General features: G+C 43.3%; 1 protein-coding gene across 1 annotated transcript; it reads right to left on the bottom strand.

Moving 5' to 3' along the window:
• Positions 1-59503: 59503 nt before the first annotated feature.
• On the bottom strand, positions 59504-215437 carry LOC126088374 (histone-lysine N-methyltransferase 2D-like). The gene is made up of 9 exons (XM_049906512.1): positions 215353-215437; positions 137483-137677; positions 129174-129814; positions 121520-123143; positions 113043-113192; positions 78930-79031; positions 78762-78890; positions 68392-68558; positions 59504-59654 (listed from the first exon to the last, which is right to left on the bottom strand). The coding sequence occupies exons 1-9, from the start codon at positions 215422-215424 to the stop codon at positions 59504-59506; spliced, it is 3231 nt and encodes a 1076-aa protein (XP_049762469.1). The 5' UTR covers positions 215425-215437.
• Positions 215438-225322: the final 9885 nt, after the last annotated feature.

The following is a 225322-nucleotide window of genomic DNA, read 5'->3' as shown; positions in this document are numbered from 1 at the left end:
GTGTCACCCCATTCTATAAGGTTACACGATACTACAACTTTAGATGCTGTGGTTTGGAGAAGCTGATAATACCATGTAATTTTATTAGAGTATAGTTATAAACTGTCTGCAGTTTACTTTTACTGGCCGCAATAACTTGACTGAGGGATTTGGTCTGATTGTGTACAAATTACATGAAATTTTTGGCAGGCTGCCACACTATAGTTCAATTCTTTTATCTTGGCGGCTCGCGCATGCCCGCCCAGACGCGGGAGATTGCTGCGTTGCCAGTTGCACACGACACACGCGCCAGTAGAAGCAGCGCCATAGTATAGCATAGTTCGCAAGCTTACGTTTACGGGGGAGCGCGCAGTTCATGAAGTTAAGCCACCACGCATTAACCCTTTCGCTGCTACAAAGACGTGCTCCCTGCATTCCACGCTGTACGCGATTTTGTCACTGCACTGCTCGCCTGTGCAGACACATCGTGTTCCGACTGCTTTGACACTCTTTATCATTCGATTCCACAAAAACTATTTGGCCCAAAAATTAGATTTTTACATGTCTTCTTGACTGATACCTCCCCTTCATAAATGACTTAATTTTGTTTCGATGTTCAACGCAGTTATTATGCAGCAATAAATATAGTAAACCATTGCACGAAATTTTGAAGAGTTTGCAGAGGTAAAAGTCCATAGAGTATACTTTCCGAATGGTCTATTTTAGTTGCCACGATGTTGAGAATGAAATGTGGTCAAGATACCTAAATTTCATATAAAATTACTACATGTAATGCTGCATAATAACTGCGTTGAACATCGAAACAAAATTAAGTCATTTATAGGGGGAAGGTATCAGTCAAGAAGACGTGTAAAAATCAAATTTTTGGGCCAAATAGTTTTTGTGAAATCGAATGATAAGTGTGTCAAAGCAGTGGGAACACCATGTGTCTGCACAGGCGAGCAGTGCAGTAATGACAAAATAGCGCACAGCGTGGAATGCGGGGAGCAAGTGTCTGCAGCAACAAAAGGGTTAATGAAGAGACGAAGCACTAGAAATTTCAAAAAAACTGCATTCAAACGAACATAATTCGTGAAGTAAGGCACTTCGATATTGTTTATAAATAATGAAAATATTAAGCAGTGCACAAGATTTGAACTCATAACCTTCCGCTTAGAAGCCTAACACCTTAACAGTTACGCTAACGCAGCTAGTCTGACGAACGAATGCCATGAGGACTATAAAACGTCACGCAAAATACTGATAAACACTGTTGGTATGACTAAAAATTACTCACACTTCGGCGAAGTACAATAGGAGATAAACAATTACCGCTGTTCTTTATTGCGAAAAAGCGGTTTGTGAAATTGATACAAGCACCTTTCCTTGCTATCGCCTGAATTAGGAGTCTTATTGCTTGTTTGGTTTAATTAATTAATAGAATATGAAGCAATTGATGTAAAGAATGCTTTTTCCAAACTTTCTGTAAAAGAAAGTCTGCTATCAAGACATTGCTTTTGTTCTATTACTTTATTTATGACTGAACGTTTCTAAAACTGAAGACACTCGTCCACGCTATGTACTGCAGTCGAGATCTGGCAACGTCGTTCTCTGTTCATTGGCTGACTGTGTTTTGTGACGTCAGATGCACAGAACGAACCTAAACTCGGCCGCCAACATAAATGACGCGCACTTTAGTAATATGGGGTTTTTACCGACTATAAAAGCATACTGAAACATGACCCACTGTTTTAATATACTTGTTGAAACATCTGAAATTAAATGGCATGTCTACAATACCATCTGAAATTAAATGGCATGTCTACAATACTTGACGTATCTTCTTTATGGTAAGTAACTATCTATCTTTTCCTACATTGTTGATATTCATACCTGGAGTTTCCATTGTTTAATACATGGAATGTCTGAAATATTACCATTGTGAAGGGAAACAGGTCAAAAGTTTATTCTGCATATGGAACTTTCTGTGACTGTTCTTAATTCATATACTTCATCAGCCATGCACAGGTACACAATTTCAAATAATAGGAAACAGTTTACAAAAAAAATAAAAACATTTTATTAACACTGTAATTAGTTGCTGATTTTGTAGCATACTTTAATTGGAAATGTTCTGTCAGTGAATTCTTGTAAGCCATGGGTATTGTTAACATTGTCATTGGCTTTCAATTGACAAACTGCAGTTAATCATTGTAAGAAATAATAATTGTGCCCCAGTTTCAAGCTTTAGTGAAACGGAACAAAATTTTGATAATGAAAGTGATATAAAGGTCCTAAACGTAATGCCATCCATGGAACCATTAGAAGTACGCTACAAAGGCAAGCCACAAAAGAGACCTAGATGAAGTTCTACAAAATCCATTCAGTACCTCCTGTGCCCTATGGATCTGGAACTTGGGTTCTCATATGAAAGGATATGAGCAGAAACCAGGCTGCAGAAATGATATTTGTCCATTGTGTTGAAGGGTGCATCAGAGATCATCACTGAAGAAATGAGACTTTAGGAGTGTATCACAAGTTGATTCAGTACACGAGAAAACAAATCTAAATAGAATGAGAGGGTGGGATCAGGTAGATAGAATGCCTGAAAATAGGCTTCCAAAACAAATTCTTGACTATACACATAGAGGGACAAGACAGAGATAGACCACAGAACTGACAGCTGCACTTAACTGACCTGAACAGTTGAAACGACCTAATCCATGTAAGGGAGCATGAGGAGAAAGAGGAGGAAGTTAATACTACAAGCACACAAAGTACAGATAGTGATATTTCTATTGAGTTTCATGTAAGTAATATTTTTTAAATTTGTTAATGTAGTGGAAATGGGGCATTCATCCTATGTTTCTGATCAGTTTGCAAAGCCATTTGTAGAAAGGGAAGTGATACAAACCATCTAAAATTTGCAGAACCTTGTTAATAATATTACAAAAACAATATTCCTGTGCATAAACTTTGATTACTGTTTGATGCAGAAGAATGATGGGTACTGGGCAACACTGTTTGATTTGAACCTGCGAAAGTGTCTCTTATCCTAAAATAGAACATACAGATATTGTTGTGGTCATAAGTTCAAAGACTGGTTTGATATAGCACTGCATGCTACTGTATCCTGTGCAAGCCTCATCATCTCCTAATAACTACTGCAACATAAACTGACTACTGACTGACTGCATTCATCTCTTGCTCTCACTGTACAGTATACCCCACCTCCTCCCCAAAAAAAAAAAAAAAAAAAAAACACACACACACACACACACGTGCACACAACAATAAATTGGTGATCCCTTGATGTAACAATGTTTCATATCAACCAATCTCTTCTTTTAGTCAAGTTATTCTAAAATTTCTTTTCTCATCAGTTCTATTCAGTACCACCTCATTAGTTACACAATCTACCTATTTCGTCTTCAGCATTCTTCCGTAGCACCATATTTCAAAAGCTTCTAGCCCCTTCTTGTTTGAACTGTTTTTCATCCATGTTATACTCCCATACAAGGCTACACTCCAGACAAATACCTTCATAAATGACTTCTTAGCACTTACACCCTTATTCGATGCTAATGAATTTTTGTTCTTCAGAAATACCTTTTTTTCGTTGCAAGTCTTCGAATTTTTGTTCTTCAGAAATACCTCTTTTTCGTTGCTAGTCTCCATTAACCTTTCTACTTTGGCTATCATCAATTATTTTACTGCCCAAACAGCAAAACTTTTGTCTACTGCTTTCAGTGACGTGTTTTGTAATCTAATTCCCTCGGCATTGCCTGATTTAATCGGACTACATTCCATTACCCTTGTTTTGCTTCTGTGATGTTTATCTTGTATCCTTCTTTCAAGTCACTGTCCATTCCCTTCAACTGCTCTTCCAAAGTCCTTTGCTGTCTGCATAGGGTGACAATGTCATTGGCAAACTGGAAAGTTTTTGTTTCTTCTCTGTGAACTATAGTGTGTTCTCCAAATTTTGTAGTTGATTTCCTTTACTTTTTGCTTGTTGTACAGATCGAATAAAATGGGGGATAGGCCACAACCCTGTCCTATTCCCTTCTCAACCACTGCTTCCCTTTCATGTCCCTCGACTCATAACTGCTGTCTGGTTTCTGTGCAAGTTGTATATAGCCTTTCACTCCCTGAGTTTTACCCTAGCTACCTTCAGAATTTCAAAGAGTATTTTCTAGTTGAGGTTATCAAAAGCTTTCTTCAAATCTACCAAAGCTATAAAATTCTTCTTTATATGACATATTAAACTGATAGTTCATTAATATTCACATGTCAGCACCTGCTTTCTTTGCAGCTGGAATTATTAAATTCTAGAAGCTTGAGGGCGTTTCGCATGTCATATGTCTTGCATACAAGGTGAACTGTTCAATCGTGGCAGGCTCTTCCAAGGACATCAGTAGTTCTGAAGGAATGCCACCTACTCTGGGGCTCTTGTTTTTACTTAGGTCTTTCAGTGCTTTGTCAAATTCTTCTCATAGTATTGTATCTCCTATCTCACCTTGATCTACATCCTCTTCCCTTCCTATTTATTTAGCGTATGGCTCATAACATCACAGTAAAAATTACAGAAACAACACGATAAAAAAATCACATATGTATAAACAGAGCAATAAATAACAGTTTGTATATAAGGACACCGCCAATTGTAAAGTTACACTCACAGAAGACCAGTCACAAGCAGACGTCCAGCTTAGATAGTAAATAGTCGATTGCCTCTTGGGTCGCCATTAGGAAATCTTGTGGGTCACCCTCGTATGCCCTTAGTGGGCATTCCTGCACGATGTGTTTGACCGTCTGTCTCTCAGCGCCACAGTCGCAAGCGGCCGAAGGAAGTTTACCCCATCTGTGTAAGGAGTCGGCACATCTCCCACAGTTGGTTCTGATGCGATTAAGAGTTGACCAAACTTTGCGAGAGCAATCAAATCCTTTTGGTTTACTAAAGATGCATGGCATACTGTGGCAGTTTACTACTGTTCTCCTCTTCCATTCCTCTTTCCATCGGTCATTTATTTTGAAGTTGGTTTGGTGCAGCACTTCTATATACTCCTTCCACCTTTCCCTTCTTTGCTTATAAGGAAATGATTAAATGTGACAACTACCCAGAAGTTTTTCACACAGATTGCATACACTGAAAGAAATGCACTGTCAAAATTTATTTGCTAAGGCACACTGCAAATATTTTTGAAAAACAGTTAAAGTTGTCCATTTTGCTGCATGACGAATTGCTTATAGCAGCAGTTTGTACAGTGCTCAAGTCGGCAAATAAGCAGACGTTGCCATGACAAGAGGACATAGTGCCTCCTAATGCAAAGTACAAAGGAACTCACATGAATTTCAAGCACTTACATCATACCAGAAGTGGCTCATTTCATTAATTTTTTTAATAATCTGCAGCTCATATTGACAGGTAAAGTGTTGCAGATGTAATTTTTATACATCTGATCAGCAGAGGAAATAAAATCAAGGCAGTGTATGATGTTACATTACAGATGACTTCCATCAGTCAAGATTTTAATGTGTTTACATTAAATATGTTTATAACAATTCCTGTAGCACAGTTCTTACGATAATTTTTGAATAACATATCTTTTGTTAACAGTGAAACTACTTCAAATTTTTTATCGGGTCCCCAACCGCAGTGTGTTTTGAGAATGAAAACACAGCCCAAGTAGGCTGTATTATTTTTATTATCCATTCACTAGGATAGTTTCAACTCTGGGTCATTTTCAAGCACATTTTTAAAGCTTAAGATACGTGGTTGACCCGGGGTTGAAAGTGGCAAATTGTGCGCTCGACAGAAAGAATACATCCTACGCGGACCATGTTTTCATTCTCAAAATGCAATAGTTCCTTTTTTATTCCGTGTAGTCATCACAAAAATGCGAAGCTTATGTGGGATGATGAAAACAAACATTTTCCTTACACCAGGCACACCTGATAAGAGAAATTAATGCATTCAGGAGCTTCACGGTATTAACTAGTTTTATTCAGACAAAATTGGATTGTAATAAGAAGTGGTCATAACCGTTGTTCTGTATATTGTGTTGCGTACTAGGTGTAGTTGATCAAATTTGTGAAATGTGGTGATGCAAACTGATGGTGCAAAAATGACAGAAGTTTATCAGTACTGTTCTGCTGATAAATCTGAAATGACAAAGAACTATCAGAAATTGTGTTCTCCAACAGTTACCTGAAAAAAATGTTTTAAACTGTTGAAAAATTTTTCTTATTGAAAGGCTGAATCACGCTGTTGGATCCTGTTGGAATCCGAATTATACTAACAGTATTTTCACCGTTGTCCTGAAGACAGAGAAGTCATTGTGTCCAGGCCAGGAGTTCAACAAAAGCAACGAATTATTCTCTGCAAATGGTAAGATGATGTTTTGGATGCAACACTCAAAATTATTCTCTCCCATTTTATTCAGATTGTGCTGTCAGTTACAAGACTTTTGTAAGTAACTGGTATTTTCATTTCTTTTTTCTTTTTTTAAAATCTAATTTGCCACAATGTTCCTGGCAACAGAGATACAGTTGCAAAAAACAGAAATCTGCAGATAATTATCTCTGGCACATTGTTGTATATGAATGTGTCATAGCACTCCTCGATTGCACAAGCTAAGCCCTCTCCCTCCCTCCCTCCCTCCCCCCCCCCCCCCTCTCGCACTTGAAATGACAAAGTGCAGTTTGCATGAAACCAGACAAGCTGGCTTTATATGGAGCATTTATAGGATAACAAGAAGCTTCAGCTGAGCATGAATTCATCTACAGTGTTACTATTAATGATGCTCCTCTATGCATTTACTTCGGATAAACTTCCTAATTTTGCAACTTCCTCTTCCTCTTATAATTTGCTGGATGCCAGAAATGATCATATCACTTGAAATTCAGGACACCCGGTAATTGGTAATCGTGCATTGACTCTCATTAGCAACTCTAAATTTTTCAAATACTTTTTCTTTCACATTTTTTGAGTATCATTTTGGCACATCTATGGTATTTTGTGTAACTCTGTCTTCCATTTACTCAATTCATGTTCAGATTTTATGAAACCGGCTTTGTACATTGCTTAACCTTAAGTGTTCTTTTTCCCCTTCATTTAAGCAAAACATTTACAGCCTTTTTCTTTGTTACTGAAAGCTATTACTGTACATGTTGTTTTTTGGGCTTGGAATGTACTCCATTTTTGTTTGGACTTTCACACAATAATCACTGTCTTAGCCACAATTCACAGAATTGGCAGATTAACTTCAAGCTTCTTCTAATGTTACACAATTTCTAATCAAATGTTGACATAACTGGAATGAATGCCCAAGAAATTAACTAATAGATAATGTATGTACGTCTTAAAGAGTTGTAGGTGATTCTGATTGCATACCATTTTCTTCATATTTTTTCTTCACAAGATCGAAAATATTGATTGGCTTCTACAGTACTCGGGAACCTGCACATATACAGATGTTATTAGGAATCACGTGCCAGAAAGTTTTCTCCGTGTTGTAAACAAAGGGTGATACAACAGAGGCAACTGCTAATTATTATGGGTATTAAATGAGATGCAAGTTTGAGCAAATAGTATTTGTGAACAATTGTCAGAGAAACTATCAAAAGCAACTGAAATACGCTTCACAAATTTGTTTGGTCTCTACAGTGTTATCTGTTTACTGATGTGTTGTCAATCAAGGACATGTGCCCTCCATGTTGCAGAGCTACCAATTTGTTTTCTACTGTATTCCTTCCCTGTTTCAGTCAATTATCGCATAATGCTTGCTTTGAAACTGTCAACAACCTCCGGTTCTTTCAACATACCTAGGTCTCATCTCCTTGATTTCCTTCCTTTTTGCAAATTCATCAGTTACAATCTACAGTTCATAACAAATAAATGAGTACATAAGAAACTATCAGCCTCGATTGCGGTAATGAAACCGACCTTTACCTAGGTTTCAGCCCAAATAATTGAGCCTTCTTCAGAATATATACCTGAATCACATGAGCTCCCAAGGCCCACCGCATGGCGTCCATGGACATGAGGCACACGCCAGAGCTTAAGTTAAGGGTTGGTGTTTACTTAGTATGTATGTACCACATTTTTAAAATGTGACTATACCTATTCAGGCTGTATTTTAAACATAGCTGCGCAACAGCAACGGTTCCACGTAATAAAAATATAAACAGCCGACCAGTTGCAATGGATAAAGAAATCTTTACCTAGGTTTCAACAAATTTAAATTTGTCTTCTTCAGAAGGTGGCAATTTTACATTAGTATGGACTGATGTATCATCGTCGTTTTTACAAATATCTGCATAGATCCATTTGTCCAAATTAAAATATAGCCCTGAAAATAGGGTTTGTCATGTAAATGTAAATTAGTACATGGATGCTGGAGAGCTCACAAGCGACTAATTTACATTTACATGACAAACCCTATTTTCAGGGCTATATTTTAATTTGGACAAATGGATCTATGCAGATATTTGTAAAAACGACGATGATACATCAGTCCATACTAATGTAAAATTGCCACCTTCTGAAGAAGACAAATTTAAATTTGTTGAAACCTAGGTAAAGATTTCTTTATCCATTGCAACTGGTCGGCTGTTTATATTTTTATTCAGGCTGTGTTAGTTTTATTTCTAGAGCATGCCCTCTTAGACAAATTATAGATTCAGGTATCCCTTCTGAAGAAGGCTAAATTATTTGGGCTGAAACCTAGGTAAAGGTCGGTTTCATTACCGCAATTGAGGCTGATAGTTTCTTATATATTAGATTATCACAATTGCTGACTGGGCTGCAGTGTTGAAAGGACAAAAATAAATTGAGATCAGACTTCACATCCTCCCCTGAAAAAGTCTTAACAGTTTAAAATATGGTTTTGAAATCTGTCTTACCATTCTGTAATCAGTCTCTGTTGATCCATTGTGGATAGAGGTCAGTGGCCAGTCAAATATTTACCAAGAAAGATTGCCAGCCATATATTTTGAGAAGTTATTTTATTTGGACAGCTAGTTTTGGCATCTGTCTTCAGGCCCCTATGCACTCAAAAGTTTAGACAATCAGATATATTAATGCTTACATAAATAGAGCCATCAATATCTGGATTCTATGAATTCATTTCAAGGTGTTGTGCTAAAGTCTTCGAAGTAAACACTCCTAAAACGAAACCATGGATTCCAGATACTGATGGCTCTATTTATGCAAGTATCCATATATCTGACTGCCAACATATGCAGTGCACAGGGGCCTCAAGATGGACGTTACTGAGATGCTGAAGCTGGTTCTCTAAATAAAATAACTTCTCAAAATATACAGCTGTTTGGCAAACTTCCTTGGCAAAAATTACGTAATCAGTCTTTAACCTTCTGGTGGCTCCAAGTGTCTTCTACATATACTACATTCTATCATGAGTCTTAAACTAAGTGTTAATGATGATTAAATTATGCTCTGTGCAAAAGTCTACTAGGCAGTTTCTTCTTTCATTCCTACCCCCCTCTCCATATTCACCTTCCATTTTTCCTTCTATTTCTTTTCTTACTATCAAATTCCAGTCCATCATAATTAAATGTTCGTCTCCTTTAACTATATGAATAATTTCTTTTATCTCATCTACATTTCTTCATTGTCTCCTGTGGAGCTAGTTAGCATATAAACTTCCACATCTGTGGTGGGTATTGTCTTCATGTCTATCTTGACTTCGATAACATGACCATGATGAATGCGAAGTAGAGAAAAAAAAAGTAGTGTAGTACAATTGGTCTCCTATCTATAAACATTTGATTTGCAGTGTCGGTAAGCTAAAAAAGAGGTTTGCTTCACCATCTGTACAAACTCTGTCACTTATGTAGATTCTTCGTGTGTTCATTACTGTAAACAAGATTAATTCCATTTAGCACATTTGTAGCACACACATATAGTTATACAAGACATACTGTGGCATAACAGCTCCATTATGTGACACGAGAGCATACTGCAGACATAAGGTTTCAGCACTTCATTGCAATTGGGTTGTGTGGTTCTCCACAGTCTGACATACGGTCATGACACTCATTGCCGTGGAATTGTTACTGTTTGACAGTTGGAGTGACACTAATGCTCCTAGCGGTGAGGAAGCCAGCCTGAAGATTGTTTTTAATTATTGTTCTGCTTAATTAACAAAAGTTGTATATTTTTGTGTTTCAATAAAAAGAAAATCATTAAGAGACAGGAATGATATTGAAATAAATGTAAAATAAAGCCAAATCTCGTTGATTGCTGTACATGCAGTAGGAGAATACACATGAGAAAACTACAAAATTAGGATAAGAATTGTTGACCAGTACCTTCAGGTGACTGACTGTTCAGCAGTGCCAATAGACCCACATGAAAGAATAAAAAAAGTATCTTCAATTCTGGAGCTATTAGTTCTTCCTTCAGTAAGGAAAGAAGGAAGGCTAAAAAAGGAAGGTCAGTTTTAATATTCCCATCCCACCTAATGCATCCAAAAATAACAAAAGTATTTTTCTGCGCCAAGCTGGGGACAGTGATGGAGAAAGCAATTTTAAGTTGTATATGGAGGGAAACATTCCACGTGGGAAAAATATATCTAAAAACAAAGATGATGTGACTTACCAAACGAAAGCGCTGGCAGCTTGATAGACACACAAACATACACACAAAATTCAAGCTTTTGCAACCAATGGTTGCTTCATCAGGAAAGAGGGAAGGAGAGGGAAAGATGAAAGGATGTGGGTTTTAAGGGAGAGGGGTAAGGAGTCATTCCAATCCCTGGAGCGGAAAGACTTACCTTAGGCGGAAAAAAGGACAGGTATATACACGCACACAGACACAAGCAGCAAATGTCTGGTTGTGCGTGCGTGCGCACGAAGACATGTCAAACAGATAATCTGCACAATGTACAGTTGAACACTACTATGATGTAACAATCTTGTTGTTACAACAGAAAAACTGTTACATGACATAACTGGTGCTTCGACCAAGACGGGTCAGCGCATGCTTTTAGTTAAAGAGATGTCGTTAGAGCAAAAATAATATTTGTACTTAACTTTCATATAGAAATAACAGGTCAAGGATGTTTCATGATAATATAACAACCACACACTATTTGAAAGTATCTTCAGATTTATTGCTTCCAGATGCAAGAGATGAATTTACAAATTCATGCAGTTGTCGATTCCAGTCTCTGGTAATTTAAAATCCATGATACTAACTCTAAAGCAGAGGTATCTGTTTGCTTGTGTGCTATCCCTCATACAAAAATGTAACAACTTATAATAAGAAATACTTGGCTGATTCTAGAAAATTAGTAATGTTCTAGAGACCAATTATATGTTTATAAGAACTTAAGCATAACAATATTTTTTTGCTGTAAAAGGGTAAACATCTGTGTAATGGGCACATTTTCAGCATATTTGATTCTTCATGCAAAATTTTGTTAAATATTGTTGTAAACAATAACTTTTCAAATATGCAAATTGGTGCTAAAGTACTTGATCATTTTAATTACTGTCATTTACAGAGGCTTCTACTTTACAGTAACATTATTTGGTACATCCAGCTATCTTATGAACCCGGTTAGAGATTATCATTTACTAAATGGTTTTCTAGAAATTTCTGTTCTTTAATTTTCCCAAAACTTCTTTACGTTATTGAACAGTCATTTTTCTGGCTTAGAAATTGTTTTAAGAAAATAGGAACATGCAAACATGAAATTTCAAACTTAGTAATTTTGCAAATGAAATAGTATAATTAACTTGTTACTTGCAGGGTATTCACTTATTCAAAATAGTTCTAGACAATGAGTAATTACTGTGAAAGGAATAAACATAAATGTAAATACACGGTAACATAGTAAGACACAGTGTATTAAGTAATACACTAAATACTGAAATATTGTGTATCATGATGAGTTACATTACAATAGTGACAAGATTTTTGTGCTTAGAGCAAACCTGTTAGTATCACACAGCGTAGAACTGTGTATCATGTCACTTACATGTTTTCACAGCATTTCTACTTCTGTGCTTTTAAAACTAACATTACTGAAAATATGCAGTGTATCCTTACCTAGGCATAACCTACATGCAAGGGACATTCATGAAGTCCTGAGGTGTCTTCGTAAAGTCTCATATCTTTACGTATCTTCAAAGAACTAACCTATAAGTTCTTTGTGCCACCACACCCATTCTGAGCTTTTGATGGAGGCTTCATGGCGGCTTGCATTGGCAGATCCATTGTGTATGCACCATATTTAAAGACAGTTTCTGTCCTCCAGATGGAAACTGATTGACTTTGGGGAACAGGAAGAAATTGCCCAGAAAGAAATGGTGCAAATAAGCAAGTTTAGCAGAAATTTACATTTGATATCCAGTGGGCTATTGCATTGTTGTGTGGGTACTGTGCAGACTGTATTTTGGGTATTCTTTCTTGATTTTTGTAAAGTATGAGCAGTAAGCAAAATCCAGGAATCAAACTTGAAGTTAGGTCTATCTCCAGCCACAACAGTGACAGCAATGTGGAAAGTTCCTGGGGGAGAAAAACTGACCATTCTTTTCCCTACTGTTGCTTAGTTTCTGGCTTAAATTGATTCGTGCATATTTCACCACCAGTTAAAATACTGAATACTGCTTCTGACCACCAAAAATGAAAATTTCTAATATTTGTTGCCAGAGACAAATCTCCAGAGCTTTTTTTTGTCACTCTCAGGAGTTAGGTGTCCAATAAATGCAGATCTCATTAACAGGAAGAGTCTCGTGCACCATGTGCTGATGTTCCAGTCTCAAAATCACTAACGTTTTGTGAGTAATTTCAGTGGGCTCAACAGCCATCATCCAAATTCATTCATTTCCTCTAGTAGTTGCTCTTAGCACTCATCTCAATATGCCTTTGCCTTGAAAGAAAGTTTCTTTTGTGTTGGAATTCGGAAATCACCAAAAGTGCAGAAAATGTTCCTAACACTGATTCTCATGTATTCTACCTAATAATAATAAAACTCACTGCATGGAAATACTCATTTGCTGTCTCAATTTAAGTGGACTGAGTAGTAAAATGAAGAATAAGTGGCCTAGTCAGTTATCTAAAAAGGGTGAAACATGGACAGCTTACTAACAATGGGTGTCATCTACCAACCATATTTATTGGAAATGGAAGCAACAGACAGTAATCTAGGAAGCTTTAAAATTTTCACATTAATTCTTATTCTTATTTTAAAGTGAACGTTTAGAAAATGGGTCTAATTTGGAATAGGGCCTTTAGTTTGGCTAAACTGTTCTTCACTGTAAGCATTTTACCTTTAACTCCACATTATCTGTAGACTTCTATTCTGGATCCAGTCATTTCGCCATTCTCTGCAGTAGCCATTGTCCTGTGTGTGTGAGATACTGCAATGAAGTTAGCAGTTTGGCATCTGTATTGTTAAAAGAAGTTTGGGAGAGTTTCTGGCACCTGAAGTTTATCTGTCTGTCAGATGCATTCAAAAGGTTTCTACTGCGAAACATTGATTCTGAAAGGCGAACATATTATGCTGAGTTCAAGCACACATTACTGTCTGGAAGGTTTTTAAAAAGCCTCTGGATCTTGTCAGGTGATAACTGTGAACCTGCATCAACAATATTTTGCATTTATATAGAAATATGTTCTGTTGCAAGTGGACCTAGAGACTGTTACTGGCTTTAGCACTCACGTATGAGCAGCTGTAAGTAATTTCTTCCTTTTGTGATTCCCTGAGCCTCGTTTCAATGAAGTTAATAGTAAAATGTGATTGTTAGCAATATTCAAAATTTAATGCATACTTTTTGTCCTATTCAGCAGTGTGGGTAATGCACTTATGGTTATCATGTAGGATCAGTTCGAGATAGCACACACTAAATAATGATTATGCATTTATTAATCACTGGTACATAACAGATATGGCAGTAGTAAAAGTTACGTGCTGAAAGTGAAGACAAGAACAAAAGCAGTCCAAAGAAGCCAAAGTCAAAGATAGGCCACTCTGTGCTAGAGACGCCATGAGAACTCCTCAGTTGGAGGCCGTTGGCAGAGACAGTATGGCCTAGGAAGGTAACTGATGTGGAACACAGTTGAGATTTATCATGGTTGATCACCACGCCGTTGGCAGTGAGCACCAAATGGACTGCATTGAGTTGACTTGATGCTCCTCTGCAGAGGAGGAAAAGATCAGTATGTCATCTAAGTAAGCATAAGCAAATGGCAGAGGGAGCAAAATGAATTCAATGAAACCCTGCTGTATCTTCACAGCAGTTTTCAATCCATAAAGCTTGTAACAGTATTCTACATCTACATTTATACTCCGCAAGCCACCCAACGGTGTGTGGCGGAGGGCACTTCACGTGCCACTGTCATTACCTCCCTTTCCTGTTCCAGTCGCGTATGGTTCGGGGGAAGAACGACTGTCTGAAAGCCTCCGTGCACGCTCTAATCTCTCTAATTTTACATTCGTGATCTCCTCGGGAGGTATAAGTAGGGGGAAGCAATATATTCGATACCTCATCCAGAAACGCACCCTCTCGAAACCTGACGAGCAAGCTACACCGCGATGCAGAGCGCCTCTCTTGCAGTGTCTGCCACTTGAGTTTGTTAAACATCTCCGTAACGCTATCACGGTTACCAAATAACCCTGTGACGAAACGCGCCGCTCTTTTTTGGATCCTCTCTATCTCCTCCGTCAACCCGAACTGGTACGGATCGATAGGCCAAAGGGTGTGATGATAGCTGTCTTTGGAATATCCGGTGTATGCATAGGGATCTAAAGATATACTTTGGAACAATCTAAAGCAGAGAAAAAGTTAGAACCATATAGTAAATGCGTGAAATCCTGGATATGTGGAATGGGGTAGTTCTCGATAATGGTGTGAGCATTAAAGGTCCTGTAGTCCACTCACGTGCGTAAGGTGCCGTCCTTTTTGGGAACAAGGTGAGTAGGTGAAGAAGACCAGTTGCTATCGGAGGGGCGGAGGATGCCCAAAGCGAACAGATCCTGAACGATCTTCTTTGCATAAAGTAGTTTGGAAGCATTAAGGCACCTGGCTTTACAACAAACAGGTGGGCTGTCGGTGGTGTGAACCCTATGACAAGTACCATTACGGATGGCTGATACTCATGTAGGAGGGTCGGCGATTGGGATCAAGAAGCTATCCGCAGGCAACGTCGGTTCACTGACCTTGGTGAACTGGGCGGCGTAGGTGGGGTGTCGGCTGAAGTCGGTGATGGAAGGTGCAATGCAGAAGTGGAGCATGCAGATGCATCTTGCAGATTCGTGTGTGGCAGTGAGAAAACAGCAGCAGACAGTGGAATGCTCAACACGGGGCAGATTGGTGAGAAGATGCTGTAGAGGCATGCAATGGACTGCCTCATTGTGGGTCTGCTGATAGGTGATGTATGGTACACCGTGCATGTGACAATTCAGCGGAGGCAGAGGTGATGTGGGTGCGTAAGACATTATTCTGGGTGCGGAGTTCATCGATTTGTGGGTGCACGTCTAACAAGTCAGAGAGCTATGTAGTAATGCACTTGACCAGGGACGTACAAGTGATAAGCACAGCCAAGGAGGTGGAGGCCGAATTTGTGCTGAACTTGTGTGAGCACAGAACTATAGAATCAGACGTGTGGTGGAGTGCGGTGGCCTGCAGGTCCTGTGAAATTTTGTAATGGTATAGAAAATCCAACCTGGTCACAGGTTCATCCACATCAGCAATGTGGAAGGTCCAAGGGTAGGTGTGAACCAGTGACAGGTGGGACGACATCTTGATTGAGCCATAGACCGCAATAGGAGAACAATTGGCGGTGATCAAGGCAAGGGTAGAAGGTGATAGTGCATCCGCAGCATGTTTGGCTTTGATTATGCTAATGTCAGCACCAGTGTTGATGAGAAAGCAGATGCCTGTTGACATGCCTGTGGCATAGAGGCGCCGCATTGCTGAAGTGAGTGGTGTAGTGTCGGACGATAGGTGCTGTGAAGGAACGCGGTGGGACATGGCACCTAAACGCATCCACCGGTCTCGTTCAGGTAGGAACAAGGTGAGTGGCAGTTGCCGACAATGCCCCTGTAAGTAGTGTGAAACCAGTACAGTGGGTAGGCTGTTTGGCTGGGCAGTGCAGTGCGGGAGGGAGCCGCAGCTCACTGCGTCGGGGCTGGTACCCGATCAGGTGGCTGCTCAGGCAAGGTTGGCAACTGTAGGGAGCCCACTGGAAGTACCTCTTGTAGGCCACTAGATGGCAGCTCCTGACTGGCAGCTGAGGTGCCAAGGCGAGTGCGCTGGCCTCTGCCAGCAGGGCGCGGAACCGGATGTGCAGGCTTGCCAACTGAGGGTTATGGAGGTGGTGTTTGTGACAGGCAGTGCTAGTGACGAATGATAGTGTAAGCCTGATCTGCCATGCCTAATCAAATGGGTTGTCGGCGTGAGACAGTAGATGGAGTTGCAGATCCGAAGGCATTTTGACCATCCACAACGTCCAAAGGATGGCGTTAGGTAATGCTTGATCATCGATTAATGACTTAGGCCCTGCCAAAGCTGCGAAGGTGTGTAGTCATTGAGATGCTCCTCATGAATAATGTGATGGATAGTCTCCGCTGAAGGGCAGGAAAGGCACTCGATAAGCAGTGCTTTGGCCATCAAATTTTAATGCGAGACGGGCAGTGAGAGGAGCAAGTCAGTGATGAGGTCCGTTTGTGTGTGGAGATGACTCATTACACAGACAAAACGGGTGCTGTCATCAGAAATGCTGTGGATGTACAGGGTATGGTCCACAAAGGCAAACCAAGTTTTTGGATTGTCGTGTTGCAATGCAGGTATTTTAGGGAGCCTGCCTGTAAACACATGTTGAGTCAGCACCAGCAGATAGAGATCGGTGTGAGCAGAGCAGAACATCTCCGATGCCGAAAGTGCAGTAGGGGTGAATGGTGCATCGCCTGAGGCCTGTGTGGGGCAGTGGCCGCATGATGCATGCTGTGCGGAGGGAGTGGATGCATAAGTCAGCACGGTGTGTCCAATTTGCAAGCCCAACGAAGAATGCGGCGCGGGTGTAACGGCTGGTGCTGGTGCTGGTGCAACAGCGGGCAGGAGGCAGTCGCGGGGGGGCTGACCCAGTAACTGGCATGGGTGGAACGGCCGGCGCCATTAAGAAAGTGGGCAGAAGGCAGTCATGGTGCAACTACAATGATGCCGTCGCAGAAACTGGCACGGTCGAGGCAACCGGCGTCATTGAAATGGCACGTTATTATGAAAGTGGGCGAAAGACAGTTGTCGTGCAACCACGGTGCGATGGTCGCGGAAACCAGTGCGGTTCAGGTGACCAGCGTCACCGAGATGGCGTGTGAGGGTGGCGGTGGGGATTGGGGGGGGGGGGGGGAGGGGTTGTGACACTATGTATACTAGAATGTGCTACCCGTGTATAGAAATGTTCAATTCACAGTTCTGGAACTTGAACTTTGTCAGCACAAGTCATTCTGAAGGTAACGATGTACATAAAGAATAAACCACAATGTCTTTAACTGGAAGGTCGTTCACATTGGCGGCAGGCAGCATGCACTGTCCGTGTTGTGGCTTTTGTTGTGCTGCTATGCTAGGTGGTGGCGTGTGGAACCAGGTAAGGTTAGGTGGCCACCGGTGTGGCTGGACGAAAATAACTGTTCACTTTTAACCAGATTCAAAGGAGGTACACTTGTCCACTCGTATTCGCAAGTGGAATAGTTAATGGGGCCCGTTACACTTCCACCAAAAGACACTGGTAGAGCCATTGTGGTGGAACAATGTGGGCTGGCACATGAAGTTCATAAATGACGAAAACGAGCACAAAATAACTCGTGATGAGATGATGGTGTCTGTGTCACCACTGTGGTTATCATGTAGGGTCGGTTGGAGATAACACACACTAAGTATTGAATATGCATTTATTAATCACTGGTACATAACAAATATGGCAGCAGTACAAGTTACAAGCTGAAAGTGAAGACTACAACAAAAGCGGTCCAAAGGAGCCAAAGTGAAAGATAGGGCACTCTGTGCGAGAGACGCCAGACACTGATTCTTGTTCACTGATGGAATGTAAATCATATGCCAAAGATTGGAATAAAAATTTACCTCAATTTGTACAGTAGTGTCATGTCTACACATCATTCTGTAAGAAATATCTTCTGTTGAAGAAATGGAAATGAAAGTTGCTTGGTACAGTGCCAGAAGTATACTAATTGTAAAAGTCCTCTTATTTGAGAGAAGCAGAATAATGCATTGTTCAATAAACTGCACAGGATAAAAAGTTTCCATGTAAGAATAGAGTACCTTTATGGGAATCTCTAAAATTCCTATTGCAGTTTCTACAAGGTCTATCAATGTTGTAGTGCATACGTGGTCTACACTTGTCAGAAGTAAAAAAATAAAAATAGAAAATTTAACAAGGGCTCTCTGTCAATCCCAAAAGGATAGTGCATCTTACTGGAAAATTTCATATGTCCCCAATCATAAAACAGTGGAGAAAATTCTCGTCTTTATTGTGGTGTAAGTGAAGAAATGTCGCAAAACTGTATCCCAGTGTCAGTTGTGTTGGTGTGTTGAACAAATTACAGCACTTAGTTACGTAGATATGGGTAAAAGTTCAGCATCAATTGATGGGGCGTATTGAGAGTGTGAAGTAAAAGCCGTTCAGTTGCCTTCCAGACATTGTTCACCATTTTTTTCAATTTATGGCCAACCTGTATGGACCCGACTGTGTTTCATCCTGATGCTGGTCATTCTCTCTCTCATAATATCCAGTCTGTATGCCCCACATAAGTGCTTGTGGACCTCTTTGATACTTAGTACAGAGCAACTGAAAACATTTTTGATATATTTTCCTCATGGATCCATAAACATTTTGCAAAATTTGGTGCTCAAATTCACTTTAAGTTATCTTGTGCTATTCTTCACATTTGTGACTTTTATGTACCAACTGGCCTCACAAGGAAATACTGCAGATACAGTTTGATTGCTCTACAGTTAATGATTTCATAACTCATATATTTTCTCCAGATCAGTAAGATTCAAAACAAAATTTGTCTCTCTACCTACTCTTTATGTTTGTTAGTGTTCAACCTTCTACAATATTTTTTTGTATTACAGAGCTTATTCCACCATATATTGTTGAAGAGTGATGCTTAATTCTTAATAAGAGATTTAGAAATTTGGTATGTGGGTTCCATTTTGGATCCAAACAAAGGCAGGGAGACAAATGTTGACTGTGGAAGTGCCCTGTCTTTTCAGGCAAGTCTAATATGGCTGACATATACCACAGCCTCCAGCAGTTGCCTATGATCAGTTGAGTAGACATCAGCCTCCTCTCCTGCCATGGCACTCAACTCACCATGGCAATGTCTTCTCACTTTCTTAGTGGTATTTGACATGTATGCAATTTAGGAGATAACTCAACATCAACAAGTTCCAAAACACTTGGTTCATTGCCACTTCCAGTGGTGGTCACTGAAGCATGCTGGAAGCTCTTCATAACAGAGGAATGGTAAAACTGACCAGTCTCTGAATGGTTAACATTTAGCACTACCAAGAGGAATTACGTAGATTGTGGGATGCAAATAGCAAAATATGTTGCAAGTATGAAGACAGCAAAAGTAAAAGAAAATGTCAAATAGAAAAAAAGGAACTGTTAATGAGGAAAAGTAAGTTCAGGCCAATGATAATAGGAACATAATAGAATAAGCTGAAATAAACAAAACTACTTGGAAATAACTTCGAATGGCTGTGAGGAGGTACAAAAGCACAGGAAGAGTGTAATAGAAACTAAACACAAAGTAGACAATACATTTCATAAGTTTACATGGCAGGTGGCACAGCAACTAACGACTGAAATAAAATTTTACGAGGCTGCCAAGATTTATTTAGATGTCTATATAGTTCAAGAGATAAATCCAACCCTGACAGTTTAATGATGAAAGTGACATTCCAAAAGTAGTGTCAGAAGTTTATGGGCAGGAAAAGGTGAACAGAAATGAGGATGTTTCTACTAATGTCGGAGAGAAAACCATACAGAAGGAACTTGCAGAATTATTTATGGAATATCTGCACAGTAAGATAGTTCTACAAAACAGGAACAATATTGTGAGGGTATTACTCACCAACAAAGGAGACAGCCTAGACACACAAAAAACCTAAAGACCAGTCAGCCACCTCTGTGTAACATACAATATATTTACTAAATTTATCACTAACTGCGTAGAAAAGCATCAGGCTTTAATCAAATAAGTGAACAAGCTGGTTTTAGAATGTACAGAATCATGGACAATGTGCAATTAATAAATGAAATTATTGAACACAGTCATGATGGCGAAATACTGCTTTGCCAGGGCCCATAGATTATGGAAAATATATATATATATATATAATAGAGGGAAACATTCCATGTGGGAAAAATATATTTAAAAAGAAAGATGATGAGACTTACCAAACAAAAGCGCTGGCAGGTCGATAGACACACAAACAAACACTAACATACACACAAAATCCAAGCTTTCGCAACAAACTGTTGCCTCATCAGGAAAGAGGGAAGGAGAGAGAAAAAGACGAAAGGATGTGGGTTTTAAAGGAGAGGGTAAGGAGTCATTCCAGTCCCGGGAGCGGAAAGACTTACCTTAGGGGGAAAAAAGGACAGGTATACACTCGCACACACACACATATCCATCCACACATACACAGACACAAGCAGACATTTGCCTTTACAAATGTCTGCTTGTGTCTGTGTATGTGTGGATGGATATGTGTGTGTGTGCGAGTGTATACCTGTCCTTTTTTCCCCCTAAGGTAAGTCTTTCCGCTCCCGGGACTGGAATGACTCCTTACCCTCTCCTTTAAAACCCACATCCTTTCGTCTTTTTCTCTCTCCTTCCCTCTTTCCTGATGAGGCAACAGGTTGTTGCGAAAGCTTGGATTTTGTGTGTATGTTAGTGTTTGTTTGTGTGTCTATCGACCTGCCAGCGCTTTTGTTTGGTAAGTCTCCTTTTATATATATATATATATATATATATATATATATATATATATAACTCAATTCTGACAATGTATTTACAATAAGATGTTGAAAATACAGCATTCTCTGCTAGTATATTAAATGTTATACTCATCAATGCAACAGCTTACACTAGACTTAACAACAATAGTTAGAAACTCAGAACTGAAAGATGAGTCAGACAAGATTACTCTTAAATCCTTAGAGCGGTGGTCGTCAAACTGCTGCCTGGATCATGTTTTCATGCAGCCCGTGACCCTTCCCAGCTTCGCACGGGTAGCATTAGTTTTCTACTTGTCTGGCGTAGCGGTGTTTTGTTTATGGAAACTGCGTAGAATTGTGATTAAAGTCGGGGAAGTAATTAAGTAACTGAAAACCATCAACCACTTTCATTTAATGCACCACTTGCCGGTGTTCCGTAGCACTAAAGGCATGAGCGGCCTACTAGCCAACAGTGTGAGCCGTGCCATCAAACGCGCCGCATGCCCACGGCCGCTCGTAGAGGAGATGTGTTTCACATTAGCAAAGATGAAAGAATGGTCATAGCTCCTCAGGAATGCAATTTAGAGCCCATGTTTACTGGACATTTTTTCTTGTTTTTGTCCACACTACCACCACTGAAAGTTATCAGCCCTACATTCTTCACAACACAAGAACCGGTACATGTATTCAACTGTCAGAGGTATCAGAATGGTTTTCATTTATAACTTTCGACTCGTTCGTTTCTGGTACAGGGATCCTTACTTCAAATTAATACATTTATCATTCTCCATCATCCTAGAAAGTCTGTAACATCATTATGGAATCATCCCATGTATACGTACATTTACAGACGTCTGCACCTATAACTTTGACGCTCTGTAGTCTCGTTGGATGACGTTTCTGGACATAGGTTCCTATTCAAAATACGATGTACTCACTCCCCTCTACAAGTCCTAGAAGTCTGTAACGGGAATTCCCGACCACCCTGTAGAGATGGTCAGTCATATATGGTACATATTTGGTGTGTGTGGTGTTACAATTTACAGGTCATTGAGGGTGGTAACAATTTGAAACAGAGAATATTCTACACCTAGTGGTCCGAATGGTATCAACTTTAACGATAAGTGCTAGAAAGTCAGTGGTAAACCTCTCACTTCTTTACTGTAACTAGTCTATTGGAGGGTCATAAACACCATTTATGTGGTTTGCCAGTTAATAAAAAGACCTTTAAATGTGCGGCCCGAGGTGCCTCATCATATTGTTAGTTTTGGCCTTTGAGCAAAAAAGTTTGATGACCACTGCCTTAGAAGAAGTCATCAGATTCCTAGAATCAATTAAAGAATGACGAATAGTGTTAAAGAAACATACGAGAGCCTTCTTTGTTTACCTGATATTGTAGTATTTGTCTCTAGTACAGTTAAATTTTTAAGGCAAATGGATGAAAGCAGCAGAGTAAGTGTAAAAGTAGGCCTGATTAGTCAATTTTAATTAGACTGAAATACTGTGTATCAACACATAAAAAATAAAATTGTACAAATTAACTTTCTTCATCTACATCTAAACTTATATTGTGCAAGCCAGTTTATGGTGTGCAGTGTAAAATACTTCTGGTGCTATTACCATTTTCCACATTTCATGTTCCATTTGTGAATGGTGTGCAGGGAGAATGGTGGTCAGTGTGTCTCCATATGAGCTCTTATTTCTCTGATTTTTATCCTCTGAGGTCATAGAATCAGTTGATGATTTTTTTTTTCCTGTGGGACAGCTCAAGATAACTACTGGGTGAATGACAAAAGAACTAACAAGAATAATAAAACTGGGCTACAGTGTTTGTGGTAAACCAATCAATATTTTCAAACTCTGCTCCCCATTTGTTTGGAACAGAAAGTTTACTCCCAATATTTCTTACCAAATTTGACGTGTGGCATTAAAACATGTACTTTCCACACAAGAACCATTCAAAACCTGAAATGAGACTGTAAGATGTTGGTCACAGTTGTACCATTTCACAATAAGGCCCCTTCATGTCCTTTATCACTAGTTGTGCCTTCTTATGTAAGTTTTGATAAGATGATAGGATAATTCTGATAATATAATAATGTCATTTTCCCCCATTTTTCTGCTGTATTTCTTGCTTCCAAACTTACATTCAGGCTAGCAACCAGCTCCTGAAAGGAGATTCTTGCGTCTTATTGACAGCATTGTAATTGTTTATGGCTGCGCCCTTGTGCCATGTTGGCAGGAGTAAGAAATATGATGGCTTAACTGGCAGCAGCATATTTGAAAGTGCGGCTGACACTAAACTTGGAAGGTGTGGGAGGTGGCCTGTACCATGGACAGCGCACACCAACCCAAGTCCCGACATTGCATCTTGCAAGCACCAGGGAAACTGCCCTAGAAAACTGGGCACAGGATGCATCTAATGGCACAGGTAGGAGCATGGGGGTGCAGGTAACTAGCCAACAGTGATGGCATTGATGTCCCTGCGAGAGGCAATCTGCAGAGTTGGTGGCAACGGCTGAGACTTCCATTGGGAAACAGCCACAGATGGTGGCACCTGCTCAGTAAGCTGTGTAGCAGCAGACAAATCTGGCTGCATCATGGTGGGCAGACATCATGCAATAAAGAAATCTGAAACAGTTTGATCTTTGGCAGGATCGCTGAATTCATGGAGTTTTAGCTGATTTTGTTGGTGCTGATGTGTGCCTGCACTGCCACGAATAGTATACTGTACTCTGCCAGCTGATCTGAGAACGACATAAGGTTCCCATAAGTGTGGCCTGTTGTACCGTACACTTGATGTTGAACTCGATGTTTGCGTGAAGCTCCATGGTGAAGTCTGAAGCTGGAGCAGAATGGTAAGGACAAAGCAAATGCAGTAAGGTCTGATGGCATCTCCAATGCAAATATTCTGTTGGTGAAATGTCAGGAGTAGGCAAAATATGGCATGCACTCAGAAACACCAGTAAGGTATCTTCATGTGAATGTGGAACATGAAGTTTTGACTTTCATCTCTTGAGCATTCGAATGAAACATTAGCCTTGCCATTAGACTGTGGCAAGAATGGTGCTGTCCTGACATGCTGGATTCCATTGTGTTTGTAACATTGTGCAAATTCCTTGAAAGAAAAAGGAGATCTATTCAAAAACAATTGTGTGTGGCAAGCCTTCTGGAGAAAATACAGCATTCTGATAGTGCTGGCAGCATTCATTGAATGCACTGGGATAATAAAAGGGTATTTACTATAGGCATCAATGCTGATCAACCAATATGTCTGCCAAAGGGGCCAGCAAAGTCTATATGGCGACATTGCTGTGAAGTGTCAGAATGTGGCCAGGAAAAACATTCCTGGTGCAGAGTGGCCTCATTCTCTTCATAAGTGCAACATTGTACCATCACATACTGTATTTGCTTATCTAACCCAATCCACATACAATGTTGGCATGCTAGCTGCTTAGCGCGAACTGTTACCCAATGGCCGCTATGTAGAAGACTAAACACTTGCTGTTGCTGTTGCAATGGGGTGGGGATTAGCACTATGGCCTGGTCATTAGGCATGTGAAGCAGAATCACATGATTCAGAAGAGATAATCTGTTGTAGAGCACAAATTATCTTCACACTAAGTGATTGGAAATACATTTTTGAGAGTACAGCTGACCTTTTTAGCAATCATAGTGATCGGTCCTGCTCTGTGGCTTGGGCAATCCGTCGTGAATAAATAGGAAAATAATCCAGTGCATGTGAATCAGAAGAATCAAAATGTAAACAAGAAGCTTCTGATGTGTCAAATGCTCCATCTGTGCAGACAGGTAAATGAGAAGATCTGTCAAAATTTGTGTGTTGAAATTTGGTCTGTGGCCAGGAAAAATGTAATGATGAAAGTTGGTGTCAATGTGTATTATAGCCAGGGTTTCCCTCTCCAGCTGACAGGGTAATCTGAGCATTGTTCAAAGGTTTGGAAGCAAATACAATGGGGCATTCTGTTTTGCCAATTTTGTGGGATAAAAGAGCCCCGATGCCATAGGATGAGGTTTCTACTGCAAGCCCAAAGCACCATTGTTGTCAGTTATATGTCTTAAGTACTCATTCATCGTGTTGAAAAAAGAATTTTCCTGCAAGTTACATTTGAGGCGCACCTCAGTTAAAAGTTGAATAAAACAGTCCAAATTTTTAAGGTGTTATTCCAGTGTTTGTCTGGAGATGGTTATGTCATAAAACAAGAAGGCACTTGTTCAAGAAATGTTTGAAACAACGCAGACATGGAAGCACCTCTGGAAGGTAGCCATTGACATTCAAACAAGCCGACATGAGTGTTCACAACAAAAATTTTCTTTGTATCTTTATCCAATGGTAATTGAAGATGGGATTCTACAGAATCAATTTTTGCAATGCACATTTGAAATGTAATCCAAAGTTTTCAGTATGTTCTCCTGAATGTAGTTGTCCATTTCGTGTTGAGAAAAACTTCTTTATTTCCATCTGTGTACTGAATTGTTTTTGTGAATTTCAAGATTGGGAGAGGCTTTTTGAAGGGTGTGGGTCTGATTTTTGAGGAGGAGGTGGCACAGAATCTTAACATGAAATGACATTGATTTATTTGTTTCTGTTTTGCTCAATTCCTGTACGAAACAGAGGAGGGCTTTCTAGTCTTTTGCAGGCAGACTGTTTTTGCAGGTCCCATGCAATGACAAAACTTGCATTCAGCTTATCTGAAGAGCCAATACCTTCACAGAGCATTTAATCCTGATAAATTGCACTACAGACACAATTGAATTTACAGTCTCTAGTCATGCTCTGTAAGTCTGCAATCCATTCCTTATAGAACTGATCATTCTGATGCGTGCAGAAAATTTTATACCGTGCAAGAGCAATATGTATTTGAATCCCAGAATATTAATCTAATGTTGCAATTACGACCCCATAGGGCTGGGTTTGGGGCTCAATGAGGGGAAATAATTTCACTAAAAGTCAGTAGGTGTACACTTCCACATATGAAGAGGAAAATGAATGGTGTGATTCACCTATGATTTCGTAGGCATTGAAATGCTGATGCAGCTGTGTATTGTATTCTTTCCATGTTTCCTCTGTCTCATCGAACTGTTGGAAGAGTGGAGGCAGCAGCTAAATTCCTTCTTTAGCTTCTGGCACCTTTTGCTGCTGGGCTGCTTACACTTGTGTGAGGCAAGAAACTGCTGACAGCAGTTCTGCTATTTGTTCGCTCTGAAACTGAATAAGCTATGCTAGATGCTGCTGAAAAAGCTCCTTGTTCCACATACCATCCTTGTTGCTAGTCTGTTGTGACTTCCTTGCACACTGTGTGATTCTTCAGTGGATACAGGAGTGAGGAACAGATGCTGTTCACGAACAAAGAATTCAGGTATTAATTTAGTCTACATCTAATATCAAATAGTAAAAATAACACACAACTTTGTTGCTGTGGTTGCAGCATCTGTTGCTAACAGTAGCTTTGAATGGTAGAATATATACAGATACTGCACATTTACAAATAAGACAGTTTTCAATACAATAACTATTCTGTAGATGACAAACCCTGGCCACTATGAAAATCTGTAAATGTTATTCAACTGGCAAACACACAAAATGGGGGCAAGTGCGTGGATGTTTGAATTTAAGTACACCTGCTGATGGAGCTCCGGATAGGGGATGCTTGCATCTCTTTGATGGTGGCATAATCATTCATGGCACCACTTTCATGCCACGGTTGCAGCTGTGGGAAACTCTGCAGCTTAACTGATAGGGCACGTATTTGAAAGTGCGGCCAAGAGGTTAGTAGCCGATACCGCATACAGGTAAGGGGATGTTCCACAGACCACAGTTGAAAGTAGCAACACACTACTGATACACTGTGCTCAACATACACACCAATCTGTTGATATGTTCATACAGTTTCCCACAGGCTCACTATGTGACCACTTTAAAATGACTGAAACTGTTCAACCGGAGTACATTCCTGTCAGTGTGGCATGTTGTGTCCAAAAATGAATGTTGCAAACAGTATTCACCTCTAAGCACAGCAAAGTTACTGCCTGCACAGCCAAAAGAGAGACTGCACAGACCAACCTTGTCAGTTCCACCTGTTCACCAATGACTTTGTCAAATGAATCACTAACACTACAACCCATCAGTATGCACATATTATACCCTAGTGCCACTGAACACAGTCTGTGAGGGTGCTGCAGTCTTTCTCCATCAGTGTACCAGTAACACAACACTGCTGCTTTTTTTGCTGTTGCTGTTGCTGTTGATGATGGTGCCATATAGCAAGATTGATGAAACTCCGATTTGGAGCCCACCGTGTTGGACTGCTCAGAGGCCATCATAATATACATGATGGCTAGTGAACTGATCGTAATGTCAGCTGTGAAGAAATTCCAGAAATAGGCCTTTGAAACTATGTAATTCTTCCACAATACAACATTCCCCCTCCTTTTGGAAAATTTGAAAATTTCCTCCCTGAATTTTACATCATAGTTAGTTCTAAAGACTACATACGTGTGTGCTGGGAACAGGCTCAGTTATTTGCTACATCTATACATTTTGGCTCCAACTGTTCTCACTGTCCTTGCTTACTACTCTTACTTCAGCTATTTACACTGTCCCACAAAGTCACTGTTTAACACTAGTCCATGCAGCAATGACACTGTGTCAAATTCCCTTGCCTTTATGCAGCAATGTCAGTGTAGGCTTGCAGGGATAAGGTAACTTGGATTTTGACTCGTGGGGGGGTTTCCTTCTCTACCTATAATTACAAAATCTCTACATCAGCAGCAGCAACAGCACCACCACCACCACCACCACCACCACCACCACTACGAATGATGCTGCTACTACTACTACTACTACTACTAATAATAATAATAATATTTTATTTACTTATTTTCATTACAGCCATCTATGGGCTCCGTTTACACAACTTCCGTCACTTTCTAAAGTTTTCTTCCTTCCTCTTTCGCCAGTACTCCTTCATGCACGTTCTTCTGCCGAGAACACTCTGTTCTTACTCATTTTCTCCTTGAAGAAATCCTTCACCTCTGCAACCTTTTTCCTAAAGATCTGTCTGTTCACTATTTCTTCTGCCATGATACCGCATTTTTCTAGATCCCAGTGCACCCATGGAACTTGTGTCTTCCTTTCCTGGAAGAGAAGAATCTTGTTGGTGAGTCTCTCTGATTCCATTCTTTTAATATGTCCATAGAAAGACAGTCTTCTTTTCTTCATGGTGGTGGTGATATTTTCAAATTGTTGATAAAGTTCTAGATTTGATCTTAGGCACAACGTAAATTCATTAGATATTTTTCTGGGCCCAAGAATCTTTCTAAGGAATTTCCTTTCTTTCTTTTCCAAGTCTGAAAGTCCCTTCCTGGCCATTGTCTCTGATGCATATAAATATTCAGCTTTGATGTCTGTGCTGTAGTGTTGGAATTTGGCCTGGTATGAGAGTGATTTAGAATTGTATGTGTTCTGACACAATCTGAATGCTATTTCCATTTTTCTTGCCCATTCTTCGATTGCTACCTTTTTTTATTGTTGTTTGGAGTCAAAATCTCACCTAGGTACTTGAACTTCGGAACTCTTTTGATGTCGCCATACTTGGTCCTCATTGTCCAGTCTGGATCAGTGGCATTTATGTTCATATATTGTGTCTTCTCAAAAGATATTTGCAATTCTGCTTCCACTGCTGTTTCCTTGAGGACTTCAATCTGGTTAGTTGCAATTTGCAGATTCTCTGCAAAAAACACTATATCATCTGCAAACGCGAGGCATTCAACTGTAAGCTCAGACTGTTTGTGGCCTAGCCTGATTCCATTTGGAAAGCTGAACCGACTCATTTCTTTTTGCCATTCCCTGATAAATTTTTCTAAAACATAGTTGAACAAGATCGGAGAGAGTTTGTCTCCTTGTCTCAAACCTGTTTTGATTTCAAAGTGCTCTGACAGTTCAACTAAAAATTTAATTTGTGATTGGGTGTTGGTTAGTGTTTGCTGAATGAGCCTCATTGTCTTATCATCAATTCCAAATTCTATTAATGTGTCTCTATTATGGAGTCCACAAATGTCATGATCACTTTCTTATCAGCTGCTAGTGTCTTTGTTTTGATTAAGGTTTTGATGGTAAAGATGTGCTCTGCACATGATCTTCCTGTCCTAGTCATCTAGTCATTGACCTATGTGTTGTTCTATTCTATGTTTGAGAGCAATGGCAAGGATCTTGTATGCTACTGGTGGAAGTGATAATCCTCTGTAATTATTGACATTGGATTTGTCTCCTTTCTTGTGCAATGGGTGGATGACAGCATCTCTCCATTCTTTTAGAATCTCTCCCATGAGCCAGATTTTTTTGAAAGAGTATTTCAAGTCATTCCCAGAAACTGTCTCCTGCATACTTCAAAAGTTCTGCAACAATTGAATCTTTGCCAGACACTTTGTTGTTTTTCAAGCCCCTGATGATCTCTCGTATTTCCTTTTTATCTGGTGGGGTAGAATAAGGAAGTTTGTTTTGTGGTATATTATTATTATTATTATTATTATTATTGTATCATGTATTGATAACAGCCCATGGGTATCAAAGTTGGCAACGAATTGTATCTGTCAAACACCAACAGCAGTTGTGCAGGATCTGGTGGACCCAATGGGGCATGTACACTGAGTCATGCCCAGTGGCTCTGGGCTACAAGCTCCCCCTGCCATTGCAATATAGGATGGCCAGCAGCAGCCACTTGCCCCACTCACATTTGAAACCACTTCACTACATGAAGCTATGTGCATGCCACCTAGTCAAGGCTCCAACATCGACGTCCATGCTTTAGCTCATGGAGCCTCAAATTTGTGAAAGGTGGTTTCTGTTCCTTTCTGCATTATTTGTGATACGTCTTTGTATTCTTGGAGAAATACAAGTTAAGTAAATCTTCTGTTTATTGTGTTAACTTGTTCACTAGTCATTTGTGTTCCTGTCCAGCATTCATATGATGACAGTTGCTGCACCACTCTGTAGCCCACTTTGCCTTACCATAGTGTACAAAGTCATACACAACAGTAACAACAAGAATAATAATAACAATAAAATCTCAAAACTGAACATCTTTTAAAATAAACTCAAAAAATTCATACTGTAACGGTAGAATTCTACGGCCGTAGTGGACAGCGGGAGAGCCACCGCGCTGTGCGCTTATCACGCGCAATGCTGACGGGAAATGCAATTTGAGTCGCGCGCCGTGGCGTGTACACAGCCACCGGCTGTGAAGAGCAGTCTGAGACCGGCCAGTTGTGAACATGTATCACTCTCAACACAGTGATGATGGGTTACCAGACGCACTTAATGCATTGTTGCACCGCCTTTATTAATAAATGGTAAAAATAAGTTTTCTGTGTTCCACATTCTGCACTACCCAGAACTACCACCCACACATCCCATCCTAACAGCAAATGGACGCAATAACGTTTTACTCGGCTGTCCAAGAGACCCTATTAGAATACAATATAATCATCTCTCTCTTACCACCACTGCAAGCTAATATTGGTTACACGTACGAGGGTAATCCCAAAAGTAAGATCTCCTATTTTTTTTATAAGTACATAGACCTGTGTATTTCTACAATGGTTTACATCAGTTTACAGCTTGAACATTTAGCTATTTTTTGACATAATCACCATTTATGTCGATGCATTTTTGTAGATGCTATGGCAGTTTTTGTATGCCCATGTCATACCAGCTCGCTGCCATGCTGTTCAGAAAGTTATGAACCCCTTCTTTCACCTCGTCATTGGAGCTGAATCACTTTCCAGCCAAATGTTCTTTTAACCTAGGGAACAGGTGATAGTCACTGGGCGCCAAGTCAGGACTATAGGGTGGATGGGTGATTATGTTCCACTGAAACTGTTCCAGGAGAGCAACGATTTGCGAAGCAATGTGTGGGCAAGTGTTGTCATGGAGAATGTGTACGCCAGCATTCCTCTTCTCCGGTTCTGAATTGCCCGTTTGAGTTTTTTCAGAGTATCACAGTACCTGTCAGCGTTAATTGTGATACCAGCAATTGTACCTGGTGATGCAGCCCCAGTTGCTGAGCAGTGGAATGTGCAGTCATCAGCTGGAGACCATCGCACCTGGTGAGACACTGTCATATTCTCCGCACTGCCCACTAATAATTGTAATCAAGCCTCAGTAAAGAAGTCGTCGTAACCATTATCAGCCCTTCTTCAGCTGCCCAACAACCCCCTTCAGCAGTGAATCCTAACCCACACTAAGCCATCAGAGTCATCCAGTTATAATATAAATACATATGGGCACTTAATATAAAGAGCTCGCTAGTAACAACCAAAGAGATATTGACTTCATGCGTCATACATGTGACATGTGTATCAGTTTTTACACTAAAGTAATGTATTGGGTTATGTACTAAAAGTGAGTGAGGTATTGTCCAGTTTCATTACAAATTCCACCTTTACCAAATTTTAGCCAACTTCTCTACATTTCTCTGGAATGGCTTACCCTGGTGTAACCAAACTGAGCTGCATGGCAGGACAGTGATCACACCCATCTTGACTCCAAGCATTTTCAGCTCGGGCTCAAACTCAAACTTTATAGAGAAGATAAAGTAGTTCAATACTATCAAAATCAAGGGGCAATTTATGAATGTACAGTACAGTCTGGTAAACAACTCTGATACTTCCATGATGGCTGTGCATAAATTCTGTATTCTATCGGATGTCATCAATGGAGCTACATCTAGTTGCACATTCTGAAATTTGATTTCTGTGACAACTACCATTTAGTGGAACCAATCATGTTCATAAGTAGCTATAGAGTAGACTGACAGAAAATAGAAACATGTGACTTTAGAAAATTATTTAAATTATGAATGCCTCAGAGATAAGACTAAAAAGATTCTAAAAACAGGAAAAGAAAACAAGTTGTACCAAAAGGTTGGCTTATTGGAAGTGTGGAATAGAAGCTAAGCTTTTCACTGCAATCACCACAGGAGAAAATTCAGGCATAGATGATTCTTCTTGACTAGAAACCTTCTTTGATAATATCAATGGTACCAAGAAGGTTTACTTGAAGTCCAACATGAACAGAATCCTATATCTCTTGAAATGGTATCTTGCATAGGCAAAACCTCATAAAATTTTATAAAACAGTTCCTTGAAGAGAAAACTGACAATAAACACTCTGATCTTTTTATCTGCAGATATTTTTAATGCACTCACACAAAGAGAAACTATAACACCAGCCATCTTGGATATTACTAAAGCGTACAATACTGCTTAAATTTATGTATTAGTTTACAAATGGGAAAGACCGAGACTACCAATCTAGGTTTACTTGGTATCTACAATTTCATATTTAAAAGGATATCTCTGTGTGACATTGTTGTTATTTTGTTTTGGTCTTCAGTTGCAAGGCTGGTATGATGCAGCTTGTCATGATAGTCTATCCTGTGCAATCCTCTTCACCTCTGAATAACTACTGCAACTTGCTGTACTCATGTTTACATCTCCCTGTTCAACTGTTACCCACCACACTTGCTTTCCTTACAGAACTGAATATTCCTTGAGACCTCACAGAGTGTCCTGTTAACAGATCCCTTCTTTTAGAGAAAAGTTGTGCCATAAATTACTTTTTTCTTCATTTCAATTCAGCACCTCCTAGTTACTTATTTCATCTACCCACTTAATAATCAGCATTCCTTTATTGGCACTACATTTCAAACACTTCTGAAGTTCTTATATCCATGTTTCACTTCTGTGCAAGGCTACATTCCATATAAATAAAAGAAAAGACTTCCAAAGATTTAAATTTATATTAAATGTTAATGAAATTCTCTTTATTAGAAATGGTTCTCTTGCAACAAAAAGCCTGCATCAGTTATTTTGTTGCTCGAATAGCAAAACTCATGTACTATAAGGGACAGTGAAATGGAAATGAGATAGATGAGAAAAAAGTAAACTGTTTATTATTTCAAAAGTAATCACTATAACTACAAATACATTTATCCCACTTTGTGACAAGGCAGTTGATGCCTTCATGGGAAAAGTTTGCAGTTGCCTATAGTACCATGATTGTACCCTGCATGCATCTCTTCATCCAAAGTAAATTGATGGCCATGAATGTCTTACTTCAGGCCTCCAAAAACATGAATATCACATGAGGAGGGATTGGGTCTGTACACTGATAATCCAAAACATTGTGACCACTGACCACTGTGATGATGGATACCACCTGGTGGCACTGTGGGTATGTGACATGGTAACAAAATTATATAAGCAGAGCAGACATGGATGCAGGACTGCCCTAGTGAAGATATGAACTGCAAATGGGGAAATCCATTGAGATGAGTTACTTTGAAAAAGGGTAGATTATTATTTTACAGAGCCTGTGAATGGTCAGATTATTATTATGCAGAGCCTGTGAACAAGTATCTCAAAAACAGTAAAACTGTTCAAATGTTCATGCACTGTTGTTGTGAGCATCTATAGGAAGAGGTAGAAGGACAGTGAAACTACCACTAGAAGCTAAACGGATCTCTGTTAGCTTTAAGCTCATTGTGGTGTCTGATTTTCATCAGTTTATGATGTTTACGAAGTAGCTCTGAAATGCTAAACACTTGTTTGGATGGTTCTTGAAACATAATAAAACTTCTTAGATGATATTTATAGAAGAAGTATGCCTTACTAAACCTCTAGACAAGTTCTCCAGATCATCAAAACCCTCAGCAGACACGGGCAGCAGTATAAGTTTTCTTTTGTGGGGCTAGCACATAACCACTTAAGCATAGCTAAGGCAGGTAGTATCCTCTCTCCTGTTTATAATGTTTAACATGGCAACTGAGTGTTTACAGGAGGCCTGGTATGTATCTTGCCTTCTTGCCATATGCTTCACACCTCAGTCAGCTTTAGGTTAGACTTAAGCTTTTACACTTTGACTTGCTCTCTAAAGCATTAGCTGTTTGGAGGAAATAACATGAGCTAAAGTCTTTTGCACTCACTGAAAAAGTGTGTAGAGGTTTATTGTAAAAATAAATACTGCTACAACTACCACTACTTCTACTACACAAAAGCAAGGAGGTCTGGCCTCCTTTGCCTCTTCCAAGCAATCACCACTGTATTTAGGTACATTTGTAACAATATTCCTAACACAGCAATGGAGATGTCTAGTAGCTGTCACCCTCTTGTGCAAAGACCTTCTATGCTGGATGTAGGAATCATAGGAAGATGACAATGAAACATCTGTATCCGACAATGACATGACATTTCCGCATTCCCTCTTCTCCTTTACAAGTACACTCTCCATACTTACAAATGGGCAATGAGCAATATGGCAACCAGCATTAACAACATGTAAATGACTAATCATTGCCTTGTTTCCAATTATAAACTCATTAGTAACAAAAATTATGAAACCTCTATGTACAATAGTGAGGCCAGAATTATATTTTTTGCAGTAACAGTTAAAGGAAAGCCCTGTAAAATACATTTCAAATCAGAAGAAAATGGATGCCACTCAGCCAGACTCATCAAATAATATTAATTTATGAATTTTTGACTGAAAGCTGCCAAATCCAAATTCAGCTTTGACTGACAGCTGCCAAATCCAAATTCAGGAAAAAAAGGCATATAGCATATATAATTTATTTTATTATCAATTGGGACAGTGGAGAAATGTATATAGATACAGGTATGCACATATAGGTACCATAATTTAAGGAAAGCCAAATTTCTACTGTTATGTTACAAGTATAAATAATTATGAACCCTTAACCTTAACAAAACTGTTCCACCTAATGTGCAAGATATATGAGACAGGGTATATATTCCCAGACTTCTACAAGTGTGTAATAATTCCACTTCAAAAGAAGGTAAGTGCAAACAGGTGTGAATACTACCAAACCAAGAGTTTAATAAGTCACTGTTATAAAATACTGAAATTATTTATAAAAGAATAGATGGACTGGCAGTAGTGTTCTCGAGGAAGATCAATGTAGAGAAAGGTAAGAAAACAAGAGGCAGTACTGCTGATATGACTTACCCTGGAATATAGTTTGAAGAAAGACAAAACTAATTTATAGCATTGCAGATTTAGGGAAGAAGTTTAACAATGTTGACTGGACTACACTCTTTGAAATACTGAAGACAGCAGGGATAAAATACAAGGAGCAAAATGTTATTTACAAGTTGTACAGAAACAGGGCTGCATTCATAAGAGTCCAAGGACATAAAAGGAAAGCAACAGTGGAGAAGTGAGTTAGATGGGGTTAAAGCAACAGTGGAGAAGTGAGTTAGATGGGGTTGTAGCCTATCACCAATGTTGAGCAAGCTGCAAAAGAAACCAAACAGAAATTTGAAAAGATAATTAAAGATCTGTGACAAGAAATAAAAACTTCCATCAGGATGTAAATGTCTTTATGTGTATGAATCAAGGAGTTGACCTAGAAGATTATTGGACCATGAATACAGGTCTATTGAGCATATGTGCAATAAGAGAGAACAGTTTAGGAAACTGGACAATGTGCAAAGGTTACTGAAAATTACTGTGGGTTATGATAAACTCCGTGCTGTGACTGGGCATGGTACTGTAATAGGATGACCGGAGTGGATCACGTGGTCGGGGTTAAAAAGCTGATCGTAGTAGCTGATATTCCCCCTGTGTGTCATTAAACCTTGACTGATTAGCCACCATGGAATGAAGTCCAGCAAATGTATCCTCTAATTTACAGATTTCGTCGTCAACAAAATGATAGATTTTGGTGTGATGAGGAACTATTTGGGAATGAATATTATTCAAAATTTAAGGGAAGGTGCTGTGGCATCTCTGACGTGAAGCAACAGTTCTTTGACTATGCTCTTTGGTTTTGTCTCCTTGTCTTTGTGTTCTAGCACTATGTTTGACAGTCATCTCTCTTTATTCATTCTATAAAGTGACAAAATAAATGTCCTTTTGATCCTAAAAGTGTATTATAAAGATTCAATGCCACGTAAAACTCACAGTGGTGACCCTGACTTCAACGTTGTGCATTCAGGAATTATTTTGTGCTTATTTTCATCAGTAACAGACTCAATGTGACACCCCACATTGTTTTGAGAACAATGGATCTACCTGTGTTGTTTTGTGCTAGTGCCCCATGCCCTTTTAACTGTGCTCGCACATATACAAGTGTACCTAATATGCGTTTAGTTGAAAGCGAACAATTACTGGGCCCGTCATGCCAGCGGCTACTTAACCATTACTGGCCCAACATGGCCACTGTCAAATGCTACTGTGCAGCAATTCCTGCTGCACAGACAGTGCACACCACTGTGAATGATAATCGTGTGAAGGACGTTGTGTTTCAAGCCTAGGCTAAACAGTCTCCTTTGGTTTGGCTTGATGTACCGACGATGTTCGAGAATCATAATTCAAACAATCAAGTGCATGGGGTCACACACTCTTATAAGCATGATGTCACAACCCCCCACCTCCCTGTACACCATCTCGGTCACACCAGTCGCCTTGACTGTGTTGGTTTCCATGCCCATCACTCTGTGGTCACACCATGATTACCTTCCACCTGCTTTCGTAACGGCACCAGCCATTCCGTCTGCGCCGGTTACCAGATAAGCCCCCCCCCTGTGGCTGCACCATGACCGCCTTCTGCCTGCTGTCACAATAGCACTGGCCGTTACACTCGCACCACGTTCGCCATCGGGCCTGCCATTGGGACACATCGAGCTGTCAGTTGCTCTGGCTCACTCCACATCGTGTGCTGCTTGTGGCCACCCCCCGTACAGACCTTGGGCGATGCACCATCCACTGCTACTGCACTCCTGGTGTTGGGTGCTTCCTACCCTGCAAGCACAGATCTTCACCTGCCAGTGCTACATCAACATGTGTTACCCGACAGGTTTCCTAAGCTGCCTGCTTTGCAAAAGGACAACCCTAGGACTCGGTTCACATTGGTGGATCACATACTGGATATCCAAGGGATTTTGGGGTGACGATGCACATTTCATCTGCCTGGTGAGCCACCTCCATGCTCATCCAGACCTGATCTGAGATCTGCTACTCTCGCCGCCCGCCTCACCCAAGTATTTAACGGTCAAAACATTACTTATCAAATGCCTTTCTCACCCTCTGGCAGAGGCTATCCACCAGATCATTCACGACAAACACCTCAATGACTGCAAACCTTTGCAGCTTTGGCGGCACTCTCATGCATTGGTTGATGATAATACAATACCGGACATTGCGCTTTGGACTTTGTGGTTGGTCAAACTGCCATCAGACCTGCAACTTCACCTGCTATCTCACGTCACCAAGCCCCTCGAGGTTCGCCTATGCATGGCCGACTGGGCATATGCAATCATTCGTCCTCGACACCGCCTGTCACAGACGACATCCCCGTCGCCATCAGTTGGCATGCCTGCACCTTCACTTCCACTCTCTGCTAACAGAGACCAGTGTGCTCGCCTCATCACCATAGCTGCCTATCAGGAGCTGCCACCTAGCGCCTACAGGAGGTACTGCCTACGGCCCCCTGACAGCCCAAGCTGCAACCTGATTGGCTTCCAGCCCTGACATAGTTGGCTGCACTGTGCTGGTTCCACGCTAATTACAGGGATGCCACCGGCAACTGTTGCGCACCTTGAGCCTTTTCCGACTGAGACAGGTGGGCATGCTTAGGCACCACATCCTGTCATGATCCTTCACGGTGCCTATCGTTTGATGCCGCACCACTTGCTCTGGCGGCATGACGCGTCTATGTCACTGACTTGTCATCAGGCACTTGCTTTCTCATCAACACCAGCACCGATGTCAACGTTATACCGGTCAAGCATGCAAGCAACATGCTTTATCCTGCTAACCTCTATTTGATCACTGCAAATCACTCACCTAAGGTGGTCCTCGGCTCCATCAAGATGTTGCTTCATCTATCACTGAGCATAATGTTTCCTTGGACCTTCCAAATTGCCAACGTGGACAAACTTGTAATTGGGTTTGACTTTTTACACCATTACAAACTTTTGCCAGACCTACAGGTCGCTATGCTCTGCCACGTGTCTGGTTCTACTGTTCCATGCTTGAACGAACTTGGAATGTCTCTGTTCTCCACCTCCTTGACAATGCTTTCCACATGTGCATCTCTGCTCGAAGGTATTATGGCACGTCTCTCTGATTTAGCAGACATCAGCAAACAGATCAATGGGCTCCGCACACATAATGTGGAGTTACACTCCCACATTGCTACCAATTCCGCTGAATTGGCTCATGCACAGAGTACCTTATGTAGCCTCTCTGCAGAGCTGCTTCTTTCGATACCACCTCCCTCTCCTAATGCATTTTCACTCTGCTTCGCTCCTGTGTTGAGCTGCACTTTCCCTGCTGCCGGTTCCGCACTGATGCGGTTGGACTGGCAGGGCACTCCTGTTCTCACTTTACGGGACCCTTTGCATTGTGTGGCTGCCACACTACACCCTCCATCCTCATCTGCTGCCAACACCCTGTCCACTTCACTCTGGCCTGGCACGGATGCTCATGTTCTCACTTTGCGGGATCCCTCACATTTCATGGCTACTGCACCGCATCCTCAGTTGTTGCCTGCTGCCGATGCTCCACCCATGCCATCCCGGCATGCCGAGGTAAGTCATCCACTGCCGTTCATGCCCCCCTCTAGCCGCTCCACACATGCCTCCCTTTGCGCGTTTTGGCAATCAGCAATGGCACTGGTCACTGAAGCCGCACCATGGATGGCCTGCCCATACATCACAAAGCTCGACGTCTTAATGCTTCGAAATTGCTATGAGCAAGTACGGTTTCTGTTCAACAAGATTCTGCAACAACAAATACTTCTGCTATAGAAGCATACAAAACCCTGCTTTACCTCTGTACACAGATGTCAGCCAACAAGTACTATGTCTCTTGCCTGTCAGTAGAGGACCACCCAGTAATGGCAAATATTTCTGGAGTTTCTCTCCTTGTGTCTTCAGATATATCCATAGCATTGCCTTCTCAATATATATCCAAGGCTTTATCCAGAATTTCATATCATTTGGACAGAACATAATTTTGTCTTCATGTACAGTTCAAAAATAGGTTCCGCAGATAATGTGACCTACACATTTTTAAGCCTACAATCATAAATATATAGAAAAGTTAAACTCCTGGCAGTTTTTACAGCTGAATAAATTATCATTTTGGAATCACTGAAACACATATCTGAAATAGCGCCAACCAAAATCTTGTTTATATGACATTATATGTCAGATTTAAAAGTAATGATCTCAAAAAATTGGAAACACAACTAAAATAATTATACCTTTGGTGTCATGGTGATATGCCACCAGTGTAAAGAACAAGGTAAATCAATTTTGGCACAATGGATTAAATCTCACTGTGTGAAAAGCATAATGAGGTAGATCTTCTCATGAAAGATATAATCACAACAGGGTCTCCTTTACTTGTTTTGCAACCTGTTATGGACACATTCAATCTTATTAACATCTGCTGAAGAAAGGCAAGGCAAGAAGAATGGGGTACACCAAGAAAGATGAAAGGCAATCTATATTTCAAAATTCAGTATATGATTCCCAGATGCCTTGGCTTAGTGAAACCAACTACAGCTGTTAAAACACTACTATCTTAGAATGAAGTAAAACCATGGCTCTTTCCTAAGGCATTAATACTGACTTTCCTGTGCATACTTCCATGAGCTGGTGAAACACATATTTTTCCCCAATTCATATGTGCTAACCTAGACTGCGAGCAATGCCAAATTTTGAATATGACTAGGGAACAGTGACAGACATTGGACATCTACTTTTCTTGTGATGGCTTTTTTATCCTCATCAAGAAGAATTTATCAATAACTTATCATGCACCATTTCCCTTTCCCTGTATCCAGTAAAAGTCCTTTAGGTTCAAGAAAACTAGACATATACAACATAACTTAATAGAACATAATCAATAGCAACACATAGCACACATAACATCCCATCAACTAAAGGACAGTGGGCTTTACATTTCAGACATTTCCTGAACCTTTTAAAATATTCTAATTCTGTTTTCACACGATTGAAGTGTGAAAAGGTCCTCATTAAATGACAAACAGTTTCTTTTCATAGCTATAAATATCACCATCACCTTGAACAGTTTGCAACTACAGGTTGGGTCTTTTTGGAACATAATCCTTGCCATCTAGTCCTGTTTTCCCATCATCTTTCTGTAATCAGTGTGGTCCAGCCCTCACCTCTTTTTTCAACACAAACCTCCACACCTTTCAGCCATGTATCCCTTAGTCTTTCACTTGGTCATTTCCTTTACATCTCCATTTCATGTATCTTGTAGGGAATCACCTTATTTTCCACTATCTTTAAGTGCCCATACCATCTTAGTCCTGTTGTTTCTCTCCTGCTCTGCGTGGGTTCCTCTTTCACTATTTACCTTATGCTTTCATTCCTTATCCTATCTGTCCTTTTTACTCCTATCCTACTTCTGAGGAACTTCATTTCACATGCCAGTGATCTGCTTACATCTCTTTTCTTCATTAGCCATGTTTCTGATGCATAGATCAGTACTGGGATATAGTGATTACTATATACCATTTCTTTACTTTTCGCTGGGACATCTTTGTTCCAGACCACACTCATAACCGTTCACAGGAATGCTTCTGCCTGTCTGCCATATTCACTTATCTGTTTCTTATTTCTTCCGTTTTACTCTATCACACTTTCCAAGTACTTGGCACTTTCCACCTTACTCAATTGTTCACCTCCAATCCTTATTCTGCTTGTTTGGTCTATTTTTCTTACTAGTTTAACCAGGATCTCACATTGTTTACATGATATTTCATTCCATACTGTCTCACAGTTTCTTCCCAAGCATCTAGCTGCTCCTGATTCTCCTCCACCTTGTATTCCCAGATCATCCAATCAAATAACACTGAAGTGTTATTACTCAGTGGATGAATACATGCAAGACAAACTGGAAATTTGAGGTAGATACAATGTGTTGCATATTCCAAGAAATATCCTTATAGTCTAATTCAGTCAGTTCTCGGGGGAGAGAATGATGTGGCAGATGAACAAACATGGCCTCTGTGTTGCACTGGACAGTGATGTGTCAAACAACAACCATAGCAACAGCAGCACTTTGTACTCTCATCTTGTTAATACTGTTTCATGCAACATGACAGAGCCCTGTGCTGTAAATACTGGATGACTTGTAACTGGTATAGGAAAAAAGAACATCTAGCATCTTTGTGTTGCTCCCAGCTACACACATGGATGTGGGTATTAATTGTGTGCCTTCAGTGCTCAGTGCCGATCAGTTTCAGTCATTCCACCTGGAACGAGGTACACAGCTCGTGTCATCTGTAGTTCAACCATGCCTAGATGGTCAGTACCATGGTTCAATCACATCTGCATTGTTACTTTGCGCCAGTAAGGCCTCTAAACAAGGGAAGTGTCCAGGTGTCTCAGAGTGAACCAAAGTGATGTTGTTTAGAGATGGAGGAGATACAGAGAGACAGGAACTGTCGATGAAATGCCTCACTCGGGCCGCCCAAGGGCTACTACTGAAGTGGATGACCACTACCTATGGATTATGGCTTGGAGGAACCCTGATAGCAATGCTACCATGTTGAATAATGCTTTTTGTGCAGCCACAGGATGTCATGTTATGACTCAAACTGTGTGCAATAGGCTGCTTGTTGCGCAACTTCACTCCTGATGTACATGGCAAGGTCCAGCTTTGGAACCATGGCACCATGCAGGATGATACACATGGGCCCAACAACATGATGAATGGACCGCTCAGGATTGGCATCACGTTCTCTTCACCAATGAGTGTCGCATATGCCTTCTACCAGACTATTGTCAGAGATGTGTTTGGAGGTAATCTGTTCAGGTTGAACACCTTACACACTGTCCAGCGAGTTTAGTAAGGTGGAGGTTTTCTGCTATTTTGGGGTGGCATTATATGGGGCCGACTTATGCCACTGGTGGTCATGGAAGGTGCTTTAATGACTACACGATACATGAATGCCATCCTCCGACTGCTAGTGCAAACATATTGGCAGAATATTGACGAGGCATTCATCTTCATAGATGACAATTCGTGCCACCATCATGCACATCTTGTGAATGACTTCCTTCAAGATAATGACATTGCTCAACTAGAGTGGCCAGCATGTTCTCCAGACATGAACCCTATCAAACATGCCTGGGATAGAATGAAAAGGGCTGTTTATGAATGACGTGACCCACCAACAACTCGGAGGCATCTATGCCAAATCGCCATTGAGGAGTGGGAACCATTTGAAGGCCAGTTCCTGGACCCAGTAACAATCTAGTATCATTAGCAGTAAATATGGCTGATTATGTCAAATGTTTTGATAAAACTAAGCATATCCCACAGCTTAATTCATCCCTTTCAAAGGCATTTAGGACCATTTTCATGAACTGTAAGACTGCTGTTCCTGTTGAACTGTTCTTTATAAACCCATTTTGAGTATTAGCCAATATTTTATTTTTATTCAGGGAGTCTGCTAGCCTTTCATATATTAGTATTTCAATTACTTTAGAAAAAACCTGTCAGCAGTGACAAAGGCGAATAACTATTTATGTAAGCTATGTTATCCTTTTTGTGGAGTGGCTGTATTATGGATAACTTTAAGTCTGATAGAAACACCCCAGCCCTGAAAGAAATATTAATGTCAGTCGACTGAGAATCTATCCTGGCGGAACTATGATTACCTTGTCTGAAATTCTCTCAATACTACTAAATATTTTAGTGTTTAGTTTATTAATAGAATTTATCACCTTATATTTTGTTGCTCAGTACGGAAACATTGTCTTTTCACAAGTTGGCACATTTAGATTTTAATTGTTTGAATTGCACATACTTTTAGTTTGGTTTGGTGTCATGTTCGCATGAAGTTCATTGAATATAATGGCAATTTGTTGAGCATCTTCTGTTACTTCATCCTCACTTTTGATTTTGAATTTATGAGTTTTTGTTTTACATTTTCCTATGCTGTTGTCCACAGCCTTCCAGATTGATTTTGTTTCATTGCTTCCCCTGTTGATATCTGAATCACTGATTAGCCTTTTTGCAGCCTATAAAACTTCCCTGCCTGTATTTTCTATAGCATAGTTTTATTGTTTTATTTATTTTGGTATGTCAGCTTGGGTATCCAAGGTTGATTTCTGATTTTTTTATATAGTGGTGATCATTATTTTGTTACTTGCTTTCCTTCCATGACAGATTGCAATTGTTACTTGAGGAGTTAATAATTTTCCCACAAGTTTACTCTATTGAAAGAGCTGTAATACCAGAAAGAGAATTATTATTTAGATTTTACATACTGTGGAAAACAAAGAAGTCTATACTGGGGGTACATAATAACATAAACAGATTTGGTCAAAAACTGTATTGTATAAGAAAATCCCTAAACAATGAAATAACTACCTCCAAGATTTTAACATTAGAAAAATATATAATTCTGTGTAAAGGCTGCAGCAAGAGGGAGAACTGTATTTCGTTTTAAATATTGTTGTTCTCTATATTTGTATGTATTTTTTGGATCAAGTATTGATATCTTATACGACGCTTTTCCTATTCTATCATTTCCCTAAAATGTCTTCTTTGTAAAGAACTTTACTTTGGCACTTAAAAATTTAATTACTGCAGCAATAAGTTCTATAATGCTTAGACTAAATGCCTACTGACTGTAAGTCAGGCAGCCCCTTACAACTGTTTAGTACTGGTCAGTGTGATGTGGGGTGGATATTGTCCTCAGGCAAAGTGACTGTCACTTAACTGGATGAAACTGCTGGTGTCCACTGTCATGTGGAGCTTTGTAGCCTCATTCATTGACTAGAAAATATCACTTAACTAGCAGCATTAACAATATCACAAGAAGTTGTGGCAGGCAGCAGCTCTTTCCTGAATAATCCTATTGCTGGGACATGATAGTGACCACTGAGAAACCCTGAATTCCAATCCTAGTTCCTGTTTTGCTAGAAGGCCTGAATATTTAAATAATCTTAGGAGTCATTTCTGGCTCATGTAATCTAGATGTTGTCCAGCAACCATTGTAGATACAGGAGGTCATTGTAGGCTCTCTGGGGTTGGGATGGTGTTCAAAAGTGTTTCATACTTCTGAATTTGAGAGTTAGTTGTTTTTAGTAATCATTAAAGTTATTAAGGCAGTATAGAAAACTTGGAAGTTTTACAAGTGAGTTCCTGTGCAAAGGCAAGGATTATTTTTTAAATTATCTTTTGGACAAGTTTCAGAACTTTGTGAATGTGCACTTGACCAGCAAGAATAAGACTCACATGTGATCATGGAACCATTTGAAAGTTGGAGATGGTATGTAATCAGAAAGACAGTCTTGTCAAGCTGTAGTTAAAACTAGTAAACTGCATTTGTTTCTGTAGAAACTTTAGCTGTTGTGTATTTGGTGTGGCTGTTCACCTATATAGCTGTGAACTGCTACCATATTTTCTTCATGTGGAGATTCTCTGCATAAGCTGAAAGTGTAATGTAATAGACTGAGATTCATCTGCGGTAGAATACACTATACTTTGTTTACAACACAATACATGATGTTTTTGTTAAGTACTTATATATTTATGATTGTGAATTTACTTTCAGATTAGAATAAGCATTATTTAATGACATTTACTATGGAAAATAATTTAGTAGAAGTTTTTTCGATATTACAAAGAGATGAAATCAGTTACTGAAAACATAAAGAGTTACCACATTCTCAGTATTCAGTAATTTCAGTAAATTGGCATTTATATTGCAGATATTGAAGGAAAGTAGACTACCTATTTATTGTCAACAAAAATTTACATATTTCAATAGTAATTGTTAGAGAGATTTATTTTATGCAGATTCAATAGTAATTGTTAAAGAGGTTTATTTTATGCAGACTGATCTAAAGGTTGTGATAATCATGAAGACCAGCAATCAAACAAAAATATCTGCTAACAGAAACTGATACAAATTTTACAATTTTTGACTCTGTTTCCTTGTTCAAAGCAAGGCTGATGACCCATGTTGACACAATTTTGTAAGTTTATAAGTCACAATGCACTTGTTTGGGACAATGAACAACATTGTCACAGAAATAAACTAAAAATAATTCCAATCCCTGGATGCTGACCAAGGTTTTCAGGAGGTTTTCCTGGGACTCTTTAGCAGTGATGAAGTTAGAGGCCATCGTTCGGCACTATGTACTAATAAACTTCAAACCACGGAAAATCCTGGATGGAATGTAACAATATTATGAGAAGGAAAGTTGCTACTCACTATATAGCGGAGATACTGAGTCACTCTCACAATTAGAGCTTTTGGCCATTGGCCTTTGTCAGCAATGGATACACATATGCGCGCACGCCCACACACACACACACACACACACACACACACACACACACACACACACACACACACAAACGCAACTCACACACACAAGTGCAGTCTCAGGCAACTGAAACCACACTGCGAGCAGCAGCACCGGTGCATGATGGGTGGGAGAGACAATTGGGTGGGGGTAAGGAAGAGGCTGGGGCGGGGAGGGGGAGGAATAGTATGGTGGAAATGGCAGACAGTGAAGTGCTGCAGGTTAGACAGAGGGCAGGGGAGAGGTTGGGAAGGGGGGCAGGAAGTAGCAGAAAAGGAGAGAAATAAAAAGACTGGGCGTGGTGGTGGACTGATGGCTGTGTAGTGCTGGAATGGGAACAGGGAAGGGGCTGGATGGGTGAGGACAGTGACTACCGAAGGTTGAGGCCAGGAGGGTTACGGGAATGTAGGATGTATTGCAGGGAAAGTTCCCACCTGTGCAATTCAGAAAAGCTAGTGTTGGTGGGATGGATCCATATGGCACAGGCTTGAAGCAGTCATTGAAATGAAGGATATGTTTGGCAATGTGTTCAGCAACAGGGTGGTCCACTTGATTCTTGGCCACAGTTTGTTGGTGGCCATTCATGTGGACAGACAGCTTGTTGGTTGTCATGCCTACATAGAATGCAGCACAGTGGTTGCAGCCGAGCTTGTAGACCACATGACTGGTTTCACTGGTAGCTCTGCCTTTGATGGGATAGGTGATGTTAGTGACTAGACTGGAGTAGGTGGTGGTGGGAGGATGCATGGGACAGGTTTTGCATCTAGTTCTATTACAGGGACATGAGCCATGAGGTAAGGGTTTGGGAGCAGGGGTTGTGTAAGGATGGACGAGTATGTTGTGTAGGTTCAGTGGACGGTAGAATACCACTGTGGGAGGGGTGGGAAGGATAGTGGGCAGGACATTTCTCATTTCAGGGCACGATGACAGGTAATCAAAACCCTGGTCCAGAATGTAATTCAGTTGCTCCAGTACTGGGTAGTACTGAATTATGAGGGGAATGCTCCTCTGTGGCCGGTCAGTAGGACTTTGGGAGGTGGTAGGAGACTGGAAAGATAAGGCACAGGAGATTTGTTTTTGTACAAGATTGGGAGGATAATAAAGGTCAGTGAAGGCTTCAGTGAGACCCTCGGTATATTTTATAAGGGACTGCTCATCACTGTAGATGCAATGACCACAGGTGGTTAGGCTGTACGGAACGGGCTTCTTGGTATGGAACTGGTGGCAGCTGTCGAAGTGGAGGTATTGATTAGTAGGTTTGATATGGATGGAGGTACTGATGTAGCCATCTTTGAGGTGGAGGTCAACATCTAGGAAGGTAGCTTGTTGTGTTGAGTAGGACCAAGCGCAGCAAATGGAGGAGAAGTTGTCGAGGTTCTGGAGGAATGTGGATAGGGTGTCCTCACCTTTGATCTAGATAGAAAAGATATCCTCAATGAATCTGAACCAGGTGAGGGGTTTAGGATTCTGGATTTTTAGGAAGGATTCCTCTAAATGGCCCATGAATAGGTTGACATAGGATGGTGCCATGTGGGTGCCTCTAGCCGTGCCCCGGATATGTTTGTGGGTAATGCCTTCAAAATAGAAGTGATTATGGGTGAGGATATAGTTGGTCCTGGTGACTAGGAAGGAGGTTGTTGGTTTGGAATCCCCAGCCTCCTCCTTACCCCCACCCAGTCACCACCCCCATCATGCACAGGTGCTGCTGCTCGCAGTGTGATTTCAGTTGCCTGAGACTGCAGTCATGTGTGTGAGTTGTGTTTGCGTGAGCATGTGTGTATGTGTGTCTATTGTTGACAAAGACCAATGGCCAAAGCTTTAATTGTGAGAGCCTTTTTGTTGTGCCTATCTGTGACTCAGAATCTTTGCTATATGGTGAGTAGCAACTTTACTGCTCATAAAATTTTTATTTCATTAATTTAAGCACTAACAGATTCTGTGTTGCATGATTTTTGTACCATTATCTGAGAAATATAATCAACATCACTCAAGACACTAAAAGTAACTGGCAAAGTTCACTTTAATTATGAATATTGGGCCTAACGATCACAAAAGAGAGTAGAATTTTTGTAAGACTACCTACTGAGGTCGTTTATACACTGAAACTGATCAAGTGACCAAGGAGCTCATACTTTTGTTTCCACAAGTCTGAAGAGTAACAGACCTACTGTTTTCATCATTGTTCAAAATTTTTACAACGAAGTTACAAAGTAAAATGCTTCATATTATAAACTTAATAAAGTCAAGACCTCAGGATAGAACACATTTTTTGACACATTTCATTCCATAGTTCTTTGACACTTCTGCCTACAGAATTACTTGGTTCCTAGCTGCATTGGTGGAACAGTAAGGGAAGGGTGGGGGTTTCCTTGCAGACAAGTGCAGTGTAGTAGTGGAAGTGTAATTCTAAAACTGAAGTGTTAATGCAAACATATATCTGGCTACAGCCAGTGAGTCTGCAAATGTTTGTATTAACAGGTTTCACCAGTACAACTAATAAAGTGACAATTCAACCATTTATTATAAAAATGCAGTGAATTACAGGATTATGCTAAAACTCATGCAGAAGGAGAATTTTAATGTTACTGACTTGTAAATCCTTTTTTCTTTCTCTTGTTTCCTAGTTAAATTTTTTTTGGCACAACACAATGGATTTTACACAATTTCGCGTTAGTGGTATACTAATACAGTTACAGTCTGAAAAAGTCCATTATTAAACAAACAGCTGAGGACAAGTCAGGTCAATAGCTTACAAAAATCTCATGCTCAGTATAGAAGTAAAATGTGCACTTCATTTGCAGACATTGTTGTAATCCCACATTAATACTCATTTCACCAGCAATTGATGGCCCTCAAAATATTTACATTATTTCATTGAGAAACCCATAGTTCCTCATATTTAGCAGTAGATAAGGAAGTTTTGCATGTTAAATACATAGCAAAATTCTGTTTGATTTGCATACTGTTATTTGCCAAATACTCATTTACATATCTAGACCTTTTATCATACATGAAAGATGGATATTTTACTTTTGTTCTGTTGTTTGATTGAGTGAGCAGAAATGAGTCTATTACAAACAATCCATTTTCTGGAGCCTGGAGATAGATAGAGATGTCATTTCAAGTTTAAAGAAAATTTCTGTATCTTAGCAATGCATGATCTAACACACACTGAACACAAACTCATAGTGACCTCTATTTTTCATTCCAAACTATTCAAATTTCACACAGCAGTTTACTTAATGGTGAAATATCACAATGACTATGACCATTAATGAAATGCAGGCAATTCATCTTGAAGTAGATGAATGATAACCTCATGAGATAATACAATTTTTTAACAACTAGCTTCTTTAAAATCATGAGAAAGATCGCATGTACATGCCTCCATTCTTACAGCGTAGCTCTCTCTGTACCTAAGTGGGTAGAGAGTATTTCATTCATAACTGACAAAGCTCACAGCTCAGTACGTGACAAAAAATTGAGGCTGACATCCATTTGGAAAGAGGGGTGAGCTCGCCCAGTGCTGTGAACAAGAATGTGTTTGGGTGCATCAGACATGTTACCTTGCAAGACTTTTTTTTCTACAATGACTGGGAAATCCTAGTCTACACACTGCTTAGTGGTAGAAGATGGAAAACTAGCACTGCAACATTTGGTCAGAGAGAAACAGAACAGTGGTGTATTGAATGGGCAAGCTCAAAAACCTCAAAGCATGCTAGACAGACATGCTGTAAAGACATCCCATGCTTCAAGTCAGAATGAGTGAAATGAAGATAAATCATGATTGCAAAAATAGCACTAGATGGGTAAGTTACTATTAACCTTAATTTAAATGAATAATTGTGAGAGTTTGGTAGTATTCTGATTGTCCATTTCTCTGAGCAGCCTATGTTGTTTGGTGAAGTAGTATGTCAGTAAACAATATCTCATGGGCGTTGTTAATAATGTACAACAAATAATCTCTGTCGACATTATTGTGGTGCAAGTTGATAATAACACATAGCAAATGCAACTGGTAAAAAAAAAATATCTGTGGCACCAATTTGAAGCAAGTAAGGTGTGGTTTAATAAGTGATAATTATATGGAATGTAGTCTTCAAAGTTCACAAATATTTCAATTCTACACTTTAAGAAGACTCTTCATGTTGCATGTGGTACAGGGGGGTTATAATTAAAGTGTAGATACTTACAGAAGTCCAGTCTGGGCTGCATTTACAGCATAGCAGCAAATGAATTTACACTGGAAAAAATTTGTTCCAACTGTGGTCACTAGATGAAAATCTGGTTTTATGTTTCATGGATAGGAGGGAGAATAGGTCAAGAAAGTAGAAGGCATAATGTTGATTTTATTGGTGACTGCTGCTTAGGCATTTGTTTAGTATGAGCACTAGAGATGTTGACACGATGCTGCATCCATAAAATGATATGATCAACAGTTGCTCACAGCAGTACTGGTGGAATCTGAGCAACTTGTTCATGCCTTAGTTTGGGTAGAGAATGAGCATGCCCATGGTAAATGTGCTCTTTAGATATTCCCAGAGCCAAAAGGCATATGGATCCGGACCTGCTAATCTAGCGGGCCACACATTGGGAAAACCTCTGCAGATAACACTTTTGTGGAAGGTTGTATTATGCAGATCCTTCACTGAGGGAAGAATGTGAGGTGTTGCCCCATCTTGCACGACAAGAATGGTTTCCACAAAGTTGCGCTCTTCCAAAGCAGGAATCAAGTGCTGTACAAGGAGGTCTCTGTAATGTGCAAATGTCATGATACAGCTGACAGGCCCTCTGGTTGTATTTTATTCAAAGAATAATGGGCAGAGAATAAAGGTGCTTGTGAATCCACATCATAAAGTCACATATGGCAAGTGCAATGGCTCTTCATGCACAACATACAGTTTAACAGTACAGCAATTCCAGCAAACTGGTTCAAATGGCTCCTGAGCACTATACGTCTTAACTTCTGAGGTCATCAGTCGCCTAGAACTTAGAACTAATTAAACCTAACTAACCTAAGGACATCACACACATCCATGCCTGAGGCAGGATTTGAACCTGCGACCACAGCGGTCACTCGGTTCCAGACTGTTGACCCATATTAGAAACCAAAGAGCAATTCAGAACATTCCTGCAGATCATGAGGTTTAGGATGCTGCAGTGTCTGGCTCTTGTGCAGGCACCAGTGTAAAGTAGACTACAAAACTTACTGTACTGTTGATCATTGGATGGACAATTCTTATGACACTACAGGTGTGGTGACACTCCCCAGGGCACTTGCTGTATTTTCAGTTACAGCAATGGCATCCTCATCAACAACTTCCACCAGGGTAGAATACGTTCCTCTTCCAGGTGCCATTATCATCTTCTTTAAATGATTTAATAAAATTGTCAGACATTTCAGTTGGTGATACTCTATCATCACAGCACTGTAGTTGCTGCCATTACATAAAATAGTTTCACTAACAGTGCATGGTCTACCTTCTTGATATCTATACTGTTCACTCATGTTATGGCTTGTCAAATGACAGTGTTGGTGTCATACTATCATAAAAACCTGGTGACTAAATTCCAGTGCAGCATAAATCATTTCCACATTAACAAATTAGGGTATTTACCAAGTATCACTGCCGTACAGTATTTGTAGCCCATACTAGATCTCCATCAGTAGCTACACTTTAATTACAGCCACCCAGTATGACAAGCTGTTTCGAATGAAGTTGAATCACTTCAGCTGATATCAATAACTTTCAAGACATGATGAAATTAAAGATGTGTGACTGGGATTCGAACCTTGGTCTCCTCCTCACTAACCAGATGCACTGACCACTATGCCGTCTGGACACAATGGTCAACACAACTACATGGGTTACCCTACCACATCTCCCATTAGACCAAAATTCTCAACTTAGCCACACAGTTCTGATGTAGTGCCCCTTGTCCACTACTGTCTTTGCTTGTGACATTTCACTGATTTCCATAAGAGTTCAAGATTGGTGTGCATCTTCACTGGAGGACTTTTTGGCCATCCTCATCTTCATTATTTATGCATGCTAGGGTAGTGTGTGCAGTTGGGTTGACCTCTGTTTCTGAGTGGTATAGTGCTCAGTAAATCTGCCTAGTAAGTAGGGGACCCAGGCTTGAAACCCAGTCCTGCATTTTCAGATTGTACCATTGATATAAATCAATGCCCAGTGGCAGCTAACAACAGTAATTCCTTTGTGTCTTGATTCATAGTAGCTGCAGGATCAAAACGGTATCTTTTCTTTCAGATAAGGTGAGGATGACCAATGACCCTTTAAGTGCAGATGCACACCAAGCTCAAACTCTTCCAAGAACTGGTGAAATGCTGTGATCATGAGCATAACGGGCAATGTCAATAGTGTGTGAATAAGTTGAGAATTTGGGTCTGTCAGAAGGCATGCTGGGGTAGCCCATGCAGTTGTGTTGATCACTGTGTCCAGATAGCTCAGTGGTCAGCACATCTGCACAGCAAGCAGGGGACCCACATTCAAATCCCAGTCTGGCACAAATTTTCATTGCAGCCTGTCTTCAGCAGTGGTGAGGTGACCACATCTTGGTTGCGCCTTGCCTGTAGTGCTGCTCATGAGTGAGTGTGCATTTGTTTACTTTCGCGTAGTGGCTTATCTTCATGTTTATCAACTACTATGGTGGTTTTCCATGATTAAATTATATTTTCCTTTGGGTCACGCAAAACCAAAAGCATATGAAGTCAAACGGTTTATACAGGACAAATGTGTCTCTCACTGCAAGATCCTCTTGGAATATATTTTCCGAACACTGTGTGTATCAAGATGGTGAATGAAGAGCTGTGCACGAATGTGGTGTGGTGCAATGCTTGTGATTCCAAGCTCTGATAATCTGACGGCCACAAAGGTGTTGTCATGGTTGATCATGCTGATTTTGGCCTCGAAACACTGAGGGTTTTCAAACTTGTGTTTGAGGTACCATCAAACAAGTTTGAGGTACCATCAAACATTGTGGTAGCTGCCTTTAAACCTTGCAGTAACATTGTCAGTCACGTTGCTCAAATGTGGAAAACATTCGTAGCCCACCATGTCCTCAGTGGTGTCCATCAGATAAAAACTGGATTGAGGAAACATGTGCCTTCTTATCTGGCTATTGACAGCTGCAGGGCTACACACTTGTTCAGGTTGTGGCCAGGAAGGCCACACCCATTCAGAATGACTCCAACACACACTGGTTCAGAAGCCAATTAGAGATGTTGCTCTCCCTGCAGCATCCACTGTGTTACCATTATTATGTGTGCCTACAGTGGGGCTCCCTTCTGCACTCACTTTGCATCAGTTAACAACAGCATTGACTCCTCTCAGTGATGCAATGGACATTTACCCTGTCTCTCCTACACTGTTGATGGCGGAAGTACCAATGTACAATAGCTGACAGCAGCAAAAAGACATCTGTCCTGACCCAATGATTGTTGATTTTGGATCTGTACCAACCTCCACTTTTCTCCCATCTGGCCACATGACAAATGACAGCTGTCCACCATCCAACACAGAACAGCATGTTAGATAGCAACGATTGCTGAGAGAACAAAGGAGACAGCATCATACCCCACATGATGACAGCATCCACCTACAGACGCCAACCATCCTGTGCCTGCATCTGACGTGGTTGCCCCTCTTTCTGTGTCTAACGCTACCTGTGGGTGCACATCTGAAAGTGTTCTACTGAACTGGCCTGTTGAGATGTCTGGCCCCTGTGCGGACAATGTTGATGCTGAGGATGAATGTACTTGAGGTGTACCAGATGATGGAACTCCCTTGGCTCAACAGTGCTGTGCCTTTTCACAGGGGCCTAGTGGGAGCTCCCTGTACGTTCTCTACGTCTGAATCGCCCACCTGCCTGGCAATAGCAGCTTTTCAGACTTATAACACACCAATGGTCAGAGTCAATACCAATTGTGCGTGCCATAAATGGCATTACTACACGAAATATTGTACGCTGCAGACATTGATGTTGCTCTCCTTCAGGAGGTGAATGTTGCAGCTTTTGACACCCTGCCTGGCTTTACATCACATGTCTCTCACTCTTCCTCCACTTGTAGTGGGGTGGCGGTCCTCTTATGTGATGGTATCCTCACTGAAGCAATTGCCTATATTCTGGATGCCCAAGGTATGACTCTCACATTTGGTGGTGTCAGGATCATCAGCGTCTATATACCATCTGGTCTGGGTCACCACTGCGAATGTTCCACTTCCTTCTCCAAGGTGGTCACACTTCTTCCTGGTCAGCAGGAAGCATTGATCATGGCAGGCAACTTCAGCCCTACCCAGGCATCACTCTTCATGTGCGGCACTAGCAGCAATTGTCCAGTGCATCAACCCTGTGGACTCTTGGGAGCATCTTCATGGCAATCGTCTGGGGTTTACCCATTTCACTAGCCATTCTACCAGTCGCCCCGATCGTGTTTATACCTCCTGCAATATTGTCGGTGGAATTCTGGCTGCTGAAGTCTGGCCCATCACGCCTAAATCTGTGCCATCATTCTCTGCCACCAGGCCAGGGACCATGGAAACTGAACACATTCCATCTACTTCACTGCCCTTCGAGACCGTGTGGACAGCCTGCCATTGATGCCGCAATACATGTCAGTATGCCTCGACATAGTCTGTCCTCTGAGAAAAGCGTGGGAATCAAACACGATGCCAGGTGACGGAGATGCAAAGGCACAGTTCATTGCTCTCTCTTGACACTACGTTGAAGGAGCTATGGTCAGGGCATGCACACACGAAGGGTTCATGCATGAGTGTCTGTCTATGTACCATGTGGTAACGAAATAATGCCACTTTCAAGGGACATTGATTAATGTTCTTATGGTTAATGACAGACGGCTTTTGGATAACCAATGTGATATAGGGTCTGCCTACATGCACATAATGTTATGCTTATCCACACAATGTCACCACCCTGCCTACCCTGACAGCGACCTCCCGACTCTTATTTGGCCTGGTTCGTGGGAATGCAATGATGGACCTGCTAACTGTTGTCACAGAGAAATAAATCCATGATGCACTCAAAGTGGATTCTATGAACAAGTCGCCTGACCCATACTACCTCCCACTTAAGTTTTATCGGATTCTTCGTCCCCTGATGTCCTCTGTCGTGCAGATCCCTGACTGTTTCCTTGACTATCTCCTCATTCCCATCCACAAGCCTTGCAGTACATCAAATATTTGCAGTTATTGCCCCTTGGCATTGTTCTACATGATACGAAGATCTTTACTTGACTATTGGCTGCACAGCTTAAATGGTCGACCTGGTATATGGTTTCCTCTGCTCAAGCCTCTTTGGGAGGTGCCAATAACATCCGCACTGCCCTCTGTCACTATCGAGACATAATCACTCTTGGTCAAGCTCGTCATGTGCCTGGGCTTTTGGCCATTCTTAACTTCAGCCAGGCTTTCGATCAGGTTGATCACAACTACATGGAAGGAGTGCACTGTTGATACTACTGTCGATATTGTGATGCGTCTCCTTAGTGGAGCGATGGCCCATGTACTCTACAATGGCGATGTCACTCCTCCCATCTTGATGCGTCATTCGATGCATCAAGGCTGCCGGCTATCTCTACTGTTGCATCCTTTGTGGTCTCCACTAATGCATGTCTGGGATGTCTCTTGGTGGCCTCATCTTTTGGTGCACTAGTTACATGGATGACCTCATCCTGATTATTTACAGCAGTGCAGAGGTCAGGAAATCCTTAGCATGGGTTATCAGTTACGATGAAGCTTCTCGTAGCTGCCTTAATGTCCACAAATCGAGCACTATGGCTATAGGTGCGGGGCTTCCTGAGGACAGCACTGATCCATTGCATGTAGCTGCTACTATCCGATGCTTAGGACTCGATTTTATGGGAGATCGGCAGCACAATATTGCCCTCAACTGCTAGCTCCTAGATAATCGTTTATGAGCCTCAATTTTCTGCAACAGATGCAACATGTTAATGTGCATTTGGCGCCAAGTACCCCCACGTGGGACAGACATTTCTCATACTGCCCACTGCTCCAATACATGCTAGCAGCATTGGGTTCATATGTTTCCCACGGATTACTGTTCAAGATTCGGTATGAGACTTTCACCCTCCCACGGTGCAGGTACAGTTTAGGCTCTGTCCTTGACAGAATGATGGCTCTTTGCGTCAGCTCTCAGATGGTGCTCTGGCGCTGTTGTCCAACGAGCCTCATCAGACTGTTGCTGGAGACCCGTGCTCCACGCTCTCTCTCAGCCCCTATTCAACATTCAGACTTCACATCATCCTTCTTTTATTTCTGCTTTCTTTTCCTCGAACTGAGCTATCTCCATAATACGCTATTGCAAATGCGCTTACGTCAATGTGCTTATTCCACGAAGGCGATCTATGGCTTTCTCCAGCAGAACAGGACACCAAATGTGGTTGAGAGGCAGCATTGATTGGCGTACCGTCCGGCGGATGGTGTGCGCTACTTATCTTGCACTGATGTCCAGTCTGCTTGGTACCTTACAGTCAATGGGAAGCAAACCATGCCTTCACAGGATTCACCTTGCAGACACAGAATAATCGGTACTAAGAGTGGCAAATGTGTAGATGACCTGCTCATTGAAGTAACACCCAGAGGGAGGGACATCGGCAAAGTGGGCAAGGACAAATCGCCCACCCCTCCCCCCCCCCTCCCCAGGAACCAAGGAAAGCATAGGGAATAAAAACTAGTAGAGATACAATGTGTGTCAATGAGACAAGGGTTCTTTTTTAACGCCACCACGCGTAGCAGGAAACACACCTCACAAGGAGGAGGGAGTCTCAATTCACACACACAGTGGAACTATCAATGCATATTTTCTCTGAGAAGAGCATTCCAATGACCACAGAATAATTGGTACTAAGAGTGGAAAATGTGTGGATCAGATGCCCTTAGCAATAATACCCCCAACTGTGGGATTGGTTAAGAAGAACACTACAAAGAAAATTAGAGAAAAATTTCTGTGGTGTTCTGGACACTGACGAGCATCGCTTGGTGTGCAGATCAGTGATAGGTGTCTGGTCCCTGATGCGACAGATGCTGGTCTTTCTGCTCCTCATCAGATGTGACCTCACCTGCTCCTCTTTGCAGACTCAGGATACTTCCCACAAACAAAGACAAACTCCGTAAAGTGGATTTTTAGACATGCAGTTCATTAGTTGTTTGCTGACGTTGAGAAAAATTTCCTTCAATGTTGGCAGTTCCTAAATGAATGGCATTGTGCAGTTGTCTGCAATTTCAAATAAAGAAACTTCCTCTAATTTTCTTTGTAGTGTTCTTCTTAACCCATCCCACAGTTGGGGGTATTATTGCTAAGGGCATCTGATCCACACATTTTCCACTCTTAGTACCAATTATTCTGTGGTCATTGGAAAGCTCTTCTCAGAGAAAATATGCATTGATAGTTCCACTGTGTGTGTGAATTGAGACTCCCCCCTCCTTGTGAGGTGTGTTTCCTGCTACGCGTGGTGGCGTTAAAAAAGAACCCTTGTCTCATTGACACACATTGTATCTCTACTAGTTTTTATTCCCTATGCTTTCCTTGGTTCCTGGGGAGGGGGGGGGGAGGGGTGGGCGATTTGTCCTTGCCCACTTTGCCGATGTCCCTCCCTCTGGGTGTCAGGAAGGTTCCACTGAAAAAAAAAGGAAAAAGGATAGCATATTGGTCAGCGTATGTGCCTAGTAATCGGGAGACCAGGGTTTGAATCCTGGTCCAGCACAAATTTTCAACTTTCCATACTCATATAAATCAATACCAACTGGCAGTTAATGTCTTTAATTACTTTGTGTCTTGATTCATAGTGGCTGCAGGATAAAAATGGTGTCATATACATTGATAGCTTTCTCAGCGTAGCTAACATAGACAAAGGTAGCTAGCAGTCGACACTGTACTCTGTGCAGCTCGATAAATGTAAACGAAACTGTGTCATTAACTGCAAATAAGGACATTTGGTTGTCCTCTGTATACGATCATAGTCGCAGGGTGACCGTAACACGGAATCACAAATGCTACAACAATATCAGTGTATTGGCATTATCTGAAGCTCACGTTCGTGAAACAAGTGACTATCTGTCCGAAATCAAACACTGTCTTCCGAACTTTTTCAAAACAGCTACTCTCGTCAGCCACCGAGCCGAGTATCTTATTAGCGCGAATAATTAATATACACAATTATACACTAAAGCGCCAAAGAAACTGGTATAGGCATACATATTCAAATACAGGGGTATGTAAACAGGCAGAATACAGAGCTGCGGTCGGCAATGCCTATATAAGACAAAAAGTGTCTCGCGCATTTATTAGATCGATTAATGCTGCTGCAATGGCAGATTATCAAGATTTAAGTGAGTTTGAACGTGGTGTTGTAGTCGGCGCACGAGCGATAGGACACAGCCTCTCCGAGATATTGATGAAGTGGGGATTTTCCGATACAACCGTTTCACAAGGCAGCCGGTAAAACATCAAATCTCCGACACCGCTGCGGCTGGAAAAAGATCTTGCAAGAGCAGGACCGATGATGACTGAAGAGAATCGTTCAACGTGATAGAAGTGCAACTCTTCCGCTGTTCGCTGCAGATTTCACTGCTGGGCCATCAACAAGTGTCAGCGTGTGACCCATTCGATGAAACATCATCGATATGGGCTTTCGGAGCCGAAGGCCCGCTCAAGTACCATTAATGACTATATGACGCAAAGCTTTACACCTCGCTCGTCAACACCGACATTTTACTGTTGATGACTGGAAACATGTTGCCTGATTAGACGAGTCTCGTTTCAAATTGTACTAAGCGGATAAACGTGTACGGGTATGGAGACAACTTCATGAATCCATCGACCCTCCATGTCAGAAGGGGACTGCTCAAGCTGGTGGAGGCTCTGTGATAGTGTGAGGGATGTGCAGTTGGAGTGATATGGGACCCCTGATACGTTTCGATACGACTCTGACCGGTGACACATACGTAAGTATCCTGTCTGACCACCTGAATCCATTCATGTCCATTGTGCTTTCCTACGGACTTGGGCAATTCCAGCAGGACAACGCGACAAGCCACACGTCTGCAATCGCTACAGAGTGGCTCCAGGAAAACTCTTATGAAACTTCCTGGCAGATTAAAACTGTGTGCCGGACCGAGACTCGAACTCGGGACCTTTGCCTTTCGCGGGCAAGTGCTCTACCATCTGAGCTACCCAAGCACGACTCACGCCCTGTCCTCACAGCCTCGTCTCCTACCTTCCAAACTTTACGGAAGCTCTCTGGCGGAAGTAAAGCTGTGAGGACGGGGCGTGAGTCGTGCTTGGGTAGCTCAGTTGGTAGAGCACTTGCCCGCGAAAGGCAAAGGTCCCGAGTTTCGGTCCGGCACACAGTTTTAATCTGCCAGGAAGTTTCATATCAGCGCACACTCCGCTGCAGAGTGAAAATCTCATTCTGAAAACTCTCATGAGTTTAAACACTTCCGCTGGCCACCAAACTCTCCAAACATGAACATTATTGAGCATATCTGGAAAGCCTTGCAACGTGCTCCACCCACTCGCACTCGATGGATTTATGGACAGTCCTGCAGGATTCACGGTGTCAGTTCCCTCCGGCTGTACTTCAGACATTAGTCGAGTCCATGCTACGCCGTGTTGCAGCACTTCTGCATGTTCGCGGGGGCCCTACACGATAGTAGGCAGGTGTACCAAATGTCTTAGCAGTGCTATTTTGTCAACGCAAAACACTATCAGTTTATTCCCTGGCGAAAAATCAGGCATTGTGGTGCATTGTCCCTGACACTGCTGAGTCCGCAGCACGAGCTTCTGCCCCACTACCAGTTCTCACGGTAATTGTTTGAAATGAACCACGCCTTTAAAAATGTGCTGGAACTCAAAGAAAGTGCTCTTCTCCTTGGAGTGAAAAAAAGGTCAGCAGAACCGATGTGGGATTGCCGCTAAACGTTTCCTAGCTGATCTCAGGTGACAAAGCAAAGGAACGCTTCAGGCGAGGAAGGTGCGAAATGAATGACGCAGGCATTTATCAAAAAGAGTATAAAATTTATTTAGAAAAGTGTCGCTATGTACAAAGAGAGCGGGGCCGCGTCAGGCGGCTTCCGGGGGCGGCGCGCCGGCGGCGTTCTCCTCTGCGACCTTGACGAAGGCGGCGCTCAGCTCGCCGCGCAGCCTGCTCACCCCGCTGGCCGCCAGGTCGTACATCCAGATGTCCTTGTCCTCGCCAGCGGCGGGCTCCGACCTGACAACACAGGGCCGTGTTTAAGAACGGTGGGCTCCTACACTGAACCTGTGGTTCGGGTCATCGCCTGGAGAAGCTTTGTGATAAGAAATCCGCAAAAACAGCATTGGAGCACAGTGCGGCGCGTAGATATACATTCTGGGTGTTCACAAATTTTTAAATTCAGATAAATATGAGAGAGCGAAATTAGTAGCATCTGATATATAACAGTACGCTGAGAAACATATTTATGCAATTTTAATCACTGTCAATAATAACAATAAACCCCGTGGAGGCCCGGGAAAATAATAGGCCTCCGGTATGTTCTGCCAGTCGTAAAAGGCGACGAAAAGAACAAACCACTAATAGGGCTAACCCCCCTTTTAGTGTGATTAGTTGGTTCAGGACAGAACTAAAGAAGCCTCCGACAAGTGCCGTCATGGTCGGGGACGACGCTTGAACCCTATGCCCGCCCACAATGGTAACGACACCGCTAGCCAACTGGAAAATGATTTAAATCCAAATAGAGGTGTTTTGCAGGATATGCTTCCTGCAACCACCCTAGAAGGAAAACAAAGACAGAGGATGAGATGGTCAGATGAAGTTAATCGACACCTAATGTTCTGTTATTACCAAGCAACAAACCTAGGAACCAACACAACTGGATACCGATCACAAGTATACACAACATTTATTACCAGATACCCAGAATTAAAATTTTTAACAGAACAACGACTAGCTGATCAGATCCGTGTAATAATCAAAAATAACAGGATACCCCAGTCAGAATTAGAAAACATCAAACAACAAGTTCAACAGATACTGGAAGAAAATAATGTGCAATCAGAAGAAGAAGAAGAAAATACAGTAATGGACTCAAACATCCCAGAGCAAACAAACAAAGAACAACATGCATCAATTAAACAATCAGAAGAAAACGAAATCTTAAGACAGCCACCAGAACAAGCACAAATAGAACACAAAGTGACACACATGTTAGATATAGAAGAAAAATTTCAGCTGACATATATAGAATACAAAGACACAAATACAGACATTAAACCATTCTTGCATAGACCGCCAAATAACCCACAAGTCGAAACAACAATAAAAACTATCAATACAATCATACACAACAAAATAAATGAAAACACAACTATGGAAGAGTTACAACTACTTGTTTATATAGGAGCACTCACTACACTAAATATACACACTAGGCAGAGATCAAAACCAACCAACACACAGAAGAAACCCACAAAACCAGCATGGCAACACAGGCTACAGATCAGAATAGAAAAACTGAGAAAAGACATCGGACAGCTAACACAATTTATAAGAAATGAAATGTCAGAAAAAAAAAGAAAAAGGTTAGGTAAAATCTCACAACAAGAAGCGATAGAGCAACTAGATGAAAAGAAGCAGAAATTACAAGCATTGACCAAACGACTTAGAAGATACAAAAAAAAGTGAAAATAGAAGGAAACAAAACCAAACATTCAACACAAACCAAAAGAGATTTTACCAGACAATAGATAACACACACATTAAAATAGACAATCCACCAAACATAACAGACATGGAACACTTCTGGAGCAACATATGGTCAAACCCGGTACAACACAACAGGCATGCATGGTGGATACAAGCAGAAACAGACACATACAAGATGATACCACAAATGCCTGAAGTGATAATTTTGCAACATGAAGTCACCCAAGCAATTAATTCTACTCACAATTGGAAAGCCCCTGGAAAAGATAAAATAGCAAATTTCGGGCTAAAGAAGTTCACCTCAACACATTCACATCTAACTAAACAGTTACATTGCAGACCCATACACATTCCCTGATACGCTTACACATGGAATAACTTATCTGAAACCTAAAGATCGAGCAGACACAGCAAACCTAGCTAAATATCGCCCCATAACATGCCTACCAACAATATACAAAATATTAACTTCAGTCATTACACAGAAATTAATGACACATACAACACAGAACAAAATTATAAATGAAGAACAAAAAGGCTGTTGCAAAGGAGCACGAGGGTGTAAAGAGCAACTGATAATAGATGCAGAGGTGACATATCAAGCTAAAACTAAACAAAGGTCGCTACACTACACATACATTGATTACCAAAAAGCTTTTGATAGTGTACCCCACTCATGGTTACTACAAATATTGGAAATATACAAAGTAGATCCTAAATTGATACAGTTCCTAAACATAGTAATGAAAAATTGGAAAACCACACTTAATATCCAAACAAATTCAAATAATATCACATCACAGCCAATACAGATTAAGCATGGAATATACCAAGGAGACTCATTAAGTCCTTTCTGGTTCTGTCTTGCACTGAACCCACTATCCAAAATGCTAAATAATACAAATTATGGATACAATATTACTGGAACATACCCACACAAAATCACACATTTGCTATACATGGATGATCTAAAACTACTGGCAGCAACAAATCAACAACTCAACCAATTACTAAAGATAACAGAAGTATTCAGCAATGATATAAATATGGCTTTTGGAACAGACAAATGTAAGAAAAATAGCATAGTCAAGGGAAAACACACTAAACAAGAAGATTACATATTGGATAACCACAGCGACTGCATAGAAGCGATGGAAAAAACAGATGCCTATAAATATCTAGGATACAGACAAAAAATGGGAATAGATAATACAAATATTAAAGAAGAACTAAAAGAAAAATATAGACAAAGACTAACAAAAATACTGAAAACAGAATTGACAGCAAGAAACAAGACAAAAGCTATAAATACTTACGATATATCAATATTGACCTACTCATTTGGAGTAGTGAAATGGAGTAACACAGACCTAGAAGCACTCAATACACTTACACGATCACAATGCCACAAATATAGAATACATCACATGCATTCAGCAACAGAAAGATTCAAATTAAGCAGAAAGGAAGGAGGAAGGGGTTTCACCAACATAAAAAACGTACATTATGAACAGGTAGACAATTTACGAAAATTCTTTCTAAAACGAGCAGAAACTAGCAAAATACAAAAAGCAATCACTCATATAAATACATCGGCTACACCACTGCAACTTCATAACCACTTCTACAACCCTTTAGATCACATAACATCAACAGATACGAAGAAAGTAAATTGGAAAAAGAAAACACTACATAGCAAGCACCCGTATCATCTAACACAGCCACACATCGATCAAGACGCATCCAACACACGGCTAAGAAAAGGCAATATATACAGTGAGACGGAAGGATTCATGATTGCAATACAGGATCAAACAATAAACACCAGATATTACAGCAAGCATATTATTAGAGATCCCAATACTACAACATATAAATGCAGACTTTGCAAACGACAAATAGAAACAGTAGATCACATGACAAGCGGATGTACATATTAGCAACTACAGAATACCCCAGAAGACATGACAATGTAGCAAAAATAATTCACCAACAACTTTCCATACAATATAAACTAATAAAACAACACGTTCCCACATACAAGTATGCACCACAAAATGTACTGGAGAATGATGAATACAAATTATACTGGAACAGAACCATTATAACAGATAAAACAACACCACATAACAAACCTGACATCATACTCACCAATAAAAAGAAGAAATTAACACAACTAATCGAAATATCCATACCCAATACAACAAATATACAAAAGAAAACGGGAGAAAAAATTGAAAAATACATCCAGCTGGCTGAGGAAGTCAAGGACATGTGGCATCAGGATAAAGTTGACATTATACCAATTATACTATCAACTACAGGAGTCGTACCACACAATATCCACCAGTACATCAATGCAATACAGCTACATCCATACTTATATATACAACTACAGAAATCCGTAATTATTGATACATGTTCAATTACCCGAAAGTTCCTAAATGCAATGTAACACATACCGTACAGTTAAAAGGAAGTGACGCTTGATCAAGGTCCGCGTCACTTTCCATTTTTAACCAGACATAACGTCTGAGAAAGTAAAGAAATAACAATAATAATACGCATGACTTGTCTGAATAAAGGACTAGCAGTTTTGTGAAGTTTTGTTTTCTACAAAATTAAGTACAGTTTATGGCAAGAACAAAATAATGTTTAAGCTTTAGATACTCTCCGTTTCGCATTTTCGTGGCTCAAAATGGCTCTGAGCACTATGCGACTTAACTTCTGAGGTCATCAGTCGGCTAGAACTTAGAACTTTTTAAACCTAACTAACCTAAGGACATCACACACATCCATGCCCGAGGCAGGATTCGAACCTGCGACCGAAGCGGTCGCTCGGCTCCAGACTGTGGCACCTAGAACCGCACGGCCACACCGGCCGGCGCATTTTCGTGTAACTGGGAGTTTACGCGCTTTTTTATTTTTCTGGACGGAAGTACAACTTCCCTACATCATATACACTACTGGCCATTAAAATTGCTACACCAAGAAGAAATGCAGATGATAAACGGGTATTCATTGGACAAATACATTATACTAGAACTGACATGAGATTACATTTTCACCCAATTTGGGGGCACAGATCCTGAGAAATCAGTACCCAGAACAACCACCTCTGGCTGTAATAACGGCCTTGATACGCCCGGGCATTGAGACGAACAGAGCTTGGATGGCGTGTACAGGTACAGCTGCCCATGCAGCTTCAACACGATACCACAGATCATTAAGAGTAGTGACTGGCGTATTGTGACGAGCCAGGTGCTCGGCCACCATTGACCAGACGTTTTCAGTTGGTGAGAGATCTGGAGAATGTGCTGGCCAGGGCAGCAATCGAACATTTTCTGTATCCAGAAAGGCCCGTACAGGACCTGCAACGTGCGGTCGTGCATCATCCTGGTGAAATGTAGGGTTTTTCAGGGATCGAATGAAGGGTAGAGCCACGGGTCGTAACACATCTGAAATGTAACGTCCACTGTTCAAAGTGCCGACAATGTGAACAAGAGGTGACCGAGACATGTAACCAATGGCACCCTGTACCATAACGCCGGGTGATACGTCAGTATGGCGATGACGAATACACGCTTCCAATATGCGTTCACCGCCATGTCGCCAAACACGGATGCGACCATCATGATGCTGTAAACAGAACCTAGATTCATCCGAAAAAATGACGTTTTGCCATTCGTGCACCCAGGTTCATCGTTGAGTACAGCATCGCAGGCGCTGCTGTCTGATGCAGCGTCGAGGGTAACCACAGCCATGGTCTCCGAGCTGATAGTCCATGCTCTTGCAAACGTCGTCGAACTGTTCGTGCAGATGGTTGTTGTCTTGCAAACGTCCCCATCTGTTGACTCAGGGATCGAGACGTGGCTGCACGATCCATTACAGCCATGCGGATAAGATGCCTGTCATCTCGACTGCTAGTGATACGATTCCGTTGGAATCCAGCACGGCGTTGCGTATTACCCACCCGAACCCACCGATTCCATACTCTGCTAACAGTCAGTGGATCTCGACCAACGCGAACAGTAATGTCGCTATACGATTAAGCATAATCGCGATAGGCTAATATCCGAACTTCATCAAAGTCGGAAACGTGATGGTATGCATTTCTCCTCCTTAGACGAGACATTACAACAACGTTTCACCAGGCAACGCCGGTCAACTGCTGTTTGTGTATGAGAAATCGGTTGGAAACTTTCCTGATGTCAGCACGTTGTAGGTGTCGCCACCGGCGCCAACCTTGTGTGAATGCTCTGAAAAGCTAATCATTTGCATATCACAGCATCTTCTTCCTGTCGGTTAAATTTCGCGTCTGTAGCATGTCATCTTCGTGGTGTAGCAATTTTAATGGCCAGTAGTGTATTAGTTAACCAACACACTTAACGTTTAGGTAATGCAGTTACGATCTTAACTGATTATACCTATTACGAAAACTTCCGTAATCTATGCTGACTTACCGAATCCTATGGTAGTTAAGATGTACAAGAGCCGAGAGGGAATAAGAAGAGTGGAAGACCAAGAATGAAGTGCCCATATTAAAAAGTGTGTAAAAAAAGAAGAGGCAATGATGGAAATAAAGAAAGGTTCAAGAGTGGAATTAAAATTCAAGGTGAGAGGATATCAATGATAAGATTCGCTGATGACATTGCTGTCCTCAGTGAAAGTAAAGAAGAATTACAGGATCTGCTGAATTAAATGAACAGTTTGATGAGTACAGAATATAGAGTGAGAGTAAATCAAAGAAAGACAAAAGTAGTGAAAAGTAGCAGAGTGTGAACAGCGCGAAACTTAACATCAGGATTGATGGTTACGAAGTAGATGAAATTAAGGAATTCTGATACCTAGGCAGCATAATAACCCATGACAGACGGAGCAAGGACGACATAAAAAGCAGATTAGCACTGGCAAAAAGGGCATTCTTGGCCAAGAGAAGTCTTCTAGTACCAAACATTGGCCTTAATTTGAGGAAGAAATTTCTGACAATGTAGGTTTGGGGCACAGCATTGTATGGTAGTAATGGAAATGAGCGTTTGGCGTCATTGGCCGGGAGGCCCCTTCCGGGGCCAGGTCCGGCCGCCTTGGTGCAGGTCTTGTTACATTCGACACCACATTGGGCGACCTGCGCGCCGGATGGGGATGGAATGATGATGAAGACAGCACACCATCCAGTCTCTGAGCGGAGAAAATCCCCGACCCGGCCGGGAATCGAACCGGGGCCGTAGGACGGCAATCCATCACGCTGACCTCTCAGCTATCGGGGCAGACATTGTATGGTAGTGAAACATGGACTGTGGGAAAACCGGGACAGTAGATAATTGAATCATCTGAGATGTGGAGCTAGAGACGAGTGTTGAAATTTAGATGGACTGATAAGATCAGGACTGAGGGGGTTCTGTGCAGAATCTATCAGAAAAGGAATATATGGAAGGCACTGCCTCGAAGAAGGACAGGACGACAGGACGTCTGGTAAGATGTCAAGGAATAACTTCCACGGTACTAGAGGGAGCTGTAGAGGGCAAGAGCTTTAGAGGAAGACGGAGATTGGAATACAAGCAGTAAACAATTGAAGACATACGTTGCAAGTGTTACTCTGAGATGAAGGGGTTGGCACGGGAAAGGAATTCGTGAGGGGTCGCACCAGGCAAATCAGAAGACCGAGCGATGACTAAAAAAGTTTTACAACTCTAGTGACAGCCATTACCAAAAAGACGACAAAGTGATTTTCGAGGTGGAACGTTTCCTGAACAGCCAAGAGGCTATCTGGTAAAACCGAAGTCTACGCCAAGCCATCCATCGTTGGGAAAAATATGTCATAGAGAGGAACGATCACCGTCACCAAGTTTCATGGTCTCTGCTAGATTTTTCCTTCCTACGAGGGCCACTCCAAAACAAATGCACACTATTTTTGTAAAAATACTGTTTTTATTCTGCAAGGCCTACAGTGTGTAGAACATCCTTCCCGCTTGTTTTCAAAGTTAGTTCAACCTGTTACCGTGAGTGGCGCCATCACAGCATGTCTTCAAGATGGCTGCTGCACTTGACGTTCGTCAGAAGCAACGTGCTGTCATAGAACTCCTGTGCTGTGAAAACGAGACAGTGGGAAACATCCACAAGAGGTTGAAAAAGGTGTATGGAGATGCTGCTGTCGATCGCAGTACAGTTAGTCGGTGGGCAAGTAGGTTACGTGATGAAAGCGGGCACGGCAATATTGAAGATTGTCCTCACAGCGGCAGGCCTCGTACTGCACACACTCCAGACAATGTGCAGAGAGTTAACGAATTGGTGACTGCTGACAGACGCATCACAGTGAACGAATTGTCACGCTACGATGGGATAGGGGAAGGAAGTGTTTGCAGAATACTGAAAGTGTTGGCGTTAAAAACGTTTTGTGCCAGGTGGACTCCCAGGATGTTGACAGTGGCTCACAAAGAAAGAAGAAAAACGGCATTCAGCGAACTTATGGAACAGTACGAGAATGTTGGAGATGAATTTCTTGGAAGAATTGTGACAGGTGATGAAACATGGCTCCATCATTTTTCACCAGAGACGAAGAGACAATCAATGGAGTGGCACCCAAGAAAAAAAAAATCAAAACCACACCTTTTGCTGGAAAAGTTATGGCTACAGTGTTTTTCGATTCCGAAGGACTCTTGCTTGTGGACATCTTGCCAAGTGGAACAACCATAAATTCTGATGCATATGTGACGACACTGAAGAAACTTCAAACTCGACTGAGTCGTGTTCGACCACATCGGCAAAAGCAGAATGTTTTGCTGTTGCAAGACAATGCACGGCCACATGTCAGTCAAAAAACCATGGAAGAGATCACAAAACTCGGATGGACAACACTGAAACACCCGCCTTACAGTCCTGACCTGTCTCCATGTGACTGTCATCTCTTTGGGAAACTGAAAGACTCTCTTCGTGGAACAAGGTTTGAAGATGATGACTCCCTTGTGCACGCTGCCAAACAGTGGCTCCAACAGGTTGGTCCAGAATTTTACCGTGCGGGTATACAGGCACTGGTTCCAAGATGGCGTAAGGCAGTTGAGAGGGATGGAAATTATGTGGAGAAATGAAAATATTGTTCCTAAAGGATGTATCTACACACTGTGAAACTTTCAAACATGTAGAATAAAAGATGGAAAAAAATAGTGTGCATTTCTTTTGGAGTGACCCTCGTATGACCTAGTGAATTTGGTTAATCTTTGAAAGAGAGCGTGTAGAATGAGGCAGGTCATATGGTGTGGGTACTCACGGCGGCGTGACGAGCAGCACGATGCTCTGCTTGGTGGACGGCAGCTGCCTCTCGGCCGCCAGCCAGTCGTCGATATTCTTGCGGTCGGCCACGGCCAGCACCTTGGCCAGCCTGGCGGGCAGCGATGGGGGGTCCTCGTCAGAGCGCGCGCTCGCCGCGCCCTCCTCCTGCAAACAGGGCGAGGCGTCAGCCGGCTGCACAGTAGCCACAGCCACACCACCTGGACGAGCCTCCGTCCCGGCAGCGTAGACCTGCTGTCAGGTGCCCCACTACGACTGTGTCACGTTGTCGACTAATAACGAAAATACGATCACACGGACAGATGCGATTAGCTCGAAGAAGTCTTAAGTAACAGAACCCAGTAGTTATACCATGGCACAATAGGCCATTGTTAAACCACCTAATAAGAGAGGTGACTGGAGATATGTTCGCTAGTGACATCATTTTCCAAAATTTCCGAGAAGGCGATGTACTCTAGAACAGGATCCTACAATAATGTCCTTGGTAAATAGCAGTGTGGGTTTCATAAGAGCAAATCACCTGAGAAGGTAATTTTACAAGCATTAGATAACGAAAAAACACTGGTTTGCATTTTCTGTGACCTGTCTAACAAATTTGACCGTGGGAATCACAGTATCATCCAATATAAACTGAGGTTTTGTGGAATTGATGATATAGCCAACGAGTGGATAATGCTAATGGAAAGAACGTTGAAAGCTGTACGTAGTAATTCAACCAATGTAAGCAGGAGAAATTCTTCTGAGCACACACGCACACACACACACACACACACACACACACACATACAGACACACACACACACACACACACACACACACAATATTTGAGTTACAAAACCCAACTCATATTCCACGACACAATTAGCCACTGTTAAGCCCCTGTACAAGATAGGTGATACAGGGTGGTTCAGCTGTCCCTGCCTATAGATTTTATGCAACCTACAACGCCTTCAAAAATCACGTTTGAAATTTTCATATTCTCTTGCTCTCTATGTGCAAACTATTGGTCCTACAGAAAAAAATAACAGAACCTTTTTGTAGGAAATTTAATTTAGTTAGATTTTAATCAACGGGTGTACTGCCGGTCTACATTGTCCAACGGGCACAATATTTCGGCGATCATACATGTCGCCATCATCAGGTGACGTCGAGATACTGGGACGGCGTTGTTAGAGAGGCCATCGAAATTCGCACCAATGACGACCTCATAAACCGTGACTGTGGCTATAATCTTAGCATGGCTTGGGAACCAGCGATTGGATTAATGAAGAGTAAATCGAGCAGACGTATAGTTGTGACGACCACGGCGGACAGAGCCATCACACCGACGTCATCTCAGACGTCGTCGCAATCTGTTCCACCGCGCTACCGTGGCGCGGGGCGCGGACGGCGGAGGGACTGCGCCGCGGGCGGAGGGTATTTAAATGGGCCGCCGCTGCGACCGAACCCAGTTCCCCCTGAGCAGCCATAGCGAACGGATCTCCGTACCGGCACGTTCACAGGAGCTCAGTCCGTCAGTTCACCTGATGATGGCGACATCTATGATCGGCGAAATATTGTGCCCGTTGGACGCTGTAGACCGGCAGTACACCTGTGGATATTTTGATTATCAAATATGCCGGGAGAAACTCAAGAATAGTTAGATTTTGTTCTGGAATACGTTTTCGCTGGTTGCCACAGTTTTCGTATTATTCAATAAAAACCTGTTTAAAGGTCACTTTTGTACGTTCTTGTTGAATAATTCGGAAACGATGACCTCTGGCGAAAACTTATCATAGTAGAGAATTTAGCTACATAAAATCTCCTGCGAAAAGGTCCTGTTCATTTTTTTTGTAGGACTAATAGTTTGCATGTAGTGAACGAGGGAATATGAAAATCTAATATCTAATGCTTGGTATTTGAAGTCGTTGTGGGTTGCAAACCCATAGGTAGAGGCAGCAAAACAATATATATATATATATATATATATATATATATATATATATATATATATATATATATATATATATATACTACCTGTCAGATATTTTATTTTCATCAGTAGATAGTGAAAGAGTCACACAGCTGAATATTTCACCCCTTTCTACTGGGTTCGTTGGGTTGGGATGTTTGGGGGAGGAGACCAGACAGAGAAATCATCGGTCTCATCGGATTAGGGAAGGACAGGGAAGGAAGTCGGCCGTGCCCTTTCAAAGGAACCACCCCGGCATTTGCCTGGAGCGATTTAGGGAAATCCCGGAAAACCTAAGTCAGGATGGCCGGGCGGAGGATTGAACCGTCGTCCTCCCGAATGCGAGTCCAGTGTGCTAGCCACTGCGCCACCTCGCTCGGTTTACCCCTTTCTGTGAAAAATTTAGTTGCATTAAAGGGCAATGCGGATAGTTTATTCTTCTAATCTTGTACTTGTGAATATCTCTGTTATTGTCAAACTCAGATGGATTGTTGATAACAAATTTCAGTGAATAAACGTATTGTGGGGCTGTGGATAGTACTCCCAGCTGATCAGAGAATTGTCTGCAAGCTTTAGAGAAGTGAACCACGCACATAATTTTAATTAGTTTCTTTTGTGCAATGAATACTTTTTGTCTGAGGGGGGAGTTACTCTAGAATATTATCCTTCAAGACATCAGTGAATGAAAACATGCAAAAAACTGGGTATTATTCTTATGCCAAAAGTAGTCAAACGTAAACTTTTTAGCAAGTCTACTAAGTGGTTTTCCCCGTTTAAGATCTCATCAATATGGACACCTAAGGCACTGAATGAACTGCTTTTTTTTCTTGTTTCCCTTCTTCGTAGTTTAAAGCTAGCACATTCATGCAAAACCATTCAGTAAATTTGAGAAAAAAATATATTAGTATTCTCTCTGTTCATAGTTTTTTGCATGACTTCACAATAATGCAACTTGTATCATTTGCAAACAGGACTAATTCTGCCTCCTGATTCAAACAAAATGGCAGAGACATGACATAAAGAAGGTGTTTCAGGGTTTTGCTTCAAACGTCTAGGGGTGACAGAACGTCATGGGGAACAACTTTTGTCGGAGATAATATGTTCACTGATACCTCCCGGCGACGCTACTTTTCGTTTTACTGAATTCGCCAGCATGTGATGGCGAGGTTTTTTCGAACTATCAGTCTGTACTAACCACTTGTGCTGCGTTTGCATACTAACTACTCCAGTAAACTGATAGAGTAATTTCCAACAAGAAAACCTCAAGAATGACCATCCTACCCCCTCTCATGCAGAGCAGATGACTGTATTATATAAGGAACAGTCAAATGAAAAACGACGATGCACCACTACGGGACCATGGGACGGTTCTATTGAAAAGTGATCGCCACATGCGTTAATATATTTATTCCACTTGGAGACGAGACGATCAATTTCTGTTTTGAAGAACGCGGTTGCCTGTTGACAGATCCACAACCACACCATCTCTTTCACTTCCTTGTCCGACTGAAACTGACGTCCAACATGTCTGTCTTCAGGTTGCCAAAGACGTGAAACTCACACAATGAAAGACCGGGACTGTACAGAGGATGTTGCAGTGTTTCCCAACCAAATTGCTGAAGAGTTGCCTTCGTCCTATTGACAGTGTGGCGGCGGGCGTTATAGTGTATCTTACAGGAACTTGTGTGAACAGCTTTGGATTTCGTTGACGGTGGAGACGTGGGGTATTTCCTCCACCGGGTTTGTCGTTGGGCTCGAGGTGATGGCACCACGTAAGGCCAAGATGACCTCCTTCTTCGTCTGTAGGCACCCTCTGGTTGTCGAGTTCCTCGAGCAAGGAACCACAATCAATGCATAGTGCTACAAAGACACTATGCAAAACTGCTACGTGTCATAATGTATAAATGCTCAGGAATGCTGTCAGATGGAATCATCTTGTTGCTAACGCTCGTTCCTCAATGCCAATCGGACGAAGGCTACACTTTGGCGATTTGTTTGCGAAATATTGAAACATCATCTGTTCAGCCAGGATCTTTCAGTGTGATTTTCACACTGGCGACACTAAGAAGGACATGCACAGACGTCGGTTTTAGTAGCTGACAACGTTCTATGAAAGAGGAATTGATCATATTGTCTCCTTGTGGGATATATGTCTTAACATTTGTGGTGATAGTGCTGGCGTAAGCTGCTGCCAGCGCACCGGTCGGCAAAAATGTAGCAAGAAGATCGATGGTAGTCGCCGGATGAAGCGCGCCTATCAGGAGAGAGCCAAAGACAGACTCACAAGCAACGTGCCGCCAACGCCCTCTCGACCGCAAGTATTTAGATCGCCGCCGCTGACTGGGGGGCTCAGTCTCAGGCAATAGCTCAGTCTCAGTCAGTACCCCAGCCACTCAGTCACTGGTGCACTAACGCACACTCCAAGTTGGGATCTGTCAGTATGTTATGTTATGTGTGCCTCACTGCTTTTGTTTCTTTAACTAATTTGTGCCTGATTTTATTCTGAGAAGCTCAGTAATGTACACTCCTGGAAATGGAAAAAAGAACACATTGACACCGGTGTGTCAGACCCACCATACTTGATCCGGACACTGCGAGAGGGCTGTACAGGCAATGATCACACGCACGGCACAGCGGACACACCAGGAACCGCGGTGTTGGCCGTCGAATGGCGCTAGCTGCGCAGCATTTGTGCACCGCCGCCGTCAGTGTCAGCCAGTTTGCCGTGGCATACGGAGCTCCATCGCAGTCTTTAACACTGGTAGCATGCCGCGACAGCGTGGACGTGAACCGTATGTGCAGTTGACGGACTTTGAGCGAGGGCTTATAGTGGGCATGCGGGAGGCCGGGTGGACGTACCGCCGAATTGCTCAACACGTGGGGCGTGAGGTCTACACAGTACATCGATGGTGTCGCCAGTGGTCGGCGGAAGGTGCACGTGCCCGTCGACCTGGGACCGGACCGCAGCGACGCACGGATGCACGCCAAGACCGTAGGATCCTACGCAGTGCCGTAGGGGACCGCACCGCCACTTCCCAGCAAATTAGGGACACTGTTGCTCCTGGGGTATCGGCGAGGACCATTCGCAACCGTCTCCATGAAGCTAGGCTACGGTCCCGCACACCGTTAGGCCGTCTTTCGCTCACGCCCCAACATCGTGTAGCCCGCCTCCAGTGGTGTCGCGACAGGCGTGAATGGAGGGACGAATGGAGACGTGTCGTCTTCAGCGATGAGAGTCGCTTCTGCCTTGGTGCCAATGATGGTCGTATGCGTGTTTGGCGCCGTGCAGGTGAGCGCCACAATCAGGACTGCATACGACCGAGGCACACAGGGCCAACACCCGGCATCATGGTGTGGGGAGCGATCTCCTACACTGGCCGTACACCACTGGTGATCGTCGAGGGGACACTGAATAGTGCACGGTACATCCAAACCGTCATCGAACCCATCGTTCTACCATTCCTAGACCGGCAAGGGAACTTGCTGTTCCAACAGGACAATGCACGTCCGCATGTATCCCGTGCCACCCAACGTGCTCTAGAAGGTGTAAGTCAACTACCCTGGCCAGCAAGATCTCCGGATGTGTCCCCCATTGAGCATGTTTGGGACTGGATGAAGCGTCGACTCACGCGGTCTGCACGTCCAGCACGAACGCTGGTCCAACTGAGGCGCCAGGTGGAAATGGCATGGCAAGCCGTTCCACAGGACTACATCCAGCATCTCTACGATCGTCTCCATGGGAGAATAGCAGCCTGCATTGCTGCGAAAGGTGGATATACACTGTACTAGTGCCGACATTGTGCATGCTCTGTTGCCTGTGTCTATGTGCCTGTGGTTCTGTCAGTGTGATCATGTGATGTATCTGACCCCAGGAATGTGTCAATAAAGTTTCCCCTTCCTGGGACAATGAATTCACGGTGTTCTTATTTCAATTTCCAGGAGTGTATGTAACTACCGTAAATGTAAATGTGATTTAAAAGAAAAAAGCGCAGCTGGACAGCAAGAAACTCTTTAGCGCGCAATCCCCGCAACGATAGTATTAGAGAATCTTTGAGTATGGACTCTAAAAAAGAAAACAATTGATTTTATTAAAAAAACAGTTAATCGGTATCTTGTGGAACGAAGACGTGTTGTTAGGCCGTCGCTCAGAACATCGAAATAAGTGTCCAAGGAATAGAAAAGCAACTGAAATCACTCAACAGAGGAAAGTCCACTGGACCTGACGGGATACCAATTCGATTCTACACAGAGTACGCGAAAGAACTTGCCCCCCTTCTAACAGCCGTGTACCGCAAGTCTCTAGAGGAACGGAAGGTTCCAAATGATTGGAAAAGAGCACAGGTAGTCCCAGTCTTCAAGAAGGGTCGTCGAGCAGATGCGCAAAACTATAGACCTATATCTCTGACGTCGATCTGTTGTAGAATTTTAGAACATGTTTTTTGCTCGAGTATCATGTCGTTTTTGGAAACCCAGAATCTACTATGTAGGAATCAACATGGATTCCGGAAACAGCGAACGTGTGAGACCCAACTCGCTCTATTTGTTCATGAGACCCAGAAAATATTAGATACAGGCTCCCAGGTAGATGCTATTTTTCTTGACTTCCGGAAGGCGTTCGATACAGTTCCGCACTGTCGCCTGATAAACAAAGTAAGAGCCTACGGAATATCAGACCAGCTGTGTGGCTGGATTGAAGAGTTTTTAGCAAACAGAACACAGCATGTTGTTCTCAACGGAGAGACGTCTACAGACGTTAAAGTAACCTCTGGCGTGCCACAGGGGAGTGTTATGGGACCATTGCTTTTCACAATATATATAAATGACCTAGTAGATAGAGTCGGAAGTTCCATGCGGCTTTTCGCGGATGATGCTGTAGTATACAGAGAAGTTGCAGCATTAGAAAATTGTAGGGAAATGCAGGAAGATCTGCAGCGGATAGGCACTTGGTGCAGGGAGTGGCAACTGACCCTTAACATAGACAAATGTAATGTATTGAGAATACATAGAAAGAAGGATCCTTTATTGTATGATTATATGATAGCGGAACAAACACTGGTAGCAGTTACTTCTGTAAAATATCTGGGAGTATGCGTGCGGAACGATTTGAAGTGGAATGATCATATAAAATTATTTGTTGGTAAGGCGGGTACCAGGTTGAGATTCATTGGGAGAGTCCTTAGAAAATATAGTCCATCAACAAAGGAGGTGGCTTACAAAACACTCGTTCGACCTATACTTGAGTATTGCTCATCAGTGTGGGATCCGTACCAGATCGGGTTGACGGAAGAGATAGAGAAGATCCAAAGAAGAGCGGCGCGTTTCGTCACAGGGTTATTTGGTAACCGTGATAGCGTTACGGAGATGTTTAACAAACTCCAGTGGCAGACTCTGCAAGAGAGGCGCTCTGCATCGCGGTGTAGCTTGCTCGCCAGGTTTCGAGAGGGTGCGTTTCTGGATGAGGTATCGAATATATTGCTTCCCCTTCTTATACCTCCCGAGGAGATCACGAATGTAAAATTAGAGAGATTAGAGCGCGCACAGAGGCTTTCAGACAGTCGTTCTTCCTGCGAACCATACGCGACTGGAACAGGAAAGGGAGGTAATGACAGTGGCACGTAAAGTGCCCTCCGCCACACACCGTTGGGTGGCTTGCGGAGTATAAATGTAAATGTAGATGTAGATGTAGATGTGTTGTTACAGTTAATGAAAACTGATATTTTAGTGATGAAATCGAGTAAAGTATGTGAAAGAGTTGCCAAACAGTTATGTATGCAAATTTTCTGGAAGTGAAGAATAGAAATATCTTGTTTTTGGAAAAGGGCTGAACTTCATTGTCGTTGCCGTCTATCGAGCGACAGAATTGTAAATGTACAAAGTTCACTAAAATACAGGAAAAGAAATGCATTCTCTATAGTTTTCATTCAATAAGTAACAACCTCTCATAATTTCGTAATGACAGTAATTGGATTATGTTCTTGTACAATAGTATGGTGCTGAACTCCACTGACCAATTTTGATGTAGCAGGAAGTGTAGTTTGAAGGAAGTCTGTGTGCCAAGCAATATTCTTTTCTCACGAAAAGCAGATTGCTGTTTGATCTTACTTACTTACAACAGTGGTCCCTTAGGTATGAAAAGCAGCGAAAACTTGGGCTCAAAGCTGTCCGCAATACGGCCAAGTAACTAACAGAGTCGTATTTTAAACCTTAAAGAACAATAACTTGCTCCAAATTGCAATACGTCAACAACTGGTGCAGAAGCTGATCATTCAAGGAGGCAGCAACCAAAATTCAGGTACCAGTTACGACTTAAAGTAAAAATCTCAATCAAAAATCAATCTCTCTCTCTCTCTCTCTCTTTCTCCAAACATATTTATAAATATTGATATTATTATTATTAAAAAAAGTCATTTTTATAAGTACACTGCGACCAGATTAGTGTAAATAGCGGGACTTGTACTTCACCAGCAGTGAGGCTAACGTGAATTATTGAAGAGCTTGAACCACAACACATGGACGCTGTTAAAGTATCTGCTATCTGTTAAAGTAAATAAAGAACCCTGTTAATACACGTGTGCAGTTGTGTTGTAGATAGATGATACCGGCCACCGAACAACATCCTCTCTCTTGATTCCTATGGTAGAAGACTTTACAGTGGCAACGAGGATACAACAGTGATTTTTTTTAATGGAACGATTCCAAGGCACCATTGTGGCGGGTGTTCTGTTTTCATTTGACTTCTACATCTACTACATCTACATACATACTCCGCAATCCACCATACGGTGCGTGGCGGAGGGTACCTCGTACCACAACTAGCATCTTCTCTCCCTGTTCCACTCCCAAACAGAACGAGGGAAAAATGACTGCCTATATGCCTCTGTACGGGCCCTAATCTCTCTTATCTTATCTTTGTGGTCTCTCCACGAAGTATAAGTTGGCGGCAGTAAAATTGTACAGCAGTCAGCCTCAAATGTTGGTTCTCTAAATTTCCTGAGTAGCGATTCACTAAAAGAAGGCCTCCTTTCCTCTAGAGACTCCCACCCGAGTTCCTGAAGCATTTCCGTAACGCTCGCGTGATGATCAAACCTACCAGTAACAAATCTAGTAGCCCGCCTCAGAATTGCTTCTATGTCCTCCCTCAATCCGATCAGATAGGTATCCCAAACGCTCAAGCAGTACTGAAGAATAGGTCGTATTAGTGTTTTATAAGCGGTCTCCTTTACAGATGAACCACATCTTCCAAAATTCTACGAATGAACCGAAGACGACTATCCGCCTTCCCCACAACCGCCACTACATGCCTGTCCCACTTCATATCGCTCTGCAATGTTACGTCCAAATATTTAATCGGCGTGACTGTGTCAAGCGCTACACTGGTAATGGAGTATTCAAACATTACAGGATTCTTTTTCCTATTCATCTGCATTAATTTACATTTATCTATATTTAAAATTAGCTGCCGCTCTTTACACCAATCACAAATCCTGCCCAAGTCATCTTGTATCCTCCTACAGTCACTCAACGACAACACCTTCCCGCACACCACAGCATCATCAGCAAACAGCCGCACATTGCTATTCACCCTACCCAAAAGATCATTTATGTAGATAGAAAACAACAGCGGACCTACCACACTTCCCTGGGGCACTCCAGATGATACCCTCACCTCCGATGAACACTCACCATCGAGGACTACTCGAGCCACTCACACACTTGGGAACCAATGCCATACGCTCGTACCTTAGTTAGGAGTCTGCAGTGGGGCACCGAGTCAAACGCTTTCCGGAAGTCAAGGAATATGGCATCCGTCTGATACCCTTCATCCATGGTTCGCAAGATATCATGTGAAAAATGGGCGAGTTGCGTTTCGCAGGAGCGATGCTTTCTAAAGCCGTGCTGATGCATGGACAGCAACTTCTCTGCCTCAAGGAAATTCATTTTATTCGAACTGGGAATATGTTCGAGAATCCTACAACAAACCGATGTTAAGAATATTGGTCTGTAATTTCGAGGATCCGTCCTTCTACCCTCCTTATATACAGGCGTCACCTGCGCTTTTTTCCAGTCGCTCGGGACTTTACGTTGGGCAAGAGATTCGCGATAGACCGTGCCTGATAGGCAACACACATCTCACACACAAGCAGCATGTCACTGGAAAACGCTAGCGAGAATTTTGTCTCCAACAAAAGTCGTTTCCCATGGCGCGACCTATTACCCCTAGACGTTTAATACGAAGACTTCGGAACTCCCTGTAATCCGAGATCAGTTGTACGCCAAAGATAGAACCCTGTGGGACTCCCACTGCCATTTCTGCCCACGAATATGATACGGCTCAAACAGCCTAGCGTAACTTTTCGCAGCCCGCTTGTGAACCAGTGGCGGGGTGCTTTGTGGCTGACCTGGGACGGGCTCTCGAGCGGCGCGAGGATGACGACGCTGGTGATGTTGCGGCCGCGCAGCGCGTCGGGCACGGGGAAGGCGGCGCCCGCGACGCTGAGCGGCAGGTAGCGGCTGTAGCCGGCGGCGGCCTGCTGCAGCTGCGCCTCGGCGCCCGCCTCGCCCGCCACCACCACGGCGCGGTCCAGCGTCTCGCGCGCGTCCGCCGGCGCCGACAGGTGGGACTCCACCACGCGCCGGCCCTCTGCCGTGCCGGGCGTGTACCGCACCACCTGCCGAAACAACAGCACCGGCGTCACACTCGTGTTTCCCTCTCTCTCCGTACAGTCGTTCCCTTAACGGAGAATTACTGTTTTGGTTCTTTTTATTATTCTCGAGTCAGAAACATACAAATTTACAGTATATATATATATATATATATATATATATATATATATATATATATATATATATATATATATAGGGTGTTACAAAAAGGTACGGCCAAACTTTCAGGAAGCATTCCTCGCACACAAAGGAAGAAAATATGTTATGTGGACATGTGTCCGGAAACGCTTACTTTCCATGTTAGAGCTCATTTTATTACTTCTCTTCAAATCACATTAATCATGGAATGGAAACAACAGCAACAGAACGTACCAGCGTGACTTCAAACACTTCGTTACAGGAAATGTTCAAAATGTCCTCCGTTAGCGAGGATACATGCATCCACCCTCCGTCGCATGGAATCCCTGATGCGCTGATGCAGCCCTGGAGAATGGTGTATTGTATCACAGCCGTCCACAATACGGGCGCGAAGAGTCTCTACATTTGGTACCGGCGTTGCGTAGACAAGAGCTTTCAAATGCCCCCATAAATGAAAGTCAAGAGGGTTGAGGTCAGCAGAGCGTGGAGGCCATGGAATTGGTCCGCCTCTACCAATCAAAAAAATGGCTCTGACCACTATGGGACTTAACTACTGAGGTCATCAGTCCCCTAGAACTTAGAACTACTTAAACCTAACTAACCTAAGGACATCACACACATCTATGCCCGAGGCAGGATTCGAACCTGCGACCGTAGCGGTCACGCGGTTCCAAACTGACGCGCTTAGAACCGCACGGCCACACCGGCCGGCCTCTACCAATCCGTCGGTCACCGAATCTGTTGTTGAGAAGCGTACGAGCACTCCGACTGAAATGTGCAGGAGCTCCATCGTGCATGAACCACATGTTGTGTCGTACTTGTAAAGGCCCATGTTCTAGCAGCACAGGTAGAGTATCCCGTATGAAATCATGATAACGTGCTCCATTGAGCGTAGGTGGAAGAACATGGGGCCCAATCAAGACATCACCAACAATGCCTGCCCAAACGTTCACAGAAAATCTGTGTTGATGACGTGATTGCACAATTGCGTGCGGATTCTCGTCAGCCCACACATGTTGACTGTGCAAATTGACAATTTGATCACGTTGGAATGAAGCCTCATCCGTAAAAAGAACATTTGCACTGAAATGGGGATTGACACATTGCTGGATGAACCATTCGCAGAAGTGTACCCGTGGAGGCCAATCAGCTGCTGATAGTGCCTGCACACGCTGTACATGGTACGGAAACAACTGGTTCTCCCGTAGCACTCTCCATACAGTGACGTGGTCAGCGTTACCTTGTACAGCAGCAACTTCTCTGACGCTGACATTAGGGTTATCGTCAACTGCATGAAGAATTGCCTCGTCCAGCGCAGGTGTCCTCGTCGTTCTTGGTCTTCCCCAGTCGCGAGTCATAGGCTGGAATGTTCCGTGCTCCCTAAGACGCCGATCAATTGCTTCGAACGTCTTCCTGTCGGGACATCTTCGTTCTGGAAATCTGTCTCGATACAAACGTACCGCGCCACGGCTATTGCCCCGTGCTAATCCATACATCAAATGGGCATCTGCCAACTCCGCATTTGTAAACATTGCACTGACTGCAAAACCACGTCCGTGATGAACATAACCTGTTGATGCTACGTACTGATGTGCTTGATGCTAGTATGTAGAGCAATGAGTCGCATGTCAACACAAGCACCGAAGTCAACATTACCTTCCTTCAATTGGGCCAACTGGCGGTGAATCGAGGAAGTACAGTACATACTGACGAAACTAAAATGAGCTCTAACATGGAAAGTAAGAGTTTCCGGACACATATCCACATAACATCTTTTCTTTATTTGTGTGTGAGGAATGTTTCCGGAAAGTTTGGCCGTACCTTTTTGTAACACCCTGTATATATATATATATATATATATATATATATATATAAATTGTATTTATATTACATGTGTCCAGTACTTTGTAACCTCCAAGGCGCTTGGAGTGGCTTGCAGGAGATCAATCTTCGAGCAGGATGTAGGGCACAAAAGGCACTGGAGCATGTGGCTTGTGGTTTGTTCTTGTCCTCAATCACAGGACGTATCTTCTGTTATGAAGCCCCATCTCTTCAGGTTGTTCTGGATCGTCCAACTCCTGATCGTAGTCTGTTTAAAGATTTCCACACAAGCCAGCTCTCGTTGTGTCCAGGTGGTAGTTCTTCAGCTTCTGGCGTCTGCAGGTAGCGTAATTTACACTGAAGTGCCAAATAACTGGTATAGGCATGCTTATTCAAATACAGAGATATGTAAACAGGCAGAATACGGCGCTGCGGTCGGCAACGCCTATATAAGACAACAAGTGTCTGGTGCAGTTGTCAGATCGGTTACTGCTGCTACAGTCGCAGGTTATCAAGGTTTAAATGAGTCTGAACGTGGTGTTGTAGTCGGCGCACGAGCGATGCGACACAGCATCTTCGAGTTAGCAGTGAAGTGGGCATTTTCCCGCACGACCATTTCACGAGTGCAATTTCAAATTATCCATTAGTTATAGGTGGAGACTTTAATCTAGCATCCATTGACTGGAAAAATTACACGTTTATCACAGGGGGCAGAAGCAAAGATTCTTGTGAAGTTATTCTAGGAGCGCTCTCAACATACAACCTTGAGCAGTTGGTTAGAAGGCCGGCCGCGGTGGTCTAGCGGTTCTGGCGCTGCAGTCCGGAACCGCGGGACTGCTACGGTCGCAGGTTCGAATCCTGCCTCGGGCATGGGTGTGTGTGATGTCCTTAGGTTAGTTAGGTTTAAGTAGTTCTAAGTTCTAGGGGACTTATGACCTAAGATGTTGAGTCCCATAGTGCTCAGAGCCATTTGAACCATTTTTAGTTGGTTAGAAAACCAACACGAGATGGGAACATATTAGATATCTTGGTGACAAACAGACCTGATCTTTCTGAGGAGGTTAATCTAGAGGAAGGTATTAGCGACCATAATGTCGTTGTGGCTTCTATGTCAGTGGAAGTTGCAAAATAATAATAATAATAATAATAATAATAATAATAATAATAATAATGTTCTGCCAGTCGTAAAAGGCGACGAAAAGAACAAACCACTAATAGGGCTAACCCCCCTTTTAGTGTGATTACTTGGTTCAGGACAGAACTAAAGAAGCCTCGGACAAGCGCCGTCATGGTCGGGGACGACGCTTGAACCCTATGCCCGCCCACAATGGTAACGACACTGCTAGCCACATGGAAAATGATTTAAATCCGAATAGAGGTGTTTTGCAGGATATGCTTCCTGCAACCACCCTAGAAGGAAAACAAAGACAGAGGATGAGATGGTCAGATGAAGTAAATCGACACCTCATGTTCTGTTATTACCAAGCAACAAACCTAGGAACCAACACAACTGGATACAGATCACAAGTATACACAACATTTATTACCAGATACCCGGAATTAAAATTTTTAACAGAACAACGACTAGCTGATCAGATCCGTGTAATAATCAAAAATAACAGGATACCCCAGTCAGAATTAGAAAACATCAAACAACAAGTACAACAAATACTGGAACAAAATAATGTGCAATCAGAAGAAGAAGAAAACACAGTAATGGACTCAAACATCCCAGAGCAAACAAACAAAGACCAACACGCATCAATTAAACAATCAGAGGAAAACGAAATCTTAAGACAGCCACCAGAACAAGCACAAATAGAACACGAAGAGACACACGTGTTAGATATAGAAGAGAAATTTCAGCTGACATATATAGAATACAAAGACACAAATACAGACATTAGACCATTCTTGCATAGACCGCCAAATAACCCACAAGTCGAAACAACAATAAAAACTATCAACACAATCATACACAACAAAATAAATGAAAACACAACTATGGAAGAGTTACAACTACTGGTTTATATAGGAGCACTCACTACACTAAATATACACACTAGGCAGAGATCAGAACAAACCAACACACAGAAGAAACGCACAAAACCAGCATGGCAACACAGGTTACAGATCAGAATAGAAAAACTGAGAAAAGACATCGGACAGCTAACACAATTTATAAGAAATGAAATATCAGACAAAAAACGAAAAAGGTTAGGTAAAATCTCACAACAAGAAGCAATAGAGCAATTAGATGAAAAAAAGCAGAAATTGCAAGCATTGGCCAAACGACTTAGAAGATACAAAAAAAGTGAAAATAGAAGGAAACAAAACCAAACATTCAACACAAACCAAAAGAGATGTTACCAAACAATGGATAACACACACATTAAAATAGACAATCCACCAAACATAACAGACATGGAACACTTCTGGAGCAGCATATGGTCAAACCCGGTACAACATAACAGGCATGCACGGTGGATACAAGCAGAAACAGACACATACAAGATGATACCACAAATGCCTGAAGTGATAATTTTGCAACATGAAGTCACCCGAGCAATTAATTCTACACACAATTGGAAAGCCCCTGGAAATGATAAAATAGCAAATTACTGGCTAAAGAAGTTCACCTCAACACATTCACATCTAACTAAGTTATTTAACAGTTACATTGCAGACCCATACACATTCCCTGATACACTTGCACATGGAATAACCTATCTGAAACCTAAAGATCAAGCAGACACAGCAAACCCAGCTAAATATCGCCCCATAACATGCCTACCAACAATATACAAAATATTAACTTCAGTCATCACACAGAAATTAATGACACATACAACACAGAACAAAATTATAAATGAAGAACAAAAAGGCTGCTGCAAAGGAGCACGAGGATGTAAAGAGCAACTGATAATTGATACAGAGGTGACATATCAAGCTAAAACTAAACAAAGGTCCCTACACTACGCATACATTGATTACCAAAAAGCCTTTGATAGTGTACCCCACTCATGGTTACTACAGATTTTGGAAATATACAAAGTAGATCCTAAATTGATACACTTTCTAAACACAGTAATGAAAAACTGGAAAACCACACTTAATATCCAAACAAACTCAGATAGCATCACATCACAGCCAATACAGATTAAGCGTGGAATATACCAAGGAGACTCATTAAGTCCTTTCTGGTTCTGTCTTGCTCTGAACCCACTATCCAACATGCTAAATAATACAAATTATGGATACAATATTACTGGAACATATCCACACAAAATCACACATTTGCTATACATGGATGATCTAAAACTACTGGCAGCAACAAATCAACAACTCAACCAATTACTAAAGATAACAGAAGTATTCAGCAATGATATAAATATGGCTTTTGGAACAGACAAATGTAAGAAAAATAGCATAGTCAAGGGAAAACACACTAAACAAGAAGATTACATATTGGATAACCACAGCGACTGCATAGAAGCGATGGAAAAAACAGATGCCTATAAATACCTAGGATACAGACAAAAAATAGGAATAGATAATACAAATATTAAAGAAGAACTAAAAGAAAAATATAGACAAAGACTAACAAAAATACTGAAAACAGAATTGACAGCAAGAAACAAGACAAAAGCTATAAATACTTATGCTATACCAGTATTGACCTACTCATTTGGAGTAGTGAAATGGAGTGACACAGACCTAGAAGCACTCAATACACTTACACGATCACAATGCCACAAATATAGAATACATCACATACATTCAGCAACAGAAAGATTCACATTAAGCAGAAAGGAAGGTGGAAGGGGATTTATAGATATAAAAAACCTACATTATGGACAGGTAGACAATTTAAGAAAATTCTTTCTAGAACGAGCAGAAACTAGCAAAATACACAAAGCAATCACTCATATAAATACATCAGCTACACCATTGCAATTTCATAACCACTTCTACAACCCTTTAGATCACATAATATCAACAGATACAAAGAAAGTAAATTGGAAAAAGAAAACACTACACGGCAAGCACCCGTATCATCTGACACAGCCACACATCGATCAAGACGCATCCAACACATGGCTAAGGAAAGGCAATATATACAGTGAGACGGAAGGATTCATGATCGCAATACAGGATCAAACAATAAACACCAGATATTACAGCAAGCATATTATTAAAGATCCCAATACCACAACAGATAAATGCAGACTTTGCAAACAACAAATAGAAACAGTAGATCACATCACAAGCGGATGTACAATACTAGCAAATACAGAATACCCCAGAAGACATGACAATGTAGCAAAAATAATACATCAACAACTTGCCATAAAACATAAACTAATAAAACAACACGTTCCCACATACAAGTACACACCACAAAATGTACTGGAGAATGATGAATACAAATTATACTGGAACAGAACGATTATAACAGATAAAACAACACCACATAACAAACCTGACATCATACTCACCAATAAAAAGAAGAAATTAACACAACTAATTGAAATATCCATACCCAACACAACAAATATACAGAAGAAAACAGGGGAAAAAATTGAAAAATACATCCAACTGGCTGAGGAAGTCAAGGACATGTGGCATCAGGATAAAGTCGACATTATCCCAATTATACTATCAACTACAGGAGTCATACCTCACAATATTCACCAGTACATCAATGCAATACAGCTACATCCAAACATATATATACAATTACAAAAATCTGTAATTATTGATACATGTTCAATTACCCGAAAGTTCCTAAATGCAATATAACATATACCATACAGTTACAAGGAAGTCACGCTTGACCGAGGTCCGCGTCACGTTCCATTTTTAACCAGACTTAAGTCTGAGAAAAAAAAGTCAATAATAATAATACCGAAGAAACAGTGTAGAGTTTTCTTGTTTGGGAAAGCAAATAAAAGTGTCATTAATGAATATCTTCATAGTCAGCTCCAAGCATTCACCGCGGGACACAAAGATATTGAGCATCTTTGGTCGGAATTTAAAGGTATTGTCCACCATGTGCTAGAGAAATACGTGCATAGCAAAACTATATGGGAGGGAAAGGATCCTCCTTGGTACAACAAACATATTAGGAAGTTGCTGAGAAAGCAGAGAATTTTGCACAGTCGTTTTGAGCATAGTCACTGCCCCGCTGACAAACAGAAATTATGCGAAATGAAAGCAGCTGTCAGAAGGACAATGAGAGGCTCTTTTAACGAATTTGAAAGCAATATTTTATCTGCAGATTCTAAAAATAACCCCAAAAAATTTTGGTGGTTCGTAAAATCTATGAACGCTACAAATAAATCAATACCTTCTCTTGCTGACCGTACGGATAATGTAACTGACGATCATAAACAGTGGGCCGAAATTCTAAACCTAGCTTTCAAAAACTCTTTTACGATAGAGGACTGCAGCACCATTCCCCCTTTCAATTAGCGAACAAACGAAAGGATGGCTGACATAGTGTTTAGTGTATCTGGGATTGTAAAGCACTTAAGATCCTTAAACGCCAGAAAGGCATCTGGCCCAGACGGTATCCCCGTAAGATTTTATGTTGACTATGCTACGAATATAGCACCATTCTTATCCGTCATCTATCAGAGATCATTGGAACGGCGGAAAGTTCCACTGGACTGGAACAAAGCCCAGGTCATAGCAATCTATAAAAAGGGCACAAAATAGGATGCACATAATTACCAGCCAATTTCACTGACATCGATTTTTTGTAGAATCATGGAACATATTTTGTGTTCAGACATAATGACCTTTCTAGACTCTGAGAAGCATATCTGCAGATACCAGCAAGGTTTTAGGAAACAGCGGTCATGCGAGACACAGCTGGTCCTCTTTGTGCATGATATACAACAGGCTGTAGATACCGGCTCCCAGGTTGATGCCATATTTCTCGACTTTAGAAAGGCGTTCGACTCAGTTCCTCGCTGTCGCTTGCTACAAAAAGTGCGCGCTTACGGTCTATCCAATGAAATACGCGGTGGGATAGAAAGTTTTCTAACAGACAGGGAGCAGTATGTCGTCCTGAACGGGGTAACTTCAACAGAAACAAGAGTAACTTCAGGTGTGCCCCAGGGCAGCGTAATTGGTCCTCTGCTTTTTACGATTTACATAAATGATTTGGTTGATGGTATCGACAGCGACCTTAGACTGTTTGCCGATGAAGCTGTAGTCTACAGGAAAGTAGTATCACACGAAAGTTGTGAACAAATCAATGAGGATTTGCAGAAAATAAATGCGTGGTGTAATGACTGGCAGTTATCTCTCAATATTATTAAGCGTAAACTACTGCGTATAACAAGGCAAAAATCCCCATTAATGTATGAGTACAAAATAAATGATCAGTCTTTGGAAGCGGCAACATCAGTCAAGTATGTGGGCGTGACTATTCGAAATGATCTCAAATGGAATGATCAGATTACACAAGTAACGGGTAAGGCGAACTCTAGATTGGTAGAATCCTGAAGCGATGCATTCCTTCAACAAGGGAAATAGCTTACAACACGTTAGTTCGTCCAGTCTTGGGTATTGTTCGTCTGTGTGGGACCCTTAGCAGTTGGGTCTGATTCAAGAGATTAAGAAGGTCCAAAGAAGAGCGGCAATAACATATGTAGAGCATATATTATTACCAACAACTTTCAAATCGCGTAATGATCACCATTCAAAGATAAGGGAAATAAGAGCTCGTACTGAGGCGTTCAGACACTCGTTTTTCCCTCACGCGATCCGCGAGTGTAACAGAAGGGGGGAAATATGACTTTTGCCCTCCTCCACACACCGCTTGGTGGCTAGCGGAGTATATATGTAGGTGTAGATGTAGAGTGTACCGTGAATATCAGGAATCCGGTAAATCATCAAATCTCCGACATCGCTGCGGCCGGAAAAAGATCCTGTAAGAACGGGACCAGCGATGCCTGAGAGAATCGTTCAACGTGACAGAAGTGCAACCCTTCCGCAAGCTGCTGCAGATTTCAATGCTCGGTCATCAACAAGCCTTGGCGTGCGAACCATTCAAACAAAACATCGTCGATATGGGCTTTCGGAGCCGAAGGCCCACTCCTGTACTCTTGATGACTGCACGACACAAAGCTTTACGCCTCGCGTGGGCCCGTCAACACCGACATTTGACTGTTTATGACTGGAAACATGTTGTCTGGTTGGACGAGTCTCGTTTCAGATTGTATTGAGCGGATGGACGTATACGGGTATGGAGACAACCTCACGAATCCATGGACCCTGCATGTCAGCAGGGGACTGTTCAAGATGGTGGAGGCTCTGTAATGGTGTGGGGCGTGTGTACTTTGAGTAATATAGGGCCCCTGACACGTCTAAATACGATTCTGACAGGTAAGACATACGTAAGCATCCTGTCTGATCACCTGCATCCACTCATGTCCATAGTGCATTTCTACGGACTTGGGCAATTCCAGCAGGACAATGGGACACCCCACACGTCCAGAATTGCTACAGAGTGTCTCCAGGAACACTCTACTGAGTTTTAACACTTGCGATGGCCACAAAACTCCCCAGACATGAACGCTATTGAGCATATATGGGATGACTTGCAACATGCTGTTCAGAAGAGATATCCACCCTCTCGTACTCTTACGGATTTATGGACAGCACTGAGGGATTCATGGCGTCAATTCCGTCCAGCATTACTTCAGACATTAGTCGAGTTCATGCCAGGTCGGGTTGGGGCACTTCTGCGTAATCGTGGGGGTCCTACACGATATTAGCCTGGTGTACCAGTTTCGTTGGCTCTTCAGTGTAAATAACACAACTTGCTTTGCGTAAACTGGATATTTATTTTTTAAGCTATAAATTAAAAATTAGTTCCTCAAAATGGGTTTTCAACCTTTTTTTCAAAGCTATACCTTCGGTACGGTGGAAAGCGCCAAGTTTCCTAATCCGTACTCCCTATAGCCTAAGTCGCACTTAGGATACGAAGTCAGCGACGACGTAATAGATCCATAGAATAATGGAACAAAACATCACAATAACAAATTAAAAACTTTAAACGTTATGTTACTTCCACAGCTACACGTAATGAAATCACACAAAAGAAACAAAATATAAATTCTCAACAAATTAAATTGTTTAAATTGGCATATCGTAAACTGACTTATTTAAACATAGATTTCACAGAAATATCTCTTAATTTTCCTTTTCACGCCTAGCGCGTATGTCACATACCCAAACTTTACATTTTGTACACTGAATCATGTCATCTTCTCAATCTTCCTTTCATAGTTGACGTAACTACTCTGTCCTTAATTTTTTTTCATTCCTTTTAAAGTCTTCAACTATCTGTCTCTTTTTGACAGGCCTGTGCAAAGAGTATGTTCTTTTTATTTGCCTTTTCTTTGGCTTCTGTTTCCTTTGTGTTTGGACTTGATGTTAATTCCATTACTGGCTTTGGTCGTTACGTATTTTTCTTGATTACTGTTGTTATACACGGTATGGAACGTAAAGTGTTCAACTAAGACTTTATTTATTGGCTGTTCATTTCGGCAACATCTGCGATATTGTTTTCGGATCCACATTCTTGAGACATTGTAGAAAGTCCGCATTGATCATTAAATGATTTTGCAACGTTAGGCGGCCTACCAGAGTTTCGCATTGTCGCTTCAGTTTCATGGGCCGATTTTTGGTCTGATTGATCAATAGTATGTACATAATAGCTACAAAGTTCTCATCTTTGGCGAAATTTCGATCACATGGCCACAGACCTGCTGCCTGAAAACTGCTTAGTGCTGTGTCCATGCAAACTGTTCTTAGAATGCATTAGTCAGGAGTTCTGCAATGTCAGTTTATTTTATGACATTCCATGATGTGAAGGTAGCCACGAAGATGCCACTTCACTGTAGCCAGTTTTTACTATTTTAAAGAATGATCTGTCCAATGGTTGTAGACGATGACTCGTTTGAACAGGAAATGACACCATGATAATTTCACAACCATGAGCCAGCTGAATGGGCTCTAAATTTTTGGTGTGTCTACTATGTTCACCCAGTACAAGCAAAATTTGTTTCTGATCATTTTTTCTACTTTTGGGCGTTATATGAAATGTTCAAACTACCGGACAAACCGTTCTGATGTAATCCATACATTTTTCAAGCAGCCAAATGCTGTATTTGGTGGAGCTCCTCTTTTTAGGGCCTGATTCACTTTGCTGCACTTAAATATTAACATCGGAGGCATGAATTCGTCTGCTGCATTCATTGCACGTACGCATGTCATTGTAAGACCTCTTTCTCCACTTATGATTGCGACTATCTGTTGTTTGTTTTTCGAGAAATTGCTGTACACGGTTTGTGAACTATGGATTATGGGATTTCATCCACGTTACGTATTTGGTCATCAGTAAACTTACGTTCATCTGGTATTTCCTCATATTTATCAAAAAACTTATTATCACAATATTTTTTAACCCCCCCCCCCCCTCTCGTGCTATCAATATTGTTTCAGGAACTCGAAAGGACGAAGTGGGATGATTTTTAATATTCCTGTAATACCATTTTTTACCTGCTACGTTTCCTTCTTTATTGAAGCGATGCGCTAGATGACATTTCTCGGGAAGTTGGTAGGCAAGTTTCTTTAATTGAGTAATAATTGCTCTGAAAAAACTAGACTCTTAAATTAACTATATGCTGTGCTAATTCATCTTGTCTTTCTGCTGTCATATCATTAGGTCTTCCAATTTTTGATGTTTTATTTTAACCCTTCAAATGCAGTGCAAGCTTTAGTATATTATATCTTCTACACGTTTCATTAAATCCAATTTCACCATTCTGATTTTTGAGCAGACAAAAGCTTCGTCCATATCCTCCTCCTTCCACTTATTATTCGCTCTCTTCGTCATGTTAATCAGCTGAAACAAATAATTTTTAATTGCTATGGGCCGACCGGGATGGCCGAGTGGTTCTAGGCGCTACAGTCTGGAACCGCGCGACCGCTACGGTCGCAGGTTCGAATCTTGCCTCGGGCATGGATGCGTGTGATGTCCTTAGGTTAGTTAGGTTTAAGTAGTTCTAAGTTACAGGGGACTGATGACCTCAGCAGCTAAGTCCCATAGTGCTCAGAGCCATTTGAACCAATTTTTAATTGCTATGTAATTTCCATCAACGCCTAAGTCGTAATGGTACGATTAACGAATTCCCTACAGTTCCGACTTAGGCAATGAGACCTCTACCGTTTCAAACCAGAACTACAGACATAACCTCAAAGTTTTCTGCAGTTTGATTATGCTTTAATGAATGGCAGAGTACTACGAAAATAGACATGATATAAAACGATTCATTTATCATCACATTATTTCCGGAAATTGCTTACGAATGAATGAGACGGTGTAACAAAAACAGTCAAACTTATTTGTTAGTTGTTTGTCTGTCAGGATAGCCAGCGGTTCACTTACTTGTTTTTGAGTGCTTACACCTCTATTTAGTTCAGTTTTATAAAACCTGATATATTTTATAAACGTGCGATCAGATATTACTGGAATACGACTTAGGATGTGGTACAACTAACCTTACCCTACTTAGAGTTCACGCAAGATAACGTGGCACCAGCGCTGAAACGCATTCTAGTCGTGAGCATTCAGCTATTCCAAAGAGGCGACCGCCCCAGCTGATTGTCACCTGCCGAGCTGCAGACTTCGGTCGCTGCCATTTCTATCTCATTACATCATAGCATGGCAGCACAATCTTTGATCGCTCAGGTAGCTGAGAGCATTGAAATGCTGCTTCCAACATCTGGGGAGACAAACCTACTCGGGAATCATCTGACTCGCGGATTAACAACTAGGGCTGGTGAGTCGGCCAGCCTGGATGTGGTTTTCAGATAGTTTCCCGCATACAACTAAGTACCTGTGCTGTGACACAGATCCACACAACGCAAATATTTCGAAAATATTCTCACCCTTGCACAAGCGATTTACTCTGGGCGCATACAGATGGGGTACATGAAATCCGTCCCAGGGAGAGTGGTGGCGTTAGGAGGGGCATGTGGCCACCAACTGTCACGAACTGTATAGCAATGCCAATCCTGTAGAGATACAAGAAAAGGAGAGGAAGGCAGCAACACAGTCTTCACACACCTTAGTTGCACGGAAGGTTCTTCATAATCTGGCCCAAGAATCTGCCACTGTGGCCGAGGTCACTGCCACACCTTTCTGTGGTGGCACTTGTTCCAGGGGTAAGTCGGTTCAAATCCTGGTGGTGGAAAAAGTTGTCACTGCCAGCATTTGGCTGGTAAGGAAGGTGAGCTAGTAGTGTGAACTTCCTGGTCATCAGACTTTGGGCTAATGTCCTGGTTTAAATACGAAACCTGTCTATAGTGTCTCATGAAGTGAGGGAATGTGACACTGTTAATGGTGATTCATCTGTCAGATGGGGATAAGTTTGGCTATCCCTTTGGCGCTATTCGAAAGGAGTAGGCTATGTGGTGGCACTGGGTTTCACCCTTTCCCTTCTCTCACCCCAATCATCATCATCAGCACACAACAGAAATATTATAGTACACACACACACACATACACACACACACACACACACACACACACACACACACACACACACACACAAACAAACACTCACACACACACATACACACACACTCATAATACATAATGTAGTATTACAAGTATTATACAGAGCATGTTGCAAATAAATGAAAAAAAAATAAAATAAAGTCAGGCACAAATGATATGCAACCTCATCTAATTTTAATTGGAAGAGGCAAACGAGGAAGCAAAAATTGCTTGAGAGGGTTGCAGGGACCACTAGCTACTGCAGTTGCACTATAAAGAGAAGTAGCCTGTTCCCTGCAGTTTCGACCGTGTATGTGTTTGACACATATATTGAGCACACCTCCTTCTCACCCTATGTGGGTCCACCTCTTCCTTCCTGTGTCTGTCCTCCTCATTCTCCCAACTCTGTCTATCTCTGCCTCCTCACTCTCTCTGTCTCTTCATTTCTCTCCCCCCCCTCTCAGTCCATATCCTCTTCCCCCTCGCTCTGTACATCTGTCCTCTACCCAACTCAACCTGTCCCAAGCCATACACATTGGCACATGTAGCTCCTGCAATACAGTAAAGCAGACCGATGCTACACCTGCAACACACCTACCGCACAGGGCACATTACACATCAGGGGACTGACCATCATTTGTTTGCTACTGAAGTACAGGCTGCCATGCAAAGCAGGTTGATAAAGCAGGCTGGTACTACTACAACACAAGCGATTTGCCATGGAGGGCAGCCTGCATGTTGGGGACCGGAAAAACCAATTCTTGCCCCTGACATGTAGGCTGCCCTGTAAAGCAGGTTGATACTGTTCCCACATAACAAGCCTATATGCAGGCCAGCCTATGTGCCAGGGGCTGGAAAAAACAGGTTTTTGCCCGTTTCTCTGCTCATAGAGGAGATAGCAGGCTATGAACCACATCATGCTGACACTCATGAGGCATGCTGTTTCTGTGCCAAATTTAGCTGAACTCGACCCAGTGGTTTGGGAGGAGATCCCAGACATATATACATAACATTCTGCTTTATGTACATAACAGTACTTGTACATATTACAAGTACTTTCCAAGGCTTCACTACTTTGGAAAGAGGCAGAAGAAAGAGAAAATATTTTTATTTTTAAACAATATTGCCCAACAGGATTATAAGGGACTGAAATATAATTTCTACATGAAACATGTTATTTTACATTGCGAATATTTTAACAAGCGATGTCGCCTTCCCTTGCTGGCCACATGCTGGTGGTGAAAATTTCTTCCTCCTCTAGGATTCAAACTAGCTGATTCCATCTAGAGTGCCACCGGTCACCCATACAACAGCGACCTCGTCTATGGAGGTGGGTGCTATCACAGATTAATTATACAACTTACATCTTCTGCTGATGTTTATTTCTGCAACTAGCTGCGATCTTGGATCATCACCAGAGGGTATACTTACACACCAGTGAATTGTGCAACATGAATTATGACGTTCTGTTTAGCTGATCAAGAGTTAATCATCATATTCATAACAGGATTTAAAAGGCAACGAGAATGCGTTGTAAATGTGAACTATCTTAGTATTGCCATAACTGACTGCAGGTTCAAATGGCTCTGAGCACTATGGGACTTAACATCTGAGGTCATCAGTCCCCTAGAACTTAGAACTACTTAAACCTAACTAACCTAAGGACATCACACACATCCATGCCCGAGGCAGGATTCGAAACTGTGACCATAGCAGCAGCGCGGTTCCGGACTGAAGTGCCTAGAACCGCTGGGCCACACCGACTGCAGGTTTAGCGTATAGTTTATAAGCTCCATCCTGCATTTAACTGATGATCCTGCAATGTCGTGCACTTGTCTGTTTTGGCGATCCAGGATCACAGATCGTTGTGGAAACAAAAGAAAAGTTTCAGTTTCGGCCTTGATGGTTATATCTATGAAACAGTTGCGAATCACAAACTGAAATATAAATGCAAATGTCGTACGGCATTGTTGGCTGAGTAATCGCACGGAGGGGGTTCAGCCAGCTGTCGGAAAGGGTGTTCTCCCTCCGCTCGCGCTGATCACTTTCCTTGCTGCTATGCGAGAGTTGTGTAGTAAGCGTACTTGTGGAGTGTAGCTGAGTTTAGTGGATGCTGTGTAGGGCAGTGTTGTGTGATGCTGAAGAGAGAAGGGAGAGGGTGAAACATAGCCTACTCCTCTTGAATAGCACCAAGGGGGCCGCTGAGTTTAACGTCTTCTTCCGCAGACATTAGCAACCTCGGCCATGTGGGCGGGCCACAAATAGAAATAAAAAGTCATTATGGTACTGTGTTACAAGTAATGCATAACTACTCATTATTTTATCAGTAACTGTCGAGACTTTAACTGAATTATATGTACAGTCAAGGTCTACTCTTTCAACTCATCGTTCAGTATTTGTAGTCTCTATCATCATCGACGGTTATTGTCAGATGATCACGTATGTAGCCAAGAAAGAGATTTCAAGTACCCTGAAAAATAGTTTACTTAATAATTCAGTCAAGACGGACATTGTGAAAGAAGTTGAAACAGAAGAGATTATCCAGGCCTTTAAGCTGATGAAAGTAGGAAAAGCTGATAAGCCTGACGAGATCCTACCAGAATTCTTGAAGGAACTAGGAACTTTGGGAGGAAGGTGATTGGCCAAACTCTGCGCAGAATGCCTCTGAACAGTCACAATCCCTAAGGTCTGGAAAGAAGCAGGAGTCATAGCTGTGCTAAAACCCAAAGAATTTCAGAACAATATCAAGCTGTGAACCTCATACAAACTATTTTAGAGAATATTTCTGACTAGGTTAACTGTATACATCGAAGTCAACCTTCCTACGTACCAAGCGAGTGTTACGAGAGCAGGTAGAAATTGTAGCGATCAAGTGCTGTTCCTCACAATCTGCACTGAGAAAAGCTTCTAAAACAAGATGAAAACCGGTCTGATCATAGATCTTACATCAGCTTACCATACAGTATGGATTGAGGGGCTACTGGTAGGCTAATTAGAATCATCAGATGCAGACTATCTTACACCTTAGTCAAAAACTTAACAGACAACAAAACCAAGATTTCCTTTCACAGCTTGAACAGCAAGATCATTGTTCTGAATAACGGCCTGCCACAGGGTTCGGCACTAACACCCATTCTCTTCAAACTATATATTGCCGTCAGGCCAGACACAAAATGACGACTTGGCCATCTAATATCAATGTGAAAATTTTAATGACCTCGACAAAACATTGAATGGAGACCTGGAAGTACTGAAAACCTACTGCCTCAAATGGCACCTACATCCAACCCACTGACCAGCACCATAATGTATCATAACAATAGAGATTCACAGTTAGTCACAAGATTATGCCGCAAAATCCTAGACGACCCAGAACTCCTCTACACCAAAACCTAGCAAAGCTTAATAGCCTTAAATCCAGATCGCCTTTACGGAAAATTGGCAATAACTGCAAGGTTTTGACTCGAAGATAGCTTAAAAAGAACAATGAGCTTCAAGTAGGAATAGCTTGGTGGAGGAACCCCAACAAGCAGATCGATGCATTCAATCTCCCGAGGAAATTGTGGAAACCTTTGAACCGTCTCAGGACTAGTCTTGACAGATATAAACAACTAATAAACAAAAGGGACCTGTCAGACAGTCCTGAATGTGAGTGCTGGGAAATTCAGTCGTTGGACCGTTCACTGGTGGTGAAGTCCATGGCTATGAGGGAGATCTGGAGGACATACACACACACTCCGATTCAGCAACTGAGTGGCTCAAGAATATTTTTGATACTGCATAGTATTATTAGAACATATGTAAAGAATATTGTAACTTAGTATAGAGCAATCAGAATATTTTAATTAATATGTTGTATGATGAATACCTCTGTAAGCCCCGAACGAGTAAATAAAGAAACTCTCTTATGACTTTATACGTGTCTTACTAGGGTCACCTGAATATCGTTTATCTGTGGGAGGCACATATACTCTAAATCTGGAGCTGTGTACAGAAATGTCATATGAGACGATGCACAAACTCATACATACAGAGCATACGTAATTTGTCTTGACCTTAGTGAGAGAATACTCTTCGCATTCACCTGAAGTGTTTGAGACGACTAGCTTGTTGCTGAACACTTAGATTGCCTCAAAATAAGACGCGAAAAATTTGTGGAAGAGTTCTCGTATAAATGTTGCAATCAAATAACTGGTTCTTGTCCCTGTATGTAATGCTATTTCCCACATTCGAACTCAGAACTGTAGATCGACAAAATGTTACCCATGACTGCACTGTTTACTTCTTACCGTTAAGGAAGAGTAAATGCTGAACAGTCAGGAATGAGACAAACTTGCGCTGTTGTTAAACTGCGTACTATGCTCCTCAGATTAAGGAAAGCATGCTAGTAGCATTAACGAGAGGAATATTGTTGTGCAACAGATATCTTGTATTCTACTGGTACTTTCTTTTCGCAGTAACTTGGGACCAAGTATCAAGGTGCTGCTGCTTTCTACATTGAAGAGCCAAAGAAATTGGTACACCTGCCTAATATCGTGTAGGACCCCCATGAGCACGCAGAAGTGACGCAACACGACGTGGTATGGACTCGGCTAATGTCTGAAGTAGTGCTGGAGGGAACTGACACCATAAATCTTGCAGGGCTGTTCATAAATCAGTAAGAGTACGAGGAGGTGGAGGTCTCTTCTGAACATCACGTGGCAAGGCTTTCCGGATATGCTCAATAATGTTCTTGTCTGGGTAGATTGATGGCCACCGGAAGTGTTTAAACTCAGAAGAGTGTTCCTGGAGCCACTCTGTAGCAATTCTGGACTTGTGGGGTGACGAATGGTCCTACTGGAATAACCGAAGTCTGTCGGAAAGCACAACGGACGTGAATGGATACAGGTGATAAGACAGGATGCTTACGTACCTGTAACCTGTCAGAGTCGTATCTAGAGGTATTAGGGGTCCCATATCACTCCAACTGAAGACGTCCCACACCATTACAGAGCCTCCACTAACTTGAACAGTCCCCTGCTGACAAGCAGGGTCCATAGATTCCATCTGCTCTATACAATTTGAAACGAGACTCGTCCGACCAGGCCATATGTTTCCAGTCATCAACAGTCCAATGTTGATGTTAACGGGGCCAGGCGAGGCATAAAGACATATGTTGAGTAGTCATTAAGGTTACGCGAAAGGCCATATCGATTACGTTTTGTTGAATGGTTCGCACACTGTCATTTGTTGATGGCCAAGCATTAAAATCTGCAGCAATTTCCGGAAGGGTTGCACTTCTGTCACGATGAACGGTTCTCTTCAGTCGTCGTTGGTCCCGTTCTTGCAGCATCTTTTTCCGGTCGCAGCGATGTCTGAGGTGTGATGTTTTACCGGACTCCTGATATTCATGGTACATTCGTGACATGGTCGTGCGGAAAAATGACCACTTCATCGCTACCGCGGAGATGCTGTGTCCCATCGCTCGTGCGCAGACTACAACACCGCGTTCAGACTCACTTAAATCTTGATAACCTGCCATTGTAGCAACAGTAACCGATCTAACAACTGCACCAGACACTTGTTGTCTTATATAGGCGTTGCCGACCGCAGCGCCGTATTCTGCCTGTTTACATATCTCTGTATCTGAACATGCAGGCCTGTACTAGCTTTTTTGGAGCTTCAGTGCACAAAGTGCCTCGACCGAGTCACAGACATCAACATTTCAATCACTCTGGTTGGGACGATGTTGTATTGACGAGTCTATCGAGTATTGCTACAGAGTAGAGAGCTACTCCAAGTCGATTTCTCTCTTTTAACTGAACTCACATCTCATTTCCTGCCTCAGAAGATGGGTGACTTCTGCTTCGCTGCTCTCCTTTCCGGAAGGACTGGTTGCGTTCTGCGTTAATTTCGGCGTAAAGCTTGTGAACCCGCCGTGAAGCGTAGGCGGAGAAAGCATAGAAAACTTGCATCCATCCGAGCGCAGTAAGCAGTTCAAGGCTTTATTTCACGCCGCATTGAGAACACATTCCGGCACGGAGTGAAAGTAATTTTTATCGCCTCCATATTATGCGAAATAATCGGGGAACCCCGGAGAGCACTGGCTTTGTATTCGAAAGCAATATTCGAACACCGACCGTGAAATACTGTGTTGCATCGCGTGCCTTGAATTATAGGCAATGAAGCTCCATTCGCCATGGCGAGTGAGGTCTGATGAGTTGGTGTTGTCGAGATTACATTAAGTACTGCAGGGAATGGAAACTGCGAGCAGTAAATCTCAAGTAATGAAAGGCAGTCGACAGCACTGCATTAAGTACAGTATCAGATCGAAAATATCCGGACAACAGTTAATGTACACTACTGGCCATTAAAATTGCTACACCACGAAGATGGCGAGCTACAGACGCGAAATTTAACCGACGGGAAGAAGATGCTGTGATATGCAAATGAGTAGCTTTTCAGACCATTCACACAAGGTTGGCACCGGTGGTGACACCTAAAACGTGCTGACATGAGGAAAGATTCCAACCGATTTCTCATACACAAACAGCAATTGACCGGCGTTGCCTGGTGAAACGTTGTTGTGATGCCTCGTGTAAGGAGGAGAAATGCGTACCATCACGTTTCCGACTTTGATAAAGATCGGATTGTAGCCTATCGCGATTGCGGTTTATCGTATCGCGACATTGCTGCTCGCGTTGGTCGAGATCCAATGACTGTTAGCAGAATATGGAATCTGTGGGTTCAGGAGGGTAATACGGAACGCCGTGCTGGATCCCAACGGCCTCGTGTCACCAGCAGTCGAGATGACAGGCATCTTATCCGCATGGCTGTAACGGATCGTGCAGCCACGCCTCGATCCCTGAGTCAACAGATGGGGACGTTTTCAAGACAATAACCATCTGCACGAACAGTTCGACGACGTTTGCAGCAGCATGGACTATCAGCTCGGAGACCATGGCTGCGGTTACCCTTGATGCTGCACGAATGGCAAAACGTCATTTTTTCGGATGATTTTAGGTTCTGTTTACAGCATCATGATGGTCGCATCCGTGTTTGGCGACATTGCGGTGAACGCACATTGGAAGCGTGTATTCGTCATCGCCATACTGGCGTATCACCCGTCGTGATGGTATGGGATGCCATTGGTTACACGTCTCGGTCACCTCTTGTTCGCATTGATGGCACTTTGAACAGTGAACGTTACATTTCAGATGTGTTACGACCCGTGGCTCTACCCTTCATTGGATCCCTGCGAAAGCCTACATTTCAGCAAGATAATGCACGACCGCATGTTGCAGGTCCTGTACGGGCCTTTGTGGATACAGAAAATGTTCGACTGCTACCCTGGCCAGCACATGCTCCAGATCTCTCACCAATTGAAAACGTCTGGTCAATGGTGGCCGAGCAACTGGCTCGTCACAACACGCCAGTCACTATTCTTGATGAACTGTGGTATCGTGTTGAAGCTGCATGGGCAGCTGTACCTGCACACACCATCCAAGCTCTGTTTGACTCAATGCCCAGGCGTATCAAGGCCGTTATTACGGCCAGAGGTGGTTGTTCTGGGCACTGATTCCTCGGGATCTACGCACCCAAATTGCGTGAAAATGTAATCACATGTCAGTTCCAGTTAATATATTTGTCCAATGAATACCCGTTTATCATCTGTGTTTCTTCTTGGTGTAGTTATTTTAATGGCCAGTAGTGTACGTTAATATGGAATTTCCGCTCCCCGCCTGGCCTTTGTTTATCTCTGTTTGCTTCTTCGCGTTTCCACTTCGCAATCACATCACAAAGATTCGACCTGGGCAGTCTTAGAAGGCTCCCTGATGAATTTGTTACTCAGGTGACATCCAATGACTACTCTATGTTCGAAGTCACCGAGATTTCCTGATCGATCCATGCTGATGTTACTGCTTCTTTCTGACAAGACAGTTTCTCTTTATACTGCGCGGTCTAGGTTGACCAGCCACGGTTCGCGCGGCTCCCCCCGTCGGAGGTTCGAGTCCTCCCTCGGGCATGGATGTGTGTGTTGTCCCCAGTGTAAGTTAAAGCTAGATTAAGTTGTGTGTAAGCCTAGGGACTGATGACCTCAGCAGTTTGGTCCCATAGGAACTTACCACGCCGGCCGCGGTGGCCGTGCGGTTCTAGGCGCTTCAGTCCGGAACCGCGTGACTGCTACGGTCGCAGGTTCGAATCCTGCCTCGGGCATGGATGTGTGTGATGTGCTTAGGTTAGTTCGGTTTAAGTAGTTTTCAGTTCTAGGGGACTGATGACCTAAGATGTTAAGTCCCATAGTGCTCAGAGCCTTTTGAACCATTTTTGAACTTACCACAAATTTTCAAATGCTTCTCTTTATACTGTCAGGCCCGCCTCTCGTGACTCGAGGGGTCTATTCGTATTACATAGCAGTGTCCGGACATTTTGCATCAGCTAATGTATTACAAGGAACAGAATATAATGGTCGTAATTGAGGATAAATTTATTCTCGAAATTTTCATGCGTAGATAAAGCAAGCACGTATCATTCTAGAAATAAATACAGTTTGATATACGAGGTCCGCTAGACAAATTCCAGAACATACGTAATATCACGCAAATGGTGTGTTGGAGTGAAATGCGGTTGACATCCTTGCACACGCTTGCCTTTAATGTGTAATTGTCGGAAGTTTCATTGTTCTGTGTCTGTTAGTTATTGATCAGTGCAGTGTTGAGTAGAACATTTTGTCGCACAGTTTTCGAATTTCGAGCGGCAGAATTAAAGGAGCAACGCGCCTGCATTAAATTTTTCGTAAATCTCAAGAAAACCTTTACAGTGACACACCAAGTAACTCAGGAAGCCTACGGTGATGAGTGCTTTTAAGCCGTACTCGGTGTTGCGAATGGTTCACACGGTTTAAAAATGGCCGGACGGAAGTTAAAGATGACTCTCGTTCGGCACACTCTTCGACGTCTACCGAAGACGCTCATGTCATTCCTTCAACTAAATGGTGCATGGCAGTCGAAGACTGACCGTCCAAGAGACTGCAGAAGAATGTAACATTTCAGTTAGACCGTATAATGAAATCCTGACAAAATCGGAATGCCGCCAAATTTATCCCACGACTCATGAGCAAGACGAGGAAGACCTTTGACTATTGCACAAAAAGGGAAATCACTGTTCCTGCCTCTTCCTCCGTACTCTCTACACGTGGCCTCTGCGAACTTCTTTTATTTCTAAAGTTGAAAACCCGGTTGAAATTTACAACGATAGACGAGATAAAAGAAAATTCGCAGACGGCACTTCGCGTGATCCAGCAAGAGGCGTACCAAGACTGCTTCCGGATGTGGAAACGCCGTTGGGAGCGGTGCATCAATTGTGGAGGAGAGTATTTCGAAGGAGAGTACGAACAACAAGTACAAGGTACGCGCAGAAAAGTTTTGTGGACAAAGTTCCGGAATTTTTTGGACAGACCTCATATCTTCACAAGATTTACTAATTAAAGTAGCGGAACGCGATTCTGCAGCATACTGTTATCATAAGGTTCTCACAACGTGACTATACGAGGAGACTCCAAAAAGTAAGTTGCTCATTATTACGGCATGGCAAGAAACTTCAAACTGATACAGATACCTATCACTATTTTTCAAAATCGTCAGCAGCTCTCTCGGAACGTTCTGCGGAGCATTCAGTCAGCCGACGACAGAAATCAGCTCCTTGGTCATGGCCGCAGACCATGATTGACCGTGATTGAGAATGCTGACACGATACAGTGTATCTAATGATTTTTATATGATTGGCTTAACACTGCCTTTGAAAATTAAAGAAATTCGTAACGTGTAAGATGCTTTTGGAAATAAAAACAGTCTGGTCAAGACATAAGAAAAGTTATTAAAGAAATGCGTGTACCAGAAACCGATTAATAACCTGGAAAATATGTGAATAAATTGCAACATCTCAAGATGGAGTTGCAAGGACCGTAGTGCTTTGTGTAAGAACCAAATACAGAAAATTTTTAGAAGAAGGCACTTTTTGACACATTCGTTTTGGATGTGTATGCAGTCACAGTTTGTTTTTGGTCAGCTGTCTTCTAACTAGTTTGGCGCGACCCCGCACGACTTCCTCTCTTGTGCCAACCTCTTCGTCTCAGAGTACCAGCCCGCGTCCTCGATTAATTGTTGGCTAATCTCTGTCTTCCTCTATGTTTTTTTACCTTTTACAGCCTAGAGCTGTCTCTAGGACCACAGAAGTTATTCCTTGATGTCTTCACACATGTATTATCAACCTGTCCCTCGTTCTTGTAAATGTTTCCCACCTGTTATTCTCCCCGTCGATTTTGCGGAGACCCTCCTCATCTTTTATCACTTCATCTAATTTTCAACATCCTTCTATAACGCCACATCTCAAATGCTTCGATTCTCTTTCACCCCCATTTCCCCACAATCCATGTCTCCCTGTCATACAGCGCTGTGCTCCAATGTACATTCTCAGAAATTTGTTCCTCAAACTAAGGCCTATGTTTGATACTAGCAGTCTTCTCTTGGCTAGGAATGCCCTATTTGCCAGTGCTAGTCAGCTTTTCATGTCCTCCTTGCTCCGTCCATCATGGGTTAGTTTGCTGCTTAGGTAGCAGAATTCCTTAACGTCATCTGCTTCGTGATTACCAGTTACTATGCTAAGTTTCTCGATCTTCTCTTTTCTGTTACTTCTCATTACTTTCGTCTTTCTTCAATTTATTCTGAATCCATATTCTGTTCTCAGTAGACTGTTCATTCCATTCAACAGATGCTATAATTCCTCTTAACTTTCACTGAGGATGGCAATGTCAGCAGCGAATCTTATCATTGATATTCTTTTACCTTGAATTTCAGTCCCACTCTTGAATCGTTCTTTTATTTTCGCCGTTGCTTACATGATATGTAGACTGAACAATAGAGGTGAAAGAACGCATCCCTATCTTACATCCTCTTTAATCCGAGTATTTCGTTAGTGGTTTTCCATTTATTGTCCCCTCTTGATTCTATAATATTGTATATTATCCGTCTTTCTCTATGACTTACTCCTATTTTTCTCAGAATTTCGAAAAACTTGCAATATTTTTTTTACATCGTCTACGCTTATTATAGGCCGACAAATCCTATAGAGTGTCTTCATTTTTCTTCGATCTTGCTTCCATTAGAAACCGCGACGTCAGAACTGCCACCCTGGCGCCTTTATATTTCGTCATCTAACAGATCTTCTATTTTATTTTCCATTCTTCTGTATATTATTCTCGTCTGTAACATTGATGCATGAGTCATTAACTGTCTTATTTAACTGCCCTTGCTATTTCAAGGATTGGGTGGGTGACATGTTTTCTGGAAGTGTCTTAAGTCTCATAGATTCTATACAGTCACAATTACGGCATATAATAATCGGTAAAATAGACTTGGAACAATATCGATCTCCATAGAGAGGTGTCTGCAAGACTTAGATTTAAAGAAAGAGTACTGAGTACTTGTTGGATGAACTGTAAGGTCCCAGATTCTCGGTATACAACAAAAGTAATCTCACTTGCCAAGAAATTGTAATGACTGTAAAAACTACTGTGGCATCAGTCTTCTAACACTGGCTGCAAACTATATTCGAAGACGACCAATAACCGAGTGAGGAATATCACAGAAGCTATTCTTTCTGAAGAATAAAATGTATTTAGATCAGATCGTTCATGCACAGATTACGTGTTTGTAATTAAAAACATTATAGAAAAAAACAGAGAATTTAACATAGAAATACATTTAGCCTTTATCGACCATGAGAAGGTTTTTTACCGTGCGAGCCGCGACAGCCTATTGAAGATTATGTCTGAACCTAACAGAGGCAGTGAAAAGTCTTAATAAAAATACACGCATTATAATAAACATAGGTAGGAATCGACTGGAAGAAATAATTAACTGTCAAGGTGTTAGACAAGGGTGTGAAGTATCATTCTTTGTAAATGGAAAAGTAAAGTAAACTAAAGAATTAAGATGGCAAATGAGCAATACCGGAATGTACTTTTGTTTGCTGGTTGTTATAGCTATTAACCAAAAGAATGAAGATGACCTCCAAATATCAGTATACCAGCTGAACGGAACATACGAGAAACACAACTATAAAATGACTGGTAATAAAGAAAAAAAATTGAAACAGCAAAGATGAGGTTTCCTAGGGAAGACGAAGGGCTACAAAAGGAGAGACGTAATTAGAAACTGAATCTATTAGAACAGAATAAAATATTTTCAGCATGAATACAAGAACTCAACAATGTCGTGAAGACTATAGGCAACACCTCATGAGAATGTCAGGCCACAGAATTTCCCAGAATATCCTGAACGACAATCTGAACGGAAGAGAGGTGATCGAAGAGCTTGAAAAAGATGCGAAGATTTTGTTTGTGATTTGGGAACAGGCAACAGCCTAATTCTTGAAAGGAAGTTGGTGGTGGTGGTGGTGATGATGATGATGATGATGATGATGATATATTGATGATAATGATAATGATAATACTGAGTCCGTGCTGTGGATATGTAAAGGAAATCGCATGCAAGATGCTAAGTCGACATGTTTTAGACTATTATTTCGGCGTTGGAATTCTTATCAATTAGGCTTGGCAACATACGTTGAACGCATTAAGAGGCGCGCTGTCATGATCGCAACAATTTGGTACAGCTCATACGAAAGTGTAACAGAGAGCCCCGGGGAACCTGAAAGGCAATCTTTCGATGAAAGGCGAGGTTATTGTCGCGAACTCAAGTTGCGCAAATTTGGAGGACTGGTATTCAAGGATGATAGCACGACAATGCTTCTGATCTAACGTTTGTTTTGAGTAAGGTTCATTGGGGAAAGGGGCAACAAAAAGACTATACACGTTGGTGTGTAGAAAATATGAATCTGACGATATACCATCTGACTTTCGAAAAAATATCGGCCACGTAATTCTGAAGACCGCAAGAGCGACAAGTGCTGGAATTACAGCACAGCTAGCTTAACAACTCATGGATCCGAGTTGCTGACAAGAAGAATATATGAAAGAATGGAAAAGAAAATTAATGATGTGTTAGGTGATGGTTAGTTTGGCATTAGGAAAGGTAAAGGCACCAGGAAAGCACTTCAGACGTTGCGAGTGATAATGGAAGCAAGACTACAGAAAGATAAAGAAACGTTCAAGGATTTGTCGACTTGGAAATAGCGTTCGACAAAGTCAAATGGTGAAAGATGTTCAAAATTCTGAGAAAAATAGGGTTAATCTGTAGGGAGAGACGGGTAAGATGCAACATATGTAAGAGATGAGAAGGAATAATAAGAGTGGAAGACGAAGAACAAAGTGTTCGGATTAAACTGATGACATTGCTATACTGAGTGAGAAAGAAAAAGAATTACGGGATCTGCTGAATGGAATGAGCAGTCTAATGAGTGCAGAATATGAAATGAGATTAAATCGAAGAAAGACGAGAGTAATGAAAAGTAGCAGAAATGAGAATAGCGAGAAACTTAACATCAGGATTGGTGATCACGAAGTAGCAAAATAACAAATGACGGACGGAGCAAGGACATCAAAAGCAGACTAGCGCTGGCGAAAAGGACATTCCTGACCAAGAGAAACCTACTACTCCCAAACATAAGCCTTAATTTGAGGAAGAAATTTCTGAGAATGTATGTTGGAGCACAGCAGTCTGTGGTCGTGAAACATGGATTGTGGGAAAACCAAAACATAAGAGAATCGAATCATTTGAAATGTGGTGCTACAGACAAATGTTGCACTGACTAGAAGAAGGATAGACTGATAGGACATCTGCTAAGATGTCAGAGAATAACTTCCATGGTACTAGATGGAGATGTAGAGGGTAAAAACTATAGTGGAAGACGGAGATTGGAATGCATCCAGCAAATAACTGAGTACGTAGGTTGCAAGTGCTGCTCTCTGAAATGAAGAGGTTGCAACAAGAGAGGAATTCGTGGCGGACTGCGTCAAGCCAGTCAGAAGATTGATGAAAAAAAAGAAAAAGAGAGAGAGAGAGAGAGAGAGAGAGAGAGAGAGAGAAGAAAGAAAGAAAGAAAGAAAGAAAGAAAGAAAAAGCATGTGAAGGGAGTAGGAAAAAAATCGAAAACTGATGATTGTACCCTTCGCAGTCAGTCAGTCTGCAGTGGTTTGCGAATATATATATATATATATATATATATATATATATATATATATATATATATATATATATATATATACGTAAATGCTGATTGCTCTATACGGGTCCCCATTAGGAGCAATACGCACACTCAATTTCATGTTGCGTTCAGACCGGATGGGGCCCCTTCTGTGGCGTATGGCTTGGTTCAAATGGCTCTGAGCACTATGGGACTCAACTGCTGAGGTCATTAGTCCCCTAGAACTTAGAACTAGTTAAACCTAACTAACCTAAGGACATCACAAACATCCATGCCCGAGGCAGGATTCGAACCTGCGACCGTAGTGGTCTTGCGGTTCCAGACTGCAGCGCCTTTAACCGCACGGCCACTTCGGCCGGCTCTGTGGCGTATGGCGGTGTCCTGATCACGGAGCTAGCAACAAACTGACCACAGATACCCGGGAGAAAGGAGCAGAGCCTGAGGCCTGAGGAAATACGGTCTGACCCAGAGGCGGCGGTTACCGCAGTGAAACTCTCACTCACTGCGGCGAGAGTTACGGTCCAGGGAGAGGCCTCACGCGCTGACTGATGGGCGAAAGTCCGCGCATGCGCACACTGGGAGGACATCGTCCGCGGAACACCACTGGAATACTCCTCTAGTGCAGAGCTGACAAACGATTTCATCACATTTGCCTCGAACTGTTAAAGAATACAACAGCAAGAAATAAATAAGCTCACCAGTCAACATACGAGTGGCGTTGAATAAGTAACGCAACGCATTTTTTTAAAAGCAGGTTGGTTTTATTCGGGATTCCAATACACTATATTGTTCCCCACACTTTTGGCTACAAAACCATATTTTTCAACATAATGTCCGTTCAATGTGACGGCCTTACGCCATCTTACCGGGAGACCACTGTACTGGCCGACGTCGGAACCGGCGTCTTGCTGTATCAATGACCTCCTCATCATCCACGTGCTGCTTCCCGGAGCAGATGGAAGTCCAGAAGTACCGCGCTGTAGGGTGTATGAGGAAGTACAGTCTAATGAGGTTTTGTAAGCTCCTCTCGGGTGCGCAGACAAGTGTGAGGCCTCACGTTCTCATGGCGACGAACACGCTGAAATCGTTTCTTCAGTTTCCTGAGGGTAGCAGAATACACTTGAGAGTTGATCGTTGCACACACCTTTGAATGCCCCAAATGGTGGACGATTGTGTCATCACTACCGACAGAGACATCCAGTTGAGTAGCACAGTGTTTTTGATCCTCCGTATCACCTTGAATGAGAGTGCCTGCACATTCCAATATTGCAGGAGTCACAGCCATGAGGGGCCAGCCGGGGTCTGAGAGATCAGTCAGGTCTGCGCGAACTCGTTGCGTTGATGACAGACGCCGCGCCCAACGACTCACCGTGCTTTTGTTCACAGCCAGATATTCGTAGACATTGCGCAAGCGCCTATGAATATCTGCGATGTTTTTGTCTTCCGCCAAAGGAAAATCAGTGACAGCTGTCTGCTTGCAACGCACTTCCGTTACAGACGGTATTTTGAATGCTACATGTAACGCCACCACCTATCGGAATTTCACGGAACAATAGGGGCTGAAGCAAGAATATTCCACGCTGTCCCACAATAAATTTAGAAGTTTTTCCACCGAAATTGGACGAGGAAAAAAAGTGCTGTGTTACTTACTGAACGCCCCTCGTATTAGTCACCCACTTAAAGAACCACAGTGGTCGCATCGGAGCTGACAGTGAAATGGTCTGTATGTGCTAGTCGTTTGTGTGCAATCATCGCATTAAGATAGGTCGGCTGCGCGGGATTAGCCGAGCGGACTGAGGCGCTGCAGTCATGGACTGTGCGGCTGATCCCGGCGGAGGTTCGGGTCTTCCCTCGAGCTAATTTAGATTAAGTAGTGTGTAGGCTTAGGAACTGATGATCTTAGCAGTTAAGTCCCATAAAATTTCACACACATTTGAACATTTTTGAAGATAGGTCGACGTAGAGATCTAACAGAATGGCACGAAGGAGCTATCGTGTTTGGACGTCCCCATTACCACATCGTGAAAGAAGTTGGCCCATTTGTTGCTTCAGGCCGGCCGTTGTGGCCGAGCGGTTCTAGGCGCTTCAGTCCGGAACCACACTGCTGCTACGGTCGCAGGTTCGAATCCTGCATCGGGCATGGATGTGTGTGATGTCCTTAGGTTAGTTAGGTTTAAGTAGTTCTAAGTCTAGGGGACTGATGACCTCAGATGTTAAGACCCATAGTGCTCAGAGCCATTTGAACCTTTTTCTTTTGTTGTTTCATCATGGCGGAATGGGGTATCTCCCGCAGCTGTGTAACACGGCGCAAGAACACTGATCACAAAAAGATCCTAACTGACAGAGACTGGAGACGAGTGTCACGCCCTGTCAATGTAATGCGTTTCAGTCTCTGCAGTAATCGGTGCTCTTAGTGAATGCTGGACCATCTTAATCATTTTCCGAGGGAACATAGCGACGAACTGCATGCAATAGGCATTTGGTGTCAGTACCTTGCAAGAGAGCATTGCTCACACCAGCACATAAAGCTGCACGTTTTCAGTGGGTCAAACAAAACAAACCATGGACAGTAGCTGACTCTGGTCGTGTAGCGCACTCCGACGAGTCGTGATTTTTCCTCTCTTCAAATGACGCAAGACGTCGAGTACACCAGTGGCTCAATGAGGCGTCTAACGTGAAAGGTGTGTAGAGGGTGTAGTTCAAACTGGAACTGATTATGTGACGTTTTGAGACAATTTTTCGTAACATGTAGAAGCCCTTCTCATTCACGTTATGTTCAACATGAACCAGGATGTTTATGTCAACTTTCTCGGTGAACAAGTGTTGCCCTTCTTCTATATGTGCGTGATGAGTGTACTGTGATGACTCGCGTTTTCCAAGATTACGATAGTAATGTCCGCAGGGCTTCAACTGTACGTTCCTGGTCCGACCAGCATTTAGCCGGCAAATCGCACCTCGACTAGCCCGCTAAATCACATGATGTCAGTCCAATAGAAAGTATTTGGGAATACCTGGAACAGCGGATGAAATGTAGCGATCATCTTTTCTGCAATTTGGGATCTAGTCATCAGTGAGCAGTTTGAGCTGGGTATAGCATACATAAAGGAACTTGCGGACTTTCTCCCTCGCCTAATTGACTCCGTTACCGAGGCCAGAGGCGGCATTATCCAGTATGCTTCTGGAGGTGACTGATTTTTATCTGTTCTGCTTACCTCGAGTTGCAGCTGTATGACTAAATCAAAATAAAGTATAACGATAAGGATGACAATGAGAGGTTGACGCTAACTCAACATGGCTAGTTTACTCACGGTTATTTACCGGCGCTGCTACAAAAAAAGTCGTGTGGAACAATATGTCAATAGTTAGAAATACCGTGTCACACATTGACGACATAATGTGTTGTACGTTGTTACGCTTAAGGCTATTTGGAGCCATCAAGGGTTCTGCAAGGTAGGACATTAGAGACACAATGCAGAGACCAGGCAAAAGGGGTAGCGTTTAGGTTACCGGATATAAATAGTAACGTCAGAGCCGTGCAAATTGCAGACGGTCTGGGCAGCTGTCCCAGAGGGGAAATTTCACTTCAGAGAAGTAACCGGTTAATTCCATCCACCGCCTAGACGCTGTCGTGAGGCGGCTTGTAGAAGATGGTCACCAAAAGGCACGTCTTAGCAGAGGCAGCAAGCTTGATACTTGCTCCTGAGAGCTGCAACGTCAGTGGGTCTACTACAGCAGTTCCCACTCAGAGAAGGACGAAGCGCGGGACACAGTGACGTAAAAACACTGTTGTTGCTGGCTATGGCACTGAGTTTAGATTTCAGCTGGATGCTGTTGATACTAAAGTTGGAGTTTGTTAATGTAAAACCCAGAAGCATCCCTACCTACCGAGTAGGAATAGGGGAGAAATCTACAGTACTGGCCATTAAAATTGCTACGCCAAGAAGAAATGCAGATGATAAACGGGTATTCATTGGACGAATATGTTATACTAGAACTACCACGTGATTACATTTTCACGCAATTTGGGTGCATAGATCCTGAGAAATCAGTACCCAGAACGACCACCTCTGGCCGTAATAACGGCCTTGATACGCCTGGGCATTGAGTCAAACAGAGCTTGGATGGCGTGTACAGGTACAGCTGCCCATGCAGCTCCAACACAATACTACAGTTCATCAAGAGTAGTGACTGGCGTATTGTGACGAGCCAGTTGCTCGGCCACCATTGACCAGACGTTTTCAATTGGTTAGACATCTGGAGTATGTGCTGGCCAGGGTAGCAGCCGAACATTTTCTGTATCCAGAAAGGCCCGTACAGGACCTGCAACATGTGGTCGTGCATTATCCTGCTGAAATGTAGGGTTTCGCAGAGATCGAATGAAGAGTAGAGCCACGGGTCGTAACACATCTGAAATGTAATGTCTACTGTTCAAAGTGCTGTCAATGCGAACAAGAGGTGACCGAGGCGTGTAACCAATGGCACCCCATACCATGACGCCGGGTGATACGCCAGTATGGCGTTGACGAATACACGCTTCCAATGTGCGTTCACGGCGATGTCGCCAAACACGGATGCGACCATCATGATGCAGTAAACAGAACCTGGATTCATCCGAAAAAATGACGTTTTGCCATTCGTGCAGCATCAAGGGTAACCGCAGCCATGGTCTCCGAGCTGATAGTCCATGCTGCTGCAAACTTCGTCGAACTGTTCGTGCAGATGGTTATTGTCTTGCAAACGTCCCCATCTGTTTACTCAGGCATCGAGGCGTGACTGCACGATCCGTTGCAGCCATGCGGATAAGATGCCTGTCATATCGACTGCTGGTGATACGGGCCGTTGGGATCCAACACGGCGTTCCGTATTACCCTCCTGAACCCACCGATTCCATATTCTGCTAACAGTCAGTGGATCTCGACCAACGCGAGCAGTAATGTCGCGATACGATAAACCGCAATCGCGATAGGATACAATCCGACCTTTATCAAAGTCGGAAACGTGATGGTACGCATTTCTCCTCCTTACACGAGGCATCACAACAACGTTTCACCAGGCAACGTCGGTCAACTGCTGTTTGTGTATGAGAAATCGGTTGGAAACTTTCCTGATGTCAGCACGTTGTAGGTGTCGCCACCGGCGCTAACCTTGTGTGAATGCTCTGAAAAGCTAATCATTTGCATATCACAGCATCTTCTTCCTGTCGGTTAAATTTCACGTCTGTAGCACGTCATCTTTGTGGTGTAGCAATTTTAATGGCCAGTAGTGAAAACGTGGTTGGCCAGAGGCGCTCTCGAGGTGGAGAACGAATTGCCAGATTGGCCAAAGTTTGTTAAATGCCGGTGGATTGGTGGGTCGACTGTAGGGAGAAAGAAATGGTTCCACGCCACGATAATTTAAAAACCCGTGTTTTTGTATTCAGAGGGAGTTCTCAGTTAGATCGCTGAGTCGCTGGCTCCGTGTCGGTTAACTCCGACATGTCTGTTTTCTTCACTTGGAGTGCTGCTCTCAAGTTAGTACGTAACGTGCTGCTAGTGGTTACTGCTTCTGTTAGCATCTGCCCCCGTGGCGTCAGACACTGACTTCTGTTGCGCAACCAATTACCTCCTTTGCTTTTTATAATGTTTAGAAGTAGCCTTTAGTGTAGTAGTTAGTCTGATCACAAATAAAAAGTGTTAGTCAGACGCCTGAATCCCACGAGTCTCCTGCTGTAAGCATCCTGACGAGTCCCAGAATCTGCATCTCTCGTAGGTGCCCTGTGACACTGTTTGGTGCTGATCCAAGTCATCAGCAAGCCTTCACTGGGAATTTGTCTTTCTGCATTTGCTCCTCGACGCTCGGAAATTGCACACTGACCACAAAGCCCCCAACTTCCCTCTATACTGTCTCAGAACACGACAACTGGAAGCCACCATAGGGCTACTAAAACAGAGTAATGTATGGTGATGATGACGTTTGGTTTGTGGGGCGCTGAATTGCTCGGTTATCAGCGACCGTACAATTTCACAACCTTTGCTCCGTCCAATTTCGCCACTTTCATGAATGATGATGAAATAATGAGGACAAAACAAACACCCAGTCATCTCGAGGCAGGTGAAAATCCCTGATCCTGCCGGGAATCGAACGCGGGATCCCGAGCTCGGGAAGCGAGATCGCAACCGCGAGGCCACGAGCTGCGGACAGTAATGCATGGAAGTACTGTATCAAACATACGATACGTTAGTAAACTCATCGGCGTCGATTTACGATTCGAACTTGAATAGCGTCCTGGGAGCAGAAATTTTCATCGTGGAAATGAACGCTCCCCGTGCTGGTGAGCAGTGACGTGACGTACCTTCATCTGCACGGGCTGCGCCTGGGGCACGCTGCCGGCGCTGGCAGTAGAGTTGTCAGGCCTCACAACGGAGGGGACGGGAGCGCTGCCCGCCGCGTAGAAGTTCTCCAGGGCCTCCTTTGGCAGCTTCTCGATTGGAATGTCGCCAATCTGCAGCAAGGTGCATAAAATTAGGTTATCCCCAAATCTGCCATTTGCAAATACCACACACATATACACAACACACACACACACACACACACACACACACACACACACGAATATACAAAGTTTCACATTCTCAGCCAGACATACACACACAAAAAATCATCATCATCATCATCATTTAAGACTGGTTACGCCTTTCAGCGTTCAGTCTGGAGCATAGCCCCCTTATAAAATTCCTCCATGATCCCCTATTCAGTGCTAACATTGGTGCCTCTTCTGATGTTAAACCTATTACTTCAAAATCATTCTTAACCGAATCCAGGTACCTTCTCCTTGGTCTGCCCCGATTCCACCTACCCTCTACTGCTGAACCCATGACTCTCTTGGGTAACCTTGCTTCTCTCATGCGTGTAACATGACCCCACCGTCTAAGCCTGTTCGCCCTAACTGCTACATCTATAAAGTTCATTCCCAGTTTTTCTTTGATTTCCTCATTGTGGACACCCTCCTGCCATTGTTCCCATCTACTAGTACCTGCAATCATCCTAGCTACTTTCATATCCGTAACCTCAACCTTGTTGATAAGGTAACCTGAATCCACCCGGCTTTCGCTCCCATACAACAAAGTTGGTCGAAAGATTGAACGGTGCACAGATAACTTAGTCTTGGTACTGACTTCCTTCTTGCAGAAGAGAGTAGATCGTAGCTGAGCGCTCACTGCATTAGCTTTGCTACTCCTCGCTTCCAGCTCTTTCGCTATGTTGCCACCCTGTGAGAATATGCATCCTAAGTACTTGAAACCGTCCACCTGTTCTAACTTTGTTCCTCCTATTTGGCACTCAGTCCATTTATATTTATTTCCCACTGACATTACTTTCGTTTTGGAGATGCTAATCTTCATACCATAGTCCTTACATTTCTGATCTAGCTCTGAAATATTACTTTGCAAACTTTCAATCGAATCTGCCATCACAACTAAGTCATCTGCATATGCAAGACTGCTTATTTTGTGTTCACATATCTTAATCTCACCCAGCCACTCTATTGTTTTCAACATATGATCCATAAATAATATGAACAACAGTGGAGACAGGTTGCAGCCTTGTCTTACCCCTGAAACTACTCTGAACCATGAACTCAATTTACCGTCACCTCTAACTGCTGCCTGACTATCCATGTAAAGACCTTTAATTGCTTGCAAAAGTTTGCCTCCTATTCCATAATCTCGTAGAACAGACAATAACTTCCTCCTAGGAACCCGGTCATATGCCTTTTCTAGATCTATAAAGCATAGATACAGTTCCCTGTTCCATTCGTAACACTTCTCCATTATTTGCCGTAAGCTAAAGATCTGGTCCTGACAAACCTCTAAGAGGCCTAAACCCACACTGATTTTCATCCAATTGGTCCTCAACTAATACTCGCACTTTCCTTTCAACAATACCTGATAAGATTTTACCCACAACACTGATTAAAGAGATACCTCTGTAGTTGTTACAATCTTTTCTGTTTCCATGTTTAAAGATTGGTGTGATTATTGCTTTTGTCCAGTCTGATGGAACCTGTTCCGACTCCCAGGCCATTTCAATTATCCTGTGTAGCTATTTAAGACCTGACATTCTGCTGTATTTGATGAGTTCCGACTTAATTTCATCCACCCCAGCTGCTTTATTGCACTGCAATCTATTGACCATTTTCTCCACTTCCTCAAATGTGATCCTATTTCCATCATCATTCCTATCCCATTCTACCTCGAAAGCTGAAACATTACTGATCGTATTTTCACCTACATTGAGCAACTCTTCAAAGTATTCACTCCATCTGCCCAAGGCATCCACAGGATTCACCAGCAGTTTTCCTGACCTGTCCAAAATACTTGTCATTTCCTTCTTACCTCCCTTTCGAAGACGGCTAATTACACTCCAGAATGGTTTTCCAGCAGCTTGACCCATAGTCTCCAACCTGTTTCCAAAGTCTTCCCAAGATTTCTTCTTGGATGCTGCAATTATCTGTTTGGCTTTGTTTCTTTCTTCAACATAACTTTCTCTGTCTACCTGAGTTCTAGTATGTAGCCATTTTTGATACGCCTTCTTTTTCCTTTTACAGGCTGCCTTGACTGTGTCATTCCACCAAGCTGTTTGCTTCATCCTACTTATGCCGAAGTTGCTATCATGTCAGGGTTTTCATGGAAGGTGTTGGATTTGCCTGACACCTTACATGGTTACCTATTACTATAAAACTGCTGCGAGAGTGTCGCACTGGTACCTTTCTGAGATCGCTGTTATGTACTTGTGCCTGATTTCCTTATCCTGAAGTTTCTCCACTCTTATCCTCCCACATATGGACCTGACCTCCTGCACTTTCGGCCTCACAATCCCAATTTCACTGCAGATTAACTAATGATCAGTGTCATCATAGAATCCCCTGAATACACGTGTGTCCCTCACAGCCTTCCTGAATTCCTGATCTGTTATTATATAGTCAATGACAGATCTGGTTCCCCTGCCTTCCCAAGTATACTGGTGAATGTTCTTATGTTTAAAAAAGGAGTTTGTGATTACTAAGCCCATACTGGCACAGAAATCCAAGAGTTGTTTCCCGTTCCTGTTGGCCTCCATATCCTCTCCAAATTTACCCATAACCTTTTCATACCCTTCTGTTCGATTTCCAATCCTGGCGTTAAAATCACCCATGAGCAGAACACTGTCCTTGTCCTTTACTCTAACAACTACATCACTGAGTGCCTCATAAAAACTATCCATCTTATCCTGATCTGTCCCTTCACAATGCGAATATACTGACACAATCCTAATTTTCTTGCTAGACACTGTCAAATCTATCCACATCAGTCGTTCGTTTACATACCTTATTGCAACTACGCTGGGTTCCATTTCTTTCCTGATGTAAAGCCCTACACCCCATTGTGCTATTCCTGCTTTGACTCCTGACAGGTAGACCTTGTATTCTCCCACTTCCTCTTCTTTCTCACCCCTTACCCGAATGTCACTAACAGCTAAAACGTCCAGCCCCATCTTACTTGCAGCCTCTGCCAGCTCTACCTTCTTCCCAGAGTAGCCCCCATTGATATTAATAGCTCCCCATCTCATTACCATTTGTTTGCCAAGTCGTATCTTAGGAGTCCCTGGTTTGTCAGTTAGAGGTGGGACTTCGTCACCTCCAAAGGTCCGAGGCACTTTGCTCTGATTGTTGCTAGCATCATATTTAAAGTACCAGGGAAGCAGGTTGCTAGCCTTACTTGCCCCGAGTCCCATTGGGTTTTACCCCTAACGGCTGAGGGACTAACCGGTGGATTTGGTAGTCTTTGCCGTATGCGCACAAAGGTGACCACAACTCAGAATATGTCCGAGATGCACAGCCTTATTCCAAAGTAACTGGTACCCGACTGTCGGGACCACTTACTTGGCCACTCATACGTTGCCCGTGGTTCATGAACTAGGACATGACTACAGGAACCCACACCATGAACACCGAAAACACACACACACACACACACACACACACACACACACACACACACGCACAAAACAGAGAGAGAGGGAGAGAGAGAGAGAAACACCAATGATTAATTAAACCAGTACATAAGTATTTAAATATTCTACGATGCTAGGTGAAAAATAGGTGCCTTCTGCGTCATAAAAATATAATTATGAACATACACTGAAGAGCCAGAAAACTGGTATAGGCATGCGTAGTCAAATACAGAGGTATGTAAACATCAGAATACGGCGCTGCGGTCGGCAACGCCTATATAAAACAACAAGTGTTTGGCGCAGTTTTAGATGGGTTGTTGCTGCTACAACAGCAGGTTACCAAGATTTAAGTGAGTTTGAACGTGGTGTTATAGTTGGCGCACGAGCGATGGGACACAGCGTCTCCGATGTAGCCACGAAGTGGGGATTTTCACATACGGTCATTTGACGAGTGTACCACCCTGAATATCAAGAATCCGGTAAAACATCAAATCTCCGACATCGCTCCGGTCGGGAAAAAGATCCTACAAGAAAGGGGCCGACTGAAGAGAATCCTTCAACGTGACGGAAGTGCAATCCTTCCGCAAATTGCTGCAGCTTTCAATGCTGGACCATCAGCAAGTGTCATCGTGCGAACCATTCAACGAAACATCATCGATATGAGCTTACGTAGCCGAACTTTTTATTTAATGTTACCGCCGCGAGACTCTGCATTCTTACAGTATTCTAGAACTGGTACACTTGAGGACTGCACGACACAAACCTTTACGCCTCACCTGGGGCCGTCAACACCGACATTAGACTGTTGATGAGTGGAAACATGTTGCCTGGTCGGACGAGTCTCGTTTCAAATTGTATCGAGCGGATTGACGTGTACGGGTATGTAGACAAACTCATGAACCCGTGAACCCTGCGTGTCAGCAGGGGACTACCAAGCTGGTAGAGGCCGTGTAATGGCGCGGGGCTTGTGCGGTTGGAGTCATATGGGACCCTTGATACGTCTGCATACGACTCTGACATGTGTCACGAACGTAAACATCCTGTCTGGCCACCTGCATCCATTCATGTCCATTGTGCATTCCGACGGACTTCAGCAATTCCGGCAGGACAATGCTACACCCCATACGTCCAGAATTGCTACAGAGTGGCTCCAGTAACACTCTTCTGAGTTTAAACACTTCCGCTGGCCAGCAAATTCCGCAGACATGAACATTATAAACCATATCTGGGATGCCTTGCAACGTCCTGTTCAGGAGAGATCCCCACCCATCGTACTCTTACGGATTTATGGACAGCCCTGACGGATTCATGGTGTCAGTTCTCTCCAGCACTATTTCAGACATTAGTCGAGTCCATACGACGTCGCGTTGCAGCACTTTTGCGCGCTCGCGGGGGCCCTACACGATATTAGGCAGGTGTACCAGTTTCTTTGGTTCTTCAGTGTATGGCAGTGGTACTAGAACAGATTATAGTCTCAAATGTGTTCTACGAGACATTAGAGTTCAACGTAGACACCTTACATTTTCACATTTCCGCCATCGTAAGTATAGGCATGGTAACCAGGCAATAACCTGGCAGTACCGGAAATCGAACCCGGGTGCCCCAGATGACAGTCAGCCGCGCTTAACACTCGGAGGAGGACCTTCCGTATGGCTGAGTGTGGAGGAAACAAAGCACAATTCCTGACTCAAAGTTATTCGAATACTTTGTTTATTAATCGTAAAAAGTACTACTACTACTATTTTTTCTGAGGTTCAAATCTCCTGTCGTCGTTTGTGGTGTTGGTGCATTAATATCAGTTTTTTAAAAATACTCCGCGTTCTGCGTAATATTTTTCTCATTATTTAGCCACACAAACACCGACACGTAGGTGTTATCGCCGGTAGATTTGTTTTTCTTTTTATTTTTTTATTTCTGAAGCTGCATTAATTTAAAGGATGGGTTGCACAGATTCCCTGTTGCTACCACTTAGTAATAAGTAATATTTACCTACAATGTTAATAAATGAGAGATTATAGTTCATAAGAGATTTGTAAGTATCATTTTGTTGTCAGACAGGTAGTGTTCAGTTTCATGCTCACACATTCATAATAGGAGAAAAGCATCTATAACTGAAGGTACAACGCTACTCTCTACCTAGAGCTATCCGGCATTTTCAGTTTGAGGTAGAATGGTGGCGAAATAGTTCGAGATTCCATGGCGGCTCTGGACGCACTTGTTTCTGGCCAACATTCATTACATGTTCTGACTTTCTTCAAACTGATGCTGAATTGTTACGGTCTGTGTAGCATGTAAGGATGCGAGTTCGATTTGTGTAAAAGATAATTACTTTACTGGGGACCAAGAAGGCCACCGATAGAATACAACAAGTGCTAAATGAGGTGCTAAATGGAAGATATTTGAGGCGACCAACGAGGCCAAGAAAGAAGTGGCGCCTGTCATCCAAACAAGCAGTCAAAACACTTCTTATGGCTGATGCACCGGTACTAGATAATGGAGACGTACAGTGCCTGATACCACAGTACACCCTTAGAGTTCTCATGTAAATACACTCCTGGAAATGGAAAAAAGAACACATTGACACCGGTGTGTCAGACCCACCATACTTGCTCCGGACACTGCGAGAGGGCTGTACAAGCAATGATCACACGCACGGCACAGCGGACACACCAGGAACCGCGGTGTTGGCCGTCGAATGGCGCTAGCTGCGCAGCATTTGTGCAGCGCCGCCGTCAGTGTCAGCCAGTTTGCCGTGGCATACGGAGCTCCATCGCAGTCTTTAACACTGGTAGCATGCCGCGACAGCGTGGACGTGAACCGTATGTGCAGTTGACGGACTTTGAGCGAGGGCGTATAGTGGGCATGCGGGAGGCCGGGTGGACGTACCGCCGAATTGCTCAACACGTGGGGCGTGAGGTCTCCACAGTACATCGATGTTGTCGCCAGTGGTCGGCGGAAGGTGCACGTGCCCGTCGACCTGGGACCGGACCGCAGCGACGCACGGATGCACGCCAAGACCGTAGGATCCTACGCAGTGCCGTAGGGGACCGCACCGCCACTTCCCAGCAAATTAGGGACACTGTTGCTCCTGGGGTATCGGCGAGGACCATTCGCAACCGTCTCCATGAAGCTGGGCTACGGTCCCGCACACCGTTAGGCCGTCTTCCACTCACGCCCCAACATCGTGCAGCCCGCCTCCAGTGGTGTCGCGACAGGCGTGAATGGAGGGACGAATGGAGACGTGTCGTCTTCAGCGATGAGAGTCGCTTCTGCCTTGGTGCCAATGATGGTCGTATGCGTGTTTGGCGCCGTGCAGGTGAGCGCCACAATCAGGACCGCATACGACCGAGGCACACAGGGCCAACACCCGGCATCATGGTGTGGGGAGCGATCTCCTACACTGGCCGTACACCACTGGTGATCGTCGAGGGGACACTGAATAGTGCACGGTACATCCAAACCGTCATCGAACCCATCGTTCTACCATTCCTAGACCGGCAAGGGAACTTGCTGTTCCAACAGGACAATGCACGTCCGCATGTATCCCGTGCCACCCAACGTGCTCTAGAAGGTGTAAGTCAACTACCCTGGCCAGCAAGATCTCCGGATCTGTCCCCCATTGAGCATGTTTGGGACTGGATGAAGCGTCGTCTCACGCGGTCTGCACGTCCAGCACGAACTCTGGTCCAACTGAGGCGCCAGGTGGAAATGGCATGGCAAGCCGTTCCACAGGACTACATCCAGCATCTCTACGATCGTCTCCATGGGAGAATAGCAGCCTGCATTGCTGCGAAAGGTGGATATACACTGTACTAGTGCCGACATTGTGCATGCTCTGTTGCCTGTGTCTATGTGCGTGTGGTTCTGTCAGTGTGATCATGTGATGTATCTGACCCCAGGAATGTGTCAATAAAGTTTCCCCTTCCTGGGTCAATGAATTCACGGTGTTCTTATTTCAATTTCCAGGAGTGTACCAAACTTCTCACAAGATCACATGGAGAGATGACAGGTAACCCTCTCTATTTAGGGTGTTATCGGCGATTTTTATTTCAAGGACTTCTTTAATCATACAGCCCCGCAAGCCGATACTGCGAGGCACGAAGGATGTTTCATGAAATTTTATCCGGACACGGACAAGGGATAAAATTTGACGAAACATCCGTCGTGACTCGCACTAACGGATTCCGGAATAGCAAAATTAAAGAACACATTGAAATAAAATTCAGCGATAAGACCCTAAGCAGAGAGGATGGCCAGCAGCTCACAACGGCGTGGGATCCAGCGATCGGGCCGTTGAAGAGGACGCATCGAACGCCGCCGAGTCAACGCGGGCACCAGTGACGTCACAGCCGGCAGCTAGTGTACATGAGGACCGAAGGTCGTGTAATTCTAATCACTTAACGCGACTAGAAAGTCAAGGTCTTTTTATTCAGTATTACCGCCGCGAGATTCTGCATTCTCACAATACTCTAGAGCTGGCTGCAATAGTTTATTTTTTGCGATTTCTTTTACAGGTGCAGAGCATTTTCTCACAACCTTTCGAACTAATCCTTGCACCTCCCAGATACAGATAATAAGTGAACGTCCTGTTTCATACCGCTCGTTAGTGTTACCTATAAAATACAATGTGGCATGTTCAAAATGTTAACCACCAATTTTGTAATCGGACATTATCAGGTTGTTTCTCTTTGTTACAGACTTCATCTAACATTCATCCACATTTAAAGACGGCTACGATTCGTTACATTCATTACTACTAGAGGATGGTAGTGATAACCTGTTTAAGTGAGGTGAAGTTGAATGAGCATTCTTAAAAGTTATCTGGCAGACTGGACTAACCTTGTCGTAGTCGAGGATCGAAATGTCGGCGTTTGACAGAACACCAGACGACAGCAGCTGCTGGCGCAGGTCAGCTGGAACTTCGTCTGGCAGCGAAGCGAGCGCTGCCGCAGTCTTGTTGGTCTTGTCACCAGCTTTGCTGTCGCTGCTGCTGCTGCTGCTTTCGGCTGCGCCAGTGGTGGGGCTGCTACTGCTGCCGGCTTGCCTGCTGTCACTGTTCCTGTTGTCACGCGGGCTCTGTTGTTGCAGAACTGGTTGCTGCTGAGGCTGTCTCTGCTGCTGTTGCAGGAAGTATTGTTGCTGCTGCAGCTGCTGCTGTTGTTGCTGCTGCTTTTGTTGTTGTTGCTGTTTTTGCTGTTGCAGCAGCTGTTGCTGTTGCAGGAAATATTGCTGCTGCTGCTGTTGATACTGCTGCTGCTGCTGCTGCTGTTGCTGTTGCTGCTGCTGCTGCTGCTGTTGTTGTTGTTGTTGCTGCTGCTGTCGCTGCTGCTGCTGTTGCTGTTGCTGTCTTTGTTGCTGCAGGAGTTGCTGTTGCTGTTGTAATAAAATCTGTTTTTGTCTCTCCTGTTGCTGCTGCTGCTGTAGCAAGAGTTGTTGTGGCTGTTGTTGCTGTCTTTGCTGTAACAACAAATTCTGCTGCTGATTCTGTTGGAATGCAGCCTGCTGAGATATCTGTTGCTGTTGTTGTGTTTGAGGTTTCTGCGTCGCTCCAGGGCCTTCCTGGAGATGTTCTTCATATCGTGTTACTGATTGGACGACGGTGGGCAGCTGTGATTGTGCAGGTGCTGTCTGACCTTGCCCAGTAGGGTTCTGGAAAGAATTTTGTCCATTGTTCTGGAAAGTGTTTAATGTTGGACGTGGCTGGGTTTGGAAACTGCTTTGAGCGAGATTACTGCTTTGCAGTGTGTTCTGGAAGGGACCTGTTGGTTGCAGTCCACCCTGGCTCGGGAATGTTGTTTGGAAATTGTTCTGTAGTGGCTGAGAAGGTCTGAATGATACCTGATTTGAGACAGGGTTCTGGAACGAGGTTGGCCTCTGGAAAGGATTTTGACTGAATGACACTTGTTGTTGCTGGAAACCAGTTGGCCTTGTCTGGCTTGGTACCTGTGATGTCTGTTGGAAACTGTTTGGTCTCTGGAATGAAGTCTGGAAGTTATTTTGCGAGAAGGTGGATTGTGAGGACTGTAAAGGATTCGTCCTTTGGAAAGGAACTTGCTGCTGCTGTTGGAAGGAGGCGGAGTTCTGCTGGAACGCAGTGGGAGCAGATGCGGGACGTGACTGCTGGAAGGCGTTCTGGGTGGAGAGCTGCTGTCTTTGGAAAGCAGTGGCTCCGACAGCAGTCGGCGACTGGAAGGGGTTTGGCCTCTGAGTGGAGCCCGTGAAGGTCTGCTGGAACTGGAAGCTTCCCTTTCCATTCTGCTGGAAGGTGTTGGGCTGCAGTGGCGCCAGACCAGGTCTCTGGAAGGAACTTTGAGCCTGTGCCGATGGCGGGAATGCGGGCCTCTGAGATTGCTGGAAGGTGCTGTGCTGCGGCCGGAAGCTCTGTGCCCGGAACTGCGGCCTCTGTCCCTGCGCGGTCGGCGGCTGCGACTGCTCAAACGGCCGAGGCGTGCCGAATGGCGATCTGCAAACAGATCACACCTACGTCTAACCCACATTGACGTGTTATTTCTAGAATGTTTAAAAAATCTATGTAGTAAAGATTTCGTCCACATCTGCATCTGTACATCAGAAGCCCACTTTTTCTTTATAAAATGATTTAATGTGGTTGAGGAAAAATTAATATTTCACTGGTCTTCTCTGTCCTATATTGCCACCTATATGAATGAGGTGCGTTAGGAATTCATTTCTACCAGGACAGTACTCATCAGAATGATTCAGGCATCAGATGACGTACTCGTGTCAATTCGCCTTCCCATGACATTTCACCATTCATTGTTATATTTATTAATTGTAGTTTATTTATTTAACGTAGGTAGGGTAGGGCCTTCAGATCCTCTCTTACGTCGCACTAGAGTTCTGCAAGTAAAGTTTTTTTTTTTTTAAATCGTAGTTTCTTAAGAGGTAACTATAATTTTAACACGATAAATAGTACTGAAATGGTGTTAATAAAATTGTTTTGAATGTAGCGAATGATAGTGTGAATAACAGTGCTAGGAACTGTTAACATTAATATTAGGTGTAGTACAATAATAATAATCATTATTATTATTGTTATCTTAATAACAGTATTAGTGACAGTGATAGTAGCAGATACAAAGTTTGTCTGTCACTGTTCAAAAGTGGTACTTAGATAGAGAGCGAGTTCTGAGGGAGATGGATTTAAGTATGTTATAGTAGCTAAAGAGCTTTGGGAAATGACGAAAATCTGGTTGGAAAGAAGGGGACGTAATTAGAATTATATATTAATACCTTCAGCTGCTGACGGGCATTGATTATATCAGCGGGGACAGGTGAAAATGTGTGCCCTGACCCAGACTCGAATCTGGGATCTCATGCTCACATGGCAGACGCTCTATCCAGCTGAGCCACCGCAGGCACAGAGGTTAGTGCGACTGCAGGTACTATCTCATTCACGCCTCCCGCGAGACCCACATTCTCACCTTATATATCCACGCACTACATTCGTAGTGTCCCTACCCTGCACACTCATTCCTCGTGGAAGACATTCTTACCAAGTCCCGTAAGAGTTCGGGTAATATGTGTGCATCCGCACAGAAGAGGAAGGTCATGGCCGGTATTGCCAGAACTATATACTTATACGGATATGATGTCTGTTCTTTCGAACATGTCCGAAAGAACAGACACCATATCCCTATAAGTATATAGAAGGAGACTTAGTTGTAATGGGGTAAACAGGGTTCAGCAACGAAGTCAGACTTACTGTTGCCTTAGTAGATATCTCATTTAATGTCTTTTGAAGCTGGAGCTGTTATTCAGTTCTCTCATGTAATGAGAGAGTTCATTTCAGAATCGGGTTCGTGTTGCTGAAAAGGTTCTCGGAAAAAAAAGGATAGGCGATGAAGTAGAGTAGAAAGGATTTTGCGCTGCTGGGGACGAGTTTTTCTATTTTATTGTTCAGGCAAGAAAGAGGAGAGATACGAGGGAATGTATACGTTGGAAGGACGATTGAGGGGACCGTGTGTACCGAAGTCTCTGGTCTTTTCTACACGCAGCCTAGGTACGTGCGGATAAGATGGCGAAATAAGATAACAAATTCTAACGTCACACATATATCGTACACAGGCGTCAATCAGTACCACAGCTATATTTATTACCGAAAGTACGATTGAATGGAGTATCAAGTGAAATTTGTGACTGGAATGAGGATTTAGGAAGGACGAAGATTGTTGTCTTGGATGGCGAGTCATCAACTGATTGAGAAGTAAATTAAGGTGTGTTCCAAGGACATTTGTGTTGCGACCCATGGTGTTCATGCTGCACATTAATGACCTTACAGACAACGTAAAAACTAACATTAGCTTTTTCGCAGATGCAGTTATCTATAAAATACTGCCTGAAAAATGTTGGACAAATATTCAATCGGATATTGACGAATTTCAAAGTAGTACCAAGATTGGCAAGTCGCTTTAAATGTTCATAAATGTAAAATTGTGCTCTTAAAAGAAAAAAAGAAAAAGGGTGGCATCCTATGTCTATAATATCAGTGAACAAAATGGAAACGATCACCTCATAAAAATACATGGATGTTACGATGTGTAGGGCTGTGAAATAGAACAATCACATAGGCTGAGTAGTAGGTAAAGCTGCTGAGAAACGTCGGTTTATTGGCAAAATACTAGGGAAATGCAATCAGTCTACAGAGGAGATTACTTGCAAAACATTCTAGAATATCTCTCGAGTGTGTGTGAGCCATACCAAGCAGGAAAAACAGGAAACACTGGGTGTAAGCACAGAAGTGCAGCAGGAACGGTCACCGATTTGTTTGATCCACTGGAGAGTGTCCCGCAGATGATGAAGAAACTGAACTGGTAGGTGCTTGAAGACAGACACAAACTATTCCGTGAGAGCGTATTTACAAAGTTACAAGAACCAGCTTTAAGTGGTGAAGCTGGAATTATACTAGACCCCTTGTGTGCCGCTATTCTGCTAATACCAAGGACAACATCAGATTCATCAAAGCGCGCACAGAGGCGTTTAAACAATCATTCTCTCCGCGCTCCGAGTTGTGACACTCGTGTGGGATGACTCTTATGCGGAGGCGGGGTGCGTTGACATTTCTGCGGAAACGAAGACATTTGATTTAGTGTTTAATAAAAGAGTACATTGTCCGTTGTAGGCTGCGTTATGTTTTATTAAAATCGTGCTGTTAGCTAATTTCGGCCGTGAGCCATTGTCAAGCACATTTGCTATGTCACGTATTACATATCACGCTCATCACATTCTTATGCAACGCATATAAAAGCAGAAGTCTTACTCCATCGTAACATACTCTAAATGCTGGAGAATGTTTTAGTTGTCAGGCTGCAGCACTTAGAGTGTGTTACGATGGAGTACGACTTGTGCTTTTATGTCAGTGACAGAAAAGAATGTGATGAGCACGATATGTAACACATGACATAGCAAGATTTTAAAGAAGCACAATACAGCTAACAACAAAAACTGTATTCTTTGATTAATTTACTTCGTTTAGTTTTTAGCTTTTATATTCGTTGGCTTCGCTAATTCAGAACCATGATGTCACATTCCAAGCGAAACCAGCCGGAAACTGATGAAGACAAATAATCATAAAAAAGTGACTGGTCGCAATTTTTTCAACCTTTCAACATACAAGGTGCGTCTGAACAGATCGGTTAATGGTCTCAGAAGATAAAGGAAACAAGAGTTAGAAATAAAATATCTTTACTGGCCTGACAGCAGGTATAAAACTATTGGAACCCGCTAGTAAATGCTTCTTGTGGAATTACATGACGCACCCTCGTCACCAGATACGTCTGAGAAGCATATGCCATTCAGGGCTGATTTAAGTCCAGGAAACAAAAAGTGTGGTATCGATAGCTACGATGCCATGGCTTAGGTACCAGTTACGTTGGCACTACGACACCGACACCGATGGCAGCGCCCTCTAACCGGCGCTGGAGAGCTCTACGAGCATCGCTACAGATTCTTCCCCATTTCATCAGGTGCAGCCAGCCAGGAAACTTTGCTTCAGCTTTGCTCTACATACAATGGGTCTAAGACTTCGCATCTGTACAAAGTTATGTATTCTTCTTACACCAGTAAATCACCTTTAATCACTGCAGTACCGACGTAATTTTCCTGCTCCTGCTCCTACCCACGCGGCGCCTTCCAGGCGGGATACAAAAAAAAAAAAAAAAAAAAAAAAAAAAGAATGCTGCTGGCGCCAAATTCGTAGAATAAGGAGAATGATGAAGAACAGTCACCTTGTATTGAGCGAGAAAGTAGAGCACCCAGACGTTGCGGATATCCAACAACACGTGACCACGGTGCTTCGCGCGATTCCACAACAAGCTGACAGTTTCCAGCAGCTTCACAGCCGATGTTAGAAGCGTACTGTAGCTAGTGGCGATTACATTGAAGGCCAGTAAAGGCTTTTTCTTTTTGTAAGTTTTTTTTCATTTAGTTTCTGAGACTATATTGAGATGATATTCCATAAACATGCAATTTCTCTACAAGTAGCTTGTGTGGTACCATGTTGAAAGGCTTGTGGAAATGTAGAAATACGAAATCAATTTGAAATCCATTGTCAATTGCTCTCAACACTTCGATTGTGTTTCACAAGAACGATGTTTTTTTACGTGAATGGAAAGGAATGGAGCCCTAATGACTGGAACAATCGAAAGTAGATTCTGCCATTCCCTTCGAAGTGGCTTAAAAAATTGTTGTTGTTGTGGTCTTCAGTCCTGAGACTGGTTTGATGCAGCTCTCCATGCTCCTCTATCCTGTGCAAGCTGCTTCATCTTCTAGTACGTACTGCAGTCTACATCCTTCTGAATCTGCTTAGTGTATTCATCTGTTGGTCTCCCTCTACGATTTTTACCCTCCACACTGCCCTCCAATACTAAATTGGTGATCCCTTGATGCCTCAGAACATGTCCTACCAAACGATCCCTTCTTCTGGTCAAGTTGTGCCACAAGCTCCTCTTCTCCAAAATTCTATTCAATACCTCCTCATTAGTTATGTGATCTACCCATCTAATCTTCAGCATCCCTCTGTAGCACCACATTTCGAAAGCCTCTATTCTCTTTTTGTCCGAACTATTTATCGTCCATGTTTCACTTCCATAAATGGTTACCCTTCATACAAATACTTTCAGAAACAACTTCCTGACGCGTAAATCTATACTCGATGTTAACAAATTTCTCTCCTTCAGAAACGCTTTCCTTGCCATTGCCAGTCTACATTTTATATCCTCTCTACTTCGAACATCATCAGTTATTTTGCTCTCCATATAGCAAAACTCCTTTACTACTTTACGTGTCTCATTCCCTAATCTAATTCCCTCAGCATCACCCGAGTTAACTCGACTACATTCCATTATCCTCGTTTTGCTTTTATTGATGTTCATCTTATCTCCTCCTTTCAAGACACTGTCCATGCCCGCATCTCGTGGTCGTGCGGTAGCGTTCTCGCTTCCCACGCCCGGGTTCCCGGGTTCGATTCCCGGCGGGGTCAGGGATTTTCTCTGCCTCGTGATGGCTGGGTGTTGTGTGCTGTCCTTAGGTTAGTTAGGTTTAAGTAGTTCTAACTTCTAGGGGACTTATGACCACAGCAGTTGAGTCCCATAGTGCTCAGAGCCACACTGTCCATTCCGTTCAACTGCTCTTCCAAATCCTTTGCTGTCTCTGACAAAATTACAATGTCAAACCTCAAAGTTTTTATTTCTTCTCCATGGATTTTAATATCTACTCCGAATTTTTCTTTTGTTTCCTTTATTGCTTGCTCAATATACAGATTGAATAACATCGGGGAGAGGCTACAACACTGTCTCACTCCCTTCCCAACCACTGTTTCCCTTTCATGTCTCTCGACTCTTATAACTGCCATCTGGTTTCTGTACAAATTGTAAATAGCCTTTCGCTCCCTGTATTTTACCCCTGCCACCTTCAGAATTTGAAAGAGAGTATTCCAATCAACATTGTAAAAAGTTTTCTTTAAGTCTACAAATGCTAGAAAAGTGGGTTTGCCCTTTCTTAATCTAGCTTCTAAGATAAGTCGTAGGGTCAGCATTGTCTCACGTGTTCCAATATTTCTACGGAGTCCAAACTGATCTTCCCCGAGGTCGGCTTCTACCAGTTTTTGCATTCGTCTTTAAAGAATTCGCGTTAGTATTTTGCAGCCGTGACTTATTAAACTGATAGTTCGGTAATTTTCACATCTGTCAACACCTACTTTCTTTGGGATTGGAATTATTATATTCTTCTTGACGTCTGAGGGTGTTTTGCCTATCTCATACATTGTACTCACCAGATGGTAGAGTTTTGTCAGGACTGGCTCTCCCAAGGCCGTCAGTAGTTCTAATGGAATGTTGTCTACTTCCGGGGCCTTGTTTCGACTTAGCTTAAAAAGTATAGATGTAGATGTAGGTCATCAGTTCCAAAAGCTGGAACTTCCTTGATAATCGTTATGCAGGACAATCAGAGAACACGGTTTGCACGTAGGCCGACTGACCTGGGGAACTGCTGCGGCGGCACCTGCTGCCGGTTGATCCTGGAGGAGGCCTGTGCGGTTGGGCCCGCGCCGAGCCCCGTTCCGGTAGCGGACGGAGCCGAAGCGACGGCGGGTTCCGGAGCGGACTCCTCGCGGGCCGACTCGTCGGCGGCCGCCCCGAACGTGACCCTGAGGCCGGCGGAGCTGTGCGCCTGCTCGGAGTCCGGGCGGATGATGGCGCTCAGCGTGGTGGTGGCCGGCTGGGGCGGCGGCGTAGCTCCGGCGGAGTCGGGGGCGGACTCTTCGGCTCCCTGCGCCACGCGCAGCACCCGCGAGCCGTAGCGGCCGCCGCCGCCGTTGCCGTGGTGGCCGTGACCGTGACCTCCCTTCCCGAACGTGACCTTGAGGTTGCTGGAGGTGTGTATCAGCTCCGAGTCCGGCTTGACGATGGCGCGCAGCGTGGTGGAGGGCGGGGGTGGCGGGGGCGGAGGCGGCGGGTAGGGGGACGGCTGCACGCCGTAGCCGGCGCCCGCTGAAGGCCCCGGGTCGGCCTCGTTCTCCACGGCGGACTGCACCGGCTCCGGCGTCACCGCCGGCACTGGGGCGTCGTAGGCGATGCCGCCCGCCGGGTCCTTCTCGTACTTCACGTAGAACACGTGCACCTGCCGGCGGGAGGCGACGGGTTACACGCGGCACGTCTTGCAACTCAAACATTTTCTATCCTTTGTTGTTGTTTCATCCATGTCACCCATATGGGCGGGTGGTGGGCTATCAGAAGTTACAATTTGCCACTCTTCAGCCGAAAGATGTTAAAAATAAAAAAAAAACAGTAATAATTCACATTGCATTAGAAAAAATGAATGTTTTCACAAAACAAAATATCGATTGTCACTTGCGTGAATTAGAAGATATTAAACTAGTTTGTAGGTTGATTAAGATAGACAGGGAGAGAATTTAAACCCGTTGCTGGAAATGTATAAAAAAGCTACAAATTAGATTAAAGAAGATTGTAATAAAAGTCGTTCATCTCAAAGTGGGACATCCAACAACGAATGTATGAATTCTCCGCCCTGTGAACTTTCCGCCCCACTAGAAATCTGCGAAATCTCTGCCTCGTACCTGCGTCCATTGTGTCCCGTCCTACCTGTAGCCGGACAGTCCTAATCACCTTGCTCTGCCTGTTCCCTGCACTCGGCAGAGCTCCACCCGCACAGCCCCATCTGCCTGTTACTGTAGCTCTAGTTTTCGTAGACTTCACGTCTTGCTACTTGGATATTACCATCTCAGTAGTCGTGATATGGAAGTTTCAACGACAATTCGTGGTAAGCGTAGTTGCCACTATGAAGGTTATTCTTACACAGTGAAGAAAACGAAGGAAGATAGGACTGTGATTTGGGGCTGTTCAAAACAGAAAGAGAAGTACTGCCGTGGAAAGCTTAAAATCAAGGATTCTACAGTGCTGTTTCCGCACGAGCGTCAATGTGGAGCTCCGGATGACGCAAGGTTGCAAGTACAGAGGACTCTGAACCGGGCAAAGAAGAGGGCACCAGAGGAAAATACGTCTATATCCAAAATCTATTCAGAGGAGCTAGGTAGCTAGCATAATCGAGGGTACGACTTAGTGACAAATGCCAGAGCAGTGAACAACGAAGAGGACTTTATACAAGCAAAGGGCAAAGTCGCAGGGAAGTGAGAGGGATCCAGAGACAAGAGAAGAGATTGAACTTAAAGCAGAGCTAATAACTATCAATGATGGCAGCAGTTTCCTGTTAAGCGACGATAAATCAGGAGACAGGATAGTAGTTTTTTGTGGAAGAGCAGGGAGAAAGACTCTAAGAAGTAAACGAAACTTTTTTATGGATGGTACTTCAAGTGATGTAGCAAACAGTTTTCACAGATATATACAATTCATGCAGATTTTGGAAGTAATAAAAATGAGACTAATATCTACCCAGTTGCATTTGCATTATTACTAAATTGCCTGTGGTAAAGAGACTACAACAAGAATAGTACAAACTGTGATTTTTAGTTGAAAGTGCCATCCCAGTTCCAAAAACACTGTCACGCTGTGGCTGATATAGAAGGAGTCAGACGTTAACTGTTAGTTAACGCTTCTTTTTATCTCATTGTCTGTTAAACAAAAACGAATGAGTAATGTTTGTTTTTAAATTTTTTGTCACTTACCTAATATTTTGATGATTCAACTGTTAGATCTCCAAGACAGTCAAAGATCACTGACAGATGTTAGAAAAGAAAATATTACTACTACTTTCTTGGATTCTTCTTCATTTGCTCTTTCTTCAACTAATACACAGTCTTCTTTTGCATGACAGTTATGTGCAAGATTTTCTAGTTTTCTTTAAATTCTTTAGTTTTATCAAGAACCATCTCCTTAATAGGTTCTTAATTTTTGTTAGACTCGTCAAATTTTTTATCATCTACAAATGCACTCTTGAACTATAATATTTTTGCGCTTCCTTTCATGTGCTTTGGGTTGAGTGCTTCTCTGACGTAAGTTTAACAAATTTCAGCATTGAACCAGCCAACAAATGGCCCTTCAAAAACCTGACCGCAATTCACTTGTTTATTTATTTATTTACTTATTTTGTGCTCCACTTGGGCAACGTCGCTGTATATGTGTTCTAAACCAAATTTCTGCATAAATTAATAGAATCATTTTTTTTTACTTTTAATCAGTGAGAACTCTCTACGTTAAAACATACACATATCAGAAGTAATAACACTAAAATTGTTACACGCAGTATATAGTATGGCTAGTGCCGTACGGCTTGAGCTTGCTAGCTCGCGTCCCCAGGGGATTAGTGGGCCCTTCCGCGACATTTTCTGGGTGGAAAATTCACAGGGCGGAGAATACACGACACCCCAACAACACCATCCCCAGGGGACGGGATGGCCGGTCAGCTGGGAAATCTTAATAGGAATCCCCATTTTTATTGCGGGTTCGGATATTCCGGGAAAAAAGTAACTTTTGAATGTAAAATTTTTTTCGTTAGTGGCAGATGTCTCTGTAAGCGACAAAAATCAAAGCGGGTTCGAAACCGTTTAAAAATGATAATATCTCAAGAAATATCCATAACATAAGGATCATAGGGGATTAAAAGACAGTTATTCTAAAATCTTTAATGAGAAACCCGATTTTTATACCAAAACAACTTGAAACTGCAGAATGAAATACATTACTTTGTCCACACCACTTGTGTTAGTTCTTTCGCAAATGTCGTCTAAATGAAAGGCAGTTGAAACGATTTGTTGCTTCGTTTTTCACCGAATTCTTCCAATTGCTTTCCACTTCACGACATCTGCGAAAGAAATTGCACCAGTAATGTGGACAAGGTAATGTATTATGTTCTGGGGACTCGCGTCGTTTTTGCTCCAGCGACGTCGTGCTGCCCTCTCATTGCATTCAGTGAATCCACACACGAGATTCATACTGGTGAAATATTCATCCGTAAACCTATACATATTGCCGTGTACTATTGTCACGGTACAACTGACACTGTCGGAAAACAAAAGCCTAGACAGAACCGTGCAGCACTGAACACAAACTCGACAGCGAAGAGTAAAGTGTGCACTACTGAAGAACCGTGAGGGGATGATTCAAGTTTGTTCCCAAACAAGACTCACACCGCATACCGCCGACATTCAAACTGCCGTACAGATATTTTCAGTGCACTACTGAAGGAAACATACATCGGGATAAGAAATTAAACCTAATGCAAGTAATGACTCACCAGAACCCGTAGGTGCCTTGTACCAAAATATACCGAGAACATCCCTGAATAGCCTCTGAAATTTTGTCGGTTGAGGTCCCGTGTGTAAGATGAAGCAGCGGTAAACCTGCTGGACCCGTTTTCGGAAAGAACGAGTTTCAAATCCCGTACCACCGTTCTTCCTGTTTTCCCTAAGCCGATTAAGGCAAATGCCGCGAGTGTTCTTGTCTTAAGGAATTAGTTGATTTTCTGCCCATTTGCTGCTTCACGAAGCCGTGTAGTTATGCCGTAGAAAGAAAGAACATGACAATACCTTCAGTGAGAAAGAAATAGTTCTCAGTTAGACACAACTACTTTCTCTGTTCTCTTCAGTTTATCCAGCCGATAGCTACAGTTTTTCGTCATACAACGACCGCTTTTGACATTAAAGTACGATCATCTTCAGGTCTATGAACAAGAAAACCAAACTAAGCAATACTAACAACTGAACAGTAGCATTATGAAGGGAAAAGTTAAAAATATGATACCAAAGCAGTAATTACCTCCTAATATCTAAGTTGTTTGTCAAATCATTCTGTCTAAGGTAATCGCTTAAGGACGATATATACGAATATACAAAGGAACAGTGTATGACACAAACAGTTTTCGTTTCGGACATTTCTCTTAATATAATGTTGTTGAATATAATATGTTATATAACTTTTCATGAATTTTACCAGTTTTTTCCCTTTAATGTTGTTTTATCGCACTCGCCACTAAGGGCGGACGATGCGCCATCAGCGATACAATATTCCGCTCTTCAGCCAACCGAATTAAAAAAATATGGAATGAGAAACAAAATTTGAGTCTGTTTTTATATTTTAAATTAAAAAACAAAGACGGACAGCCAAGAAATAAAAATGTATGTGTTTTAAAAACACATCACAGAGATGTGAAATTCTTCTGAGGAAAACACTGAAGCACTGCACTTTCACTTTAAATCTGAAGGACCTGCAGTAGGTGAGAATATTGTCAGAGGAGATGGTATGCTCCACAGGGTTGAGGGAGTGGGTAAAAAGAGATAGGGGTCTGTTAGGTACGAAAACTATGGAGGTGACAGGCAGGAGTTGAGGTGGAAAGAGGGGAATACAGTCTGTGGGAATTTTACCCACACTGTCAGGTACCTTATACTAACTTGTTTTGTTACTATTTGTGTGTTCTCGAAGTTTTCTTGAATATCATTTTTATGTTATTCGTTTAACATTACTCATAAGCAGTAACTAAGGACATATATTTGATCGATTATTGCTTTTATGTTATTTTATAAGCACCTGCAGTTGATATGTACTTACGTTTAATTTTTTATCATATTTCGTGTAATTCTTTTATGTCATCGATTGTATGGTCTCACCGTTTCATCGCTAGAGGGGTATTGGTCTTAATCTGACCTTTATTTGGCTATAAGTAAGTTCTTTCATATGTTACCGTAGACACAGCAACTTCAATAATAACGACGCATGAGCCTCTGTTGTTACGACTTTCTTTTCGCTGCAACATTTGATATTACACTTTTAATCTTTTCCTTTTATAATGTTATTTTTAGTTTGTTAGTCTTTCTTAACTGAATTTTTCTAGTTTACAAAACCAGAGATTACTATAATGCTGCTGTCATACACAGAAATTTATCAAAAAAGGGGAGGGGAGCAGCATTCTAAAACCGAGATAACTGATTCTGTGAGTCTGAGAACAAATTGTTCTCAAGAATGAAATTTAATAAGAAGAACGCAAATGTTATTGTATCTTAGACAACTGATGCCACCTTTCTCATTTAACGATCTGAAATTATTTCCTCATGTCATTAAATTCGACCTATTCAGTTAGCTAGGTAACAGAACTAGAAAATATTAACAAAATATATCTTTCTCCGTATACCACTAATGTTAGGCTGACACTGAAAATGAAACATCTCAAATTGAAACAAAACTCGGAAAGACTATGGAAATCCTGTTGTATATCAACAAAAATAATCTAGAATGCCACTGATGGAAAGTTCACAGAGTGAAGAAATATGTAATAAGATTTTAGAAACGCTTTAACTTTAATAACATTTGCAAGTGTTCTTTTAATTACAGCTCTACAATGTCATCATGTTAATGGATTTATTGCATTATATTCACGCCTTCTTTTTTTAATGCTGAATGTCATAATCAAAGCGGAACAAAATATGTTTAGGGATCAAAATGCTTTGTATTGTTTGAGTAAGTCCATGGCCAACATTCGACGACATGATTACGGTATTGAAAATCTCCCAAAACAATCCTCAAATTGTCCGTTAAACCGATTATAACTGAAGAAATATGATTCTTGTCTCCACATTTCGCCACATTATAATGCAACCATGCCAACTGGACTGTAGAATTAACAACTCTATGATTACATGTTGCCCTACGTTGTGCCCCATAGAGTTTGAGAAACTCCAAACTCCTGTACAGTTTCCCGCAAACAGCCCGACAGTCTAACAAGGGATCCGCCTTGAATGAAACACAGTTTTTTTCACTTATTCTCTTACCAAGACACGTTTTGCTGAAAATTCGGCATCATCAGTAGGCTTTTTTTTTTCGTCTATTAAACAACAGGAAAAGTGCTCTCACTGCTTATACATACGTAAAATCGAGTTTATGAGAAAGTATTTACAACTTTGGAAGACAGCTCAAATTTTGTATTTAGGTATTATATTACGCGAAAGGCAGATTCTGTTGAATTTGATGTTCAGAATAGTTTGACGTAATTTTGCTGTGGTGATTCGGAATTAATGTAGAGCTTACTTGGAAATACCGGGCAGAGCGTTGAAGTAATCATCTTGAGGTTGAAGCTCTTCTGTCCGCGTCTACTTACTATTAAATTTATTGGTGAGCAAAATACATTTTTTCTTGCCTACTGATGATGCTGAAACTTCAAGAGAACCTCTATGGGTAATAGAAGAAAAAGAAAAAATGTTTTCCTCAACGTGGACCCCTTCCAAAAACAAATTTATTTGTAAGCAAAAACTGAACGAAGAGCAGTTATGTAGTGTTGCTGAAGGCCGTTGTGCACAGTAGAGTTAAATCTGAAGTTTAATAAAAATCACATACATTTTTAGAAATGCGTGAGGGCTCTGTAATGAATCATCAAAAATGTGTACCGTACATTCCAAAAGGGGGATTCTATCTCTTTTACCCCTTCCCCCACTCACCACCCAGCCGATGCCTATAGCTATCCAAGGAAAGTGGTGGAAATTTTCACTCTTCGAAATAGTTGGCTTTTGAGAAAGATGTTGCATTACCAATAGTCTTTGAGGATTCCTCCGATAGCACGAAACGAAATTGAGGGGTTTGGCTCTAGAAGGAGACAGCCCCACTTTTTGGCTCTATTGAGTTGAACATTCTATCACATACAAAAAAAAGCCTCTTCATTTGGTGCAAGAAAGAGGCAGCTGCACCCAGTAGTTTCAGAAAAATCCAACAGATGGAGCTGCCTGTACTCAGAGTTTGCATGAAAACAGAGGCAGCAGCGGGAGCTGCCTCGGTCTTCCCCCAAACAATAGCAGGCAGGAGGTTGTGTTACGTATTGTTCAGCAGACCGGTGTAAACATCGCACGTTCTCTGGGAGGGATATTTTTTTATCTGGTTTACGATCTGTTTCGTGACTTCATCGTCATTTTATTTCACGGTTTCTGTCAATATGAGTGAAACAGAAGAGGAAGGAGCGTTTAATTGTGACTATTCAGAAAACTACGAGCCTGGTGGAGATGAGACTTCTACTGATTCAGAAGAAGATTCAAGAAGCAGAGAGGCAGTTGTTGGACCACTGAAGAGGAAAAAAGGATCGCACAAGGAACAACGGGAACGGAACATAAGAAAACAGCGGAAGTTTGATGGAAGTAAGTACAAGAGCACGAGTGGAAAAAACATGCTTCACCAGACTACAGGTAATGATTGCAGTTGCAAATACAAGTGTTCTACTAAATTTGACGTTGAAGCAAGGCATCGTATTATTAATGCTTTTGATGGCCTAACGACTAAACATACCCAAGATGTATATTTTGCTGGATGCTTCAAACGATCGTGAAGTGACTGAAGGGGAGCTAGAAGACTGAATAAGAACTGTAGTAGTAATGTATTATGCCAATAATGTTGTACTTTCTTTATTAATGATTTTTTTTAAACTGACATATGGTTAATTATGAAGGAAATGGTCCTACAAAGAGTTTTTCATTCACTTTGGAGAAAAACTGAGGCAGCTCCAAAATTCAAAACTCTATTGCACGTACCCGAGTGCATGCATTTGTGTGTATTCTCGTCAGTAATGTACCCTATAGCCTAAAACAAGGCTGAGAATTTTTTCGATTTGGTGAAAACTGAATTTTTAAAACTTTTTTAAAATTTGCCACGAACTGGAAAAAGTGGAGCTGCATCCTTCTTGCATCAAACCCTTCAACTATAGACAGGAAAGTTTGCTCGACATCACTACGCGTGACACAACAACAAAAATATCCAATTGTCACCTAGTGAGGGAAACAGGAGTTTTGAGCGGGGCGAGTGAGGTGTGTTGAGACGAGGTGAGGTGGGGAAGGCTACTCACGGGCTCCTTGCTGGACTTGGTGGGCGGCAGGGGCGGCAGCTCCGGCGCGGGGGGCGGGGGCAGCGTCGTGTTGGATTCCTTGACGATGATCTCGATGATGGGCTCCGGCTCCCGGATGTAGTACGGCACCACCTTCACTGGGGGCGGCGGCGGCCCATACACCGGCCGCCCGTGCTTCGACACCACCGCCGACGCCTGCAGACCACACGCATACATGCACTCTACCGTGTACTGGGCACAGCTAAGTACTGGGCTGCGCATCTTCTATACGCTGCTCGAGAAACGACATACACATAACAAATCAACAATCAATAATTCATAAAATATCACAAGGTGATCCAGCTGCTGCTATCAATGAATTTTATGCAGCCCGCAACGCCTTCAAAAACCATGAAAGTGATTTTCATATTCTGCACTCACTATGTGCAGACTACTAGTCCTACAGAAAAAGTGAACGAGACCTCTTTTGTAGGAAATTTAATGTGGTTAAATTTTGTACTGTGATACGTTTTCGCTGGAGGCCACGTTTTTAGAAACACGCCTTTGAACGTCACTTTTGTAGGTTTTCCTTTTTTTAATAATACGAAAACTGCGGCTTTCAGCAAAAACGTATATCTCTACAAAATTTAGCTACATAAAATTTACTACTAAATGATACTGTTAATTTTTTTTTGTAGCACTGGTAATTTGTGTGTAGCGAACAAGAGAATATGAAAATCTTGTGAGTGGTATTTGGACGCGTTGCGGGTTGCATTAAACCTATCGTTTGGTCGTCTGCCGGCCGCGGTGGTCTAGCGGTTCAGGCGCTCAGTCCGGAACCGCGCAACTGCTACAGTCGCAGGTTCGAATCCTGCCTCGGGCATGCATGTGTGTGATGTCCTTAGGTTAGTTAGGTTTAAGTAGTTCTAAGTTCTAGGGGACTGATGACCACAGAAGTTAAGTCCCATAGTGCTCAGAGCCATTTTGTTTGGTCGTCTGGGGCAGTTTGATAACTCTGTATATGCAATACTCAATGTCTGTCAAGCACATATGCATACAAACTGTGTCTATGTGCGAGAAAGAGAGAGAGAGAGAGAGAGAGAGAGAGAGAGAGAGAGAGAGAGAGAGAAAGAAAGAGCGTGTGTGTGAGTGCGAATGTGCTTTTATTTCCGTGTTCTAATATAGCTCTGGAATACCTTGAGATGTGTCCACCCTTCACCTTTATGACATCTTGAACTCCTGTGTGGACAGTTTCAGCGATATGTCTGAATGTCTCTGGAGGAACGGTAACATATTCTTTCTTAAGAGCCGAAACCAGATAAAGTAGTGGTATTGAACACTGGTATCAGCACCTAGTCGACGTTCTAGCTCATCCAAAAGGTGTTCCATTCGTTTCAGGTCTAGACTCATCGCCGCCCAGGCCGTTTCAGGAGTGGTATTGCCGGCACAGCAATGTCCGTCGCACCTGCTTAATGACAGAACACATTGTCATGCTGACAGAAACAAACGTAGTCTCCGAAGCGTTCCTTTACTGTACGCAGTACAGTATTCTGATATTCTTCCGCATTTTCGTTTTCTTAAACACAATAAGGGCACCAAACCCTAACAACGGAAAAGTACCGTAACATCACGTCCTCCGCACTTCATGGTTGGCTCGACACATGACGGCAAGCAAATTTCTCGAGGCATTCGCCAAACACAAGGCCTTCCATCGGATTGCAACGGAGTAACCGTGATTCATCACTCCACATCATTCTTCCCAATCATGTATCGTCCAGGGGCATCGTTCCTTGTACCATCTGAAGCGTCGCCTAGAAGTGGCTGCAGAAACGTGTGTCTTACGAGGAACAGCTCACCATTGTAACCCATTCTTTCTAATTCCCTACTCACAGTCATTATGCTATATGTGCTGCTGATAGCACTTGGGAAATCATGATGATTTCTTCCACCGGTTTTATGCCATTCTTTACAAACGCCCTCAGCAATTCTCTACGGTCCCTGACGTCAGCTTGGTGCTGCTTTAGCAGTAGTTGTTCTTTCGTACTTCCTCTTCACAATCACGTCACTAATAGTCGCCTTGGGTACCTTTAGATGGGGTGAAAAGTCTCTGATGGGCTTATTAGAGAGTGTGTGTGTGTGTTTTTTTGGTGCTGACGGGCTCTCAACGGACAGGTTATCACCGCCTTTACACACTTTAAAGAAACGAATATGGATAAAATCACTAAAATTTGATCATTCATGATAAGACAAATGGAGAGAATAAAAGATGCTATACAGGAGACCAAAACACGGGTAAATAGACAAAGGATCTAAAAGAGAGGCACAGGGAACTGTCACTGGCTGACCACTTAAGTAAAAAGTGGGTGAGTCAATCACCCTGTTAACACATTAAAAGCAGCTCCCTAAAACCTTGGAAAAAACATTGGACAATTCACAACACTTTAAAACTGTGATCACATTCGTTTGAACGTTACCTAAAATAGACTGCAGAACCGTCGGCAAATCAGCCGCGACCTGCTGGTCGGTAAATAAAACTCAGTCCAATAACATGTGGCGCCCAGTAATCTGTACATCACATGCACAACACATTGGAGATGCCGGACCTAGAAGCCGTATGTCATAGGACTGTGTGGCTGGTAGGAAGTACACCACAGCCGCGTTGTGAGCTTCGCTGTACGAATCATATTGTTTGTCACTTCCAGCCACTCATCCTCCCACGGACGCAAGACTCTGGAACTCAACAGCGAGGTTATAGCATGCACGGGAATGGCAAACTGAAATACTTGTGGATCATGACACGCCTCCTTGGCTGCTAGATCCGCTCTTTGTTGCCCGCAGTTCCCAAGTGCCCTGGCACCCAGCAGGGAGACAGCTCCTTCCCCAGTCGTAGCTGGAGGACGGCATCCTCGATAGTCTGGACGACGCTGGGTGCAAACGTTTCGGAGAGTGAAGGGCACTCAGAGAAACACTCCGCAATCGATATTCCCTCAACTAAATAAAGGCACCAAATGTAGAGAAGCAGTCTACCGAACAATTTACATTGGAGGGAATACCGCTCCACCGCAGACGTATCACCTTATCAAAGGTACACCTGATCACGAAAGCCGTCTAGCACATACTAAGTATTAGTTCGCTATTCGGTCGTCTAGAAGATGGTAAAGATAACTATGATACATTCCTACACTCCAACGGGCCTCTGCATTCGAAAGACTGCTACCATTAACATGGGAACGCGAATCAATACCACCACAGACTTTGCATACACGAACACATTCTAGAAAAGCCCTCACATATATCTCCTATCGTTATACTTACAATTAAATCTTACGATCGCGGTCTCTACTGAACAGTATTCGGCAATGAGCGAAGTATTGGAAATACACTCTGTTCAACGCTGTGGCTCTGGTAATACCTGTACCTTCCTTACCACTCGACATACTCTTTCCTTCGCTATCACAGTACTCCAAGTCAAATCCATAGCCTCTCTACAACAGCATATAGGCATTTCCTTTACACAAACAGATATACTTCATAAACTTGAGGCTTAAATGCGAACATATCACACACTCAGCACTAATACTAAGTATAATGTTACCTCCTCAATAACTGGATGCATACGACACCAAATAATACTGATCGAAAATCAACGATGGGTGTGCATGTGTCTTACATTCTTCCTGCGAGTCATACCACCGTGTCATAGACGTAATCGAGCACATGTTAAAGAAAACATCGTGATCCCAACAACTACTGTATGTTACTCTTACAACCGCTCATCGTTCTGCAGGTGCACCCAAGAATCCACATTAAAACCTATAACCGCTTTACGAATCGAGGTACGACATTACCACTGAATGAGGTGGTGTTTTCCGGACAAATACCGTGATGGTGATCGTAGAAATGTGTGTATTAAGAGCCAATGATGCAACTTTGAAAGTCATTCGGCTAAGGAACGTCGTATGCAAGCGCTGTTTGCGACTCCATCACACCGCTCGCAACTGCATAATTCATTAGTTTTTGCAACGCATTCTGTCTCGAGACTATATCAGACATTCCGCGATATGTCCGCTGAGTTATAGGCGATGAGAGACAGTGGTAGTAGACGATGTGCTGATTGAAATCTTAAGAAGAAAGATATACACTAACTTCTCAGATCTTTAGCCTTACGCTATATATTAGAAATTACGTCCATTCAAGCACATACTTGCATAGGCTCACAACCACAAGTCAATCATATTTCACGCACTCTCATATCTCTGAACGAGTCACCTTCCTCGAATCTGTCTACTACAGTAAAATTACAACCTCCTTTTAATCACACCCTACACATCCTCCAGTCGCACCCATTTCTACAGCTTTCCACAAGTGCTAGTTCCAATTTAAGTCAGAGAAAGACATATCCAACACCTTTTTCAATCTGTGTAGAAACAGATCGAGCTGAGTTACTGCAACAGACAAGAAATTTAGCACTGGAAGAACGTCTCATCTGCTCCATTGTCCGCAAGATCGCATATAATTCTGCGCGAAAGACAGGAAAGTATTGAAGCAGTCGGACCTTGAGGACACGACCAGGGAAAACAACAGAACAACCAACCGAGTCCCCCTGTTTCGACCTACCCGTAAAAAGAGCCATATAGTTGTGCTGCTCACATAAAATGTCAGAAAATATCGCATTAAAGACAGAACCAGGAGTGCCATCTGTCCTGTACTGCACTAAATCTAAAATGACGCTGGACTTCTGCAGTAACCAGACCGGCAGACGGTTAAAATCCTGGATTTGGAGTTGTACTAGCACCACACCGAATGACTCCAGCACACGCTGCATGTGGATCCCAAACGGCTCAAAATGGTTCAAATGGCTCTAAGCACTATGGGACTTAACATTTGAGGTCATCAGTCACCTAGACTTAGAACTACTTAAACCTAACTAACCTAAGGACATTACACACATCCATGCCCGAGGCAGGAATCGAACCTGCAACCGCAGCAGCAGCGCGGTTCCAGACTGAAGCGCCTAGAACCGCTCGGCCACAGCGGCCGGCTCCCAGACGGCAATGTGGCTCGTGGATGGTTAGAGAAAAGGCGTTTCAGAGGCGCACGAGCAAGAGTATGGTATGCGGGAAAAGTCGGAGCTGCGAAGAACTTACACGCCTGACGCACCATGAGGAGCTGCCGCCGGATCGTGAATGCCTGTTCCCCGTCCTCAGCAAGAGACTGGGCATGGGTCTGGTCCTATAACCACCCGTGGCCAGCCGAATCCCGCTGTGGCGGACAGTGTCAATGACGTCAAATATGAAGGCCTCTCCGATCCATAAACCGTGCACCCATAGTCCAGCTGCGAACGCACGAAAGCCCTATAAAACTTGAACAGTGGCGCCCTGTCCGCTCCCCAAGCCCTGTGGCTCAGGCACTTTAAGATATTCAGTGCCTTCAGAGAGTTGGCTTTCAAGTCTCTCAAGTGTGGACTTGTTACTCAGGTAACATGGAATGATTAATCCACGTTGGAAGTCAGTGACCACTCCTGACCGACCATTTATGCTGTTCTGCTCCTCCATTGAGAACAGACTACTTCCCGCCTCCTTTTATATTGACGGGTCCCTTTCTCGCTACGTTCGGTGGTCGATTACACATGAGTGTCCAGGTGCTTTTGATCAGATAGTCTATCGTTTGGTATCAGGAGAAAATTATCGCGGGACTAGGACAACCGTAGCAGCTTTACTTGTCCACCTGAGGAAGGAAACGTGGCGACATGTAAGCGCAACTATGGAGCGCCTAGACAAATTTTAAACAGACATTCGGTACACACCGTGGTGGACAAAAGTATTTATATTTTACTGAACGTCGTAGTCAGAAGCAACAATAAGAAAAAATATTTCCCGCTGCTATGTTTTTCATTGCGGGGAGGGGTGAGATGTACGGGGTTATGCATAGGTGTCTCCGCGGCTCCAGAAGACGGCTGTGTAGGTACTATTAGACATACAGGTAACAGGGCCAGCCGGTGTGGCTGTGCGGTTCTAGGCGCTTCAGTCTGGAACAGCATGACCGCTACGATCGCAGGTTCGAATCCTGCCTCGGACATGGATGTGTGTGATGTCCTTAGGTTAGTTAGGTTTAAGTAGGTCTAAGTTCTAGGGGACTGATGACCACAGATGTTAAGTCCCATAGTGCTGAGAGCCATTTGAACCATTTTGAACAGGTAACAGACACACATCAATGGACGGAACATTTCTTCAATTTTTTGACTCACATTACACGTGGAATATGGGCACCGTTAGTTACGCGGCAAACTTCAATAAATGCGTGGAGTTCATTGACACGAATAGTTTGGGGAGGGGCGACAGCAACCTGCTTTGCAAATCTTTTCATTTCGTTGTACATCTGCAGGCGCGAAATAATTCAGGACAACAATAGGGAGCGGATGATTTGTCTACATATGGGCTTAACAACTTGTTGAGTTTGAGTGTGAACACTCGAGCCTGCTCAGGCTCTTGCTCGCGAGCAATGATGTTTAACGTTGTGGGGAATGATGGATATGCGCGTTCACCACGTGGTCACGACAGCATGTCCACTGTTATGCGTTATTGTTCTGTAAGCCTTGTAGTTTCCGCGTAGTCGTCTTATGAACCCGATGGCAGTTAAAGGGTTGGAACAAGACAGCCCAGATGGAGCCGTGCCGTGGCAGGAACAGTTACCGCAGCGGAAGTCTGCTCTTCTTGCGTTGCGCAATCGCGACGGCCAGTGTCACGAACAGCGGTCGGGAGGCGGCGCGTCTCATTAGGTGCTCCAGTTTATGTTACCGCACTCCTTTCACTTAATTTGCATCTCTATAACACGGAAGCTGGAAGAGAGTGGTCTCTTCCTGGTTTCCGTCAATTTCTCTCACAACACACATTTATAAACAGTATCACCAGGTCCGTATTTTGCCCGTGAAACAGTTGCAGTGCTCACATTAGATTTGGCTAATAGCACCGCTTCAATATACTCGTGCGGCTGGGCCCGGTATGTGACTCAAATAAATTTTTTTATTCGATATCAAAGAGATAATTCTTTCTACTCATATTAATCAATTATTGACTAGTTCTTTCTCACTTGACATCTTAGTTTTACAAATACTTCATTACACCAAGAATGTTTGTGAATTCCTAAGGGAACAAACTGCTGAGGTCATCGGTCCCTAGACTTACACACTACTGAAACAAACTTAAGGTAAGAACAACACACACTCCCATGGCCAAGGGATGACTCCAACCTTCGGCGGGAGGTGACACGCAATCTGTGACATAGTACCTCTAACCGAGCGGCTCATTACACCATATACAAGCATTACAAGCCTATTAATTCGCTATAATTCATTATTATTTTCTGAAGTAATCACTGTCATGCTGAAGGTATAAGAAAGCGGAATGATCATATAAAATTAATTGTTGGTAAGGTGGGTGCCAGGTCGAGATTCATTGGGAGAGTCCTTAGAAAATGTAGTCCATCAACAAAGGAGGTGGCTTACAAAACACTCTTTCGACCTATACTTGACTATTGCTCATCGGTGTGGGATCCGTACCAGGTCGGGTTGACGGAGGAGATAGAAGATCCAAAGAAGATGGTTCAAATGGCTCTGAGCACTATGGGACTCAACATCTTAGGTCATAAGTCCCCTAGAACTTAGAACTACTTAAACCTAACTAACCTAAGGACATCACACACATCCATGCCCGAGGCAGGATTCGAACCTGCGACCGTAGCGGTCGTGCGGTTCCAGACTGTAGCGCCTTTAGCCGCTCGGCCACCCAAAGAAGAGCGGCGCGTTTCGTCACAGAGTTATTTGGTAAGCGTGATAGCGTTACGGAGATGTTTAGCATACTCAAGTGGCAGACTCTGCTAGAGAGGCGCTCTGCATCGAGGTGTAGCTTGCTGTCCAGGTTTCGAGAGGGTGCGTTTCTGGATGAGGTGTCGAATATATTGCTTCCCCCTACTTATACCTCCAGAGGAGATCACGAATGTAAAAATAGAGAGATTCGAGCGCGCACGGAGGCTTTCCGACAGTCGGTCTTCCCGCGAACCATACGCGACTGGAACAGGAAAGCGAGGTAATGACAGTGGCACGTAAAATGTCCTCCACCACACACCGTTGGGTGGCTTGCGGAGTATAAATGTAGATGTAGATGTAGAAATACCAGCTGGGAAATTGTATCACTGGAGAGGATGTAAAGGGTTATAAATCCATACTGAGCTTTATGCATGTTGATGAAGTAATTTTCACAACTAATGAAGAGTTTTACAAATGGTATTGTTTCATCTCTATAACACAACTGAAGATTTAAATTTGATCGTTTCTTAAACAAAATCTTTTGTAATAAAATTGCCTGCTATGTGCAAAGATACTCTAGAAGAGAAAAATGTTGAAAAAGTGACTTTAACTTTCTATGAAGATATCGGTCCCAGGAATTCTAATACTTTCGAGCATTTTTTAATTTCGGTTTTGAAATCGTATAAAAATGATAAATGAAATATTTTTTTCGTGTGATATGATTACAAATTCACAATTTTCTGATTCTTTCTCTTTGCTTGTACTTTAAAACCTTTCTTCTTGCCACGGCCGGCCGCGGTGGTCTAGCGGTTCAGGCGCTCAGTCCGGAACCGCGCGACTGCTACGGTAGCAGGTTCGAATCCTGCCTCGGGCATGGATGTGTGTGATGTCCTTAGGTTAGTTAGGTTTAAGTAGTTCTAAGTTCTAGGGGACTGATGACCATAGATGTTAAGTCCCATAGTGCTCAGAGCCATTTGAACCATTTCTTGCCACGTTTTGTGGTTCGATGCCAACATGAAGTTATCTGTAGGTTTTAATGAGTGAGTTTTCCGTACATCAAAATGTGTGACGTAAATGGCCGTATCTTTGGACTGCATTGACTCAGAAGCTTAACAATTTTACGTCACCAAAGGACTATAGACCTCAGTGCACGATTCTAATTTCAACTTGATACGCTTGCCTCTCCCTGAGAAAAAAGGGTCTTAACACACGAACGGAAAGACAGACAATGAGTCTGATGACAAACGACAAAATAATTTTTTTCGTGTGATATAATTACAAATTAACGATTTTCGGAGTTTTTTTCCTTTGGTTGTATTATGAAACTTTGCTTCTTGCTAAATTTCATGATTCTTGACCAACGTGAAGCATTTTATTGGTTTTGATAAGTGAGTTTGCGAATATCAAAATATGTTACATAAATGGCTGCATCTTTTGAATGCATTGACTTATATGCTAACGTTTACTATACCGCCAAGGGACCGTAACTGTTAGTATGTCGTATAAATTTCAACTTGCTGCGTCTACTGGTTCCTGAGAAAAAGGGTTTTGAACAGATGGCCAGGTAGAAGACGCCCAACAAAGTTCCGTTTTCACCGACTCAGGAACGGAACCCTAAGAATGAAGCTAGCAAGGACATACGAATAAAATTTTACAAAAACATACTAATTTCAGGGGTCTCTGAGTACGTGGAACAAAGACACTGTGAAGTTTGAGCAGCCGAAATTTGATTTTTTGAACGGGTGGAAAGAATCTCACGGCTATAGCAAATAAGGGAAGAAAGAGTCAATGACAATCTCAGAGGGCATAGTATTCTGGAGACATTTGACAACTACGAAAATAAATCGACAACCCACATACAGTCGGACGGGCGGGTGACGTCAGTCTCCCCTTAAAGTATCAGAAAAGCAGCACTGAACTACCTACTAAGAGGAGTACTCATAAAGTTTTAATTATCACCTCACCAACATACAACTGCGTAATAAAGATTTTGGTTCGCTTGCAGCTACATGTATGCACCCAGGGGCACACTGAAATCCTGCCATAGTACCTTAGCATGCCGCTACAGCAGCCAAAGCAAAATACCTCAACCATCTGGTGGAGTATAGTGCGCTAAATTGTTTTCAGTGGCAGCGGAAACGTTAAAGCTGTGTCAGACTAATAGAGACGGCAAATGAAGTTAACCGGGCCGGTCCGGTTCAGCTGGGTCATTTACGCTGCTGCCGAAATGAATTACTGCACGGTACTCCACGTTACCAGAGGGTTGAGGAATTTTCCTTTGGCAGCTGTAGTGCCGTGTTAAGGTACTACTGCGCGAGGATTTCAGTGTGTACCAGGACTGCTGATACGTACTGGCAGACAAACAAAAAATTTAATTATGCAGTTGTACCTTGTTGTGGTGATAATTATAATTTTATAATTACTTCTCCTAAGAATGGAAGGAAAGTAGGAGCTACAACACGCCTGTTTAGTACCTAATGCGTGAAGGGAGAAGAGAATGAAGCATAAGAATCTTCAGCCATGTAATTGTTTTTATCTACTATGACGAAAAGAAAAGCGCAAAACCAAGGAGTTGTGCGACACTAGATTGGCATGTTTTTACATTTGAAAGATGATGCCTTTTCAGATTTCGTGCCAGTCGCATAAGAGTGGCGCCAGTAGTGCCACTATGAGGTCGGAAGTTAGGTTTGTTTTAAATACGCGTTGTAATGGTCCTGAGCGGTAGTTACCTTTGAGTTTGGACTTGGTGAGTTGATGTTAGTCAAGAATGGCTTTAAGACGACAAAGACGCCATTATCAGCATCTCACTGAGTTTGGACAAGGTCATGTAATAGTGCCACCAGAAGCTGGATTTTCCTTATGCGATACTGGAAAAAGATTGTTTGCAGATGATGCTGTCATTTACCGTCTTGTAAAGTCATCAGATGATAAAAACGGCTTGCAAAATGATTTAGATAAGATATCTTTATGGTGCGAAAAGTGGCATTTGACCTTGAAAAAAGAAAAGTGTGGGATTATCCACATGAGTACTAAAAGAAATCAGCTAAATTTCGATTACGCGATAAGTCTCACAAATATGAAGGCTGTAAATTCAGCTAAATACTTAGGGATTACAGTTACTAATAACGATCACATAGATAATATTGTGGGCGGAGCAAACCAAAGACTGCGATTCATTGGCAGAACACTTAAAAGGTGCAACAGGTCTACTAAAGAGACTGCTTACACCACGCTTGTCCGCCCTATTCTGGAGTACTGTTGTGCGGTGTGGGATCCGCATCAGGTGGGACTGACGGATGACATCGAAAAAGTACAAAGAAGGGAAGCTCGTTTTGCATTATCGCGAAATAGGGGAGATAGTGTCACAGACATGATACGTGAGTTGGAGTGGAAATCATTAAAACAAAGGCGTTTTTCGTTGCGACGGGATCTTCTTATGAAATTTCAATCACCAGTTTTCTCCTTCGATTGCGAAAACTTCCTGTTGGCACCCACCTACATAGGGAGAAATGATCGTCACGATAAATCAAGAGAAATCAGGGCTCGCACAGAAAAATTTAAGTGCTCGTTTTTGCCGCGTGCCGTTCGAGAGTGGAACGGTAGAGAGACAAATTGAAGGTGGTTCATTGAACCCTCTGCCATGCACTTTATTGTGAATAGCAGAGTAGTCACGTAGATGCAGATGTCTCTAATCGAGCGCATGTGGGATACCATCGAAAGACAATTCTAGCGACATAAATAATTAGTATTAACTGTCCCTTTATTGGCCGACCAAGTGCAACAGGCATGGAACTCCATCCAACAAAATGACATCCGGCACCTGCGCAACACAATGCGCACACTTTTGCGTGTTTGTATTCAACAAGCTGGCGGTTACACCCGGTTGTTAATCTACCAGCATTTCACAATAGCAGTAGATTGTCTCGCGCTTACATTACCCTGTGATATTGCAATACCAATCGCTCCAGCATGTTATCTAGATAAACGTATTCTCGAATTGTGGTTACTGAATATCAATTAATTTTTGGTGCTGCGATTTTTACCGATGTTGTATTTCAGTAAGTTTACATAAGACAGTGGAATACAGAGGTAAGGTGCCTGTTCTTCCTTAGTTACAGCGTGTATCTGTTCAGAATAGATGGCTGTCATTTTACTGCTTGTGCTGTGTGAAGCTGTTTTTGTATTGCAGCAGTTGGCTGTGGAAATGAAAGAACCGAGTCGGCGAGAACCAGCACCGCCTCGCAACTCCCTCCTCTTGAGGAGAACCGAAGGGGCAGCAGAGCTGAATGTCACCGAGCTACGGGCATTTTACCATTATCCGTGTCAGATTCCTTCACTGCATGACGCACTTATACCCAAATGTCAGTGGTGCTAGGAGAAATCTCCACCGCTAGAATTTTGCTGCCAAAGAAGGACGGGTAATGGCATACAATTTCTGACCTTTTAGGAAGTGCGTCGATGTCCAAGACATAATGCGAAAGGGTTTCGTGACCTCATGCAATGTGACACGGATAATTCAGATGCGGTGGTAAATTTTATGTTATTAATTTATTCTTCTGTGGCCGCCTCATAGAACAACTTCATATTTATAAATGAAATGCACAAAAATTAATGTTTACTTCAGCATTAATTTATTTAGTTAACCGGTCTTCGACTCAGAAGGCCATTATGCGGCACGAACTAACTATCGTCAACAAAGGTGATGTAGCATTGGTGGCGAACTTTGAAAAAAGGTAATAAACACAAAGAGTGAGATGCAAAAAACAGCCAGCTAAATAAATTAATACTATGAAACATCAACATTCTTGTCTTTTCATTCATAAAAGTTATGGGACGTGATGGGGACCCGTCTATTGCATGGGAATGTCAAGCTTTCCGGCTACCCCGAACAGAATAGATTATTGTGTGCCAACACTTTCTCCCCTCTCCCTTACTTTAATTTTTAGAATCATCTGTAACACCACAAACATATCGCTACACCACAAACACATCCATTGTTGTCATGATAACGGTAGAAGGATGATGGTACACAAAACCGAAGAGACTAGGTAACTCCTACTTCAGTACTTTTATACTCCACAAAAATTCATACAAATATGTTACAATATTCGAGCTGAAGCATATGGACTTTTACTAACGTGAAGTAACAAATTTAAAAAAAGATATGGTAAACTGAAGAACCTTCTAAAAAATACAATGTTTAATCGTTGCTCCCTCTGGTGAAGCACAAATTTTTTTGGTACGTATTCTAAGCCGTGGTGATGAATCTACCCCTTTGTAGGGGCCCGTCCTTTCCAGACAGATCTTAGCGAACAGAGAGTGCAGCAGGTGCCATTGGCTTACATCCAAACCTCCAGATGTCAGATACTCAGATCGGTACCAAACTTTGTACGTCGATAGAGTATCAACAAAAACACCGATTTAGTTAGTGCTGTGTGCTGTCATCCAGTGGACCATGCGTAAACGGTAATTAAAATTAACACCAGAACTAAAGAGCAGGGAAAGGGTATCAGTGAAGGATAGCTTTTTAAATCTGGCATGTGTGACTTGGTAGCATATCAGGCCGTCGAACCTAAGGTCCTACCTCTAAACCCAGCTGACGACTATTTATATCAACTGTGCACACATGAAACTGTTATATGGAAGAAGGACTTTTCGGAGTTTGTAGCAATGTTCTTTTGGCAGTCTGCTTTCGCTTTTTTAGCTGAAAGTACCAAATCTATAGAGCACATTTGTATAGATAGGTGTAGTGTTCTGTCGGACATGTGGGACAGAACGAGACACCACTCGCGATGAAACAGCTAGTTCACTTGTGATTTCACAGAATAAACATAGACAATCGGAAAACTGGAACAAAGAAACAATTGCATTACACGTGCGGAAGTATTAATAGCCCCGAATAACACTTTCAAGCATAACACAGTAAAAAAATGTCATCTTTGGGGTGCGTTGGTACGACGATCTATCGCTCTACCGACTTCCTCACGGGAATCATACGTATTACTTATTCACAGTTATGCTTTTCCTGTGCTCCGTAGTTCTGGTGTTACTTTTAATTAACATTTACGCACGTTCTGCCGGACGGCAGCACATAGTACGAACTAAATCGGAATTTTGGTTTATGCGCTGTCGAAATACAACATTCGGTGCTGATCTGAGTGTCTGACACCTGGATGTTTGGAGGTTAGAACCAAGAGAAACGTATCGTAATCTTCTTCGGAATCGGGCAGTGCAGCAATTTCAAATTTGTTCCTGGGAGAATGTGTCGCGTACAAAAAATGAACGCACTGTGTGAATATGTATATTTGTTAGTGGGTATAAGAGAGTGAGGTAGTTGATTTGATGGATATGTAATGTCCTTAGATACTCATGAGTATATGTAGGCCCACAGCACTACAATTAGTCCCCACTGCATTCAACCATGTAACACCCCCTCTAGCATTGACAATCGCCTCAATTCGGCGCGGGAGAGAATCCACAAGTTTCTTTGGATATATCACATACAGCTAAAGCCACACTCTGGTGATCACATCTCGCAGAACTAATAAATGCGAAGAAGTTCGTTCTTAAGTTTCAGGTGTTGTTCCAGATAGTTCGAGACATTTACTGAGAGATTAAGATACTGTCGCATGAGGACGTAGGATGTCCCTGAGGTACCGTTCCCTTAGTCCCTAGCAGCCGTCACCTGAAGTGATATCTGATGGCTCCCATCACACCAGGAGTAACACCACTGTGCTCTCAAAACAAAGGAAGAATGGACCTCTACTCAAGTCGCCGCCCGAGTAGTGCGAAACGGCCAATCATTGATGAACACACAGACTGGTGATCTCGCCGTTTGATCCCCAATCCCAAATCAACCATTGATGAACACAATGCCACGGCACTCATCAGCAGCCCATGCTTCCCAGTAACGATACCACTCCAAATGCATCTGTTTGCAGTGTGACGTTACCGGCAGCCTACGCAAGCTACGTAATTTCATAGTTGGGCTGCTGCTAGTTTCTGACCAAAGGTGCGGGTTGACACAGAATGTTGCATTCAGACCATCACTTGTTCTCGTACGTCGAGCGTCGTTGTGATGGGGTTACGATGTACTTCGAGCACAATATTGTGATCCTCCACTGTGGTGATCACACATGGTCGATCGGCACATTGACGACTCGTATGCATACCCTCACGTTTCCACGCATTCCAACATCGGACCACTCTCATATCTGAGTTCCCTACAAATCTGGATATTGTATGATTCACCTAGCTGGCCAGTCCCACCTCCTATCTCCATGGATGCGAGTGGTTCTTACCATCCAAAGAACTTCTTGCTAGGTACTAAGTGATATACTACCAAGTTCGGTTTAAAAAGAAATTCAATCGCTTAAGAGGAGATGACTTACTTCTTGACTTAATTTCTTTGGCCGCTGTGGGGGCTGGAGCATCCAGAAGAATTCGCCATCCATCTCTGTCTTTGGCCATTTTCCCTCAATTACGCAAACGTCTTATCAACTCTCCTTGCCTCCCCTTCCACCATTCTCTTCCATGTACCTCTAAGTCAGTCTTTCTTCTCCCCTGGGAATTCCATTCCAGTGCCTTCTCGATTGCTCCGTCTGGTTTTCTCACTGTGTGCCCCAACGATTTCCACACTCTCTCACATATCTTTTCTTTTATAGATATTTGGTTTGTTTTTCTCCACAGCTCCGCAACTCTTGTTTTCAAGGTTACCAGGTATTCGTGATATGCCGGAGACACCTAGAGCCTTCACATTCGTATTAAAAATAAAAATTTTAGTTTGCATGTGATGTTTCTGTTTCTTTATACTAGATACGGTTGTATGAAGGCAGCATTTACCTTATGCGGTTCTTTACATCTTCTCCCGCTCCGCTCCGCAATACCCAGATACAGCAATGAATTGACAGTCGCCAGACGGGGTGGCCGAGCGGCTCTAGGCGCTACAGTCTGGAACCGCGCGACCGCTGCGGTCGCAGGTTCGAATCCTGCCTCAGGCGTGGATGTGTGTGATGTCCTTAGGTTAGTTAGGTTTAAGTAGTTCTAAGTTCTAGGGGACTGATGACCTCAGAAGTTAAGTCCCGTAGTGCTCAGAGCCATTTGAACAATTTTTGAACCAATTGACAGTCTCCACCTGCTACTTCTCTATTAACAGCGGCACTTCAGTGATCCGAGATATTACAAGAGAAGGTTTATATATTAGTCGTATTCCATTGATCCCGCCGATAGTTGTCTCTGGAATGTGAGAAGAAATCAGAGATCTGCATTTACTGTAATTCACGTGCAACACGATGAAACTACTTGACATTATGAAAGGCATTTGTACTACAGTGACACTTCTCATTATAAACTAGTGTACAAGACGTAAGTGCAATCAGTTTTAGAGTACTCATCAACGTAGCTGTCTCGAAAAGCTACTGAGTTAATTTTGAGAAACTTTGTTCGACTATCATGGTGTCAATATCGTATATGCCATTTAGAGATCACGAGAGTAAGAAAAGATAAATTAGGACAAATAGAGAGGTATACTGACAGACAATTTTCTCTCGCTCCGGTGATACATCCATCAGACCCAAGCAGTATATACTGGCGAATTGCGTGACTTCCGAAAGACGTTTAGTAAACTTCCACGCGGCTGTCTGACGAACAAAATACAAGTTTAAGGAATGTCGATCATTTGTTTGAATGGGTTGGAGAGTTCCCAGTAAACAGAACACAGCATGTCAGTCTCAAAGGAGATAAATCTTGATACTAAATGTACACTGAAGAGCCAAAGAAACTGATACACCCACATTATATTGTATAGAGCCCCCGCGAGCACACAGAAGTGTCGCAACACGACGTAGCATGGACTCGACTAATGTCTGAAGTGCTGGGGGGAACTGACACCATGAATACTGCAAAGCCGCCCATAAATCGGTAAGAGTAAGACGGGGTGGAGATCTCATCTGAACAGCACCTTGCTAGGTATCCCAGATATGCTCAATAATATTCATGTCTGGGGAGTTTGGCGGCCAGCGAAAATATTTACACTCAGAAGAGTGTTTCTGAAGCCATCCTGCATGTGGTGTGTCGCATTGTCCCACTGGAATTGCCCAAGTCCGTCGCAATGCACAATGGATATGAGTGGATGCAGGTGATCAGACAGAATGCTTATGTACGTGTCACCTGTCGGAGTCGTATCTAGACGATCAGGGGTTCCATATCACTCCAACTGCATATGCCCGACGCCATTACAGAGCCTTCACCAGCTTGAGCAGCACCTTGCTCACATGCAGGATCCATGGATTCATGAGGTTGTCTCCACACTCATACACGTCCATCCACTCGATACAATTTAAACGAGACTCGTCCGACCAGGCAACATGTTTCCAGCCATCAGCAGTCCAATGTCGGCGTTAGTTAGGTTTACGTAGTTCTAAGTTCTAGGGGACTGATGACCTCATATGTTAAGTCCCATAGTGCTCAGAGCCATTTGAACCAGTTTCTCTGGCACTTCAGTGTATATTTTTGCTTTTCATAAATCGCGACGTCATATTTACTGCACTTAGCGTGTCTGCTGTACTCAGCTTCGACTGATCAAAATAAGACTCCTGAGAAAATTCTTTGTATGCCCAATGAGGCACTTTCGTATCTTCGGAAGGTCGGTTTGGCTCTCAGCTAATAGGAAACTTTAGCATTTTAGAAGCCACGTGGTGTCCCTTGTGCCTCCACCATTCTTTGCCATGTTCTGGTTGTCTTTAGAGATCTCCGTGATTTGGGAGGATGACTAGTTTTGTCTGGTTGGTACGAGCTCTATCGGAGTTTCTACAATGGTGAAGAAATCGGATGACATCGTTCCAATTACTTTTCGTGGTACATACTTAGGTTCTTTCGGGAGTGTACTCTAAATTTCTGCAAAGTTCGCGCGATTACTCCACACTCAGGTATCTGGAAATATCCATTTGCATGGCGAAATTGAACCTGTTAGGTTACTCAGTTTTGGTAATATGGAAGGGGATTATTAGAACGAATTTTATCTTTTCAGTCCGTGGTACTGTAAATTCAAAGTTATCATCATTTCTCCTCATTTATAACAGTATATTTTAAAGTTGCATACTGAGAATATAGTATTCCGCTTGTTGATTGCGACATTCAGTGTGTGTACTGCTCTAAGCACCCATGTTGGTTTCTAAATCAAATGTAGTCTTTTGATACGAATATATATATTAATGAGATTGTTTCTGAGTTATTTACATCCAGATAATGTAATATCTTTATAATTTGTACTTGATGCATATTTGCCTGCTGCAGCTGGCGTCCATAAATAATAGCAGTATGGCTCCACGTTGCATCGGAGACAATCCACTGAGTTAAGTCTGCAGTTGCAAACATTAAGAATAATTATTTTCTTTTTGCATGAAATGTGGTTCAAAATGCAGAAAGGTAATCGATGGCTGCCGTTACGGACAAGCTCTACTTTCCCAGTATGCTACAGATGCTGATGTATTAGGTGGAAATGGCATTCATAACTTGTGTGCTGATCTTAATGGCTCAATTATTCCCCCGTGCTAAGAATCAAACACAAGAGAACTTCATCTGCATTGTTGGAAACTACAAGTCATAATCGGAAAACAGACACTTTATTCAGTTCTTAATCAGTTGCTTGATGACGCATTTATCGTTTAATGTTTGAGCTGTAGGTACGCAAAATCCATATTTGTTTGGAAAGAAGATTAAGTTTTAACGTGTCGTCGACATCTAGATCTAAACGTTTGCAGCAGCATGGACTATCAGCTCGCAGACCATGGCTGCGGTTATCCTTGATGCTGCATCACAGACAGGAACGCCTGCGATGGTGTACTCAACGACGAACCTGGGTGCACGAATGGCAAAACGTCATTTTTTCGGATGAATCCAGGTTCTGTTTACAGCATCATAATGGTCGCATCCGTGTTTGACGACATCGCCGTGAACGGACATTGGAAGCATGTATTCGTCATCGCCATACTGGCGTATCACCCGGCGTGGTGGTATGGGATGCCATTGGTTACACGTCTCGGTCACCTCTTGTTCGCATTGGCGGCACTTTGAACAGTGGACGTTACATTTCAGATGAGTTACGACCCGTGGCTCTATCATTCATTCGATCCCTGCGAAACCCTACATTTCAGCAGGATAATGCACGACCGCATGTATTGGTCCTGTACGAGCCTTTCTGGATACAGAACATGTTCGACTGTTGCCCTGGCCAGCACATTCTCCAGGTCTCTCACCAATTGAAAACGTGTGGGCGATGGTGGCCGAGCAACTGGCTCGTCACAATACGCCAGTCACTACTCTTGATGCACTGTGGTGTCGTGTTGAAGCTGCATGGGCAGCTGTACCTGTACACGCCATCCAAGCTCTGTTTGACTAAATGCCCAGGCATATCAAGACCGTTATTACGGCCAGAGGTGGTTGTCCTGGGTACTGATTTCTCAGGATCTATGCACCCAAATTGCATGAAAATGTAATCAGATATCAGTTCTAGTATAATATATTTGTCCAATGAATACCCGTTTATCATCTGCATTTCTTCTTTTAATGGCCAGTGGTGTAGATGTAGATGTACACTCTTACTTTGCACGCCGTCTTGTTATCGGGAGTTCTATGGCGCTATCCCTTCGCCTCTTGGTGGCCTAATGCTGGTAATGAAAAAATTTCTTTCACAGTGAGGAGTGGAACCTGTTACTTGAGGGCAACTTGCGTTGGCGGTTTCGTCCACTGGGACGCGTTGCAGTGCAGTCTGCGACGGCGGGAGGAAGCCTGCCCTGCAGCAGCAGTGAGTGAGTGCGGTACTTTCTCCGCTGAAGGCCGTCCGTACAATGCCAGCGGCGGGCGTGAAAGTCCGCACGTGAGAGTACGAGCGCCGGCCAGGTGCGGCGGCCCTGCCAGCGGCAGCCGCCTGCCACGCACTCCGAGTACCCAGTCTCTACCCGTCCTCACACGGGACCTAAAAGCTGATACGGACGTGGAGCTGTGCGTGTTCTGTGACGTCAGTTCTTGTTATTTCACGACGAGGAAGCACTGCCGAGCAAAAAACGCGAAATAAGCTCCGCGGCATTTCGGCAGCGTACGGCGACTCTTTTAACCAATATGATGCAAGACCGCTATCTGTGTCAGAAGCAGAACTTGGGAGGCTCATTACTGGATTTCGTTGTTTATAGTCAAAGCCCACATTTGGTGGGCTTCATATATAACTTACGTGCTATGAGTACGTGTCGTTTCAAACCACCAGAAAATTCAGGATCGCTCGAAAACGCGTCATTAGTGGTATGATTTGCTGTACTGAAATGATGGGAAACGTCGTATTGGTGGTTAAAGAATTTTCGAATTTCGTTGCTTTTGGATTATAGTTTGCATGCTCTGAAAATAAGTCGTTTCGAGACAACACCATATTTTCGATCAATCAAACACGCATCGTTCTCTGTCAGATATGTTATGATCGAATGCCAGTTAATAACATATCGTAAATTAAAGACTTCCGGAGGCTGAAACATAAGAAACATGATCAGTCTTACCCAAGTCCAATATAGTATAAAGGATAGAGGTGCGGAGTTGCAAAGTAATGTGTAGCTGGTTCGGATATTGCAATATCCAAAAAAATTTTATTTATCAAATGGCTCTGAGCACTATCGGACTTAACATCTGAGGTCATCAGTCCCCTAGAACTTAGAACTACTTAAACCTAACTAACTTAAGGACATCACACACATCCATGCGCTAGGCAGGATTCGAACCTACGACCGCAGCAGCAGCGCGTCTGCGGCCTGAAGCGTTTAGCACCGCTCAGCCACAGCGGCCGGCAGATGTGTTTTATACTGACGGTAAGTGTCAGACCGTGAATCGGAGACTACCAAAGTAATACTCGCGTATATCTACACCTGTGGGACACGTCGATTCAAATATCATCCTCATGCTAGCTCACTGCCCGCAGGGGAGACTGCTGCACGCAGATGTTAGTGTACCTAGAAACACACTATGTTTTTTAGTTAGTAGTTTAGTCTAGTGACTGATGTTAAAGTCACACGAAGTACTGCGTACTACAGACTGCCATAAGAAGTGTCCGTCATTTTTCACACTTTGTTGTTGCTAGACACGGAGTTACTTTTTGCGCAGCATTTGTAAATATTTCACCTTCTACACATTTAAGTGCCGTATAATACACTCCTGGAAATTGAAATAAGAACACCGTGAATTCATTGTCCCAGGAAGGGGAAACTTTGACACATTCCTGGGGTCAGATACATCACATGATCACACTAACAGAACCACAGGCACATAGACACAGGCAACAGAGCATGCACAATGTCGGCACTAGTACAGTGTATATCCACCTTTCGCAGCAATGCAGGCTGCTATTCTCCCATGGAGACGATCGTGGAGATGCTGCATGTAGGCCTGTGGAACGGCTTGCCATGCCGTTTCCACCTGGCGCCTCAGTTGGGCCAGCGTTCGTGCTGGACGTGCAGACCGCGTGAGACGACGCTTCATCCAGTCCCAAACATGCTCAATGGGGGACAGATCCGGAGATCTTGCTGGCCAGGGTAGTTGACTTACACCTTCTAGAGCACGTTGGGTGGCACGGGATACATGCGGACGTGCATTGTCCTGTTGGAACAGCAAGTTCCCTTGCCGGTCTAGGAATGGTAGAACGATGGGTTCGATGACGGTTTGGATGTACCGTGCACTATTCAGTGTCCCCTCGACGATCACCAGTGGTGTACGGCCAGTGTAGGAGATCGCTCCCCACACCATGATGCCGGGTGTTGGCCCTGTGTGCCTCGGTCGTATGCAGTCCTGATTGTGGCGCTCACCTGCACGGCGCCAAACACGCATACGACCATCATTGGCACCAAGGCAGAAGCGACTCTCATCGCTGAAGACGACACGTCTCCATTCGTCCCTCCATTCACGCCTGTCGCGACACCACTGGAGGCGGGCTGCACGATGTTGGGGCGTGAGCGGAAGACGGCCTAACGGTGTGCGGGACCGTGGCCCAGCTTCATGGAGACGGTTGCGAATGGTCCTCGCCGATACCCCAGGAGCAACAGTGTCCCTAATTTGCTGGGAAGTGGCGGTGCGGTCCCCTACGGCACTGCGTAGGATCCTACGGTCTTGGCGTGCATCCGTGCGTCGCTGCGGTCCGGTCCCAGGTCGACGGGCACGTGCACCTTCCGCCGACCACTGGCGACAATATCGATGTACTGTGGAGACCTCACGCCCCACGTGTTGAGCAATTCGGCGGTACGTCCACCCGGCCTCCCGCATGCCCACTATACGCCCTCGCTCAAAGTCCGTCAACTGCACATACGGTTCACGTCCACGCTGTCGCGGCATGCTACCAGTGTTAAAGACTGCGATGGAGCTCCGTATGCCACGGTAAACTGGCTGACACTGACGGCGGCGGTGCACAAATGCTGCGCAGCTAGGGCCATTCGACGGCCAACACCGCGGTTCCTGGTGTGTCCGCTGTGCCGTGCGTGTGATCATTGCTTGTACAGCCCTCTCGCAGTGTCCGGAGCAAGTATGGTGGGTCTGACACACCGGTGTCAATGTGTTCTTTTTTCCATTTCCAGGAGTGTATATCAAACTTATTTGAAATATATTTGTTTTTTATTCAGGTACAGAATTTTATGGTGAGTAAAGTGTTATCTAGTTTTAGAGATATTTACATAACATATGGGCAGTTAAGCCACACTTTGTTGATTGTACATAATCTTGTGCCATGAAACGGAAGGACTTCTTCTATCATGGAACACGTAATTTTTGCAAATGAACTGAGTTTCTTTAATGTCTGAACAATTTTATCTGTCTTGAAAAGGGAAATTTATGTTAGGTGCCAATAGCTTCTATTTCAAAATGTTTTTATTTGTAACTGTTATTTTTTATACTACACATACGGAAAAAATTAGTACAACTGGAAAGGCGACGTCGATTTTGATTCGATGACAGAATATCCCACCTGGGTGATAGTAGATGTACTGACAATGGTCCCAAGTCGTCCGCCAAAAGATGGTGTAGTGGTATAGCTACCAGAGCACCACCTGTATCTTCTTTTTAATACGAAATGTTCACAGTCAGGAGGCTCAGTGTGGTGCAAAAGTGTGAAAGAAGCAGACAATCATGCCGCAGAGACGCACTCGTGCTTCCTACAACCAGGTAAGCAAGTCTGGAAGGGGTCAAATGTGTCCTTCCGAGTTGCGGGGTGGTCCTTTCGGAGAACTGCCACACAAGCTGCACGTGCTGCGTCAGTTTTGTAACAATGCTGACATCAGTGGTGACGTGAACGTTCTCACACCCATAGACGATATTCTGGTCATCCATGCAGCACAGATGCCCGCCAGGATCGTCGTATTGTAAGGGCAGCAGTGGCAGATATTACAGCACCACAGCACAGATAAGAAGGCTTGTGAATACAGACGTGTCAGTACCAACCGTTGCGAACTGGTTATTAGCAGTGGGACTACGGGCACTGTATACGTGTATGTCGTCGTTGTCGTCTCTTCTTTCCCTCGTCGATATCAGAGCATGAGAAATGTTTATGATAGTGTTTACCTATTTGTTGTCGACAATACACAACTACACGGCCACGGTATCACCTGATTCCGGAATAGCTAGCTTAATATAGTATAAAGATAGTTGATTGCGATGTTGCGTTATTTAAGTGTGATATTATTCTTGACGTAACATTTGAGACTTTAAGAACCAGCTACTCTTAATCAGGTCCAAAATTCGACTTGTAACGAGAGCACTTGCGATCAGTCTGTCACAATATCAATAATACGTAAGGCCCTACACCACTACAAGAACTACAAGAAAACATCACTGTTCATGAAATAACAAAATATACCAATAAACTTCTTTATATTTTTCCTTTTTATTTAATCAAATGCTTTCAAATGTTTATTTCACTCCCACAAATCATCCACACCTCGATGTAGAGTGTAAACGTGTGCATGAAAAATAGTACACAGTTTCTGCTGATAACCACGTATGAGCTTTTGGTTCAAATGGCTCTGAGCACTATGGGACTTAACATCTGTGGTCATCAGTCCCCTAGAACTTAGAACTACTTAAACCTAACTAACCTAAGGACATCACAAACATCCATGCCCGAGGCAAGATTCGAACCTGCGACCGTAGCGGTCTTGCGGTTCCAGACTGCAGCGCCTTTAACCGCACGGCCACTTCGGCCGGCTGAGCTTTTGGGTTGCTAGGCTACTTCGATCAACAGGATTTATATTGGATTTTGAAAATGATCTTTCTATCCAAACTTACGTCCTCCATAATGGCTCATCAAGTATTCTACCCTTTCACGATAATTAAATTCGCGTAAATTGTATTTTCGAGAGTTTAAAGCAAACCATCGGCGGCGCGAAAGCAGTCTTGATACCGCGACACACTCGCGACGCTTACTAGCCTGTCACGAAATTGACCTGCATCCATCTACAACCAATTTCAAGGTCACACGAAATTGACCTGCATCCATCTACAACCAATTTCAAGGTCATAATTCGCCCTACACGATTGTGTACAATTGAACTTCGTCCAGTCGATTATTTCTGGAATCGTAATCACTGATCTCGACACTGACCGTACATGAACGCACAATTAACACTCTTTTTTTCTTTTTTTCTAACAGTAAACGAATGACGTCATGTCATCTACATAGTTATTAAAATATTATTCCGAATGATCTCAAACATTTATCGTTATTATATTTTAACGGTAATCAGAAAAAAATATGGTTTACTATCGAAAAGTAACATACAACAGATCGCAAATTGCATGCAACTAAATGACAGCTTTACATAGCGTCGGGACTTAATCACGCAAAACTATATTAAGGAATCCCCCAAATTTCAATTTCTCCATAGCAACTGACATATAGAAGTAAGATATTCAAGATCTCATAGGTCAATCCCGACCTGTAATGTTATAGCACGCACGTTTCTAGCCCATCTTTCACTCACGGGACAGCATCGACGTGCACGGCTTTACTGGTGCCGTCAGAGGATTGCTTGTAAGATGGAGTAGAACGCCGTGGTCTTCAGCGATGAAAGCAGATTCTGCGTGTGCCCAAGTGATGGTCGTTTGCGCCTGCGCCTGGTGAGTGCTGTCTTGTAAAGTGGATTCGTCGAACACACATTGGTCCCGACCTAGGCCTTGTTGTCTGTACAATTCTCGTTCACCGTTGATATGTTTGGGAGGGACGCTAAGCAGCACTTGATACGCGCTGAATGTTGTTAGATCCGTTCTGTTTCTGTTCTTGCAACAGGTACGTGATGTGTCGTTCCAACAGGATAGTGCTTGCCCACTCACTGCCAGTGAATCTCAACGCGCTCTGCAAGATGTGCAGCAGCTCGCCTGGCCAGTGGCTCGTGTGACTCGTCAGCCAACAACTCTTAAAACTACGTGAACAGGTCGATCAGGCTTGGCATAACGTATCCCGGGACAGTATTCGCCAACTGCACGATCGACTGGACGGTAGAGTCAGCCCGTGCATTACTACCCGTGGAGGCTACACCACATCCTGATATTGGTCTCAGCATTGGTCGATATCTGGTACCTCAGAAACGTTTTTGCTGTAAAGGTAATCATTTCATGTACTTCATATGAATTGTTGCAATAATAAATCTTGAATGAATTGAAAACCTCTCAAAAATGGTTCAAATGGCTCTGAGCACTATGGGACTTAACATCTGAGGTCATCAGTCCCCTAGAACTTAGAACTACTTAACCCTAACTAACCTAAGGACATAACAAACATCCATGCCCGAGGCAGGATTCGAACCTGCGACCGTAGCGGTCGCGCGGTTCCGGACTGAAGCGTCTGGAAATCTCTAAAAGAGGTTTTCCAGCAGCGTACTTCTCCTTAATTTCATTTCACTTACTGGTTATTGGGATGTAGCAGACTAATAATGTAGCACATAGACATTTACATACAAAATAGACAAGATTTTCTCAACTGCAACACTTTTAAATTTTAATATGTTTATTCCTAGGAAACGAACCGTATTGTGTCTTGCAACAGTTTTTGATATTTGGTAGGACCTTGTTTTTGCGAAGCGATTTTTGTACTTTCAGAGAAAGACTGCAGCACACATTGGCGCCGGCTGTTGGCAGTTCTAAGCGCTACAGTCCGGAACCACGCGACTGTTACGGTCGCAGGTTCGAATCCTGCCTCGGGTTTGGATGTATGTGATGTCCTTAGGTTAGTTAGGTTTAAGTGGTTCTAGGGGACTGATGACCTCAGATGTTAAGTCCTACAGTGCTCAGAGCCATTTGAACCACACATTGGCTCTATAGCCCATGAGGGAATCGGGCTGGCCACGGACGCTCACAGCAGCATCTCATACACGGTTTGTGCTGAGGCTGGTGAACCGCCACTTACCATCCGGTGCCAACTCCTTATGGTGCATCAGGCATGTAAGTTCTTCGCTACTCCTAATTCGCCAGCGTACTGTATCGTTGTTTGTCCAGCTATGGAAATCCTCTTAACTAATCTTACACGGGCAACGAGGCCGTCTGGAACCCGCGCGAAGTGTGTGCTGGAATCCCTTGGTGTGGATCACTTGACAACCGAAACCACGGTTTTAGCCTCATGCCACCCTCGTTACTTACGAGGCACAGAGTAATTACAGACTTAGTGCAATACAGGAGAGGCTGAATGTTGGGCGACGGCAGATTTGTCGACAGACTTGCCCTCTATTTTAAGGACTGTTCAAATGAGTGCGATTAGAATGTTAAAGTTCTATGTCCAACCCGTTTACTAAACATTTAGGGAGATGTTCTCAATGTGTTAATAGGGTGACTGGCTCACACTTGCTTTTGTAAGGGGTCAGCGAGTCTTTTTCTCTGCGCTGTTAATTTAGCTCCTCTGTCGTTTTACTCACAGGTGCGGCACCTTTCATCCTTTCTCCTTTCGCTCAAGGCCTGTGAGATGGTGATTGTGTGGGACAACACGGATGAAGTGGGATGGTTGGTTGATTCGGGAAAGGGGAGCAAACAGCGAGGCTATCGGTCGCATCGGATTAGGGAAGGGTTGGGGAGGAAGTCGGCCGTGCTCTTTCAAAGGAACCACCCCCGCATTTGCCTGAAGCGATTTCGGGAAATCACGGAAAACCTAAATCAGGATGGCCGCACGCGGGTTTGAACCGTCGTCCTCCCGGATACGAGTCCAATGTACTAACCACTGAGCCACCTCGCTCGGTGGTGAGGTGGGAGTGGGTGAGTACCATTTTGTAAATTTACGCCTCACTATGACATAATGTTTTTAGCCATTTTTATCCACATTCGTTTTTTTAATCTTTATAAGGACGCTGATAACCTCGCTGTTCAGCACCTGAGAACTCACACACACATACACTCACACACACACACACACACACACACACACACACACACACACACACACACACACACACACTACCTCAAGCGTCGCTTAACATTGATTACAGAAGTGTGTGTCTTATGAGTAACTGCTAGACCATTCTACCCCATTCTTTTTAACCCTCTACGCACAGTCATTGTACTAGCTGGATTGCAAGGAGCACTTTGGAAAACAAGAGTGATTCTTTCCGCTTATCTTATCCAATTTTTAAGGTTTGAATGCTGTCATGTCAAAATAGAATGATAAAACTTGTGTTAAAAGTCTGGTTAGAGGTGGAAGTCTAAAAAATGTACCAAGATACAGCTCACTTCCCTAGAGAGAAGTCATTCCTACATATGACGGATGATATGTAATTGGACTTTCCTAATGGAGATCGCAACACAGCATGTCCAGAGGACGTGTACGTCTAGTTTATCGCAATTTTCGGACTTTTAAAAAAACTGTATCCTAGACGCAAAGGACACGGGAACTTCATACCGTTACATCGCACAGATTATGGAGCTTTCGACAGTTGACTACGGAGCACTGAGCACTGAGTGCAGAACGAATGGTGATGAAAGGGACTCAGGACAACAGTGTGGGAAGAAGCGTAGGCACCAATTTTTCCAGGACTACACAGTAACACCATCTCCTTTATACTACACTGTTGACAGTACACCTTATGGCCGGTAACGTTTTCCTGGCATTCATCAAACCCAAACGCTTCTATCGGATAGCGACTAGTTACAGAGTGATTCACCGTTCTAAATCACTCGTTTCCAGTCATCCATCATCCAGTGGCGGTCTCACATTACACCACATCAAGCGTCGCTTAACATTGATTACAGAAGTGTGTGTCTTATGAGTAACGGCTAGACCATTCTACCCCATTCTTTTTAACCCTCTACGCACAGTCATTGTACTAGCTGGACTGCAAGGAGCACTTTGGAAAACAAGAGTGATTCTTTCCGCTTATCTTATCCAATTTTTAAGGTTTGAACCACTTTCGGTAAAAACGGAACCCTTGTAGAGTCACTTTGTTGTCTGTATGCCTGTCTGTGCGACTGTTCAAAACCCTTTTTCTCAGAAACGCGTTGACGGATCGAGTTGAAATTTAAGTAACATATTAAGGTCTATGATTGCTTGGCGGTATAATAAACATTAGCTTATAAGTCAATGCAGTCGATAGATAAAGCCACTTATGTCATATTTTGACACTCGCAAACTCACTCATCAAAACCTATAGGGTACTTCCCTTCGTCCTAGAACCATGAAATTTGGCAAGAAGTAAGTTTTCATCCTACAACCAAAGAAAAAAATCTGAAAATTCGGAATTTTAAGTATGTCACAAGATTTTTTTCATTTGTTTTCAGGCTGACTGAAGGTCCTTCTGTTAAGCACCCTTTTCTGAGGAACTGAGCGACATATCAAGTTCAAATTTATACCAGATACTAAGATCTGTGACCCCTTGCCGGTATAAAAAACATCAGCTTCTAAGTCAGTGCATTTAAAAGATACGGTCATTTATGTTACATATTTTGATACTCGCAAACTGACTCATCATAACCTATTAGAGTACTTCCCGTCGTCCTAGAATCATGAAATTTGAGAAGAATTACGTTTTCACTGTTCAAGTAAAGGAAAAAGTCAGAAAATTGTTAATTTTTAACTATATCACACGATAAAATTCGTCTTGTTGATCTACTGCACGCTACAGGCAATGCGTACCTTCAGTAAGAGAACGAACAACCTCTTCAGTTCCGTGATCTGTTAGAGTAAGTCAAGAAACACTCCTTGGACATAAGTGATTCTGTCTGTATGGTCATCCATACAGACCTTAGTGCTATAAAACACGACTGGGAAGCAATTGTACGAGATATGTACGCTTTGGACTCAGCTAAGATATTTGAGCATTTGCGGGCTGCAGTTGAGCAGCCGTTGCTCCAGAATGCTCTCTATTGTTTTTGTGTCTGTCTGAGTCCATGCCATGACGGTTGGCACCACTATGAGCTCGAGACGGTGTGCTCCAAGCCACTAATTAGGTGTTTCTAATTTAATTGCTCAGGATTACATGTCTAATCTTCGAACTGCACCTGTTCAAGAGGCACCTGTCAATCCGTTTTTGTGCGCTATTGCAGTTTTTCCAAAATTTGCCTACTTTTGCAGTGCAGTGAGAAGCGAAATGCAAAAAAAGCAAAAAAAAGAGCAGATATAGGATGAATCAGTTAAATGCAGGTCATTAAATAACCAGAAACTCATTGTGAAACTTCCTGGCGGATTAAAACTGTGTGCCGGACCGAGACTCGAACTCGGGACCTTTGCCTTTCGCGGGAAAGTGCTCTGCCAACTGAGCTACCCAAGCGCGACTCACACGCATTCCTCACAGCTTCAATTCCGCCAGTACCTCGCCTCCTACCTTCCAAACTTCGCAGGAGAGCTTCTGCGAAGTTTGGAAGGTAGGAGGTGAGGTACTGGCGGAATTGAAGCTGTGAGGACGGCGCGTGAGTCGTGCTTGGGTAGCTCAGTTGGCAGAGCACTTGCCCGCGAAAGGCAAAGGTCCCGAGTTCGAGTCTCGGTCCGGCACACAGTATTAATCTCCCAGGAAGTTTCATATCAGCGCACACTCTGCCGTAGAGTGAAAATTTCATTCCAGAAACTCATTAACGGACGATGTTCTCGCTTTCTGCGACCGTGTAGTTCGTGAGTCATGCCAAGTCCAGGAAGGCAGTGAAAGAGGTAGATGAACGCTTTCTTTTGCTTGGAGAGCAACAGAACTCCAGATGAGATACTTTTCGCCTGATAATTTTCTTCAGGCTAAAAGTAATTAATTATTTTGAGCAACTCAGAAATGATTAGTCCCTTTTTCTCGCAGATCTACAGATAAAAATAACGGAATAAAACAGAAGATTTCATTTGAGAAAAGAGTCGTTGGAATATCGAGAAACAAAATTCTGTTTCAAATAATTACGTGTGGATCTACGGCCTGACGCAGTCCTTTCAATTGGACGCCACTACTGCAAACTGCGTGTCTATAACCTATCCCAACAGTTCCACTGAGGGAAGGGGAACACACAGTTTAACCTGTAATTCGAGCCACTTACGGTTATTGTTGAATTTTCACGCACTGAGAAGAAAAGTATAGGTTAAAACCAGACTGAAACATTCCGTCGTCCGACCAGGATTTGATCCTGCAGCCTTTCGATTTGCAGGCAAGCTCTTTTACACTAGACCACCAGGCTGCTTTTTAGTTTAAAAATAAATGCTTCTTTGTGACATTTCTATCAACCAGTAAATGATGGTACAGATAGATACAAATAGAAAACGTGATATGACTACCGGTAAAACGTACTACAGCAGTGATTCAGATGACACACTTAAATTAAAACTGGATGCTATACTTCCCAGTAAATATTAAACAGAGATTCTCATGATACTTCAATAAAGAATTTTTCACGAAATCATCACCATTTTCTTATGCCTTTTTCCATCATCGGGGCAGGGTTGGCACGCTTACTGAACGGATCTGGCATGCTCAATTTATAGGGTGGCCGTGTGCCCTTCCTGTCGTCACCCCCTTAGCCCTGGGAGGAATAGGTGTACCTCAACTGTATGCGTGAAGCGTGATCCGTGTGAAAATGAGCTAAGGTTTGCTAGATGTTTGCGAATCGTGTAACTGAGGCGGTAGATGGGTACTAGCTCGGCATTCACCTAGTGTGATGTGAGAAACCGCCTAAAAACCACATCCAGGCTGGTCGGTCCACCAGCCATCCTCGTTAATCCACCGGGCGGATTCGATGAGGGGCTGGGGCACCTACCCGACCCGGAGGCGGCGCTCCAAAACGAAGGGCTACCAGGGAGGGGAAAGAATTTCACTCGAAGTAGTTCTAAAAATACGCTATTTTTGCGAAAACTGAAGTCATGAGACAGTGGTTTCCTATTGAAAGTAAAAACAGAAACCAGCCATTATTAAAAACGAAATTAGAATTGTATATTAATACCTTCAGCTGCTGACGGGCGTTGATGTATATCAACGGGGACAGGTGAACATGTGTGCTCCGACCGGGACTCGAACCCGGGATCTCCTGCTTACCTGGCAGACGCCCTGTCCATCATTTTTATTTTGTTGTTGTTGCTCTTATTTTGTTCTAAATTGTTCGTTGAATTTGTTTGTGGCGGACTTCTGATGACACCCGTTCAGGTTGTTCGTTGATCCGTTCACTCAGTTTTTTTATTACAGAGGGTAGCTAAATCCTCTGACCGAACACGCTAAGCTGTCGTGGCGGCTTCATCTGAGCCACCGACGGCACAGAGGATAGTGCAACTGCAGGGACTGTTTCGCGCACGCCTCCTGCAAAACCCACATTCTCACCTTATATATCCACAGACTACGTTTGTAGTGTCCCTACCAAACACACTCATTACTCATGGAAGACATTCTTACCAAGTCCCGTAAGAGTTCGGCAATATGTGTGCATCCGCACAGAAGAAGGAGGTCATGGCCGGTATTGCCAGAACTATATACTCATATCCATATAAGTATACTGTTAAAAAAAAGTTGAACCTTAGCCGTTTTAGAACATACACGTCCAAACTCAGACTGATGTTTACTTTTAATTAAACTGTAAACGTCAACAGCCGTCTGATGACGAACCCGTCTGTTCGAAATCGGTAACGGTGGCATTTGTTTTTAATAAATTGTATTATTAACGTTGGCTGGTTGCTGCTTTTCCTTTCTGTGTGAATGAACCAATAGTTATCAAATAGCAGCTACAATGTATAGATAGTTTGCTGAAGAAATTGTACCACAGAAATAACAACTTGGGTTCACTTTTTTTAAAAAATTGTGTGTCCAGTTTTCTTGAAAAATCATACAACGAGCTAATCTCTCATCATGGAAAGCTCGGAGAGCAAGAACAACTTTTCTAATGACGCCCACTGAAATGCCAGGGCGGAAATTCTTAGTCAACATTTTGACTGCGTGTCGTAGATTTCTCCAAGGCCGGTACTGGTCATAGCGGAGAAAGTACAAAAAAGAAAATGCCTCAGCCGGAGTGGACAGCATTTCTCTAGTGACGTCACCTGTTACGGACAGGCGTTACCTCGCTACTGTCTACTACGTGGTCAGGAAACAACCAACACACATTTTAATGATAGTTCGAAAATACCTAATAAAGATCTCCGAGAAAGGTAGCGTAGGCTGGTATAGAAGAACCGGTTCACCGACCGCATATCGCAGTGGGTCTGTGTTAGGTTTTCTTCCGCTTTGTGAAATTTTTGTCGCTTTTCTCCTTTTGCAACAGTAGAGACACGCTTGGTTCATCTGCACCAACTCACATTTGCTTCGTTGTCCTTGTTGTCGTTGTTCTGGTTGTGGTCTTCATTTCGAAAACTGGTCTGATGTATCTCTTCATGCTAGTCTGTCTTGTGCGGGTTTCTTCATCTTTGTATAGCTACTACAATCAACATTCATTGGAACCTGTTTTTTGTATTTGACCCTTCCTCTCTTCCTGTCACACGATCCCTTCTTTTAGTCAAGTTGTGCCATAAATTTTTTTCTCCCCAATTCTGTTCAGTACCCCTTCATTGGTTACGTGATATAATCATGTAATCTTCATCATCCTTCTTTAGCACCACATTTCAAAGCTTGTATTCTCTTCTTCAATATTCTTCCATTCTCTTCTTGTCTGCACTGTTCATTGTCCGTATTTCACTTCCACATAAAGCTACGCTCCCGACAAATAATTCCAGAACAGACTTCCTAGTACTTAAATTTATATTTGATGTTATCAGTTTTTTATGCACAAGTAACGAAACTCATCTATCACTTCCAGTGTCTTATTTTCTAGTCCCGTTCATAGAATCACCTGAACATCTAATGTGTTATTTTCTAGTGTTTACCGTGGCATCACCTGATTTAATGTTACTGTTTTCGTTACTGTTGTTTTACTTTTGATGATTTTCATTTTATAACCCATTTTCAAGACATTGGCTATTCCATGCTCATTCAAGTTCCTTGCGTCCCTGACAGAATTACAATGTGACTACAAAACTCAGTTTTTTTTCTCGCTTGATTTTAATTCTCTATCCAAATTTTTGCGTTAGTGTCTTTTACCTCTTGCGCAATGTATTGACTAAATAACGTCGGGGATAGGCTGAAAATCTGTGTCACTTCTGTCACAATTACTTTTTCCCTTTCATGCCCTTCGACTTTTACAAGTGCAGTCTGGTTTCTGTACAAGTTGGAGATAACGTTTCGCTCGCTGTATTTCATCCCTCCTACCCTCAGAATTCTAAAAAGTGCATTTAAGTCTACAATGTCAAAAGCTTGCTATAAATATAGAGATACTATAAACGTAGCTTTGCCTTTCTTCAGCCCATTTTGCAAGCAAAGTAGCAAGCTCAGTACTGCGTCGCGTGTTCCTACTTTTCTCCGAAACCCAAACTATTGTTTCCCGATGTCGGCATCTGCAAGTTTTTCCATTCTTTTGGAAATAATACGAGTCATTATTTTACAAGTATGACTTAATAAACTGATAATTAGGCATCCGTCAGCAACTGCCTTCTTTGAAGCTGAAGTTATTACATTCTTCTGAAACTCTCATGGTATTTGCCCTGTCGCAGATATCTTGCACACTATGTGGAATAGTTTAGTGATGGCTGGCTCTCCCAAGGATATCACTAATTCTGAGGGAATGTCGTTTACTCCAGGGACCTTGGTTTGACTTAGGTCCTTCTGTGCTCTGTTAAATTTTTCTTAGACTTTAACAGCTACCATCTCATCTTCTTTTACTTTGTCTTCCGTTTCTATAATACTTACTCATGTTCGTTTCCCTTGTATAGCCTTTCTTCATACTCTTTTCATTGGTTAGTACTTACTGGCTTGTGATCTGAGTTCTTGACACTTATACAGCTGCTTCTCTTTCTTGAAATGCTCACTTAATTACTCCTGTATTCGGCAACTAATTTAAAGTACAAAGTATAGTGCTATAAAGCCACTCTTACACTGAAGAGCGAAATAAACTGGTACATCTGCCTAATATCGTGTAGGGCCTCCACGAACACGCAGAAGTGCCACAACACGACGTTGTGGCATGGCCTCGACTAATGTCTGAAGTAGTGCTGGAGGGAGCTACACTATGAATCCTGCAGGGCTGTCCATAAATCCGTAAGAGTGCGACGTGGTGGAGATCTCTTCTGAACAGTACGTTGCAAGGCATCCCTGATATGCTCAATAATGTTCATGTCTGAGGAGTTTAGTGGGCAGTGGAAGTGTTTAAACTCAGAAGAGTGTTCCTGGAGCCACGATGTAGCAATTCTGGACGTGTGGTGTGTTGCATGCCCTGCTGGAATTCCCCAAGTCCGTTGGAATGTACAATACACATGAATGGATGCAGGTTATCAGGCGTGATGCTTACGTACGTGTCACCCGTCACAGTCGTATCTAGACGTATCTGGGGTCCCACATCACTTCAACTGCACACTCCCCACACCATTACAGAGCCTCTACCAGTCTGAACACTCCCCTGCTGACATGCAGGATCCATGGATTCATAAGGTTGTCTCCATCCCCGTTCACGTCATTCCGCTCGATGCAATTGGAAACGAGACTCGTCCGACCAAGCAATATGTTTCCAGTCATCAAGAGTCCAATTTCGGCATTGACGGACCCAGAAGAGGCGTAAAGCTTTGTGTCGTACAGTCATTAAGGATGTGTGTGTGAATTACTAAGGGACCAAACTGCTGAGGTAATCGGTCCCTAGACTTACACACTACTTAAACTAACTTATGCTAAGAACAACACACACACCCTGCCCGAGCGAGAACTCGAACCTCCGGCGGGAGGGGTCATTAGGGTACACGAGTGGGCCTTCGCCTTCGAAAGCCCTTATCGATGATGTTTAGCTGAATGGTTCGCACGCTGACACTTGTTGATGGCCCAGCATTGAAATCTGCAGCAGTTTGCGGAAGGGTAGCACTTCCGTCACGTTGAAAGATTCTCTTCACTGGTCATTGGTCGCGTGCTTGCAGGATCTTTTTCTGGCCATAGTGATGTCGGAGATTTGATGCTTTTCCATATTCCTGATATTCACGACCCACTCGTGAAATCGGCGTACGGGAAAATTCCCACTTCTTCGCTGTCTTGGAGATGCTGTGTACCATTGCTCTTACGTCGACTATAACACCACGTTCAAACTCACTTAAATCTTTATAAACTGCCATTGTAGTAGCAGTAACCGATCTAACAACTGCACCAGACACTTACTGTCTTATAAAGGCGTTGCCGACCGCAGCGCCGTATTCTGCCTGATTACATATCTCTGTATTTGTGTACGCATGCCTATACCAGTTTCTTTGGCGCTTCAGTGTATTTGCGATACACATGCGTGTTTGGTAATGACGTTGTTATGTTGAGTGAGTGGTTGGTTCAGGGTTACTTGGGACAGAATGTCCATTTGGTCCCATAAATGAGAACTTATTTTAAATGTGGATAGATGAAAAGTCCACTGCACCCAGTCCAAAGATTAGGAAACAATTCGTAAAGACATGCTGTAGTACTTCCTGTACTACACTCCTGGAAATGGAAAAAAGAACACATTGACACCGGTGTGTCAGACCCACCATACTTGCTCCGGACACTGCGAGAGGGCTGTACAAGCAATGATCACACGCACGGCACAGCGGACACACCAGGAACCGCGGTGTTGGCCGTCGAATGGCCCTAGCTGCGCAGCATTTGTGCACCGCCGCCGTCAGTGTCAGCCAGTTTGCCGTGGCATACGGAGCTCCATCGCAGTCTTTAACACTGGTAGCATGCCGCGACAGCGTGGACGTGAACCGTATGTGCAGTTGACGGACTTTGAGCGAGGGCGTATAGTGGGCATGCGGGAGGCCGGGTGGACGTACCGCCGAATTGCTCAACACGTGGGGCGTGAGGTCTCCACAGTACATCGATGTTGTCGCCAGTGGTCGGCGGAAGGTGCACGTGCCCGTCGACCTGGGACCGGACCGCAGCGACGCACGGATGCACGCCAAGACCGTAGGATCCTACGCAGTGCCGTAGGGGACCGCACCGCCACTTCCCAGCAAATTAGGGACACTGTTGCTCCTGGGGTATCGGCGAGGACCATTCGCAACCGTCTCCATGAAGCTGGGCTACGGTCCCGCACACCGTTAGGCCGTCTTCCGCTCACGCCCCAACATCGTGCAGCCCGCCTCTAGTGGTGTCGCGACAGGCGTGAATGGAGGGACGAATGGACACGTGTCGTCTTCAGCGATGAGAGTCGCTTCTGCCTTGGTGCCAATGATGGTGGTATGCGTGCTTGGCGCCGTGCAGGTGAGCGCCACAATCAGGACTGCATACGACCGAGGCACACAGGGCCAACACCCGGCATCATGGTGTGGGGAGCGATCTCCTACACTGGCCGTACACCACTGGTGATCGTCGAGGGGACACTGAATAGTGCACGGTACATCCAAACCGTCATCGAACCCATCGTTCTACCATTCCTAGACCGGCAAGGGAACTTGCTGTTCCAACAGGACAATGCACGTCCGCATGTATCCCGTGCCACCCAACGTGCTCTAGAAGGTGTAAGTCAACTACCCTGGCCAGCAAGATCTCCGGATCTGTCCCCCATTGAGCATGTTTGGGACTGGATGAAGCGTCGTCTCACGCGGTCTGCACGTCCAGCACGAACGCTGGCCCAACTGAGGCGCCAGGTGGAAATGGCATGGCAAGCCGTTCCACAGGACTACATCCAGCATCTCTACGATCGTCTCCATGGGAGAATAGCAGCCTGCATTGCTGCGAAAGGTGGATATACACTGTACTAGTGCCGACATTGTGCATGCTCTGTTGCCTGTGTCTATGTGCCTGTGGTTCTGTCAGTGTGATCATGTGATGTATCTGACCCCAGGAATGTGTCAATAAAGTTTCCCCTTCCTGGGACAATGAATTCACGGTGTTCTTATTTCAATTTCCAGGAGTGTATAAAACTGTGTGCTCCCTGCCGCCGTTGGATAAGCAGCTGCAGCAGCAAGTCGTATACTCCTAGCTCACTCATTTGTTACATAGTTTAATTCTTAATTTCTTTGCGTGTTTTTGGTACTTGCATTGTTTAATTCATAAATTTCGGGCGTATTATAGTATTTGAGAGTTGTAGCATCGCGTTTTAGTACCTGAATAGTGTAAATTCGCGTAGTCGTCTGTCAACTGTTTTTGTTTTGAACGGCCAGTGTCGGTTGGTCACAGTCAGTGTGCTCCCTGCCGCCGTTGGATAAGCAGCTGCAGCAGCAAGTCGTATACTCCTAGCTCACTCATTTGTTACATAGTTTAATTCTTAATTTCTTTGCGTGTTTTTGGTACTTGCATTGTTTAATTCATAAATTTCGGGCGTATTATAGTATTTGAGAGTTGTAGGATCGCGTTTTAGTACCTGAATAGTGTAAATTCGCGTAGTCGTCTGTCAACTGTTTTTGTTTTGAACGGCCAGGTTTCGAGAGGGTGCGTTTCTGGATGAGGTATCGAATATATTGCTTCCCCCTACTTATACCTCCCGAGGAGATCACGAATGTAAAATTAGAGAGATTAGAGCGCGCACAGAGGCTTTCAGACAGTCGTTCTTCCCGCGAACCATACGCGACTGGAACAGGAAAGGGAGATAATGACAGTGGCACGTAAAGTGCCCTCCGCCACACACCGTTGGGTGGCTTGCGGAGTATAAATGTAGATGTAGATGTAGATGAAACTTAACACGATTCTCACAATCGTTTCCCTGCTGCCCATGATGGAGAGAGAGATATGATAGGGCTGGAACCTATGTCGATAGGGAATGCGTAGGGCACTTCCCTGACTCATTCCACTTCCTTGTGCTACTTCGCGGGAGCTAACGTGCGGATCAACTACAACAGCAACAAGAACGTTAATTTCCCCCTCTACTGTTGTCACTTGTATCCTTCTGTTACTCTGCCTAAGTGTTACACTACCACTTTCACGTAACTGGTTGATCAGGTTGATAAGATTGCCGAGATGTTTGACATCGACTGGGATATCTTGCCGCATACGCCGTACAAACAGGAATTGCAGTGTTCTTACAGTCTCCATACTCATGAGCATGTCTGCTTTTTCTGCATTGGCAAATCCCATCGTCCACTCATGACCTACTGCTTGGACTGTGACAAACTGACTAGCAAGTCGCAGTGAACTCAACGAACACACAAGCACACTGTAAGCAAACATTAGAACATGTTACCAAGCGACTACGCAGATTGAATGGCACAAACAGGTGTCAGTGTCGAAACCTTTCAAAATACAATTTCTCGTAAACGACTCGCACTAGAATCGTGCAACAAACACCACTAACATTTTGTTTTCTCCTATTTTTAGTTTCTTAATGTCAATAGCTATGGTTACATTTAAAAAGTCTATGTTTGCACCAGAACACTTTCTACGTATTATTACAGTATGTTTACTGTATAACAATACGAGTCCCTGACCACCAATCCATTCTGGAAAACCGCACATCAGTAGCGTCCCCAGGTGGCGGATAGGGGAAAGCTCTACAGATATGTAGGGTAGGTGGGAAATAAAATACCACCCGTGGACCAACACAGGACCAGAAATCCAAAGGCGACTGTCTCACATTGGGCGGTCTTTGGTCAGCGTCTGTTCCCCAGGTTAGGGGCGGCTGGGAAAAACCTCCAGGGCTAACAACCGTGGTTGTACATTTGTGGCTCGAAGAGTCACCCCTTACATAATACTATCAATCATGGAAGAGTGTAATGTGAAACAAATTACCCCAGATGGACAATCCACCGCACCAAGGTGCGCAAGCAGACTATCGGATTCTGGGGAGTCTGCAGCATTGCACAGAGATGAATCGGGACATGATAAGATATCAAGAAAATTGAAATGTAAAAAAACAAGTTACATAGCTACTTTCAATGTAAACTCTCTTTTAAAAACAGGAAAATTAAAACATCTTACAGATACCCTCAAACATCATAGAATACTCATAACATCACTACAAGAAACTCGATACATAGATGAAAACAATTTTGATTCCGGAGGTTTCAGAATATACAAAGGAAAGGTAGGCAAAAGAATAATGAAAAACACACCCCACCTCGGAACGGGCTTTATAATAGATAAAAGTATTTTAGACTCCATTATCAGCTTTCAATCACAATCGGAAAGACTCTCCACACTCACTTTTAAATCTGCTAATAGAGTATACACAATTGTGAATGCACATGCCCCCATAAATGAAGACAATAGGAAAAATAAGGAAAAGGTGGAACGTTTTTGGGAACAACTAGATGACGCGGTGCAAAAGATCCCAGACAAACGCAACATCATACTTACGGGGGACTTCAATGCTCAAGTAGGAAAAGAGAAGAAATACAAAAATATTGTTGGAAACTACCCAGCGCACAATAGAACTAACCAAAATGGAGTCAGATTAGTAGAACTCTGCCAAGCGCATGGCTTGATCCTGAAATCCACAGCCTTTAAGAGACTACCCAGAAAACAGAAGACATGGACCTCACCAAACCCACACTTGGGTGAATTTCAACTTGATCATGTGGCGATAAAATGGAAACACCATACAGAAATACAAAATGTCAAAGTACTCAGAGGAGCAAACTTGGATTCTGATCACTATCTTTTTAAAATAAAACTCAAAATTATCCCCAAAATGAAAGATAGAAACAGTAAACCCAAAAGCAGAAGATACGATCCAGAAAAGATAATGAATTCGAAGGAGTTTCCCCTCGCGACTCAAGATATAAGGAACCAAAATTGGGATCAAATGAAGGAAAGCCTACTAACCAAAGCTGAACAAATAGCACCTATAACCAAAATCAAAAAACACGCATGGTGGACAGAGGAATGTGACAAACTTATTGAGCAAAGAAAGAAAGCATGGCAACAGATGCAATCTCAGAAAAATGAATATAATAGGCAAAATTTCCTGAGTGTAAGAAAACTAGTGAGTAAAAACCTCAAAAGAATTAAAAAAGCACAAGAAGATCAACTCCTTTTGCAGATCAACGAAGACTTCAACAAAAACAAGACTAGGAGCTTTTACAGAACTTTTAAACAAAAAATAACCAAGTACAGCCCACCGACACTCCAATTACAAGATAAAAATGGTAATATTGCACACAACAACAGGGATAATTGCAAAATTTTGAGGGAATATTTCAGAAACCTTCTCAATTGTAAAGAACCAATTGAAAAAATGGATTTCAGCAACTCAACTTCAACAAGTCCTAACTCAGAACCACCCACCGTCGAGGAACTACAATCAATCATTTTGAATCTCAAAAACTATAAGGCTTCGGGAGAGAACCAAATTACAGCTGAACTGTGGAAAAATGTCAATAGAAATGCCATAGAATCTCTCCAAAACATATTTGAAGAAATATGGAAAACAGAAAGAATTCCGGATGAATGGAAGATGGCCCTCATTCACCCAATTCATAAGAGGGGATCCAGAACAGACCCCAACAATTACAGAGGGATTTCGCTCCTTGACGTAACATACAAAATACTGTCTAAAGTCCTTTTGAACAGAGCAGAACCCCAGCTAGACTGTCAACTTGGAGAATACCAGGCAGGCTTCAGAAAGGGAAGATCCTGCCCAGAACAAATTCTAAAGCTCAAAAATCTTATGGCCTACCAAAAATCGAGAGCAAAAGCGTATGTAATCACATTCATTGACTTTCAAAAGGCGTACGACTCCATAGACAGGGAATCTCTAATCTCCATATTAAAAGAATTGAACCTAGACAATAAAACTACAAACCTAATTAGAGAAACCATCACCAACACATACTCCAAAATTAAATTTATGGGAGAACTCTCAGACCTATTTGAGATAAAAACTGGAGTACGACAAGGTGATGGACTCTCTCCATTGTTATTTAACTGTGCCCTAGAAAAAATAGTAAGAGAATGGAACAAGAAAATCAATAGTGGAATCCGACTAGGAACAAAAAACAAAGGCATCAAGGTTAATTGCCTAGCATTTGCAGATGATATGGCCCTACTAGCTGAAACATGGGAAGAAGCCAAAGAACAGATCCTCGAATTACAGAAACAAGCAGAGAAAATAGGCCTTAAAATTTCTTTTGAAAAAACCAAAATAATCACAAATATAAAAAAGCCAATGAAATATCTTAAAGTAAGAGACCAAAAGATCGAAATTGTTAAAGAATTCAAATATCTTGGTGAATGGATTAGCTGGAACGCCCTTGAGAAAAAAGCAATAGAATTAAGAAGAAACAAAGTTGAACTAGCCTTTCAGCTTACTAAAAATACTTATAATAAAAAGTCCCTCTCATGGAATTCAAAAATAAAACATTACAACACTGTCATTAAACCAGAAGCACTATATGCAGCTGAGACATTATCTATCACTAACCACGGCCCAATTGAAAGGCTAGAGATCAAAGAAAGAAAAATATTGAGAAAAATTTTAGGCCCCAAATTTCATAACGACAAACTAATTCATACCAAAAATGAAACACTCTACAAAACCACAGAAAAACTTTCGGATACAATGAGGAAAAGAAGAATTGAGTTTTATGGGCACATTCTCAGAATGAACCCAAATAGACTTACAAAAAGAATGTTTGACTACTTCAGGAATAAAAAATCCAAACCAAATTGGTTTATCCAAACAGAGAAAGACTTAAGAGAACTACACATCACAGAAAAAATGCTCACAGAGAGGACCGCAAAAATGATAAGCAAAGACAGAAAAGAGGGATTCCAGCTCCAAAATAGAAAGAAAAGAACGATTTTCATCTCTGATGAGGAAAGAAAAGCAAGATCAGAAAGAATGAAACAGTACTGGGCGAAAAGAAAGGCACAGAACACACAGAAGTGATTGATTCAACGTACCCCAAAGTTGGGTGTAACGAAGAAGAAGAAGAAGCACTTCCCATTCCAGTGGAGCATGTAATATTCAGCTGTCGTTACACAGTTCTTGCACCATTTGAAAATCTCACATTTCGTCCAGCATTCTCAGCCATATCAACAGAAATTTCTTCAACAATTTGTGGCCGTCGAACTCTCTCAGGAGTAATCCCCAAATTGCCACTTAATCCTAACTTATCGAAGCATGTTCTTCAACCCCGAGGAGGAAAGAGGACTTCTTCATATTCCCTTAAGGGGAGGTTTACTATCTTTGGCCCGAAAAAAGCATGTTCTTTGAGAATTTTTTTCTCGGGATGTCTTATAGATATCAATAGCACTTTTCAGTTTTAGGTGAGTATCCCTGTATACAGGAGGGAATTGTAATACTAGATTACCGAGAATGCTGAACTGAATGTCCTGGTTCAAGTTTGCGATAACACGGAGTGGGCCTAAGACATGTTATGAAAAAAACCATCAAAACATCACAGAACCATCTTTGGCTGGAACTACGGCCTCACTGGGCCCCCAGGCTGTGGCTAAGCCGTGTCTCTGCAATATCCTTTCTTCCAGGAATTCTAATTCTGCGAGGTTCGCAGAAGAGCTTCTGTGAAGTTTGGAAGGCAGAATTGAAGATGTGAGGACGGGTCGTGAGTCGTGCTTGGGTAGCTCAGATGATAGAGCACTTGCCCGCGAAGGGCAAAGGTCCTGAGTTCGAGTCTCGGTCCGGCACACAGTTTTAATCTACCATGAAGTTTCAACGGTCGGAAGTTTCTACCAATCGTTCAGTTCCTCGACGATAGATATCCGCTCCTTGCTCACGGAGCTGTTCGAGAAACACTGTGTGAACGTTCACATTATCGTGAAATCTGCGGTTGCTTCGAATCAGTTCCTCGACCGCTTGTACTTCGTCGTCTGTGCTCGATGTCGATCGTCTTCCTTCCCGACGTGCATCACCCATATGTAGGCGGCCTTGGTCAAATTGTTGACACCGCTTCACCAGGGCTGCACGTGTCACTGCACTTGGTCCACATACCGTCAGAGCTTCAGAGTGGATCTGTGTACAATTTAGACGTTTTTCTCACGAGAATCGTACTTGTCACGTACTCCAACTTTGAAGTATGTTTACAGTTGTCGCACATTTCACTCTCACGCTGTGGTGCGCCTCAGCAGAACTGTCTCTGCAGAAGACACACACTATACTCTCATCTGAAAATGTGCCGCTCTTGTTGCGCAGTGGTCTTGCCGTTACGTCAGCTGCACCTTACTTTTTGAAATCACCACGTAGTTACGGAGCGAAAGGGCTGTGCAGTGGCCTTTTGAACGTATACATTTCCGCCGGTGCGCGGTAGGTGGACAATGCGCTGGAGCGCAACAAGAGGCGTACCTTTCTTTCATTCAGAAGACATTAAAAACACGTGACTGTGCGCGCTTGCGTCTCTGCAGTGCCAACGGAGTGAAGGGAATGTGCAGCAGTAATCTTCTATATGGTCGACCTAGATGGACGTTGCACACCTTATTTACTGTTTAGTTGCGTATTACTGAACACAAAATGCTGTATAACTGACTGCTGAAGAATGTCCTGTTTTAGAACTATCATTACTTACTAGTAAAATTATGTGTGCATAAATGGAAGCAAGATCTTACTTACAACACACAATGAAAGATTTCTACTGTATTTCTATGAAATACAGTATGGGATTCAACTTTCACTACTGCAGAATGCCCGCACGACCATTTAGTGATTGCAGCACAAAGCAAATTTTTAGTAACAGTTGTATGGACATGCGGAAAGGAAGTAATGAATAAGCCAGTGAAAGAAATGCATTTTAATTTCCACATGAGACGGTAATATTTGTTAACTGCGTAATATGTTTACATTCCAGGTTAGAAATGTTGCTCAATGTGACGACCATGGACCTGGACTCAAAATAGATATTGTTTTACTGCTTCCCAGAACGACAGTGGTGCATGTAATATTCAGCTATCGCTACACAGTTCGTGCACCATTTGAAAATCTCACATTTCGTCCAGCATTCTCAGCCATGTCAACAGTAATTTCGTCAACAATTTGTGGCCGTCGACCTGTCCCAGGAGCAATCCCCAAATTTCCAGTTCATTCGTACTTATCGAAGTATGTTCTTCAACCCCGAGGAGGAAAGAGGCCTTCTCCATATTATCTTAATGCGTCGATACAAGCGAATAACGGCAGGACTATTTGTATTTTGGTAAAACAGTTTCGCGAGTAAAGCCCTGCTCAAACTCTCCAGACTCATGTGGCCTGTCTGCAGCTGTAATGCACACTGACGCGTGTTTCAACCCGACGTCGCCGTACCAGAACCGGTGCCTAACGCCAAGCCGTGACACTGCCAGTACCAACGACTCGTATTCTTCGGCGCACAGTCTGAACATCGTACCTGGAAATTTCGGTACCTATATGATAAATAGTTTTCCGTCTACACTGGCTCAAGTAGCGAAAATATAATTGTAACAACCCTGTAGAAATGTGGATCTAGCTGGGTGTTCCACTCAGTACGAATGCTCTCTCTCTCTCTCTCTCTCTCTCTCTCTCTCTCTCACGCACACGCACACACACACACAAGTAGATATTTTGGCGTCACGGTTGCACCTCTAGGAACAGAAGGATGGAAGGAGTCCACTGATTGTGTAAGAATTTAGTTGTAGAGCGCAGGTAGGGTGCTCGTAAATTATACTACTGTAGTGCTGGAGAACACGTAAAGGCCTAAAAGTGTATAATGGCACTAAATGAAATTATGCCAGAAGCGAGAGATGGTGCTGTGCCAAATGTAGAGCCTGCGGATTTCACAGCTGGAGTCGGGATCACCAAAAAAATGCGTCGTTTCAAACACATGATTCGCGCCTTGGCTCCACAACATAGCAGGGAGCCCTTTTAATGCATGACCGTAGCATAGCCACCCCACCTCACAGGGGTTAGTGGTTCCTGAATCAACGCAAGCGAGTCCTTCCTGATAGCACTCTAGATGTAATCCATAAAAGGATTATAAGTCTCCGGACCTTTGCGTCTGTGCCGGCCGCTGTGGCCGAGCGGTTCTAGGCGCTTCAGTCCGGAACCACGGGGCTGCTACGGTCGCAGGTTCGAATCCTGCCTCGGGCATGGATGTGTGTGATGTCCTTAGGTTGGTTAGTTTTATATAGTTCTAAGTCTAGGGAACTGATGACCTCAGATGTTAAGTCCCTTAGTGCTTAGAGCCATTTGAACCATTTGAGCTTTGCGTCTGTGATTTGTTCATCGGGAAACTGACAGAACCGACATATAGCCTTCCAGGACGTTCAATTCTGTATTGAAATGCGGGAGTCGGGAAAGCTTCTGTCAGAACATCCTTAGTTGATGAAGTATCTCCGGTTTTGTCGTCTCCTAATGAGTGGTAACGTTGCTGCCCAGATATTTTTAACGGGTGTAGAGTGTAGGCTACTATTGCAAATATTCACTTGATGAAAATCTACTTTCATAAGACGCAGCTATTTGCCATAAACAGCAATACTGGAACTTAGTGACTACGTTCGTATAATAATGCAAGGAACCTACTGCTATTTATTTTTAAACCAGTTTTAATATTCTCCTTTGTGCCGCCATGTGAAGATGTATTGATACAAAAAAGGTGGAAACGCATATCGTGACAATAAAAGAAAAATTAAGCAGACTTTTTCTTAATTTCATGGTAGATTTTTATTTCATTGATATGTGATTTAGGGAATGTAATAACCAATACTAGACAGCAGAGTAGTTTATATCAACTCCCATTTTTGCGACAGAGGGCCTACTACTGCATGGGCAAGGCAGGACATGTAGATGTTTCTCTCGTCACGGTTTTAACCTAGAACAGGACACTAACATTCTTCCATCAATCAATAAAAAACCTGAAAATGGAACTCATCTATTGAGGAAGGTTTTTTCCGAAACAACTTTAAACGTTTCAGTCATTACTTTGTAAATTCAGAAGACAAGAACAGAAAAGCACAACATATTCGAAAAATACGATTTCTTAAAGTGATAACCAAGGCGCACTTACACCCATAAATACTACGTCAGCGTCGTCGTCTAAATCTGCAGCGGATGATGTGACTGTGGGCAAAAAATTTCGAGTCGCGCTCATAACAGGATCTGGCTCGGACATTTAACTTATAGGAAACCTCATGCGGTGAAGAAAGCGGCTTGTCGAAAGTCGCTGAGTGAAAGATACATGAGGATGCAGCTTTACTGAGGAGTGGGAACAGAAGATCTTGACCACGCATCGAAATTTGAAGCCGCTATTCATAAACCAAGCGGTTTACCTGCATACCATAATTTCTACTGTACGATCTTAAACCTGTTATCTCGAGTAGTAAATGACACAGGTGCTGATGGTCTGCAGTCCAATGTGACGAGTGAGTGACTTGGATACAAGTTGGAACGACCCATAATGCCGGTGATAAAATTTTAGGAGCGGGCTTCAGAATACGTGTATAAGCTTGCTTTCCCTTTGCCCTCTCGTAACGCAGCACATAAATCTAAATGATAGAAGGTTTAGTTTTTTTGGTTCCTACGCTGCCTTTGAAAGAAAATTTCGAATTATTGCATTCCATACTACAACAAGTATGAAGTCTGCCATAATACAAGAATTACCAGAAAATTGTTTCTCCTGCTAATTATAAATGCCCTGGTCAGCCTTGAACTCTAACCTAAATTCCATGAGATACTTCTGGAAAGAAAGAAACGCGGATACATAACAACCCATCAACCACGTGGAGATGTAAATGGAATTTAAATAAAAAGCATAATATTCATATTTCACTACTGTCAACTAATATCGCAGGAAAACCTTGAAGTGTTTTTCAAACAGCTGTTGGAATGTTATTCCTCGGACAGTGAGAATTAATAATTAAGTTTTCTAATTGACAGTTTGATATTACCACGTCAAAATATTGTCCTAATTATTTATTTTATAGCACGATGCCACTAAAAGCTGAAATAAAAGTTTTTGGTGTTTCATTCCTTTTATTAAGATGTGAAACAGTTTTGTTATTCGATTACTTTTTTGACATTTTGTTGAAATTACTACTATTTCGTCTAATGAGCTTTTTTGTGCAGTAATACTGTCTTTATGACGTTTATTCTTCTTTAAAATCACTAGTGGCACGATAACTCACCGTCTCGTAACTGATAGAGATTTCGCAGCTAGGTGTTTATGAAATGTGTATACTAACGAATTATTTTGTTGAGACAGTTGTCGAAAGACATGGAAGATTTCAACCTTCATTTACACGAGTCCGTAAGAAACTCCTAGACCCAGTCTCCCCTATCGCATACATCTAATTATACTACTTAACAGACTTACTTTTATTTGCATGATTAAATATTATTGTATTCCAATTAGGTCGATAGTTTTGACAACGTTTGGGAAGCCACAAAAACGTGTTACTGTAAAACACATCTTCCTTTAGTTGCAATAAAAGTGAGCATCTAACACACAAGAGAAAAGGCAGAGGAAGGCAACGTCAATATCAGTGGGAGGAAGCATAACTTGATTCACCGAAGGTAATCTACGGAAACCTCGAAAATACCTAAAACAGGATGATCTACCGAATATTACAACCTTAGTGCTTTTGAATACTAGAGTAGCTTCTTAAGCTCTCGGTCTTCCTCGTGCATGTAAATATATGTCGCTTCAGTTTTTTTTTGAAGCTGTTCTTCGAAGGACGACTGTGTGACACCATACCTTTAAAAAGGTCACTTAGGACTGGGCTATCGACACAAGCAAGCGAGGAACAAAAAATTCAGCTTCCCGTCGTCTTTCTCACGAAGCTGTATCCATTCAGAAAATGTTCAGTCTATCTGACGACTGGCAATTAATGGAGCTGCAGTCTGCTCTCCTGCCGCTTCCTAAGTGCTTAAGTCGGCAGGTGATAACATCTGAGACGCTGAGACGAAAAAACAGCAGACGGGATTTTCATGTTTTCTCTCACTTTATCACAACCACCTTTCCCTACCTAGATAAGCGCGAGTTTGTGACCAGTTTATCACTCAGAAGAGGAGAGTTTCTTTTTTTTTGTATATACCTTCAACACATAATGTTTTCTATCAAACTCCTCTACAAATAAGTTTTAAATGGGTCCAGTTTATTCGAGAAATAAACATTCATTAATTCATGTTGTTTGGCTGGTGAATTGGTGGAGAGCTCTTGCACATCATTATACAAGTAGTGCGAGCTAATATTTTACCTAACAATTGACCGTCATCGTATTTATTACGATTAGTTTCGGCAGTCGGACTCAAAATTTATTATTATTCTCCGAAACATACCGTAACCAGTGTACAAACAAATGCGGAGTGTAAATCCTTTCTCTTGAGCCTACCGGAGCTGTCATTAAACAGGGTGTTTGGGAATTCCCGTTACAAAATTCTGCGACTTGTCGAGGGGAGTGCGTACTTAATGTTTTGAATAGGAACCCACGTCCGGAAACTTCGTCCGACGAAGCTACAGAGTGTCAAAATTACTGGCGCCGGCGTCTGTAAATGTATCCGTGATGATGTTACAGACTTTCAAGGATGATAAAGAAGGATAAATGTATCAATTTATAGGTAAAAACTACCTATTAAAGACAAAGGCCATGCCGCATTGGTAATACTGGTTCCCGTCAGACCACCAAAGCTAAGCGCTGTCGAGCTGGGCTAGAGGACGGGTGGCTGACCATCCGGTCTGCCGAGTGCTGTTGGCAAGCGGGGTGCACTCATCCCTTGCTAGACAAATTGAGGAGGTACTTGATTGAGAAGTGGCTGCTCTGGTCTCGTGAACTGACAAAACGGCAGGGAGTGCGGTGTGCTGACCAATACCCCTCCATACCTTCATCCGTGACTCCCGTGATCTGAGGATGACATGGCGGCCGGTCGGTACCGTTGGGCCTTCATGGCCTAATCGGGCGGAGTTGAGTTAGGGGTTGAAAGCAATCAATAGTGTCGCCAATCTGTCTGCCTCTTGACCCGGAAGGAATGACGGGCTTTTGAGTTGCAGAGAAACCAAGTCGCATCCTCGGTGATGAAGACCAGCTGAAACTTTACCGATGCGACGAATGTGTGTGCGGCCAGAATCCGCCGTCTGAGGGACTTCGGCTCACGGGCTGAAAGCTGCCTACGGTCTTGCCTTCTAAACACCTAGACGTCATCGGTCAGCGTATCGGTCGAATTCTAGGGGTTAAAGCGCGTGACATGGGAAACAGGAGTAAGCGCGGCAATACACAAGTATAGCCGACAAGACTCCGAAGGAAATGGCCGGGCCGCGCACGTTCTTCACCGCTGGCGACACGCACGGCGCCGCCTCCTGGTGGGCCGCTCAGGATCGCGGTAGCTGCTGCCCACTACCCAGGACAAGAGACATCACAGGCGGATCGAGGCGTCAGCGCATTCCGCGATCGGTTGCGTTTGTATGCACACAGCGCGGCCGCGAGGAGGGCCGGAGTGCTGTTTAAGACTGCTCGAATAAACGCCTGTCAGCACTACCGTTGTTTGACTATACGCCCCGGCGTAAATTTTCCCTCTCCTTCACCATTTCTCTCACCCATCCTGACGCGTAGTTGGGCGGATAGCCAGGGTCTTTACAGCTGTTTAGTGCAGAATCAACCACTAGACGTCACGTGGGGTAGACCCTCCAGTATAAAAGAAGGTAGGGAGTACTGTGTTGCGATATGGAAGCAGTAACAGAGGAAGAGCTCTGACTTCCAACGTGGACTAATCATTGGATGTCAGCTGAATAAAAAATCCTTCAGAAATGGTTCAGCCCTTCTAAAGCTGCCCAAGTCGACTGTTGGTGATGCTTTGTGAAGTGGAAACGTGAAGGTACAGCCACAGCTGGCCGAGCGGTTCTAGGCGCTTCAGTCTGGAACGGCGCGACCGCTACGGTCGCAGGTTCGAATCCTGCCTCGGGCATGGATGTGTGTGATGATGTCCTTAGGTTAGTTAGGTTTAGGTAGTTCTAAGTTCTAGGGGACTGATGACCTCAGAAGTTAAGTCCCATAGTGCTCAGAGACATCTGAACAGCCACAGCCAAAACAAAACCAACCAGACCCGAAGTACTGAGGGACAGGGACAATCGTGCACTATGGAAGGCGGTTGTAAAAAGAAGCACGAAATTAGCCGAAGGAATCACTCGTGAGTTCCAGCGTGCTACCGCAGTCCAGCTAGCACATTGATTGTCCGCAGTGAGTTAAATAGAATAGGGTACAGTGGTCGAGCAGCTTCTCATAGGGCACTAACTTCGGCAGTCAGAGCTGAGCGACGCTTGAGATGGTCTAAAGAGAGACGGAAATGCATAGTAGAAGTTATTTGGAGGCATGAATCACGCTATACAGTGTGGCAATCCGGTAGAATGGTTCGGGTTTGGCGAATGCCTGGAGAACATTGCCTGCCATCATGTGTAGTGGCAACAATGAAGTACACGGAAGGTGGTGTTACGATATGGGGGTGTTGTTCGTAGCTAGGTTGCGGTCCCTTTATTATGCTTAAGAAAATAGTAAATGCAGAAGGATATGAAAGCATTTTACAGCAGTCTATAGGAGAGGAACAGTTCGGAGACGGTGATTGTATCTGCATGGTGATGCATTCTGCTGTTATATAACATCATCTGTGAGGCAAAGGTTTGTGGAAATAACGTTCCAGAAATGGACCGGGCTGTCCAGAATTGATCTGAATCCAGTGGAACACCGTTGGGATGAGTTACAACGTCGACTATGCTTCATACCTCACCGTCCAAATCAGTATCTTCTCTGGTTTCGGTGCTTGAGTAATAATAGGCTACCATTCATCGACAGACATTCAGAAACGTCATTGAACCAGTCCCTACCAGAGCCATAGCCCTTGCAATGGCGAAATGTAGACACATCCCATATTAATGTCCACTAGCAACATCCCGATATTATTGACCACATATTGTATTAACACGCGGGACGTCACAATGGACTACATAGACAGTCAGCCATTGAGAATTCCTCCCATTGTTGATCCGCAGAAGGTCTTCCTATATTTCCCCATAATTTTCAGTCGTTGTGATATCCTTCTACACTACAATATCGTCCACGACAGATTCATTAAGCCACCGCTGTTGTACAACCATGTCAATTACGCATATCGTAAACAGTGACGATGTTATATTTCGTTGGGATACATCTGAATCTGTTTACATTTCTGATGGTTTCTCTCCACTGAAACAAATGTACTCCTTGTTATCCTTTGCTCGTTATCAGTATGATTACTTATCAACTGGACACATGACTTTAATCAGTCGATGTACGACAAAAACTTGTTTTACTTATTTTCTGATTCGAGAGTCTGGCTAACTCATCATGCCCGTTCACCTGCTGGGGATTTGCGTTACTTTGTGTCGATGAAACCATCGTGTATCAGAATGATATTGCACCGTTCCACGTGGGAAAAAGCACGAGTGCTTGCTGTCATAGCGAAGATATCGTGAAATTCTTTCATAAACTCTTTATCGCTCTTGTATTCACCAATGTACTCGTAGTTGACACCCAACACGTTTGTCACAGGAAGAGAGCCCCCTACCACCAAAAGCAGCAGCTGTTATGAGGTGGCTTGCCTGCACACAGTCACTGTGAAGCCTCATGACAGGGCCAAATATGTTTAGGCACACTATGAAGAAACAGGAGGCCACACAAATCAGCAAATATTTACAACCGCCTTTTGAGAGTACACACACAACAATCTTTTGAGAGAATATATATACAGGGTGGTCCATTGGTAGTGACCGGGCCAAATATCTCACGGAATAAGCATCAAACGAAAAAACTACAAAGAACGAAACTCGTCTAGCTTGAATGGAGAAAGCACATGGCGCTATTGTTGGTCCGCTAGATGGCGCTGCCATCTAGCGGGCCAACCATAGCGCCATCTAGTTTCCCCCTTAAAGTTTCGTTCTTTGTAGTTTTTTTGTTTGACGATTATTTCGTGATATATATACTTTCAAAAGATAGTTGAGAGCGAAGTTCACTAGGATCGATCTAATTTTGAACTCTGGTCTAGTCCTGAATCTAGTGAATGATTACAGGTACAACTAGCAGAATGTCCAATTGGGACTTTCTGGACAGCAACTGTAGCTGAGCCATGATGCTGTCTTTGGGCACAGCGTTACTTCTGTAGAATTAACTGTTCATACATTCTACACTATGCGATCAAAAGTATCCGGACACCTGACTGAAAATCACTTACCTCCAACGGTAATGCTGGGTTTAAATATGTTGTTGGCCCACCCTTAGCTTAAAGTCTCGCAGGAATACGTTCAGTCAGATGCTGGAAGGTTTTCTGGGGAATGGCAGCCCATTCTTCACGGAGTGCTGCACTAAGGAGTAGTATCGATGTAGGTCGGTGAGGCGTGGCACGCTGTCGGCGTTCCAAAACATCCCAAAGGTGTGACATAGGATTCAGGTAAGGACTCTGTGCAGGCCAGTCCATTACAGGGATGTTATTTCATGTAACTACTCCGCCACAGGCCATGCATTATCAACAGGTGTTCGATTGTGTCGAAATATGCATCGCCATTCCCGAATTGCTCTTAAACAGTGAGAAGGAAGAAGATTCTTAAAACATCAATGTAGGCCTGTGCTGTGATAGTACCACGCAAAACAACAAGGGGTGCAAGGCCTCTCCATGAAAAACATGACCACACCATAACAGCAACGCCTCCGAATTTTATTGTTGGCACTACACACGCTGACAGATGACGTTCACCGGGCATTCGCCATACCCACACCCTGCCATCGGATCGCCACATTGTGTACCGTAATTCGTCACTCCACACAACGTTTTTACATTGCTCAGTCGTCCAATGTTTACGCTCCTTACACCAAGCGAGGCGTCGTTTGGCATTTACCGGCGTGATGTGTGGCTTATTAGCAGCCGTTCGATCATGAAATTCAAGTTTTCTCACATCCCGCCTAACTGTCATAGTACTTGCAGTGGATCCTGATGCGATGCAATTTGGAATTCCTATGTGATGGTCTGGTTAGATGTCTGCTTATTACAAATTACTACCCTTTTCAACTATCGGCGGTCTCTGCCAGTCAATAGACGAAGTCGGCCTGTACGCTTTTGTACTGTACGTGTCCCTTCACGTTTCCACTTAACTATCACATCGGAAACAGTGGACCTAGGGATATTTAGGTCTGTGGAAATCTCGCGTACAGACGTATGACACAAGTGACACCCAATCACATGACCACGTTCGAAGTCCGTGAGTTCGTGGAGCGCCCCATTCTGCTCTCTCACGATTTCTAATGACTACTGAGGTCGCTGATATGGAGTACCTGGCAGTAGGTGGTAGCACAAAGCACCTAATATTAAAAACGTATGTTTTTGGGGGTATCCGGATACTTTTGATGACATAGTGTATCGTTGTGTCCTTTTGCATCTGCGTTTAGGGGATGGAAGTTCATTGGATGGATGTTCCTTGTGAAAAACTTGCGTGACGTAAGGTGGAGATGTATAACATCGGCTGTGCTGTTTGTGTTCATTTCTCACCTGGATGCTGGACTTGTCGTGTGGCACACCCTCTGTATATTGTTGTGCACCACATGTTCTGGTGGACACAAGAGTATATATGATGATCAAAACCAGTCTGAAAAGCTTGTAAAGGTATTGCATGGTAGGCTGTGCTGAGAAATATATGTTAAGAAAAAAATTTGATTCATTTCGACGTTTCCGATTTACTTAGCATTAAGTTAACCAATAAGGCCATTACACGCGCAAATTCAAGCCGCCCGCCAGAGACGGTGTCACCGAACGTCTTCTTCGTTTGGTTTTATAAAACCGGACAAGAGCAGGACAGAAGTAAAGATCGAACCCGAGATAAAGGCTGAGCAGTCTCGTGCGCAACCTCTACGCTATGAGAGCAACTGAAACTATTTTATTGTATCTGGCGGGCCGCTTGAATCTGCACACGCAACGGCCTGATTGGACAACTTCAATGCTGATTAATTCGGAAACGGCGCAACTTATCGGATTTTTTCTTAACAATTATTTCTCAGCAAAAACTACCATGCAACATCCTTACAAGCTTTCCAGACTGTTTCTGGCCACCCTGTATGTATATGGGTTGTAACGAGTATAGGTGCAGATATTTTTATGTGTGGTACCTTAATGTGTATACTCATCAGTGTGTTAGTTGTTTTTCCTCTGTGTGTAACACTCTTCCCATAAACACGTCATGCAAGTTACTACTTGGTTTTCTGCACGGTCGTAGCCGCACCACCAAGCGGACTACGCGTGCCAGTATAAACTCTTCGTTTTACTACCACACTTCAACACCTGACCTGCTGCCTAAGGGAAAATAAGCATTAATGTCATACTCTTGCCAGAGGTACTTTGAGGTAGTAACCAACCTAAAACATACTACTGTTAATAGCCTTCAAACGAAGTAAATGCGAACGTAATATCGTTTCAGCACACTGTCCTAGAAAGTTCGCCGGTACCAGGAAGTTAGTACGGCGTGCCACTAGGGTAACTACGCTTAAAGTAGGTGAGTTAGCGAGACACGCCCAGATCCTAAACGCCGAATTATGCAGCTGATAGACATCAGAGCCTTTCTCTTTGATGAAAGGTTACAGGACGCCCGTTTTGTACGAAAGTTTTGTACTATCACTTGCAAGACGTTCAACATGTTTCAAGAAATTGTAATTCAGCATTATGAAGCAATGTTCGTGAAATTAGTTGAACGAACAGTTCCTTCTACGATTAAAATTCTACATCTTTTCGTCCGGGAATACTATTTCGTAGTGTTTGACAATACTTGACATTCGGCGGCCTCTTTAGTTAAAACTGTCAGAGGTTTAGTTCGCATTTAAAAACGAAGGAAGGAGGTCAGTAGAGACAGAGGTCAGGCTCATTTTGGACACTAATAGGGTAATAAAAAGGCCTTATTTTTTCCAAAGGAATCCTCCCGGAATTTGTCTTAATTGAGAAACAACACGAAATCTAAATCTGGGTTGTCGTATGGGGATCTGAATCTCGCTCTTCCCAAATAAGTGACCTGTTAGGTGAAAATGAGGGTGCGTTTCTTATAGTCCCCCCCCCCCCCCCCCTCTCTCTCTCTCTCTCTCTCTCTCTCTCTCTCTCTCTCTCTCTCTCTCTCCCTCTCTTCCTCACTCCATCAAATATAACTCTGTATCATACCAACTTGTAACGTGCCGCGTTATTTTGATTGAGGCCCACGTCAAGGTAATATTTTTTTCTCTTTTCCTTCATTCTTCTCCAAAACTCTTTGATTTTCGTCTCATCTGACCATTTGACACCAGTTATTTCTCCGTTTGCCTCATCTTTCTGAAAACCTTCGAATTTTTTGGTTGCCATTCTGAATTTGTCTCTGTCGAGAAAAGTCTTGTGGAAAACTTGCATTCCTTCTAAGCTCTTTTTTTGTCTTGCCTCCACGTGTAATCTGTTATTTTAGGGAAAAATGAGTATATGTCCTTGTTTCGTCTCAAAACCCAATAGTCATTTTTGTTCTTCATTCGACATAATATAATGACAATAATTTTAGTAATTTAACTGGGTCACTTTTTACTATATCGCTTTTGCATAATGTCCAAGAAATCGGAATGCAGGCAAGTACAGTACCTGAAAAGCCTTTATCTGAAGATTTGAGAGGTACGTGAGTGATGCAATCAATTTAAAAACTATGACAGGAACAAATTCTCTTGACTCTGACAACATAATAATGTACACAATAATATACATAATAATGTATATCAGGATGGGGTCGCTATTATCAGTATGTCACTAAGCACTACAACTGTGAAACCAGATTTATGTTCTACGGCTATGTGAACGTGAAAGTGAGTGGAGTGCTTTGTCTTTCAAATCGTTTCCACTGACGTTCGGGATGTTAATCTTTGTGACTTTATGAAAAGTGTAGGGTCTTTCCCTTTCTGTGTTCTTTGTGGTTTTCTCGTTCTACCTGTAGACTTACAAAGGGTATTTTTATTCTTTTTTTTAAAAAAAAAGATAAATGTGCGCCTTACCTGGATGCAATGTTACCGATCAGACTGCAAGCACATCCACGTCGGCAGTTCCTCACGTAAGCAACTGAAAAGTATCGTGCTTGTAATTTCTGGAACTCCTCGCCATTTACGACCTTTTACTTTCTATACTACTTCGTTCTCTGAAAGTTAGCTGTGGAACTGGGAAACTGGTACACTAAAAAATATAAACACTTCTATTAAAAGCTTTTTTTGGGAGAGGGGCGGGTCGTAACTCACATGAACCCGCTACCGCCTCCCCAACCCCCTTGGATCAGTGTCTGAGTCCAGTGACTTAACTACTGATACATCTCGCTTAGTAAATTGGATCTACTTCACGAGGAAGCTTTTCTTCGATAGAAGAAATAGTTCACACTTATGAGCAGATCAGGTGTGTCATGAACAGGATTTGGAAACCTGGAGAGGTGACAGAGCGAGGAGTAGGAGCAGTTGACATACGAGGGGTATTCGGTAACTGACAACACTATTTTCCAAAAGCAGGCTAGTTTTATTCAGGAACCAATACATCATATTATTCCCCACTCTTTTGCCTACAAAACCCTATTTTTCAACATAATCTCCGTTCAGTGCGACGGACTTACGCAACCTTACTGGGAGTGCTGTATGACCGCATGGTACCACTCTAGTGGTCGACGTCTGAACTAAAGTATTGCTGAGTCAATAATCTCTCCGTCATCCACGTACTGCTTCTTGCAAGGCATCCTTGAATGAGCCAAACAGATGGAAGTCGGAAGGTGGGGCATTCGGGCTATAGTGTGGATTAGGAAGACAGATGGAAGTCGGAAGGTGCTAGATTCGGACTGTAGGGTAGACGAGGAAGAATAGTCAAATGAAGTTTTGTGAGCTCGTCTAGGGTGGGGACTTGTAGGGCTTTACGTAGTCATGGAGAAGGAGAAGTTCGTATGCAATTTGTGGCAACGAACGCGCTGATATCGTTCCTTCGTTTTCCTGAGAATAGCGCAATACACTTCAGAGTTGATGAGGGAGGACTTGAAACAACCCCTTCAGAGTCCCAGAAGACCGTCGCAATAACCGGCATTTGTTTCGAGGAGAGGTGGTGTGGCCTCCCTCCATGGATTGCCGTTTTTTTTTATTTTTGGTTCGAAGAGATGAACCCACATTTCATCGCCTGTGGCGATGTTCGACAAAAAATTATTGCGATTGGCCGCGTAAAGCTCAAGCAGTTCCGCATGTGTATCAGGCCTTCTCTGGTCTTTGCGAACTCTTGTTAGTCGCGAGGAGTCCAGCGGGCATCCCCAACTGGTGGACGAGCATATCAGCACTACCAGCACAGATGTCCAGTTGAGCAGCGAGGTGTTTTATAGTTATCCGTTGATCACTTCGAATGAAAATGTCCGCGGATTCCAACATTGCAGGGGTCACAGCTGTGCGCAGCCTGCCGGCACGCGGGAGGTCTGACAGGTTCAAAAATGGTTCAAATGGCTCTGAGCAATATGGGACTTAACTTCTGAGGTCATCAGTCCCCTAGAACTTAGAACTACTTCAACCTAACTAACCTAAGGACACCACACACATCCACGTACGAGGTACGATTCGAACCTGCGACCGTAGCAACAGCGCGGTTCCAGACTGTAGCGCCTAGAACCGCTCGGCCACCACGGCTGGCTGACAGGTTCGAACGACCTTTTTGCAATGATGACAGACGCCTCGCCGGACAACTCATCGTGCTTCTGTGCACTTCCAGGTCTCCGTAGACAATCTGCAAGCACCTACGAATATCTGGGATGACCCGGTTTTACGCCAAAAGAAACTCAATGACAGTTCTCTGCCTGCCGTTACAGACGCCGTTTTGAAGGTTACGTATAACGCCGCCACTTAATGGAACTTATTGAAATTATTGATGCTAAGGCGGGAATATTCCGCGATGTCCCGCAACAAATTCCGCATTTTTTTCGAGGGAAATAGGCCGAGAAAAAAATGTGTTGCATTACTTATTGAACGCCCCTCTTACAGCTCTCGTAATCGAGAGCAGCCGGCTTCGTTCTCCGATCGGCCATAGAACTTAGATTTTGCGTAGTACGCGAAGGAACTTGCCCCCCTTCTTGCAGTGGTGTATCGTAGGTCTCTAAAAGAGCATAGCGCTCCAAAAGTTTGGAAAAGGGCACAGGTCATCCCCGTTTTCAGGAAGGGACGTCGAACAGATGTACAGAACTGCAGACCTATATCTCTAACGTCGATCAGTTGCAGAATTTTGGAACACGTATTATGTTCGAGTATAATGACTTTTCGGGAGACTAGAAATCTACTCTGTAGGAATCAGCATGGGTTTCGAAAAAGACGGTCGTGTGAAACCCAGCTCGCGCTATTCGTCCACGAGACTTAGAGGGCCATAGATGCCGTGTTTCTTGACTTCCGCAAAGCGTTTGATACAGTTTTTCACAGCCGCTTAATGAACAAAGTAAGAGTATATGGACTATCAGATCAATTGTGTGATTGAAGAGTTCCTAGATAACAGAACGCAGCATGTCATTCTCAATGGAGAGAAGTCTTCCGAAGTAAGAGTGATTTCAGGTGTGCCGCAGGGGATTGTCGTAGGACCGTTGCTATTCACAATACATATAAATGACCTTGTGGATAACATCGGAAGTTCACTGAGGCTTTTTGCAGATGATGCTGTAGTATATCGAGAGTTTGTAACAATGGAAAATTGCACTAAAATGCAGGAGGATCTGCAACGAATTGACGCATGGTGCAGGAAATGGCAATTGTGGCAATTGAATCTCAATGTAGACAAGTGTAATGTGCTGCGAATACATAGAAAGAAAGATCCTTTATCATTTAGCTACAATATAGGTCAGCAACTGGAAGCAGTTAATTCCATAAATTATCTGGAAGTAGGCATTAGGAGTGATTTAAAATGGAATGACCATCTAAAATTGATCATCGGGTAAAGCAGATGCCAGACTGAGATTCATTAGAAGAATCCTAAGGAAATGCAGTCCGAAAACAAAGGAAGTAGGTTACAGTACACATGTTCGCCCACTGCTTGAATACCGCTCGCTGGTGTGGGAGCCGTACCAGATAGAATAGATGGAAGAGATAGAAGAGATAGAGAAGATTCAACGGAGAGCAGCTTACAAGATCATTTAGTAATCGCGAAAGCGTTACGGAGATGATAGAGAAACTCCAGTGGAAGACTGTGCAAGAGAGACGCTCAGTAGCTCGGTACGGTCTTTTGTTGAAATTTCGAGAACATACCTTCACCGAGGAGTCAAGCAGTATATTGCTCCCTCCTACGTATATCTCGCGAAGAGACCATGAGGATAAAATCAGAGACATTAGAGGCCACACAGAAGCATACCGACAATCTTTCTTTCCACCAACTATACGAGATTGGAATAGAAGGGAGAACCGATAGAGGTACTCAAAGTACCCTCCGCCACACACCGTCAGGTGGCTTGCGGAGTATGGATGTAGATGTAGATGTAGAAATCAGTGTAGGCGAACGCGTGCTAATTTTTTGAGCAATCCGAGGCGGTTTCATCTTCTCTTCCTTTTCCACTATCGTTCTCGGTGTCTACTAATACACATGTTATTAGACGTCAAAATTTTCCTTTTATTTTTTGGAGACTTGACAGTAGACTAATTACGCAGATTGATTTTTTTTCTCAGTAACGTTACAGACGCACAAAGTAACTAGACACGATCTGCCAAGTATTCTCTTGACAATAACAGCGGTGTTTCAAATAATCAGCTTATTTTTTTTTGTGTGCATTAATGATGACATAAAACGATAACTCTTGATCAGAATAGTGTTGTTTTAACGCTATTTCCTTTCTTGTGGAGTAGCTATTGTTTCAGTTAGCCTGCAGCTCACGAGGTACATGACACGACATTCCACAAGCAGGACCGCGATCTGTTGCTTTCTGTGTGTCATTAATAAAAGGAATCATAGAGGTAATTGAACTTGCTAGAGACGCAAGTGCCTTAAAATGGTGTTACACGATCCAGAGATCTATAGCATTAAGAATTATTAGACCAATAAAAAAAAATTCAGGGAAAGTTGTTTATAAATAGGAACGTTCAACTGATGATGGCAATCTCCTATTGTGTAGTCTCTCTTTCCATTGAGGAACATATTAAGGCTAAGCCATGTCTCCGCAGTATCCTTTATTTCAGGAGTGCTAGTTCTGCAAGTTTCGGTTTCGCAGGAGAGCTTCTGTAAAGTTTGGAAGGTAGGAGAAAAGATACTGGCAGAAGTAAAGCTGTGAGTACCGGGCGTGTGTCGTGCTTCAGTAGCTCAGTTGGTAGAGCACTTGCGCGCGAAAGGCAAGTTCGAGTCTCCGTCGGACACACAGTTTTAATCTGCCAGGAAGTTTCATATCTGCGCACGCTCCACTGCAGAGTGAAAATCTCATTCTGGATATTAAGTTACAGTCTATTGCGCTTAATTGCTTCCCTTCCAAAAGTGGGGAAATGCTGGCAGCGAGGAAAGTGCTGCAGAGCTCTGTGCGAACACCTTCACAGTCGAGGTGTTTTACTGCTGTTTAATGACTGTAACTAGGCATCTTTTCTTTCCTAACAGACGCAGAGAGGAACAGATCGTGGTCATCATCGTCCTGGCTGTGGAATATAGTGTCACGTACCTCGTGAGCTCCAGGCTCCAGCACAAGAAAGGAAACAGCGTTAAAAGAACGTTATTATGGTCTGGAGCTATCGTTTTATCATTTCGTTAAATTGTATGGTTATTGAGCACAATAGTGATCGACAAATCAATTTTGCAACCAGCGTGCACCGACAATGGGATACATGAACTAATCTGCGCTTTAGACTGCCACAATTTCCCATATTTATAGCAAAATAAACGCTTATCATTTAAATTTTGCAATGAAGATTTATGGCGTTTCGTTTTGTTCGTAAACAAAATTTCAGACCACAAATGCTTATTAATGTCTCTGAACATTAAGAAAAACGGGGACTTTATTGGCGCGAATGTAATCGATGCAGCAGATGACGGATGCTGCTCATTTACGAAAACTTTTTGATAGCTTTCGATTGCTGACCGCTCGGGAATGGTGTCAAGCATCTGCAGTCTCCCACTCGTTTTTCTTACGACTGAAGTGGTGTGGTTTTGTCACTTGACATCGTTTCAGAGATAAGCATTTTTCAAAGCTTATTTTGTTGTAAACACTATTAAAAACTTCGCTGCAGGAGATGACGAAGGATTTCAGACGAATGTAGCGAACGAGGTATCGTTTTCTAATAATGTCTATCAATTTTGGTGAGAATGGAAGATCAGAAGAATGAGCAAGACGGAAATCACACTCTGCAAAAGGATGTTGCCTCCTTATTAGGCCTTTAATGCAGATCGCGTAGAAGCTGCGAAGACGACAACGCTCAGTTACCGCCCTGTTAGAAACAGTTCCAGTTTTCTTCATAATTTAACGAGAATAAAAGTGTTCAAGCTGCACATAACTTCAGAAATTACTGCCAGATACTAAAGAGCTTGAGACTGCTCGATACTTGTACGAGTACTTACCAATTTCTCTCACCGGACCAATAATTTCGATTTTAATGAAGCTCGTTCACTCTGAGAGTTTTCTGTCGTAACGTTGGGTAATTTCCATGCACCATGCAAGCTCATTGATTTCATCTCAGAGTTTCTGGAGCTATTTTCAAGCTCACCTCTCTCTTATGTTCATGTTTCTCTGAATAAGCATTCGTGACATCTTTCAGGTGAGTGTCAATAATCTCGTGATTCTCTATACTGCTTCACTACCAGTTCGTTTTCGATGTGTACATCTGCTGACTCCGGTTTCTTCGGCGTCGAGAGGCCCTTTCACTCTGCTTCCCACTCAACTTTCTTCTTGTTGACTTTATCTCTTCTCTAACAAGAGAGAACGCTTCGTAGAAACGTTATAGCAATAACTCCCTCCACCATTTCTGCTTCCACCTCCCACTTTTCTTTCCTTCTCCTATCTAATCGTTAATAATCATAAAAGCTCATCACCGACAGTGAGTGGATGGGAACCTGTCAATTCAAGAATAATGGTTGTTAATTTGGACTCAGTAATTGAAGCGCCCTACATTCACATTAACACCCCAATTGAAGACACCGGCTGAATAGAGGAAAGAAAAGCTAAACAAGTATTTCAGTGCGTGTGCAGGCTGGAGCTGCACGAGGAAGATCCCGCACCACGTGGAAGGACGGCGTGGAGAAACTGTCAATCGTGCAAATGAAGAAACTGAGGAAGAATGGAGTGGAATGGAAAAAAGTATAGAGCGAGACTATTCCCACACTTTAAGACAAAAAGGAATTGAAGGAAAAAGAAAAATCAACAGCTGTGTATTAAAATTAGTTTCCCTTAGTTTCCTCTGCTCGTCTGGCTGTCTCTGAGGAAATTAACAGCCTATGCTCCAGAAGTTATCCCGGCGTACTGAATATTCTATGAGGTATCGAGACTGCAGCCGGATGACGTTGACTTCTTGCCACAATATGTCGGCTGGCAACCGTTCAGCCATCTTCAGGTGAGTGGCGAACACTTACTTGACGATGGCTGAACGGTTGCCAGCCGAAATACTGTGGCAAGAAGTCAACATTATCTGCCCGCAGTCCCCATACGTCATAGAATGGGCTATGCTCTAAACTCAACTGTTAGATTCCGCGTTCGATTCAGAGTAAGCTTCTGCACTCCAGCCTGTTCTCTTAATAGAACACGGACATCTATACCTCGCAAGCCACCTTATGGTGTGTGGCAGAGGGTACTTTGTGTACGGTTGTTACTTCCTATATTTCCTATTACAGTCGCGAAATGTCCGCGGGAAGAAAGAGTGTCGGTAAGTCTCTGTGTGAGCTTGATTCTCTCTAATTCTAGGAACGAAAGCTCTCGGAACATTAAAAAAAAACCACACCGTGGTGTAGAACGCCTCTCTTGCAGTGTCTGCCACTCGACTTGGTTGGTCATCTCTGTGACGCTTTCGTACCTACTAAATGAATCTGTAAAAACGCGATGCTCTTCTTTGGATCTTCTCTATTTCGTCTATCAGTCCTATCTGGTACGGACCCTACACTGGCGAGCAGTATTGAAGTATGGGTCGAACGAGTGTCTAAGCCTGTTCCTTTGTTGATGAACTACATTTCCTGAGTATTCTGCCAATGAATCTCAGCCTGGCATCTGCGTTACTCACGAATGATTTTATGTTGTCGTTCAATTTCACATCGCACTGCACGCATGCTCCTACGTACGTTATGGAAGTAATGCTTCCAGTGATTTTTCTGCAATTGTAGTCTCATAATATAAAAAGTCCTGTCTATGTATTCACAATACGTCTCATCTGCTAATGTTGGGGGTCCACTACCACTACCTGCACCCAGGCTCGATCCTCGGCAGGCCTTTCTGCATTTCGCTACAATTTTCTACCGTCGCAACCTCTGTCATCCACGAAAAACCTCTACAAAGTAATTTATATATGTCGTGAAAGGTAGTGATCTTATAACACTCCCCTGGTGCACGACCGAAATTAGTTTTACATCTGAAGACTTGTATCCGTACAGAATGACGTGCTGTGTTGTCTTTGCTAGAAACTCTACATTCCAGTCACACAGTTGGTCTGACATTCCGTACTCTCGTATTTTGTTGATTTGGCGGCAGTGCGGAACTGTATCACATATCTTCCGGAAGTCAAGGAGCACGGTTCTACCTGGGTGCTTGTACCTTCTATTTTCTGGGTCTCGTGGGCGAACAGGGAGAGCTGTGTTTCACAATATTGTCGTTTTCGGAACTGATGTTGCTTCCTACAGAGGAGATTTTCGGCCACCAGAAATGTCACAATACGCGAGGATAAAACATGTTCCAAAATTCTATAACTGACCACCGTCAGAGAATAAGGCCTATAGTTCTGAGCGCCAGTTCAACGACCCTTCTTGAAATCGGGAATGACCTGTCTTTTTACCCAATCATCAGGAACATTTCGCTCTTCCAAAGACGTACGGTACGCTGCCTCCAGAAGAGGGGTAAGTTCTTTAAAGTGCTCTATGTAGAATCGTACTGGCATCCCGGCAGGTCCAGTGGCCTTCCCTCTGTTGGGCGATTACAATTGATTTTCTATACCATGTTCATTTATTTCGATATGAGCCATTTTGTAGTTTGTTAGACTATTTAGAAGAGCCACTACTGTGCGATCTTCCTCTGTGAAAAAGTTTCGGATAAAACCGTTTAGTATTTCGGCCTTTTCTGCGTCGTCCTCTGTTTCACTGCCATTATGGTCACAGAGATGGTGACCGTATGCAGACGTATTAAAACAAGGATAAACAGCTTCAAAAAGGAGAACAAAGTTAGAAAAAAGAGGAGACACCAACATAGGTTCAAATTCCATAAATTAATTAATTATTAGATATAAGATACGTTCCTTAACTTTTAGTGGTACTTCTCTCAAGATCCAACTTTCTGTATAAATTTAGGCTTGCTCAGCAGATAATTGTAAAAGGATACACAGGAAAAGTATTTTATATTATACTGGTTCATCAAACACGTTTAACAGATTCTGTTTAACATTTACGAAAATGAATTTTTCATTTAATCGGTTCTCAAGCACCTTATACACTGAATCTAAAATTTCAGTCACATGAAGCACAGAATTGCCATCCTTGAACTGAATATACACATCAATGAACGCAAGGTATGCTTCATTTAACCTATTCACAACAAACTTTAAAAAAAGACCTTGCTGGCTTGGTTTTAAACAGAAATTAAAATTTCAGAGTAGGATACATTTCCAGTAGCCTTTCAATGCCTGGGAAAACAGGCGACAACCTAGTTTTCACATGCTGTTCCTTTCTAACAGCGCAAGTAGAAAAGCAATTATGATCGTCACAATATCAAGTATCTTACAAAACTCACTCGGTTACAATAAACAGCAAATCACACTCGGTCATGATAACTGCGTACATGACATGAAACCTATAATGCCAAGCCAAGACAACATGAATACGGAACTGAAAATACCGAACGGAAATATTAAATAATCGATATTTGTACTTATGGAAAATCGATGATATCGACTATCCTGCTGCCATCTGTAGATTACGTATTTGAGAAAAGAGCAATAGAACGGGGGTAATTGAAAATGTATTTATTTTTACGGTAAACTTTGCGAGAAAGGAGGACAATGTAAACATCCGCCCGGAACCCCGACAGAGGTAAAAAGGAAGACATGACCGGATCTATCCGGATGTCTGGTCACGCTACTCACAGAGTGTCTGAACAGTTGGCTTTGATCCGTTTACTGATTTAACATAAGAACAAAAATTCTTAGAATTTGACTTCCGAATTCGTTGAATGCTTTACGCATGGCTCTCCTTACTCTAATTCTGGCGTTGTTTAGCTTAGGTTTGTCCGATAGTCTTTGATAACGTTTAAATTTGCTGTGAAGCTCTCTTTGCTTACGTAGCAGTTTTCCAAAATGGCTGCTGAACTCTGACGAATCTTTTCTATCCCTCACATCTTTGCCTGGGACATACCTATTTAAAGCGCGTTGTAAATACTCTTGGTCCATTGATACTCAACGTTGTTAGTGCTGGAAATAAAATTTTAGTGCTCAGCGCTCAGGTAATCTGCAATCTTCTGTCAGAGGTCAAGCTATTGATGCAGCTCGTACCGCACGCAACACGATTTGGTTACAAGTTGTACAGTGGGTCCAATACACCATCTGCAGGTTGTGGTACATTACCGCACACGAAAGCAGCAAAGCCTTACGTTCTGCTCATTTGTAACTTGAGACGGAACCAGGCTACCTGAGGCGGAAGCAAGCTACGTGTCAGCACCATCTTTTACTTTCACTCATTTCCATTACACCTCGCGTAAATGCACAATCATGTCATCTGCACTGCACAGCTACGCAACAGACATAACAAACTTGACTCTGGAGAAGGTGAAAGAGCACGATGGAAAAGCAATGGAGAATATGAAACTGCATTTGTGAAGAGCAGAGTTCAGTTGCGAGACTGGGAGTATTCGCGTGCATATTCTGCGATGGACCTGAAAAGTCTCGAATTTTTGTAATTTTGTCGTAGTGATCGATGCACGTTGGCAGAGGTATTGAAGCGTGGGTTTTTGGAAAACCATTCTGCAACACAGAACTTCCTTCTTATAGCATCTTTCACTGGAGTTTTGTTGGGTGTTCTCGCGCTGACTAAACAAACTCATTACGAATCGTGCGGCCCTTTTTTTGAATCTTCTGTCCCCTTAAGACCGTTCCTCCAAAACTAAGGCTGACAGATTTATGTTGTTAGTCAACTTTAAGACGTGTCTTATACCAGTGAATCAGTCCAGAAAGTGTAGACAAACAAGATCGGATCTTTTTTTTTTTATTTATGAACATTATATTAGCTTATTATTATTTTTCACGCCATGTTATTCGACTTGGACACGAGTATCTGCAACAGTAGCAGTAACTAATAGATTCAGTGAATAAATGTATTTTGTGTCACCGTTGGTTTCAGATCCTAGAAATGAGAATCACATAGCTGCTGAAAAAGCGGTTGCGACACAAAATATATTTTATTCTACTGTAGCTGCAGTTTATTCACATTTCTCTTCTTGAGGGTCAGCTGTCAGTCCTCCCATCAACCACTGATGCTTTTCAAATCTTCATGCACTTTTTAACAAACAAATAAAAAATAAAATACTCATATAGCATTACTGGCCGCTTGATGCAAGTCTTTCCATTTGACGTGACTTTGGCGACTTACGCGTCTTCGTGATAAGTGACACGAAACCGACACCCTTCCCTCGAGCGAAGAAAATCTCCGACCCGGCCAGGAATCGAATCCACAGTCCTGCGACCTAGACAACGAGCTGAGGACATTCGTTAACAATTTTATAACCACATGTCCTCCCTGTACAAACATGAGTAAATCAGCTAGTTACAGCCGTCACTGGGCCGGCCGCTGTGGAGGAGAGGTACTAGCAGACGAGGTATTGGCAGAAGTAAAGCTGTGAGGACGGAGCGTGAGTCGTGCTTGGGTAGCTCAGTTGGTAGAGCACTTGCCCGCGAAAGGCAAAGGTCCCGAGTTCGAGTCTCGGTCCGGTACACAGTTTTAATCTGTCAGGAAGTTTCATATCAGCGCACAGTCCGCTGTAGAGTGAAAATTTCATCCTAAGATTTGAGTTTTAAAGTGGTGTTATTGTCGGTACACGAGCGATAGCACACAGCATCTCCGAGGTAGCGATGAAGTGGGGATTCTCCCGTACGACCATTTCACGAGCGTACCGTGAATATCAGGAATCCGGTAAAACATCAACTCTCCGACATCGCTGCTGCCGGTAAAAGATCCTGCACGAACGGGACCGACGACGGCTGTAGAGAATCGTTCAACATGACAGAAGGGCAACCCTTCCGCAAATTGCTGCAGATTTCAGTGCTGAGCTATCAACAAATGTTAGCGTGCCAAACATTCAACGATACATTGCCGACGTAGGCTTTCGGAGCAAAAGGTCCACTCGTGTACCCTTTATGACTGCGCGACAAATTGCTTTACGCCTCGTCTGGGCCCGACATTGGACTGTTGATGACTGGAAACATATTGCCTGGTCGAACGAGTCTCGTTTCAAATTGTATCTAGCGGATGGACGTGTACGGGTAATGGAGACAACCTTATGAATTTTTGGACCCTGCGTGTCAGCAGGGAACAGTTCAAGCTGGTGAGGGCTCTGTAATGGCGTGGGGCGCCTGCGGTTGGAGTGATATGTGGCCCCTGATACGTTTAGATACGACTCTGACAAGTGACACGTATGTAAGCATCCTGTCTGATCACCTGCATCCATTCACGTCCATCATAAATTCCAACGAACTTGGGCAATTCCAGCAGGACAATGCGACACCCCACAGGTCCAGAATTGCCACAGAGTGGCTCCAGGAACACTCTTCTGAGTTTAAAAACTTTTGATGGCCTCCAAACTCCCCAGACATGAATATTATTGAGCGTATCTGGGATGCATTGCCACGTACTGTAGGATTCATGATGTCAGTTCCCTCCAGCACTACTTCAGACATTAGTCGAGTCCATGCCAAGTTGCGCTGTGGCACTTCTGCGTGCTCGGGTGGGGGAGGGGGGGGGGGGAGCTACTCGATACACGATATTTGGCAGGTGCACCAGTTTCTTTGGCACCTCACAATTTGGGACAGCTACCTCAGGATCAAAGGTTCCCACAAAAATTTAAAGAACTTGCTCGGAATGTAGTTAGACACCGATACCTCGTGTTCACGTTCGTCTTATATTATGCGCTGACAGACAGGGTCAGACAAATGGAAATGAAATAAGGGTACGGCATCGTTGTCCGGGAGGCCCCTATTCGGGGTAGTTCGGCCGCCAAGTGCAAGTCTTATTTCACTGGACGCCACATTCGGCGATTTGCGCACCGTCGATGAGGATGAAATGATGATGAAGACAACACAACACCCAGTCCCCGAGTGGAGAAAATCTCCAACCTGGCCGGGAATCGAACCCGGGCCCACTTTCATGGGAGGCGAACACGTTACCACCCAGCTAAGCAGGCGGACTGGGTCAGGCAGAATCAGTGTATGGCGTTCGGATGGATGGTTGCGGTGTACAAACACGGTAGTGTTGTCATTAACTGCTAGGTTAACAATGAAAAAGTGTGACGAATTTCGTAAAAGAATCTAAGATGATCTGGTGAACAGGGCGTGCCTGATTGTAGGAGAAATATACAGGATGATAAAGCTGCCCCTACAGCTGTAGTTTTATGCAACACGCATTGTTGTTCTGGCCTGCATACTATCTCAATCGCTATACGCATACTATTAACCCTACGGTAGAAATCAACAGGAGCTTTCTTGTAGTAAATTTAATGTTTTCGCTGGAGGCCACGGTTTTCGAAGTATTCAAGAAAAACGTACAAATATGACCTTCAGACGCACCTCCACACCCACACTCATCCCTCATCAGTCAAGATTTCTAGTTTGTTATTCGTGGCGCTCCCTCCTGCTACTGTACAAAAATTTTTGACTAAACACGAACTGTTTCCGATATTCGACCTTCTTTGGTCTCTATCGATTGGTCTGTTACCAACAACGTATTCAGCTGTTTCGTTAACGTTATTGATTTAATTAAATAAAAACGACTTTTCTGAAGGTTACGCCAAAACTAATTACGTTGACAAACGATCCAAACTTAAACCTTGCAAGCGCAGTAGTTTCTTAAGTCAGAAGGCCTGATGAATACAACTATGTAAATGTTCGTTTTCCACAGTTAAAATTCACAATATTGTTACATAAAATTTACACAAATGCCAATTTTACAATTTGTAAGTGCTCGACTTAGCCGGTGACGTAATAATGCCAGTCAAAGACAACTACGAGGACTAAAAAGAAAAAATAATTTATGCAGTGGTAGGTGAGAATGCCATGAGCAACATACTATAAATTCTGTCTGGGGAGTCTAAATGCGGGAGTGAGGGTGCGTTTAAAGGCCACTTTTGTATTCATTCTTGAAGCGAGTGAGAGAATATGAAAATCTCGCATGTGGGTTTTAAAGGCCAGATATAACACTGCGTGTTGCATAAAACCACAGCGGTAGGGGCAGCTGAATCGCCCTGTATAGACATTGACGCTATATTACCAAGCCAACAATTGCACGGTCTCTGATCTATTTTCGTAATAGAATGAGAGAAACAAAAATATGTGTATTTAACCGCGTCGCGGCTGAATTAGAGACAGTGCGATTTTAGTAGTCACAAATAGAACTGCACATAATTACCGTGAAACATTCCAGCAATGGTCTACCAACAGCAAATCAGCTCAAAATGGCTCAAATGGCTCTGAGCACATCTATGGTCATCAGTCCCCTAGAACTTAGAACTACTTAAACCTAACTAACCTAGGGACAGCACACAACACCCAGTCATCACGAGCAAATCAGCGTATGCAGGGTCTTTCACAATTCCTATCACAAGGCTTCTGCGAGTTGTAAGGGTGATTTGCCACATAAAGTTTTGATAAGGAACACATGTTCGGATGTAAAATAAATTTGAGGATCGGATCAATTTCAAATCTCCCGCTTCAGGGTACGCACGCAGCAGAGACAATGAACTGTGACCCGTTTGCTGTACTCGAGCCCTTGACCTTGACCTTGGCATGGGAAATGTTCCGTGTACTCGTCGTCGGGTTGTCTTCCACGTGTCGCAGGGCGTCCTCTTCAAAGAGCTCCGTCCGTGTCCGTGGAGCAACACAGTCCTTCTTGAGAACGTACCAGTTTGCTGCAGCCGTTGTTGTAGTTTGACGAAAATGGTATGTGATGTCATCCACGTCTGCACTATATCTACAAATGTACTCCATAAGCCACCTTGCTGTCGTTGTCACATCCCCCTTTCCTGATCCAGTCCCGAATAGTTCGCGCGAACAACGATTGTTAGTGTGGGCTCGAATTTCTCTCTGTCCGAAGCTCGTGGTCTAGTGGCTACCGTTGCTACCTCTGAATCATGGGGTCCCGGGTTCGATTCCCGGCCGGATTGGATATGATCTCTGCCCGGGGACTGGGTGTTTTTGTTGTCCTCATCATTCGTGAAAGTAGCTAGAATGGACTGGGTACATACACTCGTGGAAATGGAAAACAGAACACATTGACACCGGTGTGTCAGACCCACCATACTTGCTCCGGACACTGCGAGAGGGCTGTACAAGCAATGATCACACGCACGGCACAGCGGACACACCAGGAACCGCGGTGTTGGCCGTCGAATGGCGCTAGCTGCGCAGCATTTGTGCACCGCCGCCGTCAGTGTCAGCCAGTTTGCCGTGGCATACGGAGCTCCATCGCAGTCTCACTGGTAACATGCCGCGACAGCGTGGACGTGAACCGTATGTGCAGTTGACGGACTTTGAGCGAGGGCGTATAGTGGGCATGCGGGAGGCCGGGTGGACGTACCGCCGAATTGCTCAACACGTGGGGCGTGAGGTCTCCACAGTACATCGATGTTGTCGCCAGTGGTCGGCGGAAGGTGCACGTGCCCGTCGACCTGGGACCGGACCGCAGCGACGCACGGATGCACGCCAAGACCGTAGGATCCTACGCAGTGCCGTAGGGGACCGCACCGCCACTTCCCAGCATATTAGGGACACTGTTACTCCTGGGGTATCGGCGAGGACCATTCGCAACCGTCTCCATGAAGCTGGGCTACGGTCCCGCACACCGTTAGGCCGTCTTCCGCTCACGCCCCAACATCGTGCAGCCCGCCTCCAGTGGTGTCGCGACAGGCGTGAATGGAGGGACGAATGGAGACGTGTCGTCTTCAGCGATGAGAGTCACTTCTGCCTTGGTGCCAATGATGGTCGTATGCGTGTTTGGCGCCGTGCAGGTGAGCGCCACAATCAGGACTGCATACGACCGAGGCACACAGGGCCAACACCCGGCATCATGGTGTGGGGAGCGATCTCCTACACTGGCCGTACACCACTGGTGATCGTCGAGGGGACACTGAATAGTGCACGGTACATCCAAACCGTCATCGAACCCATCGTTCTACCATTCCTAGACCGGCAAGGGAACTTGCTGTTCCAACAGGACAATGCACGTCCGCATGTATCCCGTGCCACCCAACGTGCTCTAGAAGGTGTAAGTCAACTACCCTGGCCAGCAAGATCTCCGGATCCCTCCCCCATTGAGCATGTTTGGGACTGGATGAAGCGTCGTCTCACGCGGTCTGCACGTCCAGCACGAACGCTGGTCCAACTGAGGCGCCAGGTGGAAATGGCATGACAAGCCGTTCCACAGGACTACATCCAGCATCTCTACGATCGTCTCCATGGGAGAATAGCAGCCTGCATTGCTGCGAAAGGTGGATATACACTGTACTAGTGCCGACATTGTGCATGCTCTGTTGCCTGTGTCTATGTGCCTGTGGTTCTGTCAGTGTGATCATGTGATGTATCTGACCCCAGGAATGTATCAATAAAGTTTCCCCTGCCTGGGACAATGAATTCACGGTGTTCTTATTTCAATTTCCAGGAGTGTATTTGGAATTTGTACGGGCACTGATGACTGCGCTATTGAGCGCCCCACAGACCAAGCATCATCATCTAATCTCTCTACTTGTATCTTGATGGTCTTTTCGCGAAAAGTACGTACGAGGAAGCATTATACAGAGTGATCAGAAACGGGCTGAAGAGAGTGTAGGGGTGTTGCAGTGTAGGCTGTGCTGAGAAATAACTGTTAAGAAAAAAAATTCGATACGCCGCGACGTTTCCGAGTTAATTAGCATTGAAGTTGGCCAATCAGGCCGTTACGTGCTCAAATTCAAGCGGCTCTTCAGAGACGGTGTCGCCAAACGTGTTTTCCGTTTGTTTCCTAAAACCGAACAAGGGAGCGGTACAAAAATTAGACATTGGACGGTAGCAAGGATCGAACCCGAGCCAAAGGCTAAGCAGTCTCGTGCATTATCATGTAACTGCGAGAACTGACACTAATTGTATCTGCCGAGCCGATTGAATTTGTGAGCGCAACGGCCTGATTGGCTAACTTGAACGCTAACTGACGTATCGAATTTTTTTCTTAACAATTATTTCTTAGCGTAACCCACCATGCAACATCCTTAAAGCTATTCATACTGTGTCTAATCGCCCTGAACTTACTAAATAATCCAGGAACGTACGATCTCGGAACTTCAACAGTAAACCACACAGTGATGCACAACGCTTCTCTTGCAGAGTGTGCAGCTGGAATTGGTTGATCATCTCTGTGACGCTTTCGCACTTATTAAATGAACCTGTAACGAAAGCTGCTACTCTTCTTTGGATTTTCTCTATTCCTCTGCCAGTCGTATCACTCACGAAGTAATGTGTGCTATCCACAAGGGATGTCATACTGATTCCGTATTTTTAGATTTGCAGAAGGCTTTTGACACCATTCCCCACACGAGACCTCTCATCAAATTGCGTGTCTATCGGGTAAAGCCTCAGCTGTGCGACTGGTTTCGTGAGTTTCTGCCATAAGTGTCAGTTCGTAGTAATTAACGAGAACTCATCCATTAAAACGGAAGTGATATATGGCGTTTCCCAAGAGAGCATTATAGGCTCTCTGCTGTTCCTCATCTATATAAATGTCATAAGAGACAATACGGAGCAGCCCTCTTATGTTGTTTACAGCAGTCATTTACTGTCTTGGAAAGTCATCAAATGTTCAAAAACAACTGCAAAATGATTTAGACAAGATATCTGCATGGTGCAAAAAGTAACAATTGACACTAAATTATGAAAAGTGTGAAGTCATCCAGATGAGCACTAAAAGAAATCCGCTAAATTTCGGTTACACGATAAACCACACAAATCTAAAGGCTGTAAATATATCTAAATACTTAAGGATTACAATTACGAGTACCTTAAATTGGAGCGATTACGTGGAGAAAGCTGTGAGGGAACAAAGAAAGACTGCGATTTATTGACAGAACGCATAGAAAACGCAACAGGTCTACTAAAGAGAGTGCTTACACTACGATTGTCCGCTCTCTTTCGGAGGACTTCTGTGCCATGTGGGATCAGCATCAGACGGGACTGACGGTGGACATAGGAAAAGTGTAAAGAAGGGCAGATGGTTTTGCATTACCGCGAAACATGGGAGTGTGCCATGGACATGATATATGAATTGGGGTGGCAATAATTAAAACAAAGGCGTTTTTCGTTGCGGCAGGATCTTCTCGTGAAATTTCAATGGCCAAATTTTTCCTTCGATTGTTAAAATACTCTGTTGGCGCCGACCTACATAGGGAGAAAAGATCATAATGATAAAATAAGAGAAATCAGAGCGCGCACGGAAAGATTTAAGAGCTCGTTTTTCCCTCGCACCTTTCGAGAGTGGAACGGTGGAGAAACGGCTTGAAGATGGTTCGATGAACCCTATGCCAGGCATTTAATTGTGAGCTTCAGAGTAATCGTGTAGATGTAGATGTATCTGGCACTGACCCCATACTGACGACCAGTAGTCAAGTATTGGTTTGTAAACTGCCTTCTTCGTGGATGGACTACACTTCCTGGAATCTGCCTTTCCTGCGATTAGTTTTATGTGCTCGTTCCACTTCAAATCACTTCGTACCCATCCTCGTAGACATTATATGGAAGTAACTGTTTCCAATAATTGTTCTACAATCGTGTATTACTGACGTCGCCCACTTCTCATTTTGTGTGGGTACCGTGAAGCAGGAGATTTGAAAGTGATACAATCTTCATTCTTTTATATTCAGCGCTTCCGGACACAATTTCTTTATCAAAACTTTATTTACAAAGCCGCTTTACAACCCATAGCAGCCTGTAATAGGAAACTGAAAATTTGTGGTAAGGTATCATGGGACCAGACTGCTGAGGTCATCGGTCCATAAGCTTACACACTATTTAATCTAACTTAATCTACGGGCAACACACACACCCATGCCCGAGGGAGGACTCGAACCTCCGACGGGTGGGGCCCGCGCTGACCGTGACAAGACGCCTCAGACCTGTAACAGGAATTGTGAAAAGTTCGTAGAGAGTATCGGAGTAATTTTTTTTTGAAGCACTTTCACAAATACGCCAGTGGGTTCGCTACTTGTGGAATGTTATTTAGCGCACCCTCTACCTGCGCATTGCACTGAAATTACAGGTGCTCTACGGAAACGTCGTAGCTTATGACTAAATTGTGCATTAACGCAAAGCTGAGTGACTGATCAACTGAATACGAATGACACTCACACTCCCCACAAAACTGCGTAGGTCCAAACACTTGATTTATAACAGATGAAGCGCAAGGTTCAGGTGCATGGTCCATCAACTAAAGAACGGTTTACAGTCGTACTAGCAGGCATAGGAGACCGCTAACTGCGGCCGTTCAGCAGTAAGGGCACTCACACAAGTACCGACCCGTCCTACATTAGACCACAATTACTGTCCGAAGCCGAGAAGAACGCGTGCCACAAGAATGCGGCTGCGAGTCTTGTAATAATAATAATAATAATTTCGTTTGGCTGAAGGGCCTGACGCAAGTCTTTCAGTTGGATGCCACTTCAGCGACTTGCCCGTCCATGCGTGTCTTGTGATGTGATTTTGACAGTATAGTACGAGCCATTCTAAAATGTGTTCATAATTTCAGTCACATCAACATTGTAACTGTGGCTTGAGAAGATCTGAGTGACGTAAGTAGAATAAATCTTCCGGCAGGCTCGTCCACACGCGAGTATTATGGAGACGCTTCTTAAACTCAAATGGGAGTTTGTGGAGGGACGACGACGTTCTTTTCCCAAAACTTTATTGAGAAAATTTAGAGAACCATCATTTGCGGCTGACTGTGAAACGGTTATACTGCCACCATAGTAAATGTCGCCTAAGGGGGACAAATGCAAGATAAGAGAAATTAGGGCTCGTACAGAAACATATAGACAGTCGTTTTTCCCTCGCATCTGCGGTTAGAACAGAAAAGGGAATTACTACGAGCCGCTTTCAGTAAGTAATGTAACACATTTTTCTTCTAAAAGCAGATTGGTTTTATTCGGGATTCAAGTAGACCATATTATTCCCCACCCTTTTGGCTAAAAACCCTATTATTCAACCTAATCTCCGTTCAGTGCGACGGCCTTGAGGCACCTTGCTGGGAGGGCATGTATGCCCGCATGCTAACACTCTACTGATCGACGTCGGAGCCAAGGTCGTGCTGCATCAATGACCTCCCCATCATCCACCTACTGCATCTGCACAGTGCATCTTTCATTGGGCCAAAGAGATGGCAGTCGGAAGGTGCGATATCCGAGCTGTATGGTGGTCAGGAAGAACGGTCCAATGAAGTTTTGCGAGCTGCTCTAAGGTGCGCAGACTTGCGAGGCCTTACGTTGTCACGGAGAAGGAGAAGTTCGTTTGCATTTTTGTAGAGATGAACACGCAGAAATCGTTTCTTCATTTTCCTGAGAGTAGCACAATGCACTTCATAGTGCTCGTTGCACCGAAAAAAGGTGGACATCAGAGTAGCCCCTTCAAAGGCCGAGAAGGCATTCCCCAAGACTTTACTGGCTGAGAGAGCGGCTTTGAACTTTTTCTTCGGAGGAAAGGTGGTGTGGTCTCCCTCCATAGACTGCCGTTTTGTTTCTTGTTCGAAATGATGAACCCATATTTCATCGCTCTTGACGATGTTTGATAAAAACGTCTCAAAACGCCACCTTGTTCAGATGGTGATAGACGCCCAACGACTCACCGCGCTTTTGTTCACTGTCAGATCTCCGTAGACATTCTGTAATTGCCTATGAATATGAGCGATGCTCTGGTTTTTCGGTAAAAGAAACTGAATTACAGCTCTCTTCTTTCAATGTACCTCCGTTACAGACGCCATTTTGGTGGCAACGTACAGCGCCGCACCAATCGGAACTTCATGAAACTATGGGGACTGAAGTGGGAATATTCCACGATGTCCCACACACGTTCCGCTTTTTTTCTCAGCCGAAACCTGCCAAAAAAGTGAGGGTTGCCTTACTTAGTGAACACCGCTTGTTGTAGTGATATATGGTACGCTCCGCCATTCACCATATGATGGCTTGCGGGATATTTATGTGAACGTAGATGCAAATATCGGCCAAATTCTTCATTTGTGTGTAAATGGTGTCAGTAACTTCTGGCTCAATAATGCGTTAATATTGGTGATGTTCATGCAGCTATTGAAATGCGTTTTTCATAACGATACATGCTTCGCTTAATTCATTTAAAACTGTGGCAATGGTAGGATTTTGCGCACCCGTTTATTGCTTACAATAAGGCTGTCGTGCCTATGCATCTGACACTAAAATTTTCCTTTCTATAACTGGTGCAGTATGTATTGAACAAAAGATACTGCGAGATGGTGCACAATAAACACAGCTAGGTTGACTATGAAGTGTAGTAGTAAGGCAATATTTTTCTAAAGTTCAGTAACCAGGCCACGGGCAACCACGGGTCGGAAGGAAATGTAGGGTTCCCCACTCACTACTCGCCGCTCGCAGGCAAAATTCTCAACTGCCTGCTGTAGCTGATCCATTGGGGACCTAAGCCAAGAGGCTGAAAACAGTTTGTGCCATCTCCATTTGGACTGGCTATCTCACGACAGAGCTTTTACTCAACGACCTAGTGAACTCAGCCATAGGAAAGCCCTGGATGCTCCCTAGACAATATAAGATTAAAGGACATCTCGGCGCCGGCCGGGTGGCCGAGCGGTTCGCGGCGCTACAGTCTGGAACCGCGCGACCGCCACGGTTGCAGGTTCGAATCCTGCCTCGGGCATAGATGTGTGTGATGCTCTTGGGTTAGTTAGGTTTAAGTTGTTCTAAGTTCTAGGGGACAGATGACCTCAGAAGTTAAGTCCCATAGTGCTCAGAGCCATTTGAACCATTTTCGACATCTCTGCTGTTGTTTACGCGTATTTGCTTCCCTTAATTTTGCACGATTGGTAAATTTCGTTCTTTCAGGCCATTCACAAGTGCTGGGGTACCAACATGTCGTATTATATCCGCTCACGAATTGTTGACATCTACAGCACTTGAGAATGACCTGTAGGAACGAAACTGGCCAGTCGTGCAAAATTAATCAAAGCAAATACGCGTAAATAACAGACGACGAGGAACCAAAACAATGTCTTTAAAAATACACGGCTGAGGAGCCGCACATGAAGATCAATTCGTAATTTTTAAAAGCGACGCACAAGTTGTCGGAGTACAGGTCGGTAGGGTCGTATGCGGTGGTGAGTTACTCACCGCGGGCGAGGCGGCCGCGACGGCGGCGAGCAGCAGGAGGTGCAGCAGCGAGACCTGAGGCGGCAGCGGCATCGTCGCTGGCGGAGGGTCGGGCCTCGACTGAGGATCCGGGTCACCCCAGCCGCAGCTCCAGCCGGCCGCTCGCCTCTCACATACGCGCGCCTCCCGGCTTTCTCCTGCCCCGGGCGCGGCCAAAGCGTCTTCACGCAATCGAAAGTCGCCTCGTCCGATGAGGAGGGGCGCCACGGCCGCTGCCAGCGGGCCGCTCTCCTCTCCGCCGCCAGCCTCCCTCCGAGGGCCGGTGACGTCATCAGCCCCTATCGCGCCGACAGCAGGCAGCTCAGAATGCCTGCGAGGGGTAAGGCGGGGTGCGGGCAACCTCTTCTTCCCCTCGCTCCCTGACGTCCTGTGGTAGCCAGAGATTAGCGATACTGGACATCAGAAAAATATAATTGGTGATACGATAAATAACTCTACCACGATAGTTGTGAACTACACTATTTTTTTTATTTATTTATTTACATGTCAAATTCCTTAGGACCAAATTGAGGAGCAAATCTCCAAGGTCATGGAACGTGTCAGTACATGAACATACAACATAAAAGTAATAACAGATTAAAAGAAATGTTCATGAACCTGAAAGAAAATCAGTCCATAAGTTTAAGCAAACGCTATCGGCAATACAATGAGAATCATCTTAATTTTTCAAGGAACTCCTCGACAGAATAGAAGGAGTGACCCATGAGAAAACTCTTCAGTTTCGATTTGAAAGGGCGTGGATTACTGTTAAGATTTTTGAATTCGAGTGGCAGCTTATTGAAAATGGATGCAGCAGTATACTGCACACCTTTTTGCGCAAGAGTTAAGGAAGTCCGATCCAAATGGAGGTTTGATTTCTGCCGAGTATTAACCGAGTGAAAGCTGCTTATTGTTGGAAATAAACTAATATTGGTAACAAGAAACGACAATAAGGAATATACATAATGAGAGGCCAATGTCAAAATACCCAGGCTCGTGAAAAGATCACTGTGTGATCAAAAGTATACGGACAACTGGCTGAAAATGACTTACAAGTTCGTGGATCTCTCCATCGGTAATGCTGGAATTCAATATGGTGCTGGCCCACCCTTAGCCTTGATGACAGCTTCCACTCTCGGAGGTATACGTCCAATCAGGTGCTGGAAGGTTTCTTGGGGAATGGCAGCCCATTCTTCACGGAGTGCTACACTGAGGAGAGGTATCTGTCGGTCGGTGAGGCCTTGCACGAAGTCTGCGTTCCAAAACATCCCAAACGTGTTCTATAGGATTCAGGTCAGTACTCTATGCAGGCCAGTCCATTATACGGATGCTATTGTCGTGTAACCACTCCGCCACAGGCCGTGCATTATGAACAGGTGCTCCATCGTATTGAAAGATGCAGTCGCCATCCCCGAATTGCTCTTCACCAGTGGGAACGAAGAAGGTGTTTAAAACATCAATGTAGCCCTGTGCCGTGATAGTGCCACGCAAAACAAGGGATGCAAACCCCCTCCGCGAAAAACATGACCACACCATAACACCACGGAATCCGAATTTTACTGTTGGCACTACACACGCTGCCGGATGACATTCACTGGGCATTCGCCATACCCACACCCTGCCATCGGATCGCCACATTGTGTACCGTGATTAGTCACTCCACACAACGTTTTTCCACTGTTAATTCGTCCAATATTTACGCTCCTTACACCAAGCGAGGCTTCGTTTGGCATTTACTGGCTTGATGTGTGGCTTATGAGCAGCTGCTCGACCACGAAATCCATGTTTTCTCGCCTCCTGCCTAACTGTCATAGTACTTGCAGTGGATCCTGACGTAGTTGGGAATCTTGTGCGATGGTGTTTATAGATGTCTGCCTATCACACATTACGACCCTTTCCAACTGTCGTCGGTCTCTGCCAGTCAACAGACTTTTGTGCTGTAGTGTCCCTTCAGGTTTTTATTCACTACTACTTCAGAAACAGTGGACCTAGGGATGTTTAGGAGTGTGGAAATCTCGCTTACAGACGTATGACACAAGTGACACCTAGTCACCTGACCCCGTTCGAAGTCCGCGAGTTCCGCGAAGTGCCCCATTCTGCTCTCTCACGACGTCTAATGACTACTGATGTCGCTGATATTGAGTACCTGGCAATAGGTGGCAGCACAATGCACCTAATATGAAAAATGTATGTTTTTGGGGTGTCCGGATACTTTCGATCACATAGTGTAGTTCACAGCTATCGTGGAAGAATTATTTATCGTATCACCAATTATTACTTCATAGTTTCCTCTTTGGCGGCTGTTTGATTCAGGCTATACCTGTCCAATGTTGTTAAACCGTCGGTTACATATTATTACTTCACTTTCTACCACATTTTCCAACAATATCCAACTCCTTGGTTGCCATTGTTGTCATCTACAATGCAGTCATTTTGTGCTGATACACTGAAATAAGAAGACGGGCCGGCTATTGGAATTAACGCCAAAGAAGAAAGGTGCTATACTTGCTTATGTATCAGTTGGCCTTAGCACAAGAGACATCCTGTACGATAGATTTTAATCAGTCCACAATTTAGAGGTTACTGAAGAAAGACAGGGAGTAATGGACTATTGATCGTGAGAAAGGCAGTCTTAGGAAAAGGCCGCCTGTCAAACAAGGAAAGATGTTGAAAAGACTTTCTCTCATGGATCATAGCCTGTCATGAGCTGCACTAAATCAAGACTGGGAAGAAATCTGTGACGCCTCAGTAACCAGTAGAACTGTTACAAACGGACTGCTGAAAGCTGAACTCGCTACCCATTGACGTAGAAAGAAGCCTTTATTGACAAAAACAATGTGACAACAGCGGCTAAAGTGGTCAACAGCACATGTGACACGGGCGCCAGAGATGTGGAGCAGAGTAATCTTTTCAGATGAGCTTAAATTTAATCTGCATGGCTCCGATGGCGAAGTGTTTGTGAGTCAGAGAGCACAGGATTTTCGCCTTTCTGTGTAACACAGGACAGATGATCTGGGACGCATTTATACCAGCGAAATAGGTCGTCGGGACTTCATAAATAACACAGTCAATGCAAATGTATACAGCAGCATCCTTTGAATGAAGCTTATTACCTTAATAAGAGTCAGTGTGGAGATGTTTCCAGTTGCATTTTCGAGGATGATTCTGCTCCTTGAAACGGAGCTTCGCAAGTAAATCCTGTGAACAATGTTTGTATAAAGCATGAAACAGATGTTCCAGCTTAATTGTTACGCATTCCTAAATTTTAGGTGCAAATTATCGTTAGACAAGACTTCAAATATTAGAATGGCATGGAAATAGCCCTGATCTGAATCTTACTTTGAACTGTTGGAAAAATATGAGAAATGCTGTAGCAAAATACACTCCTGGAAATTGAAATAAGAACACCGTGAATTCATTGTCCCAGGAAGGGGAAACTTTATTGACACATTCCTGGGGTCAGATACATCACAAGATCACACTGACAGAACCACAGGCACATAGACACAGGCAACAGAGCATGCACAATGTCGGCACTAGTACAGTGTATATCCACCTTTCGCAGCAATGCAGGCTGCTATTCTCCCATGGAGACGATCGTAGAGATGCTGGATGTAGTCCTGTGGAACGGCTTGCCATGCCATTTCCACCTGGCGCCTCAGTTGGACCAGCGTTCGTGCTGGACGTGCAGACCGCGTGAGACGACGCTTCATCCAGTCCCAAACATGCTCAATGGGGGACAGATCCGGAGATCTTGCTGGCCAGGGTAGTTGACTTACACCTTCTAGAGCACGTTGGGTGGCACGGGATACATGCGGACGTGCATTGTCCTGTTGGAACAGCAAGTTCCCTTGCCGGTCTAGGAATGGTAGAACGATGGGTTCGATGACGGTTTGGATGTACCGTGCACTATTCAGTGTCCCCTCGACGATCACCAGTGGTGTACGGCCAGTGTAGGAGATCGCTCCCCACACCATGAAGCCGGGCGTTGGCCCTGTGTGCCTCGGTCGTATGCAGTCCTGATTGTGGCGCTCACCTGCATGGCGCCAAACACGCATACGACCATCATTGGCACCAAGGCAGAAGCGACTCTCATCGCTGAAGACGACACGTCTCCATTCGTCCCTCCATTCACGCCTGTCGCGACACCACTGGAGGCGGGCTGCACGATGTTGGGGCGTGAGCGGAAGACGGCCTAACGGTGTGCGGGACCGTAGCCCAGCTTCATGGAGACGGTTGCGAATGGTCCTCGCCGATACCCCAGGAGTAACAGTGTCCCTAATTTGCTGGGAAGTGGCGGTGCGGTCCCCTACGGCACTGCGTAGGATCCTACGGTCTTGGCGTGCATCCGTGCGTCGCTGCAGTCCGGTCCCAGGTCGACGGGCACGTGCACCTTCCGCCGACCACTGGCGACAACATCGATGTACTGTGGAGACCTCACGCCCCACGTGTTGAGCAATTCGGCGGTACGTCCACCCGGCCTCCCGCATGCCCACTATACGCCCTCGCTCAAAGTCCGTCAACTGCACATACGGTTCACGTCCACGCTGTCGCGGCATGCTACCAGTGTTAGACTGCGATGGAGCTCCGTATGCCACGGCAAACTGGCTGACACTGACGGCGGCGGTGCACAAATGTTGCGCAGCTAGCGCCATTCGACGGCCAACACCGCGGTTCCTGGTGTGTCCGCTGTGCCGTGCGTGTGATCATTGCTTGTACAGCCCTCTCGCAGTGTCCGGAGCAAGTATGGTGGGTCTGACACACCGGTGTCAATGTGTTCTTTTTTCCATTTCCAGGAGTGTAGAATCCATGGAATAGACAGGACCTGTTGAAGATTCTTATGCGTGAGTGGTTTCATCAACTGAGTGAGGAATGCATTCACAAGTTTGTTTATCAAAGTCTACACGGTACAAAGCGGTGATTAAGCCACTTGGATGACTCATCAAGTATTAAATGCCAACAGTGGATTCAGATGAGGTAACTATCTATGTGCAAACACTAAAAAATACCAGTGTGACAACGTAAAATTAATAGTCAATGTTTCTTCCGAGAGTAACACTGATATTTCAGAAGAAAAAACATCAGATGACACATGCATTTCCGCTTTGTTCCTTAAGAAAACGTTAAAATGCAAATAACTATTTTTATAGAAATAAATCAAGAGAATAAAATAAAATTCATGCATATTATTGTGTATATTGGCTTCCTATGGAAACAATGGCAAATAAAATCAATTTACCTAAGATATTCAACCATTATAACAAAATTAGTGAATTATAGGTGATGCAGCATATAATGCCACCACTGCGGTAGATTTAGATGTCAGTATTGAGGGGGAAGGGGGTCGTAGTTTTGTACCAGCTCCGCGCCCCTTAGCCATCTGTCTGTAAATTACGACTTTTACATGACCTGAGCATATACATCTGGTGCTACAAGTACAGGGCGCCATGTCGTGAGCTGGCTGGCAACTAGCCAACGAAGGAGTGGGGACGTGAACACTAGAACTAGACATTCCAGATGCTGACTTAATAACATGCATTAGCCGCCACATCCTGAATAAATGGGAAGACAAATGGCAACATAGTTCACAATCCAATAAATTACGGACCATCAAACACAGAACTTAATTCTGGAAGACATCGCCACAACGCTCAAGAAGGAAAGGTACTGCCTTATGTCGTCTCAGAAATGGACACACCAAAACGACTCATGAATTTCTACTACAGCAAGAGGAACCCCGGCAGTGTGGCTGTGGAGAAATATTAACAGTTCGCCAAATCCTCGAAGACATGTACAGCTACCCAAACTCTGAGACATCAATTGGGCCTAGGGCACAGAGATACTAACGAACGATGAAACATACACTACTGGACATTAAAATTGCTACACCAAGAAGAAATGCAGATGATAAACGGGTATTCATTGGACAAATATATTATACTAGAACTGACATGTGATTACATTTTCACGCAATTTGGGTGCATAGATCCTGAGAAATCAGTACCCAGAACAACCACCTCTGCCCGTAATAACGACCTTGATACGCCTAGGCATTAAGTCAAACAGAGCTTGGATGGCGTGTACAGGTACAGCTGCCCATGCAGCTTCAACACGATACCACAGTTCATCAAGGGTAGTGACTGGCGTATTGTGACGAGCCAGTTGCTCGGCCACCATTGACCAGACGGTTTCAATTGGTGAGAGATCTGGAGAATGTGCTGGCCAGGGCAGCAGCCGAACATTTTCTGTATCCAGAAAGGCCCGTACAGGACCTGCAACATGCGGTCGCACATTAACCTGCTGAAATGTAGGGTTTCGCAGGGATCGAATGAAGGGTAGAGCCACGGGTCGTAACACATCTGAAATGTAACGTCCACTGTTCAAAGTGCCGTCAATGCGAACAAGAGGTGAAAGAGACGTGTACCCAATGGCACCCTATACCATAACGCCGGGTGATACGCCAGTATGGCGATGACGAATACACGCTTCCAATATGCGTTCACCGCCATGTTGCCAAACACGGATGCGGCCATCATGATGCTGTAAACAGAACCTGGATTAATCCGGAAAAAATAAAGTTTTGCCATTCGTGTACCCAGGTTCTTCGTTGAGTACACCTTCGCAGGCGCTCCTGTCTGTGATGCAGCGTCAAGGGTAACCGCAGCCCTGGTCTCCGAGCTGATAGTCTCTGCTCCTGCAAACGTTGTCGAACTGTTCGTGCAGATGGTTGTTGTCTTGCAAACGTCCCTATCTGTTGATTCACGGATCTAGACGTTGCTGCACGATCCGTTAGAGCCATGCGGATAAGATGCCCGTCATCTCGACTGCTAGTGATACGAGGCCGTTTGGATCCAGCACGGCGTTCCGTATTACCCTCCTGAAACCACCGATTCCATATTCTGCTAACAGCCATTGGATCTCGACCAACGCGAGCAGCAATGTCGCGATACAATAAACCGCAATCGCGATAGGCTACAATCCGACCTTTATCAAAGTCGGATACGTGTTGGTACGCATTTCTCCTCCTTACACGAGGCATCACAACAACATTTCACCAGGCAACGCCGGTCAACTGCTGTTTGTGTATGAGAAATCGGTTGGAAACTTTCCTCATGTCAGCACGTTGTAGGTGTCGCTACCGGCGCCAACTTTGTGTGAATGCTCTGAAAAGCTAATCATTTGCATATCACAGCATGTTCTTCCTGTCGGTTAAATTTCGCGTCTGTAGCACGTCATCTTCATGGTGTAGCAATTTTAATGGCGAGTAGTGTATATAAGCCGTGTGCTACACTTCGTACGAAGGAGTAGATATTACAACGAGACGAAGGAAAACACCGTTACATGTCGGCTTAGGGGCGGAGCTTGGAGGCTACATCTCTGGTCGTTATTTAGCCCTGAGGCGCTGCCCAGTTCGTTCTATGCACCCAAGCCTCTCACGGACAACAAAATATTTCTGTTTCTACCACTGAACATAAATACCAGCTGCACCACCTGTACCGCTCTCAAGAGGAAGACCGAAGATAGGAATTCGTGGTGAATTGCTACTAATCAGCCTGATGGTTGAAGACCTAAGAATAGGATGGCTTGAAGTTGAGCAAAATATGGGCTGCATTGGACCACAGAAAGTTACATTGAGGTGTATGGAAGTGACTTGGTGGTGCTGTCTTTATCGTCATGAGCGTACGCTGGAGTCTAGGTAAGCAGGCTGCCGCTGTTCTGGGATCTATCACTTTGACGGTAACTCTGCCGAAAGGTTGTACGTTCTAAACGATCAAGCGCTTCATAAACATACAAATGTTTCCTAAACCTTCGCATCATTTGAACGCTTTCATCGTGGTTCCCTCGTTTTCACAAACACGAATGTGTGTAGTCTAAAAGACATTGTTTGGCACGTAGCAAAAGGAGTATATATCTTTATTAGTCCTTCGTGTAACAGCTCTTGGAAGAAATGGGCTTAGCCTCCTGATTCCGAGACGTAGGCTGAGTCAGAAGCAAGTCTTTCTTCTTCTTCTTCTTCTCCTCTCTCTCTCTTTCCGTCTCCGTTTCTTCTTCCTCCTCCAATTCTTCTCCTACTCTCTCTTTCTGTCTCTTCTGCCCCCCCCCCCCTTTCTCACTTTTTTGTTTTTTTTTTGTTTTTTTTTGGCAGGCTACGATAACTGTCCTATAATGCACAGTCAACAGTCTCAGACGAAAAGCGAAAAGAACACATCCCGTCGTTCAGATTCCTAAGCACTGCTTAAAGCCCTCTTACTGATGACATTAATCAGGTTGAATCCTGGTAGAACGCTACCGAATACATTTGATCTCTTCCTTGAGGCGGATTTGATGATTATTCTAAACACTGAATAACTACTCACGAAAAGCTTGAAAGGGGGTTCTTGTAGATGCACCACATCTTTCCACCATTTCCCGAGAAGTCCCTTCCGTCAATTTGCCTCTGTATTGTTATCTGAACAGTGAAAAATATTCATTGCTTTATCGACGTGCATGTGAGTATTTAAAGATACAGTTAAAAAGGACGTATTTAGTTAGCACGAAATTATTTAGTGAAATCAATTTCGCTTGCACACGATCAAAGAATTTTGGCAGAAAGACAAGAAAATCCCCAATATGCTGTTTCTTCAAGCAATCAAATATATAAATAGTATAATTTGAGTATCTCCGAAAAAAATCAAAGGTTGTGATGCTCAAACGGAGATTTCCATTAAGTTTAGAATTCGTTCTCAAAGTCGTCACACTTCATATAAAATAGCATATCTTAAGAACAAAGACGATCTAACTAATAAGTTAAACAAATTTGGAAATTTTATGGGGTTGTACAACGGCTCTAGAAATATGACAGAAGGAAAGTAGAGAATCAACATTCTGCAAAACTAGTGCTCAACCTATGCTACTATATGAAAGTGAGAAATGAATTTGGGGAAGAAGGGAAGAAAATCGAATACAAGTAATAGATTTGCTCTTCCTGAGGTACATAAAAGACTGTTTAATGTCAGACATACTTCGCAATCAGTGGAGATGTAAAGGGTTAGAAAAGTAGCCAGGACGTGAAATGTTAGAGAACACAATGAAAAATGGATCGATCTTATTAAAGAATGCCAATCAGCAGCCTGTCAGACCATCTAAACACTCATCAAAAATGTTGAAAGGTCTTTGAGACGATGAGTAGACTCCATGGAGCCGAGCAGGAGATATGGCCTACATCTAGAAGTAGAGATGATGGTGGTGATGATATAAATCATAAAAATATGAATGCTACATATTCTAGGGCGCCAGGCCGCCTTACCAACCTTTCTAAGTCAGAAGTGTCTTCAGCAAAAACGAGATGAAGAAAACTGTGAATGAAGGAGCAAGGAGTGTAGAGTAATGCTACGTGCTTTACGAATTGTTGAACAGGCCGCTAGTCATGTTTCACTGTCGTATCTTAAGCTACAACCGCACTCTGCATGTCTTTACGTTACTCAGTGCCGTGACTAGCTTGCCGTTGACCAAGAAAGTCGCGCCTTTAATGGCTTAACTGTATGTTAACCGGGGACCTAGAAACGACGGAAAGGCTCCGTCCCCGCCGCAGCCGCAGTGGTCCATAACCACACGATGACTACCGCAGTCCACTTCACTTCACCCCTCTGCCGCCCCACATCGAACCCAGGGGTTATTGAGCGGTTCGGCCCCGGGTGGACCCCCCCCCCCCCATCAGGGAACGTCTCACACCAGACGAGTGTAACCCCTATGTTTGCGTGGAGAACTTGTTTGCGCATCAATCGCCGACATAGTGTAACTGAGGCGGAATAAGGGGAACCAGCCCGCATTCGCCGAAGCAGATGGAAAACCGCCTAAAAACCATCCACGGACTGGCCGGTTCACCGGACCTCGAAACACATCCACCCGGCGGATTCGTGCCGGGGACCAGGCGCTCCTTCCAGCCCGGAAAGCCGTGCGTTAGACCGCACGG

Source organism: Schistocerca cancellata, chromosome 6 (genome assembly GCF_023864275.1).
Source record: "Schistocerca cancellata isolate TAMUIC-IGC-003103 chromosome 6, iqSchCanc2.1, whole genome shotgun sequence".
Lineage (NCBI taxonomy): Eukaryota > Metazoa > Arthropoda > Insecta > Orthoptera > Acrididae > Schistocerca > Schistocerca cancellata.
This window is presented reverse-complemented; position numbering and strand designations above follow the sequence as displayed.

Excerpts from the sequence above, each read along its gene's own strand:
- LOC126088374 (XM_049906512.1), bottom strand. The coding sequence starts at position 215,424 with ATGCCGCTGCCGCCTCAGGTCTCGCTGCTGCACCTCCTGCTGCTCGCC. Across the intron at positions 123,144-129,173 it reads CCGCCGCAGCAGTTCCCCAG|ATCGCCATTCGGCACGCCTC; the intron begins GTCAGTCGGCCT and ends ATCTGTTTGCAG. Across the intron at positions 113,193-121,519 it reads CGATCCTCGACTACGACAAG|ATTGGCGACATTCCAATCGA; the intron begins GTTAGTCCAGTC and ends ACCTTGCTGCAG.